The sequence below is a fragment of the Microtus oregoni genome, unplaced genomic scaffold (genome assembly GCF_018167655.1).
Source record: "Microtus oregoni isolate MIOR12 unplaced genomic scaffold, Mior012 000126F_ref0000101, whole genome shotgun sequence".
Lineage (NCBI taxonomy): Eukaryota > Metazoa > Chordata > Mammalia > Rodentia > Cricetidae > Microtus > Microtus oregoni.
The window spans coordinates 1,091,539-1,379,896 of record NW_024544769.1 but is presented as its reverse complement, the minus strand read 5'-3'; the positions used below and the strand labels follow the sequence as shown (position 1 = coordinate 1,379,896).

General features: G+C 35.7%; 1 pseudogene; it reads right to left on the bottom strand.

The window, feature by feature from the left end:
* Positions 1 to 249,604: 249,604 nt before the first annotated feature.
* On the bottom strand, positions 249,605 to 250,662 carry LOC121444454 (annotated as a pseudogene).
* Positions 250,663 to 288,358: the final 37,696 nt, after the last annotated feature.

Sequence of the window (288,358 nt, the reverse complement as noted above, 5' to 3'; positions counted from 1 at the left end):
ACAGAAAATAGTATACAGAAAAAGGTTGAAAAAGAGGGCGTCATTAAAAGGAATGAACGAGAAAAAGAGGTAGAATTGAAAGAAGTGATTTAGGAGGGAGAGAAAAAGGAAAGGAAACAGTAGTTAAGAGAAAAGGGGGAAGTAGGGAAATGGGGAAAGGAGACAATGATGAAGAGAAGAAAGGAGAGTGAAAAAAGACAGAAGAGTTGATAAAATGTCCTGTACTTAGAATCAGGTAGTCACTCCTAGATGGTGATGGTATCTTCTACACAGGTCAAAACAGCCTTAAGTTTAGACAGATGATGATATCAGGTTTCTGGACATACAACATAAGGGAAACATCCAAAAGATCTCTGCTTCAATTTTCTCTCTTAACTGTGAGATATACCAACAAAATCAGGTTCCCCTGATGTCTGATCATGCTGTTGTACTGTTTGACTTGTTTCCTGGAAACCATTCCTTGGCTACCAGATATAGGATGATCATATGCGCTATCAACTTTCAAGGCCTTGCCATATAGATATTCTCCCCACATAGAGGCATGGGTTTGGAAAGCAATAGAGAGGATCGCCGTAAACAATCTGTCATATAAATCATAAAGGGTGTTTTTCATTGGTTGTCATTTTAAGTTGGACTTTGCTTGATTCCATTACTCATTTTGAAATTTCAAATTGTGAAACTATAATAAATCTCAGGGGCAACGTCATGGAACACAATCAACCTTTGTACATGTATATCCTTCTACCATTCATAAGCATTGCACCACACCTTTAATTGTGCAGTTACAAAGCTAAATAACAAACTCAAGTCAAGAATCTTAGTTACTATGAAAGAACATACAATATAAATTAGAGTTCACAGGACCACTTTGAAGTTAAGAACTAAAGAAAAGGGTCCATGACATGTTTTGCTAAGGAGGCTTCTTGCCATAAATTTGAAGACTTGAGTTCATCCTTGAACTCAAATGTTAAAAGAGGAAATTGACTCCATAAAGTTATTGCCTGACTCCTACAAGCATACCATGGCATGCAAGTGCCCATACATGTACAATAATAAATACATATAAAATTAATTTTTAATAAATGAACTAAAGGAAAAAATTTCCTCCACAATTCCTGTCTAAATCTTAAAAAAAATGCTTGGATGGTGTATACATTTAAGTCATCATTTAAATTATCGCCTTTTGTAGCCTTATGCTATTCAATTTGAGTATCTTTAAACATCAAATCTATCAGGAAGTGCAGCAACAGGTCAAAGGGAAAGGTATAGGAGTTTACATTTCTGATGAGATTTAAAAAACTTCAGGCCACATTGTCATTGTATCTTTCAATTGCAGCCCTTGATAAATAGCCAAATTCAAGTACCCTGCACATTTTAGGATTAGTGTCTGGTCAAGTATTATGTCTGTTCTGGAAAGGGGGTAGGAGAAAGATGAGCAGTCATATAGTTTACAGGAGTAGAAAATACTGATAATAGAAAAGAATATAAGTGAAATTGTGAAGCTTCAATAATCGAATACCATGGCATAAGAGAGTAACAATATCTCTGGGGAAAAACCTTATACTTGGGGCTATTATTATAAGATCTTGAAACATTTGCAGAAATGTTTCCTACTGAGAGTCAAACTAAACTTAGTGAAGATAGACTGAGAAAAAATAAATTTCAGTTATCAACGTAATGAACAGAACAAAAGTGAGTAAGTGCTCATGAATATTTGCTACCCAAACTGGCATCAAGCCCCTCTTAAATGTCACTGTTATTTTGAGTACATCCCAGCAGATTTATTTCTTGAATAATCACTGAAATATAGTTCATTGACTGGAAACTACTCAAAACAGCACTCCTTCAGCAAACACACACTCAAAAAACTAAATCCCTTTGTTTGATCGTCACATATGTAAATTCTACCTCACTGCTTATATCAAGCAGAAAACTCCCAAATACTCTTCAGTACATATTTATTAATCAGTCAAATAAGGTTTAATTTCAGATTATGGAGTATTGTAGCAGGAGCAAAGAGATAAAGAGAAGTGTGTGAGAGTCCTTTCCCTCATGGCTATTACCAAAGGCATATTGTTGCTGATTTAGTTGTACATTAACTTAAAAATGAATTATTGAACCTGTTTAGAGGTGGAGGTAATTCATCTTATAAAATGTGTATTTTTCCACGTCTTGAATAAGGATCCACTACATTGGTGTAGAACTATTACAGCGACTCCCTGGTTGTGTTTCTTCATAGCAATTGATTCTTTTATAAGCTTAATCAGAAACCTTTTATTTTTAATGCTGAGGAAAAGCACTTTTAAATCACTACTTCTATATGTAGAATTTCCAACTCTTATTAAATGACTGATTTACAGTTATACTAAATTGATTTTTTATTTTTAATATGCCTAGTAGGAGGATGCTATAAAAGCTTTTAAGGAAGCCAATGAATCTTTTGGAGTGGAGACTATGCCATTTCAATCAGTCTGAATTAAGCTCTTATTGTCAAACATAACAAACGAATTAACATGGTGAAGTTTTGGGTGCAAGCAAAGGTGAAAGAATAGTTGGTAGAAATCTATTTATGATTAACCTACAGAAATAAATATACTTCCTTTTTAAAAAGAAAATGATAGAAATTTTCCTGGGAAAACTATATTCTCTAGCATTTGTCTACTGATTTGTAGTTACTGCAAGTCATTAGCCATTCGAAAAGCCAAGTATGAATGGGATTACAATCTATCTAAAATTATTACTACATTCAGTAAAGAGCTAAAGCACTCAAGGTTTGAAGCCATCTACTGCAAAAACTGTTTATTCCCCATATAAAATCTTACTATATATTGTGTCTTCAACGATATAAGGGCTGCAACTGAGCAGACTGCTAAATATCTCAAATATTAATTTATTGGCCTTCAAGGCTCTGCGTGCAAGCGTACAGAGTAGCAGATTAGGGACTGGTAAGAAAGAATAAGTGAGATTTGACAATTCTATTGGAATCTTCTGTGGTTTGGAATTGGAATATTTTAAGGCAACATGAGTTGAGAATGATATTTTGAACAAATAGCTTCATAAAGTAGGTCTGGTTTTAAAAGCTAGAGGGATTTGAGAAATTCATTTTTATTCTCCAGAAATAATTAGAAGTGGGAAGCAGTTTATTGAAAATATCAGAAAACACAAACAGTGCAAACTCCCCATGGGTTAGTATCTATCTTGTTATTGTTTCACCCCAGTGTGAGCCACAGCCTCTCTGGCACACGTATTTCTGTCTTCAAAAGACACATTTATGTCCCGTCCTTAGCATTTAATTATTTATTTCTAAGAATCTGGCTGGCAACAACATCAGGTTTTATACATATACAATAGCTTTTCAGACAAGAAATGAACCATGCCTCAGAACAATTTGCATTTGGATAAGAAAGAATACTTTGTGGTTAACTGATGAGAAAATGTCTCAGGCATAGTGTTACATGAGAAAATTATCTGAAGACAGGAGGGAAAGCAGGAATTTCCTTCTTTTACAGTCTTAGTAATAGAAAAACACCTATCAGAACAATATGCAGCAGTCTTTTTAAACATGCTATAATAATTTAGAAATAAATGAAAAGAAATGTTATACTTTACTTGTGCGTCTTAAGCCCTGGGGAGAATAATGAAGGAAAACAAGAGATCCAGAGACAAAGGCTATTTCTAAAGACTGGTATTTATTAGTTCTCATTCATAAATGTCTTCTTTGATCTTATTTTTTTTTGCATTTTCGGGTTCATCGTCTGCCTTTCTTTAATTTGCCTCTATATTTCTCCTATTATTCATATATAGTCAAAGAGGTTTATTTCCTTTTCTTAGAATTCTGAAACAGTGCCCAACTGAATAAAAGCCCAAAACAAACTGACCTAGAATTCAAGAAAATGAAGTAACATCTTGTGCATGCAACCACACTTTTTCAGCACTAAAAAGGTCATGCTGAGGCTTCAAGACAGAAACACACTTACTTTCTCAACACATAATTTGCATGTGGGAACCAAGTCCATCTTCTTCCTTATAATGAGAGATATTTTGTTTTCACGTTTGTTTTTTTGCCATTAGGTTTACCTCTGATTTTTGTGCAGCCATCCTCTCTTTCTATGACCTCTGTACTGGTGCAACTTGGATCTGATTTTCGAGCTAACACATTTACCTTATAACCAGTCCCGGGAGCCATACAGTCCTCGCACTTTTCTGCTTTGTAGTGCCAAAACCTTCATGCCTCGCTGAAAGCTGCATAACATTAAACACATGCTGCAGATAGATGTTCAAATTAGAGATGGAACAAACTATCCATTGAGAATCCACTAAATCACTGAAGCAACAAACCTGCAGATCCAGAGTTCGTATCAGTAAATTAAAATATACTCCCTGTGATGATAAAAGTGAAGCATATTTTATTTTAAAATACTGGCAATAACTCCTGAGCAATCAATACCTTTCTTGAAGCAGGAAAATTGCACAGCCCCAACTGTTACTGTACATACATTGGAAAGGACAGATGAACTGTAGATGTGAGTCCTTCAGCAAAAACCAGGTATGAAAAGTGTTTGGCATCTGGCACTTAGATTGGATTCAGCAGTCAGCCCTTGAACTCTTTGTGTTACAGGCACTGAGCTTCTCACGTTTGACAGCATGTTGTCTTGCAAGCTTGAGGGATGTCTAAAAATCAAATACGAATACTTTTCTGACAAATGTGTGGCTTTTCCCCACCTCCGCTTCAGGGGATGCAGGCTGAGTTTGTGAGATAAAAGCAGAGCAGCAGGTGATATTGTATGGAATTCGATGAGGAAAATATGCATTTCTGAAGTGTCAAGTGCTTGATGATGAAGACTTGTTATTTTTTTTAGAAATTGTTTTAGGGAACACAAAGAATACAATCCCTCTCAAATGAAATATGACTCTATTTAAAAATGTAATCTGCTGCTTATGTTTCTTTTTGTATAAGGTGAAGTTGGAGGGCTGGAAGACTGTGCTTCAGAATATTTTGTGAATATAGCAAATGTGACTTACTAGTGGAGAAGAGGATGTATAGAGAAATGGTCCTAGGCAATGCACACATCAGGGTGTCTGTTGATAGCGTAACAAATACAGAGAATCTGATACTTGTGATCACTGTTATATTTCAGTGAGGATGAACTCTCTGCAAGTTGCCTAGCTGAAATTTCCTCAGGTTTAATTATCAAATAGCTTATTTTCAAAGCCCAGCTCATTTGTGCAGTTGTGTCATTGCTATCTCTGGAAATGTTTGCAAATACTTTTAGGCTTGGGAAATTTGCTTTCCAGCTTGAAGTGCCCTCTGTTATTCTGAGCTCGATACTACCATTTGAAACAATTGATGGATAGCTGGATTTTGATAGATTGCTGTTTGCATGTGTATCCTTCAAAAATGTTTGATAACTTAGTTTTCTGCCAGTTAATAATCTGCATTAGGGATATAGAATGTTTATGATGTTTCTAGATGGAGTCCCCTAAAGCAAACATCAAAAAATAGCTTTGACATTAAAGTATGTGAACAAGAACACTTTCAAAAGGAAAATGTCTTCCTTTAAAGTACATCTAAATATTAACCCAAAATGGCAGAATTGTTTCATTGCCTCCATACATAGCAAAAAGTATGTCTTGTGCATGGGGTTGGAAGCTCATGTATATATTTTTTTTTGTAAAACAAGTAAGGTAGAATCTTTGCTCTCTTTGAAGTTTTGTCACCTGTGAGCCCCTTATACCAAATGTGTTTTTCAAACTCCAAAAATATGGGATGTGTTTCAGTGAGAGGAACTACAAGAAAGAGAATTATGTATATGGGGCAGAAGACAAAAGAGACTTTTTTCATAAACATTTACTTGAATATATGTATGTGCCTATTGGACACATATGCAGAACAAGAAGTTAGAAATTAAAGGCTCTCATTTGATAAAAACCTTCTGACTATAAAGAGATCTATAAATATGTTCTTCAGTAGTGAATATTCATTTTCATGGTATTTTTGAGACCAATTTCTTAACTTTTATTTCTGTAATAAAGAATTCCTTAAGTTAAAATTGAAAAATATTAATTATGATATTGATTTAGCCCATTCCTCCCATCAGTCTTGACTTTTTGAGACAAAACATTTAATCCTTTGGTATGGTTCTTTTTATTCTTTTGCTTTCCGTTCATTGCTATGAATTGTCTGCTGTTGCAACAGAAATTTCCTTTCTTTACTCCCTCTTTCTGTCTCTGTTTTCCTTCTCTCTCTTTTTTTCATTGGGAAAAATCTTATGAAGTCTGTTATGACTTTAATTTGACAATGTAAGAAAAAATGACCTTAAACATCTGATTATTTTTTTTCTGTGCATGTTGGGGTGACAGACTTACAGAGCCGTATCTGGTTTATGTAATTCAGAGCTTGCTGTATGCCTGGTCAGTTTGCTACAGTAATCTCGTTCTTTTAAAAAGTCTTTATTAAGTTGGTTCTTTGACAATTTCACACACATACATACATACACACGCACGCGCATGCACACACACACACACACACACACACACACCTTGCATTCAAATTATTGCCACCCTTATCATCTCCCTACCACTCTTATCAACTTCCTCTGCCCTTTAAATGTCCTTTTCACATTTTGTCCCTCTGCATTTTTTTTTTGTGTGAATGATATAAACAAAGAATAATAGCAATGTTCCACAAAGGAACACACAAAGTGAAAGTAGTTCATCACTTGTATTTGTTTTGGGCAAAAGAGTGTGCTGAGACAAAAGCAAGCATGCTTAGCCAAGATTTCTACAGTCTTTAATCCCTGAACCAAGTGATAGCTGTATCTCATCCCATTGGTTGAGCTCTCCTTCACAATCAACACAAAGGGAAAGGGAGGAGGGAATTAAGAGATGTTAATCATTGCTTGGTTAATTACTTTTGATAAAAACTACATTTCTCACATTTCATACCATGGAAGATGTTGTGGTCATTCTGTTTGTTTGTTTTCTGCCTTGCTTGTTCTTATTATTATAAAACACATTTTCCTTGTTTTACTTTTTCCTTGCTTGAAATTCCTCTAGGAACTATTTGAATATTTTCCTGAGAACACGTGTGACCACTAAGACAATTTATAATCTCATACAGTGATATGAGCTTGTTTGATCTTTTTTTTTGTGCCTTAACCTATTACTGTCCCTACTTGCTTGACTCAGCTCAGGAACATTTGTAAAGTCTTAACCACTAGATTTCTTGAGACTCCCACTGTTTCTGCTTCTCTGTTTCCTAAGTAAAAATCAATTGTGTGGTTTTGTAGTGAAAGTTGTTAGTTTTGTTTGTTTGCTACACTTTTTTTTTTAACATCTAACGTCTTCAGACATGTGGAACTTTGCCAAAGATTTACTGACATTCTAGCTTTCTACAAGATTCCCTTCAGTGCATGCATATTTTCAGACCAGGTTGCTCCATTGTGCAAAATTTCTTGACTTCTCCTCATTTTAGTCATTCTCAAGTTTTTGATAATGGAAATCAAGCACATTATTTCCAATGTCTCAGGGACATTGTCTCAGGCACCTACAATCAAATAATTATTTATTTGCCTGAAAAAATTAGTAAGTACGTTCACTAATATAAAGAAATGTCATTATTATGTTGTGCATGTATATAATCACACTGCAATTCAGGAATGTATGTTTATATTTTCTGAGTAATTTGGGTGATTACGGTACAGATTCTGCATGGGAGGTAAAATGCAGAGGAATACAACTCAAATTCTCTCCCCCTTGCTCTCACTTTCTCCCTCACTTCCTCCCACTTCCCCTCTGTCTTTCATGTACCCACACACACTACAATACAAAAACAACCCATGAAAAATAAACAAATGAATGGATTTATTAAAAAGTCAGTGCTTTTGGATTTGTCATTTGGGGAAAGTTATGTTTGATAAATTGGAGTAAAAACATCAGCTTTAAAAATGTCAGGTTGCCCCATTCTAAGTTTTCAGGCAGGCTAACCTTTTTTTCTCCTCCTTCTCTTTCTTCCTCTCACTCAGCAGGGAAAAGAACATAGTATTACAGTTGCCCTGACGACAAGCACAATAATAACATCTATAGCATCCATCCGAGCCTTAGTTATAGCAGTATATTAAACTAACACATGTTAATTCTTTAGGAAAACCTTTTTTTTTGTTATTTTTTACTATGGAGAGTACTAGCTGTTGGTACATCACTTTTAAAATCAAAACACCTGCAAGTTTACAAAAATTAGTTTCATCACAAACAACAAATTGTTTCTCTGATAATATTTCAAGAATGAAAACCAAGACTAGTGACCTAGACATTCTTTTTTGATGATGCTTGCTTGATCATTTATGTAGTAACAACCAGTGATAGGTATATATTAGTGGGGTATGGATTTAATTATTTTTAGATATAAAAAATTCTGTGTTATAGAGCTAAAAGGACATTAGGAAGATATAAAAATACCATATATATGTATATATATATATATATAAAATTTCATGAATATCAACACTTGTGTGTTTTTCTGTGCATTATCCAAAAAAAAAAATACTCTAGTCAAATGTTGGCATGAACAAAGCACTTCTTGTGGGTTTTCTGAATAAGAAAGTGCCATAAATGACATAGAAGAAAAGCACATAGATTTGCCAGTTGTTCTTATACCCATGTGTTTTTTAGCCTTCTTTCTGAATAGTGTCTGCCCCTGTTGCAGTACAGCCATGCTTCATCAAATCTCTCTTATGTTTTGAATCTCTGACTAGTTAAGGGAAGTATTTTCTTTTAGCTTTTCTCTGGTTGTTTTGATTGAGAGTCTAATGTAGTGTAAGTGTTTCCTAAGCTCTCTGTTGCTGAGGCTGAGCTTGAAAGACCCTCAGAGTGGTCCTTCCCTCAGGAGGAGACCCCTGAACCCAAGGAACAGTCGAGACCACTGGCTGCAATGGCAAGAGGTTATTTATTGAGCAATGCACAGGTATCTGCGGGCACCAGAGTCTATTTGGAAGACTTGCACGCCCTCAGGCTGGGCAGGGGGTCTTTTATATGGAAACAGGCGGGCCGAGCAGGCATACAGAAGCAGAAGCATGGTTACAGGAATCCCATTGGTCAGTTCGAATGGGGTGATGGGTTCATTTGGGGGACAAGTTCCTCGGGGACTTGAAGATCTGATAATAGCTGACTTGGCCCTATCTAGGGCACATGTAGTTTTCCCAGAACTGTTTGTTCCCCTCCTAGGCCTGGTGTCTGACCACAGATATCCTGTTTGGCAGCCTAGGAGTATTGACTTTACCTAGAACTTACACTTGTTTGTGTGAAAGCCTTGCAAAATGGCATTACAGCAGCTAAGCTGGGGTCTTTCAAACTAAAAGTCTCATTCCTACAACTAACACTGGTGTGTGTGTGTGTGTGTGTGTGTGTGTGTGTGTGTGTGTGTGTGTATTTCTAGCTTGTGTACTTCTACCTTCTCATGTTAGGCATTGCTGGAGATTGAAGCTAGGGATTTGGGTATATTAGCTGGTCCTATAGCGACTGAGCTACATCCCCAGCCCCCAGCACAGGTTTTTTCTTTAAAAGTAGTCATCTGATTATGATAGGCCTACGGAAAGAATTTCCTATTTTATGAACAACTGACTTTGAAGTTTAATTATATCCACAAAATGTCATTAATATTTTACCTGAATCAATGTTTAATTGAATAATCAGTAAGAAGGAATCTTAAAGGTCCATATTTGGAATGCTATCTACTATACTGTCAGACACCAGGAAAGGCTACATCAGGCAAAATACAAGTATAGCTCCAGGTTGAGAGAATTCAGCATTCTCTTCAGGTGTCTTAGTACCCCTGCACCACCTGGCCATGCACAAACATGAATATGCATACATGCATTGGCTCTTTAATAATTTTTCTAGAATTAAAATTTTCTTATCAATCAATATATTCAAAATCTCAGCGATGTTACTCTCTAATATATATATATATATATGTGTGTGTGTGTGTGTGTGTGTGTGTTTGTGTGTTTGTTTGTACTGATTGCATTAACAATTTTTTTTAATAAACCTTTAAAACTTATTGTATGTGTGTCCACATGTGCACACACACATATGGGTATCTCTATGTATCTAATTTTGAATTTTAAGTCACTATGACCTAGTTGAAAATGAACTTTGCAGATGTAAGCTTTAAACAATTTACTCATATTGGTGAATCCCAATTCATCAATAAAATTAGGGTAAAAACAAAATATATTTGGAAGTAGTGGAATATTAACTGATAAGCAGAGGTACAAGCATAAGTCCAGAAAGAATTTGTTTTACTTCGTGCTGATATTTTATTTGTGATCTAACAAGTAAAGCTTACCTGAAGATCAGAGTGCAGAACTAAGTCACTAGTTAACCATAGAGACAAGGCCATGGTGGCACACACCTTTAATCTCAGCACTCGGGAGACAGAGGCAGATGGATTTCTGTGAGTTTAATGCTTCCCTGAACTACACAAGATTGAATCAGTCTGAAAGAGTAACAGAGCTCTTTTGATTCCAGCTCTTGGAATCTCATGCCTTTAATCCCAGCACTAGGGAGATGGGGACAGGAGTGATGTGGCGTCGCAGAGAGAGGAATATGGGGTGGCAGTAGACAAGAGCACAGAACATTCAGTCTAAGGACTTGTGGAGACAGGATGCCCCATTCATTCTGAGGATTCACAGAGACAGGATCTTGCCCCCTTCAGTCTGAACATTGGGAGAGGTAATAACTCTAATGGTTGACTGCTCTGCTTCTCTGATCTCTCAGCTTTCACCACCAAATATCTAACTCTGGGTTTTTATTTTAATAAGACTAATTAGGACTGTGTTATATAACTTCTTTTAGTACAGACCATATTACTCCATTTTTAGTCATATAAAGTTGCATCATGAACTTATTATACTTATAGTCACTTTTGAGATTGTTCAGTGCCTGCAATTATTATCTGACTCCTTCAGACGTACAATTAGTTTACTCTCTCTTAAAACAAAGCACTGTCAATATCACATATTTTATTGTATATAAATAATTGATTAAAATAGTTGTCTGATTCAGATAAAGGAATAGAGTGTGTTGCATATCAACCTGTCTGAGGCCCCAATTGTTATTGTTCAATCATGACATAATACGACTGATGGCTATTAATTGGGTGAGTATTTTCAAATCAAATGGTAGCTCTTAAAACAAATATCATATGGTCAGGCAGATGTATTACATCCTAGCACTTGAGAGGCACATGCAGGGGACATCTCTGTGGGTTTGAAGCCAGACTGGTCTACAGAGTGAGCTCCAAGAAATCCATGACTGTAACAGACAGAAACCCTGTCTTGAATAACCATTAATAGTAATAATAATAATAATAATTATTATCAGGCTTGTCCAGGGAAAATAGAGCATATCATTAAGAAGAAAATATGTGAGTCACCATGTGGTTGCTGGGAACTGAACTCAGGACCAGGGGAAGAGCAGTCAGTGCTCTTAACCTCTGAGACATCCCTTAAGCCCCAAAAATGATTTATTTGTTTTTATTTTACATGTATTGTTGTTTTGTCAGCATGTATGTCTATGTAAGGGTGGATGCCTTGGAACTGGAGCAACAGAGAGTTGTGAGCTACCATATGGGTGCTGGGAGTAGAATTTGGGCCTCCTGGAAGAGCTTCCAGTGCCCTTAACCACTGAACCACCTCTCCAGCCCGATCAAAATCCCAACAAAATTCTTAACAGACTTTGAAAAAAACAATAATCTACTTCAAATGAAGAACCAAAAAAAAAAAAAAACAGGATAGCCAAAACAATCCTGTACAATAAAGGAACTTTTGGAGGCATCACCATACCTGATGTCAAACTGTATTACAAGTTATAGTAATGAAAACCGTTTGTTACTGGCATAAAAACAGAGAGGTTGACCAATGGAATAGAATTAAAGACCCAGATATTAATCCACACAACTATGAACACCTGATTTTTCATAAAGAAGCTAAAATGATACAATGGTAAAAAGAAAGTATCTTCAACAAATGGTGCTGACATAAGTGGATGTTAACATGTAGAAAAATGTAAATAGATCCATATCTATCACCATGCACAAAACTTACGTCCAAATGGATTAAAGACCTCAATACAAAACCAACCACACTGATCCTAATAGAAGAGAAATTGGGAAGTAGTCTTCAATGCAGGAGCACAGGAGACCACTTCTTAAATAAAACCCCAGTAGCACAGACAATGAGAACAACAATAAATAAATGGGACCTCATGAGACTGAGAAGCTCTTATAAAGCAAAAGACACAGTCAATAAGACAAACAGGCTGCCTCCTGAATGGGAAAATATGTTCACAAACTCCACATCAGACAAAGGACTGAACTCAAAATATATAAAGAACTCAAAAAATTAGACATTAAAATTCTAAACAACCCAATTAAAAATGGGGTGCAGAACTAAACAGAGAATTTTCAACAGAAGACTCTCAAATGGCCAAAAGATACTTGAGGAAATGTTCAACATCTTTAGCTATCAGGGAAATGCAAATCAAAACAACTCTGAGATACCATCTTAAACCTGTCAGAATGGCTAAGATCAAAAACACCAATGATAGCTTATGCTGGAGAGGATGTGGAGTAAGGGCAACACTCATTCATTGCTGATGGGAGTGCAAATTTGTACAATCACTTTGAAAATCATATGGCGATTTCTCAGTAAATTGGGAATCAACCTACCTCAGGATCCAGCAATACCACTATTAGGAATATATACAAAAGATGCTCAATCACACTACAAAGGCATTTTTTTCAGCTATGTTCATAGCAGCATAATTTGTAAGAACTTGGAAACAACTTAGATGCTCCTCAATCAAAGAATGGATAAAGAATATGTGGCACATTTACATATTAAAGTACTACTCAGCAATAAAAAGCAATGACATCTTGAATTTTGCATGTAAATGGATGAAATTAAAAAAAAAAACTATCCTGAGTGAGGTAACCCAGACACACAAAAAAGAATATGGTGTGTACTAACTCATAAATGGATACTAGCAATAAATAAAGGACATTGAGCCTATAGTTTATGATCCTAGAGAAGATAAATAATAAGGTGAACCCAAATAAAAACATATATAAATTCACCTGGAAATTGGAAACAGACAAGATCAACTGGCAAAATTGGGAGCATGGAAGTGGCGGGGAGAAGGGAGGGTGAAAGGGGAAGAAGAGGGAAGAAAGGGAGGATTGAGGAGAATGTGAGGGAATGGGATAGTTGAGATGGAGGAAGGACAGAGATGAGAGCAAAGAAAGAGATATCTTGACTGAGGGAGCCATTATAGGGTTAGCAAAAACTCAGCTATAAAGAAATTCCCAGGAATCCACAAGGCTGACGCCAACTGAGACCCTACGCAATAGAGGAGATGGGTCCTGATCTTGATTTGCCCTGTAGTCAGACTGATGAATATCTTAAATATCATAGAACCTTTATTCAGGAACTGATGGAAACAGAGGCAGAGACCCACATTGGAGCACTGGTGTGAGTTGCCAATATCCAGTTGAAGAGTGGGAGGAATGAGGATATAAGCAAAGAGGTCAAGACGATGATGGTTTAACCCACTAAAACAGTTTACCTGAGCTAATTGGAGCTCACCAACTCCAGCCGGACTGGGAAGGAACAAGCATAGGACCAAACTAGACCCTCTGAATGTGGTTGACAGACTGGGGGACCACTGGCAGCGACACCAGGTTTTATCCCTACTCCTTGTAATGGCTTTTTGAGATCCTATTCTTTTTGGATGTATACCTTGCTCAGCCTAGATATAGTAGGCAGGGCCTTGGACATTACACAAAGTAATGTGCCTTAACCTCTCTGAGGATTGGAGGAGGTGGATTGGGAGGATGTGTGAAGGGAACTGGAGAAGGGGAGGGAGTGGGAATTTGGATTGGAATTTTTAAAAAATCTAATAAATTAAAAATATTTATATAAACAGTAGATTATAAAAATAAGAAAATATGTAATGTTTTTTGTGTAAAGATAGATTAATACAGTATATAATAGCTTTTCACTTATCTATAAAGCCTATTCACCATTTAATAACAGGAACTGAGCATACCCTACATGCCACTCATTATGCTTAAACATTACAAAGATGAATTAAACATGATTTTTTTTGTTCTTAAAGATCATATTAATCCATAGGAGAGATGTATGCACATGCAAACATGCATTATTACACATATGATTAACCACAACTTTATATTTGCTAGATACTTTTGTGTTTATTCACTTTAACTGTTGCATGAGACCACGTTGAATACATATATACACACACATACATGTGTGTGTGTAAAATCAGACATGTCTCTGAACTTGTTCATTCTACAACCATTTATTGAGGAATCTTTTTGTTGCTGTTTTTGGTGTTTTCGCTTGTTTGCTTGTTTTTTTTTTTTTGTTGTTGTTGTTTGTTTTTCTAGACAGGGTTTCTCTGCAGCTTTGAAGCCTGTCCGGGAACTAGCTCTTGTATACCAGGCTGACCTCAAAATCACAAAGATCTGCCTACCTCTGCCTCCCTAGTGCTGGGATTGAAGGCATATCATACCACTGGCTGACTAGGAATCTTTCTTACCAGATTGTGTTACACATCACTGTTACAAAGCTCAGTAAGGCACAATTTCTAGATTTAAGATGCTCAAAATCCAGAAAATTTAAGAGACATTCCAATGAACATTGTACAATTGTGAGAGTTGTACATTAGTGGTCTACACAACTAAACTAAGTGTGTGATGTATAGGGTATGATCTTGAGAAATGAAGGGAAATAGAATCTAAAATTACAATTCCTATTATGTTCAAAGCCAGAAGTTACTGAAAAATTTTAATTAACAAAATTTATATTAAGACTGAGTACATTTTTTTTCTCTGTCTAGGATTGATTGAGATGTGTCTTACATAGGCTCATGTATTTAAATACTTAGTCTCTAGCTGGTGCTAATGATCTGAGAATGTATGGAAACTTAAGGATGTGGAGCCGTGCTGGAGGAAGAAAAAATGTCCTTGGGGGCAGGCTTTGTGAGTTTATGATTTTGCCTGACTTCCAGTATATTTGTTCTTCTTCTTGTGTATAGATAAAACTGTGATCAGCCAGCTTCTAATCATAGCTACTGCAACCTAAGGAGTGCCCCGTCTGTCATTATGTACTCTGATCCAGTAGAACAATTATCTAAAATAAAAGCTTTTCTCGATACATTGCTTTGCATTACGGGATCTTACTTACAACAACAGGAAAGATATTTTCAGTTAAATATGACCTCTTTTAAGGAGGCCTTTCAAAATGTTAATGTCAATTGAGAGTTAATCTATCACTCCAACAACAGACTTGTTATCTCCCCTCTTCCACCTCTGATAGAAAGACTAAACAGCAAGAAGATACAGAAGGTGATGGGGAAAGAGAGTGTAGTGAGGGATTTCAGAAGCTCCTCAGATTACAAGTGTTTGCTGAGACTATAAATTGCATCTTTACTTTAACTGCAAAGATATTTCTACAGAATCATTTTAACTACTAGCACTCTACTTCCTTTGCATAACTTTCGTATATTCTCAATCAACTGTTAATAATGACATTCAATTCATCTCTTAGCAAAGCAGTCTGTATGAACATTATAGTGCTTTAGCTGCAATTCTTTTTTTACAAATTAGAAATTAATAAACAATAAATATAATACAATTACTTTGAAATAATAGTTTTAAGAACTGCATGGGTTTCATTTTAGCTAAGCGTATGTAAACACATATTGGATGAGGCCCTTATGAGTTTATGGTTTCCACTAAAAGAAAACAGAAGCAAAATCTCTTTGAGTTTAAATACAGCATGACTTCTGTTCATTAATTTTTCTTTAACTTTAAAAATGTGACTTTTCACCAAAGTTTCCAAAGATATTTAGTTACAAGTGATAGCATGTAAAATACTCAATGTATATAATGAAATTTGTGCAATTTTAACATGCAATAATTTTCTTCTTTAGCAATTTGTCTCTATCAGCATAATTTCTCTCATAATTTTCTGTTGTGTTATCTTTTTCTTTAAAAAATAATTTATGATAGGGAACCTGAAATGACCCTATCCTATAGCAATACTGACGAATATCTTGCATATCACCATAGAACCTTCATCTGGTAATGGATGGAGATAGAGACAGAGACCCACACTGGAGCACTGGACTGAGCTCCCAAGGTCCCAATGAGGAGTGGAAGGAGGGAGAAGATGAGCAAGGAAGTCAGGACCACGAGGGGTGCACCCACCTACTGAGACAGTGGGGCTGATCTATTGGGAGCTCACCAAGGCCAGCAGGACTGTGACTGAAAAAGCATGGGATAAAACTGGACTCTCTGAGCATGGTGAACAATGAGGGCTGATGAGAAGCCAAGGACAATGGCTCAGGGTTTTGATCCTACTTCATGTTCTGGCTTTGTGGGAGCCTAGCCAGATTGGATGTTCACCTTCCTAGACGTGGACGGCGCAGGGAAGACCTTGGACTTTCCACAGGGCAGGGAACCCTGACTGCTCTTTGGACTGGAGAGGGAGAGGGAGAGGAGTGGGGGGAGGGGGGAAGGGTGGGAGGAGGGGGAGGGAAATGAGAGTCTGGGGGGAGGCGGAAACTTTTTTCTTTTTTTTTCCTTTTCTCAATAAAAAAATAAGTGTCCTAAAAAAATTTATGATTCATGCCAGAAAATCAAAACTCTTACTTTATTTATCTTTAGAGAAAATAATAATAACATTTCCCTTGGAATATTAAAAGAGAAAGCCACTAGATATATTTCTTCTGACAAGAGGGCTATTACAGAGGTCTAGTTTGAAAATTTTGTTTGGTTTTGTTTTTATTAAGCTATGTATTTTTTTCCAATTCCCTCCCTTCCTGCCACCTCCCTTTCTACCATCTCCAATGATCCCCATGCTCCCAATTTACTCAGGAAATCTTGTCTTTTTCTACTTCCCATATAGATTAAATCCATGTATGCCTCTCTTAGGGTCCTCTTTGATGTCTAGGTTCTCTGGGATTGTGAATTGTAGGCTGATTTTTCTTTGCTTTATGTCTAAAATCCACTTATGAGTAAGTACATACTATATTTGTCTTCCTGGATCTGGGTTACCTAACTCAATATGATGTTTTCTAGTTCCATCCATTTGCCTGCAAATTTCAAGATGTCATTTTCTTCCACTGTGTAGTACTCTATTGTGTAAATGTACCATATATTTATCCATTCTTCTCTTGAGGGGCATTTGTTTCCAAGTTCTGGCTATAAAAAATAATGCTACTATGAACATAGTTAAGCACATGTCCTTGTGATATGATTGTGAATCCTTTCGGTATATACCCAAAAGTAGTACTGTTGAGTCTGAGGTACATTGTTTCCTAATTTTCTGAGAAATTGTCTTACAAATTTCCAAAACAGCTATACCAGTTTGCATTCCTACCAGCAATGGAGGAGTGTTCTCTTTACCCCACATCCTCTCCAGCATGAGCTGTCATCACTGTTTTTGATCTTGGCCATTCTTACAGGTGTAAGATGAAATCTCAGAGTCGTTTTGACTTGCATTTCTCTCATGGCTAAAGATGTTGAGAATTTCCCTAATTATCTTTCAGTCATTTCAGATTCATCTGTTGGGAGTTCTCTGTTTAGGTCTTTACCTCATTTTTTATTGGGTTGTTTATTATTTTGATGACCAATTTCTTAAGTTTTTTGTATATCATGGAGATTAGTCCTCTGTTCCATGTGGGGTTGGTTAAGATCTTCTGCCATTATGTAGGATGCCTTTTTGTTGTTGGCAGGTCCCGAGCAGCTGGCAGCTGGGCGGGCTGGTCCTTGCAACAATGAGGTTCCCTGACTGGGAGAGCCGTGCATACCCAGCCATATGGTAAGTGGTTGGGCAGGTGACAGTGAGTCCCTGGAAGGTGCAGGTTGCCAGTGGCAAGTGACTGGGCAGGCGAGCCTGTGAGAGACACGTGGACAGACACATTATACAGAATAGAATTGGATATTTATTACTTGGAGGAGAGGGGGGAAGGAGAAGACAGAGAGAGAGAAAAGGGGGTAGCAGAGAAATGGGGAGAGAGGCAAAAGCAAAGCTGCCTCTTTGAGAAGAGACATTCCCTCAGATGCTTTTCTATTGCTGTGATAAAACATCACTTCCAAAGAAACTTATAAGATAAAGCATTTAATGTGAGTAATGGTTTCACAGGGCCAGAGTCCATGAAGACAAAGGCAATGAACAGTTAAGAACACACATCTTGATCTACAACTATGAGGCAGATAAAGAGAGGGTGAGAGAAAGAGAAACATATCTCCTAACCCTTACCAAGCAGTTTCACCAACCAGAATGTTGCAGAATATTTGTTTACACTGTGAATATGCGTCTTTGCCAAAGTGTCTTCTGGTTAGTTTATTAAAGACCTGAACATCAAATAGCTAGGCTAGAAGAGGTTAGGTGGGAGTTCTGGGGAAAGAGAGGACACTGGGAAGAAGAAAGGTGGTATTGATAGCCAGACTAGAAGTTTGCAACAGGGGTTGCAAGATGAAAGAAAGTTAGTGCTACTTGGCAGAATGTAGATGAATATAAATGGATTAACATAAGCTATAAGGGCTACTTGAGACAAGCCTAAGCTAAAGTCTGGACATTCATAATTAATATAAGTCACCATGTCATTATTTGGGAGCTATCTGACAATACAGAGAAATACTTGGTACATGGAACCAAGTATACAAATGTATAATCATGTGGCAGGGGCAATATCATTCAAACCACCACAGGTATGTTTGTTTATCTAACAGTATGCTAGCAACCATAAAAGCATTAAAGTTAAAGCAGGAAACAATATGGACATGTTTCTCTTCTTTTACAGATTTCAGAGTATGTTAACAATTGTAAAAATATAAAGATGGATGACTACACAAAAATGTATAAAGCAATAAGAAAATTTATTATAGTCAAATTAAGAGAGGAATCATTCTTTTCTTAGCCATGTTTTGTTGTTGTTGTTGTTGTTTGTTTGTTTGTTTGTTTTCTGGTTGAGTAAACCTGTAGTGAGCTCTTTGGTTTTAAGATTCTGACAATTTATATCATATTATCAGTATTGCTTCTAAGATGCCCATATACCTCCTAAAATAAATGCTCAAAGTATACTTCCCATTTCCCTTTCATAGTATGTATCAATTACAACTCAATTTCCTGGTTCTCAGCATCGAAATGCTCCATTTTCACTCTGTCACCTTATAAGTAAGAGCAGCACCTTTTGGAATTTCACATCAAGAACCCTAATCCCATTCATAGCTCCGAAGAAAAACTTACGAAGTAACAAAAATAAAATAAAAACAATAAATAATATTAATTAAAAAACAAGTGGAAAAAAACAAAACCAAACAATCAAACAGCACAAAACACCCTAACTTTTTTTTCTATCTTTTTTACCATGCCATTGCCTCATTATTTATCTTAGAGGTATTGGGAGCTGCTGTGTATCACAGTATATCCTTTTTTCCACACAGCTTCATTTGCAAATGTTAATTGTTTAATGTGTCATTGGTTAGGTTCAAGGCCTCTAGCTCTGGTACACTATCAATAGTGGACCCTCACTAAAACTCCTCCTGAATGTACTGCTGATGCGTTGAGTCATGGAGATCTTGCAGTGATGGTTTCTACAGAACCAGTCCTTTCATATGCTTGAGCAGTTCATAGGTGGGATATATGTTCCAGATTAGCTACTCTAAGCCCAGGATGTGTGCCTGGGTGGTAGCTAATCTGGTCAGACCATGCCTCTGAGACCATACCATTTAAAACAATAGGTAAAGCCAAATATCTCAGTCCTGATGTGAGAATCAAGGCAGGCCCTTCCAAGTGCAGAAAGGATGGGGGAAGCACTCTCCTCTGAGGGGCAGGTTCAGCTCTCTCGACTGGGGTCATTAGATGTATTAATGAGGGTTGGCGATGGGAGTGATCATCTCTCAGATAAGAGTAAGTGCCAGCTCTGAAGGACCCATCATATTTCAATGCATGGTTTGCGTGGGCTTTTGTTGTAATACAGACAACAAACATCAACACAGACACCAGCTGAAGCAGAAACACGAACTGAGACATGGGCATCAGCAGTAACTTGGGCCTGAATGTCATCATGAGCCCAGCTGGCAGTACAAGTCCATGCGAGGCAGGGTCCAAGCAGCAGCATGGTCCCTGGAACTACAATATGGGCCCAGGTGGCATTCCAGATCCCAGACATCTGCAATGCCTTTGGTTGTTGTGGGAGGTCCTTCCGCTCCCCCAGCCAATAGCCACTGAGATACCAGCCCATTGGGGCGAGGTCTCTCTCCCTTTAAAAAAGCAGCCACTTCCCTTCTCGCTCTCTCATACTTCCTGCTCCACCTCCGGCGACTGGACTCCCTTCCTGATTGCGCAGAGGGCTGTTGTCTGGGACAGTGATCTGTAAGTTTTTTCCCCTTTAAATAAATAACCATTCTATTAATCACAATTCTAAACTGGTGTGTGATTATTTTTGACTTATGCCTTCGCCTTCATCTGGCGCCCAATGTGGGACTCAAACCCACGACCCTGAGATTAAGAGTCTCACTGCCCCTGAAAAGATTCAAAGAGGAAACTCTATTAATTACCTAGGTTACAGAATAGGGTTAGAGAAAATTAAAACGCAAAAGGCACAAATTAGGAGAGACCGGTTAAAGGCTCTTAATGACTTCTAAAGATTGTTAGGAGACATTTCCAGGCTACGACCAGCTGTTGGGATAACATCTGATCTAATAGTTCATTTAAACAAAACCTTAGATGGTGATAAAGATTTGAATAGTCCAAGAAAACTGACAGCTGAAGCAGAAAAGGAACTGACAATGATTGAGGAAAAATTACAGGAGGCACATGTGGATAGAGTGAACCCAAATCTTAGCTGCATCCTAGTCATATTGCCTTCCAGAATTTCTCCTACAGGGATTCTAATGCAGAGGGAAGATACTATTTTAGAATGGATATTTATAACAAATAAACCAAGTAAAAAGTAAAACCTGGCCGGGCGGTGGTGGCGCACGCCTTTAATCCCAGCACTCGGGAGGCAGAGGCAGGCGGATCTCTGTGAGTTCGAGACCAGCCTGGTCTACAAGAGCTAGTTCCAGGACAGGCTCCAAAACCACAGAGAAACCCTGTCTCGAAAAACCAAAAAAAAAAAAAAAAAAAAAAAGTAAAACCTGATGTGGAAAAATATCTGAATTAATTATAAAATTTAAGCTGAGACTTCATCAACTAGCAGGTATAGACCCAGCAGAAATTATAGTGCCTTTTACAACTGAAGAAATAAAAAAGTTATGGGAAGACAATGAACCATGACAAAGAGCTTGTGCTAATTTTTTGGGGAGAAATTAATAGCAACGATCCCCAAAGTGGTAGACTTAACCTCATAAAGAGAACTTCTTGGATTATTCCTAGAATTGTACGTGATGCTCCAATAACTGGAGCCCATTCATTCTATACTGATGCAAATAAATCAGGGAAAGCAGGTTACAAGTCAGATGAATTAAGTAAGGTGGAACAAAGCCCTTATAATTCTGTCCAGAAGGCAGAATTATATGGCATTCTTATGGTGCTAAGGGATCTTAAAGAACCTCTTAATATAGTTACAGATTCACAATATGCAGAAAGAGTTATCTTGCATATTGAAACCACTGAATTTATACCAGATGACACAGAGTTGACTTCATTGTTTATCCAGGTACAAGACATAATCAGGAACAGGCTTTGTCTGATGTACATAACACACATCCGGTCCCATACAGGTCTGCCTGGTCCTCTAGCACAAGGCAACACTGAGATTGATCAATTATTGATTGGAAGTGTGTTGCAGGCCTCAGAATTTCATCAAAAGCATCATGTCAATAGTAAAGGCCTAAAGAAAGAATTTTCCATTACATGGAAACAAGCTAAGGACTTTATAAAGAGATGTCCTACTTGTTCTTTCTATAATCAAACACTATTGCCTGCAGGGACTAACCCAAAGGGTACTAAGAGAAATGAAATCTGGCAGATGGATGTGTTCCACTTTATGGAATTTGGTAAATTAAAATATGTACACCACACCATAAACACGTATTCAGGTTTTCAATGGGCTACTGCTCTGAGCTCAGAAAAGGCTGATTCAGTAATCACTCATTTTTTGGAAGTTATGGCCATTATGGGTATACCTGCACAAATAAAGACAGATAATGGTCCAGCATATGTATCTAAGAAATGAAACGCTTCTTTGATTATTATAATATAAAACATATTACAGGTTTTATATTATCCTACAGGTCAGGCAGTTATAGAAAGATCAAATCGTACTATAAAGGATATGCTGAACAAACAGAAAGGGACCGAAAATACCTCCAGAAATAGATTACATAATGCTTTATTAACCTTGAATTTTCTTAATGCTAATGAGAAAGGAACGACAGCAGCAGAAAGACATTGGATAATGGAAAAGTCTGCTGAACTAAATCAACCGATTTATTTTAAAGATGTGCTGACCTCTCAATGGAAGCCAGAAGATGTGCAACATTAGGGAAGGGGTTTTGCTCTTGTTTCCACAGGAGAAGAAAAAATGTGGATACCATCAAAATTAAAAGAGGTTCGATTTGAAGAGGAGAAACCTCTTGGAAAGGAGAAATGACAACTCATCCACAATGATGATATTGATACAGGTGGTAAGAAAAAACATATAGAATGGGGGCAGGGTTCTGTTCTAATCTCCACAGGAAAACACTCATCTTTGAAAATTTCAGGGGACCCTGTATGTTTGGATACTGACAGATGGAAAAATACCTGCTCAATAGGAAATATCAAGAAAACTGAATAGGTTGTGTAAGTAAAATATATTAAACCATTTTTCCAAATTTATAGAGCTGGTTTTGAAGTTGGACTCTGGCTCAGTCCCTCTCCAATTCCAAGCCTGTTAGTAAGAGAAAAACCCAGAGTTTCTGGAGTTTGTGTATCATGTCAAAAGCCATGATATGGAACAGAAAGAAATATGAGTTTAGAAAACATCTTTGCTTTTCTTCATATCTATCATACTTTTCATTGAATATATCTATCATGCCTTTCATTGAATATATATATATATATATGTCTATATGTGTCTATATGATTAATGTTTAAGTTTTTCACAATGAACAATGAGTTTTTCCTGCAGTGACATTTGAAGTTTCCAGGAAGAAGATGGGGCCCCATAACAATAACTCCACCTGGTTGATATGACGTCATGACACTGATAGCGCTACTACAAGACCTGTTTTGGGTACCAGCTGCACAAGACAGTTCCAACTTGGTTAGCTGAAACGGTGCACATCTTATACAACATTTTGGCCAGACCTGCACAAAATACTCAGAGACTATTTTCAATTTTAAAAGACATTGATCTTGAAATTTAACCATCATTTTACTTTCACAGGATCCCCCAGAAAGAATGTCGCCCCCATGACAGCTAGAAGTAATTCTAGAGGACGACATCCCCTCTCCCAGTAATGTTTGCCCTTGGGTTTAGGGACATCATTTAGGGGTTGATTATAATTAGTATACGGTTGAGGGTTGGGGGAGGAATTTTATAAGCTCAGGGATCATTTTGAAAAAAAAAAAAGAGGGATGTTGGGATAATAGATTTGTAATTTTGTGTTACTGTTTTTAGACAAATGTATTGGTATCAATTCTTGTATATTGATACAAAGTTAAATTATATTGACTATTGTATGCATGCATGTTTCTACCTCTGTTTAAAACAGTTTTATGTATTGACATATATTGCATTGATATATATATATATTGTATATATTTACCATATTGCAGTGTACATTTCTACCTCTGATTAAGATACTTATATATTGTTTGTGTATTTATATATATTTACCATACTGCAATGCATATTTGTACATTGTTTATATTTGGAGGTCATTGTCCTCATTTGTTTCACAGTCATTTATTGTCTTAATCTTTAAGTTAGATAGATATTGAGAATTATATAGATCAATAGTATTCTAAGTTTGTCATTTATAATTAGACTAATCAGGTACTTTAGATACATAGAGATTATATTCAGTATAGATAGAAAATCTTCAATCTCTTCAAAGAGCTGTAGAAAATGGCCTTTAATCTAACTCAGAGTTTTGTGGTAGTGAGACACAATTGCTCCTGGCGACACTGTTCTATTCCCGAGAGAATGTTGAACACCAAAGACTCTCCACCTGGAGCCTTTCTTTTTGGCAGAACTGACCTTTGGGCAAAGAAATGCCCATACCTCAACCACTGACAGAGATACAGAGTGTGCATCAATGGATAAAACAGGACTGTCATACCCTGTCAAGACAGGGTAAGATAATTTTGAAAAGTTGCTTGCCTTTGAAAATGGTATGTCAGTTATGTTAGGCCTTAGCCAAAGTTGGTTGCTTCAACGCTGCAAACGTGACTTTGGGTGATTGCCCAGGTAGCTAGTTGTCTCTGTGATTTGTTGCATGTTTTGGAAGTTGTTGGATTGCACTTCCTAATTACTCAGGTAACATTATTTCCCTTCTCAGATCTTTGATGGATTTGAAGACTATATAAATGTAGTTACTTTCCACTCATGACTTGGCTAAGCTATTTATTATACAAGACCTAAGCTAGTTAGAATAGGATATTTGTACTTATTGTATATAATTTCATAGTAGGTTTAGAACTCTCTTACTTAAACAAAAGGGGGAGGTGTTGCGGGAAGTCTTTCTGCTCCTCCAGCCAATAGCCGCTGAGATACCAGCCCATTGGGGCGTGCTCTCTTTCCCTTTAAAAAAGCGGCCACTTCCCTTCTCTTTCTCTGTTACTTACTGCTCCGCTTCAGGCTACTAGACTCCCTTCTTGATTGTTCAGAGGGCTGTTGTCTGGGATAGTGATCTGTAAGCTTTTTCCCCTTTAAATAAATAACCATTCTATTAGTCATAATTCTCAACTGGTGTGGGATTGTTTTTTTACTTACGCCTTCTACTTCATTTGGTGATACAAGAAGCCATGGACGTCAACACAGACCCTAGCTGAGGTAGGTTCATGGACTCAGACATTGCTTTCAGTAGCAGCTTAACCTAGACAATATCATGGCCCTTGGTGGTTTATCAGGCCATTCAGATCATCGTGGCCCCAGCAGCCAAATGCCCCTCTGACCCAAACCTGAGCACAGGTGGTGGTTCAGAACACCAGTATCCTTATAAACATTGGTTGCAATATGGGCTAAGGACATCATCACAGATCCTGGCTGTGGTAGGATCATCAACCCAGAGAGACCTTGGCAGCAGTTCAGGACTAGAAGTCACCATGGCCTTAGGTGTTTGGCTGTGCAGGCCACTCACATGAACCCAATCCTCCTCCTCACCTTCGTCTCTTCAGATAAGCTATTTTACATTGGACATGAACCATTCCTCTCTCTCTCTCTCTCTCTCTCTCTCTCTCTCTCTCTCTCTCTCTCTCTCTCTCTCTCTCTCTCTCTCTCTCTCTCTCTCTCTCTCTCTCTCTCTCTCTCTCTCTCTCTCTCTCTCTCTCTCTCTCTCTCTCTCTCATACCCCACCATATATTTGCTGACCATATTGGTGCTGGACAGGCCATGATTTCTCTTACCAATCCAGGGCAAGCAGCCTCAGTTATTCATGTAATGACTACTCTTTTTAATCAACAAGATCATTAACTTATAACTAGCACACTCTCTGGCACCCTGTGGTTATATCTCAAGTGGGTGTCTCAAAGGGATGGTAGAAAAATAGTGAATTTATACATTTTTAATTTCAAATTATTGTTTTCCTTGTGGCATTTTTAATAGTACTGTTAAGTCATCTCTGACAGTTCCTACTATTTTCTCTCTCTCTCCTCTTTTCTCATATTCCCTTTTTATCATTTTCACAACCACCTTCATTCTAGTGATTCAAATCTTGAGACATGTTAGTAAGATCTTACATAGAAGAAGTGGAACAGTTCTCCAGGCTTGTTTACTGCTTCTAATATAGTAACTGCTGGTTATGTTCTAATGTTGTAGAAGGGAAAAATAGGATCCCTCACATGTACTGTCAAGAGTTCTATTGTAGTGAATTATTTATTTTCTACATGGTTTAGGATAGTAGAGAATGGAAGTACCTTAAGTGTCTTCAACTTAGGTATTAGATTTTCACACAGGAATTTTTGCATAGACATCAACATTTCAATCAAAACAGCTAGTTTTCTTTGCATTCTGACATGCATAAAAGGCAATCACATGGGGCTAGAGAGATGACTCAGAGGTTAAGAACAATGGCTGCTCTTCCAAAGAGGTCCTGATTTCAATTACCAGCAACCACATGGTGGCTCACAACCATCTATAATATGATCTGTTGTCCTCTGCTTGTGTGCAAGTTATACATTCAGGCGAACACTTCATATATAATAAGTAAATAAATCTTTTAAAAATACAACCACATATGATATCATACCAGTGAAAAGTTATGGTTTTGTTAAGCTGAAACCCTACACAAAACATTTCAATTTCAGTTTGAAGATAATTTCTATTACTGTATTTTCTATAGTAATTTATGCAGTTAGAAAATGAAAATTTCATTTTGAGACAAGCTCTTGCTATGTGGCTCAGGTTGGTTTTGAACTCATTGCCCTCTTGCCTCTGCCTCCATAGTACTAGAATTAGACAAGTGTCATCATCATGCCTGATTAGAATGTGACAGCTATTGATTCTGGGAATTGTTTAATTAAAGTAAAATGATCCTATAAATCCAGGGAACTTAAATTCTATCCTATTGTATTCATTTATTATGAAATTACTTTAATGTTACTGGACCTTAGGCACACTGTACAGTGAAGATATATACAGTGAATACAATGAAATTTTTGATCTGTCTCATGTGGTTACAAAGACACTTGAATATGATTAATAATTCTAGAATTTCCTTTACATCGCTGGAGAATTATGCAGATAGAATATTCTTGTTCTTCACTTATATTCAGACACTTGAATTTTACCTGTTTTACTGTCACAAAAAATTGACTTTCTAATCCTAAAAATACTATATTCATGATATGGATATGATAGTCAATTCTAGATTTCAAGAGAAAATTATTTTTATTATCTACAGTGTTATTTCTATTGAAATCAAAGTAAGTGGTAATAACCCTTATGTGAACTGAGAAAAGGCCAATACACACTTTTTTTTAATCATTGTCAGAGCCCATCTTTTGATATTGCTTATTTTCTTTAGATCTTACCATTAATATTTTGAAGGAAAGCAATCTGAATTTTTAAGCATTTATTTACAATTATTGTTGTATGACTGCATGATGTGTGTCTGAGGAGAGTTACATATGCCATGGCACATGTGTGAAGTTTTGTAAAGTAACTAAATTCCATATACTTTTATTTCTGTTCTAAGAATTAAACTTAGGTCCCCAGGTTGCTATAGCAAGAGTATCTACTGAACCATCTCATTAGCTCCTGACATAGCACATTTTACATAAGAATTTCCAAAGAATAAGCCACAAGGTTCTTTCAAATACTTTTGTTTTAGAGACTGCCCAGGGAATGGGATAGTCGAAATGGAGGAAGGACTGATATGAGAGCAAGGAAAGAGATATCTTTATTGAGGGTGCCATTATGGAGTTAGCAAGAAACCTGGCTCTAGAAAAATGCCCAATAACCCACAGGGATGACCCCAGCTAAGACCCTAAGCAATAGAGGAGAGGGTGTCTGAAGTTACCTACCCTGTATTCAGACTGATGATTATCTTAAATATCACCATAGAACCTTCATCCAACAATAGATGGGAACAAAAGAAATGTCCCACATTGGATCACTGTACTGAGCTCCCAAGATCCAGTTGAAGAGTGGAAGTAATGAGAGTAAGAGGAAGGAATTAAAGACCATGAAGGGGTCATCCACTGAGACAGTTTGTTTGAGTTAAGGTGAGCTCACCAACTCAACTGGACTGGGAGTGAACAAGCATGGGAACAACCAAACCTTTCTGAAGGGGGTTGACAACTGGGGCAGAGGGGTCAGTGATGGTGACACTGGGATGTGTCTTTACAGCATATACCGGATTCATGGTATCCTATTCTCTTTGGATGTAAACCTTGCTCAACCTAGATGTAGTAGGGAGGGCCTTGGACTTTCCACAGGGTGGGGTGCATGGCCCTCTCTTAGGGTTGGAGGGGTGGGAGGAGGGTCTATAGAGGGAGAGGTAGGGGACTGGGAGGAGGGGAGGGAGTGGGAATTTGGGTTGGTAGTTTTTAAGTAATAATAAAAAAGAAAAAAATATTATTGACTGACACAGGAACAAAAAAGAGTACTTACTGTCCTTGAGGGGAGACAAGTTGGTTTTCAACACCCATGCCACCTTACAATCAACTCTAACTCCAGTTCCAGAGTATTCAACATACCTTTCATACCTTCATGAGCACATGGTGCACATACTTATACTCAGGTACACACAAATGTATTTTTAAATTTTAAAAATGAGCATATCATAGAGGGAAGGCTGGCTGGAGAGATGTCTCGTGTTTGAAAGTTATTCCTGAAAACCCAGGTTCAGTTTTCAGCACCCACATGGCAGCTTATAAGAGTCTGCAACTCCAGTTCCAGGGCATGTGATGCTTTCATCTGGTCTCCATGAGCACCAAGCACATATGTGTAGTTTGCAGGGCACGTACTCCCAAAATTAAATAAATAACTAAATAAAATCTCAAAAATAAATAAAATATTCTGCCTTGTTATGTTCACTATGAGAGAAAAGAACTGAGTTTAGCTTGATGGTTTCTTTTCTTGCCCATCAAAACAAATAAAATGAGAAAACCACTCCCTGAGAAAAATAAAAACCTGTTACAACAGGGAGCATAAGCCCTATTGTTAAGTGGGATTCTTATATGCAAATACAGGAGTGTCTTTATTTCTCCTCATTAAGTTGTAGGACTCACCAGACCCCTAATTCATATTATGGCAATTTAAAACTGTGGTCACAGAGATTATCCAGCTGTGTGTTTCTTGTATATATCCTTCTTAATACTGGTTTGGTAAAAGTGAAACAGTCTAGACATTAATGTATTAAATCCTGGAAATTCATCTTTGGTTACAAAGACAAGATTTACCTTCTACAGGGTTAAATTATGTAGCTGGTCTACAATCCCCACCCTGTACTTTTCTGGTAGGAAATGGTAAACAGTTCCTAATTGTCTCACATACTGGCTGGAAAAATGGTGTTAGATATGAAATTGGTAGCTTGAGTTTTGGAAATCCAGTGTTCAAGCAACCTTTATTCTGACAGATAATTGGCTTTGTGTAAGTCACTGTTCTTTTGGGGCTCAATTTATGCTCCTGTAAATAAAAAAAAATCCCTTCCATTTTGAGCATTCTCCACCTGATTTAAGAAAGAAAATATTACGAATAAGACCTCATGAGCTGCATGAATGACTCATCCCTCCAAGTTAATACTAAAACATACTTTGAATTAATATTTGGTTACAACAAGTCCTTCCATTATATAACTAGTGTGTTATTGTAGAAAATGAAAATATAAAGAATTGATACTTCAAAACACCTGGACATATGACTGATGCTATCTAGATATTTATCTTATCTAAAGAATTCAATATATGTCAATTTGTTCTCTTGAATACTGCTAAATTCAATGAAGTTTTTCTGGATCTTTCCTGTCACTTTCTCCTCAATCTATACTGAAATTTAATCTCAGATACCAAATATAGTATTTTTTTACCTGTACAGAATTATTATTAATCACAAAAGAGTTTACTGTTAGAATTTCATGCACTATTTAAGGCAGGAGGATAATGCTAGTACCCTTATTAAATCTTACTACTATTGTATACTCTAAGTTATCCAAACCTATTAATTTCTTCTGCATCCCAGACATCTTTGCCTAGTAATATTGATGATTGGGGAAGAGTCTCTGATTTTCGTATGTTTCCATACAAATCACTTATGTATTTTTAGCCGTGAAAATTGTAGTAAGTAATTTGTTGGAAGAAGCCGCTTTTTAGTCCTGGCCACCTAGAACAGAAATAATCACACAGAAACAGTATTAATTAAATCACTGTTTTACCCATTACAGCTTCTTATTGGCTAACTCTTACATATTAATTTAACCCAGCTCTAATAATCTGTGTATTGCCATGTGGCTGTGGCTTACTAGTTAAAGTTCCATCATCCATCTCTAGCATGGCTACATGGCTTCTTCTTCCCAGGGTTCAGTGCAGTTCTCCCTGACTAACTCTGTTTAACCCTTTCAGGCCAAGCCAGTTTCTTTATTCATTAACCAACTAAAGCAACACATAGACAAAAGGACTTCCCACACCATTTCCCCTTTCTGTTTAAGCAAAAAGGAACCCTTAAACTTTAACAGAGTAAAATTACTTATATCAAAATTGTTATCAAACAAGAATTATAGTTACAATATTTATATCTACTTTATATTTTATCATAACTAAGGAAAACTATAATAATCTATTCTTCAACTCCATCAAAGACTCTAGAAGGATATAAAATGAACTAAGTAAACAGGAGGTACACTGTAAGCAACTTCCAAAATTTTAGAATTAACAGAGACATCTCACTGTCTGAACAGTCACCCAAATTTCTTCTGTACCTTTGGGGCATTCAGTCTTCAGCCCACAGGTCCATAGTATATGGCAGACTTTTCCATGAAGCAGAAAGTTTCAAAGACAGTTTTGCCTATATTGACAGTTTTCAGTCATCTTCTTCTGTGTTCTGAAGCATGTCTGGCAGACTTTTTTTATGAAGCATTAACCCTGAAGGATGTCTCACCTTGTTTATGCAAGTTTTAGTGGTCATTTCTCTGTGGGTCCTGCATGTCCAGTTCATCAAGCAGTCCAGGCAAGAGCAATTTTTTGCCCAAATGACTAAACAAACTCCATAAGGAGCCTCTTCAAAGCCCACCTTCCCTTTGAAGTATATTGGTGCTGCCAGGAGCAGATGGGTCTCCCTGTCATAAAAAGTCCTAACTTCTTAAAATATTCTGTAGTCGTTGAAAGGGTTGAAGAATGTCTATCCATGTGAAATACATTTCTATCCATCTAGAAAAATCTAACTAACATGACTATAAGCTTAACTATTATAGATGATTATCTATTAACTTATATTTCTTAATTAGACATTACATTTTTAAATGAGCTGGACAAACAAAATACCTTGATCAAGATCACAAATACATATACACAGTATAACAAAATTGGCTTTAAATTTGTATCAGTAAACCAACATCCATACCAACGCAAATCTCTATAGCACATCCCCCTTTAAACGTAAAGAAACATTTATAGACAATATTTGGGAATATGGTCATAGTTCTGTCCAAATTTCTTCCTGCTGTTTATTGGGCAAAGTAATTCTTTGAGGTGTATTCACAGTGACCTTTCAGGGGATCTTGGTCCATCAGACCACATTACTCTGGAATGAATCCATAGGTTCTCATCTTCTGTGGAAACAAAAGAAGAACACTTTTTCCAAAGCAACATATCCTTAGACTTAAATTCTGAAGTCAAGATACTTTTATAATATACATTCTGGTTTAGCTTTGCAGACCATACAATAAAATGTCTCTCTGTACTTAGCTCCTTCATAGTCAAAAAAAAAATAAAATAAATAAAACACAACAATACACATAGTAAAGACTCTCTGTGATTTTTCAATCTTTACATGGCTTATTTTTCTTTATTCCTTTTAATCTATGACAGTCAGTACTCTGTCTCTTTAAAGACTTGTTTTATATTTTTGAAAACCATTTACTTTTTATAACTCCCTATACTCTTTTTCTTCTCTCTCCCAAGCCTATGTACATTTATCCAACACTATGACCCATTTAGAGGTCTTTTATATCTGAATCTGTCCTATTGTGTATCTGTAATTCTTTACTGACCAGGACTGCTTCTTTAAATGCTAAATGCTTATTAAAAACTTAAGCTGTGGCATTACTAAGGTATATGGTACTTCCTGCTTGCTTTGTACAGGCCAACATGGTGGAAGTCCATTCACTGCCTCTGCAAGCCCTGCACATTACCCCAGTTCCAAGTATGCAGCATGTCTATGTCAAGCCATTAAACAGTTGCAGCACTCTGCTCACAAAACTCATTTAAATGCTTTGTATCCAGACCTGTCAGATTTTATACTGGCAGCACGGCCCAGGAAGCTTCAGCCATTTCAAATAGATGCTCACCTTACTAGACCTGGATAGAGGTGGGCGGTCCTTGGGCTTCCCACAGGTCAGGGAAACCTGATTGCTCTTCCAGCTGATGAGGGAGGGGGACTTGATCAGGGGAGCGGGAGGGAAATGGGAAGTGGTGGCGAGGAGGAGGCAGAAATCCTTAAATAAAAAAATAAATTAAAAAAAAATAGCACAGCTACCGCTGAATCAAGAAAACCTCTCTTAAAGGAGCTGCAGTGTGCTGCCAGCGAGCAAAGCCCTTTTGGAAGCTAAACTTTTTTTTTTTTTTTTTTTAGTGTTCAGAATTCCTTTCCAAGCCCTCTAAAGTTTTATGTGGATTTCAGTTGGCCACATTGGCATTCCAAATTGTTGTAAGGAAGCTGCTAGTTAGTTCCTGGCTGCTTAGCCCTGAAATAATCACTCTGAAACTGTATTAATTAAATCTCTGTTTGGCCCATTAGCTCTAGCTTCTTATTGGCTCTTAAATCTTAATTTAACTCAACTCTAGTAATCCCTTGTATTGCCACGTGGCTGTGGCTTACTGTCTAAAGTTCCTGTGTCCATCTTTGGCAGGGCTACATGCCTTTTTTTTCTGACTCTGCCCTTCTTTTTCCCAGCATTCTGTATAGTTGTCCCTGTTTTACCCTATCAGGCCAAGCCAATTTCTTTATTCATTAACCAATAAAAGAAACACACAAACAAAAGGACCTCACACAGCGGTAATTCTTTTCAACTTAAAACACCTTAGTTTTATACTACATTTAGACATAGTTTGGCCTTTTAATTCTACTTGAGAAAGTGGGTGGTTACAAGTATATAAAAAATATTTGTGTGTGATATCCATTAAGATGTATGCCTATGCAAATCCTAATGGTACAGTTTCTTTTCATGTTGTAAGTTCATTAGGTTTCAGGAGCCTGTGGATAGAACTTATATTCCATTATTGCACAGGGAGAGAAAGCAATCCACTAATCCTTTTCATTGTTTATCACTTCACTTGCACCCTCCAAAGTGCAAGTTCCAGGGGCAGATATATAATCTCGAAGGAAGACACTCAATACTGAAAGTCTAGGGTGGAGAGGCCCTAGACTTTCTTCCACACACATGCTCATAAAGTTATTAGATATCCTTTTTTGGGAAAGAATGTCTGGCAAGGGACACAGCATGTGGTTCAGCTCCAGTCATGAATTTGATATAAGGTTTTCCAGGAAGTAATAGCAAAGGGCAATATGAGTCTTCTTATTAACACTCTAGTTTTATTTCCACATGGTGCATTTGCTGATACATTGCTTTATATGGAACTACTTGACCAAATTACAAATGTCTTCTAAGAGAAAATCACACCATCAAAGATAGGTTTTGAAGTCTTTATGATATGAATCAATCCTGTAAAAAAATCATGCATATAGCAGAGTAAAAATGCATAGATAAGTATCAAATATAATTTGAGATCTATTTTTTGCTCTTTGTTGAGTGATTACAAACAAAGAAGAAAGCTTAGCTAAAGAAACTCAAAATGTGAAATGGAAATAGAGAAGTGTAACTCTTTTACAAAACTGTAAAGCAAATCATAAATCAAACCAATTAAATGTAGAATGTTTCTTGATTTGATGTCACAATCCTAAATGTGAAAAAAGCTGTTAGGTTTCAATAAAATACAGTTGAACTGTTCATAAAAGTTGGCAAAGAACAGAAAAGATAATGCAACAGTGAAGAAAAATTAAATGACCAATAATGAGGGCAGGACAGCCTATATTACAGAGTGAGACTTTTTCTTAAATAACAATTAAATGGTTAATAAACTCATAAAGTAAAATGACAGACTATGGATCAGGGAGACAGTCAAGGTTGTAAAATGTTTGATATGTAATCATGAGGAATGGAATTTGGTCCCAATACCCACTAAAAGAAGGGACATAGTGATGTTTATTTGTAATACCAGCTCTAAAGAGGTAAAAACAGAAGAATCCTTAGGTAGCCAGTCTAGCTGAGTAAGTGAGATCTGGATTCTGGGAGACAGCAATGACATCTTTGCCCTCTTGCTTCCACATACATAATGGTCTATACACACACACACACACACACACACACACACACAGAGATATGTCTGTGTGAGCACATACACACATACATACAACCATGCACACACATGCACACATACAATCATGCACATACACAATTTAGCTGCTATTCCAATATTACATTTTTTCATCCATAATCCACTTATTTGGCAATGTGGGTGCAGTTTTTCAGGCTAGTTCCTACTGATTGGGGGTGCTGATAATCTTTTTTGAAAATTTTTATTGAGCTCTACATTTTTCTCTGCACCCCTCCCTGTCTCTCTCCTCCTCTCTTCACCATCCCCTAAGATCCTGATACTCCCAATTTATATTTAAACAACATTTTATTGTATGACATTAAAGTATTTCAAGAAACATATGACAGAGTGCTTCACAAAACAATATATGCTGCTGTTAAAGTTGCAGAAACATGGACATTGATATTCATAATTTGTGAAACATGAACTAATTTTCTCTTTTTTGAAGAAAATATTTGCATTTTCAAAAATTGCATCTTTTAACCTAAATATTTATTATGAAGAAATTATATATAGTCACCAAGTGTTTTTACAAATATATTTTTCAATATTACTTTTAAAATTAAAAATGGAAAAAGATTACCCAGTAATTTTCCTTAAGTAAATACTGTAAATCCCTGCTGAAGAAGTGCAAAATGACTATTAAGTATGATACTGACAGAAACATTTAATGAAGTGGGAAAAATGTATAAGAAAAATTAAATGAAAGGTCACATAATTGTGAATCATGACTTTGTTTACTTTTAAAAGAAGATGCACATTATATACATCCATATGTACACAGATTAAAAAAGTAGTAACTATATACCAAAAATACATAAAAAGATTAAATAAGTAAATAAATAGATGAATACCATCAAAGTGAAAAAGACATAGTAAACAATGTTTTGTTGCTTTAAATTTAGTTGAGTTTTGATATTTTCTAGAATATATCATAATAAAAATATTCAAACACAAAATACTTTTGAAGACTATGGAATTAAAGCATTTAAAGTTGTGAATTTTACGATATCATATATTTAAATTGTTGTATAAAACATGAAATATATTAAATTAACATAAAATTTGAAAATTTTCTAATAAATTGGTTATAGACTGGAGTGTGTTCTAGATCATAACTGGTAAAAATGAAAGAAAATTATTCATCAGTTGATATAATCGTTGCTGATTCAATATCCTAGTTATATTGATTAGAGCTGCAATGAACATTGATGTACAAGTATCTCTGTAATAAGATATAGTATCCTTTGGGTTACACCTAAAAGTGATATAACTGCTTATGTGATAGATCTATTTCTTGGTTTGTGCTTTTAAATTTTTTAAGAATTTCCACACTGATTTCCATAATAACCTTAACTGTTTATACACTCATTGTTAGTAAATAACCACCCCCCTTCCCTAACATCTTCACCAACATTTGCTGCTGTGGTGGATTGAAAGAAAATGGCTCCAAAATGACTGACACTATTAGGAGGTATGGCCTTGTTGGAGGAAGTATGTCACTGTGGCAGAAAGCTTTTGAGGTCTCTTTTTCTCAAGCTTCTATCAATGTGACAGTCAGACTCTCAGCTCCAGTTCCACATCTCCCTGCATGCTGTCGTACTCCTCACCTGAAGGAAAATGGACTGAACTTCTGAAACTGTAAATGAAGCAGCTCGATTAAAAATTTTTATTCGTAAGAATTGCCTTGCTCATGGTGTCTCTTCATAGCAATAAAAACCCTAAGACAGAAGGTGCTACCAGAAGTGGTGGATTCCTGTGAAAGACATGACCATGTGTTTTTTTTTTTTTTTGGAGGAATTTGGACTTTGGTACTTTGGGATTGGTAAACAGTGGAGTGCTTTAAGTAAAGTTAATGGGTCGTACTAGTAGGAACATGGAAGACAGTGGTGCTAAGAGTTATTTGAACTATGAGGAGCTTGTTCAAGATGTTTCAGAGGAGAAGAATTTTAGCATATTGCCTAGAAATAATTCTTAAGATATTTTGGTGAAGGAAGTGGCTGCCTTTTGCCCTTATCTGAAGAGTCTGCCTGAGGCTAAAGTGAAGAGTTTTGAATCATTTGATTGGTAGAAGAAATTTCAAAATAGCCTAGTATAGGCAAAGAACAGAGTAAGATTAGACTTCATGTATCAACTGGCAAAGTTTTGGGAACTTCAAGGATCTCTGTTGATGATCCCTTTAGTGGGAATAAAAGTACTAGTTTTGGATGCTTTAGGAAAGATTGCTGCCAGTAGAGGTAAAAAAAAAATGAGGAGAAAAAGAGCACTACAAAGTGTAATGGAGAAGAATTCTTTATTCAAAAAGATAAACAGATTAAGAAATGGATAAAGGGGAATGGTGACTTAAGGGTCAGATGCCACACAGCTATGTCTCCAATTTGTAGAAAGAAATTAAAGAAAAGTTTAGAACCAGGTATGGTCTTGCGTGCCTTTAATCCCAGCACTGAGAAAGCAGAGGCTGGCAGATCTCTGAGTCTGAGGCCAGCCTGGTTTAAAGATCAAGTTCAAGGCCAGTCAAACTTAGGCAGTAAGGAAAACCAAAAGCTGGGCAAGATGTAATTAAATGAGGGGTTCATGTTCTAGGCCCAGTAAACAGCAAAACATGATATCTTTGGCCTAATAGTTCTGGTGTTAGAGTTAAGGATAGAAGAAACAGGTTATACAAGTTGCTTCCACAGTAAAGCCAGTCACCGATTCTGGGCATGTGTCAAAAGTGTCCCTGAATGGAGACCTAATAGAGAGGACATTGTGTGAAGCTGTGAAGTTACAGCTTGGAATTCCTTGGAGAACCCAAGATGTTAGAGATCCCACAGTCATGGGATAGTTGCTGAGTAGAGTTTCCAACAGGGATTGGAGCCAGAAGTGTGTTGCAGACAACAAAACTGATAGAATTGGAGATGTGGAGAGTGTTTTGACATCAGAGATGTGTAGAAGTAGCGGCGGGCTGCATTCCTGCCACCTGGCTCCTGGCCATCAGCTAGCTTATGCCCCAAAATAACAACACACAAACTGTATTCATATAAATACTGCTTGGCCCATTTCTATTAATGTGTGTAGCACCACGAGGTGGTGACTTATCTTGCCTAACCCAGATTTAGTAATCTGTGTAGCACCAGTCTTACCGGGAAAGATTTAGCGTGTCTGACCTGGCAACTTGCTTCATCGCATCTGCCATGGAGAGGAGAGGCATAGCATCTGAGCTCATTTCCTCTTCCCCCCAGCATTCTGTTCTGTTTACTCGACCTACCTATGTTCTAACCTATCAGGCCAAGCAGTTTCTTTATTAATTAACCAATGACCTTTCTCCATCAGAGATGGGGATGCAGAGCTTGGAGTTTGCTCAGCTTATTTTCTGTCTTCCTTTGGTCTGGCATTTGCTCATTATACTCCCTTCCTTGTGTTCTGGAATGGTAAAATATACCCTGTGCCGTTATATGCTGGAAGTATGTGATCTGCTTTTGTTTTGTGTTTTTTTTTTCTAGAGAATTGTGATCTGATTTTTGATTATTTTGATTTTTACAGAGGGATTATAATTAAGAGATTGCCATGTATCTCAGAATAGTCCAAAGTCTATTAAACATTGTTGAGACTGTGATAGACTATTGGGACTTTTGAAATTGGACTGAGTGCATTTTTTTTTGTATTATGATATAACTATAAACCTTTGGGGGTCAGCTAGTGAAATATTGTAGTTTGAAAATAAATAGCCTCCAAAAGGACTGGTGCTATTAGGAGGTATGACCTTGGTAGAGGAAGTGTGTCACTGTGGGAGCAGACATTGATGCCTCTTTTTTTCAAGCTTCCCTCCGTGTGACAGTCAATCAACTTCCTGTTGCTTCTGAGTCAAGATGTAGGGCTCTTAAATCCAGTACCCCATCTGCTTGCATGCTTCGAGGCTCCCCATCCTGATGATAATGGTCTAAACTGTAACTGAAAGTGTAAGTGGTCCACCTAAATTACATATTTTTATTTATAAGAGTTGCCATGATCATGGCGTCTCTTCACAGCAATAAAAAACCTTAACTAAGATAGTTGTCATTTATTTTCTTGATATTAACTATTCTGACTACATAGAAATGAAATCTCAAAGCAAATTTTATTTCTATTTAATGAATAAATAATGATTTTAAATATTTAAAAATGTTTATTATCCATTTGCATTTTATTTGAGAACTTTATGTTTAGAACTATAACACATTTTTGATTGGGTGTTTTGTATTCTTTTTTTTTTTTCCTTTGTGTTTTTCAAGACAGGGTTTCAAAACCCCGTGCCATTGTCCTTGGGTTCTCATCAGCCCTCATTGTTCGCCATGCTCAGAGAGTCCAGTTTTATCCCATGCTTTTTCAGTCACAGTTCAGCTGGCCTTGGTGAGCTCCCAATAGATCAGCTCCACTGTCTCAGTGGGTGGGTGCTCCCCTCGTGGTCCCGACTTCTTGGACGGAGGGGGGAGGACCTAGGACTTACCACAGGGCAGGGAAATCTGACTGCTCTTTGGGCTGGAGAGGGAGGGAGAGAGGAGTGAGGGGAGGGGGAGAAGGGTGGGAGGAGGGGGAGAAGGGTGGGAGGGGGGGGGGAGGGAAATGGGAGGCTGGGAGGAGGAGGAAATTTGTTTTTTTTTTTCTTTTCTCAATAAAAAAAAGTTAAAAAAAAAAAAAGACAGGGTTTCTCTGTATAACAGGCCTGGTCATCCTGGAACTTGTTTTAAAGAACAGACTGATCTCAAAATCATTAAAATCCACATGACTATGCTTCCAGATCTGCCTGACTCTGACTCCCAAGTGCTGGGTTTAAAGGAATGTCCCACTGCCACTCATCGATGTTTTGCATTCTAAATGTTAAGGTTTTTAAGTTTGTTTATATTATAGATATTAATTATGTCAGATACTCAGATTGCAAAGATTTTCTTTATTCCATCTTGCTGACATCCTCTACTTTCTTTTATCTTAGAATTTTTTATTATATTTTCTGACTAGAATATTTGTACTTCATCTCTGCTGGCTTTTCTAAGTATCTTTTCTAAATAAAAACTGCTCCCATGTTATATAGAGGGAAGACCATATTGAACGATACTGTGTACTCTTAACTTCAAAAAACAGGGGTCCAAATTAATAGAGTTTGAGTATATTAAAATATTTTATGTATATAATGATTTTTATAACATGCAAGGGATACTCTAAAGGATGTCATATTAATAATACAGAGCAGTTATAGAGAACTGAGTCAAATAATAGTTTAGGGTTAGTAAATGAAGTCATTTCCCTTCTCTATCTTAATAGTGACCATATCTACACACAAAGTAAGCGTAGCACATGATTCCTGCATTGAGAAAGAACCATAGGACCTGTTAGGAATGTTTATGAAAATGTGAAATCTTAAACTTTTATTTAATATTTTGTATTTCCTACTTTCACATTATTGATTTACAAATACCCTATTGATAGCTCTTAAGATTTTTGCAAACTAGAGTCAATGGAGTCTTCATAAAGCTATAAAAATGTCTTCAGAATTCTATAAGAAAGGAATTTTGAGTACTATGGCAGTGATCATGTGGTTTCAGTTCCCACTGATTTACCACTATAATGCCTAAAACATTCTGCTCATTCCTTTAGATAAATCCCACCTGGAAAGAAGTTTTCCTAACTGAAGAGTCATCTCTTTAATTTTGTAAGAGTATTTTAAAGTCTTTATATATTGTCTTGGTGTCATAAAATTGGAAAAGTCATAAAAGGGAAAAGACCCTACTCATGTAAATAATTTGTTAAAAATGTTAAGGGTGTTAAAACATTTTTAACTGATAAGAGCACTTACTGTAGAAAGAATTTATGGTAGTCTTCTGGGTATCATTTTGTGTCAGCAGCTCAGAAAAGAATAGAAGTTATGTATGAAAAGCAGATCACTAAACACTTCACCAGAAGTCAAAATCTTTGCTGACTATAAATCATAAAGATTAATTTGTAGCTGGTATGTACTATGTTGTAATAATCATCTGAAATCAGTTATACCCTATATCATAAGGGATACAAAAATCCACTGTGATGGGAAAATGATAACATAAAAGTACTAAATAACCTACATTTAGAAACATTAGTTCTCATTTGGGCCTTTATTGGGAAATCTAATGATTACAGATTACAACTGGCTCTTCCCTTGATGATTAGTCATAAATGCATTTTGCTTGTGATCTGCCATTGAATTAACTCCACACAGGCACAGTGGAGTGAAGGAGATAAGATGATGCAGATGACAAAAGAAAGGGAAGAAAGTGATTTTTTTAAAGTGTTATTTCAATAGTAGACATTGTTTTAAAAATTCTTCCAGTGAGCAAATCAAATGTAAAGTTAAAAATTTGAAATTCTTGATTTTGTTGTTGTATTTGTTTAAATTGCAACAAAAACAAAGTAATCACATACAGTAGCAACCCAAACTGTTTTATAGTAACACAGATGGAAAGATTCTTCCCCTGAGGCCTCGCATTCTGACTTGTCTAAAACACATTGTTTTCCCATATCTGTAACTTAGATCATTAAAAGTTTATCTTTTGCATGCATTCATCAATTCCTGTGTGTGTGTCTGTATGAGAGAGAGAGAGAGAGAGAGAGAGAGAGAGAGAGAGAGAGAGAGAGAGAGAGAGAGAGAAACATGTATGTAGGTATACTCATACTACAGTGTATGTGTAGGTCCGAGGACAGACATCCTGCAGGCATCAATCTCTCCATCCACAATATAGGTTTAGGTAATTGAATTTGAAATTAGACTTGGTGGCAGTTAGCTTTATCCACTGAGATATGCTTTATGCCAAATGAATTATATTTAAATACACCGTTTCATTTTATTTTAGTGTATATGTGTGTGCATATGCATGCTACATGTATGTGATAAATGATTGTTCAACTGTGTGTGTAGATACCTGCATATGTACTTTTACATAGGCTATAGGAGGGTATCATAAGTCCTCTTCTATTACTTACCATCTTATTCCCCTAAGACAGTTTTTCACTGATCCTGAAGCTAATAGGTACTGGAGATTTGAACTCAGGTACCCATGTTTGTGAAGAGAACTGTCAGAGGAAAATTGCAGCCACTCTCGAGAACACAAACAAGATCAATAATATGTTTATATCCCATAAGTTTGTCTGAGTAGCTAAGCTTACTATTCTTAAATTAAATTGAGAAACTTCTTAAAGGTTAAAAGGGACACAATTGAGAAATTTCAAGCAGCTTGCTTTTAAAGGGATTGGTTAGGCATCAAACCTGGACACCATGCAATCTAAAATGAAAACTGTGCCAGCTAGAGAGGAAGATATGAGCTTCAGATCAGTGAAAGCAAGTACATGGAAATATCATCATCAATTTAAGGATGTTGTTCAGCTTCTTGATGTACAAAAAAAAAAGTTCAGTAAGCTAAATTCATAATTATTTACTTCTGGTTACAAAATGTCATGGTGCTAATCTGAGTATGCCAAAAACTGTCTTAGGGCAATGTGCGAAGATTATGCGGCAATCCCCCTGTTTGATTTTATTCACCCACTCTCTCCCATCTGTCCTTTCTTTTGGACCACCTTCATTAGATTGTCAAGTTCACACATCCTTTTTCACATTTGCATTTTATCTAAAAGTATGAAAACATAGGCAAAAAGATGGCAACATTCTTTTAGAGGCTTTGATGGGGTAAGTTAAGGTCAATGTTTTCAGCATTAACTCTGAATGTCCTTGTTTTTATGAAGTTAAGTCAGACCGTTAATACACAATTTAAATGCATCTTTGACTGACTAGGAAATGTTATTTAAAATTCCCAGAAGACACAGATCAAAGGACAGTAAAAATGCATCTCATATTTGATTTAATGATGCTTTGAATTAAAGTAAACGGAACATATGTCAAAACCTTGATCCATTGATTATTCAAGTTCAGTTTAAGGCTAACCTGCTTTAGCTTCATGCAAGTCTATTGCCTAATATATAATGCATAGCAGACACTACCTGTTAATAATAAATATCAATGACTTTAAAGGCATTATAGGTTTCTAAGCCTGAATGTGAGTTTTGTTTATAGTTTTAATGTCATGGTTTTCTTCTCTCAGATGGAAGGTCCTACCTCCTTCTCCCCAGTACTGAGGAACTTTAACAAGAGCTACACCACTGTTCGTGTCTAGTAAAGATTGTAATTTCTTTGTCAGTCTCCTAGATTATTTTGTTTCCCTCACTATTCTTCATTGAGCTGAAGTTTACAGCTACTGTGATGTTGACTCCCACCCCTTCCATTATCACTATTTGTTACACTCTTACCATTTATTTTACCCAACACAGTCTTCTGCTATCCCTTTTGGCAAGCATCCTGCATATTTCTTACACATGTTCCCATAGAAGCGATTCACATCTCTTACTAGATACTCCATTTGTCTTTGCACCAAACATCTTTCACTCCTTTTCCTTAATAGTAAAATCTCTCTCCCCATTGATCAGACTTGAGCACTTCAGTCACTCCAGTCTACTTTCTCTCCCTGCTCCTTCACACATAATCAACTTCTAAGAGCTCTTATTCTTACTTGCTTGGTATCTCTTGCATCTGTGCCCTCCATTCTGTTTCCACTGCCAACACTCTGGTTAATGCTCTTATTACCTTTTATCCTGGGCTACTTTAATAGCTTTCTAATGGCTCTCTCACCATTTATCCCTCTTTACTCCGCTGAATGCTATATTTCCTGTCAGAAGGACCTCTTAATAAAATTCTGATCAAGTTCTCACCAGGCTCAAAATTTTTTAGCACCTTCCCCTTGCTAGCCAGTCAAGTATTAACTACAGACTCTACCCTTAAAGTCTCTCATGATGTGAAACCACATTTTAATTTCTGTGACTAGTGTCTATAAAGTCTTAGGAAAACGACCTATGCAACACTTCCTTTCCAGGCCACCCTTCTCTCTTCTCCATGCAGCAACATTTACATTTTCTCAAGGTCCATCTCAAATTTACTTGATCCTGACATTTCTTGTACCTCCCACTAAAGCCATATTGATATTATAAAGTTGTTATTCTGAAGGGATACCTTTGGAGGCAGTATTCTTTTTACTCTTCCCTCCTCTTTTCTTTCCTTGATGCCTTCCTGGGATACTTTTTTGTCAAAATAAATTCTTTGAGGTTATAAGTGCAATGGTGATATAGTATTTTGGAGATTAGATAAATTTTACCTTTTACCTGCCTATATATCTATCATCAAATGATGCAATTTGTCTGCATCATTCTCTTTACCTAGAGATCTTTGATATTATTTTTGCTTAACATTAAAAGTGGAGGTGTAAGAGCCTCTCAATACTCATCAAATAATTTTACTTATGCTCCCATTTTGTAACACATGGATCCCATTACCAGTCTGAAAATTTAGACATGTGACGGAACTGATTGAAACCAGAAGAATATTAAAACTAGGAACAGTCACTGTGTCTTTAGTATGCTTTACATACTTTTATAATTTTGACAATATAATTATGATTTACTATTTGTTCTTGAGCAAATGAAGAACCCGTGTGCAATGAAATGGTACAAATGTTCATTTCATTTATGCTAATATTTCCAGAAAACCTTGGTGCTGTCTATTTATGATTCTAGAAATTCTGTGAAACTACAAAATTTTATCATCCCAACGGGTTTTTTTCTCAATAAAGGTTTTCAGAAATAATTTTGTTGTCATTTGGACATCCTATTATCTTCTCCTCAAAATTTGGCACTAAAATAAATGTTTTCTTTTTACTCATATGCTTTTGGAGGAAAAATGAAATTCAGAATGTGTTTTGTAGCAAAATGGTGATTGTCTAAATTTCTTTATCAGATTTTCTACTCTTTCTTTGATGCTTGGGGTAAATTTAAATAGTTGGTAAGCAAACAGTGCTATGCAATGAAAACATTTTCTTCAATTTGTGTAGGGTGTTTTTTGTAAGTGTGTTTTTTCTTAAAGAGTGAAGGCAATAACAGACAGAGCTGTCTTTGGGGCTCACATAATTTATTTAATATTTCAAGCCTGAGCTCTTCCAACTCTGTGATTCTCTATCTTGATGCTTTTCTGGGGTGTTGGCTACATTGTCAGGTTGACAGTAAAGTGGCTACAGAAATTAGGGCCTCATGTTCAGTCAAGGTAATATCTACAAAGAAAAAGACATGTATTTTTATTTCATTCAGTTTAGAGTTTTGCTATTTCTTTCTTTATGGAGCAATCAGAGGCAACATAGCATTCTAATGATATGAGTAAAGTAGTATGGATATACAAACACACAAAGTATTGCAACAAAGTAAGACTTTTCAACCTGCAATGCTTCCACAGTGAGTGTCCCGCATAATACATTTTGATATAAATATTTTTTGTTGTATTTTAATGCCAATTGATGCTTTTAAATTTTAATTTACTTTTAGTTATGTGTATTTGTGTCTATGTATGAGTTTGTGCATATGTGAGTTCAGGTGCCCTCAGAATCCAAAAGATTGTGTGTGATTCTCTGAAGCTGGAGTTACACATGCTTGTGAGTCACCTGGCATGGGTTCTGGGAGCCAAACTTGTAGTTGCTGAGCCATCTTTCCAGCTTCCATATTGATGCCCTTTAAGGCTGTTTTTCTCTTTTACTTTTTACAAACTCTAAATATCCTTGAAGCAAATCAGACTATTCTCAAAAGAAATGTGATATCGTGGTTGATACTGAACAACTGATTAAAAATGGGAATGAAACAATGGAAATTATATGCCCAATGTCATGTAAACAATATTATTTTTGACATTTATCTATTTATTTTTGGCACAGGCTATAATTCTTTTTGAAGTTCTCCACAGTTTCATTTCACATACCCAGATGCATGCCTCTGTGCAGAGCAGAGAGCCAGAGCTCTTGGACCTGTTGGAATCCTTCTTTCTACCAATATAATATTGAATAAATTATGAAACTTGTTTTGAATTTCAGCTTCTTCTATAAAATAAAAATAATAATTCCTCTTTCATAACTTTGTGGTGATTTTTTGCTATTTCTGTTTTTTTAGTCTTTTTTTTAATTCATTTATTTATTAAAGATTTCTGTCTCTTCCCCGCCACCGCCTCCCATTTCCCTCCCCCTCCCCCAATTAAGTCCCCCCCCCTCAGCCCGAAAAGCAATGAGGGTTCCCTGTCCTGTGGGAAGTCCAAGGACCACCCACCTCCATCCAGGTCTAGTAAGTTGAGCATCCAAACTGCCTAGGCTCCCACAAAGCCAGTACGTGCAGTAGGATCAAAAACCCACTGCCATTGTTCTTGAGTTCTCAGTAGTCCTCATTGTCCGCTATGTTCAGAGAGTCTGGATTTATCCCAGGCTTTTCCAGACCCAGGCCAGCTCACCAAGACCTGTTTTTTTAGTCTTTGAATTTATTTTTTTACAATTTTTACAACTGAACCTTAAAAATAAAGCTTGTAACCAAAATGATAACTGCCAGCAACATAAGCAACCCAAAAATATGTTTTTACCATCTTTTGAAAAGAATCTTAAAGCATTCCCTTTTATATTTCATTTTGACTTCTCAATCTGGCATTTCAAGTCAATCTACTCGTACAATTCAGGCCCATTATACAGGAAGCTGGCAGTTTTCTCATTTTCCTTTCATTTGCTTTATATAGATGAAAACTGTACTTTTTTACTATTTGTTATTGGACTTACACAAAATACATCTCTTTACCAATTTAGATTGCCAGTTTTCTTGCAATACATTTTCCAGACCCTAGCCCTTAATAGTGAGCTCTTTTCATCTTTGCCACTTTTATTTTTACTTCCATGTCTTTGAGGCATCAATATGTCAATAAAACATTTTGCTTTTTAAAAAATGGAAGTAAAATTGATTGATAATGGAATGCACTAATTAATTGCATTCAAATTTCATGTGAAGGTAAGTCTAACAATAGATAGGTGTGTTTGCTGTGGTGCAGAATACATCCCTTCATTTACAACTGCTTCATTAGAAAGTATTTGAAATTAATTTTCATCAGATGAAGAAGGCAGTGGTATGGTCATTATTATAGATGTCAAGGTAATATTGGTGTTGAGGAATGCTCCCTGCCCAGACTGCAAGTGGTGGATTACAGATCACTTCAGGAATGGTATAATGAAGCTTTATTGTGTTTACTTAGAAGAACATTATTAGCATAGTAATTTTGTAAGATTAATATTCTACTAAATTGTCTCAAAGGTTTCAGACAACTTTTCTAATTTTGTGGGGATTTGTTACCAAAATTACATCTCTTATGAAAAACACATATTAATGTACCAGGCAAGATAAATACATTTCAATAAATAAGCATTATGTTACAAAGGAGTTATGTCTTATTTGAACCTGGTATAATGAGTAATGGAGCATTTCAACTTGATACAATGAGTAATGGAACCTTTCACCAACACCAATGTTTCACTATATCATTAAAATACACCGGAATTTTCAAAGAGAGACATTAAAATCATCACAGACTCCCATTCAGAGTCTACAAGAATAAAGCCTGAATTATTTTCCATGCTCTGCCAGAGCAAGAGACAGAGGCTGCTTGCGCAAGTTGTTCCTAGAATTCTAAAAAGAGCAGAGGCTGAATAATTTATTTCCCCTGTACTGGCCCAATACTGTACTACAAAATGGTATACCTGATGAAACTAACCCTTTGTAACTTGACATCTTAATAGCCTAGTGTTAATTTTGACTAGGTTTTATAGCGTCATTTATTTTTCATTATCTCTGTAGATTTGCACAGGCTTTGTAAGATTGTTAACAACTGAATATAAAATTGGAGTTATAAATCAAGAAGGAAAATTGGAAAAGTAACTCTGCTATCAAATAACAGTATATTGTTTGCATTTCAATAATGGAGTCAACCAAGTATAACTGTTGCTACAATCTTATTTCTTTTTTTTTCAAGAATATTTTTCTTTTCCTGGAATTTTTTTCTATTCTTCTCTTGAAAGTTCTGTATGGGATTTAAGTGTATTCTCCTTCAACATACATGTGATACTTAATTCAGTGTTGCTGATAGCTCTGTTACAATACCAGATAATACAAAATTAACGTGTTATTAATATCATCACGTTACACTTTGAATTACCTTTCTTAATCTAAGCTGAAAAAACATATAACTCTACTCCAAGTCCATACACATAGGGAAAAGCAAAAGATATTTCAAAGATGGTAAATGTTAATAACTTATGTTTTATAAAATTCTAGCCGGGCGATGGTGGCGCACGCCTTTAATCCCAGCACTCGGGAGGCAGAGGTAGGCGGATCTCTGTGAGTTCGAGACCAGCCTGGTCTACAGAGCTAGTTCCAGGACAGGCTACAAAGCCACAGAGAAACCCTGTCTCGAAAAACCAAAAAAAAAAAAAAAAAAAAAAATTCAGGGAAAGTCCACTTGAGCTTTCTGAGCTGATAATATTTCAGCTGCAAAAGCTCTCTCTAAGAAATTCTTCTAAATTTAAGTCAGCTATCACAAAGAAACCTAGATATTTTGGCATTACAAAGAATTTCAGCCTGAACTGAAAACTTTCCATGTCTGGAATTTCACAGCCAATCTAATTGTGTCCATTTTTATGTAGCCAGATCAACTCAATCATTACATTTGCCACTTGGATTTTGTTTGACTCACATAGACATACAGGAGACAGTTATCCTGGAGTAGCTAAGTTGTACATATGGGAATTTTTACTGACTTTATCAGCACTGATGCAAATGCAGCCATCACCAAACTGGAAAAAACCTGCATGAGTTTTTCATGGCTCTAAAAATATGAATGTAAGGTTAGAAGCATAGACATCAATCATGAGTCTGAAATATAATTGCTTTGGGACATACTTAAGAGGATAGTGGCTTTTTTTAACTGGTGTGTTTTTCTTCTTTCTCATGTCTATCGGTTTCTTAACTTTGTACATAGTTTTAAACCTAATAGCAAAAGAAATATTCATTTTTGTGAACCATTTGATAGTAATGATTCACAAATATTTCTCTGCACGTTTTCCTATCAGTTCAGACACCAAACTAATGCATACAAATGGATTGTTGTAAAACCCATCAACAATTACCAGTTACTGAGATAAATGCTTTTTATGTAGTCAATGCCTCTTATAAAAACTTATCCATACCACTGTCTAGAAATTATTTCTATTAATGGTATACTTTCATAAGAAACATAAGTGTCACATTATGTACATAGAATATGAAATGAATTTCTCTAGAGTTAAGAGAGGAGTGGATTATTGGGAGTGAGAGTGAAAGAGGACAATGACACAATGAGGTTACATGTTCAAGGAACATCATATATTTGGATGAAAATGTCATTGTATAATCCAGTATAATGTGCAGTGAATATATATATATATACACACATATATGTGTGTGTGTGTGTTTGTGCATCACAGCCTACAATTACAGTTTCATAATTTTATATAAACATGACTTATCTATTCATGTGAAAATTACTTTTAATGAGAAGTATTAAACTTCAGGTAACACTTATCAACGTACTTAGTAAACCTGTATATTGATCTCTTTCAACCAGTGTCTTGAGGGGGTTAGAATAGCAACTTAATCTTGTTGCAAATATCAAGACAGCAGAATATAACATAGATGAGATTTAGGACTATTAAGATTTTTGATTTGAGGGTCCTTTTTTCCTTTTTAAATTTTTACAAATTTTCACATATCCATAGACTGAGCTCAGGCTAGCTGTACAGCAAAGAATGACCTTGAAATTCTGAATCTAAAGCTTTATATCGCAAATGCTGAGTTGATACGTATGATTCTCCAATACCAGTGAAAGTCAGTTTTCAGATGAACATGTTTGATGACAATGCTGTTAGTTATTCTCACCGTATTATCAAACTGTTTGATCCCAAACCTGACTGGAACTTGCTCTCCAATACGAAATTATTTGTTGATTCATTCCCCCATGTTTATTAAGGTGTCATGCAGGAAAAGCATTCTTATTATGAAAGTGCTCGCATTTTGTTTCCCCAGTGTGAGTTTTATTATTCCTTTTGCAATCTCTTCACTTGACAAAGATTTATTACCATCTATCTTGCCAATATCATCACTAGTATGAATAATGAGTGAGGGCAACTCCCACTCACATTGGGGCTGGTGTTCACTCAACTTTAGTCAAGATGAGAGGTGAATAATTTTCTAAAACCTCTTCAAACTTTTTTTTATTCCAGAGATGAACAAAAAACAAAATCAAAAAATAAGCTATAGGAAAGGAAATGAATTATAAATCTTCCGGTTTAAATCAGAAACCAGATTAAGAAAAACAAAGTGGCAGTAATTAGGCATATCTACCTAATATGGTCATATTTCAGTTATCAAAATGGAATTAATGCAAATAATATGATGGTCAAATGAGAGAGAAAATAAAATCATAAATGTATATATCCCTACATTGCAAAATGATCTCATTTAAATGGCTGTTTTGTGATAAGACTTTTATGGTGTAAATTACAGTTCAAAAGGAGAGTGGAAAATGAAATTTCATCTATATCACATGTACCACATTTTCTTCTGCAAGAAATTCAGGATGTTAGAGTCCTTAGGGAAACTTGAAGACTAATACCTTCTCAGCTGCTGTTTTACTATAAGATGATCATCACAAATGGTATATAGCAGTGAAACGTATTCTTAGAAGCAAGACATCCAATGTCACTTTAAGACTTGCAGTTCTCTGCACATTTCATGCAAATAAATTTTTGTTTTTTTCTATAAGGACTCTACTGTACAAACCGATGCTGAAGTACATTGACTGACCTAATTAGATAGTAAACCTTGTCACTGAAGTCACCAAGAGTATATGGTTTCATGCCCTAGGTAACATACTCGGTGTTTTTATTATTATTATATGATAATTCCCCCAGCTTTTTTTTGTAAGAAATTCTCTCTGGGCTAAGTAATTGGTAGTTTCTCGTGCATGTTTTAATAGTCTTCAGGAAAAAGGGTTCTGAACAAATGCCATCTACTATGGAAAACTATTTGAACTGCATTTATTTCTACAGCAGATTTCCCTAGTTGGCCAATTAATTACAAGGTATAAAGGTCTCTTTAAAGTCACTAAAAAAACCAACAATTACAGTTCATTGTTCCCATCTTGAACTGATTCTGGTAATATACGCAGCATGCATTACACATACTTTTTCAGTGCTGTTAGGAAAAGATATAAATGCATGTAGCTTGTTCAAAGTTGTCATTAAAATGATATGTTCTTTGATTTTTATTCTTATCAGTCTGGGGACTAGAGACCTTTAAAAAAATTATCTATAAGCACTTTTGAACACTGCTAAAGAAGGTATTTTGTTCTATATAGCAATTATAATTATGGGATACATAAACAGGAGTTATGATCAGTGCTGAAAAACTTAGATTTGGATAACTTAAAAATAAGATTATAGGAGACTAGAGATTGAATTAATTTCTCCTATTTTTATGTATGTTCTTGGAGTGAGACATAATGCACAAGAGGTTGTTTGGAAGTTTCAGTGTGGGGGAGCAGGTATTTCTTTGTTTTTGATGGATGACTGGCCTTCAAATATTTATAAAAGTTTTGGGAACCTAGCTTTAAGAGACTACACATTATTTTAAGGTAAATCTTAAGATAGACAGGTCTTTACTAGCCATTTAGCTTGTCTTTAATTGATCACAGAAACAGACATAGTAATGGTTTTCTCTGAACTTAGTCTTTTTAGTCATCCCTCAACAGAAGGACCTAAGATTTCCTGGGTTCAGAACTAACTATTAGTGCATTTATATGAAGTTTTGACAATACAGAATGACAGGTGTAAAACTGTTATAATTTTGCCCAGTATTTTCTGTATTTAATGTTAGTATGCAATCTGCATGTAAAGAACACATTTATCTACAGCACATGGCTTGCAGTAAGTACATAAATACGGTCAATAAATGAATGAGGGACTACATGTTATTTATAATACAAGTCACATATTTGTCACCAAGCTTGTCCTAATTCTTAAAACAGGTACAGTATGTAATCTAATAAGCATCATATTTAATTTAAGTTGATATTTATTTTCTATGAAGACTTTCTATTTTAAAAGATATAAGTTAACAAGACTACATATGAAAAAGTATGTTTTAAAGTGTAGGCATGACACTATTCTCCTAAGGAGTGCCTGAAATCAGTTAAAAGCTCCACAGAGGTTTTGTTGATATTTGCCCAGGACGTGGGTTATGAATTTTCTCCTTGGACCTACTGCTTTTATTATTGATAAAGACCCCTCACTTTGGCCCTGAGAACAATATTATTTCCATACTGCTTAATTGAAAACATGAATTAGAAATTATTGTGTGACGCTATTTCTGAGGAGACATTAACAAATGTCTTTTTATCATAGATAAGAAACCAATGACAGACCAAAGCACAATTTTGGGATTATTTTCAGAAATATTAATGAGGGGTTATTAATTGGAGCAAAATGACTCGATGACAGACAACTACAACACCAAAGCCCACTCTAGAATGGCCCCAAAAGATTGATAACAGATATGAATCCTTTAGGCAGCTGAACAGGCAGGAGAATATCCTATACAGCTGAAGCAATTTGTCTGAGAGTTCTCCCGGCTGTTTGGATTGTTTCTTACTCATTTGGATAACTTAACTGATTTGACAGTGCCTCTCAGAACTTCTTGATATATATATGCTTGGAGGACAGGAACTTAGTGACCCTAACCAGTTTCAGGGACTTCCTGATGCTATTTTGAGTTGTTTACTTCCTGAGCTTAACTAGCATACTTGCAGAAGAGGGATTTTTTTTTTTTACCTCCACTTAGAGCATTCTGTTATTTTACTTTCTTGTAAACATTCTGTGACTTATTAAGCTTCCTTCTAATGTGTAAGGTTATGGACTCAGAGAAAAGTACCACAAAACACTGATGCACATGGCAAAGTGTGAATTTTTATTACCATATACTTGTATAATATTTAAAAGCATACTGAGCATAAATGCGTATGTGGAAGAGATCCCTATATCTTTAAAAGTATTGATCCTGATAAATTAGTGTAATTTTCAGATCTCACAAGAAAAGTTTATTTGTTTGTTTGTTTTCTTTATTAGACACCAGCTAACACCACCAACTGACACTAAAACTTAGAACTGGTAAACATCCAGAAAATTAGTATTTGGATGACATTTTGTCATGCAATTTCAGCAGGGACTACCAAATTCTTGTTTTCCAAATCCCGTTTTGGAAGATTTATTAATATGCTCTAGCAACTGATTAACTGACAATGCTAGAAACAAAAATTGAGCGTCTCCTGCATGCTGGACAAATGCTCTTTCAATGAATTGCATCCACTAGAGGAATATAAATTAAGACACACTGTATAAATAGATTGTAGCCTCTATGACATCTCCAACTGAAAGGGTTATTTTCTTTTAAGTTTGTTTTCTTTGTCTCCTTCTGCAAGCTATGCAGTTCTGATGCCAGTGAAGATGATATCCTAAAAAATGACTAAGCATAAAAGTGGAAGAACTTTACTACCATGACTCTACAGAAGAGAGTTGAAAATCAAGCAGATTATGTGAGAAGCAAAGAAATGTGTTTCATAAATAAATAATTTAAACAACTTATTTAAGACACTATATTTTACTGTTTCACTGTCACAAAATTATCCTTTGCTCTATTAAGCCAATATAATATAATTAGTGTAGACACAGTATTGACTTAACATATCAGCCAGACCTTAGAATTCTAGTGCTGTCTTTTCTTGTATAAGTGACATTGTTGAGTTATCTTAAAAGTATGTACTACAAAATAATAGTATCAGTATCAAACCCATATGAGAACTCAAGAAGTCAGTGGAGGTGTATTATCTTACATGGTGCCTACAGTAAAGTATGATGCTTGATAAATATGTTTTCATAGTCATTTTATCATTTTATAAGATAAAATGTTTTGTTTGTGCCTTATTGGACTGATGGTTTTTATACAACAATTTTCCTATCCACATTAATCCTACCTATTTATATAGTTTGATTTAGTCAATGTCCAACATTATACAATAAGACATATTTTTCATTTTAAAATAAATTTTGACAGATTCAGAGTCATTTTAAGAATATGGCAATTGGCAAGAGAAAATCACTTGAACAGAGTTTTTGATTTTTTGCAGATCTCCATGTCATGGATATGATGGCTGAGTGAACAAACAAATATATTTTGTGTCTTCTGGGATATGATGACTGGTCAGAGAGGATTTTGTATTAATACATGTTTTGAATCACAACATCTCACAATATTCTAGTGTTAAAAATAAGAAATGTGTTTAATCCCTGAAGTCTTCTTGAGATAGTATCATTGTGATGCAGTGCCCAAACTCAAATGATGAAACTGACACATGAACAAAATCACAGAACTTATTAGGTAAGTGTAGAAAGAGAGATTGGAACTGGGCATTGTTGGACACCATGAAAAATTTACTCCATGTGTTATTCAGTCTATGTATCAGAATGGCAATCTGAACACATTATTATGTGTTGTTTGCAAAGGCTAGGCTCTTGTGAATGATAGCATCAAGCAATTGGTCGAAATTATAACTGAGATATGTATCCAGAGATATCATTCGAAAAATACTGGATTACACTGGAAATTTCTTATTTGTGCCTTAAAAATCAATAATTTGGGATCCCTGGAGCTCAGGTGAGTCACACAACAGTATCTTGGTGAAAAAATATAGTGTTTGGCAATTTTCTCTTCGTGCACAGATATCTAGTTTTGGAGAGGGCATCTAAGTTAATGATATACCAATAGTCTCTGCTGCTAATAAAAATATGAAAGATTAATATTTTGGGTGCTCAAAAGTCCTCTCTGATGAACCAACCAAGCAGAGTGATGAGAGAGGTGGCTATTTCCTGTATCTTGCTATCAACCATGCCCACTACCTGTGAGGATTTTTCCTCCCCAGATACTTCGAGGAATTGCACTATGAGTTATTTTCCATCAAATAGGATTAACTTTGTTCTAGATGGAACACTCTTGATTTTCTCTGGCAAGGAGTAGGGCAGTTTGGCGTGTCATGCATTACTGCTCACTACAGGCCATCAAACTCATTTCGTTTGTGACAAGAGCTGGAATTAAAGCTTGTTCTCCAGAGATGTGATGCCCATGTATTAATCTCCTCTGAGCTTCTTTTCTAAGCCACCCTGTGTATTGCCACAGCAGCTTCTCTTTTAGCTGCTAAATCTACCTTGTTTGTTTGTTTCAGGAATAAAAAGAAAAGCTTTCCTTGTAGGTTTTCCCTAAATATAAAAGGAAATTTCATTGCTTTTGTTTAGCATGACCTCAGTCTTCTACTAGGCTTTAGTAGATCAGATAAGTCACATCAGCAGAAGTCCTTTATTGGCTAGGTGATTCCCTGGCTATTTCATCTATAATTTAACAGCTTTCTCAAATTCTACAAATAACATTAAGTACCCAAATTCAGAAAAATTCAGATGGTAATACCTACCTACATAAAAGGACTAGTACTTTTACAGTTGTAAATCATTGTCTTTATATAGACCAGATCACAGTCTAAGGCTAGAGGTTGAGGTGGTTATTGTCATTAAAGGCTTAATAAATAAATGGCAGAGCTACATCTTTTTAACATGTCACCTATTTATTTAATTCATGGGAGTGGATTTGACCAAAACATACTATTCACATGTATGGGTTACAAGTTTATAATAATATATAAATTTGGATTACCATCAATATGTATATTAACTCTTCTCCACTAGGAGATATTTTGAAAATTAAAAAAAAAAATTCAATTTCCCCCCAGCATTTTCTAACTGAAGAGGTTAATGCCATATTAAATTGTCTGAATTGCTTTAAACATTGCAAAAATTATAAGATTAAAGTAGGAAACCAGTGTCACTTGCTTTCATATTTTAATAAAAGTAATGCGCAGCCCAGTGAAATGCATATTAGTTTAAATTTTGGTCAACTGAATTAAAAACAAAGTCAACATTCTTGAATTGCAGAGTGTGAGGGAAGACTCTGAATACTATTATTTTTAGAAAATGGTATTTCTTGTGAAGGAATATAATCAGTATTAATGCACTATTAATGGTTGCATTGTGGTGTTTTTGACATTTTAAAACACTCTTATGCTAATAGGAGTGTCAATTCATGTTGCTTCTGAATGGCTAAATGTTTCTTAGTTGTTTTGTTGGGATGTCTTCCCCTCCCACCTTGGCATAGTGTTTCAGCAGAAGAGTACTGGAGGGTCTATCTGTTAAAAGCAGTCTCAGATGTAGGCTTCAGCCATTATGCCATCAACCTTTTTGTTACATTTGATTTACTTTGTAAAGCCATGTTAGAACATTGGTGTGGGATTCCCCTCTGTATTCTATGATTACCATTGATTAAATAAAGTACCTGCTTTGGGCCTATAGCATGGCAGAACAGAGCTAGTCAGGGAAAACTAAACTGAATGCTGGGAGAAAGAAGGTGAAGTCCGGAGACTCTATGTAGCCACTGCCAGAGACAGATGCGAGACAGAACCTTGCCAGTAAGCCACAGCCACGTGGCTAGCCACAGATGCATAGAAATGAATTAAATTAAAATGTAAAAGCTAGCCAATAAGAAGCTAGAGCTAATAGGCCAAGCAGTGATTTAATTAATACAGTTTCTGTGTGTTTATTTCAGGGCTGAGCAGCTGGGAACACACAAGCAGCCTCCTACAACAAAACATTTGGGCACTTAGCTTGTTTTTTTAATGGAACTTGTGGTCCAAGGCCCCCTAGACGGATGTTCTAATCAGACTGCACTTATAAAGATTTTTCTATTTTTTTTCCTTTTGTACTGGGAGAGTTCTATGATAATTAAGAGGAATGATTTTACTTAACTGTTAGACCAAACAAAGAAGTTAACAGAAATGAATTCTGTCAGTAGACGTACTGTGATAAGATTTTATTCTTTCAGTCTTGGAACATACATTTAAATTGTGTTTGGTTGATAAGCTTGATAGTACAACACCTTTCTAAAGACCATAAAACACATTTATAGATTCAGATTCTATCAGGACACCTTTTTTCTCTATTTTTCTTCAAGTATGCAAAGAAAGATGTAAGAGGTAACAGTTGTCTCAAAGTCACAGCACAAGAGAGAGACAGTGCCTATACTGAGCATTTCCATGACATTTGTTTTTTCATGCAGTTGTTTGTATAGGACAAATTATATCCATCTACCCTCCTCCCACTTCTCCTCTCACTCTTTCTTTCTCCCTGACAATAACCACTTACAATATAGTTGAGGCCTGTGACCTCCCAAACTTCCTGCCTCTATCCCAAGTGCTAGAATTACAGGCATGTGTTACTATGCCCAACTGTTGGAGGAGGCTGCTTGTTCTTCCTGGCCAACCGACTAGCTTAGACCTTAAATAATCACACGGAAACTGTATTAATTAAATCACTGCTTGGCCCATTAGCTTTAGCTTCTTATTGGATAACTCTTACATATTAATTTAACCCATTTCTATTAATCTGTGTATCGCAACATGGCTGTAGTTTACCAGTTAAAGATTCAGCATGTCTGACTCTGGGGGCTCCATGGCTTCTCTCTGACTCTGCCGTTCTTCCTCCCAGCATACAACCTAGCTTTCCCTGCTTAGTTCTGTTCTTCCCTGACATTGGCTCAAAGCAGTTCTTTATTCATTAACCAATAAAAACAACACATAGACAGAAGGACCTTCCACACCACCCAACTCTTTTCTTTCTATTCCAAAATAATAAGGAATGTTGTGCCTGGTCCATGGGGACCCCAAAAGACCACCAGGGAGACCATCTCCATGAAATGCAAAAGCAAGGTTTATTATCATGCATGTGTACATGCCGGTAGGACCTAGTCAGTACAGCAGAGAGGAGATACACCACCCTTCTAGAGAGCACTACATAAAGGCAAAAACCAGAAAAGTTACATTAGTAGGGTTTGAGGTGACAGGTTCAATCCTGATTGGCTGACATTTGTCTAGGGGTTTCCTGGTGAAAAGCACTGGGTATGTGTTGGCAGGTGATCCTATCTACAATTCTTGGAACATTAGGAATTTCCTTTGGATGGTCTGATCCTGGGTAATGCTTGGGTAGTCTCAGTTTATCATCTTTCTTGAAATGAATTACTGCCTTAGGGAAAACTACTGAGACTAAGACATCTGTTAAGCTTATCATGGTTGGGTCCTACAGGAAGATATAAGGAACTTCTTCATTTGTTCACAATACATCATTGGTTAAACCTAGAAAGGTGAATACTTTTTTAATCATGAGAACTGAAACTACTTGTAAAACTTACATCCATGGAAATTAATCTTTCTCTTCTCTTTTATGACAAGCCTTAAAGGACTTTCAGTGTTTTTGCACAAGTCACTCATAGCCAGATTCAATGGAAGAAAACATTCTCTTTAGGGAAAAGTGGTGTGTCATATTGTAAGAAGATGGCTCAATTCCTATAGTCATTTGTGTGACATAGACTCTGACACACTCTACATATGTGGAAATGACATATTTTCTTTGCTTACTTTCATTCTGTATTTGTTGCTTTCTTAATCTTAGCTATTCTGTCTGGGATAGGATGAAATCTTGTTTCTTTGGGAATAACAACTCAATTCTTAAGTTGAGTGATAGTATCATGTGGTCATTTTATTACTAGGTATTGAGGTTTTTCGTAGGTGTTACAATTGTTCTGATAATATCTGCCCTATAAGTTACTGATAAATAGAGCATATTATACAGAGTTATGATACAATTGTGAAACATTGAAACATTATTTTAACAAGAATGGAGCATGCCTTTGACCATAGCACCATGGCATATCACTTGCTTAACATTTTGAGATCAGAACTTTGACTGCGAACACTATAAAACAATCAGCAACAGACTGGAAACAATAAAACTGTTTATACCAGGAGAGCAAATACATACATCATGGTACAGAAAGAATGACATGTGCATGTGTCTGTGTTGAGCTCAACAGTTTACATGTGAGTGTTGAATGTAAAACAGCAAGTTGCCGTGGAAGTTGATAAAATGTTTGATCCATTTTTATGAAGAGAAACATTTTATTATGCATGTATGTATCTGTGTTTGTATGTATATATAAGATTGTAAAAATACATTAGAAAAGTGTAAGGCTGGAAAGATGACTCAGAAGTTAAGAACACTTGCTGCTTTTGCAGAGGACCCAGTGTCTCAGACTCAAGCCATGTAGCTCTTAACTTTCTGTAACTCTATATCAAGAGGCAACTTTCCACTGTCTTCTGGTCTCTTCAAGAGACTGTGTGCATGTAGTATACATACATACATGGGGGCAAAACAGTCACACACACACACATACAAATATATGTGTATATGTGTGTATGTGTGCTATTGGTATTCATCTCTCAACACTGAACATGAGGGAAAATAATGCTTTATTTTCAATATTCCATTTATTGAGTGTGTATTAAGGAGGCTGCTTATACTTCCTATCCACATTGGCTAGCTTAAACCCAAAATTATCACACAGAAACTGTATTATTTAAATCACTGTTTGGCTCATTAGCTCTAGCTTCTTATTGGCTAACTCTTAGATCTTAATTTATCCCATTTCTAGAAATCTATGTATGGCCATGTGGTGGTGGCTTACCGGCATAATACCCCCATTTCTGAATATTACCCACAAAATAAGCCCAAATAAAGTCAAAAAGCTATGCTCCACTTTTTAAAGGTTATTTAGGCATTACCCACCTTGCATTAGAGAAACTTCCTGTTCTGATTTGACTGACATTGTAGGAGATAGCAATTTTGTATATCAAAGCTATTGCCACATAACGTGTTTTGTTTTATCTTGGAGATTGTCTAAATATAAGAAATAAAAAAAAACATGTAGATTCTTCTCATCATTGGAAAAATTCCCCCAGTTTACTGACTTTATTTTTTCTCCCTTGTTGATGGTATTCATTTTGTTCTCCCATACCAGGTCTAACAGTTCCAAATCCATTAAAGCTTTGGTTATTTTGATTTTGTCAACAATTCAAAAGCAGTTAGAAACAGCCATACTGTTTTCCAAAGTGGTTGCACAAGTTTGCATTCCCACCAGCAATGGATGAGTGTACCCCTTTCTCCACAACCTCTCCAACAAAGGCTATCATTAGTGTTTTTTATTTTAGCCATTCTGACAGGTGTAAGATGGTATCTTAAATTTGTCTTGATTTGCATTTCCCTGATCGCTAAGGAAGTTGAGCATGACCTTAAGTGTCTTTTGGTCATTTGAAGTTCTTCTGTTGAGAATTCTCTGTTCAGCTCAATGCCCCATTTTATAATTGGGTTAGTTAGCCTTTTACGGTCTAGTTTCCTGAGATCTTTATATATTTTGGAGATCAGACCTTTGTCAGTTGCGGGGTTGGTGAAGATCTTCTCCCAGTTAGTGGGTTGCCTTTGTGTCTTAACGACAGTGTCCTTTGCTTTACAGAAGCTTCTCAGTCTCAGGAGGTTTCTCAGGAAATTCGGGGTCAACTTACCCCTGGACCCAGCAATACCACTCTTGGGAATATACCCAAGAGAGGCCTTATCATACAACAAAAGTATATGCTCTACGATGTTCATAGCAGCATTGTTTGTGATAGCCAGAACCTGGAAACAACCTAGATGCCCTTCAATGGAAGAGTGGATGAAGAAAGTATGGAATATATACATATTAGAGTACTACTCAGCAATAAAAAACAAGGACTTCTTGAATTTTGCATGCAAATGGATGGAAATAGAAAACACTATCCTGAGTGAGGTAAGCCAGACCCAAAAAGAGGAACATGGGATGTACTCACTCATATTCGGTTTCTAGCCATAAACCAAGGACATTGAGCCTATAATTAGTGATCCTAGAGAAGCTAAATAAGGAGAACCCAAAGAAAAACATATAGGCATCCTCCTGAATATTAGCCTTCAGCAAGCGATGAAAGGAGACAGAGACAGAGACCCACATTGGAGCACCGGACTGAAATCTCAAGGTCCAAATCAGGAGCAGAAGGAGAGAGAGCACGAGCTAGGAACTCAGGACCGCGAGGGGTGCACCCACACACTGAGACAATGGGGATGTTCTACTGGGAACTCACCAAGACCAGCTGGCCTGGGTCTGGAAAACCCTGGGATAAAACCGGACTCTCTGAACATAGTGGACAATGAGGACTACTGAGAACTCAAGAACAATGGCAATGGGTTTCTGATCCTACTGCACGCACTGGCTTTGTGGGAGCCTAGGCAGTTTGGATGCTCAACTTACTAGACCTGGATGGAGCTGGGGGTTCCTTGGACTTCCCACAGGACAGGGAACCCTGATTGCTTTTCAGACTGAGGGGGGGGACTTAATGGGTGAGGGGGAGGGAAATGGGAGGCGGTGGCGGGGAAGAGACAGAAATCTTTAATAAATAAATAAATTTAAAAAAAAACCAGCAGCTAGAATCACTAATTATAGGCTCAATGCCCTTGGTTTATGGCTAGAAACCAAATATGAGTGAGTACATCCCATGTTCCTCTTTTTGGGTCTGGCTTACCTCACTCAGGATAGTGTTTTCTATTTCCATCCATTTGCATGCAAAATTCAAGAAGTCCTTGTTTTTTATTGCTGAGTAGTACTCTAATATGTATATGAGCCTAGGCAGTTTGGATGCTCAACTTACTAGACCGGGATGGAGGTGGGGGTTCCTTGGACTTCCCACAGGACAGGGAACCCTGATTGCTTTTTGGGCTGGGGGGGGGACTTAATTGGGAGAGGGGGAGGGAAATGGGAGGCGGTGGCAGGGAAGAGACAGAAATCTTTAATAAATAAATAAATTAAAAAAAAAGCAGTTAGAAGCTTTGAACTGTTGCATGAACCCTTGCTTACTAGAATTGCTCTCTTCCCTTCTTTAAACCTTTATTAATAGTTTTTGCATCAGAGAGCACATTTGGACCCTGTAACAGCATTAAGAATAATGTATTATGTTAATGTAAATATTTTCTTTCATATGTTCCAATCCACTGATATTTTTCTTGCAAAGGCCTTTTGCACAAAAGCTAACACTTTTCTCCTGTTGGTGCTAGTGACCATTTCATACACTAAAGAGAGATAGAAATGAGGTGGTGTCCTGCTGAGTTTTCTGACTGTTAGACTTCTTGTCCATTATAACCAAAAGCTTTCTTTCTCGGACCTTTTTTCTGTTCCACCCTCCATCAGCCCTTCAAAAGGGCCCTTTGCCTTGTAAAGTATAAAAGATTAAGAAAAACATCCCTGCTGTGAATCAAAGCCCCCAAACTGTCCACTTTCATTTTTTAAACACTGTATTGTGAAATTGAAGAATTACCACAATAGTAGTATATAGTGAAGAGTATAAAACATCCTAAGCTTAGAGCATAGCAAAAACCTCAAGTCTGCTCTTAGAAACTTTAGCTGGAAAATATTTCACACACACACACCCACAAACACACATGCACACACAACACAACACACACACGAGCATGTGCACAGGCATGTACACATTTCTATGTGCCAAGTTGTGAAATTTAAAGTGGAAAAGTGAAGACGGCAATAAAATTTAGGTTGATTTATAATTGAACTTGAAGAAAACATCAAGAGAAGTGTGCTGTTTACATAAAGCAAGGTGTGACTTGACTAAAACACAGAATTAGTAGCTACTTAAACCAAAGACTTTATAAGAAACGTCAACATGAGGTGAGCAGATAAGAGATGCCAAGTTCAGGCCTTCTGAGACATATGCTGGAAAGTTATCGCCCTTTAGGCTTCTTTCCCACCAGACTTCCTGCACTTTCACTTCCTCTCCCTATCTGTACCTTTTTTGTTCCTTGTCTTGTTGACACACTCAAAATTTACTTTTTCTATTATCTTTTGCCAAAGTAACAGCACAGTTGTTTGTCTCAGAATACCTGGCAGGTCTTTATTTCTGCCTTCCTCTTTTTTGGCTTCTGCTAAGCTCTCAAAACCTCTCTCAGCCTGGATGCTTTCATGTCTTCTGTCATTTTCTAACTTATTTGTACTACAAGGTATTAATGAAAAATCAATCATTTTCATAAGAAAATTATACCTTTGACTTAGAAAGCTGGGCTTTCCTTGAAGAAAAGAAAACACGATAGCTACATGTTTGGTTGCTAAGCTTTAGCCAAGCTAAGGCCAGAGGGTAGGCTGTCTGCCTTTGCAAACTACTGCCAATAGGAATTTGAACAAAATGTTTTGGCTGTCTTCCTACAGTCGCACCAGGCTGTGTTATTTTTTGTGCCAGGTTCCTGTGATGAGGACCACAGGAGACTGTCACTTTGAGATATATGCAGAACAAAACATAATAAGATTTCTTAAGTTGAAGTGTGAGAGGTATATCTTTTTTAGTATTAGTTTCTACTGTGAGGGAATGTATTTCTTTTAGAGCCTTCCTGTTGTCAAGACAAAAGCAACACTACAATCTAAGAAAATAGGTTAAGATTTAAATGGTTACTGCCTGAAATATTTGCATTGTCTGAGAAATCTCTTTTTTACAGGTTAAAGTGCCTGATCCATCTACAGCTGCTAAAAAAATTGCCAACTAGAAATCATCAAACACCTGCAGTGCTAACTCATCTACTAATGGCTCTCAGTAATAGTTTAATGATAAACTATTTGTCAATGTGTTGGTTGAGCTTTTCCCCATTTTGTCACATAGCCATTTTCAAAGTTCAAATTCCGTGGGTCTGTAAACATTTGAATCATTGTTGAGAAGAGAGTGCTAGCTAGTACAATCTCCAAAGACTATCACAGCCCCAGATCGAGCTGTAATTATTTCTAGATACAAAAGGCTTTGCTACATTTTTTTACTAGAAATATTGACATTAAGAAATATGTAAATCAAAGAAGTATTTGAACTGTAAGAGAATTCTACTCAAGATAGTATAAATTGATATTCGGTAGTTTTTCAACCTAGGAAAATAGTTGGGTAAGACTAAAACTCTTTAACTTGGCATCAGTGATTTTGATTCTTTGTAACCAAATAAGAATAAAAAAACACAATTTTCTTTACATAAGATTGAACTAAGGTCTATTTACATGATTCCCAAACTATAAGTTAGGTAAGGAAATTTAATCAAGCATCTAGCAAAAGGACATTGAGCCTATAATTCGCCATCCTTGAGAAGCTAAATAAGAAGGTGAACCCAAAGAAAAACATATAGGCATCCTCCTGAATATTAACCTTCCTCAGGCGATGAAAAGAGACAGAGACAGAGACAGAGACCCACATTGGAGCACCGGACTGAAATCTCAAGGTCCAAATCAGGAGCAGAAGGAGAGAGAGCACGAGCAAGGAACTCAGGACTGTGAGGGGTGCACCCACACACTGAGACAATGGGGATGTTTTATCGGGAACTCACCAAGGCCAGCTGGCCTGGGTCTGAAAAAGCATGGGATAAAATCGGACTTGCTGATCATAGAGAACAACAAGGACTACTGAGAACTCAAGAACAATGGCAATGGGTTTCTGATCCTACTGCACGTACTGGCTTTGTGGGAGCCTAGGCAGTTTGGATGCTCACCTTACTAGACCTAGATGGAGGTGAATGGTCCTTGGACTGCCTACAGGTCAGGGAGCCCTGATAGCTCTTCGGGCTGACAAGGGAGGGGGACTTGATCTGGGGAGGGGGAGGGAAATGGGAGGCGGTGGCGGGGATGAGGCAGAAATCTTTAAAATAAATAACTTTAAAAAAAGACATCAGTTTTAGGGTGAGGGGGAAGGTCTTAGAAACAAATTAGGTTTTTCTTGTAGCCCAAAATACATTTGACAGCTTAATCCCACCTATTTCCTATTCTGCCATTTGAATTGTCATTGTGAAGAGGGATCATAAGGCCATGATTACTAAGTCTTGTTAATAACAGTTAAGGTTGTCTGCATGAATATGAATGTCAAGGGCTATTAAAAACTTCTCAAAACCAAATTACTTTTAACTCATTTCAAATCATAAAATATCCCATGTAGCATTTATTAGAAGACATGAACTCAAACACTTAAAGTGCGATAATTCCAAAGCAGACTAGAAATAAATGAATCAGCCCAATACAGTAATAGAGATATTGTGTAGTAATAGGGGTGGCGGGGCTGCATCCCTGGCACCCCGCCGCCTGCTCGGCTAGCTTATGCCCCGAAATAACAACACACAAACTGTATTCATTTAATTACTGCTTAGCCCATTTCTATCTAGCCTCTTCTAAGCTAATTCTCACATATTAATTTAGCCCATTTCTTATCATCTGTGTTGCGCCCCTAGGTGTGCTTACCGGGAAGATTCTAGCCTATGTCCATGGGTCGGAGCTTCATAGTGTGCGTCTGCCCAGGAGCCAGGAGCATGGCGTCACTCTCAGGCGTCTGCTCCCGAGAGGAGAGCTGTGGAGTCTGAGCTCACTTCCTCTTCCTCCCAGCGTTCTGTTCTGTTTACTCCTCCCACCTATCCTCTAACCAATAAAATGGGCCAGGGCCATGCCTTTATTAGCCAATGACCTTCCTCCATCAATATTGTTCTTTAAAATTTTGTAGTGGATTTGTAAAAAGATTTGATTTTTTTCTTCAACTGCCTCTGCATCTTGCAATCCACCCCGTGTAAAACAGAAAGGTATGTGGAGTTCCCAGGATCTACCTTTCTATTTCCTGATGATCTCATGTGAGCTACTTTGCTCCACTAACACTCCATGCCATGCTGTTGCATAAATCAAAGGGCATCAACCCACAAAACAGTGGAACCCAATGATCATGGCTAGAAATAATAGAAACTATAGATCAAAACAAAGCCTTCTCTCCTAAGTTGACTTCTCAAGTCACAAGGATTAAAAATGAAAAATCACCAACAAGGAATTCTATCTCAAAATAGTAAATAAGTTTCAAACTGAATTAGAAATCAGAGCTGGAATAAATCCTTAGAGTAATACGATTTGAGGATCTAGTTCAGGCAACCATATTAATGACCTATTGAACCTCAGATGTAATGCAGGCAGATACATTTGTTTCTCATCTTATTTTTGTTACAAAATATGTGACAAGCACAACTTAAAGAAAGGTAAAAATTGAACTAAAAATAAAAAGTCTTTTTTATTTCATGTGTAGGTATGTTTGCCTGCCTATATTAAATACATACACTGTGTAAGTGCCTAGTACCTGGACGCAAACACAGAGAGTCAGAATTCCTGAAAATATAGTTACAGTCCATTGTGAGACACAACGTGAGCATGAGGAAGTAAACCCAGGTCCTCTGCAAGAACAACAGTTGTTCTTAACTCCTGAGAAATCTACCTGTCCCTTTGTGTTGACTTTTTAAAGAAGTTTTCAGGGATAGGAACAAAATATGTCTGCTTTTATTGTAATGAATTCTAGATTTTTTTTCTTAAAAGGTTTCTTTTTGTTGTTGCTCTCATTGTCATATTACTATTGTATTTTTTGGTACCATTCAGAAACTGCCCATTCAATGTTTGAAGACAATAAAAATATATTTTAGTGTCTATGAACTCACAAATGAAAATGTTTGCTGAGATGGGTCAATGGGTAATACATCTTACGAGCAATCTTGACCATGACCTGAGTTTGATTCCACCCACATGGTAGAAGCAAAGAAGTAACCTCTGCAAGTTGTCCTCTTATCTTCATACACACATGATCACCTACACATACTAAGTAAGTAAATAAAATTACTGCTTTAAGATCTAAAAGTATTTAGGCACACTCAGAGATACATTCAGGTTATTATTTCATCAACATTTGATTTCTAGCTATAAATTCTAGGAACTACAGTAATGACTGGTCTAGCAAGATATACTCAACATAGCAATATTATCACAAATATCTTGAGGGCAACAAATAGCTATCTGATTGGATTTAAGGCCTGCACAATAGGAAGGAACTCATTCCTATTATTATAAAGCTAGTTAAGAACCCATGACAGGAGATGTCATAGATTCTAGAAGAGAACATATTACTGGTTTTTTTTTTGCTAAATTAATATAATCCCCTAATGCTTTTAAAATAATTATTCTTACACACAGAGATAAATGCATTTCTCATTTCTCATCAAGGAAATTTCTTTCTTAGTAGATGGAGGCTACTAAGGAAAACCATAGCTGTTCATAGTTCAGAGAATAAATGACTGTAAGCTGTCAGGTCCCAACTGGGACATCTGTAATAGAATCATTGGAACCAAGGCTCTAAGAAAATCATAGATAGGAGTATAGTGATTGGAAAAGACAGATGAAGAAGAGAACTGCTGTTAGATAGTATCTACTGGGCATGACAGGGATTTTTATTCATGAACTCTTAACAATATGGCTGCCTAAACAGAATTCCACAAGACCACACCATTCAACATGCTGACATGAATAGGAAGATGATTTGTAAGGCCACACCACTAGTTGATGAGCTTTAGGAATTCCATGGTTGCTAGAGATGGTAAAGTAAGGTTTGACCAAGGATGAATTCCCTGACAGGTTGCCCAAGCCTAAGTGGGCACCCTAAATATATATATTGAATTCCATTTAATGCTGCACACATATATATATATATATGCGCAGCATTAAATGGAATTAATATGTGGTTGTATACATATATAAAATAAACGTAATTATAAAAATAGAAGTTGTGAATTAGAAATGATGGACATGAAATGAGTTGCATGGGGATGGGGGTGGAATTAATACAAATTTTATCACCTTAAATAACATGGCCCAGCTTTGTCTATCATTAATGTACATGCTTTTCTCTGTAAAGGTATAGGTGTCCTGCTATTAGGTGAAATGTTATACCTCAAAGCTTACCATAAAAATTAACTCAACAAATCTTGCTCTGATTTTCAATGGGTAATGTACAATGAATGAAAAATATTACCTTTGACAAGGATCAGATCTGGTTTATACATCCCATGAAAATGAAAAGTGACTGATTCCTCATCAGAATGTTTGTAAAAAAATGATATAAGAACATAGATGTTTGTTGGGCAAAAAGAAAAAATGTAATGCTTATTTACATAGTATACTTCACATGTTACATATATGTGCTTCTGTGTCTGTACTCCCAAAAATATAGTGATGAGGAGGCTGCTTGTTCTTCCTGGCCACCCAGCTAGCTTACACCCAAAATAATCACACAGAAACTGTATTAATTAAATCACTGCTTGGCCCATTATCTCTAGATTCTTATTAGCTAACTCTTATATTAATTTACCCTATTTTGATTAATTTGTATATTGCCATGTCTCAGTGGCTTACTGGCAAAGATTTTAACCAGCATCTGTCTCAGGCGGAGGATCTATGTCATCTCTCCCTCCATCTTCCTTCTCCCAGAATTCAGTTCCATCTTTCTCGCCTACCTAAGTTTTGTCCTATCAACAGGCCAGGGCAGTTTCACAAATAGAAGTATATATCATGAAGTCATAATATTATATATTTGCAAAACCATGGTAAAATGGTAGACACTATGTTTGTTTAACTTCCCTTTTGAAGACTGTGAAGCATAAAATAGGAAGTTCAGCCTCCCTTGAGATGGGAATCTGTAGAACTGCTGTGTCTAAATTAAGAGAAAATTCAGAAAGGTTCTTAAGGTAAAAAGAAGAGAAAAGATCATTATGAACCCCAAGCCTTGGAGACAATAATAGAAATATTAACACCTAGAGTCATGAGTTGTGTGGTTGGGAACCACTGAATATGGGTGTTGCAAACAGTGCTCAGGTCCTCTAACTGTTAAAATATCTCCACAGCCCTTACACCTAGTGCCTTTAAGCATTTTAGCAAAAAAAAGGCAGTTTAAAGTAGCACCATCCTACAGGTGAAGGAGTTAAAATTTAGTGGCACTAAATAATCAGCTCATAAACACAAAAGCAATTATAGTGAACCCTGATATGGAAATGCAGGGGAATATTTTCTGGCCTGCACTTTTTCCTTTCAGTTTTTGACCACTCTTGACTCATATTGTGTGCTTATCCATATGCAATTATATATAAGCAGGCAAAGTAGAATACTTTGATCCTAAGATGTACAAATGGATAGAATGCAAACTAAATAGGAAGAGCGGAAGTAGTCCCTTGACATATGAAAGCTGACAAAAGCAAAAGCAGTGTTCAACGTTGAAAGCAATGAAAGAGTAGCTTCTCTCATTTGACAAGCCTGGTGACAGCACTAACCACATTAACATCCCAGAACATCCTTGATCTCATCATCCCACTTTTTGATGTTAAGATAACTGTACCCTGGAAATTAAATATTGTTCTTATCATTGATGCTATGTATAATGTGAATAGAAAGTCTTAACATTAGCTTTGGAACCCTTTTCAGTAATGTTCTTTACCACAGAAGTTAATGCTTACAGATATCTCATTGGAGAACAAATCACAATCAACCACAGAAATATTGAATAGGCCTGTTGCAACCAGTCAACTCCATCATGTGGAAAATCATACATTATTTATAAAATCAAATCTGGGAGTTATTCCAGAAAATATACCATAAAGTAGACAGACAGTGCTTCTCAAATGTTTTAAACTTCATATAGGTTTTGGTTTGGTTCTTCTGATAACAGTAACAATTTATTTGCTAGTAACCTCTGTAATGTACTAACCCTTGTTTCTTTTTTCCTTTCTGAGTATGAAGAGGCTTTTTCCTTACGTCATTTGTATAATAAAATGGGTCTCTGTGCTGCAGGTTTACATTCTAGTAGGTAGCATTGGGCAGGTTTCTGTGGTGAGTTAGTTTGTCAGCGATTTCATTATCAGCATTCTTCTTTTCCCTCTGAGCTATTTCACAACCATTCTAAATTGTTTCTGGCCCAAACTTGGCATCAAAATTGCCAGCTTAGATAGAATTCTCTCTCAAAGAAAATCTCAATGTCAGTCTAATGAGTCAAATTGTGTATATATAGCACAGTTGTTTTTAGGTAACTCTAGTCTCTATTTTTAAACTCACATATAACTAAAGCCCCAAGATAACTATAATATACAAGCCATTGTTGATGAGAAGACTGTTACCACATTCATTTATTAGTTATGCTTCCCAACTAAGGCCAGGAATCTAGGAACGATTGTTTTTATGCTAAGGAGAAATTGATTCGTTTTAGCAATGCTGTCCTGAAGGTATTTTTCTTTTGCAGCTCTTATTTGGCATAATTCACCCAGGTGAATGTTTTCTAAAGTGCTACAGTTTATCTTCAAACTTTTTGTTTGAACATCGACTCAGACTGTCTACCCATAGTTAAAGTGGGACAGAATCGATGCATCGTAGGCATCCTTTGCTGCTTTGTGTGATAAACACTGTCTAACAAGTCTGCAAAAATCCATTTTGATGCTACTTCCCCAATTAGACTTGTTAAATGCTCTTTGAATGACTGAATTTGCCTTTAGTTTTACACCCAGATATATTGTTCAACTAATGTTTCAAAACAGAGTGAACTACAGCACCATTAACATTCATTTCTAAAAAGTGTTTTTTTTCTTTTATCAAGCCTGACTATGAGCAAATGAAATTGTAATCGTTTTCTTGAGATTCAGCGTAACTTGATTACCCTCTAACTACTCAGTAATTTGGGGAAATTTTGTTCATTCAGTCTGAACAGTTGCGGATGACTTGTGTGTTTATAAGTAAACTATGTCATTAGTGCACATAGTGAGAATGCCTTTGAATATGTGCACATATTTGGAAGCTCCCGAGGGAACCAATATTGCATTCATTCATTCCATGATTCTTTGTTACCCAGGCAAGAGACTGAGGTGGGTTCTCCAAGTGTTGAAATACAATAAGACAGCACACACACTCAGGAAGCATGTTATCCACTGAAGTAAACAACATCTACAAAAAAATCTTAAAAAGAAGGGCACTGTAGGGTAAAGATCAGAAAGAATATGTACTCACTGAGAAAAGTTCCAACTTTTAATTCTTGCTCTGTTCCTAACACAAGCAATTCAAATGCTCTCTTTTAACATAAGAATGCCAACCGCATGTTTTGGTATGAAATGAAGAATCCTGATAAATGGGGTTTCTGGAATATGGCACATGATTTACTAAGACATGTAAGACACTTGGTGATTGTCAATCATCCTGTACACTTGGTCCATAAATTCTTGTAGCACTGTAATTTTTACGGAGACAGATTAAAATCAAGGCCATGTTTAAGCTATTGAACTATCACCATTGTGATGTTACTGTTATTAGACTCTCTATTTCCAAAGTGATAATTATATCTAGAAATGAAATGATGACTGTTGGAGAACGGGGTTGCTTTTTGGTTCCTGGCCACCCAACTAGCTTAGTCCCAAAATAATCACACAGAAATTGTATTAATTAAATCACTACTTGATTCATTAGCTCTAGATTCTTATTGCCTAACACTTATATATTAATTTAACCCATTTATATTAACCTGTGTATCACCATGTAACTGTGACTTTCCGGCTAATGGTCCCAGCATCTGTCTCCAATGGCTCCATGACTTCTCTCTGACTCTGCCCTTCTTTCTTCTAGCATACAGCCTAGCTTTCCCAGGCTAGTTCTCTTCTTCCCTGCCATAGGCTCAAAGCAGTTCTTTATTCATTATCCAATAAAAGCAACACATAGACAGAAAGATCTGCCGCACCATTTCCCCCTTTCTGTTTAAACAAAAAGGAAGGCTTTAACTTTAACATAGTAAAATTACATATAACAAAACAGGTATCAAGCAAGAATTACAGTTACAATATTTTTATCTACTTTATCTTTTATCATAACTAAGGAAAACTATAACTATACTATAAATTCTTCAATTCCATCAAAGACTCCAAAAGGAAATAATATTACCTAAATAAACAGGAAATACATTGTAAATAACTTCCAAAACTCTAGAATTGACAGAGACATCTCACTTCTTGAACAGTCACCCAAAGTTCCTCTGCATCTTTGGGGCATCCATACATCCTATAGTCCCATAGTTTCCAGCAGACTTTTCCATTAAGCAGGAAATTTCAAAGACAGTTCTGCCTATATTAGCAGTTTGTCAGTCATATTCTTATGTGTCCTGCATAATTTCTACAGACTCATTCATGAAGAAAGAACCCAGAAAGCTTGTCTCACTTTTAGGAAAGTTCAGCAGTCATTTCTCTGTGGGTCCTACATGTTCAGTTTAGCAATACAGGCAGGAGCAGTTTCTTACCCAAATGGCTAGAAAAGTCTATAAGGAGCCTCTTTGATGCCCATCTTCCTCTTGAAGTAATTGGTGCTGCCAGGAGCAGATGTGTCTCACTGTCATTAAATGTCCTAACTTCTTCTTTTATTTTTTATTTTATTTTTATTTTTTTAAAATTCATTTATTTATTTATTATGTATACAATATTCTGTCTATGTGTGCCTGCAGGCCAGAAAAGGGCACCAGACCTCATTACAGATGGTTGTGAGCCACCATGTGGTTGCTGGGAATTGAACTCAGGACCTTTGGAAGAGCAGGCAATGCTCTTAACCTCTGAGCCATCTCTCCAGCCCCCTCCTAACTTCTTAAAACATTTCAAATGCCATATTCTGAAGGTCTCTGAAAGATTTGAAGATTACCTATCTAACAGAAATATATCTCTATACATCTAGAATATCTAACATGACTACAAGCTTAACTATTATAGATGAGTATCTATTAACTTATTTTTCTTAATTGTACATTAAATTTTTAAACGAGCTACACAAATGCAACACCTTAATTAAGATCAGAAATACATATACATATAATAAAATTGACCTTAAATTTGTATCAATAAGCCAAGATGCATACCAATGCAAAGTATCCATCTCTATAGCATATCTCTCTTTAAATGTAATGAAACATTTACAAACAATATTTGGGAATAGGGGCACAGTTCTATCCAAACTGCTTCCTGGTGTTTATTGGTCGAAGTATTTTATTTGTGGGGGCGATGTACTTTTTATGGGATCCTGCAAAATTAAAGGGATGTTTAAGTTTCAAAATGATTGTCTAGTATAACTGCAAATGATTTCCGATCAGTTGATAAGTTTTTTTTTCCAAAGTTCTTATTTGGAGTTCTTGCCAGAACATCATGAGAAGGTGCACCATTTCAGCAGCTGGTACCCACTAAACCTGTTTTATAGTAGCACTATCAGCATTATGATGCCATCTCAAAAAGGCAGAGTTGTTGCTGTGGGAATCCATCTTCTTCCTGAAACTTCAAAGATTACTGCAGGAAAAGGTTCTGTAGGAAAATGTATTGTTCATTGTGGAAAACTTAAACATCATTCATATAAACATATATTCAATGAAGAATATTTTATAGACAATATAGACATGGAGAAAGTAAAATTTTTCCGAAAGTCTTCCTTCTGTCCCATACCAGGTGATATTGGATTACCCTTTGTATGCTGTGAATATCATTTGCGAATAGAGAAACGGTTTTGGACACTATAGCAAGACAGAAGTTAAGTAGGCAAGGAAAACTTAACTGAATGCTGGGAGAAAGAGGGCAGAGTCAGAGATGAAGTCATGTAGCCCCACTAGAGACAGACATCAGAACTTTAGCTGGTAAGCCACAGCCATGTGGCAATACACAGATTAATAGAAATGAGTTAAGTTAAGGTGTAGGAGTCAGCCAATATGAAGCTAGAGCTAATGGGCCAAGCAGTAATTTTATTTAAATAATATAGCTTCTGGGTGACTATTTCAGGGCTGAGCAGCCAGGAATGAACAAGGGGCTCCTCACAACATTTTTGAGGTAGAAAATAAACTTAATCCATTGCTACACACAGTAAGATAAATATGGAGGTAATATAGGGGACTTTAGAGAAAGTCCATAGAAAAATTTAAGTGGTATCTTCAAAAAGCTGATTCAAGAGAAGTAATAAATGAAATTATAAAGAATTTGAGCCTATTCTCTATAGAGAAACCATTTGAAGGTGAAGAGAGAGGTAAAACATGCTACTCGCATTTTCACACCCAGGTTAATAAGTCCTCATGTTTTGGTGACTTCAGTATTCCTTGCCACACAATATTCAGAATTATGTGGAGCTACCTTGGGGTACTCATCAATAAATCTAGTAAACTACTCCTCACTCATTGAGAATTTGCCAACATATTTGTTAATCTTTAAAAGGAAACTATTACTCATACTTTAGGTTACTTTAACTGTAGACTTTTTTCTACTATAATATGACAAATCAGGCTTCAGCACACATTGAATCTTATGCAGTCCTCACCAATATCATCACAACATTTTCTTACTAACTGTATATGCCTCTTTCTCAAACTAAAGTGTACATTGTTGCATGGGGAAGAGTATTCACAAAAAAAATACTTTAAATCAATAATCAGCATTTTTCTAACAAACACTGATATAATGGGATTCCTCTCTGTATGCTCGGAATATGTTTTATTATCATTGGTTATTAAAGAAGCTGTTTCGGCCAATAGCTTAGTGGAGTAAAGCCAGGTGGAAAATCCAAACAGAGATATAGAGAGAAATTAGATAGAGTGAAGGAGACGCCATATAGCTGCCAAAGGAGAAAGATGCCAGGTGTCAAGCAGAACCTCACCAGTAGGCCACAGTTTTGCCTATATATTAATAAATGGGTTAATTTAAGATGTAAGAGTTAGTTAGAAATATGCATAAGCTATTAGCCAAACAGTTTTGTAATTAATATAATTTATTTGTGATTATTTGGGTCTGAGCAGTTGAGAAACAAATAAACAGTTTCTGTCTATAATAAAGTAAAAGGAAAGTCTATATGATTAGATCCCCATCAAGGTCCCATCAAAAATCTTCACAGATCTTGAGAGGACAATAATCAACTTTATATGGAAAAACAAAAATCCCAGGATAGCCAAAACAATCTTACACAATAAAGGAACTTCTGGAGGCATTACCATGCCTGACTTCAAACTCTATTACAGAGCTACAGTAATGAAAACAGTGTGGTATTGGCATAAAAACAAAGAAGTCAACCAATGGAATCATATAGAAGACCCGGATTTTAACCCACAAACCTATGAACACCTCATTTTTGATAAAGGAGCTAAAAGTATACTATGGAAGAAAGAAAGCATCTTCAACAAATGCTGCTGGCACAACTGGATGTCAACCTGTCAAAGAATGAAAATAGACCCATATCTATCACCATGCACAAATCTCAAGTCCAAATGGATCAAAGACATCAATATCAGGCTAAACACACTGAACCTGATAGAAGAGAAAGTGGGAAGTACACTACAACAAATGGGCACAGGAGATTGCTTCCTATATATAACCACAGCAGCACAGACATTAAGGGAAACATTGAATAAATGGGACCTCCTGAAACTTAGAAGCTTCTGTAAAGCAAAGGACACTGTCATCAAGACAAAAAGGCAACCTACTGACTGGGAGAAGATCGTCACAAACCCTGCAACAGACAAAGGTCTGATCTCCAAAATATATAAAGAACTCAAGAAACTCGACTTTAAAATGTTAATTAACCCAATTAAAAAATGGGGCACTGAACTGAACAGAGAATACTCAACAGAAGAAGTTCAAATGGCCAAAAGACACTTAAGATCATGCTCTACCTCCTTAGCAATCAGGGAAATGCAAATCAAAACAACTTTGAGATATCATCTTACACCTGTCAGAATGGCTAAAATCAAAAACACCAATGATAGCCTTAGCTGGAGAGGCTGTGGAGGAAGGAGTACACTCATCCATTGCTGGTGGGAATGCAATCTTGTGCAACCACTATGGAAGTCAGTGTTTCGGTTTCTCAGGAAATTCGGGATGAACCTACCCCTGGACCCAGCAATGCCACTCTTGGGAATATACTCAAGAGATACCCTATCATATGACAAAAGCATTTGTTCAACTATATTCATAGTAGCATTATTTGTTATAGCCAGAACCTGGAAACAACCTAGATGTCCTTCAATAGAAGAATGGATAAAGAAAGTGTGGAATATATACACATTAGAGTACTACTCAGTGGTAAAAAACAATGACTTCTCGAATTTTGCATGCAAATGGATGGAAATAGAAAACACTATCCTGAGTGAGGTATCCCACACCCAAAAAGAGGAACACGGGATGTACTCACTCATAATTGGTTTCTAGCCACAAATAATGGTCATTGAGTCTATAATCTGGGATCCTAAAGAAGCTAAATAAGAAGGTGAACCCAAAGAAAAACATATAGTTGTTATCCTGGTTATGGGAAGTAGACAAGATTGCCAGGGAAAAAATTGGGGACTTGGGGGTGGGGTGGGATGGGCTAAGGGGAGATGGTGAGAGAAAAGTAAGAAGGGGAGAATGTGGAGAACTTTGGGAAACGGGATAATTGGGAGAAAGGAAGGTTGGATAGAGGAGCAGGGAATCACATAACTTAATTAAGGGAGCCATCTTAGATTTGGCAAGAGACTTGAACCTAGAGGGGCTCCCAGGTTACCAGGGCGATGTCCCCAGTTAGTTCCTTGGGCAGCTGAGGATAGGGAACCTGAAATGACCCTATCCTATAGCCATACTGATGAATATCTTGCATATCACCATAGAACCTTCATCTGGCGATGGATGGAGATAGAGACAGAGACCCACACTGGAGCACTGGACAGAGCTACCAAGGTCCCAATGAGGATCAGAAGGAGGGAGAACATGAGCAAAGAAGTCGGGACCACGAGGTGTGCACCCACCCACTGAGACAGTGGGGCTGATCTATTGGGAGCTCACCAAGGCCAGCTGGACTGTGACTGAAAAGCATGGGATAAAACCAGACTCTGAACATGATGGACAATGAGGTCTGATGAGAAGCCAAAGACAATGGCACTGGGTTTTGATCCTACTTCATGTTCTGGCTTTGTGGGAGTCTAGCCAGTATGGATGTTCACCTTCCTAGACCTGGATGGAGGGGGGAGGACCTTGGACTTTCCACAGGGCAGTGAACCCTGACTGCTCTTCAGACTGGAGAGGGAGGGGGAGAGGAGGGGGGGAGGAGGAGAAGAGTGGGAGGAGGGGGAGGGAAATGGGAGGCTGGGAGGAGGCGGGGATTTCTTTTTTTTTTCTTTCAATAAAAAAAAAAAGAAAAAAGAAAAAACATGGGTACCTTCAAAGAAATTTGCATCACACAAATAGGTCTTAAATTACAGGAACTAACTATTACCTTCACATAATTGGAGATATAATTTGTTTTGTTGGAAGCAACCTAAAAAGAAAAAAAATGTAATTTAAATGATAGAAAGAAATAATTCTAATTTACAATCCCCAAAAAAGACCTCCTTTAATGAGCATGATCCATAATCTATTCTGAAGATATAGAAAGATCTTTTTAGATAAAAGACAGTTCTTTTGTCCACCTTTGGTTTCTATGACAAATTCCCAACATAAACAATCCAAAAAGGAGACAATATTAACTTTGCTGCAAGGTTTTCGTGTTAGAGTCCATGGCTACTTGACTCCCATTGTTCTGGGCTTGTAGTCTTTGCGGTTGTTGTGGAACATGATGTGGGCTCAGCAGAGCAGAGTTGCTCATGTCATGACTGACAACAAGCAAAGCATGAGAACAAGAGTAGGTTACTATGTAATAGGGAATCTTCTTTCTGCACTCTTCCTATACCATCACCAAGTCTGTTAGAGAAGTCCATTAACATTCAGTCAGCACTTTTCACCCCTGTGCACTGGCATGCTGTCCTACTTGTCAATCATTTCTGAAACCACTCTCACCAAAGTGTTCTCTACTAACCTCTTTGGCATCTACCAATCTAATCAATCTGAACACCCACGATAATTATAAAATAAAAGACTTCTTATATGTCTTTACATGTCCATAGTGATCAACTATGGAGTTAAAAAAACTAGGTATTGAAGCAAGAGAGATCTTTAGGGTAGGACAGAGTCTTAGGGAAATTTGTCCCTTAAAAATAAAAAAAAAAATTGCACAAGGCCTAAAGGACAAATTTAGTTTTTTGGTTTTAACTTCTCTAAGGCTGGAAGATATTCCTAGTATTCTGCGACTAAATGAGCGAACCTTATTTCCTGTAAGTGACATAGACCTTTGTATGTATTTTACAGATGGGGAAATATGAATATCTAGACTTGCTTATAGTCATGGAGCCAGTTTGCCCCTTTCTACTTTGATTTCTTATTGTTCTTTGAGAGTATTTTCTGGTAGTGCATTATAGGCCTTCCTAACTCATTACACGGTAATTGAGCAATTTGAACCAGGTGAAAGTCTTCAATTGCCTTCTTTTAAACACAGACTTTTTTATTCATTTCTCTTTATACTGAGAAGTTGTTAGATATTTGCACTTATGCATATTTTTCTTATGATAGAGTAACCAAATTAGTTTCTTTTTAATCTGAATATACTAGATTTTTGGAACAAAAACAATGGTAATTGTAAAGAGTTACTACAGTGAAGTTAATTATGATTTGAATATTAAAGCTGTTGTATTTCTGCATGAGTTTTTGTTTGTTTACTGCTTCACTGCATACCTACCCGGGGAGAAAATTCAAATAGAGCTCCAAATCGTTAATGTGGATTTGTTTCCAATTTTACAAACATAAATGACTTCAATATTTAGGGAAAAGATTCAGTGAACACATATAACAAATGCAAGACAATAAGTAATAAAAAATGAATTTGCTGAAGGTGAAACTAGTCTACGCTTTCTCCATAGTAACTGACTATTTTTTAAGTATTTTAACTATTCTCCAGAAGCCTGATTTAGAGTTCCTCAAGTCATTCAAATTTATTTTCATTATCTGATAACATCATAAAAATAAAAGTATATAAAATATGACTCATGGTTTCGAATTATTAATGCGGTATTTCCAATGCTTACATTCAGAATTGTACTAAATATACTATGGGGTATATATATGCAGTAAATCTAGAATGATGGTGTAACAGGAATCGAGAGTACCATGAATTGCAATAATAACTTACAATAAAAAAGAAATCAATGGCACAACTTTGGAATTTAAACAAGAGAGGAATCTTATAATACTCAGTCAGTCTGGCCTAAAGTTTTCCCGTTGATCTCCAGGGATAGTTTAACAAATGGCAGTATAAAACCATTTAGATACATTTCTTAATACATTTCATAATAATATGAAAATAAAAGCCCAATGAAGACACCTCTTAAAATGCATCGATCCCAGTTCAGATAAGTTTTAAGATTCTGCTTCTGCTTTGATTTTTAGAAGTTAACATACAGAATTGCTATGTAACATTGGAGAGAAAAGGTTAAAATGGAAAAGTATTGCTGGTTTCAAAACTCATGGTTCAGCTGTGATTTTTGCTAATATTTATTGATATTGTTCTCAAATACATGTGAATGGGTTACTGTTCTTATTGATATGACATAATACTTGACAAAAGCAACTTAAGGAAGGACAGGTTTATTTTGGCTCATAATTCAAGAGTACAGTTTATCATGGTGGAAAAACACATGGCAGCACGAGGTTGAGGGATCTGGTTGCATTACATCCACAGTCAGGAAGCAGAGTGAGATGAAGACTGATACCCTGTAGCCTTTCTCCTTTTTATTCTGTCTGGACCATGAAGTAGTGTGCTCGTATTCAGACTGAATATTTTTAACCTTTTTTGTTTTTGTTTGATTTTTGTTTTTGTATTGTTTTTTTAAGACAGGATGTCATTATGGAGCCCTTGGTGTCCAGGAACTCTCTATGTAGATCAGGCTGGCCTTGAAGTCATAGAATTGCACCTGCCTCTGTCTCTTGAACCTACCTTAAGTCAGTTTAGAGCAGTGGTTCTCAACCTTCCCAATGCTGTGACTTTTTAGTACAGTTCCTCATGTTATGGTGACCCTCACTCATAAAATTACTTTCATTGCCATGTCATAACTGCAATTTGGCTACTGTAATGAATCATAATGTAAATATATCTATTTTTCAAAGGTCTTAGGCAATACCTGTGAAAAAGCTCATTTGATCCCCCAAAAGGAGTCACAATTCACAGGCAGAGAAATGCAACTCTAGATATTTACCTGATCATCATGCTAAGATGCTGTCAGGTTGACAATATTAACTATTTCTTTTAAATAGAAATACAGGGGCTGGAGAGATGGCTCAGAGGTTAAGAGCATTGCCTGCTCTTCCAAAGGTCCTGAGTTCAATTCCCAGCAAGTACATGGTGGCTCACAACCATTTGTAATGGGGTCTGGTGCCCTCTTCTGGCCTGCAGGCATACACACAGACAGAATATTGTATACATAATAAATAAATAAATAAATAAATAAATATTTTAAAAAATTAAATAGAAATACAAATTCACAAAAATAAAAGCTTTAACAAAGGTACAATGACAACTTTTTGAGATGTAATCTGTTTAAGATATAAATGGTGAATTCTCAGGATTTCTTATATTTATTATAAAATAAGACCACATTTTTCATGACTAAAGAAATACGATAAAAATGTCTTTAGTTGTGGGGCAGTGCTTTCATGTATCTTAATCATGTCTATTCCCTGCTCTTTCCCTCCACCTGTTCCTGGGCTCTGCTGCAAACACATCTCCCTCCCAATTTTTTCTTCTCTTTTCTTATATATAATAACCCATTGTGTTTGATTCTTGGTTCCCATATGCAGATGGCTATGGGATCAACTACTCGGACATAAACAGACAACCCGTATAAAAGCAGCGCCCTACCACAAAAGTATTTCTTTAATTCCTTAAACTTCATATGTTTTTCTTTCCTGCTTTTATTCCAGGATCAACCTGATGCTCTTGCACATGTTCTTTAAATGTTTTTTTTTTCTTTTTGAGACAAGGTCTCTCTGTGTTGCCCTAGCTGTCTTGGAAGACACTATGTATACCAGTGAAAAGAAGTTTTTCAAGGTTGAAAGTAGGCATATATCCACTGTACATTAATCTTGAAGTGTGAAGAGAGGACACAGACATACAGAATCAGTCAAAGTATTAGGGACAGTCCCTGCTCCCATTGTTAGGAGTCCCACAAGTAGACTAAGCTACCTAGCTGTCCCGTATATGCAGAAGTCCTAAACCAAGCTCATGAATGTTTCCTGGTTGTTGGTTAAGACTCTGAGGGTTTGTATGAGCTGAGGTTAGTGGTTTCTGTAGGTTTTCTTGTGATGTCCTTGACTCCTCTGGTTTTTACATTCCTACCTTCCTCTCCTCAGAAAGATTCACTGAGTTTTGCCTAATGTTTGGCTGTGGATCTCTGCATCTGTTTCCATCTGTTACTTGGTGAAGGCTCTCTGATGACAACTGGAGTCATCCACAATCTGATCACAGAAAATGGCCAGTTCATCTATATATCCACTATTCCTAGGAGTCTTGGCTGAGGTCCTCCTTGTAAATTCATGGGACTTTCCCTTGCACCAGATTTCTACCTGATACCAAAATACCTCCCTTTTCAACCATCTTTTTCAGTACTCTCCCCCTTGATCCCCCCACAAACCTGATCCCTCGTGTTATCATCCTTGTCTGCCCCATTCAACCCAGAACCCAGGAAATCTGTTCTATTTTCTCTTCTCCACGAAATCCATCCATTCTTCCTTGGGCCCTCCTTATGACCTAGCGTCTCTGGGTTCAGTGGATAGTAGCATGGTTGTCCTTTATTTTACAACTAATATCCACTTATGAGTGATTTCATACCATGTTTGTCTTTCTGGGTCTGGATTACTATAGTCAACATATTTTTTTTCAAGTTCTTTCCTTTTGCCTTCCAATGTCCTGATATCATTATTTTTAACAGCTGAGTAATATTCCCCAAACAGCATGGTATTGGCATTAAATATACAGGTGGGTCAATGGAATCAAATTGAAGACCCAGATATAAATACAGACACCTATGGGCACTCAATTTTGAAATGAAATCAAAACTATATAATGGAACAAATGATCTTTGACATGTGGTCCTGGTATAACTGTATGTCAGCATGCAGAAGAATGCAAATAGGTTCATATCTATCACTCTACAAAAAACTGAACTCCAACTGGATCAAAGACATCAATATAAATTCAGCCACACTGAACCTGATAGAAGAGAAAGTACAAAATAGCCTTAAACACATTAGGTCAGGAGACAACTTCCTGAACAGAAAGTAGCAAAGACACTAAGACTGATAATTAATAAGTGGGATCTCATTAAACTGAAAAGTTTTTGTAAGGTGAAGAACACTGACAAAATGGAAGCCTACAGATTAGGAAAAGCATTCCACCATTCCCACATCTGACACATCTTATACTTATCAGACTGGCCAAGATAAAAAATACTGATGGCAAAGTTTATGCTGGAAAGGATGTGGAGCAAGGGTGGGATTGCATTGATGGTGGGATTACAAACTCATATAGCTACTTGCAAAACCAATACGGCAGTTTTGCAGAAAATTAGGAATAAATCACCTCAAGATTCAGGTATACTACTCTTAAGCATATAACCAAAGGCTTCTCAATTATACACCAACTGCACATGTTCGATTATGTTCATGGAAGATTTATTAATAATACCCAGATCCTGGAAACAATCTATATGCCCCTCAACCAAAGAATTGATTATATCTATTCCATTTTATATATTTTAAAAATATATAATTTATATATTTAAAAAATCCCACAATACACATAATTCTGTAATTATTCACATGTTACTTCAATGAAATTTTCTTATCTGGGAAACTGGTCTTCCTGCTAATGTTCAAAGACCACCTAACAAAAATTGCAACCTCAGGTATAAGAAGCCCTCTTTTGAGTAGTTGGTCAGTATCAAACAAGAGACTCCCAAAACATATAGTCTACTGCTATTGCCCATGTTTGACCACTGTATGTGGTCTGTAAGTCCCTATTACTGAAGACAGAATACACTTCAGACACAAGGCCCACAGGTTCTTGAATTAGAACTGAACTGAATGCCCTCTCTCTGAGGTCTAGCTTTCATGGTACCAAAAGGTGATATGCAAGCTTCCAAAAAGGGAAGCAAGAAAAAGTCCCACCTAACCATGACACCTATAAGTCACAACACTGGCCATCGGCCAGCATGGCCTGATAACCTTAAGGGTGCAATCATGTTTCACATATCTTAATGATAACCAACATCTCCCTAATGGCCTTAAGACCCAGCCAACAAGAAGGAAACCATACCTGGTGCTGGAAAACTACCTATAGATAAATGTGGTCTTACCCCTGAACAAGGAAGCTTTCCATTGCAACAGACAGAGACTACTTCAGAAAATAATAAACAAAGTGTAGAGTTGTAGATCCCAGTCCCAATGGATACATCTATAAAACACATATCACACCTAAGGCTCAGAGAAAAATGTGGAAGAGGGAGCAGAACATTTGTAAATCAGACTATCTGGGAGTTTGCTGTGAGACAGTGTAGCCTAATAATATCAGATGCTACACCAATATAGTCTCATCAAAAATAAAGAAGTTTGTGTTTGTGTGCCTTTGTGTTTCTGTGTGTGAGGGAAAGAGAGAAGAGAGAGGGAAGATGTGTGTATATGTTGTGCCCATCCGTTGGAACATCAGTCAAAGGATACATATTGAGGTCAGTTCTTTGTGGAGTTACTTTGTGGAGTCAGTTCTGTCCTCCAGATAAAACTCAAATTGTTAGGCTTGTGTTGCACAGATTGTAACCTACTCAACTGCTTTGTATACTTTTGATTACTATTTTTTTAAACCACTTCATTTGTGGTATATCATTATAATATTCACAGGCAACTAGTGTCTTTGGAATCCTAATATTTGAATACTTACCCATAATTCTTTTACTGAAACTACTCTGCTTGCCTATAAGGTATTCATATTTTCCTTTGGCCTATCACTTGAGAATGTTCCATTTTAACCAGCAATAGATAGAGTACTAGTTTTCCTGATTGTACTGCCAATATACAGTTTCAAGTATATAGATTTGAACCATCTCAGCTTCCATGTGGATTTGTTTCATGTAAAACAGAATAAAAGAGGAAATAAAGAATAAAAACTACATTTTCACAGTGAAATTACAGAAACATCTATATCTTGTTTTTTTAGAGTATCTCCAAGCTGAACTTTTCCCCTACTGTTGTTCATTTCAATTTTACCAAATTTTAAGTGTGCTGGTTGTTTTTTGTCAATTTTGCACAAGCTAGATCTTCTAGTAGTAGGGAATCTCAAATAACCAAATGCTTCTATCATATTGATCTATAGGTCAGTCTTTGGGGGCATTTTCTTGATTAATTATTGATGTAGAAAGATTCAGTCCTTATTGAATAGTGCCACTCCTAGGTAGATGGTTGAGTTGTATAAGAAAACAAGCTGAACAAATCAGGGGGATCACGTCAGTAAACAACTTCACTCCATAGACCTGTCTTCAGATCTTGCCTCCAGATTCATGCTTTGAGTTTCTCCCTTGCCTTTTCCTGATGATCGACTATAAGCTTTCAGATGAAATAAAGACTCTTTTCCAAGTTTCTTGTGATCATGCTGTGTATAGCACTAGTAGGAGCCAAACTAAAGACATTGTGTGAGAGTAGAAAAGCATGGCAGCATTCACACAGTCTACTTAGACATAAAGCTGAACTCTAGCCTGATTAGCTGGCAGTATATGATATTTATCATTGAGAAATATTTTTGAATAAAGAAGCTGAGTGGTAATTATTCTTAATACCTTGGTTGAGCATGTAGTTGCTGTCATTTCAGCTATACTTGCAGTTTACCATACTGAAAATAATATTTGAAGTTTAAGATTTTCTGTGATGCAGTCTCTGTAAAGGAACACTAAGATCAAGATAATGCTATAAAGTAATAGTCAAATACAGATATGTATTCTGAATTCTTCAAAACCCTTGGGTTTAAAGTCTTGTTTTAAATTTAAAGTGTGTTGTTACTTTTCATCAATGTGAATACTGAGGTCACCAGGTACCATAAAGAAAAATCATAAGGTATGTTATTATAGTGCATTAAGACACCCACTTGTTCTAGCAAATTTCCCCCAATAAAAAGTGGCTCAAATCCACAGATGTTATGTCTTATTCTCTATGATCCAGAAAACTACATATACCACAGTCGTGGAAGAGGGATTTATCTGTGCCAACATCTCTCAGAAAGATACAATTAAATTAACATCTCAAGGTTCTAGAAAGGGTTGGTCCACTTTCCATAAGGCAGCTCAAAACATTGCTGTAATTCTCTCTTACAGTAAATGACAAGATAGCAAAACATGAGGATGTGCAACTAAACAAATACTTAGAGATCTAATTTTAAGAGAAACATGATATCACATTTTTTATATTTCCTTGTTTATAGCAGACAGAAGTTCTGGCTACACTCAGAAAGAGACACTGATAAAGATATGAATATGTAGAGGTAGAAATCTTTGCATGTCACCCACTATACATGGCTAAAATGTCATTGACTAAAAGGGACATATGCCCTTTCCAGAGTCATTATAATCCTATATATATGAATTTATGAATATTTTAAGGGTTTTTGTCTAATAATTATTTAAAACATTATGATTTGCTCAACATTAGTACTTCAATACTAAGTATACTTATTCCTCAACTTGATTTGTTCTTCCAGTATAGGACATTTTAAATTGTCTCCATGAGACTCTTGAATAAATAAATCTTAGTTATTGAAGACTTGCTTATTGCCAGGTATTTTATTATACATATAAAAAGTGAAAATTTTTCACTAATATAAAGATGTTATTTCCTTAAGACAACTCTTTCACATTTTGGAGATACCAATAAGGTCAATCAAGAGATTGAGAAAATGTGCCACAGATAAATACTTTATTAGTAGACAAAAGCAAAGTGAATAAATACATTATTCCCTTTTTGTTACAAACCTTAATATTCATGACAAAATCATGAATGTATTCTCTGGATTCATAGTCATTTTGTATGTCTTTCTTGAACAAGATTTTAGCCAACTTGGCAGATAATAGAATTTCCACATAGTTATTTTTTTATTTTATTTTGTTTTATTGAACTATATATTATTCTCTGCTGTCCTCCCTTCCTCCCTCCTCCCTTTCTACCCTCTTCCATGATCCCACACTCACAATTGACTCAGGAGATCTGGTCTTTTTCCACTTTTCATGTAGAGTAGATCCATGTATGTCTCTCTTAAGGTCCTCTTTGTTGTCTAGGTTCTCTGGTATTGTGAACTCTAGGTTGTTTTTTCTTGTTTTGTTTTGTTTTTTGTCTAAAAGTCAGTTATGAGTGAGCACATATTATATTTTTTTCTTTTTTGCTCTGGGTTACCTCATTCAATATGATGCTTTCTATTTCCATCCATTTGCCTACAAATTTCAAGATGTCATTATTTTTCTCCACTGTGTATAAATATAACACATTTTCCTTATTCATTCTTCATTCAAGGGGCATTTAGGTTGTGTCCAGGTTCTAGTTATGTCAAACAATGCTGCAATGAACATAGTTGAGCACATGTTCTTATGGTATGATTGAGCATCCTTTGGGTATATACCCAAAAGTGGTATTGCTGGGTCTTGAGGTAGGTTGTTTCCTAATTTTCTCAGAAATCATCATACTGACAGCCAAAGCAGCTGTACCAGTTTGCGCTCCCACCAACAGTGGAAGAGTATACTTTTTTCCCCACATCCTTTTCCAGCATAAGTTGTCCGTAGTCTTTTTTATCTTGGCCATCCTTACAGACATAAGATGAAATCTCAGAGTTGTTTTGATTTGCATATCTCTGATGACTAAGGATATTGAGCATTTCTTTAAGTGTCTTTCAGCCATTTTAGGTTCATCTGTTGAGAGTTCTGTGTTTAGGTCTGTACGTCATATTTTTATTGAATTATATGTTCTTTTGATGAACAATTTCTTGAGATCTTTGTATCTTTTGGATATCAGCCCTCTGTCTGATGAGGGGTTGGTAAAGATATTTTCTCATTCTGTAGGGTACTGTTTTGTCTTATTGACTGTGTTCTTTGCTTTATAGAACCTTTGCAGTTTCAGGACGTTCCATTTATTAATTATTTCTCTTGGTGTTATACCCAAACCACAAAAAGATATTACTAAAGAAGAGAATTATAGGCCAAACTCACTCATGAGCATTGATACAAAAAAATACTTGATAAAATACTGCAAACCAAATCCAAGAACATATCCGAAACATCATCCACCATGACTAAGTAGGCTACATCCCAGAGATGCAGGGATGGTTAAACACACAAATATCTGTCAATGTAATCCTCCATATGAACAAACTGAAAAAAAAAATACATGATCATCTCATTAGATGCTGAAAAACCTTCAACAAAATACAACATCCCTTCATGATAAAGGTCTTGGAGAGAGCAGGGATACAAGGAACATATGTCAATATAATAAGGACAATATACAGCAAGCCACTAGCCAGCAGCCAGCACCAAACTAAATGGAGAGAAACTCAAAGCAATCCTATGAAAATCAGGAGCAAGACGAGGCTATCCACTCTTTCCATATCTATTCAATATAGTTCTTGAAGTTCTAGCTAGAGCAATAAAACAACAAAAGGAGATGAAGTGGATACAAATCAGAAAAGAAATCAAACTCTCACTAATTTACCAATGTGACCCCAAATATTCTATCAAGAAACTTCTACAACTCATAAACAGCTTCAGTATTTCCTTATAGTTCTTAAAATGCATTTTACATGATTTATTTCATGTCAACTTTGAATATACTTGACTTGTACATCTCTCCTCATAATATCAAATCAGTTCTGAACATATATTTCATATAGATGTTTTCTAGAGTTCAAATCATGCCTACTTTATAAGCCACAGTATTTTCTTACAATGAATTTCTTTAATCTTGCATAACTGGTATCTTATATAACATTTCAAATGAATAAGTTTAAGTTGGATGAATATAACTCCATAGTTTAATCTATTCTACATTTTAATGCTGCTCCTTATTTTAATTGAATGTCTCAAAATATGCTATGTTTTGCTTTATAGAAAGAATAATCTTTACATGCACATATTGGCATTCAAGCCTGAAAACTTTGTTTTTGTGTTTCAGTGAAGGTGCTTTTGATACTTATTGGACATACTTTAATATTTTCTTGACATGTTTTTAGGCTGTGCTAGTTTGGTGAATGTTTATGAGCTTATCTGATCCATATACATAATACTTAAAGATTTGTTAAGAAAAATTATGCTGGCTGACAATGTTGTGACAAATATGAATGCCAGTGGTAGAAAGGATGAAAACATTTACCTGTGAAATGACAAACCTTGATAAATTGGAAAATCAGTCCTGGTGATGAGGTTTATGAATGAGAAAAAATATGATGAGGAAAAATAAAGGGCAATAAATGCACCTGTGCCACAAAACTAAAAGCTCATGATGCCAAATCACTAATAAGCAAGGCACGTGGAAAAATCACTTGCTGCATGAGAACTGATTAAGATTGATGAGAAAATTCACCGGGTGATTAAGATAAAAATCCCATTCTATTAGAATTACCACATTACCCAGAAATAGAAAGAAATGCTAGGGAATTATTTTATTAAGGGAAAAAAGAAAAATTAACAGAATTCCATTTATGATAAATAATGATTATTGGCAAGAATTGATTGGAAAAGGATGTAATAGATGGAAATAAGCTATGACTAAAAAATCTAAATTTAAGCTTCTAAGACAGTATTTAGTCAGGAGCAAAGCACTTTCAGCATTAAAGGACAAATGACTCTGTAAGAGATATGTAAAGTTGAGATGCATACAGTGCCATTACATTTTTCTTTATACTGGTTTATGATAGATAAAAGATATTTTTTAGATATTTCTGCTGAGGAACATGACATCCTCAAAAAAGGCAATTATATTCATGCCATAGAAGATAGTTATGGAACAATTAGTGAGATTAAATGCTAGTAAAGTTCAAGACTTGAGAAAAGTAGCATTGAGTTTAAAGCAAAAGATTGTTAACAAAAGACCTGCCCTTTGAAAAAATTTGGGGATGTTGAAAAAATTCTGGACACAATATAGCTTGAAAATTCAAGTATCATTTTAAATGACACAAATAATAGATGAATAAAAAGAAATGTTGAATATCATAAAAATTCAGGCAAAAAATGCAATTTATTCTGCCTTACTCATCAGTCAATGTTATTAATTTGCTCAGTAATCCCTGTGATAAATTGGCTACTTCTACCCTCTAGGCTTATATATGTGTGATCATATATAATTGATCTACTATTCCAAAACTAACTTTCTTCTTCGACATATCTACCTCTTTCTTATATTAAGTACCATTGTAATTACATGTAGCATGAATATAGAGCATGGTTTTAACTATGACAAATCACAGACTTCTATCATGTTTGAATTTTTTCTTTCCATTAAAAGCACTGCAGAGGTATAGAGGTTAACATGCACGAACATGTTTCATTGTACATAAATGCAAATAGATATTTCTCTAAGACATAGTGAGACTGCCAGAATGAATAGTATGATTACCTTGGTTATAGTTACTATTACTGTGACTATGACTAAATGCAACTACCAGAGGAAAGGGTTTATTTGCTTACACTCCTTGATTATAGTTCATTATAGATGGAAGTCAGGGGTTAAGAACTAAAGTCGAGGTCTTGGAGACTCGCTCAGTTTGCTTTCTTATACAAACCAGTACCACTTGCTCAGAGTTGGCAATGCTCATAGTAAGCTGAACCTGCTGGTTCTTTCTAATCAGATGATTTGAATTGGAATCAACCTGATAAACGAACTAACCATAAAAATGATTATTTTAAATTTCATTAGATACTACAGAGAACACCATCAAAAGGCTGTTCAAATTTACAATAGCAACATATATGTTAGTACTTTTTCTCCAAATCATTAGCCATGTAGAACACTGGGAATTCTCTTTTATGCTCTCTTCATCGACCTTCCCTTTCTTATCTAAAAAGAAAAATATAAACCATAAATTTGTCAGTTTGTATTTCTGTAATGATTCTCGAGACAGATGGATTTTTGATGTACTTATTGTAAATTTCTATACTTTTATGAGAATTTGTTCATAACTTCTATATATTAATTTCTCTTTGGTATTTTTGTTTTATCCTTGTATATCATATTTCTTGTATTTTCTCCATCCTAGATTTCAAATATTTGTTCATTATATAAAGCATAAATATTTTTTGTCCAGTCTAGAATTTATCTTTTAAATATAAAATAATCTTTTAGAATTTAAATGTTTAAATTGACTTTATATATGCATATTTATACATATAAATAGAGAGTACATTATTTTCTGGATTATGGTCATAGGTAATATATTTATGTACTGTACTATGAAATAAACAATTATTTAGAGTAAATATTGAAAATAACAATGAGATAAAACAAGCAGGGAAAAAAGAAATTAAAGAATAAGTAAAGTTAAACAAACTAAAATAAAAGAACAAAAGAAATCAAATGAAAAACCTTTTTTAGTATTAAAAACATTGAAAATCAAAATAAAATAAATGTAAGATGGATAATAAAATCTAACAATATACATTTAAATTAAATTAAATAAATCAAAACAAAAATTCAGTAATATAAAGGTAATACAGCAGAAGGAATAAATGCTTTTTCAGCATCTAATGAAATGATCATATGTTTTTTTTTCTTTCAGTTTATTTATATGATGGATTACATTGATAGATTTTCGTATGTTGAACCAGCCCTGCATCTCTGGGATGAAGCCTACTTGGTCATAATGGATAATTTTTCTAATGTGTTCTTGGATTCTGTTTGCCAGTATTTTATTGAGAATTTTTGCGTCGATGTTCATGAGTGAGATAGGCCTGTAATTCTCTTTCTTGGTTGGGTCTTTGTGTGGTTTTGGTATCAGGGTAACTGTAGCTTCATAAAAGGAATTTGGCAATGATTTTTCTGTTTCTATATTGTGAAATACATTAAGGAGTATAGCTATTAGGTCTTCTTGGAAGTTCTGCATTGAAACCATCTGGACCTGGGCTTTTTTTGGTAGGGAGGTTTTTGATAACAACTTCTAATTCTTCGCGACTAACAGGTGTTTTTAGATTGTTCACCTGGTCCTGGTCTAACTTTGGTATATGGTACTTATCTAAAAAAGTGTCCATATCTTTAACATTTTCCAGTTTTGTGGCATACAGGCTTTTGTAGTAAGATCTAAATGATTTTCTGAATTTCCTCTTTGTCTGTGGTTTTGTCTCCCTTTTCATTTCTGATCTTGTTAATTTGCATATTGTCTCTCTGCTAATTGTGACATATACAGTTATAGTTATTGATTTATAAAAAGAATTCTTTAGAATGATGGACAAGCTGTAGTCCATCTAATCCAATAATAGCAGGCCATGAAAAGAAAGTTCAAGAATCTAGTGCTTGCTACGTCTATTAGGCTGGAATTCTCACCTGGACTTCAATATATACTGGAATCCAGAAGAAGTAGGCCTTAGTACCAATGAAGTTATGAACCTTCTAGCAAGGCAACGGCAGTCAGGCAAAAGCTTCCTTCTTCCATGCCCTTCAAGCAGAAGGTATGACCCAGATTTGAGGTGGGGTTTTCTAGCTCAAAAGATCTTTATCAATGGAATGTCTTCCTACCTCATAGTTCTGAATTAATGGTGTGGCTTCCTACATCATAGATCTGGATTATAAATAAATTTTTCCACTACAAATTCTGTAAAATCTCACACAGATGTGCTCTTCATTTTGGGGTTTTAGTTAATTCCTGATGTCAACAATTTGAGAACCATGAATAGTCATCAGATTCAGGTTCAATGATGAAAGGCAATTCATTTCTTTGGTCTCTTGATACTCAATATCTGTGAAGCTTCAAGTTGGAAATTTTCAGCTATGATACTCTTTTAAGAGACAAACATATTTCCACTTGTGTTTCCTTTAATCTTTTTCTTCTTTTTTCTCTATTATACCTAAAATATCTTTCTTCTGTCTTCCCTGCCTACTTAAGTTCTGCCCCTGCTATTGGTTCAAAACAGCTTCTTTCTTCATTAACCAATAAAAGCAACACATAGACAGAAGGACCTCCAGCACCAGCTTGAAATCTATTATGTGGGGCATTTTCTTGATTAATGATTGGTGTGGGATATAACCCAGTTGTGAGAAATTCAAATCCTGGGTGGGTGGTCCTAGGTTGTATTAAAAAAAAAAAACACTGAAAAACTGCGAGGAGCAAGTTAGTAAACAGCACAACTCCATTACCTCTGCTTTGGTTCTGACATCTATGTTCTTGTCTTGACTTCTTGACCTTTTCAGGTTGAACTGTAAGCAGGATGTGTAAGCCAAACAAATAGTTTCCTCCCTAAGTAGTTTTTGATCACGTCTTTTACCACAGGAATAGTTAAAAACATGGGACACCATTTTAGATGGATGATATGCTTGACAGTGACTGAGAAAGAGAAAAACTGTTGTGGTAGATTCTGAGAAGAAAAAAAAACAAGTATGAGAAAAATCTTGATGAAAATCATACACGATTGTTCACATGTGTAGTTCAGTGGTAGAATACCTATCCAGTATAATTAAAGCCCAGGATTTGCTCCAGAACATCCAAAAAGTTAAGAGAGAACTTACTTTTATGAACTTCACAGGATGTAAGTCTTAGTAGGCCATCTACTTCTGACAATCTCAGCCTCATTTATTATATCAGTTATTCATCACATATCATTCACTAATGAAAGTGAGACCAAAGCCCAAATATTGTCCTATATGCTTTACAAATTTCAAGTAATACCAATGACATATATTTACTTTTATTTTTATTAAATGAATGGTGTTTATATTCATTTTATAGGGACATATTCAGCCATCTCACACTATTTTTTTATTTATATGTTTATTTTCAATACTACTATAGTTCTGGGCTTCAGAAATAACATTATAATGTGTCCTCTTGCTATTTTTGTTCAAGTATAAAATGCAAAAAGTGCTAAAAATGTCAAGTGGATTGATGTGAAACAAAAATAAAGAACTATTTTTGTGTAGACTATTAGGCCAGCTTTTCAAGAGAAGGGTTTCAGATCTTGTTACTTAAAATATTTACTTGAAATAATAATATTATGGAGTTTTTGGATGATTCTCAGCATGTGCTACCAAATACAGTTAATGTGGAAGATCATTACAGTTCTTGGAAAATACATTTGGGCCAAGATTTATAAATACATGCATCCCCAATTTTCCTTAGCCCTCATTAATACATCAACTATTTTAATGTCTTTCCTCACTACTATTAAAACATGAATATTATTTATACGTACAATAAATGTAATAGACAGTCACTAAAACCTAATAAGAAACAATAAAATTGTCATTATAATTAGAAATAAAAGGTGAGCATTCTGCCATCAAAAATAAGAGGAAGTATTTGGGGTGCTTTTCTTTAGAGTAGTGTGTTCCATAACAACAATAAAGATATAAGTTCTAGAATAAATGATGAACTGTTAGATCAAAAGTGTGACACTTATTGCCTGCTTCCCAATACATTAGTAGATACTAATATGCCAATAATTTAGATTAATTGAAATTGAATAAATGTTTGATTTATTAACTTATTTAGAGATTTAAGTATATTCTACAAGTGCGTGTTTACCGAGGACAGATGATATACACCCAACATATGTCTCTATTTTTTGCTGTAAACAAAAATCAGTATGACCAGTGATATTAAAGACAAGTTTCAGACTGGTACTGTAAATATAGCCACAGCTGGTTATGGCATAGACCCTAGAGGAGAAACTAGTACTGCCACTTTATTAAATCAGTACAATTTGTAAACTATTCTAAATGCTTATCTTTATATCCAAAGATGTGTATAGCTTCCACTTCTCATCAAAGTTACTTCTACATGATAAAATCATGAAGTAAAATGACAATGAATATAAACATCTGAAAATTCGAGTCAATATAAAATATTTCTCTTAAACATTCTTCCCAACTCAAACAATTTCAATTTTATTTATTTCACTTTAAGTCAATCATGAAATTTTACATTGATTTTTAGGGTGGGTACAGAAAGAAGGCTGTATTCAGAATGAATACCATGGCCTGATTTGGTTGTCCTAATGAGGTTTAGGCAGGGAAGACTCACTAGAGCAGATGGAGGAGCAGGAACTGCCCAACCACCAGGTAAGTGATGTTTCATGGAGCTATACATAATATCCTCAGTGTTTTCTAGCCTGAGTAGTCCAATCAAGCCATCGCCTGCCAGGTTGCCAGAGAGTTTGCAATCAGTTCAGCTGCCTTGGTGTTGCTCACGGCAGAAACAGTGGTTCCCTTTTTGAGTTTGTCCCTCTCTGCTTCCTGGTGAGACATCTGTGTGGCTTCCAGTGCTTCTGTGAACTTCCTGAACTCCAGATGTATCTGAGATGCATCATCAAAGTTGAGCTTACAGAGCTTGCTTTGTGACATCATTGAATACTTGCCTAGAGACTAGGTCTCTCTGGGTGATTAGTTTTAAAGCATCCAAGTGGGCCACTATCAACCTGAGCATCTCTGTGATGATTTATAGCAGTATCTGCTTAACAGAGTCCTCATAGATACTGGTTTACATCTCAGGAAACTGGTTCACAATAGACTGGAAAATGATGCACAAAATAATGTTCCTTGGTTGAGATTGCCAGTAAAACATAATGAGTTTCTGTATCCATAGGATGAAAATGCACACCCTTCCCATATGTCAGTGTTTGTACACCATGGAAACTGGTCAAGAATGACAGTTCTGTGCATAACACCCACATTATATAGAGCAGAATTCACCATGCTTCTGGAGACTGCTAAGGTCAAACAGAATTTGCCAACGGTGTTAAACATTTTGATGCTATGTTTCTTTCTTTTGGACACTCTCATACCTACTTTCCTTCCAACTGCTGCATGAACTCCCCCTTAAGTTGTTTTTTAAAGATATTTTGCTACAAGAAATTGGTTAACACAGAAAATTAGTATGAGAGAGGTTGAGTCATTATTTTCATCATTCATCACCATATACTAACCCATTGGAATTGGCTTGAAGGAAGAAATCAGGCAATTTTGAAGATGTAGAGTATATGAAACCTACAATGCTATAAGTACACCTTAATGGGTGATGCTGGTTGGAACTCAGAAGACCAGAATACCAATAGTAACTGAGAGAGGAAGGACTGTGCGTGTGAGGTTTTAAATGGAAAAAACTGGATACTAATTTTCAAAATGGAAGCTAATAAAGCCTATAAAGTGCAACATTTTCCCCCTAAATACAAAGATGTCCTACTATGCACACTCAAATTGGCATATGTCTGTACACATTTTACTTTATTTTTTTTTTATTTAAGAGGAGGAAAACTTTTTAAGACAATATAGACTTTGGCTATCAGAAATGGGGGGAAAATGAGTCTTTTGCTTTTATATGTTAATCAGTATACTGTCCATATTTCATGCTTCTGTATATGTATATTTTTAAGAGATTATAGGTGATAGAATTATAGATTTTTATTCAAAGTTAAGAAATGAAAGCATTTTGTGTTTAAAATCTTTATATATGTCAAGTTATTTGGGATTTGACTGTATGTCATAAGTGTGTTTAATGGGACTTCAGAACAACAACATGATATATGAAGACAAACTTTTCTTCAAAATTACTGAAATGGTTGATAAGGCTTTCCTTATAATTATTATATGAAATATTTGTTCAAATGATCATGAAAAAATCTAATACATAAGTTTGTTGGAGGGAGGTCGCTTGTTGTTTCGCAGCCACCTGACTAGCTTACACTTGAAATAATTACACAGAAACTGTATTAATTAAATCACTGTTTGGCCCATTACTTCTAGCTTCTTATTGGGTAACTCTTACATATTAATTTAACCTATTTCTTTTAATTTGTGTATGTCCATGTGGTTGTGGCTTACTGGCTAAACTTTCAGTGTCTGTCTCCAGTGGGGTCTACATGGCATCTCTGGACTCTGCCTTTGATATGGGAGTCCCCTCTATGTCCTGTGATTACCATTAATGAATAAAGAAACTTCCTTGGCTTGTTTTGGGGGCAGAACTTAGGTAGGTAGGGAAAACTGGATTGAATACTGGGAGAAAGAAAGGCAGAGTCAGGGGATGCCATGGATCTCCCACCAGAGATAGATGTGCTGAAACTTTGCTGGTAGGCCACAATCTCATAGTGATATAAAGATTAATAGAAATGTGTTGAATTAAGATGTAAGAGTTAGCCAATAAGAAGCTAGAGTTAATAGGCCAAGCAGTGATTTAATAAATACAATTTCTATAAATGTGTTCTAAAGATTTCTTGATTGTAAAATTTGAATCTAAGGATTTGTTGCTTTGGAAAAGAGGTTCTTCTTTGGTTTTTACAGAAGATGAGAACCTGTGGATTGTTTCCAGACCAAAATGGTTTGATAGACCACGTGCCCTGAAAGTTACTATGAACACCCCTAAAAAACTTACTTTGCCCAACTGCTGACTGAGATGAATCTAGCATGCAGGATACACCATGAAAGACCTGATTAATAATGCTGCCAAACAACAGGAAGCACAATGGACAAAGCTACACCCAAATTTCCAAATATTGTTTGTAAATATTTCTTTACATTTAAAGGGGGATATGCTATAGAGATGGATAATTTTCATTGGTATGAATCTTGGTTTTTTGGTACAAATTTAAGGTCAATTTTGTTATATGTATATATATTTCTCATCTTGATTAAGGTATTATGTTTGCATTGCTCATTTAAAAATATAATGTATAATTAAAATATAGGTTAATAATAAGTCATCTATAATACTCAAGCTTCTAGTCATGTTAGATTTTCTAGATGTATAGAAATATTTTAGTTAGAGAGTTCTTCTTCAAATCTTTCAGAGACCTTCAGAATATGGCATTTAAAATGTTTTAATAACTTAAGACTTTTCTTGACAGTGAGACACTTCTGCTCCTGGCAGTACCAATAACCTCAAGAGGAAGATAAACATTAAAGAGGTTCCTTATGGAGTTTGCTAGCCATTTGGGCAAGAAATTTTTCTTGCCTGAACTGCTTAACTGGACATGTTGGAGCTACAGAGAAATGACTAATGAACTTGCCTAAAAATGAGATGATCCTTCAGGGTTCCTGCTTCATGAAAGAGTCTGCCTGACATTCTGCAGGACACACAAAAAAAATATGATGGACAAACTGACTGTGAAATTTCCTGCTTTGTGGAAAAATCTGCTGGATACTATAGGCCAGTAGGCTGAAGATAGATGCCCCAACAGTACAGAATAACTTTGGGTGACTGTCCAGGCAATGAGATATCTCTGTCAATTCTATAGTTTTCGAAGTTGTTTACAATACACGTCCTGTTTATTTAAGTAATATCATATCTTTTTGGAGTCTTTGATGGAGTTGAATAATTTATAGTTTTTCTTATTTATGATAAAAGATGAAGTATATAAAAATATTATAACTGTAATTCTTGCTCGATACCTGTTATATACAATTTTACTATGTTAAAGTTAAAACCTTCCTTTTTATTTAAACAGAAAAGGGGAGGTGATGTGGAAGTCCCCTCTGTGTTCTGTCATTGCCATTAATGAATAAAGAAACTGTCTTGACCTGTTGATAGGGCAGAACTTAGTTAGGCATGAAAAACTGGACTGAATGCTGTGAGGAAGAAGGCAGAGTAAGAGAGATGCCATGATCCGCCACTTGATATAGACATGCTGAAACTTTGCTGGTCGGCCACGACCTCGTGCTGATATACAGATTAATAGAAATGGGTTAAATTAAGATGTAAGAATTAGCCAATAAGAAGTTAGAGCTAATGGGCCAAGGAGTGATTTAATGAATACAGTTTCTGTGTGATTATTTTGGGGCTAGGCAACCAGGAAAGACCAAGCGGCCACTCCCTTCTTCAACATGCCTTCTTTCTCCCAGCATTTAGTTTCCTCTTTTTTGCTTACCTAAATTCTGTTCTTCTATAGGTTCAAAGCAGTTTTTTTTTTTTTTTTTTTTTTTTTTTTTTTTTTTTTTTTTTTTTTTTTTTTTTACCAAAGGTATTTTCAGCATACAGAGGGAAAGGCCACATCACCGCCCCCCCACACTTTTTTTTAAATAAAGAAGGAAGGTTTTAACTTTAACATAGTAAAATTACATATAACAAAATAGGTACCAAGTAAGAATTATAGTTACAATATGTAAAACTATAATTATAAATTCTTTAACTCCATCAAAGAATCCAGAAAGATATAATATTACCTATGTAAACAGGAAGTGCATAGTAAGCAACTTTCAAACTCTAGAAATGATAGTGACATCTTGTTGCCTGGACAATCACCCAAAGTTCTTTTGTACCATTGTGGCATTCATCTTCAGCCTATAGGACCATAGTATCCAGCAGACTTTTTTATGAAGCAGGAAATTTTAAAGACAGTTCCCCTTATATTGGCAGTTTGTTAGTCACTTTTTCCTGTGTCCTGTAGAATGTCTAGCAAACATTTTCTGGTAGCAGGAACACAAAATGACCATATCATCATTAGGCAAGTTTAACAGTCATTTCTCTGTGGGGCCTGCATGTGCAGTTCATCAAGCAGTCCAGGCAAGAGCAGGTTTTGCCCAAATGGCTAACCAACTTTATAAGAAGCCTCTTTCATGCCCATATTCACCTTTAAAGACTTTATCTTTCTTTTTTAAACCACTAAGTTTTCTTTGGTTTTTAAAAAGATTTTAGTCAACCACATTGATGCCAATTTGTAAAAGGAGAGAGCTGCTTGTTGGTTCCTGGCCGTCCAGCTAGCTTAGAACCAAAATAATCACACAGCAACTGTATTAGTTAAATCAGTGCTTGGCCCATTAGTTTCAGCTTTTTATTGGCTAACTCTTATATCTTAATTCAACCCATTTCTATTAATTTGTGTATTTCCACGTGGCTTTGACTTATTGGCTAAAATTTTGGAATCTGTCTCCCGCAGTGCTACATGATGTCCCTCTGACTTTGCCCTTTTTTTGCCTAGCATTTAGTTTAGTTTTCTTCACCTACCTAACTTCTGCCCTATCAACAGGCCAAGGCAGTTTCATTATTTACCAATGGCATTCACAGCATACATAGAGCAATCCCACATTATAAATTTAAGTGTAGTATCAACCATAGATACACATTTCATTCATCTTAAGTGTCTATTGATTGTCTAACATAAAACAATTAGCTGGATATTTCTTCTCTTGAGATAAATTTGTTCTAAAAAGAATATATTTAAAATATATGGAATATTTTTCTCATAGTATTTTTATATTGAGTATTAACATGCTAACCAATTTTCTTTAAATATGTGTTTAAAGTATTTTCAATAGTTAAGTATAATTTTTCTTACTTCTTATAATGCCAAATTTTTGCAACTTTAGTCTGAAAATAAATTATAACATACTATGGTGTATACGCTCATTGATTATGAGCTCAGAAGTTACTGTGATTCAGTTCAAATATCAAGCTATCTCTTAATAATTTCCCTTGAGTAAGCAACTTAAACTTTCTGTAACTTTATTTCCTCATGATGGCCCAGAACTCATAGATATTTTGTAAATATTAAATAGTAGTTTTCTATGTCAAATAACTGGAATGGTATGTAATATTAAGAAAACAATAACTGTGTTTTCTGTATATTGTGATATTTTTAAGGATATGGTATGCCCAAAAGAATTATCCCTGAGTAACTTGGGAAAGAAAAAAAAATAAACTCCTGATCAAACATGTTTTAAGTTTCCTCTAATTTGACACACATTCCAGGCCCTCTAATCCACATGGAAGGACCAGTAAGAGATAAATCATTCTTGGCTTTACTCTTCCCTTAATTTCCCTACCACAGTTCCCAGCCCACCATTCCACTTCTGAACCCCAGCCTAGTTTACCAAAAACACAACAAAAGATACAGCGCAGCAACCTAACTCCAGATGCCCATGTTCCACTGTAAGAACACAAAAAATACAAAAAAGATGATAAGTCCCTACCAAAGTATTAATAACACAGAAAGTGGCTCCCAATAAAAAATGAAATAAAATTCAAGACACAAAATTTAAAAATATATATGCTAAAATGATCAAAGATTCAAAACAAGAGTTTACACAAGACACAGATCCAAACACCTTAATGAACCAAGAAAAGACAAGATTTGAAGTCCAAGAAAGTAAACAGTTAATAAAAATAAGGGAGACAATTTAGGATATAAACATTGAATTGGATACAGAGTTAGAAATATTCATAAAAGTTCAAATAGGAACAAAGTTTTTTTTTAAATATCAGTGTAAAAATCAACACAGAATGGATCATTTATAAGATGCAATATCAAAATTAAAAGGTTTTACAATAGAATATGTAAGATCCTTGGAATACCATGAAGACTACTAATTATTTGTATCCAAAAGAACAAAAGTTTGAGGTCATAGGATAGAAAATATATTAAATAAAAGAACCTAGTTCCCAAATCCAAAGAAAGAGATGTCCATCTAGGTAAAAGAGGACAACAGGACACAGAAAAGAAAAGAATGTTCCAATCATAATATAGTTCAAACACTAAATACACTGAGTGAATAGAAAGAGTGCACTGAACACTGGGAGTGAAGGTGCAAGTAATATATAAAATGAAAGTCAACCCAAATAACATCACATTTATCAATGGAAACATCGAGGCCAAAGAAGCTTGGGATAACATGCTTCAAGTTCTGAAAGAATGACATTGACAAACTAAGATGATTTTACTAAGCAAATCTATCCCTCATAATTAAGGGTGAAAGATAGGCTTTCTATAATGATAGCAGGCAAAATGAATTTTTAACCAACAAGTCAGACCTATAAAGAATACTGGAAGGAATTTTTTTTAACTTTTTTTTTAAATTGAGAAAAGGAGAAAAAAAAACAAGTTTCCACCTTCTCCCAGCCTCCCATTTCCCTCCCCCTTCTCCCACCCTTCTCTCCCTCCTCCCACCCTTCTCCCCCTCCCCCCACTCCTCTCCCCCTCCCTCTCCAGTCCAAAGAGCAGTCAGGGTTCCCTGCCCTGTGGTAAGTCCTAGGTCCTCCCCCCTCCGTCCATATCTAGGAAGGTGAACATCCAAACTGGCTAGGCTCCCACAAAGCCAGCACATTACGTAGGTTCAAAACCCCGTGCCATTGTCCTTGGCTTCTCATCAGCCCTCATTGTTCGCCATGTTCAGAGAGTCCAGTTTTATCCCATGCTTTTTCAGTCACAGTCTAGCTGGCCTTGGTGAGCTCCCAATAGATCAGCTCCACTGTCTCAGTGGGTGGGTGCACCCCTCGCGGTCAAGGGAAGGATGAACATAATCAAGAGTCTATATTGTGGAATGTATTTGTTGAAATTTTTACTGGTGTGATAAAACATCATTACGAAAGGATAACCAGCCTATAATCTATGACCCCAGAGAAACTAGGTAACAAGGAGAACCTTAAGAAAGATATACATGGATCCCACTGGGATGGGGAAATAGACAAGATCTCCTGAGAAAATTGAGAGTGTGGGGTGGGAAAGAATGGGAGGGGAGGGACAAAGAGGAGGGAGCAGGAGAACATGAGAGAATGGAATGGTTGAAATGGGGGATGGACAGAAAGGGAGATTAAAGAAAGAGGAATCATGATTGTGGGAGCCATTATGAAGCTAGTGTGAAACCTGGCACCAGGGAAATTTCCAGGAATCCTCAAGGATAACACCAGTAGTGGAGAGGGTGCCTGAACTGGTCCTTCCCTGTAATCAGATTGATGAATACCTTAATTGTCATCATAGAACCTTCATCCAGCAACTGATGGGAGCAGATGTAGAGATCCGCAGCTAAACACTGAGCCGAGCTTTCTGAGACCAGTCAAAGAGACGGAAGAGAAATCATATGAGAAAAGGAGTCAAGACCATGAGGTATACCAACAGCAACAACCTGCTTGAACTAAAGGGAGCTCACTGACTCTGGACTGATAGTGGGGGAACTAGCATAGGACCGAACTGGATGTTATAGTAGTGTGGCTTGATTAGTCTGTGGGGCCACTGGCAGTGGAACGAGGATTTATCCCTAGTATTTGAACTCACTTTGTGGAGCCCATTCTTTTCAGAGGGTTACCTTGTTTGCCTAACTATAGGGGGAGAGCCTATGTCATGCCTCAAAGTGATGTGACAGACTTTATTGACTCTCCATGCAAAACATTACCATCTCTGAGGAGTGATATGGGGTGGGGTGAGGTGGGCTAGGACGAGTGGGAAAAGGGGAAATGGGAACTGGGATAATGTGTGGGGCCACAGGTATGAGCCTGTTCCACCTTGATTAAAGTTCAGAGAGTTTGAGCTTATTTTTGCTCTTTCAAAGTTGTTGACAACAGGTAGAGCTACAAACAAGAAATTCTGACCTAGTGTGTGGTTTCTTGGTATTTAGGGTATTGAGCTGGATCCACTCCACCTAGCTATTCCTGTTCCTTCAAAGGAGATTGGCAGGAGGTTCCAGGGCATAGCTACTTGTAGAATACTTTGTCTATTCCTTATGTCATGTTAATAAAGCCTGTTGCTTCCCCATGCCCCATTGGAATAAAGTATATAAGCATGAGGAGAAATAAACATGGACAGTTTAGTATTCACTGAATTTCCCTCCTGGTGTTGTTCTGTGTTTCTGTCTGTGTTCCTTTTGCTTAATAATTCTAATACTCATGCTCCTACCCTGGAACATGAAATTTTCATTGAGGCTGGCGGCCCACCCCAAGAGATGGTGCCCCACCATGTGGGTTACGGCAGGATAGATATGGAAAATGAGAAAAGATCATTTTTTTAAACAATTAGTTAACTGATTAAAAACATTATGACCAAATGCAACTTGGGGGTGAAAGGGATTATTTCAGTTTACACTACCATATCATAGTTCATTATTAATGGGAAATAAGGGCAGGAATTCAAGACAGGAACCTGGAGGCAAGAACTGATGCGGAGGCCACATTGAAAGGCTGCTTACTGGTGTACACTCTATAGCTTTCACTGCTTGCTTTTCAACAGCACCAGGACCACTGACCCAAGGGTGGCATGACTCACAATGGTCTGTGCCTTTCAACATCAATCATGAATGAAGAAAATTCACCACAGGTTCATCCACAGGCAAATCTTATGGAAGCATTTTTCTGAGGTGAGAGTACTTCTTGTCACATAACTAACTCTAGTGTCAAGATGACATAAAAATAGCCAGGATGGGGAATACATAAATGATGCCAGTATACAATTTATGAATGCCAGAAATAAGAAAACAAACACCCTCAAATGACAGTGTCAATGCAAAAATTTAAATAATGACTCCAAATATTATAGCATCAAATCCCACAATAAAAAGATAGGCTGAATTAAAAAAGAGAATCCTATTTTTAGCTGTTCAAGAAATACTTCATCAAAGTGGACACCAACTTAGCATAAAAAGATGAAAAATGTATAACAAGAAAATGGAGCTAGGAAATGAGCAAGCATAGAAACGCTAATAACCAAAAAAACAGACTTAAAGCCAAAATTTCTCAAAAGATAAACAAAGGGTCATTTCACATCCATCAAGGGAATAATCTGTGAATAACATATTACAATTCTAAATATAAACACAACAAATTTTATAAAACAAATGTTACTAGATATAAACTATGAACTAATTAGAGTGTTTTGATTTTAGATGTTCTCAGCACCTCTCTCTCATTAGTAGATAGGTCATCAGGACAAAAAAAATAAAAATAAAAGCAGAAACACTGACATTAAATAACACCACAAATCAAATGGAACTAATAAACATTTACAGAACACTCCACCCAAACACTAAAGGATATATATTATTCTCAGGAGACCACGAAACATTCTCTGAAAGAAATCATATATTAGGACAGAAAATAAACCACACAAATATAGAAAAATTGAAATATCACGTATTAGACTACAATGGAATACAATTGAGATAAACAACAAGCAAAACTTCAAAAGGTACACAAAATCAAAGATATTAAATAGCAAACTATTGAATGATGAATGGGTCAATAAGAAAATCAAGAAGGAAATGAAAAATTCGATGAACTGATAGAACTTGAAAACACATCTTAGCAAAATCTACAGGATATAATGAAAGTAATCCTAAGAAAACATAACTTAACAAAGAGGAGTGTTTGTAGCACTAAGTGCTTAACTCAAAAATTCAGTGAGAACTCAAAAAAAATTAAGGATGCACATTAAGGCATTGGAGATTCAAGTACAAACCAAACCCAAATTCAATAAATAAGAAAATGTAATAAAGATTGAAGCATAAATTAATGAAAGAAGAAAAAGTACAAAGTATTAATGAAATAAAGAATTGATTCTTTGAACGAATAAAGACAATGGATTAATACTAAATCAAAATAGCCAAAAATAAAAGAACAGATCAAAAATTATTAAAATTATATGTGAAAAATAAAATTATAACTGATAATAAAAAACCTTTATTACACTAAATTATCAAAATGTACAAAGATAAATTCAACTTGTGTGGGACCTGATAAAGTTAATTCAAGGGGAAATATATAATTTAAACATATTTATGATTAGTAATAATATTAAAGTACTAATAAAGTCTCCCAACTTAAAAGCAGATGTCAAAATAGAATCCCTGGAAATTTCTACTATAGAATTAAAGAAGTAAAACTATTACAACTAAATTATTTAATACAGAAAATGCAAAATAGTTACAAACTCTTTTAATGAAGCTGATATTATGATGTCAAAATCAAATAAAGACATCAGCAAAGAAAAATACAAACCAACTGGTAGGCACACTGTTTCTGTCCCACCAACCAGCTCAAAATTAACCATACAGAGACTTTTTTATTAATTTTGAAACTCATCTGATAGCTTTGTCTTGTATATAATTAGTTCTTATAACTTAAATTAATCTGTAACTTTTTTCTAGATTATTTTATGTGGTTCGGTTACTTTTACTTTTTAAAGCCCATACTGCTTGCTCTGGGTCTCTGGTGTCTTCTCATGACTCTACCCTTCTTCTTACCGATGTATTATATGCCATGGAAATCCTGCCTTCATATTGACCATTTAGCTTTTTATTAAACCAATTTGAGTGACATTTCTTCACAATATACAAAAAGATTATTCCACAATACCAACTTCCCCAATTAAGCTAAAAGAAACAGTTTTCAATAAAATGTCTGAAAACTGAATACAAAGATCACAATATAGGATTATGCTTCAAAGTCAAGCTGGCTTCATTCCAGAGGTACAGGGATGGTTCTGTATACAAATCAATGTATATAATTAATTACATAAGCATTCTCAAAGTCTGAAGTCATACTACCATCTCAATAGACACTGAAAAAGACAGTGGTTCTCAATTTTCCATAAGCCACAACACTTTAACACAGTTCCTCATGCTGTGGTGACCATTCCAACCATAAAATTATTTCATTGCTACTTCATAACTATAAATTTGTCAGTGTCATAAATCATAATGTAAATATCTGGTATGCAGGATATCTGATATGTGACCCTCAAAGGGATCATGACCCACAGGTTGAGGATTACTGCTCTAAGAACTCCTTACTATAAAACAGTTGTTGACAAATAGCTGAATCATTGAACTGGTTGATAAAAATGTGTCTGATGTGTCTGCTAAGTGTGTGTGTATGAGAGAGGGAGTGAGAGAAAGAGAGAGAATGTTTTTACTTTGACAGGAAAAGATATATATATATATATATATATATATATACAGAGAGAGAGAGAGAGAGAGAGAGAGAGAGAGAGAGAGAGAGAGAGAGAGAGAGAGAGAGAGAGAGAGAGAAAGAGATTTCAGAATAATAAAAACCCAGAGACAGAAATTGGGATTCAACCCAAAAACCAGAAAAGCAAAGCAGCCAAGCAACTAAGGAAGTCTTAACTCTACCAAAGTTAGTTTGTGGCCACCCAGCCTTGGCAGAGAAAAGACTTCTTTAGTGGCTTGGCTACCTTACATTTCTGGTTTTGGGATGAACCCCAATTTCTGTCTCTGTGCTTTTATTATTTATGCTACAGAGAGAATTCTAAATATCAGATCTAGGGATACTTTTCTTATATTGTGCTGAAGCAACTTACAACTCTATCAAAGGAAGGATCAAATAATCAAGAGGTATGAAACTTATTCAAGTCCATACTCTCATTACTTTTAATGAAATCTCCAATACAATCTTTTCTTGGCTGTTTTCTACATTTGTAGATAAGCATAGATCCTTTCTTATCAAAGATATTCTGAAATAAGTAAACACAGCAAAAGGGCAGTTGATTCATTTTACACGGTATCCAATTTGTGCAGAAAGTTCTTTGAAAGCTCTGTTGCATGTGAAAAATATCAGGTTGGGGAATAGAAATAGTGAAAAAAATTCCACATTGTCAGGCAAACTGATGTAACAAAACTTTTGCAGATGCTTTTTAGTGGGGCAAGCACTCCCTGCACAGACTTTCCAGGATCTTGGTATCAAATTAAACCAGGAAAAGAGATGTTAATAATGCCTTTGAGGTTTAAAGAGGAAATAAAACATCAACATTAATGAAATCTCCATTGCTAAGAAGTTAGGAGGTACTTTGCAAAGATTTCTGTGCCTTGAACTTGTGTAGAATTCTAGGGAAATTGAATCACAAAATTACATGAGGAATACTCGGTGATGCAATTGAAATAATTCACAAATTCAGTGAGCTTGCTCTCATAGTTTACACTCAAGATCATAAGACAGCAATGTAAAATGTGATCAAGTAAGTACTCCAAGCCCACATGTGGAGCTGAAGTTGATTTTTACAGTATTTCTTTAATCATGAAACCATGACCATGATTGCCAAATTGAGCAACTTCAAAGATGATAAGTAATATTGAGTTGCATCTCACATGAATTGAAACCCCCAAATTAAATGTACAAGTACTATGTGGGGGAGAGCTTGGGGGGAGGGGATGGTTGAGATGGAGGAAGGGTCGATATGAGAACAGGGAAGAAGATATAAGGGAGCCATTTTACCGTTGACATGAGACTTGTCTTTAGAGGGGTTCCCAGGTGTCCAAGGGGATTTCCGAAGCTAGGTCCTTGGACAGCAGAGGGGAAGTGCCTGAACTGGCCTTCTCCCATAGCCACACTGATGAATATCTTGCATATCACCATGGAACCTTCATCTGGTGATGGATGGAGATAGAGGAGACAAAGACTCACATTGGAGCACTGGAATGAGATCCCAAGGCCCAGATAAAGAGCAGAAGGAGGGAGAACATGAGCAAGGAAGTCAGGACCGTGAGGGGTGCATCTACCCACTGAGACGTGTGACTGATCTAATGGGTGCTCACCAAGGCCAGCTGGACTGGGTCTGAACAAGCATGTGATCAAACCGGACTCTGAATGTGGCTGACAATGAGGACAGACTAAGAAGCAAATGATAATGACATCGGGTTTTGATTCTCCTGCATGTACTGGCTTTTTCAGAGCCTAGTCTCTTTGGATGCACACCTTTGCAGACCTTGGACTTCCCACAGGGCACGAAACCCTGACTTCTCTTAGAACTGGAGAGGGAGGAGGAGGGGGAGGAGGAGTGGGAGGGAAATGGGAGGATGGGAGAAGGTGGAAATTTTTAATAAATAAATTAAAAAAAACAAGTAATATGTGGCCTTATATAATTGTGTAGTGTGACATTCCTATTCACAAATATTTAAAAATCTAGGCTGGGGTTCTCATTAGCTCATGATTCTTATTTTCAGTGACTACAACATCAAAACCTTGCCTATTTGTAGCTTGCCTTCTCTTCTGCATAAGTAACCCTTCCCACATCTCCCTAGTATTCAATAGTAAATAGGATCAGATATCTGATCCATTTCATTGAACAGTGATAATGAAAAAATATAAAAATTACCTTGAAAGTATTCATGGATGATTGTTTTTGCCTCTTTTCACTGATAGAACCTGCTCTATCATGTATATCAGACATCTACTTCTGACAATAAAAGTTTCATTCATTATATCAGTTATTCACCACATATCATTCACTAAGGAAAGTTGAGACAACTTTAAATTTACCTATTAAAAGTATTTGCAAAAGGGAGATGAAGAAATTTAATGATTAATCTTGACCAAGAGATTGCATACATTTATCATCACATCCCTGCATGTTTAATGGCATCATCAAAATGAGTCAAAATGTGACAGATTGGTGAAGATGGTCAGGACCAGGTGAACATAGAATTAATATACTCATAAATGAAGAGAAAGCAAATTTGCTTCCTGATAAACCATGAAGGAAAACATTAAAGATAGCTACGAGGCAGTCTTTTGTTAGCTTGGTAGGGAGCTATAAAACTAGTTTCTTTTTAATTCATTTTAGCTTTTGAGCCAATGAGAAAACAAGCAAGTCTAAACAGGAAAGTCAGAAATTAGATTTTTATAACCCCTTATCAACTGTGTAGGTTCTGGTCTGTTGATATATCTTTAGTGGTTGAAAGGAGCATTCTGGGTTTCTCTATAATTGATGACTAACATCACCACCACAATATTTCCCCACCTTACACAACAGAGTGAAGGTGCTGTTTAAAGAGATAAATAGAGGTGGAGTTTGAGCTTTCTTATTGTTCATATGTTCATTTTGTCTTACTGGAATTTCTGATTCTTTTATCAGCTCCTTGATTTTTTAACACAAAACCAAGTGAGGAAGATTATTGTACTAGATGTTGAAAGAGACATGGTTCGAACTTGGCACTTTTGCTACTAAATAGTACACATAGAAATTACAATATTCTCCCCATAAATCCTACCTTTGGAGGTTCACAACTTTCTGTAGTACTGTTTTCATAGATGAGGAAGGCATTTGTGTCTTGCCTTGAATAAAACAAAGAAAGTGAAAAGTCATTCCCCTGACAAAGATGCATCCTATATAATTACCCTGCTAGCATACTTGCTCTTCCTTCCTGGGTGGCTTTGAAGACACACACTTCCATGAAATACAGATGCCTGTTGGAGATATCTGTGTAATAAGATAATGTAGGTGGTCTCGAGATACTAAGGAAAGCTTCTGAAGCAGGAAGATTTTGAATCTGGTAACAATATGAGGGAACCAGTATGTAGAGTTTTCCCTTCTGAGCTCATAGCCTCAATCACACCCAGATTACTGCATGAATGAGATTTCACTAAGCTCATGTTTGATTTCGAGAAATGAAAACATATACCAATAAATTTCTGGAGCTATCAGAAAACATCAGTTTTCTCAGCAGATTCATTGTGGTTTCAACAGCAAGTCCTTTGAGCTAAATAACTTCTTTGAAAACCTAATATTGTATAGTATGGGAATCCGCTCGTATCTGCATTATCATCTATATATAAATCGTGCCCTTCAAAACAAAAATAATAAGATAACCAATGTTTTATCGTGGATGGGATGGAAGAGTGTGAAGGGAGACCTCTCTTGATTCTATATGATTTTATTGTATTTTCTTTCATCTTTTCTCACTCGTTGTCCATTACTTTCTAAGGGAAGTTCACACAACCACTGATTGTCATGTCTCACTTTTCAAACTGTGGTCTTTCTTTCGATCTCTACTCATATCCAATCTTGTTTTTTAATTTAAAAGTTTTGAGAAATAGAAATAGTTAAAATATGTGTTTCTAGTTACATAAAAGGAACAAAATAAGATCTTATTATTCTAGTCCTTTACTCATCTCCATGCCTTACAAAGCTTTTCTATTTAATTTGAAAGATATTAGGTTATTTGCAAGGGTGTTCTGTATACCAGATAGTATAACATATTCTTCCACAAAAAGGGGTATGACTCTCTTAATACAGAAATCATTGGGGAAAATGAACTGTGTACAAGCATTTGAAGAATATGCAGCCTTATGGCTTCAACAAACCTCAGACAAGAGGCAAGTATAGGAACATTGATCTAAAAGAGTCTCAGAACACATGAAAGCCAAAGATTAAAATGAATTTCTTTATAGAATAGGTGATCAGTTTTAACCACAGGAAAACATAATTAAATTTCTTTTATAAGGCATGCATAGGAGATATGAAAGTCTGTACTATTGAAATCAAAGCTTTTTTTTATTTCATGTAATTAATTAACAAAGTTTTCAGAGTGCCTCTGAGAATCACATGAATGAAATAGAGAAGGGTAACTTAAAAAAACTAAATTAAATAAATTATTAAATGTCTAAATGGAATTTCAGAACTCCAGTCTGTTTTTATTTTCAGCTATCAAAAATCAATCTCATTCCCTTACTGAAAAAAATATTACAAGCTCTCTGGTTTAGAAATCATATGAGCATAAAATATCCTCTTAGAAATTAATTTCCCTTTCAGAATATATCAATGGTAACTGAGTAAAAGACTTCGTGGGTAAAGTTCCTGCCCCATGTAACCATGAGGATCTGAGTTCACGTCCTGTGAACCCACATCAAGCTCGACTTAGTACTGCAGGCATTTGCAGTCCCAACACACCGAAAGAAATAAGAAAGGTGGAAATGGAAAATATCTTGAGTGTCATGGGCTTGGCAAACAAAGGTCTGTATTAAACAAGGTAAATGGCAGGGACCTACTTCAGGGTTGTTCTCTAATACTATACATTAGTATGCTGTATTTTATGCCTGCATTCACACACACAGGCACAGAAAATGTAAAATATACACATATAATCATATAATATTGGCAAGGCTATGTAATATTCCAATTCTTGCTGCCACCTTTTACTAAGTAGCAAACATATTTCAAGGCTAAGCTATGAAAAATACATACTGAGTTGAAAATGTGATAGGAAAGTTTAGTTAACTATTCTAAAGTATAACACACAGGCACAATAGTTTGTGAGAAGTTAAGGATAACTTCAACAAAATAGTACTTAAAAATATATTTTTAAATAGTATTTAAAAAATAAATCCTTTAGGAAAATGACACAGTCACATTGGAAAATAATTTTATAATTTCTAAAAATGTTAAACATAGAATTATCATAGAACCTGGAAATTTCTCTTGGCTTGATAATATACCCAAGTGAATAGAACACATATGCTCACATGAAAACTTCTGCATGACTATAGATTCTTTAATAAATATACAAAATAGGTAGTTTAATAGTTTTATAAGATTGAAGGTAGGTGTAGAGTAGCTAAAGTTAGACAGTAGTGACAACTTCATACTTATGCCTTTACTAAAAAAGTAATAAATCCTACAGCCTAAATGAATGCATTTTATGGCATGTGAGCAATAGCTTTAAAAAGCTGTTAAAATTTATTTTTTAGGCCGGGCGATGGTGGCGCACGCCTTTAATCCCAGCACTCGGGAGGCAGAGGCAGGAGGATCTCTGTGAGTTCGAGACCAGCCTGGTCTACAGAACTAGTTCCAGGACAGGCTCCAAAGCCACAGAGAAACCCTGTCTCGAAAAACCAAAAAAAAAATATTTTTTAAAGAATGAAAATAAAATCTTTCAGTATTTACATAAATATTAACAATTGCCGTTAAGTATATAATATACATTTTACATTATGTGTATGTGAATGTGTGTTTGGTTGTGTGTGTGTGTGTGTGTGTGTGTGTGTGTGTGTGTGTTTGAAGTTGCACCACTTGGAGTGTTAATGAACCCTTCTCATTTCAGATCCATAGAGTATATAGGAAAAAAATTCCAGCACCAGGCAGGAGATGTCTTCCTTTCTGTTCTTGATTAGGAGAGTCTAAGACATCCCCAAGTAATATCGGCTATTTATGTAATGAAGCACGATTAATAAAAACTCAGAGTCAGATATTGGGGTACAGAGTGAAGAACAGAAAAGTAAATCAGCCTGCCAGTGGCTCTTACCTCTACCCCATTCCAAAACAGCGACCCTGCCTCTAGGAATCTCAGAATGAAACTGAGACTGTGAGCTGTCTCCTCCTGTTTTATAAACATTTCTAGGGCTGTGATTAAAGGTATGCATAACTGGGATAAAAGGCATACACCACCTGGTTTCTACGTCAAATAGTTTAGCTACTGGGATTAAAGGTGTGTGTCAAAACTGCCTGGTTTGTTAGGCTCGCCAGTGGGCCTGTTTTACTCTCTGATCTTCAGGCAAGCTTTCTTTATTAAAATACAAATGAAATGCCTCTACAATGTAGCCCTTTGTTTCTTCCTTGAACTTGAAAATAAGACTCTACTGTTGAAGACAACAAACAATTTTGGAAAAGGATTTAGTGGAGTTGTGCTGGAACTGCCCTGAAAGACTCTATCATGAGGATTAGCTCTCATAGTACCCAAAGGTCTTGTGCAAGATTCCTGAGAGAAAAATAATCTATAGTCATACCGAGATGTGAAGACATAGAACCAAAATAATGGATAACTTGATAAGACATCCTGAATGGCGCAATAATGCCACTTATCTCTTAGTCGTAACCAACATCTGTTAAATCTCAAATTGGATTTAAGTCCTGCTCAATAGGAGAGGCTTTTTGCCTAATGAAAGCATAGGGTATTACCAATAGCTGGTACAATAATGAAACCTGAGTGGCAATCTACTGCTGTCATTTTCTTAAACCAATATAATTTCTAAGTACATTCTTAAAACATATCTGTATGTGTACCAGTAAAAGTATCTCTCATCCTCACATACTTTTTGTAGCATATATAACATATTCCAGAAGTCCAAAATTGGTTAACATATAAAGTAAAAACAAGTTGTGGTATGCCCAAACCCAGTTGATAAATACAGTCCGTCCTTGACCTAGAACATTGTGGAAGAGGAAATAAGATTTTAAGAGCCTGAACTAACACATTGACTTCAAAGCAGTGTCTTCTAGATATGGCAGGGAAGATGAACCTATGAAATCTCAACAATATGATCACCTCAACAAGACCTGCTAAAGAACAATAGTAGACATGCCAATGTGGTGACACTACCTCTAGAGAAAATGCTACTATCGGAGATTGATGGCTACGGAGAGAGGGCAAATGAGTCTTTATTTTTAAGGATGAGCCTATAAATCTCAAGGGGTAAGCCATAAATGCATTTATGTATGAGGAAATTTTATCTGAATAATAATAAAAATGACAGAAGAGGAGGTAATGAACTTGAAAAAGTAGTCACCAGAGGAGTTGCAAAGTGGAGAGTGAGGGTGGAAATGTTATAAACATGGTATGTTGAATGGCTCCTTCCATCCTTACCTCTGTGCCATGGACAGAAGCATTTCTTTTTAAAAATTATATTGAGCTATACATTTTTCTCTGATCCACTCTCTTTCTCTACTCTCTCCTTTAAACCTCTCAGATGGTCCCAGTGTGCCATATTTACAGAGATCTTGTCTTTGCTACTTCCCATGTAGATTAGATCCATATATGTCTCTCTTAGGATTCTCATTGTCGCCTAGGTTCTCTGTACTGTGAATTGTAGGCTGGTTTTCTTTGCTTATGTCTAAAAGTTACTTATGAGTGGTGAGTACACATGATATTTGTCTCTCTGGGTCTAGGTTACCTCACTCAATATGATATTTTTTTTTAGATTCATTCATTTGCATGCAAATTTCAAGATGTCACTTTTTTTCTGATCTGTAGTACTCCATTGTATAAATACACATTTTTCTTATCCAGTCTTTGGTCAAGGGACATTTATGTAGTTTCCAGGTTCTGGCTATGACAAACAATGCTGCTATGATCATAGTTGAGCACATGCCCTTGCGGTACGATTGAGCATCCTTTGGATATATACCCAAAAGTGGTATTACTGGGTGTTGAGGAAGGTCTGTGAAGAATTTTGCTGGGATTTTGATGGACTTTTCACTGAATCTGTATATTGCTTTAGGCAAGATTGCATTTTTTGCTATGATAATTCTACCTACCCAAGAGCATGGGACATCCTTTTATCTTCTGGTGTCTTCAATTTATTTGTTCAAAGATTTAAAGTTCTTGTCATACAGGTCTTTCACTTGTTTGGTTAGAATTACCCCGTGATATTTTATGTTATTTGTGGCTATTGTGAAGTGTGACATTTCTCTGATTTCTTTCTCAGTATCATCTGTGTAAAGGAGGGCTAGTGATTTTTTTTTTTGAGTTAATCTTGTAGCCTGCTACATTACTGAAATTGTTGATGGGTTGTAGAAGTTCCTTGGTAGAATTTTTTGGGGTCACTTATGTAAACTATCATGTCATCAGCAAATTTTCAGAATTTGACTTCTTTCCAATTTGTATCCCCTTGATCGCCTTTTGGTGTCCTATTGCTCTAGCTATGACCCAAGAACTATATTGAATTGATATGAGAGAGTGCACAACTTCGTCTTGTTCCTGATTTTAGTGGGGTCGCTGTTAGTTTCTCCCTACTTAGTTTGATGTTGGCTGTTGGCTTGCTGTACATTTCCTTTATTGTGTTTAGGTATTTTCTTTATATTCCTGCTCTCTCCAAGACCTTTATTGTGAAGGGATGTTTTATTTTGTCAAAGACATTTTCAAAATCTAATAAGATGCTCCTGTGGACTTTATGTTTTCAGTTTGTTTATATGGTAGATTACATTGACAGATTTTCATATCTTGAACCATCCCTGCATCTCTTGTACAAAGCCAACTTGATCATGGTGAATGATGTTTCAGATGTGTTCTTGGATTCGATTTGCCAGTATTTTACTGAGTTCTTTTGCATCAGTGTTCATGAGTGAGATTGGGCTGTAATTCTCTTTCTTAGTAAAGTTTTTATATGTCTTGGGTGTCAGGGTAATTGTATCCTCATAAAAAGAGCTTGACAACGTTCTTTCTGTATTGTTCTATATATATTGTGTGGAACAATTTGAGGAGTATTGGTATTTTTCTTTGAAAATCTTGTAGAATTCTGAGCAGAAATCACCTGGTCCTTGGCTTTTTTTATGGTTGGGAATCTTTCGATGACTGTTTCTATTTCTATAGCAGTTATGGGTCTATTTAATTGGCTTATCTGATCTTGATTTAATTTTCATAAATGATATTTATCCAGAAAGTTGTCCATTTCCTTTAAGCTTTCCAATTTTGTGGAATACAGATTTTTGAAATATGACTTAATGATTCTCTGGATTTCCTCTGTATCTGTTGTTATGTTCCCCTTTTCATTTCTGATTTTGTTAACTTGGATATTCTCTGTCTGACTTTTGCTTAGTTAGGATAAAGGTTTGGCTATTTGTTGTTTCTTCAAAGAGTCAATCTTTTGTCCCACTGATTCTTTGTATTGGTTCTTTGTTTTTACTTTGTTGATTTCAGCTCTCAATTTGAATATTTCCTGCCATCTAGTTCTCCAGCATGAATTTGCTACTTTTCTTCCAGAGTTTTCAGGTGTTTTGTTAATTCACCAGTGTAGTATTATTCCAGCTTCTTTATGTGGGCATTTGGTGCGATGAACTTTCCTCTTAATACTGCTTTCATTGTTTCCACCAAATTTGGGTATGGTGTGTGGTCATTTTTATTGAATTTTAGGAAGTCTTTAATTTCTTCCTTAAACCAATGATGTTTCAGATGAACATTGTTTAATTGCCATGTGTTTGTGGGCTTTCTGAAATTAATGTTGCCGTTGAATTCTAACTTTAAGCCATGGTGATCTGATAAGATATTTGGAGTTATTCCATTTTTTGTATCTGTTAAGGTTTGTTTGTTACCTTGTATGTGGTCAATTTTTGAGAAAAAAAAAAGTATATTCTTTTGTGTTTAGATGGATGTTCTATAGATGTCTGTTAAGTCCATTTGAGTCATAACATCTTTTAGCTCTCTTATTTCTCTGTTAATTTTTGTCTGACAGAACTGTCCAATGGTGAGAGTGGAGTGTTGAAGTCTCCCACTATTAGTGTGTGGGGTTTAATTTGTGATTTAAGCTTTAGAAGTGTTTCTTTTACATATGAGCGTGCTCTTGCATTTGGGGCATAGATGTTCAGTATTGGGTTTTCCTCTTAATGATTTTTTTCTTATGACTAATACAAAATGTCCTTCCTTGTCTCTTTTGATTGATTTTAGTTTGAATTCTATTTTGTTAGATATTAGAATAGCTATACCAACTTGTTCAAATTTTTAACCATTTACTCTGAGGAGGTGTCTGTCTTTGAGGTTGAGGTGTGTTTCTTGTATGCAGCAGAAGGATGGATTCTATTTCATATCCAATCTGTTAGCTTGTGTCATTTTATAGGTGAGTTGAGTCCATTTATATTAAGAGACTTTAATGACCAGTGGTTGCTGTTAATTTAGTTTTCATTGTTGGTGATGTTATTTTATATGTTTTCCCCTTCTTTGGGATTTGCTGTTGTGTGATCAACTATTGTCTGTGTTTTTGTTGATGTAGTCAACTTCCTTGGGTTGAAGTTTTCCTTCTAGTATTTTGTGTAGGGTTTGGGTTGTGGTCAGGTATTGGTTAAATCTGGTTCTGACATGGAATACTTGGTTTTTCCTTCTATGTTGATTGAAAGATTTGTTAGGTATAGTAGTCTGGGCTGGCATCCATGGTCTCTTAATGTCTGTATAACACTTGACCAGGATTTTCTAGTTTTAATTGTTTCATTGAGAATTCAGGTGTAATTCTGATAGATCTGCCTTTATATGTTACTTGGACTTTTATCTTTGCAGCTCTTAATATTCTTTCTTTATTCTGTTTGTTTAGTGTTTTTTAGGTCATTTTCTTCTGCTTCATCTGGTGGTTCAAGTCTTGCTGTTGTAGGGCCATTCGTTTTTACTGGTGTGTTGCTCTTTGTGGTGTTGTGTGCATCCTTACCTTGTCTACACATCTTTTCCTCTAAATCATGTAGTTGGGACTGTCTGTGACTCTGATGATCAGTCTTCCAGGTGCCAGTGGATCCAAGGCTAATATGGTATATTTTTGTGGTACGGTTAGTGCCACAGTTCCAATCAACCTTGTTGGTCACCCCGTGTTTCTGGAGGTCACTTGGCATTCCTGGGGTTTGCTCTGCAATACCAGGGTTCATTCTGTCTTGCTCCCACAGAGATTGATTGATTGGGGGTCTTTCTGCTGAGGTTGCTGCTTTGTGCCTACTCTGTCAGAGATCCTGGCTCAGGCCTGGTCCTGGCTCGGGCCTACTCTTTAGGAGGTTCCAGATTCACGCCCTGAACCTGCAAATGTCTCTGGTTCCGGCCTATTCCCTTGTAGGTCCTAGACTTGTGCCCAGACCCTTAGAGGTCCTGGCTCAGGCCTACTCCCTGAGAGGTCTCAGACTCATGTCCAGACTCACAGAGATCTCTGGTTCTGGCCTACTCCCTCAGGATTTGCTCCTTTGTACCTGCTTATGTGCAGTTCCCTGTCTCAGGGCTGCTCCAGCCTAATTCGCTGGCATAGTCCTGTTTCCATAAATGTTTCTTGTCTGGGACCACTCCTGTGGAAATTCCTGGCTTGGGCCTGGTCACACAAAGGTCTCTGGCTCGGATCTACTTTCTAGGAGGTTCCAGGTTTGCACCCTAACCCAGACTCAGAGGTCCCAGACTCAGAGGTCCGTACCTGAAGAGGTCCTGGCTCAGGTCTACTCCCTCAGTGGTTGCTCCCTTGTACCAGCATTTCTTTTATGTGAGCCACAAAGGAAAGAATACATTGTCAAAATCGTCTAGAAGCTTCTATATTGCTTCCATCGTGATAAGCCCCTTTCATACACATTTAAATATTGCTCTTGTTGCCAGGATTTTATCGAAGTACCAGACAATATAAACTGAATGCAGTCAGAGAATTTCCATGTTTTTACTTAAAAAGAGGCTTCACTGTTAGTATGAACTCCCAAATGCTCGAAAATAAAAATGCAAGCTAGGATTAAAGGGTTGCAGATTTCAGGGTTGGACAGAGTGAGAATATTTATAGTGGGACACAAAACCACAAAATCTGCAAAGGGCAGTGATCAGGTGATGAATAGTAGGTCTGTTTCTTTAATTTACCTTCCATTTTTAGAGATAATTTCTGTTACAGAATTTTTGGCAACAGAGACGTTATTACACAGCATTGTGGTGGGATTCTTTTATCACAACTGTTTTGTATATTTGTGTGTGTGTTTGTGTGTTTATACAATATTTTACTTTTCTCAGAACTACCAATAAAACAGGGTCCTTATGTTTTCTCTTCAGTGGTTAGTTTAAAGCTTAAATTTGAGTTTAACCATCACTATGAATTCTGATTAGTCCTTAAAGATGAGAGGATAGAGAAAATTGCCAAATAGAAGCAAGGCATTCTAAAGAACATATTTCCCTTTTATTATAGCAATTCATATTAGACAGCACAAGAAGAGACCTCCCTAGACGCCTGTGCTTATTCTCCAGGTCTCCTCAAAGTTCAACAGTACATTCTGTTTCAGGCCAATGGGATATTTACTTTGTACAATCACAGACTATTCTGAGATAATTTCTACTTGAAAAGTGTATACTACAACTTTAATCTTTGAAGAGCCTTATTATTATGGATTGACTGTTAGTGTGAAGTAATATGAACTTTTATTTCATAACGTGACTGTAATGGTATTAAGAGGTGGCATATTCAGGAGGTAATTATACCAACTTGGAAGATTGGAGCACTCAGGTACACCAAGAGTGCAGTTTGAAGAAAATCTCTAAGAGCTCTTTAGCTCTCTTTCCATTATATGGGACCAGAGAGAGAAAATGGTTCTCTGTAAACCAGAAAGAGAGCCATCCTTAGACACCTTAGATTTTGGCACAGTGTCCTTAACATTCGTTATCATACCCAAATATAACAAAAATGCATAATTGTTTAAGCTCCCTCATTTATATTACTGTGTTGTTTTGACCTAGACTGACTTGCTTCCAGAAAGGTTTACTTGCACACTTTCAAGGTGGTTATTATGCATAGGGAAACAGAGTAACTTCATTGTATTTAGTGTGATTATTTAAACAAACTCTAGCTTTCTTTTGAGAGTTTCACACATTGCAATTTGATCATATTCATTCCCTCTCTCCAACTTTTCCAAGATCCATTCAATTCTGTACTCAGCAAAGTTTGTGTCTAATTTTTTTTTAAACTCATGATCATTTTATGTCATATAAATACTCTTGGATGTGTAATCTTCTACTGGCTTTCTAATTACTTTCATAAATATATTTTCTCAAGCTAAATGAGCACATAGATTAATAGAAATCACACTATGTACACAAATTATTGTCTTTTTGACTACGATTGTTTCCATTACTCTTTCCGCTATAGTTTTATAGATCTAGTCTCTTTACTATATCTCATATATCACAAGAAGAAATTTATTATTTATTATCAGCCAAATAATTTGTTATTAGTCAAACTATTTTTCATGAAAGTGAAACTTTTATGTAAGTCTATTGCATATCCAGTGGATACTCTCATGTGTATATTATGAAGAATTTTATGTATAATAATGGACATGCTCAATAAATAAAATATAATAAAACATGAACTTGAAATCTGTGTTTGTTTGTAGAAATTTTAATTTAAGAGAAACAAACTTATAGCATATTTAGAACAGTTAGTCTCCTTTAAACAGATAGTATTCTGTTTATGAATATTTCAGAAATATTTTGAGTCAGAAAAAAGCAAGTAATTTGAGGCCAGACTTTATTAACAATTATTTGTAATATTTGATGAGAAAATTTTAAATTTTTATCTTTTCCAAATACACTGTTAATTATTTAAAGATGATTTTTATAAATCTTTGAAATATAGACTTTGAGAATATATCTGTTTAATTTTTGCTCCAAATGATTAGTTAAAAATAAAATTCCACCATAACATCTAATTCAATAATACCAAAGTGAATTTATTCTGACAATATTAAGTGATAAACTTTAGAGATTTGTTTTTCATGTGTACCATGTTAAACTGACAAAGTGATCAAAACAAAATCCTTTCTTTTCTCTTAAAATCAACTACAAGCTATTTACACCTTACAAAAGAATAAACATACCAAGAATTCAAAATCCTTACTATCATTCTAAAATTTGTTAAGACTTTATCTTTAACAGAACATATGATAATAAAAGCATATATATGTATATGTATGTTTACGCTTTATTATATATTTCCATACGTATTAGTGAAATTCGACAATTGAATTTGCTTTTCTGTGAATTTGTATTTATGTATTTTATTACTGTTCTATTATTGTTGAATTCTCATTGTTGTGAGGTAATTACTTTTATATTGGGTTATTAATTCCTTATATTCACATTACCCTGACCACCTTAGGAAATGAGTGAACCAAGTACAGAGAAAACCTCAGTGTACTCTTACAAATGAGATCCTCCACCTTCTAATATAATATTGTCACATGTATTTCTACTCATATTTTCACACTGCATATTCATACAAATTTATCAAAAATAATATTTTTAGTATTTTAAAACTTCATAAAAATGGTGAAAACATCATCTCCTTTGTTCCACATTATGTTTTAGAAGTCAGTATTTAAACATACTCTGTCCTGGCATTAATTTTCACTTAAGGGTAAGTGTTGGTTGAATTAATATACATAACTTAATCCAGTCTGTTTTCATTCTGCTTTTGTCTCTATGGTTTTACAGTACTCTATGAAGATCATTGTGTCAGTTTCTTTTTTTACATGTGCATTTATTTCATGACAGTCTCACTGTGTAGCCCAGGGTGACCTTAAACTTGAGATCCTACTTCTACCTTCTGAAAGATGGCATTAAAGGCATGGTGGCACATATGGGCAAAAATCTCTTTACAATATAGACAGTGAGTGAATCTGCTTGGCCATATAATATACAGATCTTCAAATACATATTCTGGTAAATTATTTATCAGATAGTCTGTGTTTATGTTCTCAATACACTACACATTCTGGGATAATTGGTTTAGTTGAACTTATATTGTTGAATTGTAGTAAATAGAAAATGGTATATACGTGTTTAGGATTTATTATGATTTTCCCTAAATAATAGTAACATTGGACCATTATATTTCCTCTTCTGTGAATTATATATTTGTATATGTTATTCCTGTTCAATTTTATTGAATTCTCATTGTTTCGGTGTAAATATTTTTATATTAAGGATATTAATTCTTTGTGAAGTCCTTGTTTTATACATATTTTCTTGTTCTTACTGTTGATGGCATTTTATTGGCCTGCTGGATGCTGGATTAATTCAATTCATTTTATCAACATACATCATAAGATTGTAAGGATTCCTTCTTGTGTCTTTTTAAGTATATATTTTTCAAAGTATAAAGTATTTTATGTTCATAGAGAAATATACACATATATTTTGAAATTTTAAAGTTTAGAGTTTTGTATTTAAATATGATAGAATCAGTCTGACTTTAACAGTTTTGCAGTTTTTTGATTTCTTTAATATTATATTCTTTCTCTGAAAATGCCTTTTAATATACCATATAAATTTTAAAATAAGTTAGTTGTGTTACATGGAAATGTACTTTTAAGGTAATAACTCTACTTGAATTGAATTAAATAAAATTTATGACATTATGGGATAAATTAGCTTTATTATAATATTGATTTTAATAATTATGAGCATAGAGTGTCTTTGTATCTATGTAGATTTTTACAATATTTTCAATTGAATTTTCAAGCAATACTTTAAAAATTATATCAGTTAAATTAATTCCTATTTATGTACCATATTTCATGTTTCCTTTGGAATATTATAATTATTTTTGTTACTAATTAGAATTTGGATTAATTTCAGAAGATTGAGATAAATATTCACAGAGATTTCAAAAACAGTTTAATTCTAATTCATTAAATATTTGTTTGGATTTTCTTTTATTTAGTTTCTTGACTGCAAAGAAAAAAACACTTACTTGCTCATTTCTAGAAAATGAGCATCTTACTAACTTGAGAACAACATTCATTGTAATGTCAGTTAAAAATTGTATTATCCATGAAAAACTTCTAGCATTGTATTTTTTTGTGTTTGTGCAGAAATATGTTTGTTCACAAATTCATTTTTGCACATGTAAATGCTGCCACTTATATTCAATATACATGTGTGTTAGTACATATGGTGTCCAGAAGTCAATGTTAGGTGTCTTAAGTATTCTCTACTTAATGTGTATTTGTTTTTATTGATAAGACAGGCTGTAACCTCTAACTGCATAAAATTTACCTCTGCTGGTTACCACCATGAATGTTTATATGCTTTCAAATAAAAGTATTTAATATGTACATTTTCAAGAGCATTTGTTGATATGGGATGTCATTCTGTATATGTGTTGCTTGGATTGGTTAATGAGTAAAGATACATTGGTTTATGGCAGGGCAGAATATGATCAGGCTGGAAGAGTTATAGAGATACAGTAGGCAGAGTCAAAGAGACACCATGTAGCTGCCAAAGAAGTATCATGCCTGCATCAGTAAACCACAGACTCATAGTGATACATAGATTAATAGAAATTGGCTAAAATAAGATATAAGAGCTAGCTAGAAACATGCCTAAACTATTGGCCAAACAGTGTTGTAATTAATATGGCTTCTGTGTGATTGTGTCTGGCCAACCAGGAAACAAACACACAATCTCTGTTTACAATTTATCATGAGTTATTGTGGGCCATGACTTAATTATAACTTATAGAAATTGATAATTCACATGTTGACCCACCGGAGAAATTTTTCTTAGTCAGGAACTGCAGGACCACTGACTCTGAAAACTATTGCTTTCATCTGGAATTTCACTTGTGCAGTAACAGCTATAATATTTCCCTATTACCATGCATTTTCATGTAATGTATACATGTAGTCTCATGATTGCATCTCAGTTTTATGGGCACATATATAAGTGGATCATCAAAAAGATGATATTTCATTTGTCTTTATAATTTTGATATATAGAAAATATATTAGGGCATGCTTCGTAACTAGATGTATTTGCTCCATGATGACTGTAGACTCTTAAAAGACTCTCTAGTTCCTTTTGCTAAGGCTAATTACACACAATTAACTCACTTTCACCTCAGAGCAAGTTCAAACTAGACTAAAGGCTTTTTGTAACTAGATCATGAGTTTAAAACTTTACAGCTATCCACAAAGTCAGAGTCTCAGGTATCCAACCAAGGTTACAAGACAAAACACCCTAAAAACAACATGCTAATTTTTGCTTGCCAGTGCGCTGACAATAGAGCTATGTCTCAAAATTTGTCACTGGGCACTGGTCATGGTATTACTCATGTAAACTTTGAACTTTGTGTTCCCAAGGCAATGGCTCAGCTCCTTATGCTTTTGATCAATGAGATCTAACTCTTGTAAATTTTTATTGCTCTTGTGAGAAGAATGTAAATGAGACCACTTGCTTTTTCCTAGTCACCCAGACTCAAAATAATGACACAGAAACTATATTAATTGCGACACTGCTTGGCTAATGACTCTAGCATATTCCTAGCTAGCTCTTACATTTTAAATTAACCCATTCCTCCCATTTTATATTTTACCACAAGGCTTGTAGTTACCTGTAAATTTCCTAAGCATCTATCTCCTTCAATGGCTACATGGCATCTCTCTGACTCTTCCTTCTTTGTTCCTCTATGTGTTTGGAATTTCCTGCCTTACTCTATTTTGCCCTTTCATAGGCCAACACAGATTTATTCATTAACTGATAAAAGCAACATATAGGCAGAAGGACTTCCCACACCCGAAAAAGGCTTTTGGGTGAGAGAAAAGATGGGAAGAAGTTAGGAGGTTTTAGAATTAAGACAGAAAAGGTAGTATATAAACAGAACAATAAAGAGACTGATTTGGAAAAATATGCAGAGAGAAAGTTTGTTTATTTGCCATCACATACACAAAGAAAAAATGTTCTTTTCACTTGTTATCTAAACCTTAAAATGAGCCTTGGGGCTAAACACCAAAAACTCTTGTTAGTAAATTTTCCATTTGATAACATATATAAAACTCTATGTACATCATAGTACCAAACCCCTAAGGTTTTCAAATTATTTTTTTCATTCTTTGAGAATTCTTATGTATATATAATAAAGTACAACTTCATTAAGTCCCTATTTCACCCATACTAGCTCCAAAATCACCACATCTCAACTTTGAATCCTCTTTTTTGGACATCACTAAATGAACTTTTAAAGTTATTTTTAATTAAAAAAATGTAATTAGCTTACAATAGTAATATGTTTCCATGTATAATTTTCATATGTATTCATTTTCTACTGGTTCTACCTTCCACATATTCCTTCATCTTCATGCTCCAAATTCCCAGTGTACTCTTCCTCAACCCTTCCCTTGGAGATTCATTGTTTTCCAGTGTTAAGGACCCTTTTCCTGTCATTTACCTATAGTTCTTTGTTATGGAATAGAATATTTATTTCACTATGTAAGGGTGAGTTGCATTTGTTTGTGTTTCAGAATAATTTTTAAGTATGTAAAGATGTGTTGCATTTGTTTATGCTGCATTTTTTAATTATATAAAGCCATTTTGATTTTCTTTATGCTACCATTGTTTAATTATGTAAAGATATGTTGCTGATTTATCTTGCCTACCTATGGCAACTGATTGGTTTAATAAAAAAGCTGAAAATCCAATAGCTAGGCACATAAGGAATAGGTTGTCAGGCAGAAAGAATAGGGAAGCTGATTAGCTTGCCAAGGGCCAGCCAGCTCAAGATTTAACCAGACAGACATAAAGGAAGCAGGAAAGGGGGATAGACAATACATAGATGAGGTAAATGAGTCACTGGTCTGAACATAGATTAATAAAAATTTGCTGATTTAGGTTAAAGAAAAAGAACCAGTTAGAAACAAGCCTAAAGCTAAGGCTGAGCATTCTCAATTAATAATGAATCCCCATGCCATGATTTGGGGCCTGGAAGTCCCAGAAAGCCTGCTAAAATTCCTGTCAATTGGAATTAGAAATTAGGAAGCTTGTATAAGAGAAAGTATGTGGTATTTGCCTTTCTAAACCTGGGCTACTTCAGTTAAAATAATGTTTTCCAGTTCTAATCATTTACCTGCAAATTTTATGATTTTATCTTTTTCTATAACTGCATGAAATTTCATTGTACCTATGTACCACATTTTCTTTATCCATTCTTCTGTTGGGTGACACCTAGGCTAGCATTTTCTCACTGCTATGAAGCGATTAGTGATAATCATGAAAATTTCAGTGTAACTATTATAAACTGAAGTAAAGATAATCCTCTTTTTAGTAAGTTCAAACCTCTCTGATTATTTAGATTGACTGTCTAGTAAGATTAGGGTATCCTTCAATTTCTACTTTCCTAGTGTGGAGATACAGATACATATTACAAAATCTAGCATTTTTAAATGTGAGTTCTAGAGATTGAACTTGGATAATCATGTTTGTGCAAGAACTTTCCCGACTGAGTCCTCTCTGCAGTATGCATTGTGTTATTAAACATGATGTTCACCAATTTTGGATAGTCTTCATGAACGTAAAGCTATATTTTTCTCTCTTTAATTTGCTAACTGAACATGGCTAATAATACTAAATGCATATATATATATGTAATAATTTTCTTCATTATGCTTCCTATATATTTTTCAAGTGTTAATTTATCTTTGAATTGATGACATAAACTCATTTGGTCATGTTCAAGAGCTTAATAGAGATTCACCTATAAGAATCAAGTTGGGGGGCTGGAGAGATGGCTCAGAGGAATTAGAATTAGAATTGCCTGCTCTTCCAAAGTTCCTGAGTTCAATTCCCAAAAACCACATGGTGGCTCACAACCATCCGTAATGAGGTCTCATGCCTTCTCCTGGCCTGCAGGCATACACACAGAATATTATATACATAATAAATAAATAAATAAATATAAAAAAGAATCAAGTTGGTAGTCATGTTAGTTAGATTTTCTAGATGTACAGAGATGTATTTCAGGTAGATAGGTATTCTTCAAATCTTTCAGAGACCTTCAGAATATGGCATTTAAAATGTTTTAATAAGTTAGAATTTTTCATGAAAATGATACACATCTGCCCCTGGCAGCACCAATTACTTTGAGAGGAAGATGGGCATTGAAGAGACTCCTAATGGAGTTTGCTAGCCATTTGGGCAAGAAACGACTCTTGTCTGGACTGCTGAGCTGAACATGCAGGACTCACAGAGGAACGACTGTTGAACTTGCTTAAAAGTGAGAGTATCCTTCAGGGTTCCTGCTTCATTAAAGAGCCTGCTAGACATTCTGCAAGACAAAGAAAAATTTGACACACAAACTACCAGTATAGGTGAAACTGTCCTTGAAATTTTCTGATTTGTGGAAAAGTCTGCTGGATACTAAGGGCATTAAGGGTGAAGATGAATACTCCAATGGTATAGAAGAATTTTGGGTAACTGTCTAGGCGGCAAGATGTCTCTGTCATTTCTAAAGTTTTGGAAGTTGCTTACAATGCACTTCTTATTTACTTAGGTAATATTATATTCTCTGGAGTCTTTGATAGAGTTGAAGAATAGTTTTTCTTAGTTATGATAAAAGATAAGGTAGATATAAATATTGTAACTGTAATTCTTGCTTGATACCTGTTTTGTTATATGTAATTTTACTATGTTAAAGCCTTCCTTTTAGTTTAAACAGAAAGGGGGAAATGGTGTGGGAGGTACTTCTATCTATGTATTGTTTTTATTGGTTAATTAATAAAGAAACTGCTTGGCCTATAGCATGGGAGGAGGAAGGGAGAGTCAGGGAAAGGCCATGGAGCTGCTGCCAGAGATAGACGTGCTGAAACTTTACTGGTAAGCCACAACCTCCTGGTGATGCATAGATTAATGGAGATGAAAGAATTAGCCATTAAGAAGTTAGTGGTAATGGACCAAGCAATGATTTAGTTAACACCGTTTCTGTGTAATTATTTCAGTTCTAAGCTAGCCTGGTGTCCAGGAAGTATAAGTAATCTTTCTACTACAGTTTTTACATAGCTATTATTGCCTAATAATTTCATTTTACTATTTTTGTCATTCCCCCTAATGCCTACTGTTACTGTTGCTATTATCATTGCTGTTATATCTTCATATCACTCTCATGATTTTGTAGCCCATGATATTTTCTACTAGATCATAGTAACAAACACTAAATTTGTTTTAGTATTATAAAGCATACAATCTGTGTTCTGGTTGTAAAGTTCTGTGATTGTAGTATAAGTGCATCCACAGATATATATATATATATATATATATATATATATATATATATATATATATATATCACATCTTTTCTACATATATATATATATATATGAAAAAACATGTGTGAGAGAAAGACAGAGAAAGAGGATATGTATATTAGTCTGTTTTCCAAAGAAACAGCATCAACAGGTTTTGTTTGTGCAGGTGTGAACTGATTTATAATAATGAATGCAGGAGGATTCCATTTCTACAGACAGCATGTTTCAACGTTTACAGCATTTAATAGTGTCATGAAAGTATGAAGAATGATATGCTCAGGCTGAAAATGGAGCCACTGTTTCAATATTAAGGTGAAAGAATACTAACAGTATAGCCTAAAGACCCAAGAAATTTCTTTTTACTTAATCATGTGTGAACCTGACTGCTCTGTTCAGATAGACCCTGGCTTTAATAGAGGAGGTCAGTCTGCATTAGAGTGCCACTCAGATTTTTTTGGTCTACCAATATTTTTCCAGGAGAGTTCTCAAAGACACATTCTAAAAAAGCACTAAATCAAATCCCTGGACATCCCATTGAAAATTCAGATAAACACAAAAAATTAGCCATCACAATGAAACATGCTTATGATCCAACAAAATTTAACAAAACAAATAAGGGGCTGGATTTCATTACAATTTACTTATCCCTCGTATAAGTGAACAACATGGACAAATAGATAACCTCACCTTCTTTCTGGTCTCTTAGTCTTTTATGTCACACAAAATTTCTCAGTTCTTTTTTTTTTTTGTCATCACCTTGTTTTTATTTTATGTTGTATTGTTTGCTCGTGTTGTTTTGAGACAGTATCTCATGTAAGCCAGACTGGATGTGAATGCCAAATTCTGTTGTTTTCATATTCCTCATGATGTGCTTACATACATGAACAACTATTTACCACTCTAGTTGATATGATGAACCTGGGAGAGCAGTGCTGTGGGAGCTTCTTCAGCTCCTTCAGCCAATAGCCTTTAAGATACCAGCCCACTTGGGCATGGTCTCTTTGGCTTGAAAAAGCAGTGATAGCCATTCGCTCCGTCTCTTGCTTGGACTCCACTTTTTGCTACCAGACTCTTTTCCTGATCACGCAGAGGGCTATTGTCTAGGACGGTAATCTGTAAGTTTTTCCTGTTAAATAAATAAGCCTTTTATTAATCATAATTCCAAACTGGTGTGGGATGGTTTAGAACCACACCCCCCATACCCACCCCGACCTGGCTGCCTGCTAGCAGAGTGGCTTGACTCGAGCCCTCCCTCAACCGTGGCCTGTGCATGGAGCCATCAGGTCAATATATAATCTCCCATATTGGCTTTTCTTGCCACAATTCTTTACACGCCTCGGATTGGCTTCAAGTCCCCACTCACCCTAACATTTGCCTTTCAGCATGGATTTAAACTCCATGCCTCTCGGGATCTATGGGCCCTGACAGTCTCTGCCCACCTGGTTTAATCTTTTCTCAGAGGTTTTTTTTTTTTTTTTTTTTTTGGTTTTTCGAGACAGGGTTTCTCTGTGGCTTTGGAGCCTGTCCTGGAACTAGCTCTGTAGACCAGGCTGGTCTCGAAATCCCTCATTGCAGAGCAGCACTTAGGCAGCACGAGTCAGAGTGCAAGGGCAAGTGCAAGCAGTTGCCATTGGGGCAAAAACTCCCTGTGATGTCCTGTTGGCTCAAATAGAGATGCTGTTTGAAATCCCCACCACAACTGAGTGGAGCGGAGCCACAGTGGTGTTTGTAGCCTCACCCTCTGTCCCAGCATTGGGACACTGGGCGCGCAGTGGCCGCTATCACAGCAGCTCTGTCATGACCCCCTGCATTATGTCAGAGCGGAGCAGCAGGGCAGGTGCTCAGGGAAAGCCGTGCTGTTTATCAGCTGCTAGAAGCTCCCTGGGTTTTTGTGCCCTTTGCCTGGACTCTGGGTTTTCCCCCTCTGTGTACTACATCTAACCTCTCAAGCGACTAATTTTTCCCCAGTTTTTAAAGAAATATCAGGCAGATTTTAAAACAGAATTTGTCGTGACACCATTGCATCGGTTCCAGTTGCGACTCCGAAAGAGCACTATTTGCTGGTTAACAGGTAAAATGGGAGGTTTCATTTTTAATGGGACTCTTGCCCTGGTTTTTGCTGCCACTATGGAAGAAATCACAAGAGGCCTATATGCCTATAGAGATACCTCAATTTACTGGTTATTAGGTATCAGTTTTCTTGTTCATATTATATCCCAAAAGCGGTAGACTTAACCTTATAAAGAGATCTTGGATTCTTCCTCAAATTGTATGTGATGTTCCAATAACTGGAGCCTGTACATTTTATACTGTTACTAATAAATCAGGGAAGGCAGATTACAAATCAGACGAATTGAATAAGGTGGAACAAAGCCTTTATAATTCTGTCCAGAAGGCAGAATTATATGCCATTCTTATGGTGCTACGGGATTTTAAAGAACCTCTTACTATAGTTACTGATTCACAATATGCAGAAAGAGTTGTCTTCCATATTGAAACCAGTTTATTTCAAGGATGTGATGACTTCACAATGGAAGGTAGAAGATGTGCTGCGTTTGGAAGGGGTTTTGCTCTTGCTTCCACAGGAAAAGAAAAATTGTGGATACCATCAAAATTAATAAAGGTTCAGTTCAAAGAGGAGAAACCTCTTGGAAAGGAGAAATGACAACTCATCCACAATGATGATAATCATACAGGTGGTAAGAAAAACATATAGTATGGGGCAGGGTTCTGTTCTTATCCCTGCAGGAAAATACTCATCTTCAAAAAATTGAAGGGACCATGGATATTTGAATACTGACAGATGGAAAAAATTACTACCCAATACAATATATATATATATATATATATATATATATATATATAATATATATGTACACACACACACACACACACACACACACACACACACATATATATATATATATATATATATATATATATATATATATATATATACAGAGAGAGAGAGAGAGAGAGAGCTGGTTTTGGAGTTGGATTCTGGCTCAGTTTCTCTCAAATTACATGTATGTTGTTAAGAAAAAACCCAGAGTTTCTGTCTCATGTCAAGAGCCATGATATGGGACAGAAGGAAAAAAGAATTTAGAAAATATATTTGTTTTTCTTCATATCTATCATACCTTTCATTGAATATGACTGTATATGTCTATATAATTAATGTTTAAGTTTTCCACAATGAACAATGAATTTTCCTGCAGTAATCTTAAAAGTTTCCAGGAAAAAGGTGGGTCCCATAACAACAACTCCACCTGGTTGATATGATGCCATGATACTGATATTGCTACTATAAGACCTGTTTTGGGGTACCAGCTGCACAAGACGTTTCCAACTTGGTTAGCTAAAATGGTGTACATCTTTTACAAGATTCTGGCCAGACCTCCACAAAATATTCAGAGACTATTTGCAATCTTGACAGACATTAATCTTGAAATTTAACCATCATTTTACTTTTACAGGATCCCCTAGAAAGAACATTGCCCTCATGACAGCTGGAAATAATTCTAGAGGATGATGTTCCCACTTCCAGCAAAGTTTGTCCTCAAATTTAGGGACATCATTTAGGGGCTGATTAATTGATTATGGTTGAGGGTTGGGGGAGGAATTTTATAAGCTCAGGGATCTTTTTTAAAAAAGAAGAGGGAGAATTGGATGATGGGATAATAGATTGGTATTTGTGAGTTATTGTTTATAGACAATTAAATTGGTATGAATTCTTATATATGGATACAAAATTAAATTATATTGAATATTTTATGCATGCATGCTTCTACTTCTATTTAAAACATTATATATACACATATACATTGCATATATATATATATACATTGCAGTGTACATTTCTACCTCTGATCAAGATACGTGCACATTGTTTACATTTGGAGGTCAATGTCCTCATTTGTTGCACAGTTGTTTATTGTCTTAGTCTTTAATTTAGATAGGTATTAATAATTATAGATCAGTAGTTATCTATGTTTGTCATTTTTATAGTTAGACTAATCAGGATGTTTAGATACATAGAGATTATATTCTATATAAATAGATAATCTTCAACCTCTTCAAAGAGCTGTAGAAAATGCCATTTAATATAACTTAGAGTTCTGTGGTAGTGAGACACAATCGCTCCTGGCAACACGCATCTATTCCTGAGAGATTGTTGAGCACCAAAGACACTCCACTTGGAGCTTGGCAAAACCAGCCTCTGGGCAAGGAACTGCCCATACCGCAACTACTGACAAAATACATAGTATCCAGAAATGGATAAGCAGAACTGTCAAATCTTGCCAAGACAGGGTAAGATGGTTTTGAAAAATTTCTTGCCTTTAAAAATAATCTGTCAGTTATTCTAGGCCTTAGCCAAAGTTGGTTGCTTCAATACTGCAAACGTGACTTTGAGTGATTGCCCAGGTAGCCAGTTGTCTCTGTGATTTGTTGCATGTTTTGGAAGTTGTTTGATTGCACTTCCTAATTACTCAAGTAACAATATTTCCCTTCTTGTATCCTTGATGGGGTTGAAGACTAGATAAATGTAGTTAGTCTCCTCTCATGACTTGGCCAAGTTATTTATTAAACAAGACTTAAGCTAGTTAGAATAGGATATATGCTCTTATTGTATATAATTATGTAGTAGGTTTAGAAGTCTCTTACTTAAACAAAAGGAGGAGGTGCTGCGGGAGCTCCTTCAGCTCTTTCAGCCAATAACCTTTAAGATACCAGTCCACTTAGGCATGGTCTCCTTGGCTTGAAAAAGTAGCGGTAGCCATTCGCTCCCTCTCTTGCGTTGGACTCCACTTCAGGCAACCAGACTCTTTTCCTGATAGTGCAGAGGGCTGTTGTCTAGGACGATGATCTGTAAGTTTTTCCCAATTAGGCAAATCAAAGCCCCACACAACTGCCAACTTTATTCAAGTCATTATGCAATTTATACTCTAAGGGTTAAGAAAAATTACATGAGCAAAACAAGAGGCTGCAGGCCATATTAGCGATAAACCAGTTCTTGCAAGAGCTTGGGGAAGGGAGTATCTCTGTTGGGCTCTGAGGGAAGAGCTTACTATCAGCAGATAGACAGAGCACCTTCAATGTGGGCAAAGGAGACCCCAACAAGGTGTGAGGCAAAATATTCTCCTGTACGTTATTCAAGCAGACCTGCTGTGTAGAGCACAAGAAGGAAGACTCTGACTCCTCAGTCAACTTTGCCAAGTTCTCAGAGAAATGCTCAGAGCACTGGAAGGTCATATTTGCAAAGGAAAAGTGGCAGTTTGAAGATTTGGCCTGGAATGACAAAACTTATTATGACAGGGAGATGAAGAACTTTGTTCCTCCCAAAGGTGATAAGAAAGGAAAAAAAAAATAGATGCAAATGCTCTAAAAGACCACCATCTGCCTTCTTCCTGTTTTGCTCTAAATATTGCACAAAGATCAAAAGTGAACACCCAGTCCCATCTATTGGAGATAATGCAAAAAATGGGCGAGATATGGACTGAACAGTCTGCCAAAGATAAACAACTGAGTGAGCAAAAAAAATGGTTAAACTAAAGAAGTATTTAAAAGACATTGTTATATACTGTGCCAAGGGCAAAAGTGTAGCAAGAAAGACGGGTCCTGGTTGGCCAACAGGCTCAAAGAAGAAAAATGAAGTAGATGAAAAACAGGAGGGAGAGGTGGAAGACTAATCAATGGCTGTTCTAAACTATGTGGAGTATCTGTGCTCAGGTAATGATTTTGCTAAGACTGTGAAATTCACGTGCAGCTCAATATTAGCTTCAGTATAAAAACTGTGCAGATTTTTCTGTAACTGATGAGATTATTTGTAAAAAAAATACCTTTTTGAAACAAGAGTTTTTAGCTTTTCAAGGGGCTACAAAGATACAGGTAGATTTAAATTTTTGATGTTGAATGTTTCTAAATATTTAATTGGTTTCTTTAATTTCTTATGGTATCACAGAAAATTTCATAAGAATTTGTATTACCAGTAAATTTTATTTGTTGTTGTTTATAATGTTGCATTTTCTTTTTTTGGAAAGATTTTAATAATATAATGTGTAGTAAAAAAAAAGAATGGCATGAGTAAAGTGCTAAATCATAAATGCAAGCTACGTGTGGCAAAAACTTGTTTTTCCATGGATGCATATGAATAACAACAGTTGAAGTTAATTGATTCCTATCTGCTATACCAGACTGAGCATGAAATCACATTGCAAGAACAATTTTGTTTTGAAGAAACTGAAGTCACAACACTCTTGTCTTGTTTTCATGCAGTTCTTCACAAGCATTCAAAATTTTAATACAACTTCATTTGTAAACTGTGTTCCAATAAGCTAACAAACCTAATGTTTGATCATGTTCTAATTTCTTCATTTATAAATTTTAAGGCATTTAAAACATATTTGTCCAGCTCTAATTTTGTCAATAGATGACTGTCTTCGGCTTTAAATTTGAGAATGAGTGTGTATTCCTTGTCAGCTCCTAATTTTAGTAGAATTTGTTTATGTCATTACATATTTTTACTTATTTGCTATTTGCAGACAAATAGAAATATTACAGTATTTCCATTAAGTTTAAGTATAGTAATTCAAGAATCACCCTTTATGAAGGTTCTCATTCTAACTTGCAGAAGGAAAAGGTTCTGTATCCTGATGCTTGCAGCTTTTAAATTCAAGCATATCAAATAGGGATCTCATAAAAATTAGAGAAAAAAATACATGCACGAAATCACTGAGAACAGTTCTTGCCAACTAGTGAGTTCCTAATGAGGTAAGAGCCAATGACTGGCTGCTTTGGTTTTTGTATCTTTAAGTTGAATCCAAATTTCTCTCTGAGTTTTTATTAGTTGTTATTCAGTTTGTATAGTCAACCATTTCTCTAATGGATTTAAGGCCTAACTTACCCATAACTCGCACCCATATGGAGGTCCAGAACTAAATAGTACATAAGTCATAGGCCCTAGAGCAGGACCTACTACTATTACTCTGCTAAATGAAAATAATATGATGCTAAGTACCAGTATCTTATAAGTAAGGCAGGACAATAGCACAAGCAAGCACATGCAAAATCACTATGAACAAACAAAATTGGCCAAAACAACCTGTCAGTGTACCAAAAGCATGGTAAATAATGACTCACACTCTTTGCTAATCACAACACACCAACAGTGACCTCCAGTTTCAATAGGACTAACCAAAAATGTTTCTGTGACAGCTTAATTTCCCTAACACCGAAAAAAAAAAACCTGACCCTTTTTGTTGGACCAAAATTATCTCAGGGCCTGTACCTAGAGGGTTATGGGATAGAAAAAAAGCCTGGCTCGAGTTCAGAGCCTATACTTTGAGGCCTGTTGGACAGAGAAAAGCCTGGCAAGAGTTTAAATGAAAATGAGATAGCAAAAACTAGGTAGAGGGAGTGTTTGGCTGCCTCTCATTGGCTGTAGGTATCCCCACATCACAGGATGTCACTTAACCTTTATAAGCAGACCCTCACAGTAATTAACTGAGTACTTGGTTTTATTCTACTCCCTATCACATGTGATTATCCTGCATTGTAGGATTGTGGAATGGCCAAATAGCACACTCACCTTTCCCTGGGAATAAGGAGTCTCAAGGAAACCTAGCAACTGGCACCAGAACATGAGGCAGGGTCCCAGGTCAAAGTAGTCTCAAGGTGAGGAGGAACAATGGGTAACATAACGTCAGGGAAGGAGACAGATGAGGAGGTGCAGAAAATGGCCAAAGATCAATTGGGAGAGGTCTAAAGGATCCAAAAGTAACAAATTAATCAAAAGAAGGGAGAAAAGGAAACATAAAAAGTGAAGATAAAAAATGGGTGCAATTTACTGAAGAGCACTTCCAGGAGGAAGGAATATGGCAGGAAGTGGCAAAAACCAAAAAGAAAGTAGATAATGTCTGTAATGAGGAGTGGCTACCTTCTTATGTCCCCAGCCACCCTGGGAGAGAATAAAATGGGAGATGTAAATGGGACAAAAAAGGGGGCTCCATCCTTGCCAGGAGGGAATGAATATACCAGCCTCTAGGAAGAATATAGGGCAGAACATCCTGGGGATACTTATGCTGAGGACTAAAAGGCTAAGGTTTATGGACTCAAGACTTCCTGGTCAATGTTGCCCCCTAGCTTTGGCCACCCTGGGGGATCCAAATATGCTAAATGAACAGCCTTTTCCAGTTCCCACCTCTTATTCAATGCTATCTGGTACAGGGGTAGCCATTTCCACTGGAGTCCAACAAACCAGGATTGTGGTTCTGTATCAGGACCAAGTTAGATAAGCAGGCCTGGAGGCCTGGGTCGTGCTACAGGAAGGACCCACTGAATCACCTATAGCTGACACAATGCAAAACCTGGAGGAGCTGCTTCCGGTTTTTATTATCAGTGTGCAGACCAGCCTTGAGGGAAAATTGCCCTCCAGTGGACTTAGAGACCAGACCAATTTACTAAGCTCCTCGTCTGGGAAGGTATAAACAAAAAAACTAGGATGCCTTGTGCTGGCCTTAGGTTGTACCATCACAGAATGCTGGGACCCAGTCACATACCAACAAGACTCTCATGGTGGCTTTTCAGGCCCAGACTCAAACTCTAGCCTCTTCTATTACTCAAGCCCTTGTGGCTAGACAGCAAAAGCAAACACCTGGGAAATATTTCTTATGTTGTCAACTGGGGCATTTTAAGATGCATTGCCCACAAAGGGGCAATAAGACCTAGGGGCAGAGGGGACCCTCCTCCATCTCCCTGCCCTTGCTACAAAAGGGGCACATTGGGGCTCGGAAATCCAGTCCAAATTTGATATATATGGGAAACCCTTTGCAAATAAACCTTTAGCCTAGATTGAGGGACGTCTTCCAACTCCCTTAACCAAAGGAAGGAAAGATGCACCTTCAGTTAACTGGACCATTCCAGTGGTAAAGGGGTTCTGATCCAATATGACTATGATCTTTCCGGGACAAAGATTTCAATGTCTGATAGACATGGGAGCTGACAGGAATAGTCCTCAGAAAGGAAGAGGTCCTGACCAGCTTTGATCTCATAACCAGGCTGCCTATAACAGGGGCTGGGGAAAGATCTATGTCTCAAGAAATTGCCAATCCCATAACTTGGGCTGGGCTGGATAGAGACAGAAGAAAGTTCAGGGCTCTGATCTTCCCAGGGTTGATTGCAAACCTCCTGGGACAAGATTTGTTAGGACAAAGGGATGCTGTTATGACCTCTGACCACTTAGCCTTTTATGATGATAAAAATGAGCAAGGTATCATCAGGGCAGATCCCTGACACTTGGATTCACCCCCAAAAGTGTAAGTTGGCATGGCATGGATGTAGCAGTGGCCATTATCTGAACTTAAACTTAAGATGCTCAAGGAAATCACCAGAAATCTACTTAAAGAGGGGTGGATAAGGCCTTCGATGAGTCCCTGGAACATATCACAGAAACATAACTGTGTTACTGATATGTAAGCGTCATGGGACTGGGAGAATGCTACAGGACCTATGAACAATCAATGCCTTTATGGAGATAGTAGGGGTCTCTTTATGGGGCTTACCTTGGGTCCCAGATATCCTCTCCCAGTTTTACTTCACTGTAATTGATCTAAACAGGACTGCTTCTTCTCAATTCTTCTTCATGAGGAGGATTGTGAAAAGTTTGCCTTTTCCATTTCTACAGTTAATTTCTCTAGACCTGAGGAGAGATATGAATGGACTATTCTCTGTTGAAGGAGCTGTGGGCCTGCTTTTCGTCCTGCCCGGCTCCCGCATGGCTAGCTTTACACCAGAAATAACAACACACAAACTGTATTCTTTTAAACACTGCTTGGCTCATTAACTCTAGCCCTTACAGGCTAATTCTTATATCCCGATCAACCCATCTCTAATAATCTGTGTAGCATCAGTCTTACCAGGAAAGATTCTAGCCTACGTCCATCCTGGGTCTGAGCTTTAAGTGTCTGCCCTGGAGAGGGGAGCATGGCCTCTGAGCTCACTTCCTCTTCCTCCCAGCATTCTGTTTACTCCTCCCACCTATGTTTTAACCTATGAGACCAAGCAGTCTCTTTATTACTTAACCAATGACCTTCCTCCATCAATTCTCCCACAGTAGATGGCCAATAGTCTAGCCTTTTGCCAAAAATATTTGTATCTCTCCTTATTTTGACAAAGATTATATCCACCAATATGCTTATATGCATAATCTAATAATTGGGCATTTGAAGAAATTAGGGCTAGTTCCCTGGGTAACTACTATTGTTGACATCCTCCAAAAAACATGACTTTAAAATAGTCCCAAACAAAAAACAAGGGGTACCCCCATTTCATGTATTGGGATCCCAATCAACACTCACTCAAGCCAAAGTGAATGTACCCCAATTAATCTCGCCTGAGTCTCTTAGTTTATTGGGGTTAAAAAGGATACTGGCAGAAATGAAATGGGTAAGGCCCTGGTTGCCTATAGAAACTGGGAGACTAGATGTCTTATATGATCTCCTTTAAGGGAGGCAATCTTATGAAATCATTTCTTACCCCCTAAGGGCTGTCAGGCACTCACTGAATTTGTCAATTAGCTCCATCAAGCTTCTTTGGTGAGCTATAACCCTAACATTCCAATCCAAGGCTAGATATTATTAGGGAAAAAGACCATGTTGGTTGCTATTGTTCAGCAGTCACAACTACTAGAATGGGTACACACCACCCTTAGGGGGCACTCCCAGCATATACTCTCTAGTTGATCAAATAGCTGAATATGATTATAAAAATCAGGAACACATCCCTCTGACATAATGGAAAATATCTCTCTAAATTAATAATTCCATTCAAAATTAAGGACTTAAGGTGTGGTAGATCCTTCTGTCTATGTATTGCTTTTATTATGAATAAAGAATTGGCTTGGCCTATAGCATAGGAGGAGGAAGGCAGAGACAGAGAGAAGCCATGGAGCCAAAGGAGATAGATGCTGGGAAGTTTTCCAGTAAGCAAATTTGTGTACAGCCATGTGGCAGTACACAAATTAATAGAAATGAGTTAAATTGAAATGTAAGAGTTGGCCAATAAGAAGCTAGAGCTAATGGGCCAAGCAGTGTTTTAACTCATACAGTTTCTGTGTGATTATTTCAGCTTTGGGCAGCCAGGATGAACAAGTGACCTTCCTTCCAACAGAGTTAGAATGGGTGGCCAGACATTGTTTTCGGTAGAGCCTCACCCTGTAGGGATTTCTAGTGACCCTGGACACCCATGTTGGGGAGTCTCGATTAGTGAGGCTATATCAAGAACCACACTGGAGAGTCCCCAATCATTCAGTTTCCCAAGAAAATGCTGCTGTGGATGCTGCAGCTTCAGGGACCTGTCTTATAGAGGTCTCAACTCTGCCCATACAAAATGCTACCCAAATGCATCTCTTAATTCATGTCAACTAGAGAGGGCTGTACCTTGAAGCCTATGGGACAGAAAAAAAGCATGGCTCGAGTTCAGGGCCTATACTTTGAAGCCTGTTGGACAGAAAAAAGCCTGGCTCAAGTTTAAGTGAGGATGGACAGCAAAACGAAGCAGATGCCCCTCCAGCCCGAGGGAGGGTTTGGCTGCCTCTCGTTGGCTGGAGGTACTGCCACTTCACAGGATGTCACTTAACCTTTATAAATGGACCCTAACAGTAATAAACAGAGATCCTACTTTGACTCGACTCTCTATCATTGTGATTGTCCTGCATTGCGGGGCTGTAGAAAGGGCCCATAGCACACTCACCTTTCCCTGCAGAGTAAGGGGGCTGAGGAAGCCTAGCACCTTTTACAATAAAGAGCCTTTACGTTGAAATCTTCCAAAGTCTGTGTCATTGCCTTCATTTCTTCTCACCCACTGCCTCCCTGGAATTGGGGATCACACAACAGGTAGCAACAACACGTACACAACAACTAAAACTGGTTTCCAACATGGATTGACCTTTCCCTTTTGCTCACTTTTTGGGTCCTCCATAGCCTCTTTTGCTCATTTTTTCTTTCTGATTTCTTACCCTGGCTGCGGTCCCCATTCTGACTCTCCACCAACATCTTGAGTTTGCCCACTTCAGCTGTTTCACTTAGTTGACCCTTATTTTTGTTTTCTAAGCCATTGGTGAGTTGGGGCTTTCTTTCCTATCCCTACATTTTCTTTTCTATCCCCATTTTGTCTTCTGGATGGAAACTCTCCATCATGACTCAGTTTATCTCAGTACCTTCATATAAGGGCTGACCACCCTGGAGGTAGAACCAATAAAAGACCCCTTGGTCAGTCCTTTTCACCCAAGGGAACACCAGGTGAGCATTTGGCCACGGCCTAACAAAAACCCTGGAAGTTCCTCATTATAAGCAGTACACTCAATCCACAAACACTAGTTTTCTTTTCCCTTCCATCCTTGTCCTTGCATAGACTCCCTCACAGCCTGAGAGCCACTGATAACTTTTGCCTGCCACCTCTCTCTGGGATTCTCTGGTGGTTCTCTTGCTTTACAGGGAGTGCTGACATTTTTTGGAGAGTGGACTGTTAGATTTCTTCTCCTAGTCTCTCTTCTTAACTTATCCAGTTACCTGACCAACTATTAAAGGCTATTAGGGTGGTGGTCAGTCTCTTAATTCATGGAAAAATTTTAGCCATTTGACTGTGGTTGTATCACCTTTCCTTTAAGGGATTGTAATGTTCTCCTCAGATGGCGGCCACTTGCACTATTTTGACCCTTTCCTCTATACTCCATCATGGGCAGCCTTGTGCAAAAGATGCTCTCCCTTTCATTGGAAGCCCCTCCACCATATTGTATTCCGAATTCTCAACAAGGTCCATGATGGAACTGCCATATAAACCTTCTCACTCCTTGTCCCCCAAGGTACCTTGTCCCTCTAAGTCTGTCTATCATTAGGAAGATATTAAGACCTCTGTCCTATGGAGGCTGTAAGTAGGCCCATGGCAATGTCACCTATCCCTAAACCTCCCCCTAAGCATGATCTGCAATTGCTTTCCACCAACAGCTCCCCACTACCAATCCTTGAGCCTTCTCTGTCAACATGGGTCCCAATGCTGCCATTCAACCTTGGATCCCTACTCCACTGAAAGATTTGGCCATAATTAGAAAGGCAGCTAATGAGTATAGCAGTGATTCCCCTTATTTTGAGCTAGCACTCGGGCAATGGCCCATACAGCTTCAAACCCATTATGATTGGTAGGCTATGTTAAAGCTTTTTCTTGACCCCTCAGTTTTCCTCCAGTGGCTCTCAGCTTATGGTGATGCAATAGAGACCCAAGCCCATACAAACTTATGATTTGTACTTAATGTCACCATCAATGTGCTTACTAGCCATGGACAACACACTGATCCTGTATCACAATCCATGATTGGCTTGAATGCCTATTGAAAACAAGTGTCTGGCCTAGCCTTCAAGGCCCTCAAACATTCTATGCCCCAGGACAATTTAAGCTATTTTTGTAATCTTGTCCAGCAGGCTGCAGAACCATTTCCTGAATTTTTGACCTGTGTTACCAATGCTGTTGAAAAGTGCATCCCTTCTAGCCCTACCAAGGATATCCTTATTCAACAGCTGTTGCACTTGTTATAAATGAGGATATTCATACGGAGGTCTTAGCTGCCCATGAAATTGACACAGAGAACAAGCCTATTTCTGCCCTTAGGGCTTCTATCAATATCTTGGTTAATGACAAACTTGACAAGAATGATAATTCTACCCCATCAGACCATACTTGCTGGGGATGCGGATAGTCTGGCCACTTACATAGGGATTGTCCCAGGGATCATCCAAAGACCTAATGCCCTAAATGCCAAAAGGCCTATCATTGTGCGTGATACCGTAGAAGCTCCCAACAACAGCCTTTAAACTCTAAATGAGGCAACCCTCAGCCCAACAAGTAAGAGGAAATGCTGACCCAGCAAACCCAAAATTCTTTTGGACCCTTCCCACTTTTCCATGATTACTATTTTTCTAGATGATAAACCTGATAAAAGATTTGTAGACACTGAGGTTGATGCCATCATGATCTCGCTCAATGATACCAAAGCCTTCCCACATTGGAAGTTCAAGGATGGCCCCACCATTACTGTGGTGGTTGGTGACTCCATCTCAAAGAACACCGTTTACCCAGTTCATTGGAAGGACTTAGATGGTAACTAAGGCAGGTTGAACATATTGTGTTAGATACCCCCTCCCCCGTAACCTTTTGGATGGGGTCTTTTGGAAGAAATGGATTCTGTCCTTATTACTGATGATAAGGCCTTATATAAGGATAAAATGTCACATGGCATTACAGTCTAATCAGGGCAACAACTCTGCTGCCCTTCACTGTACAGGTCCTAACTTCCAATTCTAGGGCCACTGACCATCATTCTAATGTAGTTGTTCTACAACCTGTAGCCTTATATTCACTTACAAAGTGAACAGTGTGACTGGATAAGTGGCCTATCATGGATCCCAAATTATCGTCTTTTAAAATTTGGTTAAGGAGCAACTTTCCCTCAGTCATATTGAAACATCCCATAGCATATTCAATACTCCAATATTTGTTATTAAGAAAAATTCAGGAAAATAGTATCTGTTATAAAATGTGATTAAATGAGGAAATACAAATCTTTCACTATTTGGTAAAATCCAATTGTGATTTTCAATTTTAGTCCCTTTGCTTAACTCCATATCAAGTTTCTTACATGTCCTTAGCAAGATGACAACTAAGAGTTAGTCTATTGGGACCATGCAATCAAAAGTATGTTAATATAATACAATTTAATTCAACATTGGTCCATCCATTGGACCTATCAAATACATCATTTGACCAAGTATGAGATCACATAAAATCCCTGATAGACACTCTTAAACTTGTTGCATGGTGCCTATGTGAGGGGCAATGGTGGCTCTAATATTTCTGCTTCAATTTATCGTACAGCTGAAATCTTAACAACAGCAGGTAAACAAGGCAACACTCCAAGTGTTAATGGCTATGGAATACATTGGACCAAAATCTCCAAGGGAAGTGGTCCATGCTTAGCTAAAGCATATACAAAAGGCCATTTAAAGCTCTAGTTTTCTTAAAAGTCTCCACTTGTTTCTGACTTCTTGGAACCTTCTGGGGACCCAATACTTCGAATACTAATAGTCAAAGACAAGTAAGAGGTAAGATCATATCCAACAGGACAACCTAAGACAGGCACAGCTCAAATCCTGGGGGTGGTCCCTGAGGTTGGTTTATACAAGTCAATAACTCCCACTAGTTTGTCCAATAAAATAAAATAAAGAGGGTGAGCTGAAACAGGGTAATAGAAAAAGCACAAGCAAGCACATGCAAACTCACAATAAATAAGCACAACTGGTCAAAACAACCTGTCAGCTGACCAAAAACACAGTAACTAATGACACATATTCCTAGACAATTACAAAATACCAGCAGTGACTGCCAGTTTTTAAAGGAACAACCAAAATCATTCTTGCAGAAGTTTAATTTCCTTAATCCCATAAAAAACCCCAACCCTTTTACAATAAAAGGCCTTTACATTGGAATCTTTTGGAGGCTGTGTCATTGCCTCTGCATCTTGTTACCCCCTGCTCTCTGAGAAATGGGGATCACACAACAGGCAGCAGCAGCAAGTCTGCAATAACGACATCTCTCAAATCTCATCAGAAAATAAAATAAATAACAAAGACCCACAACTGGTCAAGATGCACTGAAAAAGAGATTGTGCCACATCCTTCCCTAAATGTGGCATTAATGCCACACCCCCGCTCCTCCCAAATGCTCATTTATAATTGCAGAAGAGAATGCAGAAAGATTATAAGAACTAGAGATGCTTGGTGACTGTGGGTTGATTATATAAATCCATAGTAGTTGAAACAACATGCAGAACACCTATATTCAATGCAGACAAAATCCCAGCAAGAGAAAATCAAGACAGGGTCAAAGAACCTAAATTACCTCTCCTTTGTATTATATTATAGGACTATATATCCCTGAACTATTGAAGAACCCTTGTTGCTGAAACTTATACAAATTGGCACAGATTATGCTCAGGAGTCACTTTCTGATCTCTGTGTTTTCACTCCCCGTTACACCTTTGTACTCAAATGTTGGTGCCAAAGAACTAAAACTATTAAATCTCTCCAAATGTCACACCTCCCACTCCTCCCTTCAAGATGTGGTTTAAGTCACATGTCTGATATTAACTTACTACTTTGTTCCTTATTTTCTGACCAGATGAAATTAGATTCTTCACCCTTGTTTTCTTATAGCATCTGCCTAATTGGTAGGGAGCAGGGTTTTGGTATAATGATGACATTAAACTAATGAAGTGCCAACTAATTACTGGTAAACTACTAATTTATTGCTACTGGAAATAGTAAAGAAGAGGCATGCCTACTTATTGATACATTGAATTAGTTAGACTCTGTTGTTCTCACAACCTCTAAGAATTGCAATCTTAGAAGCTTTTTACTTTTTCCACAGTAATCTTTTGTTTCATAAGAAAGATAACTTTGTTGTAAAAATAATATTTTTAATCAAAATGTAATCTTAAAAATAAAAATATTGCCTTTTACTTGTCTGTATTTAACTCTTTGCATAACTGTCAATTCTTTAACTTCTTTGATCCTAATGCAAATACGTTGAGAATAGGAATTGCATCATAATTGTAACATTTATCAAAAAGTGAGTAGCTGGTTGCAACAAGATTGGGGCTAGAATATCCTCCAGTTTCTCATATAGTTTTCTAAGTCTGTTCTACAAAGATACATTGTAAGTGGTAATATGATCACAGATAGGTTAATGTTAAATTTGTTAAATAGGTTTAAATGTAGTTAATGTTATACATATTTTATAATTTTATCTTAATATAATTATAATAAAACTATCAATAAAATGTTTTTCAGTGTAGCAAAATTATCCTGAAATATGTCATTTGAGGTAAAGGTCTAGAATACCTAATATTTTAGTGAGACAAAAGAATATAGACAAAGCAAATGATTAAGCTGTATTTAATAATAATAATGAAAATAACATGATCATAGTACAGAAGAAACCAATTCAATGTGATGAAATAAGACTTAAAAAGCCCTAAAAACTCACAAGGAACATATAATAAATATAAACTAATAAATGACTATAGATGGAGTTATTAATCAAAAATTCTACTTTGACAATTTATTATCCTTTGGAAATTAGAAATGAAGTACTCATTTTGCTTACTTGCACTTTATGCCTTTTAAAGTGTCTGATTTAAGTAGATTATTTAAAATTGGACACAATTGAAGGGGAGTATTGCTTTAAGACCTGCTATAATTATAGTTTTAATTTTATTTAGGAGTTTAGCTGTTTATATTTTTAACTTTAACTTGTATAACCATAATAATACAAACCCTCTGATATTATAGTTTTAGTATTTTAAAGATTCCTTTTAGGACAAGTCCTCATAATATTACTGGGACAACATTTGTAATATATACCACTGAGTGGAGGAGGCAGGTTACCAGCCAATCTAGGTACAACAACTCTGAAAGCAACTGCAATGGATAAAACTATTAGTGTCCTTAAAGAAAACTTTGTCATTCTATACCAGGATAATATGAAAGGTATTGTGCAGGCAAAGTCATACCCCATCAAAGGCTCCAATACATGAAAATGCAAAAAAAGTTAGAACTAAGAAAGATGAAAGAAGTGTACCTTATTTGTAAACAACTGTATAGGAAAGGTGATTTTACAGATTTGTCAACCACAATATATAGAAGGAAACACACAAAAATCAGGTCCAGGTTACATCCTAAGGTGGTATCAGAAGTCACAACATTATTCATGTGGACTGAATTTACAGGTATGAAATATGCAAGATAGAGAGAACATAATGTCTTGTTCCACAGTATCAGTAAGACAATGAAGCTAGAAAATGTGTGGCAAAGCTGGAATTTCTTCAAGAAGGCCCTGAGAAAAATGCATGCAATCATGAAAGTAAAGCTAAACTTGCAATTAAGACTACCAGAGAATGGTGGTGCCAGATTGGTGGGACATCCACTAAAGAAAACTGCACATGTAGAGTAGACTCAGTCCAAGAGAGGCTGTGTGTGTTGCAGGCAACAGAGATGGAAAGGTAGTGTCTCCTAAACTCCTTTCATCCTACATGATTCTATCATGAACTCAACCTGAAGCTCTAGGATTTGAATTTTTACCTGCTGAACTTCGTCCTTATATTTCCTAGTGATGCTCCCATTTCTTTCTTTAAGAATACGAATGTACAGTCTATATCATTCTACATTATAAGTACATATATTTTCTCTTTGTATTTGTTCATTTTTATATTATTGTTCCATAGAAGCACACAATTCAGTCTGATTACTTTCTCCCTTAGCATTTCTTCAATGTGCTTTTTGATTTAACAGGATGTCACACTGAAGAGATTACTCTGAGTCTCAAAAACACTTTGTTCTTTGGACTTTAGAAATGCTAAGACTAAGAGGTTATGGAGCATTTTTAAGTTTGAATAAATGCATTTTCCCCATGAGATTTATGTATGCTTATGAGGTCCTAGGATAGTATGATTTGTTTGAATGTAAAATGTCCCTGATAGGATCATGTGTTTGAACACTTGATCATCAACTTTTAGAGGCAGTGAGTCATTGGAAAAAGTGCACAACTGGCTTCCTGCTCCCGAGCCCAAGCCTTCCTCACCTTCTGACTTGTGTGCCTCACCATGATAAAACTATTAGCTACAATTATAAGCCTGAATAAACTATTTTCCCTTAAATAGCTTCTTGTTAGATATATCACCACAGAAGCATAAAAAAGTAGTTAAACATGTAGATGTTCACAACAATGTACAATAAGAGTGCAAAATAGTGTGGGTGAATTGGTGTGAATTTGGGTCCTGACACAAATAGCAGTACACACAAGGACATTATGGTGTACAAGGAAACTGGCTCTTCTGTGGACACAAACAAATGTAATAGCTAAGATTGCTTGCAGAAGGAAGCCAAGTAGAGAGACTATTGGAAGGCTATCAACCATTGACAAGTCTTATTCAGGATCATATACAGAAAAATGTGGAAGCTTTTTATAAAAGATGTTATTATTAGTACATTTAAAAGAAATATAGACATTCTTCTTTAACAAGTCCAGAGAAAAAGCCAGGAAAACATGGACTATATTGTATATCCAAAATCCATTTCTTGTATGGATAACTTGTAGTGCTTCCACCTCCAAGTGATGAGCTCAGCTGAGAGGTAAAACACTATCCTGAGAGACTGCTTTGCTCAGAATGCAAATACAAATCACTATGCAACACAAAGTGTGATCTGGCTTGACCAAATCTAATACTTGATTGAAAACTTCACAGATGCTGGCAAGCTTATGAGCATTTTTCAGGAGGTGTATAATAGCCCCTGTAGGGGTCTCTGAAACTACCATGGCAAACAGAGTAATGATCCATGGGAGATAATATGGTAGTTCAACTCAGCATGACTTAGTAGCCTTCATTGATTCAAACTTTGGAAGTCTGTCCCTAAGTGTTTTAATTTAGACATTATTAAGCACAGCACAATTTGGCAACATTTTCTTGGGTGTTACTCAATCCTATGTTCACAAAAAACTTAAGGTGTGATAACAGCACAGCTCTTTATAAAGGGCATGTAGTATCTTCCATAAAAATGGGTTTTACAGATTGACTATGTGTGACACTTTCAACAAAGGCAGGTTCTATAAATTGACAAATTCAAGGCAACACTTTCCATAAAGACATGTTCTATAAATTAACAAGTTCAAGGCAAGAATCTGAGGAGGATCCGCTGTGGTCTTAGTCACATAGATAGTGCAAGGATCATCAGGCTATTAATTATGTCTTCTCCCAGCCTTCTGAAGGGATAACAGGTTATGCTTTCCTCCCTTTGAAGAGACAACCCTGTGTGATTAACATTCCTGTTTCTCCCAGTGTTATCTGTCAGCACAAGGACTTTCATGTGACCCACAAGTCCCCAAGGAAGAAAAAGTAGATTTCTAAGCAAATTAAGTTTATTTGTGTTTCAGTTATGAGAGTTTTAGTGATATATTTTTCCATTGCAGTTTTACGTAGGAAAATAGTCATGGATCAGTGTGCAGCAGCCCCTTCGTTGCCTGGAAGAGACATTAATCTGATCAATGAACTGGGCAAAAATACAATGTCTGTGTTTCTAGCAGTCAATAATCTTAAATTTTTCAGATTAATTATATACTTTTCCTAAATATTATGTTAAGGAATTCACCGATTTATAAATATTTGTTTTTATGTATACAAGTAAGTGCATTCATCCCTCATCAAGGAAACTTCTCTTTGCAACAGATGGACACTACAACAGAAAACCATAGGCCATTAATATGCAGAGTTATGGCACCAAGTCCCAATGGATACATCTACAAAACACTGCCACACATAAGGCAAAGGAAACATTGTGGAAGAGGGGGTTGAATGATTCCAAGACACAAAGGATCATAGATATTTCTAGTGTCTCCTAGTAACAGCAGAAGCTATACCCACATAGTTTTGCTAACATGTCTTCCGAAATCATAGCTGAACATCAATGACACCAACGAACATGCCAAATTTCACAAGAAAAATCCCAAGAAGCCATAACCCTACAAAACAAACAAACAAACAAACAAGCAAGCAAATAAATAAATAAAACACTATGGGCAACTGAATAAAGCTGGGAGAAGAAGATGTGACCCTCCCCAGTGAAAGCATGTTAATTTTTTGTTCAGTGGAAAGGATCAACCCTAAAAACATACATACAAGTAAGATTGTGTGGACTTAACAGATTATATTCAAATGTACAAATATATATATGGATGCAATAACAAATGGTGAAAAAAGAAAAAAGAGGTCATTAATTTGAAGTGTTGGGAGTAGTATACAGAAGGATTTAGAAGAAGAGGAGAAATGTAATTAAAATACAATCTCAAAAATAAACAAGAAAAACATTTTCAATGGCACTTTTATGTTGGATTTGTTTTTAAATTAATGTCTTAAAGAATTATTTGGACCGGACTCACTGAATATGGTGGACAATGAGGGCTACTGAGAAGCCAAGGACAATGGCACTGAGTTTTGACCCTACTGCATGTATTGGCTTTGTGGGAGCCTAACCAGTCTGGATGCTCACCTTCCTAGACCTGGATGGAGGGGGGAGGACTTTGGTTGGCCTACAGTGCAGGGAACCCTGACTGCTCTTTGCAATGGAGAGGGAGGGGGAGGGGAGTGGGGAGGGGGAAGTGGGGGAGGGGGAGGGAAAAAGGAGGGGGAGGAGTCAGAAATTTTTAATTAAAAAATTTAATAAAAAAATAAAAAAGAATTATTTGGTCTTTATGGATAAGAAATATCTTGCAATAATTTCAGATATAATTTGATTCTTTGTGTTTTATGAGGACTAGACCTTGTGCCTAGAAATATTTATAGCAAAACCAGAAATATTTCTATCTCTACAAATATATTTGTATCAATACATAATAATGTATTTATTCTTTTGACCACACCAACACATATTAGGAAACTCAAATTTGCTCTTCTCTGGCCTTACAACATAAGACAGAAAATAGAGCTAGAAGTATTTTTTAACTATCTTTCGATTTATTAAATCATAAAGTCAGTAAAAAGAAACATTTAAATGTCATCAAAATTATGAAAATGTTATAGTAAGAACGTGAATGCACACACACATGCACACACATACACACACTGTTTATTTCCTAGAAATATTACCTTTCAAGGTTAATTTAATAAGGAGCTTTTGAACTCAACTATAATTAAAATACAGAGACTAACATGTCCAATTCTTGGAGACACTTAAATTTTGTCTCACCTTAAATTGCAGATTTTCTGTATTATTCTGGTTATAGACCCTGATCATATTTTTTGAAAAAAAATGTATCTGTAGCAAATTTGCTATTTCCAGACATTTTCAGTTTTTCTATTGAAGCTTTAAAGTTGTAAGATTTTTTTAGCAACAAAAAATTGTGCATGTCTAATCAGCCTGATTATCACTAAACAAGAAAAGTGTGCTTCATAGTGCTACCCATTCTCTCTTTGATATTGTTCTTTTGAACAGCCTGATGTAGTATTTGTTGATATTATTTAAATAGTGTACTTATTTTGAAGAAAAGAATATACACATATCTTGGCCCAAGTTTTCAGCATATTCATTAGCAAGAGTTACACACTCTGGAAACATACAGTTTGAAGTTTCTTCTCAAATCCACTATATACTAAGTGTGACCTTGAGAGAGTAATTTAAGCCCTTTCTGCTTCTGTTTAGAAGATAACAATGTTTATTTCAAAAGGCTTTTGAGACTCTTAGAACATAAATATTTTAGCTTTCACTGTAGAGTTTAAAATCTACAGCACAATCCATGTAACTACAATTTACTTACAGTAGATTAGATTAAACAATAACCTCAATCATTTATTTGGCAGATGTCTTTGAAAAGATTAAAGCTTTGGATTTCAAGTTTATATCATGTATTATTTAAATGTGTGTCCTCATAGGTTCTGTGATGATTAGATTTTTAACCTTACAGATCACTATAGTAGAAAATTATAACACTGTACTAAGTGTCCATTTCTGAATTAAGTGCTTGGGAGTAAAAGATGAATAAAACCAAATGTTTTTACTTGAGAAGCCTTTTAGGATTCAGAAGTGAATCCATTCATTTTATCTCTTTGTACTGTGGAAAAAGGAAAAATGTGATGATTATCACTAGAATTATGTTTACATTTTGACAAATGGCATCTAAAATTGTTCTTTATTTGTTAAAGTGTTAGGAAATGAAAAATATTCTCACTTTTTCCTGTTCAATAATCTATCATATGTGCAGACAATGAACGTCAGAGAAACAAGGTACCTACCAACATTCTATTATAAGTTCCCTTAGTATTTCTATGATTTTATTGCTTTTTCACGTGACTTGACATTTTCATGTGAGTAAAATATAGTACCACATTCAAGTTGTTCTCAGTCAGGTCTACAAAGAAAAAGTCATTCAATAAACATAAAAAAATGTAAAGGAAATTACTAGAAGCCAATCCACTGCTGATATATATTTGAGTATTCATTTTTACTTTGATTAAAACTACATGTAATCATGCTTCTCTGGAATATGATATTGTTGTTTTGCCAAAATATGCAGTTAGAGCAGTCAGAGTAACAATGGGTGCTGTCTTAGAAGAATATATTGTCTAAGGAATCAAAATCTTCTCTGAAGTATATGTTAACAGATCAGAATGTAAAGGTATTTGGTTACAACCATGTTTTGGGTAAAATAAATCCAAAACCTTAGAGCACAATATAAACTGTAGAAGATTTTGGGGATTGTTCTAATCCCAGAGATCCATGTTATGAGCATGAAAATTTTTATGGTTCTTTCTGAGACAGGTCGGGGCATAGTATTCTTATTGCTTTGGTTTTAAATACCTCTTATGACCCAAGAAGCCCAGGTCAGCATAGGGGCTAAAACTGCAAACAAATTCTTCACCTTTCTGTTCCTTTCCTTTCCCATTTTTTGATGTTAGTAAAAAATATCTTTTTCATAAGAATATTAAACACTTTAATTATATATGTAAATGTGTATGCATACATAGCTTAGATCTATATTTATTATACAGGAAGTGTTAGCTGGGTTTATCAACAGTGCTTTCTCCCCTTTTGTGGGTTACCTGAAAATTCTACCTGGATTTATGATCATTTCAAGATAGTTTTGATCATCGAATAATTAGAAATTCATTTAGTATTCACACTGTGATTAAATTACAGTAAATATTCTAAGAAAGTAAGAGAAAACTTAACAACTAGGAACATGGACAGTACTCATGTATTGTGAAATGCTGGTGTAACGTTATTTCAGAAAGCAAAGCACAGTGAGATTCTACATATTTTAGAAATAGTTCTGAAATGATAGCTTTATCTCCATTTTCTTTTTTTGCCTTTAAATATTATCACTTATTTTTAGGAAAGTTACATCACAGCATGCAGTTGTTCATTCTTTGAAAATCCTTAGCTAGATACTACTTGTAAAAGACCATAAAAGGATTATTTTTGTAGTTATATTCACACATCTGGATTTCTTTACTACTTCTAAACCTATATAAAATCATCTTTCTTTTAAAATGCAGTATAAGAAGCCTAAATATTAGGAGTTTTGTACTATTTGAAAGGCTGTATATTTTCTTTTCCTTAAGTTTGGGAATTTGATTATTTTTGCTTCATTTGCCAATATTAGTTTTCTATACTCTCCATAATACATTAATTTTATCCATTTATTAATGATTCATTTGAAAATGATGACAAGAATTTGATGTGTTGATATATTTGCCTATCATCTGTATATTGAACATATTTCCTCTTTCTACTTGCTATTTCCTAATGAAACTGTTATATATTTCAATATTTGTGTACATAACCATCTCTTTTCATTTCGAAGCGTGTACAAAAGCTTTCTTTTTTAAAATATGCAAAAAATCTTGCCAGATAAATCAGTAAAGTGATGTGACAAACCTTAAAATTCTATTTCTACAATAAGAGCAACTTTGGCATTCAAATTATTTTTGTTAGCGATATTCCATGAAATTCAGTGAGACTATACCTATTGTAACTGTCAGCTTGACAAAATTTGTAAGTACCTGGGAGAGAGACCTCTGGGCTTGTCTGAAAGGGATAGCCTTGGTTGCATTAATTGAAACTAGAAGACATACCCATTGTTGGTGGCATCATTTCTGGCAGGGTCCTGTACTGTATAAGATAGAGTAACAGAACTGAGCAGCAATATGAATTCACTCTTGCTTATTTTAATTGTGGATGCAATGTGATTTGTTCAAACTCCTGATTTGACTTACCAACATGGTGAGCTGTGCCTTGAAATCTAAGCTAAAAATCAACCATTTCTCCCTTAAGTTGCTTTGATCAGAGTGTTTTATGATAATAACTGAAAAAAGAATATAAGCTAGGACCCCATTATAGTTATAGTTTTCAGCTGTATTTAAATTAGTTCTCATCTCACTTGTTAGAAAGAAGGATATGATATCATGAAATTTCATAGAAAAAATATTACCTCTACTCTGGCTTTCTTGAACAAAATATATACCTGGTATACTGAAAAAAATTAAAACTGCCTTTTGCCTACATTTAGAAAGATATATCTGACATATATTAAAGTCCCACCAAAAAGCAAGTCATAATGGTAATATTTTCTCAATTCTTTGTTGGTAGTACCATTCCCAATATACAGAACGTACTTCCTGTGCATTTGAATTTTTATATATTGGAAATGAGGAAGTGTGTCACAGTTACTTTCCCATGGGAGACTTGCTCTCAGCTCATTTAAGCAGTGACCTGTTTAACCTGCCAGAAAGTGTTAGTACTTCTGTAGAATCTTTAAAATAGAGATCCAGAGTGAAAAGACAGCATCTGAGAATTAGACCTTTTACTCCACAGCAAATGGAAAATATGAGGGAGTCCATTTTCTTTCATAGAAAAGGGTTTTCCACAACTTTTGCCCTTTATCAGATCTTAATAGGCAAACTTTATCTGTGAAATTACTTTTTCGGTAAAAATTGTTCTATGCAAATTAGGCATCTTGAATCCTAGAATTCTGGCTGGCAGCAGATTAAAAGTCTGTGAACATCTCACGCCAAATATAAAGTACTTCTCTTCAGATATGGGGATTGATTTGAGTTCTTGAGTGAATAAAGTAGTGACCATAGGACCGGTGGTTTTGAGTACATTTGTAAATTGAATTTTTATATTTGGATCCAGCATTCTGATTTTTATTTATTTATTTATTTTTTGGATTTTCAAGACAGGGTTTTTCAGTAACTATGGAGCAAGTTCTGGAACTAGCTCTGTAGACCAGGCTGGCCTTGAGTTTATTGAGCGCCTCCTGAGTGCTGGGATTAAAAGTGTGTGAAACAACTGCCTGGCTTGATATTTTTAATAAAAGAAAGAAAGGGAGACTATGGGTGGGATAATAAATTATTGTTCTTTTGATAAGCCTTTTAATTATCCGATCACTTTTACTTCCACAATAATAGATCAACAGAGCATGATATTATCAGGAACAAGTATGGTACACTTATGACAGCAATACAAACTTTCATTCAAAAGGCATTCCATTGCTTAATACATACTATTTCTGTGGTCTTTGTTATTTCATCTGGAGAAGCCAGACTGTGTAACTGTTTTTATTCTTTGAGAGCCTTCCACCTAGCTCCCAAATAAATACATTGAGACTTATGCTTACTTATGAATGCCAAGCCTTAGCTTGGCTTGTTTCTAGCCAGTTTTTCTAACTTAAACTATCATATTTCTCTTTACTTATGTTTTGCCTCTGGGAATTTCTTAACTGTTCGTTATCCTATATATCCCTCTTTCTTTCTTACTCCATGTTATTAGTATAGACTAACGAGTCACCTTATATCTTAATTATCACATTTTTAAATTAACTCTATAGGCACTATATCCCAAACAAGTGTAGAAACATACATCCACTGTAACAAAAAATAACTTTAAATTTGTATCAATATACCAAACTCCATACCAATGAAAAATATCTGATATAAGTAGTCTGCTAAGCTATGCAGCTAGGACCTCCACCATGGCTTTGGTGCCTGACTCTGCCCACTTTTTCTATCCAAGAAAGCCAAGCCTAAAGCCTACAGGCCCAGTTCGAAGTAGGTGCCAAGAACTGCATTAAATTTGCCAGATTAGGTCTGCCAGTGTTCTACACTGTGATAGGTGTTTTTTTTTTTACTTAGTTTTTTTTTTATTTTTATCTAGGAAGAAAAAGACTGTTTAAGTGTTCTTCTGTACGGCAGAACTATTAAAGAATATATCTATATCTTTATATCTATCATATATATATATATATACATATGTGTGTGTATGTATATATTCAGCTTTCTCAGGGTCTACATGGAAATACAGGCCAACATTGGAATGAAAAATTGTATTACGATTTTTTTTTTTTACTCTTAGGGAGTCTACTATCCAGCTTCTAAATAGATAGATGGAAACTTTTTCTTACTTATGAATGTCTGGCCTTAGCTTGGCATCTTTCTAGCCAGCTTTTCCAACATAAAGTATCTCATTTCTCTTTAACCTGTGTTTGCCTCTGGGTACTTTTGGGAGGGGGATCAAGACAGGGTTTCTCTGTAGCTTTGGAAACTGTCCTGGAACTAGCTCTTGTAGGTCAGGCTGGCCTCAAACTTGCAGAGGTCCACCTGCCTCAGCCTTCCCAGTGCTGGGGTTGAAGTCATGTGCCACCACCAGCCAGCCCTTGCCTCTGGGTTTTTATCTTCCTTTATTCTCTATATATTTCTTACCTTCTTACACCATGGCTGGCTGTGTAGCAAGGTGGCAGGACCCTGACATTCTCCTCTCTTTTCCTTTTCTCAGTTTTCCTCTTTCCTTGAGCCTAGATTTATTCTCCTTTTTATTCTCTCTGCCTGGCATCCACATCAATCCCTCTCCTGCTTCACTATTGCCTTTTAAGCTCTTTATTAGATCAATCAGGTGTCTTAGACAGACAAAGTAACACAGTTTTACAGATTTAAATGCAACATAAAATAATGCAACACATCTTTGCATTATTAAACAAATATCCCACAGCATAAAGAAATGTAACACATTAAATATTTTACAACAAAAGTGTCTTTTAGCATTCTCAATCTCTTCTTGGTTAGTTAATGTTCTTTTCTCAAATGTCTCAACTTAAAGGATACTTCTTAAAAACAAAAATATATATAAAAAATAAATAAATAAATAAATAAAGGATACTTCTTCCAGGAGTCCCCACACTATGCTTCTGTGTCTTTCTATGATTTTCATATCATCTTTAAATTGTCTAATATATCATATATCACCTCATATTTAAATTACATTGTACATGTTCCTGGTAATTGCAATTTGTCTCTACTATAAAAATAATACCTGCCATTTATGAAATACATGTTGTGGGAACGGCACTAATTGTAAGAACCTTGCATATTTTGTAATATACCTTATACCAATGGTAACTCATATATCCATTTCACAGATGAGTCAACTGAGGCCAATAGATGTTTAACTATGCATTCTAAAGCTAAATACTTGTTGATAAATAGAAAAAAAATTGAATCTGGCTCAGGAGTATAGGCTCTTTGCCATTACTTTATACTTCCTCTTTTATGTTTTGTTTTTGTGTTCTTGCTTCACTTGTGTTTCCAGAAACTTAAACAGTGCTGGTAAATAAAAGGTACACAATAACACAATTGTGGGATGAACTGATGAATTTATTTTTATTAAGAAAATCAGAAAATACTATGAATATCCTCTGATTCTATTACAAACTAACAAGAAAAAACTGATATCTGATTGAAAACTTCCTGAACTAAAAATGGATTCATCTAATTATTAGATTATGACACCAGTACATGTACTAGCCCAATTAAATCTACAAAAGTATAGCATTTATTAGAAATACTTTTTATGTTTTGTTTTTCCAATTAAAAAAAAACAATTTAAGGCAGTGGAGACAACACACATACAGCACAGTGTTTAAAAAGAGCAAGTCGAGATCAGATGTCTTAGCATTAGTAACAGTTATGCAAGACTAGAAGACTAATTGAGAGTATCCCAGGTGATGTTTTCTTTGAGGGATGATGAAGTGAATTCCCTTGAGATTAGAGTATAAAAAAACACAAAGGCAAATAATTAAATAAGTTCTAAACTAACTTTTTCTAACAGTTTTCAAATTCATCTGACAAAAGTCTATTTTTAGGTAGACTTAGTTAATAGCAACACACATATACACACATTTATACATATGCACATACATGTAAATCTGTGCAAAGTGAGTATCTTTATGCTTGTGAAGATATATTCTCAGAATACATCAAAGTTAAATATTGAGCTTGATATTTCTGATAGGCTTGCACTGGTTGGTACATGAATACTAGTTATGCTAGTTCTGCATGAGTAATTTTCAATTCTAATAAGAAGTTGTATTACATGGAATCTTGTGCAGTCTGGGGGTGCCCTAGAGAGACAAGATTATCAAGCAGACTATGTCATTGGATGGCATCTAAAGATCACAATATCCCAGGAGTTTTCTTCACTCAGAAATTGCCTTTAAACAAAGCTATCAGTGATGCTGATATATTATCATGATTTAATTCATAATCTTAAAGCTATTGCTCTGAAATCATTATGCATGCTAACAAAAATATAGAAATGATGAGATAGAGTAAGTTACAATTTCTGTGACAGTATTTTAATTTTAGGAAAACAACAGTGTTATCCAAGGTTTATATGCTTTACAAAAGGTTGTGCTCAATTACTCCTAAAATTCAGACAGAGGTGACTCATTATAGAAAGAAAGAATAGAATAAATTCTTTCATAAGGAATTATTGTTAAAAGGTTTGTGATTATGTTTTCCTATTTTTGTTAGATATTCTAATTCAACAACATTGTTGTATTTTGAAATTGCTCTTAGAAAAATCAATACAGATGATTAATGATGTTGAATCATAAACCAAGGCATAACGATGTTTGCTTTTCTTCTGGACCCTATTTATATAAAAAGATGTAGGTATTCAATTATCAATGATGTAACTTGATACAATTACTAATAAGCTAACTTTTGTAAACTGCAGAATGCAGATGCATCAAAAGTAAAACATATATGCATATGTGGGATCAGTCAGTGATTTGCAAAGTTGTTTCAAAAATTTCAAAATCCATTCTTCAATGATACCTGAAAATCTATCTGTCATTTAAAAATGTCACTCAAGTGACCAATGCTATTCTCATTGTTTTACTTTCATTATTTTAATAAGTTTGAGTAATTAAACAAGCAGTTGTTTTCTTTCTATATATTGATTAAAACTATGTCAGATACTCAGTATGGATTTAGGTACTTTTAAAATTGTTTAAAGCAGATAACACAATGAGGATGAGTGGGAGGCATAAGACAAATTTATTCTTGCTTAGTTCTATCTATCTTGGTGTATTTTGGGAGTTTATACTTGTTAATAATATAGTATAAAACTGAAAATGACATAATTTCCTTCTAAAGTTTTATGATTCTCTTGGATGTATGACTAAATCCTACATATGGTTTTTATGTATTACTCAGTATTCATATACATATTATGCCTGGACAACTTTGTATTGATAATTAAAACACACAAATTAGGAGGTTTTCATAAACCAATGTTTGACATTGGTTCTTCCATAATTTATTATATAATTATTAGATCTGAACAGTAAGACTTGTCTTAAATTGTTGAAATACGGAGCGGCGGGCTGTGTCCTGCCAACCAGCTAGCTTTACCCGAAATAATTACACGGAAACTGTATTCTTTTAAACATTGCCTGACCCATTAGTTTCAGTTTCTTATTGGCTAGCTTTTACATATTGATCTAACCCATTTCTATTAATCTGTGTAGCCCACGAGCTGGCTTACAAGGAATGATCTTAACCCGCGTCTGTCTGGAGTGGGAGAATCATGGCGACTCTCTGACTCAGCTTCTTTCTCCCAGCATTCCGTTCTGTTTACTCCGCCTACCTAAGGGTTGGCCTATCAAATAGGTCTAAGCAGTTTCTTTATTAATAAGAAATTACTCCCACATCATTAAATTGGTCTTATATCATAAACATCAAGTCTCAGATGATATTAATTCTAGTATACAAGTGGTGTTTACTTGGTTATGTTTCAACTTTAATGTGGTACTTGACTTCTTATGGTAAATAACAAGTATATAGAAAAAATAAGACTCAGTAATCCAAAACATCCAGATAAAAGCAGCACAAAAATTACTGAATTAAAGGAATATATTGCAAAATGTAAATAAGGTAAAACTCCACCATGACTACAAGATTAAATTTTCTTTATCTCTGAGATGTTTATTTTGATTATATCCAAAATATATATAAAAAACCATAATTGATATTGATTTGCTTTTTTAATAGTACATACAGTAACTAGTTAATTTTAAATATACTCAGTATGAATTGATTGTTAAAAGAAAATAATCTTAAAATAGAGTAGTATTAAAAACATTAACATAGCACATTGTCTTTCTAGGACCCATTTTGTTGAGTGGAATCCTATGACTATTTCTTTCTTCAAACAAATGAAATTAATGGCTTATAGAGAAAATGAAGTACATAAGGGAAGAGGAATAATGATTCCTCAGTTATGGTATTAACTGTCTTCTCCAAGAAGACTTCCTTCTCATATCATACCAGATGGACACCTTATATCAACTGGAAGTTTCTCCAATTCCTACAACAATAATGAAATCAGGTTCATTCTATTTCTAAGATTCTACAGTCTAGCATCACCAGTTTCAATGTAGACATTATACAAAGGTAAGCTCTCCCATTGCAGGTAAACCTTAATTGCTTTCTCTCTCTCTCTCTCTCTCTCTCTCTCTCTCTCTTTTCATTTCAGCATCTGGGCAAGTGTCAAAACAATTAATAGGTGCTACTCAACTGAAATTTGTCTTTACTGATATTAAACAATAGCTGATAATTTTTCCTTCATGTGAATGGTAGATGGCCTTGCTCAGGAAAAGAAATTAAATCCATTTTTGTTTGACATCAAGCTACTGGAATTACTGAACAAAATATCACACAAGAAATATACCAGAAATTCAGGAGAGTGATACCAGAGTCTATTTATAATGTACTTACTTTAAAATTATATAGCTTTGCATCCAGCAGGATTACCTTGAATTTTCATTTGCATCATTTACGTGCAGTAGAAATGGTATCAACTTGTGGTTCCATCATCCCAAGAATCTTAGCAAATTGTATTAAACTTATGATTGTATGCAATTAATGAATGATTGGTTTGTAAATTAGATCTCTAATTATAGAAAGAGTATAATAAAGTGCCATATTGGATAATTAAAGAATAGATCTCATGTATGTATTTTCTAATAGTAAGTTTTCTATTTATTTTCCCTTCTAGTCAATCTACTTTGCTATGGTAAATATGTAATATTGTTTTTAATACATCAATACACCTATAACTATGCAACATGTGCCCATTTACATTATTTTTGCATTTTACTAAATGTGCACATCTTTATTTTTACCTGATCTTATTGTTCAGTTTATTGCCTTAATTCTAATCTAGGTATCAGACTCTTGTAATCATAACATAGTAATGATTTTGGTTACTTCTACATTAGGCCCTGATTCTTAGACATACACCTTTTACATGATTAAAATTGTTGCTACTCATTTCCTTCCACTGACAGTTTAAAAAAGATCAATTTCAGTAACTGCTTTATAAAATGCCTTCATTTTTGATGAGGAGTGAGATCTATATGGATCTGTGGTTATAAAGAAGCATATTGAGAAAGAAGTTCGAAATTATGCAGGGTTAGGAAAGTGGCAGTAGTGGGTTCTCCTCTAACATCCTTAGCTTCACTAGCCAGGTGTAGTTTGGCTAGTGTTATAGTATCAAGCTTAAAGAAGTCTGTAAGTTCAATTAGACAGCTTCTTGGTTACCACCACCAAGAAATAAATGGAATTCTTGCATCTTTAGGGATATCTTGCCTTGCTGGCCATTGTTGTGCCCAAGCAACATGTCTGGGTAGGAGTGTTGATTGCTTTCCTTCTTTAGCAAACTCTGAGACACCTGACAGTACTCTGAAAGCTAGTCATCAGGAAAGATGATTCTCTTTACAGCAAAAGGAAGACCATTGCAGAATGCCACAACTAAGCAAAATGTAGAGAACAACTGATTATGGCGTGCCCAGCCTCAACTGATACATTTAAAATGACTCTTGCAAGCAATGCTAAGGGAATATTGTTGAAGAGGGAGCCAGTCTTCAGTGAGATAGTACCCTCTACTCTTTAAAGGGAAAGCTACATCTGTAAATTCTCATCAATATGGCTGTCTAAATGAGATATGAACAATTTCAACACTAGTTGACAAATCAGTGTACATAGGGAAAATATCAGTGGGATCACCCCTAGATGAAGTGATACATGCAGTTAATTTCTAAGAGAGGAAAAGTTAGTTTTCTCTAAAAATGAACCCAATGATTTAGTTATCTAATTCAGAGTGGTCCGTCCTAGAAACAAATAAAAACAGGCAAAACTGAAGGTATTCAATATATACATTAATTTGTTTGTGTATATAGATAGAGATGATAGATAGATGGATAGATAGATAGATAGATAGATAGATAGATAGATAGATAGATAGATAGATAGATAGATAGATAGATAGATAGATGTGTGTCTGTGTAACAGCAGTGGTTAAAGAAGAGTCCAGTAAGGCATGGGGGAAGAAGAAGAGAGAAGGGAGATGGTATATGGGTAATTTTTTTATTTTAAAAATGATCATTAAACTATTGATATTTTAAAAACATCATCTATAGTTTTGAGATACATTCACTACTATAATATCATTCATTTTCAATCTTTGAAACTGTGTTGGGAAGTTTTATGTGAACTTAATGTAAGTTGGAGTTAACAAATCAACCACCAATAATGAATCAGAATTAGGAAATTAAAGTTGGCTGGAATTGATTTTCAATTCTTCTTGAGAAATCACAGGGAAACATTCTCTTTTCTCTCTGATCTTTGTCCTATTCAGTTCTTTCTCCATTCTGGAAATAATGAGATTTTTCTAAAATATCCATCTTACCAAGTAGATAATACATTCCCTGACCATAATGGACATACATGAATCCCTCAGAAGTTCCTATCTCCAGCCTCAGAGCCTTCCCAAAAATGTTCTTTATCTGAATTCCTCCATGCTTGATATTAGCACAGTTTAAACACATTTTTAACAATCACATTGTTGCTAAAAACCAATAATTATTCAACATGCACACCTTTATGTTACTCACTTAACAATATTATGCACCGTTATCAGGCTTCAAAATCATTATTTCTAATGAATGTGTGGTATTTCCTTGAACAGATGGCATCATAGGTGAGCAAACAATTTTCTGTCTGTATCTTTCAGTTTTTTACTGTTATAAACTTTATTATATTTGTAATTATAAATCAAATATATTGTATTTAGGTTGTTATCCAAAGCATTATGTCCCAGAGCAGAACTTTCAGAATCAAAGCAACATAATGTTTTATGAATTATAGTACTTCTTTTAAAATCACTTTCTCAAAATATTTGACAAAATTTGTTTCCACTGACATTGGAAAAGGAAGCCTGTTTCCACACAACTTTGCTGACATTAAGCATTTTCATATATTTTTCTTATATTAATTTATTTTTCATACACATTCATAAGCATTTTAAATAATTGGAAACTTGGTGAAAGAATGATAATATTTCATGATTTTTCTCACTTTATGCCACAAGTACCTCAAATACTTCCCATTGATGGGTTTACAAAACTTTCGTAAACTGCCATCCTACTTAATTTTTTAATCTGCAGAATATATCTCAAGTTCATATTTACTAGGGGCTTTCCCTATTTTGTGACTAAATCGGCTTAATCTACACACAGTTACGTGGACATACACATACATAGACCGCAGTACTGCATTTAGTAATTCTGATTTCCACTAATGTAAGCAGACACTAAAAAGTAAAAAATATTTTACTTTTTGTAAGCAAAAGCATTGATACTAAGCGTGTGCTTGAAAAAAATCACTTGGGACATTTGAGCTGAAATTTTCAGTAGGGAGAGACCATCTAGGTAAGAAAGAGGCCCCTTGGAATAATTTAATCTTGATGATTGCATTCTCAAAAGGAATCTAGGGAATGATTGTTTGTGGGTGACTAGAAAGGGAAGAAGAAAAATAAAAAGAGAAGTGAATAATTGAACTATAGGCTTAACTGTTGCCAAAATCAAATCAGTGACTTAGCTAGAGGCTGAGCTGTTCATTTTATTCAAATTATGCCACAGGTCTCTGAGCTCTTTTTATATGTGTCATTGTCCTTTGCTATTAAAATTCATCACTTAGTACTTATTCAGCTTTTACAATTGACTGCTTAGTTTAGATTCTCTCCCTGCCTGAGTTAGCTGTGTGTCAGTGGCACATACTATAAAAATAGAGAGCTAGAAAACAGCAGGGTAAGGGACTTTTAAGACACTTAATTGAATGTTTGACATGTATTCTAGGCATGTGACAGGTAATAATTAAGTCTGCTTAATTAGTTTTTGAATATTGGGATGAGGAATAGTAGTAAAATTGAATAGTCGTAATGAAAGACTGAATTACTATAATCAAAACATTCTTTTCTTTACACCAGGTAAAAGATTTTCACATAATAAGTGTACTGCCTTTCTTTATATATAAGAGAAATAAGAGTTGAATTGCCACAGTGATTAAAACCAAAGTTCTAGCCTAATTCTTATAATTAAAAGTACTCTGTAATGTTACCAAGGAACTTAAGAAATTAGGGTTGAATTTCTCACATGAATGATAGATTGCTTGGTATGGCGAATACTATTGCAGATACAGTGCTGTGAAAATTTAATAATTTGACATGTGTGGTTGACAATGTATATATGAGGTAAAATAATAATATTTCTAAAAATAAATAATCTTAACCCAAACTATTATACATTATTCCTCTTTTTTTGAAACTACCAATTGTGCATATTAAGACAAAGACACCCCAATGTATTTATTGTCTCTTAAATACAACCTTATTAAATCAAGCTCCTTGGATTCCACTAAATTAGATTACATAAATTTAATGTGACTGCATCTGATATACGCTGATCTGTGCATCTCTGATTCTATTGCCAATGTACTATGTTGAATTCTTGTCTGTTCAATGGAATTTCACAGCAATTAGAATGAACCAACAACTCCAATAAATTTTCCATTGTTTCGTTTCTTTATCCGTTGCTCAGTTGTGTGTGTAGTTTCCCTCTCCAAAGCCAAACAGCTGGGGCTTCCTTCACTATTAACAAGTAGTAACCGCCAAACTTCAGTTTTCAAAATTGCAAAATAGACAGAATTCTCAAGGGGGGCTTTGTCCCAGAGCATGTGGAATATGAAAGGAAAAGCAGATTGAGTTCAGAAGACAGACAGCTTGGTGATGATGACTTTAATTATTAACTGAAAATCAAGTGAGACCCATTGAAGGGAAGAAATATTTGGGAAGCTATTAGAGGGTCACCAAGAGAGGAAAGTTTCTGTGCACAAGCCTAGCCTTCCTTAAACATGAGCCATCAGCAAGGACCATAATGCTGTAAGTACCCAGAAGACCAAGGACAATAGATGCGTGGACCATTCTGATTAGTGATGGCAGGAGACACAGATGGCTGGTTAACCCGTTAGGTGATCAGAAAGGACAGCCACCAGGGAATACATGGCCTCTTCATGCAGCAGGACCCAGACAGGTGGCAGACAGCTTGAGCTGGGTTCTTTGTGTTTGATTTCTGACCTTATTTAAAATGACAGTTTTAAGGTGCCTTATTAGGCTCTTACTTAAGCTTTTGTTGTTATTGTTGTTTTGTGCCTCTTTTAGCCCAATATTGGTAACTGGGAATACTATATCAGGAAGCATATTTTCAAGTTTCACGTTGGTATTTTACTTATTTTTTATTTTTAAAATTCATTTATTTTTATTTAAAAATTTTCAGCTAATATATTTTGATCATATTCCCTCCCCCATCACCTCCCTGGTACTACCCTCCCCAGACCCATCTAACTTCTTGTTTTCACCTTTCTTTCCCTCTCTGTCTCTCTCTCTCAAAGACTGTATAAATTAAAATGAACTTTAACAAAGGCAGAAGTACAAAAACAAAAAGTGCACACACACACACACACACACCACACACACACACACACACACACACACACACACACACACACACCATTCCACCCCCCCCCCCCCAAACAATGGAGTCTCTTTTGTGTGGCCAACTACTTCTGTGCATGGAGTCTTTCCCTGGATATGATTGATTTACCTGATGACACTCTATTGGGGGAAAAAAAACTGATTTTCCCCTTCCCAGCAGGTATTAATTGAAAACAGCTTCTTGGTTAGAGGTGAGACTTTGTGTCTACTTCCCCTTGTCAGTGTTGATTTTGTCTGCTTTGAACTTGTATAAGTCTTACGTATGCTGTCACAGTCTCTATGCATTCATATTTATAAGTTGTGTTGTTTCTGAAAGCTGCTGTTTCCTTGTATTCATATACCACCTTTGGCTCTTAAAATCTTTCTCCCACCTCTTCTTCATAGGTCCCTGACCTTGTTGGGAAGGGTTTGATAAGGACATCCTATCTAGGGCTGAATGTTCCAAGCCTTTTGCCCCTTGCACATTATCCAACTGTGGGTCTTTGTGTTAATTTCTATCTATTGCAAGAAAAAGCTTACTTGATGATGGTCGAGTGGTGCTCTACTCTACGAATATAGAAATATGCCATTAGGAGTCATTTTATTGTTATGTTCTTTTAGCAAAATAATTGTAGAAGGTTTTCTTCCAGGGTCTATAACCTCTCTAGTTCCAGGTTCTTGGTCAGGTTAGCAGTATCAGGTGTCAGATCCATTTCATAGGACTGGTATCAAATCCAACCAAAAAGTGGCTGGCAAATCCCTTAACATTTGTTCCTTTATTGTACCAATATATCTTGGAGGCAAGTTCCAAGTGGAAGTCACAGGACTTATAACCGTGTGGCACTGATAATTACTTTTCTCCTCCAGTAGCATGTAAAGTACCTTCCAATACCATGAACACTGTTAAACAAAGGTCAAGCTTCTGGTTCAGCACCTGCTTGAGTTCTCCTCGTCCAAGGACATACATGCTGTTTTCATCAATAAAGTCTTACCATCGGTATAGAGAGAGTAAGCCTGTATCCTTAGCAATGACCTATATTGTATAGGGGAACTCTATGCAACCCATCCCTTGCTCTGAAGGCTTTATTTCATTGCATAAGATGTCTAATTGGGTCATTGTCTTCCCAGTTATATGGTGATTCCATTTAAATACCTCACTTATATGTGTAAAGTTTAGGAAGTTCCTAAGATAGTAGGTTCCATATGGCTTTTCAAAAGGCCTTTAGTATGAGTTGACATTCCCAAAAGGCCTTTAGTATGAGTTGACATTCCCTATAGTCTCTCCGTTACCCTGCTTTTAACCCTCCTCTCCATTAAATCCTTTTATTCTAGCTTCCCTCTTTTAACACTATACTCTATTTTGCCCTCCTTGGAAAATCTTGTCGTCCACATCCCCAGCCCCACCTCAGTCATGTACTAGTCACCTAACCATTATGGCAATTCAGATCAAAAGAATATAAATGGTAAATGAGAATAATCTGTCCATAAACATATTCTCATTTTTTTATATTTCAGTTTCTCGAGGCACTCAGAAATGTGGTCATTCTCTAAAACAATGCAAAGGAAATTTTCTTTTGGTGATTCCTCCCTGCCAATCTTCCTTTAGATACACTGGCCGCTCATACAGAAATCCCATCCAAGTCCTTTTCATGTGTAGCAGCATATGAGCTTGTTTCTGTAAATGTGTGAAACTGAAGGGCAGCTGTGTCAAAAGCAGATGTAATGGTGGGTGGATATGGTAGGTAAAAACACCTGTTGTAGCATGTGTTATGCATTCTTTGAAATATATTAAAAGCTATAGGGAATATTATCCATCAAAGGCCAGTACTGGAAAGGTGATGTCAAAGATAAGTAGATAACCTATGCATTGCTCCAGGCACTTTTGAATTTTTGGTTAATCCAATTGGTCTGGCTGCTCACTTTTGCATTTAAGCAAAAAAAAAACAATTTTAAATGCTGTATAATAAAACAAGGATTGTTTTTGTTCTGCAGTTGCAAGAAACTAGATTTCCATTCTGAACTTGCCATTCATATCAAATGCTTTTGACACAATATTTAACTGGTTCAGAAGAATGTGTTGTAACCTTTGCTTTCCTTATAGTAGAGGGAAAGGTAGGTATTTGGATACACATCTTTTCAATTTTGAGATCTTCCTTTTCCTACTCTTACAGAAGTTTAGTTCTTCAACTGTTTTTTTTTTTTGTTCCTATTTATGTGGACAACTGCTACTTTCTTTAAATAGAGTTATATACTTAAAGAAGATATAGTAAGTTCTTTTAACCTGGAAAGAGAAAAACTGTAGTTGGTTGTTTTACTCTTTTAACCCTTTGCTATTTGAGGAGACTGCCACCTAACTCCCAAATAAATATACATGGAGACTTATTGTTACTTATGAATACCCAGCCTTTGCTTGGCTTGTTTCTAGACAGCTTTTCTTAACTTAAATTACCCCATCTACCTTTTTGCCTCTGGGATTTTATTGTTCTCTATTGTATATGTCTTTCCTTGTTTCTTATTCTGTGGCTTGCTGTGTAGCTGGGTGCCTTGTTCCTGGGGTCCTCTTTCCTTCTTCTTTTCTGGCTCCTCTTTTTTCCTCCTATTTATATTCTCTGCTTGAAAGCCCTGTCCATCTCTCTCCTGCCTAGCTATTGTTTATTCAGCTCTTTATTAGGCCAATCAGGTGTTTTAGACAGGCAAAGTGACACAGCTTCAGATTTGAACAAATGCAGCATAAAACAATGCAATACATCTTTGCATCTTTAAGCAAATATTCCACAGCATAAGAAAATGTAGCACATCTTAAACTAATAGTCTAGAAAAAATGATACATTAATAGAAATACATTATTTTGAATGTACTTGAAGTTATAGCACAAAGTCTTCACAAACTTACTTGATTACTAAATGCTTTTCTTTCAAAAGACCTCTTTAATGCAGTGTTCTGTCCCATGTGATTCCGGATAGTACTTGTTTAAGGTAATTAATTTAACAGTGTTGTGAGTTTCCTACAGGCTGCATGCTGAATATTGGATTTGAAGCACAGTTTTAAAGGGTTATACTAATTGCTTTATTATATGCTTATAGAATTAGGAATACTGAATAGTGTTATATACAATTAAATGTGCATAAATAAAGCCTTGGTTCTCCATTTTAGTGTCTGTGGAAAAGAATCAGGGCTCCCCTTAAAAGATACAGTGTAAGATGAAGTGGTATAAATTAAGAAGGAATAGTGAGGAAATGTCATCAGAGGAAAAGATTTTAACAATAGGGATGTAGATTGGTAGGAATCTGTCAGTTAATATGATATTAATCATAGTTAAGCAGAGATACCATATTCAAAGTATGTGTGGAAAAGATGTGAAAACTTACTTATTTGGATAGAGGACAGATTTTAATGTAAAGTGTGTAAGAATAATAGAAATGGATGACTAGATAATTAATCAGAGATAAAATCCACTATTTCACTCTCATTATTGGATCTAATATATTAAGTGGTACTCTTTTGGTAACACTAACTTAATCAATTTACTTTCATAAATTATTCAGTACTGAAAGACTATGAAATTGGCACAATTACTATTTTACCATTAAGAAAAGAAAGACACATGGGAGTTTAAAAATTTCCTAGGATACCAAGAGATAAGGAACCACATTAATTAAGCTTCAGATTCTATGATCTGAATCATATGTATGTACATAATTAATTACATACATACTAATGAATTAGTACATAATTACTATGTACTAATATGTAACCTGTTACATATTATACATATATACATAATATACATACTGAATAATATAATGAATAAGTACTAATATGTAACACTACCACATTGCAGGATAGTTTTATTTTATTTGTTAATCCCTTTTATAAAATGTTAAAATATTTTTTTTATTCTTTCATTATCAAAGCAATGTACCTCTGCCTGACCCTTAAGGAGCTTTATCATCTTATATGGTTTGGGCATTTGCCCATTCTTCCAAAATGGGCACCTTCTTATAACAGTTAGAGTAGAATGTTCCCCTACTTAGAATGCCCTTCCTCTGCCAATTGACAACTCTAGATTAAAACTGAAATTAAACTAGGTCAGGCGGTGGTGGCACATGCCTTTAATCTTGGCACTCGGGAGGCAGAGGCAGGCAGATCTCTGATTTAAGGCCAGCCAGGTCTACAAAAGCTAGTTCCAGTACAGCTAGGGCTGTTACACTGAGAAACTCGGTTTTGAAAAAAAAAAACATACAAAAATTAGATCAAAATTAAATTTAAAATGTAACTGCTGTTTCCAAGAAGCCATATCTGACTTTTTTAATTTACTATTAATTCTAAATTATTACTTTCCCTCACAAAATTGTGTTTTCTAGTAAACGTTCTCCTTTGGTAAACTTACTCAATAAGCAATATTGAGTCAATGTGTTACAGCACATGTCCATTGCATAAATTGTCTACATAGAATGATATTGCATGTATAAATTATACATTTATTTATAGCATATAGAATTGCTAGTAAAATGAAAACAACAATAAAAATAATACTACAGGTTTCAATTGTCATTCATGTTTTTAAAAAGCAGATTCACTTCAAAAATTCCGTATTTTCTAATATAAAATGTAACCTCAGACTATTAATATTCTTAACAGAAAGTATCACTACCTTTCCATCTCTCTCCTGGAGAGGCAGCTGCTGCTGTGACTCCTCTCCTCCCCCATCTCTCTCTCCCTCTCTCTTTCTCTCTCTTCATCTTCTCCTTCTTTCCCCTTTCTCCTTCCCTTACATAAACCACTAAATAAATATCATAAATATTCAACTTATCACTGCAAAGAAAAAGTATCACTAATGTTGGAAAAGTTGAGACTCATTTTCTTGCTTATAAAATCAGATCATCAGTTTAATAAACAACAGAACTCAGCTAGAAATAAAAGTGTGTTAAACATGACTCTTTCAGCAATGGTTTTAATTATACAGAGCCCTGCAGAGATTGTTTATTTCATAATTATTGAAAAATGGCAACTATCCCACATAATACCCTTTCCTTTTGAATATGGAAATGTACTTCCACAAGTGCAGATATTTGTTTGGCAACTAGGCAATGGGGAAGATTTCCATTGGTACTTAGTGGAATGAAGTCAGTTGGTCCTCACTAATTCAGCCAAAGTTCACTCTGCTAATGGCAAAACATGTCTTCCCTGTAGCTAAACAAATACTGGATTATTCATTTTTCCCTTTGGCAAAAGCCATTGTGAAATTGCCCACAGTTCTTGTTTATCATGAATTACTATTGGGGGACATCTTTTAATTGAAGGAAAATTATTCACAACAGTACGGATACATTTGAACTGTTTAGAATGTGTGCTTACACATATTATCTCCAAGCATTCAGATGATTTTGGTTTCTTAAAATACTGTTTTGGATCTAATTTGTCTTTTATGAGATTCAACTAAGGGAACTAAAGCAAGTGACATGTAGGCTGGGACCTGAGAACACACGACTATTGAAACCTTCAAAAGCCAAAGGAAAGACTGATCCTACTTTCCTCCCTCACAAATGCTTTTCTGAAGTTGGCTCGCAGTCTAGTTCTCTCCATGACTGTGCTAGATGTGAAGTATCTAGTTATGCACACTGTACAAGAATGGGACAAGAGAGATGTTTGTGAGCTTCATCTGGAATTACAGACTTGTTAAAATAAATTACATAGCTTCTTTTTCTGTTCAATGGCCTTAGCTGATTAAATAAGGTGCGCCTGAGAATGATGAACAAGGGGGGTTGAAATGAAGCAAGAATATGAATGCTTTGAGTTCTCCTTTCAGGGCTACGATCATGAGCTAAATGTGCAAAAGCAATGACATTACTCTTCTCCCTCATAACATGCTCTATATGTTGGTTAGAAGTGAAGGCCAAACCTCCTTAGTAATATACTTAGCCACCTAGCCAAACAACATGAAAATGTGATATTTTGGACAGGGAAGATCACTAAATCAAAGTGTAGATGGCTCAATTATATATTTCTAAAGGATAGCATAGAAGTTCACAGAAAATATTTTTGAAGTGAAGGTATAGGTTCAACATTTTCATTCAGAAATTTCATTAAGGAGAGCCCATTACTATGAGGCAAGCAAATTAATCCCCCTAAAGCAAATTTATTCAAGATAAAAGCAGGAATGTTGACTATAAACCTATAAATATTTTAAGACTGTGTTCAGTGCATAGGGAACAAACAGTTGTTGGAAGGCCTCTTGTTTGTCCTTGCCACCCAGAACCAAAATAATCACATATGTACTGTATTAATTAAATCACTGCTTGGCCCATTAGCACTAACTTCTTATTGGCTAACTCTTACATCTTAGTTTAACCCATTTTATTAATCTGTATATCACCACAAGGTCATGGCCTACCAGCAAAGTTTCAGCATGTCCATCTCTGGATGAGGATCCATGGTGTCTCCCTGACTCTGCTCTTCTTTCTTTCAGCATTTAGTTCTGTCTTTTCCACCTAGTAAGTTCTGCCCTATCATCAGGCCAAGGCAGTTTCTTTATTCATTAATGGTAATCACAGTACACAGAGGGGACTCTCACATCAGCAAACAAATGAACTGTAGAGTCTGGAGTCTTAAGAATAAGACTGCTAGGGTCAGACTATCTTTAAGCTTCAAATCCCAGATGGCTCCTTAATTGCTACGTTAACTTCAATAATTATTTAACCTTGCTAATATTCAAATGTGTAGTCAGAAAAACAGAGGTGAAAGTACCGAGCCACAGAGTAATTATGAATATGTATAAAAGAAGATTTGGTACAAAAATGTATTTCATATATTGAACAAATGCTTGAAGAACATTTAACATATACCTAGTCCTGTCCTTCTTTGTCGGGATAAAATGGTAAACCAAGACATAAAACAGTTCTTGCCTTCACAGATCAAGTATTATAGTAAGGAAGACAGGCAACATACATACATACAAGAATTGTCAGCTATAAGTTCTATGCAGAAACTAAAACAAAAAAAAGATGAGGATAAATGGGAGATGGTTGGGAAACACATACTATTAAGCTTAAGGTTCTTAGGAAAGCACTTGATCAGAAATTAGGAAGGTACAAAAGGAAAGTCATGAAAAGAAACATATGAAACTGCTTCAAGAAGGCAGAACAAATGGCAAATGCTTGAAATGAGGGAAGTGTACTTTAATAAAGAACTTTGAGGGGTCCAAGCAAAAGGAGATGAAAACAAAGAGGTAGGCAAGGCCAGATCATGTTGAGTTTTGTGAAATATCAACTATTACTGTTATTATTATTGTTAAGCTCCAGGGCTTTTGATTATTGGAGTAATATTTTATCTCATTTAGTTAATCTTTTTAAGACCCAAAAAATCATGAATTCAGGACAATAATAGTAATACCCATAACGGTTGACTTTATAATTTGACCTTTCAAAGATTATTTTCACATTGATGCTCTCATTTTCTTATTTCAACATTCTCCAAGCTAGATAATGACTAGTATCTTTCTTTATGAGAAGACAGGTACACAGAAGATTAAGCCCCTGTGAATAGTCACATGGCATGTTATGGGGGAAATATACAAAATGACATCAGACCCTAGCTTTATTTTTGTTGTCTGAGTAACAAAAATGGTCAACTAAAGAGGATGTAATTTAACAAAGAAATAGAGGTCAGTTGTACAGTTACAGATAGAATTTGGGATCTTAATTTCATTCCCCTAATATAGTCAACACCTATATTTACAGAGCACAGTTGCTCTTGAAGAAATAATTATTTGTTCTTAGTAAGTGTGAATTTCATGAATAAAACTTAAGTGCAAAACAGTATCTTTGAAGAGTCAGTACAATTTCATATTTGATGTTGCCTCTCATATGATAAGATTCAGTGAGATGTGAGTGTTGCTGAGATGTGAGTGTTGCTTACTCTCACCCTCTGGTGTTTTCCATTAGTTCAAGGATAAAGTAGACTTAGGAGGGACAACATCTGAATTTGATTGAACAAAAAGATAATCTCATTTAGGAAGAATGATACATTTCAAACAGAGAGATGCTGGAACTTGGCACCAAGCCATTCTATATATAACATTTATTAAGATGTATCAGATGCTGACCAAATCTACTGTGAAACAGAAGACACATCACCAGGCTGTTACTTTGTCTTTCACTTTAGTTATTTCAGAGGTTGTTCACTGAGGCAAAAATGTCAGGTGATATATGTGTGTATCAAAACATCACAATACATCCCTCAACTTTGTATAATTAATACAGCAATTCAAAGTAAAACATTTAACAATTCAATAGTATACTGAATTCTAAATATAGCATAAATTAAAAACAAAAAAATACCCATGAACATCAATCAAGAGTTTGTTGTTTTATTTAGGTCTTCCTGCTGTTTGTTCCTATCATTTCAACACTAGCAAGTTTTGCTGTGAATATATTTTTGAGCCTTCATGTAAGAGAATCTAATTTTCAGTCCTAGTCACATTAATACTCTGCTGATATTTACCAAAGATGCCCAATTTGCTATGGTGAACAACATTTCACTAAGGTAATAGGACTGTTTGTATACTGATGTTTAATCTGGGGCTGTTCATTTAACACTAGCTTAATTGGGCAATAATATTATGTGCAGGATAAGCATTACAGAGGACAGCATTATAAAATGTGGTTTTAGGTCTCTGATCCATTTGAACTTGAATTTTATACATGGCCAGTATGGGAGAATTCTCTGTATTCTGTCAATCATATTTTAAATAAACGCTGATTGGCCTATAGGCGGGAAAACCAGACAGGAAGTAGAAATGATGTAATGAGAACAGGAGAATTATGGGAAGGAGGAAGTTGATTACTCCCACTCCTGCCCAGACCACCGAAGAAACAGGATGTGATCTGCCCCACTGAAAAAAGGTACTGAGACACATGGCTAGCATAGATCAGAAGAATGGGTTAATCAAGATGTAAGAGTTAGCCAGTGAGAGGCTAGAGCAAATGGGCCAATCAGCTTAAAATTTATGGACACCTATGTGTGATTTTCTTTGGGGCTAAATAGTTGTGGGATACTGGGTGGGACAAAAACCTCAACAACAACAAGCCACCCTGTTCATGTTACACATGGTGATAGATACAGATCTAATTTCCTTCTAAATATTGATATCCAGTTATGCCAGCACCATGTGTTGAATACACTTTGTTTTTCCCATTTTAAATTTTTTTACTTCTTTATCAAAAATCAGGTGTTCATAAGTGTGTGGACTGATATCTGGGTCTTCAATTCAATTTCATTGGTTCTCTTGTCTTTTTTATGATGATACTAGGCTGATTCAGTACTGTGGCTCTGTAGTAGAGTTTGAAGTCAGATTGTGATGTCTACGGAAGTTCCTTTAATGTACAGGATTGTTTTGGCTATCCTGAGTTTCTTGCTTTTTCAAATGAAGTTAAATATTGCTCTTTCTAGGTTTTGAATAATTATCCTGGGATTTTGAAGGGTGATGCATTGAATCTGTAGATTGATTTTGGTAAGAATGCCATTTTTTTAATTTTTTTTTTATTGAGAAATGGAGAAAAAGAAAAAAAAAACAAGTTTCCCCCTCCTCCCACCCTACGCCCCCTCCTCCCACACTTCTCCCCCTCCCCCCACTCCTTTCCCCCTCCCTCTCCAGTCCAAAGAGCAGTCAGGGTTTTCTGCCCTGTGGTAAGACCTAGGAACTCCCCCCTCCGTCCATATCTAGGAAGGTGAACATCCAAACTGGCTAGGCTCCCACAATGCCATCACATTACGTAGGATCAAAACCCTGTGCCATTGTCCTTTGCGTCTCATCAGCCCTCATTGTTCGCCATGTTCAGAGAGTCCAGTTTTATCCCATGCTTTTTCAGTCACAGTCCAGCTGGCCTTGGTGAGCTCCAAATAGATCAGCTCCACTGTCTCAGTGGGTGGGTGCATCCCTCGTGGTCCCGACATCTTTGCTCATGTTCTCCCTCCTTTTACTCCTCATTGGGACCTTGGGAGCTCAGTCCAGTGCTCCAGTGTGGGTCTCTGTCTCTATCTCCATCCATCACCAGATGAAGGTTCTATGGTGATATGCAAGATATTCGTCAGTATTCCTCTAGGATAGGGTCATTTCAGGTTCCCTATCCTCAACTGCCCAAGGAACTAACTGGGGACCTCAGCTTGGGCACCTGGGAGCCCCTCTAGGGTCAGGTCTCTTGCCAACCCTAAAGTGGCTCCCTTAACTAAGAATTGTGGTTCCGTGCTCCCCTGTCCAAACTTCCTTTATCCCAGTCCTCCTGTTTTCTCAAGGCCCGACCTCCTTCCCTTCTAACTTTTCTCTCCCCATCTCCCCTTACCCCCATCCCACCCCACCCACAAGATCCCAATTTTCTCCCCGGCAATTATGTCTACTTCCCATAGCCAAGAGGATAACTATATGTTTTTCCTTGGGTTGCCCTTCTTCTTAGCTTCTTTAGATTCACCTATTGTAGACTCCGTGACCCTTATTTATGGCTAGAAACCAATTATGAGTGAGTACATCCCATGTTCATCTTTTTGGGTCTGGGACACCTCACTCAGGATAGTGTTTTCTATTTCCATCCATTTGCATGCAAAATTCGAGAAGTCATTGTTTTTTACCACAGCGTAGTACTCTAATGTGTAGATATTCCATACTTTCTTCATCCATTCTTCCATTGAAGGGCATCTAGGTTGTTTCCAGGTTCTGGCTATTACAAGTAATACTGCTATGAACATAGTTGAACAAATGCTTTTGTCATATGATAGGGCATCTCTTGGGTATATTCCCAAGAGTGGTATTGCTGGGTCCAGGGGTAGGTTGATACCGAATTTCCTGAGAAACCGAAACACTGACTTCCATAGTGGTTGCACAAGATTGCATTCCCACCAGCAATGGATGAGGGTACCCCTTCCTCCACAGCCTCTTCAGCAAAGGTTATCATTGGTGTTTTTGACTTTAGCCATTCTGACAGGTGTAAGATGATATCTCAAAGTTGTTTTGATTTGCATTTCCCTGATTGCTAAGGAAGTTGAGCATGACCTTAAGTGTCTTTTGGCCATTTGAACTTCTTCTGTTGAGAATTCTCTGTTCAGATCAGTGCCCCATTTTTTAATTGGGTTAATTAGCATTTTAAAGTCTAGTTTCTTGAGTTCTCTATATATTTTGGAGATCAGACCTTTGTCTGTTGCGGGGTTGGTGAAGATCTTCTCCCAGTCAGTAGGTTGCCTTTGTGTCTTAGTGACAGTGACCTTTGCTTTACAGAAGCTTCTCAGTTTTAGTAGGTCCCATTTATTCAATGTTGCCCTTAATGTCTGTGCTTCTGGGGTTATACATAGTAAGCGATCTCCTGTGCCCATCTGTTGTAGGGTATTTCCCACTTTCTCTTCTATCCTTTTCAGTGTGTTCGGGCTGATATTGAGGTCTTTAATCCATTTGGACTTGAGTTTTGTGCACGGTGAAAGATATGGGTCTATTTTCATTCTTCTACAGGTTGACATCCAGTTGTGCCAGCACCATTTGTTGAAGATGCTTTCTTTCTTCCATTGTATACTTTTAGCTCCTTTATCAAAAATTAGGTATCCTTAGGTTTGTGGGTTAAAATCCGGGTCTTCTGTATAATTCCATTGGTTGACTTCTCTGTTTTTATGCCAGTACCACACTGTTTTCATTACTGTAGCTCTGTAATAGAGTTTGAAGTCAGGGATGGTAATGCCTCCAGAAGATCCTTTATTGTATAGGATTGTTTTGGCTATCCTGGGTTTTTTGTTTTTCCGTATAAAGTTGATTATTTTCTTCTCCAGATCTGTGAAGAATTTTGATGGGATCTTGATGGGGATTGCATTGAATCTATAAATTGCCTTTGGTAGAATTGCCATTTTTACTATGTTGATCCTCCCAATTCAAGAGCAAGGGAGGTCCCTCCATTTTTTGGTATCCTCTTCAATTTCTTTCTTCAATGCCTTAAAGTTCTTGTCAAATAGATCTTGCACTTCCTTGGTTAGATTTACCCCAAGATATTTTATGCTGTTTGTGGCTATCGTGAATGGTGAAGTTTCTCTGATTTCTCTCTCTGCTTCCATATCCTTTGTGTATAAGAGGGCGACTGATTTTTTGGAGTTGATCTTGTATCCTGCCACATTACTAAAGCTGTTTATCAGTTGTAAAAGTTCTTTGGTGGAGTTTTGGGGGTCGCTTAAGTACACTATCATATCATCTGCAAATAATGAAAGTTTAACTTCTTTCTTTCCAATTCGAATCCCCTTGATCCCATTATGTTGTCTTATTGCTATTGCTAGAAATTCAAGTACTATATTGAAGAGGTATAGCGAGAGTGGATAGCCTTGTCGTGTTCCTGAGTTAAGCGGGATGGCTTTGAGTTTCTCTCCGTTTAATTTGATATTAGCTGTCGGCTTGCTGTATACAGCTTTTATTATATTTAGATATGACCCTTGTATCCCTAATCTCACCAAGACTTTTAACATAAATGGATGTTGAATTTTGTCGAATGCTTTTTCAGCATCTAATGAGATGATCATATGGTTATTTTCTTTCAGTTTATTTATATGCTGGATTACATTGATAGATTTTCATATGTTGAACCAACCCTGCATCTCAGGAATGAAGCCTACTTGATCATAATGGATAATATTTCGGATGTGTTCTTGGATTCGGTTTGCCAGGATTTTGTTGAGGATTTTTGCGTCGATGTTCATGAGTGAGATTGGCCTGTAATTCTCTTTCCTGGTTGAGTCTTTGTGTGGTTTTGGTGTCAGAGTAACTGTAGTTTCATAAAAAGAATTAGGTAATGACCCTTCTGTTTCTATATTGTGGAATACATTAAGGAGTATAGGTATTAGCTCTTCTTGGAAGTTCTGGTAGAACTCTGCATTGAAACCATCTGGCCCTGGGCTTTTTTTGGTAGGGAGGTTTTTGATAACAGCTTCTAATTCTTCGCGACCAACACGTCTGTTTAGATTGTTCACCTGGTCCTGGTGTAACTTTGGTATATGGTATTTATCTAAAAAAGTGTCCATTTCTTTTACATTTTCCAGTTTTGTGTTATACAGGCTTTTGTAATAAGATCTGAAGATTCTCTGAATTTCCTCTGTGTCTGTGGTTATGTCCCCCTTTTCATTTCTGATCTTATTAATTTGCGTATTCTCTCTCTGCCGTTTGATTAGTTTGGATAGGGGTTCATCAATCTTGTTGATTTTCTCCAGGAACCAGCTTTTTGTTTCATTGATTCTTTGGGTTGTTTTCTGTGTTTCTATTTTGTTGATTTCAGCCCTCAGTTTGATTATTTCCAGGCTTCTACTCCTCCTAGGTGAGTCTGCTTCTTTTTTTTCTAGAGCTTTCAGGTGGGCTGTTAAGTCTTCAATATGTGCTTTCTCTGTTTTCTTTAAGTGGGCACTTAGTGCGATGAACTTTCCTCTTAGCACTGCTTTCATAGTGTCCCATAAATTCGAGTATGTTGTTTCTTATTTTCATTGAATTCAAGGAAGACTTTTATTTCTTTCTTTATTTCTTCCTTAATCCAGGTATGGTTCAGTAGTTGACTGTTCAGTTTTCATGAGTTTGTAGGCTTTCTGGGGGTAGCATTGTTGTTGAATTCTAACTTTAATCCATGGTGATCTGATAAGATGCAGGTGGTTACTAATATTTTTTTGTAACTGTGTAAGTTAGCTTTGCTACCGAGTATGCGGTCAATTTTTGAGAAGGTTCCATGAGCTGCAGAGAAGAAGGTATATTCTTTCATCTTTGGGTGGAATAATCTATTGATGTCTGTTAAGTCCATTTGCTTCATTACCTCCATTAATTCTCTAAATTCTCTGTTAGGTTTCTGTTTGGTTGACCTGTCCATTGGTGAGAGAGGAGTGTTGAAGTCTCCTAATATTAGTGTGTGTGGTTTGATGGCTGCCTTGAGTTTTAGTAATGTTTCTTTTACATACGTGGGCGCTTTTATATTAGGGGCATAGATATTCAGGATTGAGACTTCATCCTGATGAATTGTTCCTGTTATGAGTATAAAATGTCCCTCTCCATCTCTTCTGATTGATTTAAGTTTGAAGTCAACTTTGTTAGAAATTAGTATGGCCACACCTGCTTGTTTCATAGGTCCATTTGCTTGATAAGCCTTTTCCCAGCCCTTTACTCTGAGTTGGTGCCTGTCTTTGTGGTTGAGGTGTGTTTCTTGTAAACAGCAGAATGTTGGATCCTGTTTTCATATCCAATCTCTTAGCCTGTGCCTTTTTATAGGTGAGTTGAGCCCATTGACATTAAGTGATATTAATGACCAGTGGTTGTTAACTCCGGTCACTTTTTTAGTAGTAGGGTTTGTGTGTTTCCCTTCTTTGAGTTGTGCTGGTGAAAGGTCTCTAGATGACTGAGTTATTGTGGGCATTGTTGGACTCCTTGGTTAGTGATTTTCCTTCTATAATTTTCTGTAAGGCTGGATTTGTGGCTACGTATTGTTTAAATTTGTTTTTATCCTGGAAAATTTTGTTTTCTCCATTTATAGTGAACGAAAGTTTGGCTGGATATAGTAGTCTGGGCTTGCATCCATGATCTCCTAGTTTTTGCAGTACATCTATCCAGGACCTTCTGGCTTTCATGGTTTCCATAGAGAAGTCAGGTGTAAGTCTGATAGGTTTACCTTTATAAGTAACTTGGCCTTTTTCCTTTGCGGCTCTTAATATTCTTTCTTTATTCTGTATATTTTGTGTTTTGATTATTATTATATGGCGAGGGGATGTTTTTTTTTTTTTTTGATCCAGCCTATTTGGTGTTCTGTATGCTTCTTGAACCTTCATAGGAACCTCTTTCTTCAGGTTGGGAAAGTTTTCTTTTATAATTTTATTAAGTATATTTTCTGTACCGTTGAGGTGCACTTCTTCTCCTTCCAATTATTCTTAGGTTTGGTCTTTTTATTGTGTCCCAAATTTCCTGAATGTTTTGTGATGAGAGTTTGTTGGACTTGCTGTTTTCTTTGATCAGTGTGTTTATTTTCTCTATGGTATCTTCAGTGTCTGACATTCTCTCTTCTATTTCTTGTAATCTGTTGTTAGTACTTGTCTCTGTAGTTCCTGTTCGTTTACCCATATTTTCCATCCCCATCCTTCCCTCGGTTTGTGTTTTCTTCATTGCTTCCAATTCATTCTTCAAGTCTTGAACCGCTTCCCTAACCTGTTTGATTGCTTTTTCTTGTTTCTCTTGGTTTTCTTGCATGTCTTTGAGTGATTTATTCATTTCCTCTACCTTTTTGTTTGTAATCTCTAATTGTTTATGGCAGTTTTTCACCTCCTGTTTAAGGTCCTCTATTATTTTCATATAGTTCACTTTTGAGTCGATTTCTTCTATTTCTTCAGGAGTAGGTTGTACAATTCTTCTTTATTTCGGGATCCCTGGTTTCTGTTGGTTTCATGTTGCCTTTCAGGTTGTTGGAGGAATTCTTGCATTGGCGCCTTCCCATCTCTTCCTTCAAATGGAGCCAGGAGAGGCCTGGTGTCTTGGTCCAGTCTTTGCTGTGATTGACTCTCTGGGTATATCTCTTCAGTGTAGAAGCAGGAACCATTCCCGTCCCGACGGGATTCCTCAGCAACCCTCCCATCCTGATGGGATTCCTCAGCAACTAAACAGGGCCGCCAGTAGTCCAATGATCCAGGGCCAACAGGATGAATGGAGCCAGGGGGGGGGGGGGGTACCCAGGAGCATGCAGGAAGCCTTGCGCCAGAGCTGAAGGTGCCCGGCTCCCTTACAGGCGACCCTGAGGCCTGCCTGGTAGGCAGGCACTCACAGCTCTGGGTGGGTAGCCTTAGTTTAGGAGCTTAAAACTGTACTTGAGCACTGCTCCTAGCATACAGCAGGGCAGGGTTGGGGAGGGGTGCTGGGGGGGCTGGGTCGTGTGAAAGAAAGACAGCCCTGCAGAAGGAGCTGGGGGAGGGGGTTTGTGCTCTCTTCAGGGACAGTCCGCCCCTGGATAGCACACACTCACCCGTATGGGATTCCTCAGCAACTAAACAGGGCTGCCGGTAGCCCAATGATCCAGGGCCAACAGGATGAATGGAGCAAGGGTGGGGGGGGGGTATCCAGGAGCGTGCAGGAATCCTGGCGCTGGAGCTGAAGGTGCCCCGGCTCCCTTACAGGGGACCCTGTGAATGCCATTTTTCTATGTTAATTCTACCTACCCAGAAGTATGGGAGATCTTTCTATTTTCTAATGTCTCCTTCAACTTCATCCTTTAAAGATTAAAATTTCTTGTCAAACAGGTCTTCTACTTGTTTGGTTAGAGTTGCTCCAAGGTATATTATTTTATTTGTGGCTATTGTGAAGGGCAATGTTTCTCTGATTTCTTTCTCAGTCAATTTATCATCTGTATAAAGGAGGGCTACTGATCTTTTTAGTTAATCTTGTATCCTGCTACATTACTTGAGGTTTTTATGAATTGCAGGAGTTCTTTGGTAGACATTTTTGGTCACTCATAGAACAGAAAGTGATAAGTGCACTTGTACTCATTGGCACAGGAGACCACTTCCTAAATATAACCCCAGTAGCACAGAAACTGAGAGCAATGATTAATAAATGGGACTGCCTAAAAATGAGAAGTTTCTGTAAAGCAAAGGACACACTCAACAAGGCAAAATGGCAGCCTACAAAATGAGAAAAGATCTTAACCAGCCCCCATCTGACAGAAGGCTGATCTCAAAAATATACAAAGAACTCCAAAAAACTTGTCATCAAAAGAAGAAATAATCAAAAAACAAAAAAAAATGGGGTACAGACCTAAACAGAGAACTCCAAATGGACCAAATGGATGAATCTAAAATGGCTGAAAGACAAATTAAAGAAATGCTCAACATCCTTAGCCACCAGAGAAATGCAAATCAAAACAATTCTGAGAATCCATCTTAACACCTGCCAGAATGGCCAACATCAAAAACACTGAATACAGATTATGCTGGAAAGGATGTGGTGTAAAGAAAATACTCCTCCATTGCTGGTGGGAGTGCAAACTGGTACAGCCACTTTGGAAATCAGTATGACAATTCCTCAGAAAATTAGGAAACACCCTATCTTAAGACCTAGCAATACCACTTTTGGGTATATACCCTGAAAATGCTCAATCATACCAAAAGGTCATGTGCTCACCTATGTTCATAGCAGCATTATTTGTCATAGCCAGGACCTGCAAACAGCATAAATGTCTATCAACAAAAGAGTGGATAAAAAAATGAGGTACATTTGATGGAATACTATAGAGTGAAAAAAATGATAAATTAAAAATTACAGGAAGATAAATGGGTCTAGAAAACATCATATTGAGTGAGGAAACCCAGACCTAGGAAAACAAATATCACATGTATTCACTCATAAGTGACTTTTATTCATAAAGCAAAGAAAAAACAGTCTACAATTCACAACCCCCAGAGCCTAGACAACAAAGAGCAACCTAAGAGGGACATATATGGATCTAATCTATATGGGATGTAGAAAAAGACAAGATCTCCTTGTCAGTTGGGAGTGTGAGCATCATGGGGGAGGTTAGTGGAGGAGATGGGAGAAAGAGGGGGGAGCAGAGAAAAAAATATATAGTCCAATGAAAACAGTAAAATATGAATAAATATTAATGAAAACTAAAAAAAAATGTACTTTTAGTCCTCAAGACATTTGTAATAGAGATAGGGAAACCAGATAAATAAAATTTGATTACTATACCAGAGATTTATGATGTATATCCTGTCATTTTGATCAAACTGTTAATCTTGTACACAAAATTTATTTTGGCTTTATAAAATTCCCTATTTCAAAACATCTACATCTAAAAAATCTTATAAATAATGATACAATAAGGATAATTACTACAATATAACACAAGTAAATTCTAAATGTTTTCTAGCATTCAAACCCAAATGTGTTGTTTCTCTGCTGAATCTTACCTGTAATACTGCAGCAAAGATGTAGACATGTGAGCTTTTGTAAGTGTAAAAATTTCACAAAGTTGATACATTATTGTTGTCCAATGATATATGAAAGGATTCAAAATGGACTTATTTGACATAATAAAAAATCATAGTTAAACATCACTCAAATTTAAATATGTCCTTGTATATTTAGATGAAAGGGGTATTTTTCATTGCTTTTCTTATCTGTAATTATACTGTAAGTGAAAGTATTCTCATCACTTACTGCTTACGTTATGTTTCCTTAATCTATAAAACACAGCTGTTATTTACATATTGGTTTTATTCCCTGTAATTTTGCTTCATCAATAGGGTTTTATTGTCAAGTTCTGGAAGATAATCAAAATCAATGGCAAAAGCCTTTTAAATTTATAGATATATAAGGACCTCACCAGCAAACAAGAATGCCTGCTGAAACTGAAAAGCTTCTGTAAAGCAAAGGACAGAGGCAACAAGACAAAACGACAGCCTACAGAATGGGGCTTCACTAAAACCACATCAGACAGAGATCTGATCTCCAAATTATACAAAGATCTCAAGAAATTTGTCACCAAAAGAACAAATAGTCCAATAAAATTGGAGTACAGACCTAAACAAAGAAACCTCAACATAGGAATCTAAAATGGCTGAAAGACACTTAAGGAAATGTTCAAAATCCTTAGTCATCAGAGAAATACAAATCAAAACAACTCTGATATTCCATCTTACACCTGTAAGAATAGCCAAGATCAAAAACACTGATGACAACTTAAGCTGGAGAGGTTGTGGGGTAAAGGGAACACTTCTGCATTGCTTGAGGGAATGCAAGCTTGTATAGCCCCTTTGGATGTCAGTGTGGTGATTTCTTAGAAAATTAGGAAACAACCTTCCTCAAGACCCAGTAATACCACTTTTGGGTATATATCCAAAGGATGCTCAATCATGCCACAAGGACATATGCTCAACTATGTCCATAGCAGCATTGTTTGTCATAGTCACAACCTGGAAACAACATAAATACCCCTTGACCAAAGAATGGATAAGGAAAATGTGGTATATTTACACAGCAGAAAACAAATCACAACATCTTGAGTTTTGCAGGAAAATGGATGGAGCTAGAAAACATCATTTTGAATGAGGTAACCCAGACACAGAAAGACAATTATCACATGTACTCACTCATAACTGGCTTTTAAGCATAAAGCAAAAACAAAACCAGCCCACAAATCACAATTCCAGAAAACTTAGACAACGGGGGACACTAAGACATACATAGATCTAATCTACATATGAAGTAGAAAAAGACAAGATCTCCTGAGTAAATTGGGAACATGGGGACCTTGGGGGAGGGCTAAAAGGGAAGGGAGAGACAGGGAGGGGAGCAGAGAAAATTGTAGAGCTCAATAAAACATCAATTAAAAAAGAATGCCTGCATATTTATTGTAAAGAGAGTTTGGATTTTTGCCAAAGTTCTTTTTTACATTTAATGACATTATGATGTAGTTTCTGTTCTTGAGTCTACTGTGTAATATATTACTGTGGTGATTCCAATGAGGAGTTCTCCATAGACTTGTGTATTTAAATGCTTAGTCCCCAGTTGGGGGGCACTGTTTTGGAGAATAAGGAGGTGTGGCCTTGTTATAATAAATGTACAACTGGAGGAAAACTTTCAAATTTTTGAAAATTTCAAAGTTTTTAAATTGTTACATCATTCCAAGTAAGTCCTCTCTGTTTGGTGCCTGTAGTTCAAGATGTGAGCACACAGCTGTTCTAGCCACCATATCTACTGCCTACTCTCTTCTCTGCATCATCATTAACTTTCACCCCCTGGAATCATAAGCACAAATAAACCCTTCATTCTATAAGTTAGTTTCTCTTTGCCATGATATTTTAACACAGCAATAGAAGGTTCTCTAATAGAATGATATTTATTGCTTTATATATGTCTAAACATCCATATATATTTAGGATGAAAGTAACTTGATGTTGAATAATACTTTTTATGTGTTTTTTAACTTGGTTTGCAAGTATGTTATTTAAAATATTTGCATCTATGTTGATCAGAGAGATTGCATATAATTAGTCTTATGTGATTTTGTAATCAGGGAAATGCTGTTTTTATTAAAAAAAATTGGAAGCATTTCTTTCTTTTTTATTTTACTGAATAATTTAAGGATGATTTGTGTTAGTTTTTTGAAGATTTGGCAGAGTTCTACAGTGAATCCATCTGGCCCTGGCATTCTTTTAGCTGGAAGATTTTTAATTACTGATTCTAAGTTATTGTTATAAAACTATTTAAATTATTTGTTTTATTTTCATTTAACATTTGAGGATTATATATGTTTCTATATACATACATATATCCATTTTAGATTTCCCAATCCAATGGACTACAAAATTTTAAAATTTGTACTTTCAGTTCTTAGAAATTCTCTCATATCTACTGCAATGTCTCCCTCCTCTCTCTAATTTTATTAATTTTAGTTTTTAATGACTTAATGGTATACCTGAACAATACCGCAAAGCAGTAGCTGCGTCTTGCACTCTATATGGCTAAAATGGAATAAAGAAGTATGTCAACTTCAATAACAACTACAGAAAGAACTCACACTCATGAAAACATAGGCACACACTACTACATAATAATTGGGTCAAGGATGAAATCAATAAAGAAAGTTAAATCTCCTATAATTGAATGAAGATTATAAAATCTTACTAAAATTTATGCATACAATGAAGACAGTCCTAAGAGAAAAGTTCATATCACTCAATAATTTTATTAGTGAGAGTTTTTTTTTATAAAGCTTTAAATTTAACTGGCTCAATTTTTTTCATTTCAAGTTTTATTTCAATTACTCTTTTCTTCAGAATTTCTATCTCTTTATTCTATTTTCATACCTTGAATTGTTGCCTTTATTCTACTTTTATTTCACCATCCTTATTTTTGACATTTACTCATCTATTCTTTATGTTCCTTGATCTTACTTATAATTGTTGTTTTGAAATCATTGACTTTTGTTTCATCTAAGTTGCTTCTCTTCTTGCCATTCCTATGAGAATTCTAAATTTTGGAGATGTATTCCCTTGGTTATCCATGTTTTTTATTGTTTTGAAATGGGACCTAGACAGCTGGAGTTGAGTCTTTGGTATAGATATTGTCACGTGGTTATCTGGGTTTATCTTTGCTGAGTGAGTGTTTCAATCTCTGTTGATATCAGAATGTTGTAGATTACTAATCATCTGAATGGTATTTGGAGTTCCAAATGCAGTGTCAAGTGTGGGCCCAACTCAGTCAGGGATTGGTGCAGACTTTTAGAGAAGGAGCAAACCTTCTGTAGAGTTAAAGTACTGACACTGATGGTCCTCAAAATCTGAAGAAAGCTCATTTATTCTTCAGTTAGTCCTTTTGTGGCAGGGACTGGGGTCACAGAGAGAATGGGTGGTATTAGACACATAGTCCTCAGTCAGTAGTAGGAAAATGGCAGCAGGAGAGGGGAGTGAGTACGTAGGTGCAGGACAAGGAATCCACACAGTCCTCAGGTGATACAAAACGGGTGGCAAGAAGAGTGGGTGTTCATACCTGAAAGCAGAGTGCACTGAACTAACTGGATTAATTCTTAAGTTCAAAGACTGTTGTAAGTGCTATTCTCATCTTTGCAACCTGTCAGAATGTCTTGTTTCTACCTAGAGTCAGAGGTAAAGTCAAATTCCATTATTTAACCAGCAGAAGGTAGTTTTCCTTCAGTAAGTATGAATAGAGCCCTAATTATTCATGATTCGTGGCCTCCAAGACTACTGTAGTGTTCTTTCTGGAAGAACTGAAACCCTAAAATGATTTAGGAAATGAGCTACCATTGTGCAATAGATATAACTTAGTCTCACAATAAAATTATAGAAATGTAATTAATTCTAAAGCTGTTCACCAGAATGGTTTAGTATGTGACTTGAGTTTGGGACACATCCTCATAAGTAGCCTCCAAGCACAGGTGTTCATTTAAGAGCAGAGATGATAAGACATAAGATATCCCTCTGGCATACCTGGCCTATTGCCAAGACAAAACCAAGACATTTTTAACTTACGGACAAGGACAAGAATTAGAATTGTGCTCTTTTGGGATCTCTGAACCTAAATCTGCCTAACCTGTTTCTGTCTCCTGTCCTAATCATTATCACTATGATAAGATTATATTACATAAATAAATGACATTGTTATAATTATGCACATTGCTTAGTATAATTAATATAAACTAATAAAATAATTCTAAATTGCATTTTATAACCAATTTTGTTTTCTTCTTTGACTTGATGGTTATTTAGGGGTATATTGTTTAACTTGATGATATTTGAAAAGAATTTTTAAGGTGGTTTTTTGTGTGCTGATTTCTAATTTTTATTTTGCTGCCCTTGGGTAAGGTATTCTGAATAATATGTCAGTCTTTCAGACTTGATTAAGACTCATTTTGTAGTCAAGCTAATATGAAGAATACACTGTGTGCACTTGAGGGAAACGTATACTCTTATGTTGTTAGACAAAATATTCTGTTAGGTGAAATTGGCTTATGATCTTTTTGAAGTTCACTATTTCTTTATTGATTTTCTGCCCAAATATGCTATTCATTATATTAAAGGAGGTCTCATGCTTTGAATGTTTTCTTGTCCTCCAAAATCATGTTAAAATTACCCTTACATTCAACAGTAATAAAAAAATCCCTCTGATATTGATTAGAGCATGATGGCAACCTCATGTGTATATGACTGCCTCTGAAATGGTCCAAGAAGGCTACCTTTACTCATTTATTTCCATTTTTTCTTCCATTTGAAAATTAAGCATTCATTCCCCTCTAGAGAGTACATGGAACAATCATGTAACAGATAGATATAGGGGGCAATTGCATGCAAAGAGCAACTTCTGCAGCTTTATAGGCCAATAGGATAACTATAGATAACAAGAGTCAATTCAAATTTCAAAATTGCTAATAGAGATTTTGAATGCCACATAAAACAATAAAAAAGTAAGTATTGAGGTGGAAAACTTTTTTCCTTTTCATTGGTGGGTCAGTGAGGTGACTCAGTTGGTAACAGCAAAAGTTTTTTTTTTTCTCCGGAAGCCACATAGTGGAAGGAGGTACATGACTCCTGACCTCTACACGTTATGGAATACAAGCTCCCTCTACCCCAATAAATGAATGTATATTAGGTATTGTCTGATTACTACACTTTAGTGAAATATCACAGTGTATTCTTTACAAATGTATAGCAATAAAAGCACCTTCTTGGACGTAGGAAGAAATCATAACCAGACAATGAATATGTAGAAGTATCTTGATTGATCGTGACATACCCCACACACCAAATTATAAGAAATAAATTTATCAAGGTTAATTTGTTTACATACTTTGTGTAAATGAGTGTTCTCTCTACATGTACATTAGAAGAAAGGCATCAGATATCTTTACAGATAGTTGTAAACTACCATATGGTTGCTGGGAATTAAACTCAGGACCTTTAAAAAAGCAGAGTGACAAGTGCTCTTAACTGCTTGACACATCTCTTCAGCACAATAAATACATTTTTATTGTTTAAAAATGCCAAGTATGGTAAAAATATTACAAAAAGTAGAGAGGTATGGTAGAGAAATATCCACAATCCCAGATACATGGGAAGATGAGTAGAAAATGTCTGAAATTTGAGTCTAGCTTGAGCTACATAGTGAATCTATGTATCAAAATAAATTTTAAAAGTACGTAGGAAGTTAACGTGATGATGCATGAGCCTAGGAGAGGGAAGGCATTGGATTCAGTCCTGAGCATATTAAAAAAAAAGGCATGGTGGATTAAAATATAAATGTATTCTATAAAGCTTTATTTTTTAATAGTCAACTTTTGTTTTATGCATATCCAGGGTTAATTTATAAGTTTACAGGCATATATTTATACTTATATGTTTCTTGATATATCGAACTTTTATCATTATATATATTATTTGTGACTTAAAATTGTTTTTGCTTAAAACCAGTGTATTTTTCTGAAAATCATATACCTATCTAGTATTCTTTTGGTTAATATTTCCGTCGATTTCCTTTTACTCTTCTGCTTTTAACTTGTTTTTCAAGTACATTTTTTAATAGAGAACACATAAATAAATCATACTTTTGTGAAGAAAAACATTGTTTTACTTTGCTTTGCTTTATTTATTTGAATAAATATTCTGATAAGATCTAGGCTGATCTAGAACTTACTGCACAGACCAGTTTAGCCACAAACTCCATCCCAGTAATGGGTTGACAGATATGCATCACTATTCCTAGCCTAAATCCATTCTCTTATTTTTTTTTAAATTGTAGTATTTAATCCATTTGCAAGAAATAATAATTACTTTTAAAATCTTTTCTGTTGTCTTTCACAAAAGTATACCTAGTTCATCACCTTATCCTGCATTTAAGTGCAGGAGGAGTATTACTAATCCCCAAATGTGAAATCTATAGTGTTTCTAATGCTGAAAATCATTTCAGTGTTGCTTCTACTGGAAAATTCTATACTTGACTTCATTTGAGGCTTACAGTAAAAAAAAAAAAAAATCTTCACTGAGCGTACCATATGAAATTACCTTCAGATCAAGAATGTAAGGTGTTTAAAATGCATAAGTGAATTTGTGTTTAAATGCGGCAGTATTAGACCATGATGCCATCCTCATGATCAAGATATATTATGCCATATATGCAAATGTTTCAGAATCCAAACAGATGTTCAACAACTAAAACATTTATTTTCCCAAAGCATTTTACTTAAGGATTATTTAACCAGTATACCTACTTTAGAACAGATTTGCACATTAATTAGTTAACAATGCCTCCAGAAGTTCCTTTATTGTACAGAATTGTTTTGGCTATCTTGGGGTTTTTTTTTGTTTGTTTGTTTGTTTTCCCATATGAAGTTGATTATTATTCTTTCAAGGTCGGTGAAAAATTGTGTTGGGATTCTGATGGGGATTGCATTGAATCTGTAGATTGCTTTTGGTAGGATTACCATTTTTACTATGTTGATCCTTCCTATCCAAGAGCATGGGAGGTGCTCTTGTCAAATAGGTTTTTACTTCCTTGGTTGGTGTTACCCCAAAATATTTAATGCAATTTGTGGCTATTAGCAAAGGTGAAATTTCTCTGATTTCCCTCTCAACATCTTTATCATTTGTATATAGGAGGGCTACTAATCTTTCTAGGTTAATCTTGTATCTTGCTACATCACTGAAGGTATTTATCAGCTGTAGGAGTCCTCTGGTAGAAGATTGGGGTCACTTATGTATACTATCATATCATCTGCAAATAACAAAAGACTTCTTCCTTTCCAATTTGAGTCCCCTTGATCTTCTTATATTGTCTTAATTCTTTTGCTAAAACTTTAAGAACCTATGCTGAAGAGATATGGAGAGAGTGAACAGCCTTGTCTTGTTCCTGATTTTAGTGGAATCGCTTTGAGTTTCTCTCCACTTAATATGATGTAAGCTGTTGGCTTGCTATATATTACTTTTATTATATTTAGATAGGATCCTAATATCTCTGGTCCCTCCAAGACCTTTATCATGAAGGGGTGCTGGATTTTAACAAATGCTTTTACAGTATGTAATGAAATGATCGTATAGTTTTTTTCTTTCAGTTTATTTATATGAAGGATTACATTGATAGATTTTCATATGTTGAACCAGCCCTACATCTCTGGGATGAAGCCTACTTGATCATAATGGATAACTTGCCTAATGTGTTCTTGGATTCAGTTTGCCAGTATTTTATTGAGAATTTTTGCGTCGAAGTTCATGAATAAGATTGGTACCATCCCTGACATCAAGCTCTATTACGGAGCTACAGCAATGAAAAAAGCTTGGTATTGACATAAAAACAGAGAAGTTGACCAACATAATCAAATTGAAGACATGGATATTAATCCGTTCCCTATGAACACCTGATTTTTGACAAAGAAGCTAAAATTATACAATGGAAAAAAGAAAGCGTCTTCAACAAATGGTGCTGGAATAATTGGATGTCAACCTGTAGAAGAATAAAAATACAAACATATCTGTTGCCATGCAGGAAAGTCAAGTGCAAACGGATTAAAGTTCTCAATATAAATCCTACCGCACTGAACCTAATACAAGTGAGAGTGGAAAGTAGTCTTCAATGCATAGTACAGAAGACCACTTCCTAAATATAACCCAAGTATCACAGACACTAAGATCAACAATAAATAAATGAAACCTCCAAAAAATCTGAGAAGCTTCTGTAAAGCAAGGGACACATTTAATAAGACAAAAAGGCAGTCTAATAGATGGGAGAAGATATTCATCAACCCCACATTAGACAAAGCTCTGATCTCCAAAATACATAAAAAAAAAACCTCCACAAACTAGACAGTAAAATTCTAAATTAAAATGGGGCACTGAACTAAACAGAGAATTCTCAACAGTAGAATTTCAAATGGACAAAAGATACTTAAGGACATGCTCAATTTCCTTAGCTATCAGGGAAATGCAAATTAAAACAACTCTGATATACCATCTTCCACCTGATAGAATGACTAAGATCAAAAATACTTATGAGAGCCTATGCTGGAGAGGATGAGGAGTAAGGGGAACACTCATCCAATGCTGGTGGGAATGCAAACTTGTACAACCACTTTTGAAATCAGTATGGAGGTTTCTCAGAAAATTGGTAATCAAACTACCACAGGATCCAGCAATACCACTCTTGGGAAAATACCCAAAGATGCCCAATCAATCATACTACAAAGACATTTGTTCAACTATGTTTATAGCAGCATTATTTGTAATAGCCAGAATCTGGAAACAACTTAGATGCCCCTCAACTGAGGAGTGGATAAAGAGAGTGTAGCACATTTACACATTAAAGTACTACTCAGCAGTAAAAAACAATGACATCTTGAATTTTGCATGCAAATGGATGGAATTGGAGAACACTATCCTTACTGAGGTAATCCAGACCCCCCAAAATGAATATGGTATGTATTCACTCATAGGTGGATACTAGCTATAAGCAAAGGACATTGAGCCTGTAGTTCATTATCCTAGGGAAGCTAAGTAATAAGTGGAACCCAAAGAAAAACATATATAGACCCACCTGTAAATTGGAAACAAACAAGATCACCTGACAAAATTGGGAACATTAAGGTGGGAGGTAGAAGGAAGGGGAGAAGGAAAAGAGGAGGGGAGAAGGGGAGGATTGAGAACTGGAGAGAATGGGATGGTCGAGATGGAGGAAGGACAGAGATGAGAGCAAGGAAAGAGATGTCTTGATTGAGGGAGCCATTATAGGGTTAACAAGAAACCTGGCTCTAGAAAAATTTCCAGGTATCCACAGAGATGACCCCAGCTAAAGCCCTGGGCAGTAGAAGAGAGTGTCCCCAAACTGGCCTTGCCCTGTAGTTTATCTTATGTATCACCATAGAACCTTCATCCAACAAGCGATAGAAACAGAGGCAGAGACCCACAATGAGCACTGGACTGAGCTCTCAAGGCCCAGTTGAATAGAGGAAGAATAAGAATATGAGCAAAGAAGTCAAGACTGTGATGGGTTCACCCACTGAAACAGTTTACCTGAGCTAATGGGAGAGCACCTACTCCTGCTGGACTGGGAAGGAGCAAGCATGGGACCAAATTAATCCCTTTGAGTGTGGTTGACAGTTGTATGGCTGGGGCAGACTAAGGAGCCACTGGCAGTGACACTGGGATTTGTCTCTATTGCATGCATTGGCTTTTTGAGATCCTATTCTCTTTGGATATATACCTTGCTCAGCTTAGATGTAGTAGGGAGGGCCTTGGATCTTCCACAAAGCAAAGTGCTTTACCTTCTCTTAGGATTAGAGGGGGTGGGGTATTATGGTTTGTGGAGGGAATGGGGGGAGGGGAGGGAGTGGGAATTTGGATTTTAAAAAAAATCTAATAAAAATTGAGAAAAAAATTACTGCACAAAATCTCTTCTGCTTCCTCTAGAACCTGTGCCTAAAATCCATCCTTGGAACAAAGGATGATGCTTTCATAGTTTCCACAGAGTGGGGAATGGGTGTCCCAGTGTTCTAAAAACATCTGTTTCTAACAGTTTCTAAAAGAGACTCAGAAATATATTCCTGCCTGTTTTTATACTCTTTGTCAATTTCTTTCTCATTGCCTCCCAAAAAGTAAATTTCATACGTAATTTATATATTGTCATGTGAGTAATATATTGTGTTAAGTCTTATGATCAAATATATACAAGAGATTAATTTATAATAAAGACATTTAAAAATCAACAAAAATGGCTGGGTGGTGGTGTCACCCACCTCTAATCTCAACACTCAGAAAGCAGAGACAGACAAATCTCTGTGTTTTAAGACAGTCTGGTCTACAAGTTAAGTTCCAGAACAACCAGGATGGTTACACAAAGAAACTCTGTCTCAAAAAGTCAAATTAGAAAAAAATATACTCCTCAATAAAAAGAAAGTAAATTTTAGTGTTCTTTGTAAAAGAAATAACTGGATTATTTCTAATAACTTATTCCAATCTGGTAGCAAATGTAGGTATATAAGATATTGGGTAAAGCTACACTAAACAGAGGACAGTAGACAAAAGTAAGCTAAAATAGATACTAGAAGAAATGGCTTAGAAGCTAGTGTTTACTACTAGAGATAGAATCACTCACTGGACACACAATGATAAAAATACAATAAAACATAATTAATATTGGAAGACAGAGTAGCAAAGTTCAGCTGCACTAGACTCATGACTTTTAACCACATTTTCTTAGGTGAAGTACAGATAAAATCAAGAAGACTTTATAATGGAATTCAGCCATTTCACTTGCCTTAGACTTCAGGAGAATCCAAGAATTTTTATTTACTCGTGTATAAGTAGGAAGAGTAATTCATACTTAGTATTTGTGCTGTCTAGTTTTTTTAATTTATTTATCTATTTAAAAATCTATATTTTCTCATTTCACAAAACAATCTCAGTTCCTACTCTCTCCCTTCCTCCTGCTCCTTCCACGTATCCCCCATTCTACCCCCATTCACTCCTTAGAGAGGATAAGGCTTCCCATGGGGACTCAACAAAGTCTAGCACATTTCTTTGAGGCAGGATCAAAGCCCTCCTGCTATATCTAATCTGAACAAGGTATCCCTTCAAACAAAATGTGTTCCAAAAAGTCAGTACAAGCAGTAGAGTTACATCCTGGCCTCACTGCCACTGGACCTACAGTCTGCCCCAGCCATGCAAATGTCACCTACATTCAGCGGGCCTACTTTGGTCCTACGCTTGTTCCCTCGCAGTCAGGCTAGAGTTCATGGGCTCCCATTAGCTCAGGTAAGCTGTTTCAGTGGGTGTCCCCATCATGATCTTGACCTTTTTCCTCCTATTCTCATTCCTCCTACTCTGACTGGACGTTGGGAGTACAGCCCAGTGCTCTGCTGAGGTTCTCTACATCTGTTACCATGGACATTTAAGATAGTCATCAATCTGACTACAGAGCAAGACCAGTTCAGGCACCCTCTTCACTAGTGCCTAGGGTCTTAGCTGGGGTCCTCCTTGTGGATTCCAGGGAATTTATCTAGTGCCAGGTTTCTTGTTAGCCCCATGTCACTCTCAATCAAGATATCTCTTTCCTTGGTCTTTCTCAGTCTATTTCCTTCCCCCATCTCGACTATTCCATATCCTCAAGTTCTCCTCCCTTATCTCCTTCTCCCTTCCTACTCATCTTCTGCTCTCCCTTCGACCCCCACCTCTATGTTTCCAATTTTCTCAGAAGATCGATCTTGTCTATTTTCTCATCCCAGGAGCAACTATATATGTTTCTCTTGTGGTTTTTCTTGCTACTTAGCTTCTCTAGGGTCATGTCGACATTGTTATCCTTTGCTTTACAGATAGTATCCACTTATGAATGAGAGTACATATCATGCTCCTTTTTTTGGGTCTCGGTTACCTCACTCAGGATGGTTTTTCCTAGTTCCATCTATTTGCATGCAAATTTCAAGATGTCATCGTTTTTTTACCGCTGACGAGTATTCCATTGTATACATGTATCACATTTTCTTTATCAATTAATTCTTCAGTTGAGAATGACAGGCTCAGTTGAGTCATTTAACAGCTCAAAACATACATGGGATACAGATGAGTACTATAATTGTTCCTAAGCATGCCATAAATATTATTACAATCTGAGAATAAAAATCTAATCTCTCAATTTCTGGGGGTCAGATGCCTAGAATCAAGGCATTGGTGGAATTGAGTCTTTGGCAGGCTCCAGAGATGGACCATTTTGTACTTCTTTCCTAGCTTCTGGTGGTTGACATTTATTCTGTATTCTTTGATATATAAATACATTCCTCTAATCTCTGCTTCTGTCTTCCTATAAACCTCATCTTTGGCTATCTCTGTGTTCTCATCTATTTTTTAAATCAATATGCATAATCATATTCAGGGGGTGATTTTATCTTTAAATCCTCTAATAGCATCTACAAAAAATCTATTTACAAATAAGGTAACATTTATAGGTATCAGATATTAAGACATGGGTAAATTTGTAGCTATTAGACCTATTATGGCAGAAACTAAAGAGATGTTTGTCTTTGACTATTATGGAGCTTAAGAAAACAAGATTTATAATAATATTTTTGGTAATAGAGATACAAAGAAGAGTGAATATGGAGATTGACAGGGATACTCTTCTCAAAGAAGGCAACTGACAAAGGCCATATCATAAAGGTTTGTGTAAATGCATTCTATGATGATCATGTAATATCAGAACCATGATTCTATGTAATTCTTGCAAATTATTCTAAGTGTTTCTGAAATGCATGACTGTATTTGAATTCCTCATCATTGATTGAGTGCAGTCTATCTAATTATTGATGGTTTTTGAAGTTTTACTTGACTCTGTCTTGACTGTTTAGCAATGCAAAGACTTTTCAAGTAGGTACTGGAAAGATAGCTAAGTAGTTAAGAGCACTGACTTCATCTCCTCTGAAAAAATCTAGGTTTGATTCCAAACACACATACAGCAGCTGATAACTGTGTATAACTCCAGTTCCAGATGATTCTATGCTCTTTTCTGTCTTCCACAAACATTCAGAAAGTCACACAAAATTATCTGCAGGATATTTTAAAAGAATTTTCTTAAATTTATTTATTATTATGAAGAAAGGGGAATCTTTTAATATTACTTATGAACTGGAGCTATTTAAATCTTATTTCATCTACATTTTATAATTCACTTGTTTCTATATTGATGGAATATCTTGTTATTAGTCTTTATTACCTTAGTAGCTCCAATAGGCTTTAGCTTCTCTGGAGTTATTAAGGAAAATGCTATAACAGCACATGAACTGTAATTAATGACAGTGTTTTCTTCCTCTCAGAATAAAAGAAATAGTATTTATGTAGGCTTTTTGGTGTCCTTTTTGGCTAGTATCAGTATATACACTATCAAACTTCTATGTTAAAATAGTCCTATGGATGAGCAAACCAATTAGTTGTCCAGTGCCAAAGCTTACCTCTGAAAACATACATAGATTAAGCATTAAATGGACTGAACAAGTTATGTTTGGAATGAATATATAATGTAGAGAGACAGTCTGAATTTGAAGAAGAATGGGAAGGGGTATATGAAAGGTTTTTGAGGGAATAAGAGGAAAGGTGAAAGAAACGTAATCAAATCATAATCTCAAAACCAATAAAAATATAAAAAGAAACTATGGAATCCAAACTTTTTATATTGTTTCTTAATTTAAAAGGGCTATTTCTAAGGTTTTATTAATGTTAAATAATTTTACATGTGGTCAGTTTAGTAATGGTTATGTATGAGGTTTAAAAGGTTAAAAAAAATCTTCTTCTCCAAAGTTCTGTTTTATCATGAAAGCATGTCCAAATTAATTAAATGATTTTAATACTAGTGAGATCTTGCTGCCTTGTTTTTCTTTACATTTTCATGATGGCAAGTTCTCAAATATTAAACTATTCTTATCATTCCCCATATGAACCAAATTTGATCAATTTATAACACTTTACTGAGTTTGTTTCAAAGCATTTTATTATTTACAATTTTTCTGTCTTTATGAGATTACATTGCCCTCTATAGAACTGTGATGTTCAGCTTTAAGGGCATTGGAATCAAAACTCAGTTGAGAAATTCTTGATTATTTATACTTCAAAGATTTTGTTTAAATGAAGGCTGGTCTGTTTTCTAAAAATATTTTATAAACTTTTTGCTATATACCTCTGTTTTGGTGGTTTTATTCTCAGTTATTTTAAGGATATTTTTTCTTATGTTATTGTTCTGTGACAACAAAATTGTAAAAGGCTTATTTAAATTTTCTGCTCTGTTAAGTTGTATTTGGTAGAAATGGCGTCTATATTTATTGGTACACATTTATTTATAATTGTCCTCTATAAGTTTGACATATCTATTACAATGGAAGTGGTATTATATTTCCATCCACATTATTTTCTAATTGTTACTTCACACTTTTATCTGCCCATTTTCACTATTGATCTTTGTATAGATTCAGTCTTTCGTAAGGTTGATCATCTCTTTTTTTTATATTACACTAACATGTTGTATTATTTGTTTTTAAGCTGTTCTTACATTTCATTTACATTTTTATCAGAAACAAAATTTTAAGTCTTAATCTTCTTTTAAAATAATTTTGTTTAGAGTTATATATATCTTGCTTTAACTGCATAACACATTTTTCTCTGCATGTTTTCTAATTTCATTATAATTTGCTTTTTGATTAATGGATGACTTACATAAAATCTAAATTTGTGAGGTTTTGCCACCATTCCATTATTAGTTTGATTTCTTATATATTGGTCATAAAAATACATAAAAGTGGTTTGTTTCTTTATTCTTTAGTATTTATTAAAAAAGCTTTATACTCTAACAGGTGTTCAATTTTTTGTAAATGTTCAACTTAAATCAAAGATCAAATAAACTTGTTCATTGTTCAATGCAGATATGGACCTACTAACTAAAGGAAGCTTGTTTAGGTTAATGCTCAGTATTGTATATCCTTATTGCCAATTTCCATAGACCATCAAACGTTTGAGGAAATGTTTTTAAAATCGTTTCTACGTTTGGAGCAGAGACACTGTGTACTAAGTTTTTTGATCGACAATTATTAAGCATTATCTACAAATGCTATTTCATAATGAAATAATAACTAGAGAACACTGGTGTAGCAATATTAGAATTGCTTCATTTTCTACAGTTTAATATACAACATTTCTGTACTATGTGTATATTATGAGTGAAATTACTTTTATTTCAGCCTGAAAATTTCTTTACCAAGTAAGTTAAACATTTTAGATTTTCCAGTTAGTATAATTAGAGGTGTTAATGATTTAGATTATGCTTTATTTTTTCCAAAGTATTTTCTTCATGTACTTATATTTTTTTGAATTGTATTCATCATTTAGTGATTCCTTTTGTATTCTACTGTTGTGTTACCAACTCTTCTAGTATATTTTCTGTTTGTTTCATAAATGTACTTGATTTATACTATTAGTCAATGTTACTATATTTATGTACTTTCAACTGTTTTACTTTATTTTCCTACTACTAGTTTTCCACATCTCTCTTGTCTTGTATTTTATTTCCAACTTATTTTAAGTCTCAGTGTTTTATTCAGCAAATAATTTTTATTTATTCTATTTCACTATTCATTATTGAATGCCTTTTGCCTTGCATTTCTTCCTGAGGTCAGTTTCTTTTTCCTATGAATTCTTCCAATGAGATCTTCATTCTGCTAAATATCAAAGCCAGTGTCTAAATCCAGATTGATCTTGTTGTTCTGTTGTGAGTAATTGCATTAGAATGTTTATAGATAAACTTTGGCTATTTCTAATGCTTGTTTTGATGCATCTTCAGATTCTTCCTTGCTATGGGTCAAATCACCTTTAAGTAGTTAATTTCATCCACTGATCTCAACTTTCTTGGTGATTATTATGCTGAAAATCGCAATTGCACATGATTGTTACTATAAAGTGTCTTTTACATTTAGCTTTGCAAAGCCTTGGGTTTTGACAGTCTTCTTGGTCTATGTCACACAAGTGTTGGTAGTATATATTCACTGTCTATATCTCATTGTGTCACTGGCCTCTAGCTTTCATATTAGTATCAGAATATATTGGTTGCTATTGTAACTGTAATGAAGTACCAAAGAATGGGTGTATTAAACAGGAGAAATTTGTCATCTCATAATTATCATGACTAGAAGTACAAAAAACAAGAATTATCTTATTTTTCTGTTTGTTTTGTTTGGTTAATGTAAGCTGTGATGGAAAAAATTTTTGTTTAGGCCTTCGTTAGATTATATATGGATATCATCTCCCTACTGCTTCCCATATCTTCATCTCATCCTTGCTCAATGTGTGTATCTTGCTCAGATTTGTCTTTAATGAGGACACGATTCATATTGGATTAGGGCCCATGCTAATGACCTCATTTTAACTTGATTATCTCTTTAATGGACAAATCTCTTAATAGGGTCCCCTTCTGAGATGCTAGAGGTTAGAACTGCTAAAACATAAACTGAAAGGGCTGCAATTCAATTCATAAAACAATTTTTTTAACACTCAGAGTCCTAAGAGGAGACAAGACCTTCTTAATGTTACATTAATTTATTTTAAGGATTCTGCTGTCATTCAGGGATCATGGAATATGCAGTCCAATGTGTGCACATCTCTGCCTTGGTGAAGCCAGCAATCAAATAACATGTGCTAAAACAAAATCAAAAACATACACAGATTTTGGTTTCTTTTAAGGTGTATTTACCTAAGTGTTTTTTATTATATTTATACTTAATTTCCATTATGTCTTGAGGTGTGAGAAAGAATACTTTATTAGTTCATACTAGTAAACACTTGAAGACACCATTTGATTAGTGCATACAATGAACACATATTATAGTCTCATATGTATCAACTAATGCATAAGGTGTCAGTGTGGCATTACTATTCTGGTTGCTGGATAGTGCCTGCACTAGTCAAAGATGTTACAGGCCTCTTGTTTCATTAGTCTGACCCTATGTTCTTGTTTATTAGGAAAAGCCTCCTGTTTTGTCATAGCCTTCAAATCCCCCTTCTGCACTATAAAGATGTTGACCAATTCTTAGTCACAAACCCCAAATACTCATTTTAGATTACTGATTTGAGATTGCATTCCTTGCCACAGCATCTGGTGTTTCCAGATTCTGCTCCCTACTTGGAGGTCTCCATCACCACCTCTTGGCTGAGGAGATAATTTTATATTTTTCCTGTAATGTAAAACATTCTTTTAGTGCCCTCCAGGTGATTTATTTTCACAATGGTCTAACTACTGTTAATTTTGACAATGCTGTAGGTCCAGCCATCTGCACAATGGGTCTAGGAAACATTTCACTGAAGCACGGTGATAAGGCAAACTCAAAAAGAAGAAAGTCAATTTGAATGGAAATTAGGATCTTGAGTCAACAGACATACTCTAGATTTTCTGGCTTAGTGTCTCAGTATCTATTTTAGTTGCAACAATTCTGATTAAATCAGATGTTCTCTTCCTTTGCAATTTTCATTATAGAGTTAAATGTCTTTTATAGTGAAGCAGAGTGTTTCAAAGTATTTTAGAAGGCACAGATTTCTCTTGCAGCTAGGCTTTTCCTACAAGTTTCTCCACTAAGCCTTAATTTCTCCTTGACCTAAAATATCAACAGAAGTTATTGCCATAAGTAAAGCATGAAATCATTCCAATTCATAGCAAAATAGCTACATGCTAACATTTACCCTGAGAGCTTTACTCATTCTTAAATTCTTACAAAGAGAAATTAAGAAAAGCAATTTAGAAAAAAAGAACAGACTCTCTTATCATCAGATTAAACAGCTCTTAAGGGAAGAAAGTCAAATAAACTGAATCACAGAAGGAAAATGATTAATGTTTATCTTTAAATTATTTCAATATACAGAAAAATACTATTCCTAGGATTGTATACTCTTTTTTATCACTGCATATATTATGATTTCAAGTCATAAATATTGGTATTCCCAACTATGTACTGTTATCAATGCAAAAGCTTTCTACTGGAACCTTAGCGGTACATCCCACCAACAGAATTTTAATCAAATCATTATCTTAATCCTTCAGCCAGGTATTAATATAATCTGTTTCTTAAGACTTCTCTGAACATCTAGAATCTAGCTCTTAAGATTTTTTTTTTACTCCTAGTATTTGATGTTCATTATCTACATCTTGTCATTTTCTGGTTTGGGTATATGGAAATACAAATTCTGACCAATAAGAGAGTAGGCTCTAAGTGCTTGTCCATTTATTGATCTTTTCAAGGAGAAACAGCTACTTGGAAAGACTTCAGCATAGTATTAACTTAAGAGAACTTTTCCAGATAAATAGACATAAATGTTAATCCTAGCATTTGTGTCAATAATGTTACTTTGATAAGGAAAAAAACAGCACCAAAGTATGTGTAAAAGAAATGTTAATGACATAAACTGCATAGATGCTAAATAATCGAAGAAAAAGCTACTTTATGTCTCTCATAATAATACCCTGTGGAGGATCACATAGGGATTGAGGCCTGATAGAAACAAAATTGTGTTGATTTAGTGTTAAGTATTTATAGTAGGGAAACTTGTTGAGAGACACAGGCAGCTTCAATGTGATTAGCATGTGAGCAGGAGACTGAATAGCTCCTTAAGCAGCCGCTTAATAGAAGAGAGCAGGGCATCTGATACTGCACATGTTAAAGGGTTTTGAGAAACAGTGCATAAGGTCCAGGCTAGCTTAAAATGTTCTGCAGAAGGTTATGGAATTTGTTTTATTCTGGGCCCCCAGTGTGACCATGGCAGGTCTACTGCAAGGCCAGTTAAAGATTCATAACTATTCCCCCAAATCTGCAACACACTCATATCAGATAGTATATGACTGCATTTTCCTGCTGTGATTAAAAACTGCTAAAATCACTTTATATGAGGCATGGAACATTTTTTTCCTTTTTGTTTGTGTGATTATTTTTGGTAAACCACCTGCTTACACAATTTAGATATCAACTTTGATGTGGTTGAATTCAGTTCCTTTCCATGTAAAAAAGGCTATTCTATATTGAAGCCTGTGTTAAAAAGCAGTTAATTCCTCAGAAAGGATTTTTTGAAAAGTGATTTCACTTAATTTTTAAATAAAATTCTTGATACATTTATTACTGATGTTCTTTCTATATTCATACTTGCATCCTGTTTTGCTAGGGTTCCTATTGTGACGATGAAACATCATGATCCAGAGGTAGCTGGGAAGGAAAGGGTTTTTTGTCTTACATTTCAGCATTGCTGTTCATTACTTAAGGAAGTCAGGACAGGAACTCAAGAAGGGCAGGATCCCGGAGGCAAGAACTGATGTAGCAGTCTTGCTTACTGAATGCTTCCACTGGCTTGCTTAGGCTACCTTCTTATAGAACACAGAACCAGTAACCCAGGGATAGCGCCACCCACCATGGGCCAGGCCTTACACCATTGAACACTAAATGAGAAAATGCCTTAAAGCTAAATCTCAGGAATCCATTTTCTCAACTGAGGCTCCTTCCTCTGATGGCTCTACCTTGTGTCAAGTTGACACCCCAAACCATCCAGTACACATCCCTTCCTGAAATGTGTCAAATTATAAAGGTTATTGCCAAATCTCATCCTAATCTCTTTTCCTTGTTTTATGTTTGGTTCATGTTCCAGAAGACATGTGTGAATGGGGCTTATAAAATTCATTGACAATATTTATACTGAAAATGGATGATCTAGTTGAAGCTAGAAGGCCATAATTTAGGCATGACTCACACAGAGCTTTTGTGGAATAATAAATAAAACAAACACATCTAGAGCTTCTGTGGAAGTGAAGAACTAAGCACAGACACATAAAATGGTGGGTACATGGATAATTTTGATCTATTATCCTTCCACGGGCTTATTTTTAAGTGATCAACTCAAAGAATCACACAAAACCCTAGAGAAATAAAATAATCTGTTAACAGTTTGTGACATCTTGTCCAGAGTACATAGTTTTGTTTTTAAACAGACAACAGAGCAAACCTCAAAAATACAAAAAAAAAAAAAAAATGGAATAACCCCATGTAATGTGGGGGGGGGGGTTAGAATTCAATAGCAACATTAAATTCAGAAATTCCACACACACATATGGAAATTAAACAATGCTCACCTGAATCACAAATGGGTCAAGAAAAAAATAAGAAAGAAGTTAAAGACCTCCTAAAATTCAACAAAAATGACCCCACAACATACCAAATTTATGGGACAAAATGAAAGCAGTGTTAAAAGGAAAGTACATAGCACTAAATGCCCAATAGAGAAGATGGAAAAAATCCCATACTAAAGAGTTAACAGAACACCTGAAAACTCTAGAACAAAAAGAAGCAAACTCGCCCATGAGAACTAGATGGCAGGAAACAATCAAATTGAGAGCTGAAATAAACAAAATAGAAACAAAGAAAACAATACAAAGAATCAATGAGAAAAAGAGTTGGTTCTTGGAGAAAATCAACAAAATAGACATAACTTTACCCAAACTAACCAAAAGTCAGAGAAAGAATACCCAAATTTACAAAATCAGAAATAAAAACCGGGACATAACAACAGACATGGAGAAAATCCAAAGAATCACCAGGGCATACTTCAAAAACCTGTACTACACTAAATTGGAAATATTAAAGGAAATGGAAATTTTTCTGGATAAATATCACTTATCAAGATTAAATCCAGACCAAATAAGCAAATTAAATATACCTATAACCACTAAAGAAATAGAAACAGCCATCAAAAGTCTCCCATCCAAAAAAAAAAAAAAAAAAAAAAAAAACAACTCAGGACCAGATGGTTTCAGCACAGAATTCTGCAAGATTTTCAAAGAAGAGCTAATAGCAATACTTCTCAAATTGTTCCACACAATAAAAACAGAAGGAACATTGCCCAACTCTTTATGGGACTACATTTAGCTGACACCCTAACTACACAAAAAAGAGAATTATAGACCAGTCTTACTCATGAACATTGATGCAAAAATACTAAATAAAATACTGGCAAACCGAATCCAAGAACACATCAGAAAAATCATGCACCATGACCAAATAGGTCTCATGCCTGAGATGCAAGAATAGTTCAACATATGAAAATCTGTCAATGTAATTCACCATATAAACAAACTGAAAGAAAAAAAACACATGATCATCTCATTAGATGCTGAAAAGCCTTCAACGAAATACAACACCCCTTTCTGATAATGGTCTTGGAGAGAGCAGGGATACAAGGAAAATACCTAAACAAAATAAAGGCAATATACAGAATGCCAAAAGGAAACATTAAAATAGAGAAACTTTATGTAATTTCACTAAAATCAGGAGCAAGACAGGTTTTTCACTCCATATCTACTCAGTTAAGTACTTGAGGTTCTAGCTAGAGGAATAAGACAACAAGAGGAGACCAAGGGGACACAAATCAGAAAAGAAGTCAAACTCTCACTATTTGCTGATGATATATCAGTTTACATAAGTAATCACAAACATTCGACCAAGTAACTCCTACAACTCATAAACACCTTCACTAAATAATGGGATTAACTCAATAATTCAATAGTCCTCCTTTATATAGATGACGAGTTGGCTGAGAAAGAAATCAGAGAAATATCACCCTTCACAATAGCCCCAAATAACATAAATTATCTTGGAGTAACTCTAACCAAACAAATGGAAGTCCTGTATGACAAGAACTTTAAATATTTGAGGAAAGAAATTGAAGACACCAGAAAATGTAAAGATCCCCCATTCTCTTAGGTAGTTAGAATAAACATAGTAAAAATGACCATCTTATCAAAAGCGATCTACAGATTCAGTGCAATGCCCAGCAAAATTCTTCACAGACCTTGAAAAAACAATAATCAACTTCATATGAAAAGTAAGAAACCCAGGATAGCCAAAACAATCCTGTACAATAAAATAACGTCTGGAGGGATCACAATTCCTGACTTCAAACTCTACTGCAGAGCCACAGTATTGAAAACAGCCTGGTATTGGCATAAAAATAGAAAGGAGGACTAATAAAACTGAATTAAAGACACAGATATTAATTCACATAGCTACAAACACCTGATTTTTGACAAAGAAGTAAGAAATGTAAAATGGTAAAAAGAAAGTGTACTCAACAAAGGGTTGGCATAACTGGATATCAACATGTAGAAGATGGAAAAGAATTCCATATCTATTGCCATGCACAAAACTCAAGTCCAAATGGATCAAAGACCTCCAAATAAAATGAACCATATTGAACTTCATATAAGACCAATAGCAAAGACTCTGATAGCAACAATTAATAAATGGGACCTCCTGAAACTGAGAAGCTTCTGTACAGCAAAGCACATGGTCAACCAGACAAAGTGGTTTCCTACAGAATGAGAAAAGATCTTCATCAACCCCACATCACACAGAGGGCTGATCTCCAAAATATACAAAGAACTCAAGAAATATGTCATCAAATGAACACATAATCCAAAAAAAAAAAATGGAGTATAGACCTAAAGAAAGAACTCTGATGGAAACTTAAGGAAAGGTTCAACATCCTTAGTCATAAGAGAAATGCAAATCAAAATATCTCTGAGAATCCATTTTATGCCTGTAAGAATGGCTAAGATCAAAACCACTGATGACAGCTTATGCTGGAGAGGATGTTGGGTAAAGAGAACACTCCTCCATTAATGATCATAGTGCAAACTGGTACAGTGGCTTTGGAAATCAGTATGGCGATTTCTCAGAAAATTAGGAAACAACCTTCCTCATGAGCCAGCAATACTGCTTTTGGGTATATAGCCAAAGGATTTTCAATTATACCAGAAGAACATGTGTTCAGCTCTGTTCATAGTAGCATTGTTTGTCATAGACAGAACCTGGAAACAACCTAAATGCCCCTCAACCAAAGAGTGGATAAAGAAAATGTGCTACATTTCCACAATGGAGTACTACATATCAGAAAAAGATAATATCTTAAAATTTGCAGGCAAATGGATGGATCTAGAAAACATCATATTGAGTGAGGGTACCCAGACCAAGAAAAACAAATATAATATGTACTCACTCATAAGTGACTTTTAGACATAAAGCAAAAAAAAAAAAATTCACAATCCCAGAGAAACTAGACAACAAAGAGGACCCTAAGAGAGACATGGATCTAATCTACATGGGAAGTAGAAAAAGGCAAGATCTCCTGAGTAAATTGGGATCATGGGGATTATGGGAGAAGAAAGAAGGGAAGTGGGGATGAAGGGTGTGGAGCAGAGAAAAATATATAGCTCAATAAAAACAATTTAAAACAAAAGAATTCTGTTGTAAAAAAGGATGTCAAATTCTAAACATCAGTGTTTCCATAACCTTCTTCATATTCCAAGTCTGTTTAAAATTATGTTTTATTTCTAACAAAGTGAAGCCAGCATGGTCAACAATCCATCCTAATGATTTCACCTTCTAGCTCACTGATGAGGGATGTGCAGTTGGGGGTTAAAATTACCCTGCAAAGACTGAAAGTTGACAATTTTTTTGCATTGGAAAAGTAGTCCAAACAAAGTATTATCACAGCAATCAGACTGAGTGCACAGTTTTTGTGTCCATTAATTTTATCTACAAATAGCATTTTTCTCTAGAAATGATTTTATCAAATATTGACTGGGAAAATTCATAGGTAGAGTTTCCATCACTTTCTCTCTAGATTTCTTTTTAAGCCCCCTTTTAGAATCCTAAGTATACACATGTGCTAATCCCTTATATAAAGTAATATAGTGTCTGTTATTCTTCACATCATCACTAGACTACATAGGATAAATAATGCAGTGTATATTCTAAATGAAGAGTTGTGATTCTCCTTTGTTTAGGGAATTACAGTGTTAATTTAAAGGTCAGTACATAGTCAATGTAAATATACTTTTCTTAATATATTGTTTCATAATTAGATCAAGTCTTGAAGGGTGAATACTTCACCATATAATAAAGATGACTTCTCAGAGGCTTCTTAGGAATAATTTCCTTTAGAACTCTATGTGAGAATATGTGATTGTCCATCTGTCTGTTTAGGACCCTGAGAAAATAAATTGAAGTTTCATAAAGAGAAATGGAATCTACCTTGGTTATATAACATGAAATTCCTGCCTGAGTTTACACCTTGTGATCAGACCATGGGCTCAAGAAAAATTCTTCTCCAAATGTTAGAGACTGCTTACCAAAACTAAGCCTAGAGGAGCCAGCACTTATAGAGAAGGACAGAAACATGCCAATATTATTTCTGTGGAAAACACTGATTCAGGAGAGTCTTGTTTGATTCCTTGGTCAGCATGGAGTTCTAAAATAATTTTTGCTTAGAATGCTTTGGGGAAGAATGTGTAATTTCTAATTTCCTGGTGTATCTTATATTCTTTGTTGTCATTTCCTCACGAAATTATCCAAATATGAGAGTCATCTCCTATGACCTTCTGAGCTACAGATGAAGAGATTAAAGTAAAGGGTTGTACTTCAGTGTTTGCAGAGATAAAATTGAAGCTCAGCTGACTTCCATGGCATTTCTTTCCCCATTACACTGTGCTATTTTGTGTCCCTTCTTGTTTTTAAACATGCCCAAAAAGCTTGTTTTCAACATTCTTTCTAGAAACTCTGTTTCTTTCCAAAAGAATCAGTACAGTTTTAAGACTTTTATTCTTTTAACTCAAGCTTAACAGTCTTTGCCTCTGGCTTTCTTCATTATCTAGTATCACAATAGATTTTAATTGTTGCCTACAGAGCAATGGGGGCATGAATCAGATTTGGAAGTTCAGAGACTCAGTGTATTTGAAATAGTTATTGAATGGAATCCAAGGAGGTTTAGCTAAATGTTTATTTTTAAGATATTTCAAGATAAGATCATAATTATATAATCCCATTGCTAGCTTACAGAGAATACCATTGCTATATGCTTTCACATGCTTTTCTTACCTTGCATGGAATAGAATCAGAGTGCTAAAGTGTCTCTAGACTGATATCTCACCTAATTCTTTTAGTTTTCAGAACTAAAACTTTGCATCAAGCATCTATGTGAGTAGCCTGTGATATACAGAAAACTCACACATAAATCAGGGCTGTAATTCAAGCATCCTTCACCTAACCATTGATCTTTCCAACACAATACAAGTTTTAAATGCCCTGAGGCTCATTAAGACATGATAAATGTAAATTATTTATTTGCATATTCTTCAGGTAAATCTTGAGTAAGAACACACAGGGACACATTTATTTTTCCTAAAAGTCATTGATTTTTTTAATGTTTTAAACACAGACTTCAATCAAACTGCTCAACTCCCCTCACAAAGATGAAAAGTTTCTTTTCTCAATGAATAGGAAAAGAAAGCATGCACAAAAGAAAATCATTCTGTTTTATGAAGTAGACTAGACTCCCTCTCAGATTAATGGCATTTGACATGATGCTGCAATTCACTCAATCATGAGAAAAATAGAAAAAGACTTTTCTGAAAGGCAGACAATAATCTGTAGGTATCTTTTCAATACATCTAAGATGAAATGCACCATGTAGATGGAACTCCTGTTTAGGCATGTAGAAAATATTTTGAATTTGGCAGCATTTAATCAGATGCCAAAATGCTCAGAGGCAAGGACTATACTATTCTCATATAAGTCATATTTCTATAGATCCTCCACACTGTAGTATCTCTGTCCTGCATTGAGTTCATCTTTCCCAAGGCATTCATTCAGTAATTCCATACCTTTTTATTACTCAACAGTAAAATGGATAATGCTTCATGTGAAACTTCTTCCCATTCCTCCCATACCCCAATGCCTCCAACACTTAATAAATCATAAGGAATGCTGAAGGTAAAGTGTGTGTATTTTCCCAGAGGATATACACAGTTGTCAAATTGTCTTCATGAATAAAATTAACCCAAAAAATCCACTAATTTTAGGGCAGCAAGGTTGGTTTGTAGCTAGCTTAACAAGAATACTTAATGTGTGAAATGTCAAGTTAGAAAAATTTGGTATACTATTGTTATAATGTATTCCCTTTCTGTTTTAATATGCATGGATGCCCTCAACAGCCTCTAAATGTAACGGTGCCAAACATTTTCTATTCACAATCCTCAATACTTGACATAAACTTGGTAGTCACTAAATGTTTATTTAAGAATAAGTGTTCAAGACCAGCATATTTAACACTATGCTGATCAAATCTACAGGATGAAGAACTAGAAAAAATAAATTAAAACAATCTAAATGCATCATTTCAGGTGCAGGTATTTTTGCTGGTGCAGACAATGAATCAAATCCAATGAGAAGATGGCTGCAGATAAATCATACTTATTTAAAAATAATAGAGTTGAAGTATGGTTTAATAAGGGTCTGTATTACACACATGATGAGGAAAGTTCTACAGTAAAAATGACTCAAAATATTATAAGAGCATAATAATGCTGCCAATTAAAGTAATGTAATCTTAGGTTATACACCAAAAGAAAAATGGGGTCTTGAGTTAGAGAATTGAACTCTGAGCTGAGTTTCTAGCAGAACATTCCTGTTGGCTAAAATCAGTTTTACTAATTATCCAATAATCCCATTTCAGTTTGCCTAAGACAGAACTTCCACTTGCATGTTTAACAGCCATTTTGGAAATCCAAAAATAAAATTATAATCATATTGAAATGGAAGCTAGAGACTTTAGACAAATACTCAAAGCACTTCTGAAGTAAATAAAGAAGAAAGGGCACCCATTAAGAAAATATATTATCCACCATATGTGATACATAACACACTTGAAAGATACTATTTAAAAATATTAGCTTGTGTTAGAAATATACTTTTATGTAGTAGACATAAAATGTCTGAAGTTCTAAAAATAAGATAAAATAAAAGACAATATGCTTAGGTGGCATCTTTCTTTCTAGTGCCACTTTTAAAAAATTAGAACATCAGCTCAAAGAGCAATCAGGGTTCCCTGTCATGTGGGAGGTCCAAGGACCACCCACCTTCATCCAGATATAGTAAGGTGAGCATCCAAACTGCCTAGGCTCCCACAAAGCCAGTACGTGCAATAGGATCAAAAACCCACTGCCATTGTTCTTGAGTTCTCATTGGTCCTCATTGTCCGCTATGTTCAGCAGGTCCGGTTTTATCCCATGCTTTTTCAGACCCAGGAAAATGGGAGGCGGTGGCGGGGAGGAGGCAGAAATCTTTAATTAATAAATAAATAAATGAATAAATTTAAAAAAAAAGAACAGAAGAGAGAGACATAAAAAAAATAAAAAATTAGAACAGCACCCACATTCATCTCTATGCTTCCTCTCTGTAGACACATTGTTAGTTGCACCTGCCACTATGACTTCCCTGGTGTGATGGAGGGTGCCACATGAAGTTATGTGACAAAATAAGATTTTCATTCATTATATTCTTTTATCTATTAGTTTGTTACAGTAATGAGAAAATAACTAATACTAAAAATAGTACTAGGAAGTGGTGCATGTTGTCCATAGGCTTTTGGAATGAGTTTGCAAGAGAATTGTAAGACATGTGTTACAGAATGTAGTGTAGTTGGGAAAAGTGTACTGGATAACTAAGGTAAACACAAACATGGAGGGCTTCCTTTAGCATCAGAGCCACAGATAGAGAAAACCCTGTTTGGAAAGAATGTTCCTTGAAAACCATTTATTAATTTGTACCTTGCAGTTGAGGAATGTGGTGTCTCAATCTGAGAATTTTGGCAAAAGTCTATTCCCAAATAGAACAGCCAGGACCAGACAAATTAATTGCAGGCTTTAAGAAACTTTTAAAGAAGTGTTGATACTATTATTACTCAAATGATTACACAAAATACAGAGCAAAGAAACATGCCAGGCAGAGGTAGAGCACACCTTAAAGCCAGCAATTGGGAGGAAGATGCAGACATATCTCTATGAATTCAAAGCCAGCCTGGTCTATAAAGGAATTCCAGGAGAGCCGGGGCTGTTACACATAGAAATCCTGTCTTCCAAAAGCAAAATTAAAAATCCATATGCATTAGCTTCACCAAAAAAGGTAAAAGACCTCCTAGGGAATTGTAAAACATTGAAGAAAACACTATAAAATCAAAGTCCTTCCTGACTCATGGATGGATAATTTATGAAAATGGCTATATTTCAAAAGTCACTACAGAGCCCAATCATCACCCTCAAGATTTCAATGACATTCTTCCTCACAGAATTCCTAAAATTCATATAGAATCATAAAAGACTCAGAGTCAAAACAGGCTTAAGCTGAAAGAACAATTCAGAGGTAGCTTAAAACCTGATCTCAAATTATGCTACTAAAACATAGTAACAAACACTTTATAGCCCTTGGTAATATCAGATAAATATATCTGTGGAATAAAATAGAGGACTCTGAAATAAAGTTACCCATACACAGCTACCTAATTTTTGACAAAGGTGTCAAGGTATACATTGGATAAGAAGACAGCCTCTTCAACAAATGGTGCTCGAAAAAATATAAACCCATGGGTAGAAGATATCAATTGGACACATAGCTCTCACTTTTCACAACAATCAATTAAAATGCATCAAACAGTTTTGGAAAGTATTAGAACAAAATACAGGCAAAGAACTTCAAGACAACCTATATGCAAAAACATTCAACAGCACAAAAAATAACTCTAAATGTTGATAAATAGGACTGTATAAAATTCAAAAGCTTCTGCACAGCACAAGAAACAATCAACACACTAAAGAAATAATCTATAGAATGGGAGAAAAAATTCTCAACTATACATCAGAGAAAAAATTAATGTATTTTGTCTATTTTAATTTATTTTTGAGACAGGGTTTCTCTGTGTAGCCTTGGAGCCTATCCTGGGGCTAGCTCAGGTTGTCCTTAAACTCACAGATATTCGCCTGTCTCTCCCTCCTGAGTGCTAGGATTAAAGGCATACGCCACCACTACCTGGATCTGAAAGTAAATATTTGTCCTAAAAAGAATTTCACGAAGTCCAGGCCAATCTGGGTGTTTCTTGGTGCCTTCTGGGCCATGGTGATATCCAGATTTTGGCTGCTGCTGCGGACCATATTTAGGTCCATGGTCTCACTGCAGCTTGGGTCTGTGTTGACATCCATGGCCCACATTGCCACTAGGGCCCACATAGAGGCCCAAAGCCAAAGCTGCAGTTGAGGACCACGTCTAATCCATGGTCCTATCGTGCCTCGGAACTGTGTTGAAGTTCGAGGCCCATGTTGCCACTAAAGGGCACATTGAAGCCTGGGGTTGGGATTGCAACCTGAGGCCTTTGTGCTGTCCAGTGGCCATGCTTCTCCAGAGCCATCCTGATCTGAGTGGTCATTGCTTTCACCCAGAGCAAAGATCGTGTTCAAGCACAAGCTGCTGCTGACTACCAAGTCTGGGTCAGTGGCCCAGCTGTGCTGGGGTCTGTGTTGATGCCTGTTACCTGTGTCACTTCACGGGCCATAGCAACCATGCATTATGAAATCAGAGGGCCATACTAAGCAAGCCCCACCATTCGCTGATGCTGAGAATGCTGGCCCTGGCTCTCACTGGGTACTGGAGCTCATGAAGTGACTAGTCCTTTAGGAGGCTACTGGCAGGATCTCCATGACTTGGGCAGCTGGAGGTTATCCCAAAGGAGTTTCAATGAGGATCCAGTGATGATGATGGTGTACCAGAAACCAGTGGCCTTGAACCAGACCAGTGACTCATTACAATGAATATTTGCTTGTAAAGCTGATTAGACAAAAGAGTATACTATGTGACACACCACTGATGTAGGTGGTCATCTGTCTATGTGTTACTTTCATTGGTTAATATAGAGACTGCCTTGGCCTTTTGATAGGGCAAAAAATTAGGTGTGTGGAGTAGACAGAACAGAATGCTGGGAAGAAGGCAATGAGCAGATGTCATGATTCTTCGACTCGAGAGGCATGTAGGTTAGAATCTTTCCCAGTAAGCCACCACTTCGTGGTGCTACACAGATTATTAGAAATGGGTTCATCAGGATATGAGAATTAACCAATAAGAGGCTGGAAGTAATGGGCTAGGCAGTGTTTAAATGAATACAGTTTGTGTGTTGTTATTTCCGGGGCTAAGCTAGCTGTGCGGGAGCTGGTTGGAACAAAAAGCACACCTGCTTGCCTCATCACTACACACCATGCCCAATGCCACCCAGACTAATGAAGAGGTATTAGAGAGACAAGATATATGGAGAATCTAAGAGATTTTATTCTTGTTTGTGTACTTGCTTGCGTTGTTTTTTTTTTAATTTTTTTTTAACAATTTTTCTTTTGGGGGACACTGAAAGGGTAAGTGGAAGATATGGGAGGACTGGGAGGTGAGGGGAATTAGAGTGCATGATTTGAAATTCCCAAAGAATCAATAAAGGAATTATGTTAAATAAAAAAGTAAAATAAAAACTAAAGTGCTCCAAAACCTAAACATGCAAAAAAATGTATCTTCTGATCTGTAAATAGCTTTCAAAAGAAAAAAGAAACAGTAGCCAACAAATATTTCAATAAAAAATGTGCTTTAAATTGCAAATTAAGGCTACTCTGAGATACTGTCTTACCCAGTCAAAATGGTTAATATCAAGGAAATAGCCTTAATTACTTGAGGGTATATAAATTAGTACAATCACTATTGCAATTAATATAGAGTTTGTTTGTATACTTTTTGTTGTTTTGTTAAAACAGCATAAGTAAAAATAGTTCATGGAAGAGGTTATTTTGGTTTGCAATTCTAGAGGAAGAAATCATAATGATATGGAAGGCATGGGTGAGGGAGTTTAGAGCAGGAACCTTCATTAGGGATTATCTATACACAGGAAAGAGAGCAACCTGGAAGTGGGATGAGCTCTCAAAGTCCTCCTGCAATAATACACTTCTTCCAGCAAAATTCCACTTCCTAAGTTTCCATAACTTCCCCCAAAATGCCACCAGTCTATACCAAGTATTCACATGTGTTTTCCTGTTGAGATAATTCTTATTCAAATCACCACAGAAGTTTATCAAAGAACTAGAACTAAACTACCCATGTGACCCATTATACCACTTCAGGGTACATACTAAAAGAATTTTAAGTCCTACTACAGAGGCACATAGATGTTTATTGTTGCAATACTAACAAGAGCTAAGAAATGAAACTAGAGTAGATTGTCGTTTAAAAGTTAATGGATAAAGAAATGTGGTACATGTACATGATATAATTTCTCTCAGTTGTAAGGAAAAAAAAACTAAATTGACCAGAGAAATAGCTCACTGAGTAAAGCACTGAACTTTTATATTTTATATTTGCATTTTTTTGCTGTTTTTTTTTTTTTTTTTTGAAACAGTCTCACTATGTCATCCTAGCTGGCCTGCAACTCTCTATAAAGAACAGGCTGGCCTCGAATTCACAGTGATCTACCTGCCTCGGACTTCTCAGTGCTGGGATTTAAAGTGTATACCACTATGGATGAGTAAAGCAATTTACTAAATAAGTTTAGCACCCAGCATTTAATCCCCAGAGCCAAGATAGACTCCCATATAAGCTGTGGTGTGCACAATCACTGACCCGCACACACATAATACAAATACAGTTAAATATTTAAAACAAAAAACTAAACTATGATATTTGCAGGAAACTTGATGGAACTAGGAATAATGTTCAGTGAGATAAGTTAAACACAAAACAAATAATGCATGTCTTTTGTCTTCTACAGCTCCTAGGTGTGTGTGTGTGTGTGTGTGTGTGTGTGTGTTTGTGTGTGTGTGTGTGTGTGTGTGTATTGGTATAGATCATGAAAATAACTTTGTAAAGAGAATATTTTATTCATAGTGAAAGGAAAATTCAATTTTAAAATGACAACAATAGAGTCATAAATTCTATGAGGAATCACCACAGTTTCTCCATGAAGATAAATTTTCCTCTTCTTGACTCAACGTTACATATACTCTAGGCCATTATTTTGCCTATCATGGAAAAATTAGCAATATTAGTTGATTCTATGAAATTGGTTTAACTTTATAGCTAAGGACATCACAAATACTAAAATTATTATAACCTAATGGAGGCTATGATAGAAATGCTCTCACGCTCCAATATTTTCATCCACGTATTCCTGACACCAAAGACATGAGGACTATGTACCAAATGTGTAGATTGTTCATTCTTTAGCTGAACTGTTTGAGATATTTAATTCTCCTCACATATTTTCTAAGCGTTTATGTTCATTATTGTTTCCTTTTAAATATTTGATTAACAAAAGAAATCACCAATTTAGGCAATTCTTGATCTCAGTGGTAATTACCACTGAGAAAAACTAGCTTGGCAAGCAAATTTGTATATGACAAGTTATGTTTTTCCATTAATCTTTATGATAATGTAAGGGATATGAGTGAGAATTTTTTTTTTACTTTTTTTTTCTATCCCTGCCTCAAGGTGATCATAGCACAAGAGGGGTACAGTTATTCTACTCACTCAGAACATCTGCCACCTGCCTGAAGCCATGACTCAATTCAGGCACAGGATGCAGGAAGCCCTGCTCTTTCCACCTTGCTTTAGTTTCAAATGTTTGCATCATGCAGGCAGCTTCTCATCCCCCACTGCCACAGCCTAGATTTAATGGCACATCCAAGATCAGGCTGTGGGAGATATGAGTAGCAGCTGGTCACATCCTGCTGTTTCCATGGCAAGGTACAGACAACTGGAGAACTCATTTTGTATGTGCTCTTGGAAACAGTGTGTCTCCTGGCACATTTTTGTTCATGTGCTGATTCTGGAGGCATATATTGAATTGGTTCCCTACTTTTTGGTGATGGTAGACTTCTGGTTGCTGAATGCCTGCATAATGGAGCCCACCTGTGTTGTTGAATCCGGAAGCTGGAAAGAAACAAAATAAATTCACGGTCAGTATTTGGTATGAGGATACACTACTGAATTTGCGAAATTGCTGAAAAACTCTATAGAACTTTATAGTCTTTTGTATGTGTTTGTTTATGGCCTTTGAATGCTGAGATAAGAAATTATCCCATTTCTTGATTGCTTCTCCCTGTGACTCAATGTTTAGACAGGACTGAATCAGCATTCAAGGAGTCACTGTGAGCCCCAGTTTTGTCTTTTAGATAAAATACGCAATTGTAGTCCTGACTATTTTGTACTCTCTAATTATCCTATGCCACTTCGTCAAGGATGTGGACATTAATTAGCTCCAATGTCCTCAACTAATTTTAAATTAGGTAATTACATTGTATATTCTGCAGTTTCTGCTGAGAACCACGTTCCTCACTTCCTGTCTCTAAGTGATGGCCAGCTGTTAAATCTCTTCCAAATTTTCCCCAGTCAGTTACACTTCAGAAATGTTACCTTTATAGGATGTTTTCAGAACATTTGAAATGAAGGAGCTGTATAAATGATATTGTTATAGCTTGTTATTTTTATCAGTGACAACTCTCCTCACAGTGTCATGGCATGAGTCATTTGGAGACTCCAGTGTTGTAAGATATAATCTCTGGCAACTCAGGGAAGAGTCCCTGCCTAAAATCCTTCTCATTTCTTAGCATTTGTCAAACTGTTACTAAACGTATATATGTTAGTTGAAAAGTCTTTTAAACTCATCTTGATTTGAGGTTCCATCAAATGTGAGGGGACAAATGGAAGACAAAAGGGCACCTAATGCCTGGTTTGAAGAACAATAGACAGACTCTTCAAAATCTTCAGTAGTCCAGTTGATGAAATATTCACAAGTGATGAAAGGGAAAAGGTAATGTGGGGATTCTTCTTATGAACTCCCCATAGCTCTTCACTCAGGAAAATAAACTCACCAGATGTCTGGCTGTTGAATATTCTGAATAAATTTCATCTCCCAAAGAATTCAAATGTAAAAAGTTGCATTTAATGCAAGAGCAAGTTTTTAAGGCATACATGGGCACTACTCATCATTTAAAATTATTTTATGTATGTGTGTTTTTTGCATGTGCATATATATATTACATCATGTGGATGTTTGAAGAGAATATAGTATCCCCTGAAACAAGAGTTATAGGCAGCCATGAACTGTCATCTGGACACTAGGACTTGAACACTATGTCCTTTTCAAGAGCAACAAATGGCCTTAAACATTTACCCATCTTTGTAACACCTTATGATCACAACCACATCACAGAAATTAAGGATTTTATAAAATAGTATGTGCTTACATATAGAGTTTAAATATTTCCTATTTCAAATGCTTTGAATCCAAAGTATTTATGATTCCAGATTATTTTACCTTATTGAAATATTCACATATAAAGAAGGAGGTATTATGGAAATGGAACTCAAATATAAATAGAAAATTTGTCTAGGTTTCAAATACTTCTTAAATATATAGCCTGAAGATGAATCATATACAATATTTTTATTATTATGGGACACAATTCCATCAAATATTCTATTTGTGGCATCATGTTGGGGTTCTGAAAGTTTCAGATTAGGATCATTTCAGCGATTGGATTTTCAGCATGTTCATGCTAAGGCACAATATGAATTTTGTGTGATTCTTTTTGTGGGTAGAAATTTTATTGGTCACATTAGCTTTTTGATAATTGCTGAGGCTGAGACAATTTAAACAAGCAAGGTATGTAATATTTGACAATAGCATTACTCTTAAGTTGAATTCTTACAGTATGTAAATCAAACCTTCAGACAGAGTAGGCATTTGAGGAAAAATGACCAAGTCTGAATATAATCATCTGAGAAAGCACTGTAGGAATATGTTTTGGATAGCTAGAATTTCCCCACTGTGGGTGATTCTACACATGTACATGTTGTGTGTAGGTTGTATATGCTTGTTCATCATGAGGGTGCACATTTGTGAAAGCATGTGTGGAAGCCAGAGACTTACTTCAGATGTCTTTCTCTATCACTTTTCTCATTAATTTTGAGATAGCTCCTCTCACACTAAACCTGACACTCACTGATTTGTTTTGTCATATTGTATGCATGCATGCTTCTACCTCTGCTTAAAATAATTTTGTATACTGATACAATTTTGGGGTATATATTTATCATATTGCAATGTACATTTCAAGCTCTGATCAAGACACTTATATATTGTTTACCTTTATCTATTTATTTATTTATTTATTTATTTATTTATTTATTAAAGATTTCTGTCTCTTCCCCCTACCACCTCCCATTTCCCTCCCCCTCCCCCTCCCCCAATCAAGTCCCCCTCCCTCGTCAGCCCAAAGAGCAATCAGGGTTCCCTGCCCTGTGGGAAGTCCAAGGACCACCCACCTCCATCCAGGTCTAGTAAAGTGAGCATCCAAACTGCCTAGGCTCCCACAAAGCCAGTATGTGCAGTTGGATCAAAAACCCATTGCCATTGTTCTTGAGTTCTCAGTGGTCCTCATTGTCTGCTATATTCAGCGAGTCTGGTTTTATTCCAGGCTTTTTCAGACCCAGGCCAGGTGGCCTTGGTGAGTTCCCAATAGAACATGCCCTTTGTCTCAGTGTGTGGGTGCACCCTTCACGGTCCTAAGTTCCTTGCTCTTGCTCTCTGTCCTTCTGCTCCTGATTTGGACCTTGAGATTTCTGTCTGCTGCTCCAATGTGGGTCTCTGTCTCTATCTCCTTTCATCTCCTGATGAAGGTTAATATTCAGGAGGATGCCTATATGTTTTTCTTTGTGTTCTCCTTATTTAGCTTCTCTAGGATCACTAATTATAGGCTAAATGTTCTTTATTTATGGCTAGAAACCAAATATGAGTGAGTACATCCCATGTTCCTCTTTTTGGGTCTGGCTTACCTCACTCAGGATAGTGTTTTCTATTTCCGTCCATTTGCATGCAAACATTGTCCTCATTTGTTACACAGTTGTTTATTGTTTAATATTCTATTATGAAGTCTTAGTCTTTACCTTCTATAGGTATTTAAAATTATAGATCAATAGTCATCTATGTTTATAATACTTATAGTTAGACTAATCAAGATCTTTAGATACATAGAAATTGTATTCTGCATAGATAGGTAATCTTCAACCACTTCAAAGAGCTGTAGAATATGGCATTTAAATAACTCAGGGTTCTGTTGAAGTGAGACACGATTGCTCCTGGCAGTACCAATTTATTCCTGAGAAAATGTTGAGCACTGAAGACACTCCACTTGGAGATTTTTTTTTTTTTTTTTTTTTTTTTTTTTTTTTTTTTTGCAAAACTGGCTTTTGGTCAAAGAACTACCCACAATTCTACCACTGACAGGGTACAAGGCATCCAGTAATGGATAAGCAGGACTGTCAAATCTTGCCAAGACAGGATAAGATGGTTTTGAAAATTTTCCTGCCTCTGAATATGGTCTGTCAGTTATTCTAGACCTTAGTCAAAGTTGATTGCTTCAATGTTGCAAATGAGACTTTGAGTGATTGAGTATGTCACTTGTTGTACATTTTGGAAGTTGCTTGATTATACTTCCTGCTTATTTAAGTAATATTATTTTCCTTCTTGGATCTTCAATGGGGTGGAAGACTAGATAATTGTAGTAACTTTCTTCTAATGATTTGGCCAAGTTATTTATTATACAAGACTTAAACCAGTTAGGATAGGATAATTATTAAATATATTTGTTCTTATTGTATATAATTTTGTATTAAGCTTAGAACTCTTTTATTTAAACGAAAGGGGGAGGTGCTGTAGGAAATCCTACAGTCAGTAGTTACCTGCCCACTGGGGCTTGGCCTCTTACACTATTTATGCCAATGTAGAGCATGTGTCTGGCCTCTTTTCTGGCTGCAGGATTTGGTTTCTGATCTCTGTTCCAGCAGAGGATTCTGATTTGTGAGTCGACCCCTAAATAAATAACTATCTTTGTCTCAATTCTGACCTAGTGTGGGATTTCTTTTAAGCATCCTTCTTCACTGACTGATTAGGCTGTCTAGACAATGATTTCCAGAGATCCACCTGTCTTTGTCACTTACCAGTGTTAGGATCAGAGATATATGCTTCAAATGCTGGTTTTATGTGAAGGCTGATTATGTGACTTGTGCTTGGTTAACAGAATCAAGTTTCCAGCTTCCTTGTTCATTAAAATCAGGCTGAATTCACTTTAATCTCCTTATATCAATTCTCTGTGGTTAAGCCACAGCTGAAGAAGAGATCTTCTTTTTTCACATTAACACTATAATCAAAAGTATCCTTGTTTTTTTTTAATAGACATTTGTGGATTTCAAACTCATTTTAAAAATGTGTTTTCAAGATAGGCATGGCAGTTTATGTCTGTAATCTCAGAATTTGTAAGACTGAGGCAGAATCATCATAGATCTCTGACCAGACAGGTCTACAAAGTGAGACTCTTTCAATCAATCAATCAGTCAGTCAATCAATCAAAACTGATAAATAAATGATAAACAAATGAATCAATATTTTCATTAGATTAGCATATTCATTCTCCTTTAGGAAAGAGACCGTAACTTATCCAAGGTTTGTTTCTCATGGCAGGGCATCACTGTGTATTTCATGCTAGCCTAAATTTCATGGTCCTCTTGTCTCAGCTTTCTGTGTGCTCTTACTTGTGCAAGAAACACAATGATTTTTGTTTTCTAAAAAGTAAGTGCCTTCATAAGCTTATACTTTTGGACACTTGATCCACAGTTGGTGTTGATGTTTTTGAAGAATATGGAACCACTATGACAACTGATGGAATCTAAGGAGATGACGTCTCATATCTGCCACCATGTCTTCCCTGTCATGACAGATTCTATCCTTTTGGAACTGTAAACCAAAATAAACCGTTTCTTTCTTAAGGTGCTTTTATTGGAGTATTTGCTCACAGCAACAGAGATGAAGCAATACAGAGACCTATTGCAAAGACTCAACTAAGAATTTGCTGAGCAGAAAATGTCAAACTTACTGTAAATTTTTTATGTTTTAATAATTTAAAAAATATTGTAATTGACATTGCTAAGTTTTCAGTAGTATTTCCTAAAGTTTCTCCTAAAATGTTCCATTATTTTAAAGGCTACTTCTTGTGGGTTTTAAATTTTGTGAATGCATCCCTATCTGGTCATTCTTCATCAATGCAGCCTTCTTGTATATGATGACCTGAGGAGGATAGAAACGTGAACTAGTGAGGACCCTAAAAGAGTTTATATGTTGGTATAGGAATGTAAGAGAATAGAAAATCTTAGTAGACATAAAGAAATGTTTCATGAACTCAGGTACATTAGAAAAACTAAATCATGAAAGAGAGATGTGTAGTAAGAGCTGTGGGCCTCTTCCCACAGCCCGGCTCCTGGCCGCCTGGCTAGCTTATACCCCAAAATAATAACACACAAACTGTATTCATTTAAACACTGCCTGGGCCATTTCTATTTATGTGTGTAGCACCAAGGTACGCTTACTGGGAAGATTCTAGCCTACGTCCATCCTGGGTCAGAGCTTCATCGCGTCTGCCCGGGAGAGGGGAGATGGCGTCTGAGCTCACTTCCTCCCAGCATTCTGTTCTGTTTACTCCACCCACCTATGTTCTAACCTATCAGGGCCAAGCAGTTTCTGTTTTAAGTAACCAATGACCTTCCTCCATCATTTCCCCTTTTTCTGTTTAAACAAAAAAAAATTAAGGCTTTAACTTTAACATAGCAAAATTACATATAACAAGACAGTTATCAAGTAAAAATTACAATATTTACATCTATTTTATCTTTATCATAACTAAGGAAAACTATAACTATAACTAACTGTTTTTCAACTCCATCAAAGACTCCAGAAAGATACAATATTACCTAAGCAAACAAGAAATAAGCAACTTTCAAACTCTAGAAATGAGAGAGAAATCTCGCTGCCTTGACAGTCACCCAAAGTTTCTCTGTATCATTAGGACATGCATCTTCGGCCTATAGGCCCATAGTATCCAGAGACATGTCCATGAACCAGGAAATTTCAAAGTGAGTTTAGTCACTATCTGTTGTATCCTGCAAAATGTCTTGCAGACTCCTTCATGAATCAGGAACCCTGAAAGACCATCTCACCTTTAGACAAGTTCATCAGTCCTCTTTCTCTGGGTTCTTTGTGTCCAGTTCATGCATCAGTCCAGGCAAGAGCAGTTTCTTGCCCAAATGGCTAACCAACTCCATAAGGAGACTCTTCGATGCCCATCTTCTTTTTGAAGTAGATTGGTGCTGCCAGGAGCAGACATGTCTCATTGTAATGAAAAGCCCTAAGTTATTAAAACATTAAATAGCATATTCCATAATCTTTGAAAGATCCGAAGAATGCCGAACTAACTGAAATACATATCTATATATCTAGAAAATCTAACTAACATGACTACAAACCTGACTATTATTAATGATTATCCATTAACAACATATATAAATTACATTTTTAAATAAATACCTTAATCAAGATCAGAAACACATATAACATATAACAAAATTGACCTTAAATTTAAATCACTAAAGCAAAATCCATATCAATGTAAATTATTCATACCTATATTATATCCCCCTTTAAATGTAAAAGAACATTTTTAAACAATATTTGGGAATATGGGCACAGTTATTTCTCTCCAAACTGCTTCCTGCTGTATGGGGGCACGTTAATCAGATATTTCAGGGTATCACCTGTGTGCTAGATTCATCTCAGTCATCAATTGAGTGAAGTAATTTTTTGAGGGTGTTCACAGCAACCTTTCATGAGGGTGTGGTCCATCATATCATATTGAGATAGAAGCAATCCACAGGGTTTCATCTTCTGTGAAAACAAAAGAAGAATCTCTTTTCCAAAGTATCATATCCTTAGATCCAAATTCTGAAGTCAAGGTATTTTCAAAATATCTCTGTTGGATTAGTTCAGCAGCATTTATAAACAAATATCTTTTAACAGCTGTTGCTCCTTCCTCAGCATTCAAACAATTCAAACAGAGCATAATAGCATACAGTATCAAAATTCTCTGTTTATTTTCCATCTTTGTACGGCTTTATTTTAACTCTATTTTGTTTATTTTTACTTTTTGAGACAGGTTTTCTGTATATCTTTGTCCTGGAATAACTCTCTAGACCAGGCTGTCCTTGAACTCTCAGAGATCTGCCTTTCTCTGCCTCCCAGACATTGGGATTAAAGGTGTGTGCTACCACACCTAGAAGTCACAGAGGTCAATCTCCCCCTGCATTCCAAGTGTTGGGATTAAAGGTGTGTCCTACCACACCCAACTACTCTCTTTCTTCCTTTTTTTCTTTTTTTGCTTTTTACTTTAAGAACTTTAACTTTTAGTCTGTATATATTTTCAACACACTGTAAATCATTTAGAGGTTTTCTTTGTTTTTGAATCTCTCTTTACTGTATCTCTCTCTCTTTTTCTGAACACATGAGGCTTTAAATTAAGGAGCAATATGGGTAGGATTAAAGCCGTGGCTTTGACAGCTAGATCCAGTCCATTCCTTAGCTTTTCAGCCTCATGGTGGAGGTACCAGTTGTAGCCATGTTTACTGCCACAACTCTATGGCGTTTTAAGGTCCCTTCCAGCAAGCAAACTGCAGCATTTTGCTCACAGACCACATTCAGTCAGACTACCTGCTTGAGTCTGAGTCAGAGTTTGCCCTGGCAGGACAACCCAGAAAACCGGCATTTTAAAACAGCACAACTTTTTTCCTGCTACGGCTGAAAACAAACAAGCATTCAGTCAGCTTTTATCAACACCATTCAAGTGTTTCGTGGCAGGACCTCTTAAGAGCTGCAGGGTTTTGCAGCTAAAGCTGAGTCAGGAAGCCTCTCTTAGATGAGAGTGCTTGCTTGCCTCTAGCAAGCAGAACAGACCCGAAAAATGGCTGATACCATGTTGGGCTCCATTCTGTAGTAAATGCTGCGGGCCTCTTCCCACAGCCCGGCTCCTGGCCGCCTGGCTAGCTTATACCCCAAAATAATAACACACAAACTGTATTCATTTAAACACTGCCTGGGCCATTTCTATTTATGTGTGTAGCACCGAGGTGCACTTACCGGGAAGATTCTAGCCTACGTCCATCCTGGGTCAGAGCTTCATCGCGTCTGCCCGGGAGAGGGGAGCATGGCGTCTGAGCTCACTTCCTCTTCCTCCCAGCATTCTGTTCTGTTTACTCCACCCACCTATGTTCTAACCTATCAGAGCCTAGCAGTTTCTTTATTAATTAACCAATGACCTTCCTCCATCAGAGATGAAGTTTGGAACTGTCTAGCCTATAATTCCAAAGGAGGGTTTTTGTTTATTTAGGAAGGATCCTTTTAAAATCTGGTGCTAGCAATATGACTTCGAGTTTCATTCTTAACTGCTTTTGGAGATTATTTCTTAATTACGATTTTATTTATTAGATTTTTAGTTAATGCTCTTGCTAATATGAGGCTGTAAATGTTGTTGGACAGTAAGGTGATGACAGTACTGATATGTTTGGTGATCTTTTTTATTTTATTACTTTAAAAAAGGACCAAACCAAATTCCCATTCTCTCCCCTCCTCCCACTCCTTCCACACACCCTCCCATCCAACCCCCCTCCAATCCTAAGAGAGGTCAAGGCACCCTGCCCTGTGGAAAGTCCAAGGCCCTCCCTACTACATCTACTGAACAAGGTATCCATACAAAAAAAAATAGGATCCCAAAAAGCCAGTACATGAAGTAGAGACAAATCCCAGTGCCATTATCATTGGCCCCTCAGTCTTTCTCAACTGTCAACCATTTTCAGAGGGACTAGTTTGATCCAATGCTCATTCACTCCCAGTCCAGTTGGAGTTGGTGAGCTCCCATTAGCTCAGATAATCTGTCGCAGTGGGTGAATGGCTCATGGTCTTGACCTCCTTGCTCATACTTTCACTCTTTGAATTCTTCAACTGGACCTTGGGAGATCAGTCCAGTGCTCCAATGTTGGTCTCTGCCTCTGTTTCCTTCTGATGTTGGACAAAGGTTCTATGGTGATATTTAAGATAATCATAAGTCTGACTAAAGGGCAAGGCTAGTTCAGGCACCATCTCCTCTATTGCTTAGGGTCTAAGCTGGGATCATCCTTGTGGATTCCTGGGAAATTTTCTAGAACCAGGTTTCTTGCTAACCCCATAATGGCTCCCTCAATCAAGATATCTCTTTCCTTGCTCTCATATCTGTCCTTCCTCCATCTTGACTATCCCATTCTCTCCAGTTCTCCTCAACCCTCCCCTTCTTGCCTTCCCACTTCTATGCTCCTAATTTTATCAGTTGATCTTGTATGCTTCCAATTTCCAGGTGGGTCTATGTATGTTTTTCTTTGGGCTCCACCTATTACTTAGCTTCTCTGTGATTATGAACTATAGACTCAATATCCTTTGCTTATAGCTAGTATCCACCTATGATAGAGTACATACAATATTCATTTTTGTGGGGTGCGGTTACCTCAGTAAGGATAGTGTTTTCTAATTCCATCCACGAAAAATTCAAGATGTCATAGTTTTTTACCACTGAGTAGTACTCTAATGTGTAAATGTGTCATACTTTCCTTATCAGTTCTTCAGATGAGGGGCATCTAGGTTGTTTCCAGGTTCTGACAAATAATGCTGCTATGAACATTGTTGAACAAATACTTTTGTAGTATGATTGAGCATCTTTTTGGTATATTCTCAAGAGTGCTTATTTGTCAAAAATCAGGTGTTCATAGGTGTGTGGCCTAATATCCGTGTCTTCAATCAGATTCTATTGGTCAGCGTCTCAGTTTTTATGCCAATACCAAGCTCTTTTGATTACTGTAGCTCTGTAATAGAGCTTGATGACAGGAATGACAATGCCTCCATAACATCCTTTATTGTACAGAATTGTTTTGGCTATCGTGTTTTTTTTTTCCATATGAAGTTGATTATTGTTCTTTCAAAGTCTGTGAAGAATTGTGTTGAGATTCTGATAGAGATTGCATTGAATCTATAGATTGCTTTGGTAGGATTGCCATTTTTACGATGTTGATCCTTCCTGTCTAAGAGCATGGGAGATCTTTCCATTTTCTGGTATCTTCTTCAGTTTCTTTCTTCAGAGACATAACGTTCTTATCAAATAGGTCTTTCTTTTTCTTTGTTAGTGTTACCCCAAGATATTTTATTTGATTTGTGCCTATTATGAAAGGTGAAATTTCTCTGATTTCCCTCTCAGCTTCTTTATTATTTGTGTATAGGAGGGCTATTGATCTTTTTTTTTTTTTTTTATCTTTTCGAGACAGGGTTTCTCCGTAGCTTTTTGGTTCCTGTCCTGGAACTAGCTCTTGTAGTCCAGGCTGGCCTCGAACTCACAGAGATCCGCCTGCCTCTGCCTCCCGAGTGCTGGGATTAAAGGCATGCACCACCACTGCCAGGCTTGGCTATTGATCTTTTTGAGTTGATCTTGTATTCTGCCACATCACTGAAGGTATTTATCAGCTGTAGAAGTTCTCTGGTAGAGTTTTTGGAGTCACTTATGTACACTATCATATCATCTACAAATAATAAAAGTTTGACTTCTTTCTTTGCCATTTGAGTCCCCTTGATCTCCTTATGTTATCTTATTGCTATTGCTAAAATTTCAAGAACTATGTTGAAGAGATATGGCGAGATTGGACAGTTTTGTCTTGTTCCTGATTTTAGTGGTGTCACTTTGAGTTTCTCTCCATTTAATTTCATGTTAGCTATTGTCATGCTGTATATTGTTTTATTATATTTAGATATTTATTATATTTAGATATGATCCTTCTATCTCTAATCTTTGAGCTCCAAGACCTTTATTATGAAGGGGTGTTGAATTTTGTCAAATGCTTTTTCAGCGTCTAGTGAAATAATCATATATTTTTTTTCCTTCAGTTTATTTATATGATAGATTTTTTATATATATTGATAGATTTTTATATGTTGAACCAGTCCTGCATCTCTGGGATGAAGCCTACTTGATTATGATGGCTGATTTTTATGATGTCTTCTTGGATTTGGTTAGCCAGTATTTTATTCAGAATTTTTACATTAATGTTCATGAGTAAGATTGGTCTGTAGTTCTCTTTATGAAAAATAAGGCACAACATATCCAAACCTATGGGACACTTAAAGCAAGGCTAAGAGGAAAGTTCATAGCACTAAGTGCACATATATAAAGAAAATGGAGAAAGCTTACTTTTGAGACTTAACAGTACACCTGAAAGCTCTAGAAAACAGGAGAAGAAGCAGACCCACAGAGGAGGACTAGAATACAGGAAATAATCAAATAGAGGGCTGAAATCAACAAAGTAAAAACACAGAAAACAATACAAAGAATCAATGAAACAAAGAGCTAGTTTTTTGAGAAAATCAACAAGATTGACAAACCCTTATCCAAACTAATCAAAAGGCAGAAAGAGACTATCCAAATTAACAAAATCAGAAATAAAAAGGGGGAAATAATAACAGACACTGAGGAAATTCAGAGAATCATTAGGTCTTACTACAAAAACATGTACTCCACAAAATTGGAAAATATAAATGAAACAGACAATTTTTAGAGAGATAACATCTACTAAAATTAAATCAAGTCCAGGTAAGCAATTTAAATAGACCTATAAACCATGAGGAAATAGAAGCTGTCATTAAAAGCCTCCCAACCAAAAACAGCCAAGGGCCAGATGGTTTTAGTCCAGAATTCTACCAGGACTTTTAAGAAGAGTGAACACCTATACTCCTCAAAGTGTTCCACATAATATAAACAGAAGAGTTATTGTCAAACTCCCATTATGAGCCTGCAGTTACCCTAATACCAAAACCACACAATGACTCAACCAAGAAAGAGAACTACAGATGTTAAGTGATCTTAAGTTTATCTTTCTTGGGGCTTTCAAATATCATACAGGCTGATCAATGGAATTGAATGAAAGATCCACATGTAAATCTACACACCTATGGTTACCTGATTTTTTATAAAGATTTCAGAAGTATACGATGGAATCAAAAAGAAAGCATCTTCAACAAATGGTCCTGGTCTAATCAAATGTCTTCATGTAGAAGAATGCAAATAAATCTGTATGTTTCACCCTACACAAGACTCAAGTCCAAGTGGATCAAGGACCTTGTCATAAAACCAGATACACTGGACCTGAGAAAAGAGAAAATGGGGAATAGCCTTGAACATATTGGCACAAAAGACAACTTCCTGAAAGAACACCAATAGCACAGGCACTGAGATTGATAATAAATGCAACCTCATGAAACTGGAAAATGTCTGTAAAATAAAGGACACCTACAAAAGACAAATGGCAGCCTAAAGAATGGGAAAAGATTTTTACCAACTCCACATCTGACAGAGGGCTAACATCCAAAATATATAAAGTACACAAGGAACTAGACATGAACAAACCAAATAATCTAATTAAAATGTGATATTCTTCATCAGCAGAATCATAAATGGCTGAAAAACACTTAAAGAAATGTTCAGCATCCTTAGTCATCAGGAAAATGTAAATCCTGGTGAGGATCAGGAACAAGGGAAACATTCCTTCATTGTGAGTCGGAGTGCAAACTAGTACTTCAATTTTGGAAATCAATATTGTGGTTTCCTCAGGAAGTTGGAAATTGATATATATATATATATATATATATATATATATATATATATATACACACACACACACACACATACGCACACACACACACACACACACACACACACACACACACACACACATATATATATCAAGACCCAGCTATACCACTCCTGGACATATACCCAAAAGATGTTCCATTCTACCACAGGGACATTCAATTATATTTATATCAGTTTTGCTCATAATAGTCAAAAATTGGAAACAGCCTAAATGCCCCACAACAGAAGAATGGATGAAGAAAATATGGCATATGTACACACTGGAGTATTACTCAGCTATTAAAAACAATGACATTACAAAGTTTGCAGGCAAATGGATGGAGCCAGAAAAAATTCATCCTGAGTGAGGTAACCCAGACTCGAAATTACAAACATGACAAGTAATCACTTATAAGTAGATATTAGCTCTAAAGTAAAGGATAATCATGCTGCAATCTACAGACACAGAGAGGCTAGGTAACACGGAGGGCTTAAGGGAGATGCATGGATCTCCATGGGAAGGGGAAATAAAATAGATTTTGTGGGTGATTGGGGGCAGATAGATATGGGAACAGGAGGTATTATGTGAGGAGAGAAATGGAGGAATGGAGGGAGAGAGTACTGGGAGAGATAACTGGAATCAGGGAAGGGAATTTCAGGGGTCATGTGGAAACCACGTTCAATGGACACTCACTTGTATCTGCAAGCATGACTCCATTGAAGACTCCTAGTAATGAGGGATTTGGAGCCAGAACTGACCATCTTCTGTAACCAGAAAAGGTTTTCAGTGGTGGGACAAGGACATTAATCCAGCCACAACACCTTTGGCCACAAGGAATGCTAGGTTAAAGGTGGTAGAAAACTTGGAGTAGTGGCCAACCAATTACTGATCCAAATTGAGGTCCATGCCACAAGGGAGACCCCACACCTAACATTACCTAAATGACCAAGTACCAGATGCTGAATAGAGACCTAGGATAGAACCAAACACTGTAGTGAAGCTGCGGGCAGGCTTTTTTGTCCCGGCTCCCGCATGTTTAGCTTTACACCCAAAATAACAACACACAAATTGTATTCATTTAAACACTACTTGGCCCATTAGCTCTATCCTCTTACTGGCTAACTCTCACATCTTGATTAACCCATTTCTAATAATCTGTGTAGCACCATGAGGTGGTGGCTTACCAGGAATGATTCAGCATGTCTGACCTGGTGGCTGGCTCCATAGAGTCTCTCTGACTCTGCTTTCTTCCTCCCAAAATTCTGTTCTGTCTACTCCACCCACCTATATTCTGAACTATCAGGCCAAGAAGTTTCTTGATTAATTAACCAATGAAAGCAATACATAGAAATAAGACCCACCTACATCAAAACACAATTGGCAAAAAAAGAAATCACTAAAATGATTACTAGTTATATTCTGCTATACTAGTAGACTGGAGCCTAGCATAATCAACATCAGTGAGGCTTCATGCAACAACTTATATTAGCAGGTGCAGTCACCCACAGCCACATTGGTTACATCTCAGGGCTGTGGGAGATAGGGGAAAGGGATTATAGGAGTCTGAGAGGTCAAAAACACCACAGGAACACAACCAACAGAATCTACTATTCAGAGCTCATAGGGGCTGAGAGACTGAAGCTGAAGTAACAATCAGGGAGCATCTATGGGTCTGAGCAAAGAACTTCATGTTTATATCAGGATTGTTGGAGTAACAGTAGGAATGGGGATTGTCTCTGACACTTTTGCCTTCTCTTGGAACTATTTTCCTCATACTGAATTGACTTGTCCAGTCTTGATATGAGGGTACGTGCCCAGTCTTACTCTATCATGTTATGCCTTGTTTTGTTTATATCCTTGAAAGGCCTGTTCTTTTTTGAAGGAAAATAGAGGAGAGTGGATCTTGGGGAGAGGAGAAGTGGGGAAGCTGGGCAGAGTGGAGGGAGGGGAAGCTCAGGCTAGGATGTAATACATGAGAGAAGAATAAATAAATAATGCAAAAAAACTGTCTTCCAGTATTCTCATCTTCTATAAAATAATTTCCTATACCCAAAGCTAATTTATAATATACTTTGTAAACAGTTTGTCAAATGAAGTTTGATTAGGAAGTAATCAAAATTTGGCAGATCAGAATTATTTTTCAGATTCCCTTAATTTTTTTTTTAAATAAGTTATGGAAGAAGAGGTCAAGCACATACAAGCCACTGGTCAACCTGCTATTTCTCAGCTAATGGGAATGTCTCCTGTGTTTCCATTTATTATAAATTATTATGATAAGAAAAGGGCAAGTACCAACAATCATTAGTCAATCTGATAAAAGAAACCAAACCTCACTGGACCTGAATGACAAAAATGTTACTTTTGTGAAATCCATTAACCTGACTTTAATATAAAACAAAATTTATTTTTATGTGCATATACATTTTTATTATACTTTTCTATATCACATACTGTATTAAATGTATTCTGCACACAAGGAGAAAGTACGTGGCCCAGACCCTAAAACATGTTCCTGTCTTATGATGATATAACATCTCTCTGGTTAAAAATAAAAAAAAAAGAAAAGAAAGAGAAACTGTTGATGGTAATTGTTAGGAATCAGGTGCTCCCCAAACCTGACTTCAGTGACTCAGAATGAGGAACCACATCATCACTAGCCACCAAATGCAGCAACATACTCTTTAAAAAGTCCTGGTCATAACAGCCTGCTTTTTGTCTCTCTCCTTCTCTCTGTTTCTATCTCTCTGTCTTGTCCCCACTCAGAGGAAACTTTGTCCCATAAATCTCTTTCTTTGTGTAAGATCCATTGTGTGTTTTGATTTCTACAGTATTCCTTAGTACCATTTCAACAAGGTACTCTTCTGCTACTAAATCCTAACAGCAATTCTATGTGGAAGATACTTGTTAATATTAATAGATAATGTTAGAGAAAGTTGTTAATATTAGTAGATAATGTTAAAGGAAGAAAGTTTTGTTAAATAATGGGCAAATAGTTAGGGTCTCATTCATAAAAGAGAAAAAGAACTGATTTGTAAGGCAATTGAAAAAAAAATTATCAGACCTTACACACTCGACATCTAACTTACCACTGTCTTTTATATGCCCTCACCTCACATACATCACACCAATTGGCCTTTCTGTTACTCTAAGATAAAGTTACTTGATGATAGCATAAATTCCTCTCCACAATAAAATCATGGTATTCTATTTTCACTTCAAATTCTAGGGCAAAATGCTTACTATGCTTCCATTAACTTAATGTTTTTAGGTTAAGTGTTCTGAAAATTATTATTATTTAGATGTTCCTGTGTTAACTTTGACATTTTGATTTTCATTTTGGTTTCCTTATATAAGGTCCCACTGTTTTCAAACTGATGATCCTCCTGCCTCAGCCTTCCAAGTGCTGAAATAACAGGCATATGTCAGTATCCTCTGCTAATTTAACATCTTAAGTGAAAATAGATCTCCAAAATACACAAAACTCATTCTATATTTGCTGAAAGTCTGTACTTTGGCTCAGAGAAGAACACATTGATAGCAGTGTTGTCGGTTCCCCCATACAATAAGGAGTGTAATGACAACAGAAATCAAAATAATATGTATAACAAATGAAATACTTCCAAACATCAATTTATTTTTTATACTAAAATAATGTATTGAAAATAAGGACATCAGCTAACTAGGTTTTGTTTTTTCTTCATGATTACAAATAATGAAGTCAACACTTCTCCATTTTGTTCACTTGGAGAAGTGACCACATTTCAATACCAGGATCTGAACAGAATCTAAATTCTAATACAACAATATTAGAGATTGGATGAATTCCTCATTAATGAGAGAAAAATATATTCCAATGTCAAGCAGGATCCAAGAACTTTATAAATAGCATATAGATTCATGTGTGTAGAAAAAATTTTTGGTTGTTTGAGACAGGGACTCTCTGTGGATTTCTGGTTATCCTGGAACTTACTGTAGACCAGACTGCCCTCGAACTCAGAAATCTACCTCCTGCTGCCTCCTTGAGTGCTGGAATTAAATGCATGTACCACCATTGCTCAGCTGAGTGAAGAAATTTTTGTACTTGCATTTTACACAAAGGAGATCTCTTTTGAAAATTGCATTATAACCTCTGGAAATTGTATATTATTATAAAAGTATGAAAATACTCATACTTGTCTGACAACAGGTAGACTTACACTGAGATCTCATAGGACACCAGAACAGATACATTCTTTTTGTAAATGAGAATATGTTGAGGAGCTTGGAAGGGAATAATAGTTTCAGATTAAATGAGAGAAAATTGCATCAATATCAGTTTACCAGCCATAAAACAATTCAGCAATGTATACTTTGTACATATTCACACCACAATTTAATGCTTTGGGCATCTTTTCTACCTCCACTCCTTCCAGAAGTGTGACTCCCAAGGTGGGTGATAGAATTTCCCTGAAAAAAAAATCATTCAAACTTATTCATAAAATGTGTTAGAAATTCGTGTATATAAAGCAAAAGTTATGGCAACATTTTTATGACTTGTGGTAAGCACTGTTGTTTCTTTGGGTGGCCAAGCTCAGAGAGCTTCCAACTCCCTTTACCTAGATAAATTGTATCCATCCAAATATACACACATGTAAACAAGCACTGGAAAGAAACTGTGCCTTTAAAGGCTGATTTACTGAATAGAACTTCAGTGCTCTGGAGAGATTGGAATGTTTCAGGTTCAGAGACTAATGACAATTTCTCTTGGGTTATCTTTAGTTTCCTAAATAGACATGCTTTCCACACCTTCAAGTCAAGCAAACCTCCCTTGACTAGCAGAAAAAAGAAGTCTAATGTCCTATGATTAACAGATAAAAACTTTTTGGGATGTATTAATATAGCAAAACCCCATTCTCTAACAATCAATGCTATTAGCATCTGAAGCCTAAAGCTGAAATTTCTTTTTTTTAATTGATTTTTATCGAGCTCTACATTTTTCTCTGCTCCCCTCCCTACCTTTCCCCTCCCCCCTTCAACCCTCCCTCAAGAACCCCATGCTTTCAATTTACTCAGTAGATCTCGTCTTTTTCTACTACCCATGTAGATTAGTGGTGCGGGAGAATTGTCTATATTCTGTCAATCATGTTTTAAATAAATGCTGATTGGCCAGGCAGGATATATAGGCAGGAAACCAGACAGGAAGTAGAAATGATGTAATGAGAACAGGAGAACTCTGGGAAGGAGGAAGTTTGATGTTGATTCCTCCCACTCCTGCCCAGACCACCAAAGCAGCAGGCTGTGATCTGCCACACTGAAAAAAGGTACTGAGCCACATGGCTAACATAGATCATAAAAATGGGTTAATCAAGATGTGAGAGTTAGCCAGTGAGAGGCTAGAGCTAATGGGCCGATCAGCTTATAATTTATGGAGACCTATGTGTGATTTTCTTTGGGGCTAAACAGTTGTGGGGTACCGGGTGGGACAAAATCCCCAACAAGTAGGCCGGCTCATGTTACAGAATGACAGAAAACACAAACAAGCAGGCCTGGTCCTGTCCATGTTACAGATTAGATCTACGTAGGTCTCTCTTAGGGTCCTCATTGTTGTCTAAATCCTCTGGGGTTGTAGATTGTAAGCTAGTGTTCTTTGCTTTATGTTTAGAAACCACCTATGAGTGAGTACATGTGATAATTGTCTTTCTGTGTCTGGGTTACCTCATTCAAAATAATGTTTTCTAGCTCCATCCATTTCCTACAAAACTCAAGATGTCAAATTTTTTTTCTGCTGTGTAGTACTTCATTGTGTAAATTATCATATGTTCCTTATCTATTGTTTGGTCAATGGGCATTTAGGTTGTTTCCAGATTCTGGCTATGACAAACAATGCTGCTATGAAAATAGTTGAGCACAAGAAAAAACGACAGCCTACAGAATCTAAGATCTTCACTATCCCCACATAAGACAGAGGTCTGATCTCCAAAATATACAAAGAACTCAAGAAACTGGACACCAAATGATCACATAATCCAATAAAAAAAATGGAATACAGATCTAAACAGAGAACTCAACAGAGGAATCTAAAATGGCTGAAAGACACTTAAGGAAATGTTCAACATTCTTAGTCATCAGAGAAATGCAAATCAAAACAACTTTGAGATTCCATCTTGTTGAGAGGAGAGGAGCGGGGGGGGGGGCTGCAGAGCTGTATCCCCGGCACCTAGCCGCCCACATGGCTAGCTTATGCCCCGAAATAATTACACAGAAACTGTATTATTTTAAACACTGCCTGGCCCATTAGTTCCAGCCTCTTATTGGCTAGCTCTTACATATTGATCTAACCCACTTCTAATAATCTGTGTAGCCCACAAGGTGGCTTACCAGGGAAGATCTTAACCTGCAGCTGTGTTGGGTGGGAGAATCATGGCGACTCCTGACTCGGCTTCTTTCTCCCAGCATTCTGCTCTGTCTACTCCACCCACCTAAGGGTTGGCCTATCAAATGGGCCTAGGCAGTTTCTTTATTAATTAACTAATGAAAGCAACAGATTGGAAAGAAATCACTCCCACATCATTTCCCCTTTTACTGTTTAAACAAAAAAGAAGGCTTTCATTTTAACATAGTAAAATTACATATAGCAAAACAGTTATCTAGCAAGAATTACAGTTACAATATTTATATCTATTTTATCTTTTATCATGACTAAGGAAAACTATAACTATCCATTGTTCAACTCCATCAAAGACTCCAGAAGTATATAATATTACCTAAGCAAATAAGAACTCCAAACTCTAGAAACGACAGAGACATCTCGCTGCCTGGACAGTCAACCAAAGTTCTTTTATTCCGTTGGGGCATCGGTCTTTGGCCTTCAGGCCCATAATGTCCAGCAGACATTTTAATGAAGCAGGAAATTTTAAAGACAGTTTAGTCATTTTCTGCTGTGTCCTGCAGTTTGTCTCGCATACTCTTTCATGAGTCAGGAACTCTGAAAGACCATCTCACCTTTAGGCAAGTTCAGCAGTCCTCTTTCACCGGGTTCTCTGTGTCCAGTTTATGCAACAGTCCAGGCAAGAGCAGTTTCTAGCCCAAATGGCTAACCAACTCCATAATGATCCTCTTTGATGCCCATCTTCCTCTCAAAGTAGATTGGTGCTACCAGTAGCAGACGTGTCTCATTGTCATGAAAAACCCTATGTTATTAAAACATTAAATGCCATATTTTGTAGTCTTTTAAAGATAAGAAGAATGTCTATCTAATTGAAATATATCTCTATATATCTAGAAAATCTAACTAACATGACTACAAGCTTTACTATTATTGATGATTATCTATTAACAACCTATATTTCCTAATTATACATTACATTTTAAAAATGAACTACACAATCACAATACCTTAATCAAGATCAGAAATACATATACATATAACAAAATTGACCTTAAAATCCATACCAATGCAAAATATTCATATCTATATCATATCCCTCTTTAAATGTAAAAGAACACTTATAAACAATATTTGGGAACATGGAGTACAGATCTAAACAGAGAACTCTCAACAGAGGAATCTAAAATGGCTGAAAGACACTTAAGGAAATGTTCAATATTCATAGTCATCAGAGAAATGCAAATCAAAACAACTCTGAGATTCCATCTTACACCTATAAGAATGGCCAAGATCAGAAACACTCAATGACAACTTATGTTGGAGAGTTTGTGGGGAAAAGGGAACACTTTTGCATTGCTGGAGGGAATGCAAGCTGGTACAACCCCTTTGCATGTCAGTGTGGTGATTTCTCAGAAAATTAGGAAACAACCTTCTTCAAGACCCAGCAATACCATTTTTAGGTATATATCCAAAGGATGCTCAATAGTTCCATAAAGCTGAGATTTCTCTGCTTGGCTGTAGGCCTCTTCAAGTTAAGTGAAAAAAGCCAGTCTCGGAAAAATAATAATTTCATTTTTCTCTCCTATACAAAATTTATATGTTCATATTCTTTAAGAGACATGAAATTAGACAGAGGAGTCGTTGTATGGAGAGAGGTGTAAGACAGTGTAATAAGGTCATGAACATGATCAAAGTAAATGCTTAAAATTATAATATTGCAAACCATTTATTTTGGTTCAGTTGATAAAAATTTTATTTAAAAGATAAAATAAAGGTGCCTAGTTAAGTGCAAAACTTTGTTTCAAGTAATTTAAGTATCATTATTGTATTTTATTTAAAAATTTATGTGAGGTATTGACCATAGTTATTGTTACTGAAGCAAGTAGCGACAATAGTCAAATTTCCATTTGGTGAGTTATCAGATGAAAACTTGCTTTGCCCTTATTATCTTTGTATATTTCCATGGTTCTTCATAATGGAAATATGAATAAAATATGAGTGATAATAAAGAATCAATATTTGCTTACAATATAAATTTTTCACATAATTGTTAAATTCTTATTTTTTAAATATGTTAGCCAGTCACAGTAGCTCCTGCTTATAGTCCCAGACTCAGGGGACTGAGACAGGAGGTGTTTCATGTGATAAAGGACAGCCTAGAATACAGAATAAGACCCTATGTCACAGAAGCACAAACATAATAAAATGCCTTGTTAGATTATTTATGAATAGTGCTGAATTTTTTTAAAGAAGATATGCTGAGAATTTATTCTTTTGAAATATATGGACAAGGCCGCATATTGACTTTCAATATACAATAATATTTAGTAACAGGTTGGCAGAGACCTATACGTAATCTCTAAATACAAGTAAGAAAAAAATCCAGTGCTTTGTGGAGGACATTGTGTATTACACTGAACGTCACCATCTTTACTCAATTACAGTTCACTTAATTTTTCAACTCTATGATGTTAAAAAAAAGCAACTGTATTTGGTAGAAACTGAATTTGAGGTTTTGATCTTTCCTTGTGCTCACCATATGATATTCCTGCAATATGCTGGGCTGCAGCAGCCAGTTACAGCTCCAAGTTAGCTAAGCAATCACTACGGAAAACAACTGATCAATTTTAGTGTACTGTGTCCCACAAATGACATGAAATATTCAACACTTCTTCATAAAGTCATCTTTGTGTTAGATTACTTCCCCAACTACAGCATAAGCAAGTCTTGTGCATGAATTTAACTCTGGCTACACTAAGACATGTGTGTGTTAGGCATAATAAATATATTTCTGTTTCATTGTATTTTCAAATTTTGTTGGATTCACTAAGGTATCAATCCATCCTAAGTAGGAAAACCACTGTTTGAGGCTGTTTCATGAACCATGAACCTGCACAATTGGAATAACATCAAATATTATCAGCCCGACTCTTCCCCAAATAATTATTAGCATTTATTTAAAAGGGTAGACAAGTTAATGTTGACTTGTAAATTTTCACAGATCTTTGCTTGACCTTGAGTATTTACTCCTACATTGCAACCTCTTTAGATAGTATTCATCAGACAGAATCAGATTCATTAGCCTTTTTGCCACACAAACCTGACAGAAATCTTTCAAGGAACACTGTATAAAACAAGAGAATAGTTATAAAGATAATGCTATAACAAAATGCCCTCTCTTGCTCCCTATACAGGAAGCTTTACATTATTTACTGAGGTTCCAGAACAAGAAAATAAGAAGAAAAAGAAAAAAAAACAATCACTTTACATGTGGTATTACTTACTGCTCCCAAAGTAAAGTGAATTACCAAGTCATTTAATGAGGATGATCTAGTTTTATTTGTTAGGGAATAAGGGCCTCATTACTTTTACTCATGGGAGATGGCACCTTCTGGTGTTGGCAGCTGCCAGATTATTTCAGCACCTGCCAATAGTTGTTAGTGAGTTGGGGAAATATTGACACCTTTATGTCTGTGATTGATACTGCCTGTCCGAAGACATGTAATCTCAACTTTCCAATCCCATGGTAAGCCGGGATAAAATTCATTTATTCACTTGTTTGTTGTCATTTTGAGTTTCTACATTTTGCTATTACTCTTACCTAAAGGTTCCAAGGTTCCATGTGCAAGTCCTAAGAATAATTTTTAATAAGCTGTTGGAGATAGTCTTAGAATCATGACAAAGATATTATGGAAATCCCATATGACTCACACTTGCAATTTCTTAATTTTTTGCATCTTACTGTGCAGTGATCATCATTGATGAACTGATATTGATCATTTTTGTTAACTGAAATCCACCCTATGCTCATGTTTCCTTAGTTCTCAACTAATAATATTTTTCTGTTCAAGGATCTCTTTTAGAACATTACATTTCATTTATTTCTCACATCTCCTTTATCTCCTCTTGGCTGTGAAAAAGTCTGAGATACTTCTTAATTTTGATGACTGAGTTTTGACATTTATTAATCACATATTTTGTAGCATCTTGATCCATTAGAACTTACTTGCTTTGTTTCTGACAATTATTTATTTCTTCATTTGTTTAATTATTTATTATTGCCTTTCTGAATATGGTTCATTACTCTTAACATAATAGTCAACTATTGCATACATTTTCCTGTTAATATCATGTCATTCTCTTTTTTAATTTTAGAACAAAGTATATTTATTCATTAGAAATGATACATTTTATAATTGTCACATTGAGTGATAAACAGTAAGTTCTCAATGTTTACAGATTCCTAGCATGTTACTCTTTAAGATATATTCACAATAAATCAATGTTCTCAAAATTTTCAAAATTGTGATATTGGAGGTTTCTCAGTGGTTAAGTGCATTTGCATTTTTCCAGAGAATCAAGCACCCATGTCATGTTTCTTACAACCACCTATAGCTCTATCTCCATGACATCTGAAGCCCTATTCTGGCCTCTGTGGGGACCCCCACACACATGCACAATGCCCCCTTACCTGTAACTCCACATAAATAAAAGTAAAAAAAAAATAAAAAATAAGAACATAATTAAACTGGTAATACATGTTTTGTTAGGAAGTACCATGATCACGATTGCTGTATTATGCATATTAGAATGTGTCTGTCTTATTTAGGATTTTTACTGCTGTGATGAAACACCACAACCAAATCACTTGGGGAGGAAAGGGTTTATTGGACTTATATATCACAGTCAATTGAGGGAAACCATGGAGAAATTCAAACAGGGAAGTAACCTAGAGATAATAGCTGATGCAGAGCCCCTGGAGGAATGTTGCTTACTGGCTTTCTTCTCATGACTTGCCCAGCCTGCTTTCTTATAGAACCCAGAACCATCAGCACAGGGATGGCTTCATTCACAATGGGCTGGGCTCTCTCCCATCAATCACTGATTAGGAAAGTGCCCTATATAGGCTTGCCTGAAACCCAGTTTTATTGAGGCATTTTCTAAATTGAGTCTCCCTTCTCTCTAATAATCTTAGCTTATGTCAAGTTGACATAAAACTAGCCAACATAAACACTTGGGAGAGCAGGCCTTGTGCCTCACCTGGTCAGCACAATAGACCCAATCCTATTGCTGGATGTATGGGTGAGCCATCCTCCAAATTGTGAACATGGGAGAGCTGCCTCCATTACTCATTTGTCATGTGATGAAATGCGTGAGGAAGTAGTGGCCCTGAAGTCATAAGGGCATGAGAGCTCCCCAGTCTCCCACTAGCAGCAACACTTGGGAGAGCAAACCTAGTATCTCACCTGTGCAACACAATAGTGCCAACCCCATTGATGAAGGTGTGGGTGAACTAGACCCATAGTTGTGAGCATGGGAGAGCTGTCTCCATTTCTCATCTGTCATGTGGTAGCATGGGCATGGGAGAGATGCTTTTCCCCCTACCCAACACCTGAGGCAAGTAGAAGAGCTAGCATTTTCCCTACATCAACTTCAGAGATATGGAGATTGGCACCTACACCACACCTGGGTAACACAGTATAGCTGACCCTGAAGATGTAGGTATAGGAGAGCCTACCCTGAGGACACCAAAACAGAACTGGCCCAGCTTCTTGCTTATTACTGCAAAGAACAATGCAGGAAAGCTCACCCTGGAGGTGAGGAAAAGTTTGATATGGAGGCCTGACCAACCCTGCAACTACCCAGGCCCAGAATTAGGTTTATGTTTTGGCCAGCCCAAACCTCCACCCAATCTGTGATCTACTGGAGCACGTGAAGGTGAAAGGACTGGTCTTGCAGACCCAAAGCTGCAGGAATTCTACAACACAAGGCAACAGCAGGATAACCAAGAAGAAATTCGGTGAGGACACAGCATCAATAGTGTAGCAAAAACCAGAGGCCTCAAACAATGACTCTCTGCAATGAACATTTGCAAGAAAGGATATATGGATAAAAGTGTTTACTGGTCACACTACAGTTTTCATTACAAGACTTTCCCCTTCTTTGTTTTTCTTTCTTCTCTTAAATTTTATTTTATTTTGGGGGGGAAGGTTTCAAGGGCAGAGAGTGGGTGCAAATGGATGGGGAAATGAATGGGATGAAGATGCATGATGTGAAAGACACAAAGAATAAACAAAGCCCTCACAAGTATAGTGTACTACAATTAGTGATGACAAGTTCACCACCTGATGCCTTCAGACATTGCCACTAGAAGGTTACCTGGTTTTCTGTTATCTTTCATAGTATATTGTATAAGTCAGTTACTGTGGATAGCCATACTTTAGTCCTTAAGGGTGGAGTAGCTACACAGACCATTTGAAATTCTTCAGTGTAGATTTGCTTCTTCTCATTATGTACTTATTTCTTCAATAATTTATTTATTAATTAAGTATATTCTTATTCATATTAACATTTAATTTATACTGTGATGCATAGTAAAAATATTTATTTCATTTTCTTTCAGAATCTTTGAACTTAACTTATAATGAATTATTTCATTTATCTTCTATATCTGGTTGACATAATTACCATAGTTTTTTCTCTTATTTCTTTTTTCTCTCTCTCCTTCCCCTCCTTTCCTCCTCTTCTTTCTTCATCTTCTGTTCTCTCATCTCCTTCTTTTCCTCTTCTTATTCTACCTCTTACTCATATTGTTTTGTGCTTCCCAGAAAGACAGAAAATCTCAGGATCATCTTAAAGACTTTGCCACAAGCCTACAATCAGCCATTTGTCCAAGAAGCTTGTTCATTTTATTAGGGAAGAGGTTTGTAAACAAAAGTTTGTATACCTTTATTAATATTTGAATATTGCTGTTTATTGACCTTGCAGAAAAAAGCCCATGTGTGTATATATTAACTACATTAAAAATCATATACATATCTTTAAATATTTGCAGATAACTCCATTCATGTTAATAAAGTACATTCTTCAGCTATAATTCACTGTCACTTGGAATATTTTAGAACTTTCTCTTGCTTTTCTGCAAATTTCTACTTTAACACTGAAAACATGAATCCTGTGTTCCGTCACCCATTAATTTATTTAACCAATTATACTATATGTGTATTATATTATCAGAATTATTATCCATACTGTGGTGGGAAACTGGGATTTTTTAATTGCTGAAAAAAAAATAAAATCAAGTGTATTGAAGCACGTCACTGCTCACTAAGCCATTGAAAGCTTTCTTGGGTTTCAATCAGGATGATTGCAGGTAAAATTACTGTACACATTGGTATGCATAATTTTATTAACTTAAATTTGGAAAAAAACTTGATAAATACCAAGGAATGTGACTCCTAGATCAGCTAAGAAGCTTATATATAGTTCTGTAAATGACCATCACACTGTTTTCTCTAGTTGCTATATATTTCCATCACCAGGAAATAGTTTCTATTGTCACCAAACCTTAACATTAGTTGGTATGATTGTGTTTGGGGTTTTTGCAAGTCTGACAGATATATAATAGTAGGTTCATACTTTTATCTCCAATTCTTTAGTGAGTAACAATATTGAGCATTTTTTAATATTTTTAATCTCTTATTTCAGTTTTGTTTTGGTTTGCTTTTAGACATGACATTTTATATACTACAAGCTCTCTAAAACAAAAGATACCCCTGCCTCTGTCTTCAGAGTGTTGGGTTTATCAGCATATGGATGTCTATAGTATAGAAGATAGAGACAAAATGCACAATTCCAATCTGTCATCCACAACAGCCTGAGGACTTTCCCTAAACTTTTACTGACCTCAACTCATCCTCAAAGGGATTCCTTGCCTTTGACTTAGAAACAACTTCAGGACTAGTCAGTATGAAGTAGAATTGAATTTTTTTTTAAAAAAAGTATGTTAATATACATTTAATCATTAGGGGTAAGACAGAAAGGGGTTCAACCTTCTTTACAATAGTAATATATAAGATTTTGGTGAGTTTTACCTATTATGCTCAAATGGTGACAGAGAAGTACAATGAGATCACAGGGAGGTTTTTAAGGGATACCTAACAGTATCTCAGCTAATGAAGTAATGTGCAAATCACACGATGCTGGGGAATGTCTAGAGGAAGTTGTACTCAAGGTCATATGTAAATAGTCCTTATGCCGAGATCATTCCTATTTTAAAATAAAATGCATGTAAGCTTAGTATATATTATTAATAATATTGTATTAGTAACTAACGGAATATTGTCTCTGCATCTACAACCTTCACAGCAAAGGTAAGCTGTGCTAAAATTCTTGCTTCTCAGCTGACTTCAGACTACTGAATGAGGCCTTTCTCCCTTCTTATGTCCTATAATTTTCTTTGTCTTTCTATCCTTCCTGAGACCGTATAAAACTGTATTTTTGCCCATTATCAAATTGAGTTGGTTGATTTCTTATCTTACTTCTATGAGTTTTTTTTGCATGTTTGGTATATAAATACTTTATCAGATCAGTGTTAGATTAATATTTCCCTCTCTTGACAACTGACTTTAACAGCAGATCTTAACTGCAATGACATTCAACCTTTTACTCATGAATTGTGATATTTGTGTTGAATTTTATAATATAGGAAGAGATTTATAGATTTATAGATTTTAACCTATTTCTATCTCAAAAATTGATTATAATTTTTATTTCATAGATAACTTTATGATAAATTCTAAGCTGATCTTGGGGAAAATTTATGAAGTCTTTGACTATGCACATTTATTTGCATATAAATGCAAACTTGTTCTATCAAATTGTCTTGAAAAGGCTCTAATTTTTTCATATAGTTACCTTTGATTTTTGTCAGATTAGCTGTCTTTATGTATGGTCCACTTCTGGGCCCTTTATCATGTTACATTGATCTATGTGGCTATTTCTTTGCAAATGTCGTTACACCTTGCTTAATGTAGTCTAATAAGTCTTTTAAAATGTTAGCATGTATCCTTTAACTTTGTTTTCCAGTGATGTATTGGCTATTATATTTCTATACACTTTATTATAAGTTTGTCAATAGCCGTAAAATAGCTTCTTGGGATATGTATTGCGATGGAACTTAATTCATAAAATTTGGAGTAATTGATATATACAAATACTGGGTAATTGATATATGAATGCCTTTCTACATAGTTAGATTTTGAAAGAATGTAAAAATGTCTTATTTTCAGTAAAAAGCTTATACCCATTGTGTTTAATTTCTTTGTATTTCATTGTGAGGTGGGCTGTAATTGTAAACATGTTTTCTTAAAATTAAATTCCAATTCTTTATTACTGGAATGTAGAATAACAGTTGACTCTTATAAATTAACTTTAAAATTCTAGTCTTGCTTCTTAGGTTCAAATAATTATTGTTTATGACTCTTTTTACACATCATTTATGAAAAGTTGTATTTCTAATTTTCCAGTCCTTATTCATTTATTTCTTCTTTTATTATCTTACTATACTAGCTAGGACTTCTACATTTTTGTATTTGTTTTTTTCTTATTTTTTCCTTTTCTTTTTTTTATTTAATTTTTTATTGAAAAAAATTTCTGCCTCCTCCCTGCCTCCCATTTCCCTCCCCCTCCTCCCACTCCTCTCCCCCTCCCTCTCCAGTCTGAAAAGCAGTCCGGATTCCCTGCCCTGTAGGAAGTCCAAGGTCCTCCCCCTCCATCCAGGTCCAGGAAGGTGATAATCCAAACATGGTAGGGTCCCACAAAGCCAGTTCATACAGTAGGATCAAAACCCAGTGCCATTGTCCTTGGCTTCTCATTAGCCCTCATTGTCAGCCATGTTCAGAGAGTCCGGTTGTATCCCATGCTTATTCAGTCCCAGTTCAGCTGGCCTTCGTGAGCTCCCAATAGATCAGCCCCACTGTCACAGCGGGTGGGTGCACCCCTCGCGGTCCTGACTTCCTTGCTCATGTTCTCCCTTCTTCTGCTCCTCATTTGGACCTTGGGAGCTCAGTCCGGTGCTCCAATGTGGGTCTCCGTCTCTATCTCCATCCATCGCCAGATGAAGATTCTATAGTCAGTATGGCTATCGGATAGGGTCATTTCAGGTTCCCTCTCCTCAGTTGCCCAAGGAACTAGCTGGGGACATCTCCCTGGACAACCGTGAGCCCCTCTAGAGTCAAGTCTCTTGCCAACCCTACGATGGCTCCCTTAATTAGGATATATACGTCCCTGCTCCCATATCCACCCTTCTGTTATCCCAACCAACCCATTCTCCCAAGTTCCCCCATCCTCCTCTTCTCACTTTTCTCTCCCTATTTCCCCTTACCCCATCCCACCGTACCCCCAAGCATTTGTTCAACTATGTTCATAGCAGCATTATTTGTAATAGCCAGAACCTGGAAACAACCTAGATGCCCTTCAATGGAAGAATGGATGAAGAAAGTGTGGAATATATACATATTAGAGTACTACTCAGTGGTAAAAAAAAAAAAAAAAAAAAAAAAAAAAAAAAAAAAAAACAATGACATCTTGAATTTTGCATGCAAATGGATGGAAATAGAAAACACTATCCTGAGTGAGGTAACCCCGACCCAAAAAAGATGAACATGGGATGTACTCACTTATAATTGTTTTCTAGCAATAAATAAAGGACATTGAGCCTATAATTTGTGATTCTAGAGAAGCTAAATAAGAAGTTGAACCCAAAGAAAAACATATAGTCATCTTCCTGGTTATGGGAAGTAGACAAGATTGCCAGACAAAAACTAGGACTTCTACTTTTTATGAAGAATTTTTAACACAATATTTTCTCATTTTACATAGTTATCCTTGTTACCACACCCTCCCCTCCTCTTGCTCCACCCTTCCTTCCACTCTATCCCACTCCCAACCACTCCTCAGAAAGGGTAAGTCTTCCCATGAGGAGTCAACATAGCCTGGCAGTTCCCTTTGAGGCAAGACCAATGTCCTCTCCCCTATATCTAGGCTGAACAAGGTACTCCTCCAAAAAGAAAGTTCTCCTAGATGCCAGTTCAATGACTAGGGATAAATCCTGATCCCACTGCCAGTGACTCCACAGACTCCCCAAGCCTCACAACTGTCTGACACATTCAATGGTCCTAATTTTGTCCTATGCAGGTTTGCCTGCTATGAGTCCAGAGTCAGTGAACTCTCACTAGCTCAGGTCAGCTGTTTCTGTGGGTATCACCATCATATTCTTGACCTCTTTGTTCATATTATCACTCCCCCTTCTCTTGGGCTGGTCTCTGGTATCTTGGTCCAGAGCTTCACTGTAGATCTCTGTATCTGCTTCCATCAGTTTCTGGATGAAGCTTGTATGATGACCATTAAGGTAGTCATCAATCTGATCTCAGGGGAAGGGAGGTTAGGTATCTTATTCACTGTTGCTTAGAGTCTTAGCTGGGGTCATCATTGTGGATTGATGGGAATTTCCATAGTGCCAGCCATGTTTCTCACTAGCCCTTCAATGGCTCCCTCAATCAAGATATCTCTTTCCTTTCTCTCCCTCACTGTCCTTCCCTTCTTGAGAATCCCATTCCTTCATGTTCTCTTCTTCCTTTTACCCTCCTGCTCCCCTTCCACTCTCCCTGCTCCCCCGATCATAATTTTATCAGAAGGTCTTATCTGTTTCCCCTTTCCCAGGGGGAGAGATTAATGTATGTCTCTCTTAAAGGTTCCTTGTTACCTATATTCTCTGCTATTGTAGATATAAACTGTTATCCTGTGCTTTACATCTAATATCCACTTATGAGTGAGTACATGCCATGATTGTCATTTGGGTCAGGGTTACCTCACTCAGAATGTTTTTTTAGTTCCATCTATTTGCATGCAAATTTCAAGATTTCACTTTATTTTTTTACTGCTGAGTAGTAGTTTATTATGAAAATGTACCACGTTTCAGTTGAGGGCCATCTAGGTTGTTTCCAGGTTCTGACTATTATGAATGATGCTGTTATGAACACAGTTGAGCAAACGGCATTGTAATATGAATGTGCATCCTTAGGGTATATTCCCAAAAGAGTTTTACAGAGTCCTTGGTGGATTGATTACCAATTTTCTGAGAACCATCACACTGATTTCCTAGGTGGCTGTATATGTTTACACTAGCACCAACAATGAAGAATATTCACCTTGCCCCACATCCTATCCAGCATAGGCTATCATGGTGTTTTCGATCTTAGTATTCTGAGTGTTATAAGATGGTATCTCAGAGTCATTTTGATTTCATTTCTCTGATGGTTAAGGATATTGAGCAATTTCTTAAGTGTTTTTTGGCCATTTGCAAATCTTCTGTTAAGAATTTTCTGTTTATGTCTGTACCCTTATGTTAGATTCCCCTCTTTATGCTGTGAATACCATTGGTTAATTAAAAAAAAAAAACTACATTTGGCCTATAGCAGGGCAGAACAGAGCTAGGTGGGGAAAACTAAATTGAATTCTGGAAGAAAGGATGTGGAGTCTAAGTAGCTTCTGACTGGAACAGACGTGCTGAAACCTTGCCTTGCCAGTAAGTCACAGCCATGTTGTGATGCATAGATGAATAGAAACGGGTTAAATTAAGACGTAAGAGTTAGCCAATAAGAAGCTAGAGCTAATGGCCCAAGCAGTGATTTAATTAATATAGTTTTGTATGGTTATCTTGGGGCTGAGAAGCCAGGAACAAGCAAGTGGTCTCCTACAACAGTATCTCATTTTGATTGGATTATTTTGTAATTTGATATCTAGTTTCTTGAGTTCTTTATATATTTTTGAGATCAGTCCTCTGTCCAATGTGAAATTAGTGAAGATAGTTTCCTATTTAGTAGGCTACTGTTTTGTCTTAGTAACCATGTCCTTTGCTTTACAGAGGCTTCTCAGTTTCAGGAGGCACCATTCATTAATTGTTGTTCTCAGTGTCTGTGCTATTTGTGTTACGTTTAGGAAGTGGTCTCCTGTGCCCATGTGTTCAAGGCTACTTCCCACTTTCATTTCTATCAGGTTCAGTGTGGCTGGATTTATGTTGAGGCCTTTGATCCATTTGGACTTAAGTTTTGTGCATGGAGATAGATATGAATCTATTTGCATTCTTTCACATGTTGACATCCAGATATGCCAGTGCCATTTATTGAACATGCTTTCTTTTTTCCATTGTAAAATTTTAGCTTTTTTGTTAAAACTCAGGTGTTCTTTGATGTGTGGATCACTATCAGGGTCTTCAATTTGATGCCATTGATCCACCTGTCTGTTTTTATGACAATAACAAGCTGTTTTTATTACTGTCACTCTATAATAGAGATTGATATCAGGGGTGGTAATGTCTCCAGAAGTTCCTTTTGTGTAGAGAATTGTTTTGGCTATTCTGGGATTTTTTTTTTATTTTTACATATGAAGTTGCGTATTGTTCTTTCAATTTCTGTGAATAATTGTGTGATATTTTGATGGGGATTGCATTGAATCTGTAGATTGCTTTTGGTAAGATTGACATTTTTATTATGTTAATTCTACCTATTTATGAACATGGGAGATCTCTCCATTTTCTGATATTTTCCACAGTTTCTTTCTTCAAAGACTTAAAGTTCTTGTCATACAGGTCTTTCCCTTCTTTGGTTAGTGTCATACCAAGCTATTTTATGTTATTTGTGGCTATTTTAAGTGGTGATCTTTCTCTGATTTCTTTCTCAGTCCTTGAACGTTTATATATAGGATGGCTACTGACTTTTTGTTGATCACATATTCTGCCACATTACTGAGACTCTTTCTCAGCTGCAGGAGTTCCCTCATTGAATTTTTGGTGTCACTTATGTATACTGTCATAGTATCTGCAAATAGTGAAAGTTTGACTTCTTCCTTTTGAATTTGTATCCCTTTGATATCTTTTTGCAGTCTTATTGCTCTACCTAGAACATCAAGTACCATGTTAAATAGGTATGGAGAAAGTGGACAGTCTTGTCCTGTTCCTAATTTTAGTGGAATTGCTTTGAGTTTCTTTACATTTAATTTGATGTTGGCTGTTAGCTTGCTGCATATTGCTTTTATTATGTTTAGATAAATTCCTTGTCTCCCTGATCTCTCTAAGATCTTCATCATGAAGGGGTGTTGGATTTGTTAAATGCTTTTACAGCATCTCATAGGATGATTGTATGTTTTTTCTTTCAGTTTATTTGTATGGTAGATTACATTAATAGATTTTAGTATGTTGAACCATCCCTGCATCTCTGGAATGAAGACAACTTGATCATTGCAGATGATACTTTGATACGTTCTTGGATTCATATTGCCTGTATTTTATTGAGGTTTTTTTTAATCAATGTTCATGAGGGAAATTAGTCTGTAATTCTTTTTCTTAGTTGCATCATTGTGTAGTTTGGGTACCAGGTGAAAGGAGTTTGGGAATATCCCTTCTGTTTCTACTGTGTGGGATAATTTGTGAGGTATTGGTATTAGTCCTTCTCAGAAATTCGGGTAGAATTCTACACTGGAACTGTTTGTCCCTGGGCATTAATTTTGGTTAGGAATTTGATAACTACTGCTATTTCCTTAGGAAATATAGGCTTATTTAAATTGTTTATGAATCCTTGGTTTAATTTTGGTATGTAGTTTATATCCAGAAAATTGTCCATTTTCTTTAAATTTGACAATTGTATTGGGTACAGATTTTTTGAAGTATGACCTGATCATTCTCTGAATTTCTCTTGTGTCTGTTGGTTCCCCCTTTTCCATTTCTGATTTTGTTAATTTGCATATTCACATATTCACTCTCTGCCTTCGGTTATCTTGAATAAGTTTTGTCTATCTTGTTGATTTTCTTAAAGAACCAACTTTTTGTCCCATTGATTCTATGTATTACTTTCTTTCTTCCTATTTTATTGATTTCAGCCCTCAATTTTACTGTTTCCTGGCATCTACTTCTGGATATGTTTACTTCTTTTTGTTCTAGAGCTTTCAGATGTGCTGTTAAGTCGCCAATCTGAGATTTCTCTAGGTTCTTTATGTAGGCACTTAGTAGTATAAACTTTGCTCTTAGCACTATTTGAGGTGTCCCATAAAATTGGGTATGTTTTTCACTTATTTTCATTGAATTCTAGGAAATTGTTAATTTCTTATTTATTTCTAACTTGACCCTGGGGTGATTAAGTTAACATTGTTCCATTTTTTATGAGTTTGTAGGCTTTCCACAATTAGTGTTATTGAATACTAACTTTAAGCCATGGTGATCTGATAAGTGTAGGAGGAGGGCCCTTGTTTGTCCTGGCAGCCCAGAACTGAAACAATCACACAGAAATTGTATTAATTAAAATACTGCTTGGCCCATTATCTCTGGCTTCTTATTGCCTAACTCATAATAATTTAACCCATTTCTATTAATTTGTGCATTGCCACATGGCAAACTTACTGGCAAAGATTCAGCATGTCTGACTCTGGAGGCTCCATGATGTCTCCCTCTTTCTCTCCACCTTCCTTCTCCCAGCATTCAGTTCCATCTTCTCTACCTACATAAATTCTGCCTAATCAACAGGACAAGGCAGTTTCTTTATTCATTAATGGTAAGCACATCACACAGAGGGGACTTCCACACCAGATAAGATACAGGGGGTTATTTCAATTTTTTATATACATTGAGGTTTGTTTTGTGACCAAGAATGTGGTCAATTTTAGAAAAGATTCCATGACGTGTTAAGAAGAAAGTATATTAATTTGGGTTTTGGGGAAATGTTCTATAGATGTCTATCATGTCCATTTGATTCTTGACATCTGTTAGTTTTTTTCTTTTATTTCTCTGTTAAATTTCTGTCTAGCAGACCCATCAATTGTAGAGAATAGGGTGTTGAAGTCTCCTACGATCAGTGTATGGGGTTTGAAGTATGATTTAAGCTTTAGTAATGTTTCTTTTACACATGTGTATGTTCTTGTATATGAGACATAGATGTCCAGAATTGGGACTTAGTTATGATAGAGTTTTCCTGTGATGAGTATGAAGTGTCCTCTTTTGATTGACTTTAACTTGAAGTCTATTTTGTTAGACATTAGGATAGCTACCCCTGTTTGTTTCTTACATCTCTCAGACTGGAAAATATTTTCCCAGCCCTTTGCTCTGAGGTAAAGCTTCTCCTTGAGGCTGAGGTGTGTTTCTGTTATGCAACAGAAGGATGTACCTTGTTACAGTATCCATTCTATTATCCTATGTCTTTTTATATGTAAATTGAATCCGTTGATCTTAAGGGATATTAGTGACCAGTGATTTTTAATTCCTGTTATTTTTCAATGGTAGTGTTTATGTGTTTCTCTACTTTAGGGCTTACTAGTGTAAGATGTGAGATTATTTATCACCTGTGTTTCTATGGATGCAGCTCCAGTTAGCTTCCTAGTTTTCCTTCTAGTACTTTCTGCAATACTAGATTTGTGGATAGGTAATGTTTAATTTTAGTTTTGTCAAGAAATATCTTATTTTCTCTGTCTATGATGATTGAAAGATTTACTGGGTATAGTAGTCTGGGCTTGCATTGATCTCTTAATGTCTGCATAAGGTGGTAATTAACACTAGTTAGGGAGATATTTTTGTCATGTTTCCAAACTCACAACAAAATATGCAGTTTTTTTACCCTTGTAATGTTTTATGTTAATTTTTATAGATGTTCCTCATTCATCATTCCTAGTTTGTCAAGAGATTTGATCATAATGGTGTGTTTGTTTAAATTTTCACAAATAAAATTTGGTATAAGTTGTTATTTTTTTTCTGTACAATAATTTATTGAGATCCCGCCCTCAAAGCCTTTGCAAGCTCGAGGTCACTATTTCCGCTTGTAGATCTTCTTTGCTAGTTCAAGGAAGATGGCTGGGGGCAGCGGTGCAGAGTACTGCTCCACGAGGCTCTTGAGGCGGCTGTAGCTGTCTTCCTCGTACTTTAAGAACACAGCTGGCAGATCCAGCGCTTCATACAGCGCTTTCACCTGTGCCACCTTCTCTGGGTCCTTCTGCCCATAATTCTCCTCTAAGATCTGATGCTGTTGCGGAGTGGCTCGTAGCAGACACTGAACCACCAGCCAGCTGCATTTGTTGTCCTGGATGTCAGTGCCGACCTTTCCAGTCACACTGGGGTCACCGAAGAAATCAAGGTAGTCATCCTGGATCTGAAAGAACTCGCTCATCTCCAGCAGGATCTTCTTGGCATTGGCATGTTCCTTCTCCCCATCAATGCCTGCCATGTACATGGCAGCCTTGACAGGCAGGTAGAAAGAATAGAAAGCCGTCTTGTACTTGACAATAGATTTGTACCTCTTTGCAGTGTATCTACCAAGATCCACATGGCCCTGGGGTGCAGTTATGAGGTCAAGGGTCTGCCCAATCTCTGTCTGATAGGAGCTCTGCGAAAAGATCTCCAGCAGGTTCAGGTAGTTGGGCTGCTCCCTGCAGTACAACTTCAGCAGGCGGTAGAAGCAGGCTTCCAGAAGCAGAGCATCATTGACAGCATCTAAGCCTATGCCTGGCTTCTGGTACCAGCAGATCTGTCTGCGTCAAGTGAGAGAAGAATCCATGATGTCATCTGACACAGTTCTACACACCAGCCCACAGTCAGGGCCGGCTGCAGACTCTCGGCATCCTGTTTTCTTGGCTCCACCAACTCCTGGAAGGCTTGGAGCACAGTTAAACCCCGATTGTACTTGCTTCCCATGGCATTGTACTCCAGGACCTCCTTGAGCAGGGCAATGACATCGCCTGTCTCCGGGTGGCCTATCTCGTCCTCAGTCAGCACCTTGACAATCTGGGAGAACTGCTGGACGAAATCCTGCCTCTCTTGGTTACAAGTCTCCGATTTCTGGTTCCCATTCATTCTGAGAGAGGAACAAAATGCTCTGCTCCTTAACGCGACTTCTCCCAGGTCTGAGGTATTTGCAGCTCACACCTAAATGTCGGTATAAGTTGTTATAAAACTTTATTTCATTAGTTTGTATTTAAGATAGATTGTGTGAATTTTTTGATATCTGAAAATTGAGACTGGTTGTGTTTTGTGATTATCTTGATGGTAATAATTGGCTGTAGACCAAAGTTAGTTCAGATATTGTGACTACTAGCATTCCATATTATGATATACATACCTATATTTGCAATGAAACAAGAAACCCATTTGTAGAGGGATTCATGAGACATTTATAGAGAACATCATGGATCGTGGCTGACAGAAAAAAAAAGAAAAGGCTTGAAAGGCAGCAATAAATGGACACAGAAAAGGCATGCTTTGTCTCTTCTACTGGCCCCAATAGAATCAAATAGAGCAGCCTGATATTGATCTACATACACATGTACATCTGATTTTTGACAAAAAAAGATAAAATTATACAATGGAAAAAAGAAAGAATCTTCAACAAATGGTGACAGCATAGCTGGATGTCAACATGTTAAAGAATGCAAACAGATTCATATCTATCTACATGCAAAAAACTTAAGTGTAAATGGATCAAAGACCTCAGCATAATTGGCAAATGATTCTATTATAGTTGGATAAAATAATTTCCCTTCATCTTCAAGTGTGATGAGGTATAGCCTATGAGCTCAAATATTGTAGGGCTAAAATGTCAAAATTAGAATTATTATAACTATTTCTTCTAATTTTGAAATTTTAGAAATAGTTATTTCTTCTAATTTCGACATTTTAGCCCTACAATGTTAACAAGAATAGTTTCTCTCTTGCTTTCATTATTGTGTGGATAAAAAAAAAAATCAAGTTCTTCATAAATGAGAGATAAATCTGAAAATATTCCTTAGGAATAATTTCAAATTATGTTTTATTTCATAAATATAAATTACAAAAATATTTAAATAATCTATATGGACATTCAGTTCCAATAGAAATACATTCAATGGGATCTAATGCTATTCCTATCTAACAATGTCAAGTAAATATTTTATACAATTTTATGATTTTATTATTTTCCTGGTAAGAAAAATTATCTATTTTAAAGATTCCCATTATTATAAGTTTAATGCTAATTATAAATAGCTATTGTTCTTACATTCCAAAAGTAATATTTAAACAATAATTTTTTATAGTGCTATCATGTGACTCAATTTTACACAGTGAATTATTTTAGGGAACACCACTATCCTATCTTAGGCATGTGTTGTAATCAGTAAGTTTGTTCCTCATTAACTCCTCTTGGGAAATATGGTGCTCATGTTTTTGATAGCAACAGGAAGAGAATATTTTAAGCAAAAAAAAATAATTTATACTTGATTAAAAAAAACAATATTGTTGGTTGCTAAAGTCCAAGAAAATTGTCAATATATTCTAGGATGCAAAATGCAACACTATTCACTTACTATAAGTGTGCCACAAATGAAGTTCACCAGAAATGCCCTAAAGAGTGTGTGGGTTTTTTTTTCTTGAATTGAGAAACCATGGGATTATGTGTATCTGAATACACCTCCTATGACAAAAGAAGATGGTTACAAGAATCAGTAGGTAATTTTTTGTCTTCTGTGATTTCAAATCCAAATTGCTAATCATTTTATATTATGTTGAGATCAATCAAAGCTATTTCTGCAATTTTTCCTTTCATTGAATTGTGACTTGAGCTGAGATATTTAACCTTGTGTATTTCATTACAGCATTCAAATGGTAAGCTACATAAATTTTTAAAGGGAAAAATGTTTCATTCATATGAATATTCTCATTTTACAGTTTTGGGCAGAACTTCAGAAATAGATTATTCCTTTCATGAAGAGGACCTAATATGCAGTTATGAAATACTCCTAACCAATAACACATAGAAGATACTAACTTCATTAAAACTACTGAAAACCTTTCAAGAGTAGGAGCAAACTATTGAAAGCTTCTGGAAATGGCTCTGCAGTGAAAACAAAATGAAAAGTCACTTTTATTCTAGACCACTAAAGTGGTTTCTTTATTTGCAGGGTATATGTTTCAAGACTTCCAGTGGATTCTTGAACTTTCCATATGTAATCTATATGCTTTGTAATATCATCATATGTTTAATCTATCATTTTAGATTGTATATGTGGAGCCTATACTGTAACATTCCTTTTGTGGGTCACTGTTAAATAACATAAACATCAGTCTAACACAGGATATGTGATAATATGAGACAGTTGATATGACAGTTTAAATAGCTACTAAGTAGCTAGCAATTGGATAATATATACAGTGTCAATATTTTGAATCAAGAGATGATTCATATTCAATCAAGCAGTATGCACCTTAAAACATAAATAATTTATTTCTGGAGGGCCTTAGTTATTGTTTTTATATTGCCATTAATCATGCATACTAAAATGACCTGAAGTAAAAATGAAGAGGACACTATTTGCCATCTATCTCATCATTCTCCCTTCTACATTCCACCTCAGCAAGATAAGATCTTGGTAGCCAAGATGCTCTATGCAAGAACTGAGGCTATTCTCTTACCAGTTTCCAGCTAAAATCATTTCTTCTGGAAAGGAAAACACACCACTGTATTTTATTATACTCCCAATTCATCATCAGTAGAGCTCATCTCTAAATGAGGACAGTTGAGGAGTTCTTGTCTTTCAAGCATCTTTCATTCATGGCTCACAGGCTGGAATTGTGCAAAGTACACCAAGAGTGCTGGCGTCCCACTCATACATTTCATTTCATGGAGCTGTGGTTTCCAGCCAGTAAAGGAAGCCTGAGAGGCATCGTCTACCTTAATTCCCACTCATCAAAGAACTGACTGTTGGGAAATTGAAACAAAATTCAAAATGAAAGGTAATATGGAATCAGATGAACAACAACAGAATCCTCAAACACTAACCTCAGATACTACTTTCATCAAAGGAGCTAAAATTATATTGGACTAGTTTGTACAACAATTTATCCTGCATCAGAGTACTGAACAATGAGGCAGGATGAAGAAGGCTGGGTGACTAAAATAACAGTCAGTAACTTGCAATACCATATATACATACATACATACACACACACACACACACACACACACACACATTTACTTTTTAGGTTTTTCTAAACCCAGTTGTACTGGGTTTAGTATAAAGATTAACAATAAAGATTAAACTTCATAATATCCAAAGCTCTAAACAAATGGCAAGTAGGGCAAACAAATATAGATCTACAAGCAGATATATCAAAGCAAAACAGAAAGACAAAGAGAGGAGTCTTTAAAACAATAAAGAGAAAATTGCCTTAGTACTTTAAAATGAATCTCAGTAAGGCAAACAGCTGATTTCTTTTGTTGAAAATCAATTGACTAGGGATATAACAGCTTAATTCTGGACTTTCAGTTCTATTACAGTCATCTATCTATTTATTCCAAGACAAGTGCTACAGTATCTAGTACTTTAATAATTACATTATTCTCTGACTACTTTACTTGCGTGTTAACTTGAGAATAAGCTTACTAATTTATATAAACAAGTCAGATGTGTTATATCTGTGACACAGGAACTATCCAGGAGTATTACTTTCATGGAAATGTAGTTATATACATCATTTGTTGGGAATATATTCTCTTTTTAATGGGGGCACAGTGGAAAGGGGAGATAACATTGCCAAGGCTTTTACTAGATTATCATATTTTGGAATGTGAATAAAATGAAATATGACAAGACAGTTTTAGAAACTGAAAGAAGAGGTCTAGTGATGGCTCAACAGCTAAGATTACTTGATGCACTTCTAGAGGACAGTGTCAAGACATGGTCAAAAGAATGACTAATGGTGAACAGTGCCTTGGGATACTGTGAGAGAGGCTACAGTAAAAAAGGCAGAGAGCCTTTTACCTTTGGTGAATTTTGATCACTGAACTGTTCTTGAATGTGATTTTGTGCCTCCTGTGTTGAAACATTTATGTTCAATTCATAAGACATGTTGATTCTTGTTGGATGTCAGAACAAAGTTATAGAACCCAATATAGTGAAAGGATGTGCTGAATGCTGTCCTCAGTGTATCTTGAATCTGGATATGACCTTCTGCCTTGCATTTGTGGTTTCCCAGGTAGAATCTACAGGATATGCCTGGAAATTGTGTTTAATCGGTCTGTCCTGAGAACATTCTGGAAAAGGGCTGCACAGAAATTATTTAGCATGTGCTTACTGGAATTTACTTACATTAGTTTCTGAACTCAAACAAACTTCCTTGGATCATTGCTTTCTCTGCTACATTTGTATATCAAAGTATACACAAACTACAACGCCCTCTTTCAACTTCCAAGAGCACTATGTACACCTAAATTGCATAGACATACAGACAGACAAAATACCTATAACTGTAAAATAAAATGAAATATGTATTTATAAAAGAAACTGACAATAAATTCTAAAGCCAATTAAACTCTCTTTCATAACCACAAAGACTACTTGGCCTTAAGGAATCCAAGCTTGATAAGTAATATAAACATCCAAGAGGTCCAGAAAACTCAAGTTGGATACCTAAAGAAATATAGAATGTGATAGTGAGTCTTGAGGGTTGGCTTACAGATCTTAAGATGATTCAAAATTATTTAAAATTCCACTCAAGGTATGGTATTACAGGCTTTAAAAAACCCACACATCTGGATTGAAAAAAGGAAGATTATGAAATTAAAGGAAATTCTACAATTGAAAGAGAGGGAGTTCAAGGCCAGCTTTTTCTCACCTGAAAAATCGAAAGAAGAAGTTCAGAAATACCTATATATGTACAGGCAATCATTTTTCTTATAGAAATTGTATGTCACAAGGATAACTTTGCTGAAATTAAATCTTCTTTGTAACGAAATTAGTCTCATTTAGATTTTCTTGAGTAGATATTTAAATAACTAACACAAGAGAACAAGATGTTTACAGAGAAACCAGTATACTCATTACTTAAATTATATTTTTATTCATTATCTTGGCTTTGTTTTCTATCCAGAAATGAAAATATATGGTGATTTCTCTATTGTTTCTTCAATATCTGGCATGTTTTCCCTCAAGAAATTCTCTTAGTTTTATATATTCTGGAAATTCATTATTTCACATTCATTTTTTGAAGGGTAACATTATTAAAAATAGGAGTTTGGTTGACAATTTAAAATTTTCAGCATAAATTTTGTCAGTGGTTGTTTCTTTCTGCTGTAAATGCTTGGGTATATTTAAATGAAATTTTATTCATGGACCCTGAATGTTTAATCTCTTATGAATTCCATGTGTCAAACACACACACACACACACACACACACACACACACACACACACACACACACACACACTTCTGCTGTGGGACAATGGTCTTGTACCCAGTAAAGACTTGTCACTTGTATTGCTTTAATAAAGTGCTTATTAGCCAGTAGCCATGGAGGAAGAAGAAGCACAGAAACCAGAACAGGAAATTCTAGAAAGAAGAAAGGCTCAGTCTGCAGTTGTCACCCAGATGCAGAGGAAGCAAGATGAGAATACATCACTAATGAAAGGTACCAAGCCATGTGGCTAACACAGACAAGAATTATGAGTTACTAGAACATAGGAGAGTTAAAAAAAAAAAAAACCCTGAGCTAATAGGCCAACTAGTTTATAATTAATGTAATCCTCTGTGTATTTCTTTGGGACTGAATGACTACAGGACAGAGCAGGACAGAAATCTCAGTCAAAACATTTCTTTTTAATTTTTTTTGTTAGTATTTTTGGGTTCTGGTTTCGGGGATTTCTTTGTTTTTTTTTTTAAGGTTTTCTTTTTTTTCTTTTCTTAAAATTGTTTTATTGAGCTATATATTTTTCTCTGCTCTTATCCCTTCTTCCCACCTACCCTTCAACCTTCCCCCATGATGCCCACACTCCCAATTTACTCAGGAGATTTTGACATTTTCTACTTCCCATGTAAATTAGATCTATGTATGACTCTCTCAGGGTCCTCTTTGTTATCTAGTTTCCCTAGGATTGTGGTTATAGACTTGTTTTCCTTTGATTTATATCTAAAAGCCACTTATGGGTGAGTACATTCTATATTTGCATTTCTGGTTTGGGGTTACTGCACTCAATATGATGTTTCCTAGATCCATCCATTTGCCTGCAAATTTCAAGATGTCATTATTGTTTTTCCCTCTGTGTAGTAATCCATTGTGTAAACATACCACATTTTCCTTCTCCATTCTTCAGTCAAAGGACATTTAGGTTGTTTCCAGGTTCCAGCCATTACAAATAATGCTGCTACGAACATAGGTGAGCACATGTCCTTGTGATATGATTGAGCATTCTTTGGATACATACCCAAAAGTGGCATTACTGGGTCATGAGGTAGGTTGTTTCCTAATTTTCTGAGAAATCACCATACTGATATCCAAGGCAGCTGAACCAAAATGTACTACCATACCAAAATGCACTACCACCAGCAATGGAGGAGTGCTTCCTTTACCCCATATCCTCTCCAGCATAAGCTGTCATCAGTGTTTCTTATCTTGGCCATTCTTACAGGTGTAAGATGGAATCTCAGAGTTGTTTTGATTTGCATTTCTCTGATGGCTAAGGATATTGAGCATTTCATTAATTAGCTTTCAGTCACTTTAGATTCAACTGTTGAAAGTTTTCTGTTTAGATCTGTACCCCATTTATTATTATTATTATTATTATTATTATTATTATTATTATTATTAATTTGTTCGTTTGATGACAAATTTCTTGAGTTCTTTGTATATTTTGGAGATCAGACTTCTGTTCTGATATGGGGTCTGTGAGGATCTGTAGGCTGTTGTTTTATTTCGTTGACTGTGTCCTTTGTTTTACAGAATCCTCTCAGTTTCAGCGGGTCCCATTTAATATTGAAAAATTGTTTCTCTCAGTGTCTGTTCCACTGGGGTTATATTTAGGAAACAGTCTCCTGTGACAATTCACTCAAATATACTTCTTTCTTTATCTTCTATAAGGTTCAGTGTGGTTGGTTTTATGTTAAGGTTTTTGATCCATTTGGACTTCAGTTTTGTGCATGGAAATAGCTATGGAATTCTTTTTCATCTTTTACATGTTGATATCCAGTTATGCCAGCATCATTTGTTGAATATGCTTTCTTTGTTCCTTTTTATATTTTTTATTTCTTTGTCAAAAATCAGGTGCTCAAAGGTATGTGGATTGATACTCAGGTTTTCAATTTGGTTCCATTGGTTCTTTTATCTGTTTTTAAGCAAATTATCAGACTGCTTTCAGTACTGTAGCTCTGTAGTAGAATTTGAAGTCAGGGATTGTGATGCCTCCAGAAGTTCTTTTATTGCACAGGGCTGTTTTGGCTTAACTGGGTATTTTGCTTTTCCATATGAAGTTGAATATTGTTCTTTCAAAGTCTGTGAAGAATTTTGCTGGACATTGCAGTGAATCTGTAGATTCTTTATGGTAAGATTGCCATTTTTACTATGTTAATTCTACCTACCCAAGAGTGTGGAGATCTTTCCATTTTCTGGTATCTTCTCCATTTTCTTTCTTCAAAGATTTAAAGTTCTTGTCATACAGGTCTTCTACTTGTTTGGTTAGAGTAACTTCAAGATATTTTATGTTCTTTGTGGTTATCAGCAGGGGTGATATTTCTCTGATTTCTTTCTTAACCCATTTATCATCAGTTTAAAGGAGGGCTACTGAATTTTTAATTAAGCTTGTATCCTGCTATATTACTGAAGGTGTTTATGAGTTGTATAAGTTCCCTGTTAGAATTTTTGGGGTCATATATGTAAACTATCATATCACCTGCAAATAGTGAGGGTTTGACTTCTTTTCTGATTGTTATTCCCTTGATCTTCTTCTGTTGTCTTATTGCTCTAGCTAGAACCTCAAGAACTATATTAAACAGATATGGAGAGAGTCAACAACTTTGTCTTTTTCCTGATTTCAGCAGAATCACATTGAATTTCTCTGTATTTAGTTTTATATTGGCTGTTGGCTTGCTGTATATTGCTTTTATTATGTTTAGGTATGTTCCTTGTATTCCTGCTCTCCAAAACCTTTATCATGAAGAGATGTAGTAAGGAAGAGTGGGCTGCTTCCCGCCGCCTGGCTAGCTTAACCCCCGAAATAACCACACACAAATTGTATTAATTAATTTACTGCGTGGCCCATTATATTTAGCCTCTTCCTGCCCAATTCTCACGTCCTAATGTAACCCATTTCTACCAATCTGTGTAACACCACGAGGTCGTGGCTTACCAGGAAATCTAACCAGTGTCAGTCTCAGGCAGGAGGTTCATGGTGTCTGCCACACTGCCCTTCTTCCCAGAATTCTTTTCTGCCTTCCCAGCCTACCTGAGTTCTGCCCTATCAAGTAGGCTAAGGCAGGTTTTTAATAACATACACCAAAAGAATGCTGCATTTTCAAAGGCTTTATCAGCATCTATTGAGATGATCATGTGTTTTTTTTTCCAGTTTGTTTATATTTTGGTTTACATTGACAGCTTTTCATATGTTGATCCATTTCTGCATCTCTGGAGTGAAGCCTACTTGGTCATGGTAAATGACTTTTCTGATGTGTTCTTGAATTCAGTTTGCCAGTATTTTATTGAGTAAATTCGCATCAATGTTCATGAGTGAGACTGGTTTAAAATTCTCTTTCTTGGTTATGTCTTTGTGTGGTTTTGAGTATCAGGGTAATTGTAGCTTTGTAAAAAGGATTTAGCAACCTTCTGTTTCTATTGTGTGGAACAATTTGAGGAGTATTGGTATTAGTTCTTTGAAAATCTTACAGAATTCTATGCAGAAGCCATCTGGTCCTGGGCTCTTTTTGGTTGGGAGACTTTTGATGTATGTTTTTATTTCGTTACCAGTGATAGATCTATTTAATTTGCTTAAATGGTCTTGATTAAATTTTGGTAAGTGACGTTTATCCAGAAAATTTTCCAATTCCTTTAAGTTTTCCAATTTTGTGCAGCACAGATTTTTTAAGTATGTCTCAGTTTTTATTTCTGATTTTGCTAATTTGGATATTTTCTCTCTGACTTTTGGTTAGTTTGGATAAAGGATTGTATGGTTTGTGAATTTTTCAAAGAACCAACTCTGTGTTACTGATTCTTTGTATTGTTTTCTTTGTTTCTGTTTTGTTGATTTTAGCTATCAATTTGATTATTTTCTGATGTCTCTTCCTTCTGAGTGAGTTTGCTTCTTTTTGTTCTAGAGTTCTCAAGTGTTCTGTTAACTCATTAGTGTGGCATTTTTTCCAGCTTCTTCATGTAGGCATTAGTGCTATAATCTATCCTCTTAATACTGTTTTCATTGTGTCCCATAAATTCGGATATGTTATCTGGTTGTTTTCATTGAATTTTGGGGAGTCTTTAATTTCTTCCCTTATTTCTTCCTTCACCCATTGGTAATTCAGGTGAGCACTGTTTAATTTCCATGTGTGTATGGGCTTTCTGAAATTAGAGTCGCTGTTGAATTCTAATTTTAAACCATGGTGATCCAATAGGATACATAGGTTATTCCTATATTTTTGTTTCTCTTGAGGTTTACTTTGTTACCTAGTATGTGGTGAATTATTCAGAAGGTTCCATGAGGTTCTGTGAAGAAGGTATATTCTTTTATGTTTGGATGGAATGTTCTATAGATGTCTATTAAGTCTATTTGAGTCATAACTTCTGTTAGTTCCCTGTTTCTCTGTTAAGTTTCTGTCTGAAAGACCTGCCGTGTGGTGAGATTGGGGTGTTGAAGTCTCCCACTATTATTGTATGATGTTTTGTGTGTGATTTAAGCTTTAGTAGTGTTTCTTCTACATATGAGGGTGCCCTTGTATTTGGGGCATAAATGTTCAGTATTGAGATTTCCTCTTGATGAATTTTTCCTGTGACAAATATGAAATGTCTTTCTTTGTCTCTTTTGATTAGTTTGAAATCTATTTTGTTAGATATTAAATATTTGAATAGCTATACCAGCTTGTTTCTTAGGTCCATTTGATTTGGAAAACTTTTTTCCAATCCTTTTCTTTGAAGTGATGGCTGTCTTTGAGGTTGAGGTGTGCTTCTTGTATGTGGCAGAAGGATGGGTTCTGTTTTCATGTCCAATCTGTAACCTGTGTAATTTTATAGTTGAGTCTATTTATATTAAGGTTATTAATGACCAGTGATTGCTATATCCTATTATTTTAGGTTTGTTGGTAGTGATATTGTGTGTGTTTTCCCTTCTTCAGTATTTGCTGCTGTGATATCAATTGTCTGTGTTTTTTGTGGATGTAGCTAACTTCCTTAGGTTGTAGTTTTTCTGCTAGCATTTTGTGTAGGGCTTGGTTTGTGGCTAGGTGTTGGTTAATGAAGCATACAATGTAACAATGGTATGGTATTTTAATACTATCACCATTAGAAAGATGACCAAAGTAACACAATTAAAGATACATAAAAGTTAAAACTAACTATAGGTCAAATTGACCTAACAGACATTTATAGAGCATTCCATTTAAAGCTATAAACTATACATTCTCTACAATACCTGTAACTTTCTCTAGAGAAGACCAGATATTAAACCATGAATGAAGACTAAAATAATTTAAAAAATTCAGTGCTTTGGTACCACTCTTAGTGTTCTATTATTGTGAAGAGACACTATGATAAAAGCAACTCTTATCAAATAAATCATTTAATTTGGGACTTCCTTATAAGTTCAGAGGATTAGTCTATTACAATTGTGGCAGGAATCGTGCAGGCATGGTATTAGAGCATTAGCTGAAAGTTGCATACTGATTCACAGGAAGAAAGAAAGTGTGTGACACTGGAACTATTTGTGGTCTTTTGAAAGTTCAAAACTCACCTCAGTGGCACATTTCCTCTTACAAAGTCATACATCCTAGTCCTTCTTGAATAATATCAACACTGATGACTAAACATTCAAATATAGGAACTTATTTGGGCCATGCTTATTCAGACCTTGACAGTATATAACCATAACGCCAGCACTCAAAAGAGTGAACAGGAAGATTTAAGATCAACCTGTATTAATACACTTTCAAAGTCTTATTGAAAAGAAATAATATCCTGTATTTGGGAGGGCTTGAGGAATGGCATAGAAAAGCAGCAGATGAAAAGGTTACACTTATTTTAGTTACCTTTCCTTCTCTTTAGGATCAGATTTTCCTACTACGGATCTTCCAATTATGGTTATCTTTTACTGTGTTTTGAGACATTCAAAGTAGTTTGACTTCCTATTATATTTCAGCAATGACATAGGTCTGTAGCAAAACACTCTAGCAAAGCCCACAACATGTATTTTGGAGGAATAACTTTCATTTTGTGGTTACATAATAGACTAAAACTTCTACAAAATGTTTAGAGAACACCTGCTATAATTCTTATGTACTAAGTCATGGAGAAAATCCCAGAGGAATACAAAAAACAGGGACTATAAAACCTTTGTAACTGAGAATAAATCAAAATACAGACATAAAGTGTAAAAAATAAATTTTGTTTTATAACAAACTAGCTAGTTTTAAGATAAACTAAAATTGGCATAGATAAAATTTGGGTATTAGACAATTAAATTATTATATCTCAAAGGCTAAGGTTTCAAAATAAAATAGATGTTAGAGGAATGTGCATAGTCTTAACTATATAAATTTAAAAGAACTTGAATTATGTTTATTCAAATTTATCTTGAAATAAAAAATTAAACACCAAACATATTAATATGAGACCATAAAATTATAAAGATAAGAAAAATTAGAACACATGATAAAGATATAACCTTGCTTTTAGAAATCACTATAAAATTGATACACATTTGAAAAGAATAAAGAAATAATGTGAGATCCCTCTATATGCTATGAATATGTTTTATTACCATTGGTTAATAAAGAAAGTACTTTGTCCTATAGCAGGGCAGTATATTAGTAGGAGAGAAAACCAATCCGAACACACAGAGAAAGAAGGCAGAGTCATGCAGATGCCATGTAGCTACCAAAGGAGAAAGAACCTTACCAGTAAGCCAAAGACTCGTGACAAATCACAGATTAATAGAAATGGGTTGATTTAAGATATAAGAGCTACGTAGATAGGGATGCACCTAAGCTGTTGACCAAGCAGTGTTGTAATTAATATAGTTTTTGAGCTATTATTTGGATCTGGCAGACCAGGAAATGAAGGTACAGTCTCCATTTACCAAGAAGCAATTACAAAATACTTAATAATTATAGCAAAGAGAAATTATTCCCAAGACATGTGCTAGGTTTATCATTATGTTAATAAAATTTAGTGATAATATCCATGTTCTATTAAACTATAAATTTAAAAATCACTCAAGAGAAGAAAATACTTCTAGATCAGTAATGTTGTGGGGAAATTTTAAAGGCAGTTAAATCTATATTCACCACTAAACTGAGGTTTACTACAGACTTTAGAGAAAAAAAATAGAATTGTTGAAAGTCATAGAAGCTATGTAACTTGTCTAATTTCTCACAACTAGACTAGGAAAATTCTGGGAAGATGAAAGGCAGATAGTCAGGCACTAGTCAGACACAGGGGAAGCAAGATGAGAATGCTTTACTGAGAAAAGGTAACAAGCCATGTCCCTAAACATAGATAAGTATTCTAGGTGAATTTAAGTCAAAACAGTTAGTTAATAATAAACCTGAGCAGTAGGCCAAACAGTTTATAATTAACATAAACCTCTGTGTGTTTATTTGTGACTGAATGACTACAGGAATAGACAGGACAGAAACTTCTGTTTATATTATGACAAAGTAGATCAAATCATAATTCACAATAATAGTTTCAAAGTGGGTAGTATAATATAGAGCAAAAAATATGTGATCAAATTGATTGCAGAAGTGTTGTAAAATACAACCTATTTCAAAAAGAATATATACATGTGTACCATATAAATATATTATAAGAGGAAGATAGGTTTGGCAATAGTGACACATTCTTCTAATTCCAGCACTGGGGAGGCAGAGAAAGGAAGATGTCTATGAGTTCCAGGCAAGTCTCGTATACAAAGTGAGTTCCAAGATGGAAGGACTGTTACACAGGGAAGAATTGTCTCAAAAAAATCAAGAAGTGTTTTATAATAGATGTTCTCAACTTCGTTGGCAACTACCTAAAATAAATAGAAGAACATATTTTCTTGTGTAACACTGAAGACAATCCAGGTATAATCAGGAACATTTCTGCTATTAGAATAGCAGAAAAATTCTAGCTATTGGATCTATTTGTCAACATTGATCCAAAATTTCTGGCAAATGTAATTATACAGTACAAATAAGTGAAATATAAAAATTGGGAAGAAAATATCATAGTTAATGTATTTTATTATAGTTATATAATAGAATAATAATAAAACTCTTTAGAAATAATTTTAGTTTAACAAAGTACATGTATAAAAAGATCAATATATAAGAATCATTGAAGTTCTTGTATAAGCAATGTAGGCAGTGTTTTCACAAATGTATGGATAAACATAAAATACAGAATCCATAAAAAGATAATAAATAATAAAAGATTTCTGACAAATATTAAAAATGCTTGCATAAATGTTTGGAAGTGTGCTCTTTAGGGAAATAAGAAAATATCATTTTTAAAATGTCATTTTCACCAGATTATCATGTAGATTTACTTCAACAACTGAATTACTATCTTAATTGAATTTAGGTTATTTTTTCTCATCTTTTCAATTCTTTCTTAAAATTTTGTTTGCCTACAAAAATTAGATACAGATGTCATCATGGCATTTTTCAGGCAAACTGTCCTTCATGTCCCACCCCTCCCCAGTCCTTCTCCCTTTCCTAGTATCTCGCTGTTGCTCTTCTACCTGCAGCAGTTTCTTTTCTGATTGGATGGTAAAAGATAATATGTGACACAAATTTTGATGATTTTTTTTCAAGAGGCCTTTAAGTAAAGTACATGCAAAACATCAGGTTGTATACTGTAAATATATACAATTTACTTCTCCCTTGAAAATACATTATGATTTTTTATATGTTCCACTTTTTATATACAGAGAGGAAATCCATCCTCCTTATGCTATGCATTCTTTTATTTGTACAGTTGGATTTGCTATAGTTTGTTTAAAACATTTACATCTATATTTATTGAGTATATTTGTTTGTAGCTAGCACATGCTCTGTAAAATAGGAATAACAGCGATACTTAAAATCTTTTTTAAAAGAGTCAAACTGATCAGGTTTGACTGGAATGTGATACAGCCTACAATCACCTGGGGAAAAAGTCTAAATGAAGAATCATCTAGATTCTAGATCAAGGTATCTAGATTCTAAATCAAGATATGTTCTATGTACATATCTACATGGGACTGTTTTGATTATTAATTGCTTTGGGAAGACCGAGTTCATTGTAGGCAGTACATTTTCTAGGCAGATGGTACTTAATATTATAAAGGAGAAGAAAGCTGCAGAGAGCAAACATGCAAGGATGTTTATATTTTCTATACTATTAACTGTGAATTTTTTATTATGAGCTGTCTCAAATTCCTGCCTCTGTGACTTTTTGCAATGAGAGACTGTATCAAAATATTTGTTAGCAAATTAAACTTATTCTCTCACTTTCTTTCTCTCAGGACAATTTTATCACAACAAAAATGAAGATATATCAAGAACTAAATGATTTATTGTGTATCATGAACTTTAAACAATCCTATATATCTTATTACTTGGAAAAGGAGAGGGAATAACATAAGGAAAGAGATGAGAGAAGAAATAGAAGCATGAAGAAAGAAAGAGGCAAGAGACACAGTAGGAGATAACTTTAAGCAACAAAAAAAAGAGGTGTAATCACAGTTTGTGAAGGAAAGGCAGGGGAATGTGAGAGAACACTGAAAGTAGCATTGTCAGGAGTAAGCTATGAATACTCCCAGAATAAAAAAAAAATACAAACTGAACAACTTTAGGACAAGTATGTCTATAATTCATATAAAATGAAAAATGTAAACATTGAAATGAACAAGCTAAAGCAACTCAATAAAATAAACACAAACCATGTATAGATCAGTAATTTTAAAAGATTAGCTTTGTGAATAAAAGTTTTTGCAGTTCATGGTTAGGGAGGCAAAGACTCTATAACCCCTCTTAGTTACTAAGTGTGAAAGCACAGCATCATCCCGAACTTTTCCTTTTTTCTCATTACCAATGTGTAGTGTCTAATGAAATACTCCCTTAATATTCTTCACCTTTTTGCTACCCAATATAAGTGTCTTATTCCAAGTACAATTTCAGGGAAAGGAGGTTCCATTTTTGTTTGTACCTGAACTCATGCCATAGCCAACAATGTTGCTTTCTAGAATTGTATCTATTTCCATTATGAAATAATATAGAAATTAACCAAATGATAGTATCTAAGTCTTCATCATTGCTTACAAGATCTTAAGTGATCTCATTCTCCCCCATTTCCTTCCTGTTCAGTCTATCCTTGAACACACAGCTGCGATAATTTCTCAATTACATTCGAATTTCCCACAATACTGGGTTTTGTTTAGTTCCTCCCTCTTGCTTTTTCTTCTTAATAATCTGCTTAAAAGTACCCACCAAAATTGTCTAGCACCATGCTCCATCAAAACTTGATATGTAGTAATTACTTATACTTAAGCGATGATGAGACATCTTAAAACTAAATAAAAAACTGTTTGTGCTTTGTATCATTTAAAATATTTTCATGTATTTTGCTTTCAATGAATTTTAATCAACCATGATTTTCTACCATCAGATAATGGTGATTTTGAAAATACCCATTTACTAAGTTATATAGATCTCCTAAATATTGACATTTTTAAATTTGTAATATCAAAAAGTCGTCTTTGTTATCCTTACCACTAATCACATTAGAAAATTCTCCAAGTATTTGGGAGCCATCATGTTCATGATAGATTAATTAACAAGAATTTGAAAATTCTATTACTTACTTGAAATCTCAAATATCATTATTAATGGAAACAAGGATTGTCAGTTATTATTCTTGAAGTAACAATCTCACTCCATTAATTTTGGGGAAAGTATATGCCATGTATCCAAGTCTGAATAATAATAGTTTATTCATCAATCATCCTTTCAACTAAAGATGATGTTCCATTAAAAAATGGCCTGTTGAGCTCATAGCACAACTGAATGCACAAGTGCTTTTCCTTGAGACAGTTATCATACTTCATTCTGCAAAAGCATTTTCTATCCTTCCATTTCATTAAAGAGACTGTTAACAGGACATGTATACAGATGTCAAGCTTTAACATAATTATTTTTACTGCTTGATAGAGGAGTTTCCTAAGTGAAATTTTCTTCATTAAAAATAAACGCAAGTGTGTGGCACTGAAGAATACAATAACTAATCCTAAAGCCTTGCTTCATTTCAGAGTTTCAGAATTTTACCCTTCATTGCTTTTATCACACTTATTGTAAGGTCAAACACAATAAGGAAGACCATTGTTTTAGGATTATTTAATGATGATAGTGTTAATTTCACAGATCTCCTAGACTTTACATATTAGTCTTTGAGACTTTCAACAGGAAAACCATGTCTACAAAATGGAAATTTATAAACATTCAATGTTTATCTTTGTCCCGAAAGAATACACACACACACACACACACACACACACACACACACACACACACACACATATATATATATATATATATATATATATATATATATATATATATGCTAATGGGAATAGGCTAATTGCAAAGAAAGGAATTTGTATAAAATTGAGATACAAAATAACTAGTAACTTAACATGAATATTTGGAGAAGCTGTCCCCTACCTAGATACTCATTAGGATTTCAGCAATAATAAATTAACTAAATTAGTGAATTCATTATAAATAAATGATACTTGTTTTTCATAATAAGGCACACACTGTGAATGTTTTCTGATACTTCTGTTTCATGCCTGCATCCACTGTCAGCTTTTGATCTTGATTTCAGGATGTGGTACTACTTACATTTTAATTTTTTTCATTTACTTTTTTTTTTCTTTCTTAGAACTGGCAGAAAGCCTTCTGTCAGAAGATTAACTGGATACTTCAGGATTACAGAGACAAACACGTCATCAGTTTCTTGTCTGTCTGTAATGGTAAAGGCTCCATAGAACTTTTTGATAACTTGAGGCCGTAAAATTCTCCCACTGTTACCGGGACCTTTTTGTCAGTGTCACTTTCCTCTCCACACTCAAGGTCTTTTTAGATTCATTTAAAGTCATGAACTCAAGGTCTAATAGCTTTTCTCTCCTCTGATGTCAAAATCTAGGGCAAAGACATCCACAAATCGGCATTCATATGTGAATTTAGCTAATGTCTGGATGGTCTCATTAGCATGGGAAAATTTCACATAGAAAACAGTGCCCCTAAGTTGAAACACATTTCCAAATTTGTTTCATTAAAATAGATTTGCCCTGTCCAGATGGTGTATGTCATTTAGAGTACTTCCAAGAACAAGTTAACGATTCTAAGGTTATTCAAAGGGGCGTGGTTAACACCAGCAGAGGAACAAGACTTTGGTCCTCAGGAAAAAGCATCTCTATTTATATTAAACTCTTCCTTGAATTAGCTGAATTCAATTGCATGGGCTTTTGCATTCTTAACTAATTAAATAGGACCACAAACCTAACAAATACCACTGTTTCCAAACAAAAGACTATATTGGACAGTAGATTGACGTTTAAAATATTTAAATGTTTAACATGAATAATAGCTGATCTAAAGAAACACAGTAAAGTTTGATATTTCTAGAAAGAGAAATATTTATAGAGGGAAGATTTTTCAATAGGTGTAACTTTATTTTGTCATTTGAATTTTTCTATTCTGAAAATATCTGTCATGCTAATGGAAAAAATACCACATTTCACTCATAGTAAGGAAAACAAAAGAAATGTTTCTCAGTCCTTCCCTACATGAAAGAAGCAATTGTATGTTCACCTCCATCCTTCCTTCTCTTAACAACCACACGAAGAAAAGAGCATACAATGTAACCATATAGAACTTTCTATATGTCAGCTAGCATATTTCTACAAATAATTATTGAGTAGTTAAATCATAGTCCGAGGTCATTAATGGCATGGGACATGTCATCCATTTGCCCTTTGTGCCCAGGACAGTCCCAGTTACATAACTGTTCAGTAGAAATGAGTGAAACGGTGAGTCTATCTTTATACCTAAACTATAATTTATAGGTGGCCAATGGAGATGATACTGATCCGTCTCTTATTTGACAGTATAAACTATGTCATCTCATATGTCATCTTGATAGGCCTATTTTACTCCTACCTCTCTTCTTGTTACCAAACTTCAAAGGATAAGGTTCTTTTTATACACTTTATTTCTATATTGCTGTTTAAGAATCTAATTTAACACCTAATAACAACATAGGCAGACACTGAAGAATTATAAAAAAAATGAGTCAAATTTCTTTATACAGATGTTGAAGTTAAACTTGGTTTGGCTTTCTTTGTTTCTCTGTATTTTTATGTTGTTATTGTTTTTGAGATATTCCTGCTGAAGGCTTTATGTACAATCAGTTTCAGCTTTTTAATGACATATATTTCAATCCCATATCTCATTTTTTCATTGTTTAAAAATCAGAAAAAAACTTGAGTTGTTATTTAAAACATATAAAACACATTACTTTTTATTTCAGTGAAACAATAAAAAGGCAACCTACAACAAACACTCATTCTCTATTTGTGACTCTCTAGCTACAAGGCTACTTTCAACATTTTTGCACTCTTTTCTCCAACAACTTCTCTAGTATTCTGTGAAGGAAGATGGTATGCGTCATCTGTAAAAGGCCAGAAAGTACATATTTTAGGTTTCATATACTGAAATGCAAAACAGAATATTATGAATGCACTTACACTGAAAAGAAAATAAACATACTCCAAATGTAATGAAAAAAAAAACTAAATGTAACTGAAAACATTTCCACACTACATTAAATGATAAGAATGGAACTGCTTGTGTGTAATCAAAGAGATCAAAGCTCCTTATTTTTACCATTTATTAAAAATCCATTTGTTGATACTGATCCATGATAAGATTTTGTATGTTTCATCTTTACATATATTTCTAACAAATACATCATACATGTGATATTCAAGATGCTGAAAATTGCATTATGTTGTTTATGTTATTATTGAGAAATGATGGAATGTCATACACACACATATATGTGTGTATACTGAACACTGCTGCTATAGGACAAAGTAATCCATTGAAAGTGAATGTGTGAGTGTGGCTATCACAATAATTTATTTTGAATCATAATTGAATTTTATCAAAATTGTATGTCATAGTATGTTTATTAGAGATGTGAATGCTGATTTTGTTTATGTACTGAATAAGAAGTCAAAGAAAGATGGATTTGTCTCATTGATCCATGATCTCAACTATGTGGTATGCTCCTGCATTATAACCATGATTACAATTTATTTCCATAGTTCAGTGCAATCCAAGGAAACACTGTCAGAAAAGATAAAAGGCTGGTTCCTTCTACTAGGCTTATTGGTTACTGACTCGTTCCATCCCTTCTGCTGTAAGCTTTCAATTTTCCTTCCCTTATGTTTCTCCCAGAATGGCTAAGCTCATTACACTTCAGTGCAGTGAATGTGTTATTACTATCTGACAGGAAAACCACAGTCCCATACCCAGTATTTCTCTTTATTTAAACTCTACCACCTCCACTCCCAACAATACCACCATATAAAACAGCCCTCACCAAAAACGGATAACCCTTTCATAAGGTGGAAGGTGGAGTGTAAGTGTGTATGTGTGTGTGTGTGTGTGTGTGTGTGTGTGTGTGTGGGTGGGTGGGAGAGAGAGAGAGAGAGAGAGAGAGAGAGAGAGAGAGAGAGAGAGAGAGAAACAAGATGAGATTATAGACAGGTGATCGTAAACACAGAACTCACTAGTACAGTGCACATAAAAAGAAAATAGGAAAAAAAAAGAAAAAAAAGAAAACAGGAAATGAATCTGGAACCTTAAAGAAAAAAAACAATTGTATATATATATATATATATATTGTATATATATACATACATATATATATATATATCCATGAAATGATGTCTCTATAAGCATTAAGGTGCTTGGATAAGTCTTTGTGTCTGTGTAAATAGTGTATTTGAGTTTTTTTTCTCTACTGGAATAAAAAGGACAACATTTATTTCATTGTAGTTCGAAATTAGCATTCTATAGCACAAAAATTGGTAGAAAACTTTAGCTGTTAATGTTGATCTGTAATGACATTTTACACATTTTCAGGTAGAAAATAAAAGCAAAAGCACAGTTCCATGTGCAAAAATTAAATGAGCATAAATTTTCACATAATCTGCTAAATATTTTGTATTTAATTATCAGAAAATACAATGGAAGAATCCATTGTCAAAAGAAATAACATATTCCATTTATACACTTTACTAATTGAATAATTTCAATTATTCTCAGCATCTTGTTTTCTTACATAAATCCTTTTAAAGTAAGCATAATTATCTCTGAATTAAAGATGAGAAAGCATTGCAAAATACAGTGTTTGAAATGACATACTAAAAAATTATTTTCTTCACAAGTAATGTACATCATTGCACATTCTTATATTAACTTTGCATTGTCCACTGTTTGATAATAGCATGTGAATTGTTGATAATATATTTATACTCCTAGACTTCCTCTTCATCCAATCCTTAGATACGCTTACTATCAATTACTGAATATAACAACATTTTTTAGTTGTTCTTATTTGTTATATCAAAGAATATTAAAGCTGGAATTACAATATGACACCATCTTGTTGTTATAACAAAAGGGGAAAAGAGACAATGAAAGGTGAAATGAATTGTTAAGTCACACATCCATGGTCTCACTGTCTCAGTGGGTGGGTGCACCCCTCGTGGTCCCGACTTCCTTGCTAATCTTCTCCCTCCTTCCGCTCCTCATTGGGACCTTGGGAGCTCAGTCCGGTGCTCCAGTGTGGGTCTCTGTCTCTATCTCCATCCATCACCAGATGAAGGTTCTATGGTGATATGCAAGATATTGGTCAGTATTGCTATAGGATAGGGTCATTTCAGGTTCCCTATCCTCAGCTGCCCAAGGAACTAACTGAGGACATCGCCTTGGGCTCCTGGGAGCCACTCTAGGTTCAAGTCTCTTGCCAACCCTAAGGTGGCTCCCTTGACTAAGAATTGTGCTTCCCTGCTCCCCTATACAACCTTCCTTTATCCCAATCATCCTGTTTCCCCAAGTTCCCCCCATCCTCCCCTTCTCACTTTTCTCTCCCCATCTCCCCTTACCCCCATCCCACCCCACCCGCAAGATCCCAATTTTCTCCCCAGCAATTTTGTCTACTTCCCATAGCCAAGAGGATAACTATATGTTTTCCCTTGGGTTCACCTTCTTATTTAGCTTCTTTAGGTCCACCAATTGTAGACTCCGTGACCCTTATTTATGGCTAGAAACCAATTATGAGTGAGTACTTCCCATGTTCATTTTTTTGGGTCTGGGTTACCTCCCTCAGGATAGTGTTTTCTATTTCCATCCATTTGCATGCAAAATTGGGAGGTCACCATGGCCAGTTGGACTATGACTGAAAAAGCATGGGATAAAACTGGACTCTCTGAACATGGCGAGCAATGAGGGCTGATGAGAAGCAAAGGACAATGGCACGGGGTTTTGATCCTACTTCATGTTCTGGCTTTGTGGGAGCCTAGCCAGTTTGGATGTTCACCTTCCTAGACATGGACTGAGGGGGGAGGACCTTGGACTTTCCACAGGGCAGGGAACCCTGACTGCTCTTTGGGACTGGAGAGGGAGGGGGGAGAGGAGTGGGTGGAGGGGAAGAAGGGTGGGAGGAGGGAGAGGGAAATGGGAGGCTGGGAGGAGGCTGAAACTTTTTTTTCCTTTTCTCAAAAAAAAAAGAGTCACACAGTTTTAAGATTCAGATGTCTCAGTTCTCAATGCAGTTTTCTCCCACTCTATCACATATATTCCATTTCTAATTTTTTTTCCTGTTTTCCTTGTCTTCGATATAACGACTTACCAGCCATACCAGCTTTTTATGACTTTCATTTTCTTTTAAATTTCACTCATAATAATATATTTCATGGCCTAACAACCGCAGACCTGGGACTATTATTTTTTAAACTTAAATTTTGTCTTCTCAACAGGTTGCTTTCTGGTCTGAGTCACCCTATAGTGATACAGATGAACTTATTATAAACATCAGCTGTCACAGTCGTTCCTACACACAAAATTTTGTTGTGACAGTATAGTACCTATAGTATTTTGTAGAACAGGCTCATCACCCTTATTGTATTTGTCTATTTGATCACTATAAATACATGTGTGCAAAATTATGGTGAAGTGAGACAAAAAAATTACAGTCCTTCTGGCATTCATCTGCCCTGAAAGCCCTGAAGAAACAAACATTCTTCATTTATTTCTGATTTTATTCCTTTCATTTTCATTTCTTTTTATACAGTCCTATATTTCCATTAACTTGAAAAACACAAATCATCCATAATTTTAGATCCAGCTTTAATTTGTTTACTGGTGAAGACATTTCTGAGGCCCTCAGTTCACAGAACTGTCATTTATTTAATTTTTAAATATAGTAATACAGTATTAACAGCAGCAAATGTTATGTGGAATTATTATTTCTTTTTCTCCTTTCTTTCATTTTTCTTTTTTTTGTGGGGGGAGGGGTTTTGAGACTGTTTCTCTGTAGCTTTGGAGCAGGTCCTGGAGCTAGCTATTGTAGACCAGTCTGGCTTCATACTCACAGAGATCCACCTGCCTCTGACTCCTGAGTGCTGGGATTAAAGGAGTGTGCCACCACCACCAGGCAAAATTATTATTTCTTAGCCTTCATGTATATTCACTTTCTACACTGACTTTAAGAAACTTTTAAAAATGTCCAAACCTAAAACATATTGTTTTCCTTAGTCAATTAATGTCTATTGAGCATAATTATATGTTACCCTTGGTATATGAAAGAATGCCTTTGAAGGATAATATGATTTCTGATTTGATTGATTCAATAGCATTTCCCATAACCAGGTGTATACATTGTTTTTTGATAGCATCTTAGAATTTTAAGGTATTATTTAGATTCCAATATTGATTTATTTATAATTAAGAAATAATTTCATTTCAGAGGTTTGTTTTCAAAATTAGAATATTCAAGATAAACTAAGAAGTATATTTAGAGTGACTGCCATGATTTAGCAAGATGCTGGAATTATGTTGTTAACATTTTTGTTTTTCTAAACTGCTAACGTGATATAATGTCCATGCAGAAAGTAATGAGAGAGACAATCAAGTTTACATATGATTTATAAAATGGTTGTTACATAGTATGTGTTGTCTGGGTTTACATTTGACAAGAAAATTTCACTAAATGAGTTCAACATTAATATGTATTTATATTTAAATAAATAGAATAAGCTTTTAAATCTTCATTAAAATGTCCAAATCTTATTCAAATTACTGTCTCTTAGTACAGCAAATGACATTACTTAGAACGTTAAATCAATTAATAAAATAGGGCATGGCTTTAATGTAAATTTAACGTGTGGGCTTTTTCCATGAAATTCAATGTGCAGATTTTAGATTTCAATTGTGTAGAACCAAATAAATGTCCTTTATGCAAAAAGGAAAGTAACTTTAGCTAAATATTTAATTATGTCTAATATATTATTGTCTGATCAAACAGTATAAATGAGTAAGAAATTATTTTAAAGACACATTGAAATGTAGAACATTAACATCAGAATGATTCACTACTTGCCAGTACATATTTTAATTCCATTCCCGATATGGACATGCTCTTTGACTTTGGAAAATGTCACTATAAAGTGGCATTCATGGAGCCCCAGTTGAACATAAAGAGTTGTACATTTATGAAACTGGAAGCATTAGGACCAGGTTGACAGAAAGCTGCCTCCTAGTTTCTGCCACCACATTCAAAATTTATGCTCAGCTTCAAAAATCTTTCCTTTGGGGAACATGATAGGTCAGAAATGCCAAGGTATTTCAATAAAACATTTGAAAACACATAAAGCAGAAACTGAAATTATTTTCTATATAAGATATCTTTGTCATAAATCCACAAATAAAAGATAATATAAAGCAACATTTAATTAAATGCCATTCCGTATTCATAATTTCATCATTCTGATAAGTGCTAGATTCAAAATGGCTCAAAATGGTTGAAAGTAGCTAATAGGTTCAGACAGAATTAACATCATTATGCAAACACTAAAACTGGAAGATATGAATGTCCAGAAGAAGGAAAGTAAAATTCTGGAAAGGATATCAATTCATTTCCATCTCAGTTTTGCTTTGCTATCCATATATACTGTACCCAAGGTTTGTGGTGTTTTTAGGAGTAATATGATATTAACTGGTTCTGGCAGGTAATCAAGATGAATGGAAAGATCCTTTGTTATTCTGAGAGTCTTTGGCACTTTCCCGATAAACAACTGATGAGGAAGTATCCCATACTTGACATAGGGAATTTTGTATAATAACCACTAGCTAGTAGCTGTAACATTATTCAGGCATGCATGCTATCACCCTTCTAAGTCCCAAAATTTTGAGTTGGCTTACCAAATTCATTTGGAACTGGATTGGGAATATTCTCTCTGTTGGCCTGATTGCACAGTGCCAGGAGGTTCAATGCAGGTTGCAGTAGGAAAGAAGTCATTAATAATTTTCCACGCTGAGAGTCATTGAAATTACAATGCAAACCTACCAGGTAAAAGGAAACAATTTCTTTTTTGCAATAGTGGCAACTGTTATGAGGATAAGCAAGTACTTTATGATTGTTTTTGAGGTCTGTTCTACATGACAGCATTCCTGCCTTGTAATATAAATGCAGCTATAAACTCATAACTAAGAAATTTTTATGGTCTAGGAAGAAATTGCTTCTGTTATTTACCAAAATGGACACAATGCCATATTTCCTTCTACATATGTATATTTATACTTAAAGACAAATGCTACTACTCTGTCTAAACTAGATGGACGTTTCTTCTCAATGAACACTGAAAAATACAAAGATATATCTCAAGTTCAGGGAACAACATACAAGAGGGTAAAATAGAATGGGAAGACAGGAAGTAGAGAAATCAAATTCTGTCTTTTTGACATGACATAGCTAATGAAGTCATGTTCTCATAATAGCAGCAGCTGTGTGAGCAAGATTGAACTTCTCAGCAGTCCCTATGAGATCAGAAAGAAATCACATGACCCTATCCCTTCCTCTTGAACTATGGGCTACTGAGGAATTGGCTGTAACTAACAAAATACTAAAATGAAACCTTTGCTTTCCTGGGACAATTGATACTGGTTAGCTAAAGCTGAGAAAATAGTGCTAATTAAGAAGAGACACACAGTCCTGAAGAAAAATCTTTTCAGAAGTATTTCCTCAGGGTCAGCACACAGATGAGTCATAGATGAGACTTTACACTGTTGTATTTGGTGTTTGCTATCATTGGATGTAACTCTTCCCTAGTTCATCCCTCTTGAAATAATAAAGTAGTTATTTTTTTTACAGGAATCCACAGAAGGATTTTGATATTTTAGGGAAATGTTAGATATTTTAGAAAAATTTTTGAACATTAAAAGGGATATTTTAAAATGGATAAAATTTTAAAATATTTAAATTTTTAGAGTGTGAACTTTTAAATATTAGAATGTTTTACTATCGTGATATGCCATCTTGGGGACAAATGAGAAAGGAAAGGATGTGATTAAACTGTGATGTGTTTGTGTATAAATTGACAAGTAGTCAATTGTTCTAGCTAGTTTTTATGTGAACTTGAAATAAACTAGAGTCACATGAGAGGAGAAAATGTTTGTCTGTAAGCCAAGCCTGTGTAGCATCTTCTTGATTAATAATTGTTATAAAAGGCCCTAGTCAATTATGGGTAGGATTAAGTAAGTCATTTTAGAGCATTTATAAACAAATTTATCTATCTAGCCAATGCACAACATTCCTTCATAACCTATATATCAGTTCCTGAATCCAAGTTCATGGCTTGCATTCCTGGTCTGACTTTCCTGGATGATGGCAAACAAACTGTAAATTGAAAGAAACCATTTCCTACACACATTTTGCTTTTGGTAATGATGTTTCATTATGGTGACAGAAACCCTAATTAAGAAAACTGCCTCAATCATTTTAAACTATTATGGTGATTCAAATAAATTACATTCTTCAGACAGTTATCCTAAGATCATTCTGTTTCTTTTGCTTTTTAAATTGGGTGACTTTGTGTGTGTGTGTGTGTGTGTGTGTGTGTGTGTGTGTGTGTGTGCGTGTGTGTGTACAAACAGATTTAAACAAAATTTTAATATATGTTCTTGGATAAAGAAAGCATAAGCTTTCAATTTTAGTCAATAATGGTAAGAAGGGACACAAATCAATAAAAAAAGATTTACTAGAGTAGCTAAAATTTACCATGTCACATTTACAGAAAGTAGAATTTTGAGAAAGGTCCAAAGAAATGATTACTCTGAACACTAAGGAAACAAATAGAGGGACAATCACCCCTATGAATAAAGAATAAGTAATTTCACTTTGAGTTTTAGTAAGCAAAATTTTTATAAGATTTATTCTGCCTTCAATAAAAATGCAGAAGAATCTGAATAGAATTTGAAGGATTTTGGAAACTTCAAGGATTTCTTGTTAACTTTACACATATATGTTTTAAAAAATGGTAGCATTAAATAAAATCTGAAGTGAATTTTTGGACTTTATTTTCTTTTATGACATGTTAGTACATTCAACAAATTTTGAACTTCTATTATAGACTACAAGGGAACCAACCTAACCTACTGCACTAAAAAATAACTAAATAAATAAATAAATAAATAAATAAATAAATAAAACAAATCTTAAATAATACTTAAGAAAGACTTACACAATGGTTTATAGGCATTACAAAAAAGAGTAAAGAATATTTAATTGTAAAAAGAATCTTTTATTAAATAAGTCCTATGATTGTCCCAAATTGTTTGGAAAAGTTTTGGCTGAGCAGTAGAGTGGAAATATAAAGAGATTATAATATAATGTCCTTAAACTGAAATGAAATTTAGCATTCATAAAATTCAAAGTAGCTAGAATTCATTAGATAGAATATTGTAGAGCAAAGAGCTATTCAAAAAGACCAAGATTTGAAGAGAATTTGCAGGAAAAAAATGGAAGTTTGCTTCCATGAAGCTATACGGGAACTGTAAAGTTGTTGATTTTTCCAGCAGTGTTACTAAGTTTGTCCTAAGCCAATGCCTAGTGTAAATGTGGTTTTCACAGATACATATATATATATATATATATATATATATATATATATATATATATATATATCATACAAGCGTCAAAGTTTCACAAAGCAATTTACTTACTTCCTCAAATAAAGTTATAAGCTTTAAAGAAAGACCAAAAATATTAAATACTGGTGATAATGACTCAGACACAACAGCAACCACCCAGTGAAAAAGTACCAAGGATGTAAAGAAGAAAAACATCACCCTAGATGGTAAAAACAATTAATGAGTGGGAAAAGAAAACCAAAATAAGCAAAGGAAACTAAATACCTAGTAAACAAGACATAAAAATATCTAATATATTGGTATACCCAAGAAGGTAGAGGAAACATAAGCACAGTAGATGGGGGAATAAGTTTTTTATTAAAATGATAAACAATAAAACTATAGATACGAAACACTTAAGATCTGAATTTTAAACAGAGACTTGATGATATTATATATGATTAAATACAAAGATAATATTAATAAATTGAAGATAAGAGTAGAAACCCTAAAAACAGAAAATGAAAGACAAAATTTAAAAACCTTACAAGATGAACAAAGTCCAGAATGTACCATCAAGGATGACAGGTGTGGCAAGACAAAATTGTGTCTTTCACTATTTTTATATAGTATTTTGCTGGAGGTCTTCACCAGTGTTCTGATGAAAGGAAAAAAAAATCTTCCTAATCAGAAAAGAAAAGGTTTAATCGTCATTACTTGCACATGGCATGATCACTTATGTGGAAAACAGGAAATCTATAAAAATGATACAAGAGCTAATGAGCAGATTTAGTAAGGTAACACAATACAGGAACAATGTAAAAATCATTTTTAAGTTTATATTTTACCCAGGAGGACTTAGAAAATAAAAAGTCAAGATATTACTTCTTGCATCATCTAAACTGCAAATTTTTAGGGTTAAATTGAAAAAAGAAAGCAAAATCTTGCTGATGACAGCAAGAACTTGAAAGTTTTGGAAGGGTGATTTCTGTAAAATATACTGTTTTCATAAGTTACAAGACAATTTTACTAACATGTATTTTCTCCTCATACTTATTTACAAATTATACACAATGATTGTTGAAATTCTTATCACTCTGTCATGTTTATTGACAATATGAAGAAGGTAGAACAGAATATCCAATTTGGATAATAAATAAAAATTTTGAAAGACCAACTAATGTTTTTTTCATCTAACACAAATGTACAGTAATTAAAGCAGTATGGTATTAACTTAAAGATAAATAGATTTGTAAATCAGTGTAATAGAATTTAGTGTGCCTAAAGAGATCCATACAAATATACTAAATTGATTTTTGTTCACAATGTCAAAGATATTCAATGGTGGAATACATCCTCTTTTCAAGAAACAATGAGAAAACAATGGAGCAATCATATTCTCAAAGTCCATCCTCAGTTTTAAACTCATGCTGAAATTACAGACTATATTTAAAAAGGCATATAGAAGGAACACATTACAAAACAGCATAGTCAACTTCACCAAATTCTTTAAAACTTAAAAAATACATTATTAAAACTGGGTGGTGGTAGTACATGCCTTTAATCCCATAACACAGGAGGCAGAGGCAGGTGGGTCTCTGTGAGTTCAAGGCCAGCCTGATCTACATAGTGAGTTTCAGGACAGCAAAGACTGTTAGGCAGAGAAATCCTGTCTCAGAAAACAACAAAAATACTGTTAAATAAATGAAAACATGAACCACAGATTCACAGAAAATATTTAGAAAGCATACATCCAACCAAAGACTTCCAGGTGTAATATATAGATATCTATATCTATATAGATATATAGATATAAGATATCTATATCTATATATCTATATAGATATAGATATCTTATAATTTGATAATCAAAAGAAAAACTGCCTGACACAAAACATTTTAACCAGTACTTTGCCAAAAACAAATATGTGCAGGCCAAATATTTCCATTATAAAATGGTATTCAAGAGCTGCTCAATATGCTTACTTAGTCATTATGAAAATGTAATTCAAACCACAACTTGATGCCACTGTACAATAATTAAAATGTAAAACATTTATAATTTAAGCCATACCAAATATTGGTGAGAATTCAGAATAATTGGTCCCCTCACACATTTATACTGGTAACATAAAATGTTATTATAACTACTTTGTAAAACAATATTTATTAGATTATCAGATTTTCTGAAATAAAATTATAAACTTAGCCACTTTAAAAATCAACACAGAAATTTATTTCTTAATTTTAAAAGCCAGACATTTTAATCAAGATGTCAGTAGCTACAGCTCTACAGTCAGAATCTAGTGGAGAAAATCCTTTCTTGTTTCTTCTAGTATCTGGTGGCTCCAGGCATTCTTGACTGGTGACAGTACAACTGTAATCTCTGCCTCTGTGTTCACACTGCCTTCTCATCTGTTCCAATGTCTTCACTTCTGTTTCTCACAAAGACACTTGTCTTTAGGGCTTATCTGGATGAAATAAAAAGATCCCATCTTGACTTACTATTACAGATAAAGAATCCTTTTCCAAATACTGCTATATTAACAAATGTAGACATAACTTATTTGAGCCTAACAATTACTCCATTTCTCGTGATTCCACAGACTCTTTAAATGAAAATGTTATAACTACACTTAACATTGAACCAATCATTCCACTTCTAGTTACTTCTCAAAACAACAACAAAAAAAAACATATATCCCAATAAAGACCTGTATGTGAACACTTATATCAGTCTCATATTTTATCAAAAAGTGTTTTCCAATATGTGAAAGAACAGCATTCATTCACATAGATGAACACAATTTAGTAGCTAAAACAACAGCAGAAGGGAAGTTAATCGTTCTGAATCCTCTCAGGTGACTACAACTAGATTAGGAGGATGGGGGGAGCTTGGGAAAATGGGATGGTTAGGATAAAGGAAGGGTGGATATGGGAGCAGGGAAGCATATATCTTAATTAAGGGAGCCATCTTAGGGTTGGCAAGAGACTTGAACCTAGAGTGGCTCCCAGGAGCCCAAGGCGATGTCCCCAGTTAGTTCCTTGGGTAGCTGAGGATAGGGAACCTGAAATGACCCTATCCTATAGCAATACTGATGAATATCTTGCATATCACCATAGAACCTTCATCTGGCGATGGATGGAGATAGAGATAGAGACCCACATTGGAGCACTGGAATGAGCTCCCAAGATCCAAATGAGGAGCAGAAGGAGGGAGAACATGAGCAAGGAAGTCAGGACCACGAGGCGTGCACCCACCCACTGAGACAGTGGGGCTGATCTATTGGGAGCTCACGAAGGCCAGCTGAACTGGGACTGAAAAAGCATGGAATAAAACCGGACTCTCTGAACACGGCAGACAAGGAGGGCTGATGAGAAGCCAAGGATAATGGCACTGAGTTTTGATCCTACTTCATGTTCTGGCTTTGTGGGAGCCTAGCCAATTTGGATGCTCACCTTCCTAGACCTGGATGGAGAGGGGAGAACCTTGGACTTTCCACAGGGCAGGGAACCCTGACTGCTCTTTGGATTGGAGAGGGAGGGTAAGAGGAGTGGGGGGAGGGGGAAAGGAGTGGGGGGGATGGGAGGCTGGGAGGAGGCGGAGATTTTTTTTTAATAAAAAATAAATAAATAATTTTTTTTAAAAAAAGAAGTTAACGGAGAGGACATAACTCTGTGAAACCATTTATTTTGCAATCCAGGGAATTTTTGCTAATCTGTAATGACCGAAAAATGAGATCAGTGGTGAGCCGTGATTATGGGAGGAGGGCAAGAGAGATTATTAATGATGCATTTTCTTTATCTTTTAAAAATATGTATTGTTTCATTTTATTTGTATAATTATTTTATTTATATGAATGTCTGCATACTACATATGTTTGGTGCTTAAGAGGTCAAAATAAGACATAAAATTCCCCAAATATGAAGATAAAAATGGTTGTGAGACTTCATGTGGATGCTCGGGGTTAAACCCAGGTAATCTACAAGTACAGAAATACTCTAAACCATTGGATCATCTCTCAGTCATTTGTTCATTATATTGTTTGTAGTGATGATTTTATATATGTACACAAAGTCAAATATTTCAACTTGTATAATTTGGATACTTTTAGTTTATTTTGAATATCTCTATAAAACCATGAGGATGACTGTCAAAAATTTCAAAATTCTAAATACAATTCTTAGTGATTTTGCAATCAACATTCCCTTTTGGCTTATGAATGAAGGGGTGTTTATGCAGATGTAATCTTGCTATTTTTTAATTCTCTAAGAATCAGTGTGATTTATCAATCTCAGTGGTGTCACCACTAATCCTACCTGAGATCTATAGCTTACTCCTCTCTTTCTGGCATCTATTCCATCACTAGATACAGAAACCATCCCGTTCCTCTCTGCTTTCTTTAAGACTAATCTTATGAGTTAAATGGAAAGTTCCTGAATTTATGATATTTTAGACTAATGATATTTCTCCTACCCAGGAAATTCTTCTCTTTATTTTTTTTTTTTTTTTAGTCCCTGCTTTGAAAAATCTCAGTATTCTAAACAGGCTTAGGTAACATAAGCAGTAGAATTTGCTTCAAAAGACATACTTAAAAACTTTAACAGTGTGCTTCATTCTCTCCAGTGACAACATTAGCACATCTTAGTTAATTAGATTAGCTATTTGTCCTCTTAGCAAGCTCAGAAAATTTTTCTTGGAGGGGATGAAGTATGGTACTCAAACACATGAGGGACAAGCCCAGAAGTAATGGTAGGTGGTGGAAGATAGTCTTGGAGCAAATATAGGTCACTAAGAAAGCTAGACCTCACAGGTTTCTTGGGAACAGGGTTCTATTTTTCTGGTGCCAGCTTAACAAAATAATTTCTTCTGAAGAGACATAGCTGAAGACTTGAATAGCAGAATACAGACCCAGCTCACAATGCCTATGATAATTAAGGTGGTTTATATCACCCAATCCCATACCCTTTTTATATTCAAATATTTTTTATTCAGAATTCTGAGTTTCTGAATTCAGAGGAAGTTCACAGAATGAATCATATAGATGTGATTTTAAGGCTAAAAAGTCTATACTCTCTAATAATAATACACTCCTATATGTCACTAAATGTTGAAGTTAATGACTATTTGAACAGAATCTTATTTGCCTGCAATCTCATATGCTCTTCAGATATATATATATATATATATATATATATATATATATCCATATAAATAGAATAATCTTAAGTCTAAGGATGCTATCATTGTAATAATAGAAACAGGATTCTACCATTTAAACTCCAGTTATAAAGTCTACAATTTTGAATATTGGGACAATTTCTTTATCGTATTCATCTAGCCCACCTGTGAATGTGGTTTACAAAGGCAGATCTATCATTAAACTAACTAAACTTTTTTTTTACATTTTTTATTGATATTTATTGAGCTCTACATTTTTCTCTGCTCCCCTCCGTGCGTCTCTAACTAAAATTTTATTTGCGTGAGCTCTTTCTAAATCTTGAAGGACCCTAACAAAGTGTTTATATAGTCACATGCTGTATAAAACTTGAGAAAATGTTCATTCTTTATTTGAAAAAAATCTATCACAACTCTGTGAATTCCAGCACTTAGGGATGGGTGGTGGTGGTGACTCGGGTCCTTAATCCCAGCAGATATCTGAGTTCAAGGCCAGCCTGGTCTATGGAGTGAGTTTAGATAGGCCAGGGCTATTCAGAGATACTTAGTCTCAAACAAAACAAACAAACACAATTCAAAACAAAACAAGCAAACACAACAAAACAAAACTGTCAAAACCTAATCTGATGGTTTATACTGGCTATCTAGGCACTTGGTAGCCTGAGGCAAGAGAATCACAATTTTGAAGACCCTCTAGGCTATATACCAAGTTAGGTACGTGACAGTCTGGGATTTACCCTTACAAGAATCCTACATTTTTGGATATGAGAATGGATGGATAGATAGAGAAATAAATGATAGGTAGCGTATCACCACTATTCACTACCTCCTCTGCTGTCATCATGTTCTAAAATATCATCATCTCTCACTTGAGTTTTATCAAAGCTTTTCTGACTGTGTACTGAGTCTACCATGGTCTACACTGACAGCTTTTCAGTCTAAGTAAAAAGAAATTGACACTAATTAGGGTCATCTAGGAAGAAAAGTCCTCAGCTGAGAAAATACCTCCATCAGATTTACCTTTATGCAAGTCTGTAGGCATTTTCTTGATTAATGACTGACTTGAGAGCACTTACTTCTGCTGGCCAAGATGTCCTAAAGTGTATCCAAAAAAGGGCTTGGCATGCTATTGGATCGAAGTTAGTAGGTAGTACTCCTGCATTATCTCTACCTCAATTCATGCCTTATTTTCTGCTCTAAAATCTCTTTATGATGAACTGTAACCTATAAGATTAAATAAACCCTTTCTTCTCTGGGTTGCTTTTGTTCATGATGTTTAGCATTGCAATAGAAAGTCAGTATGCCACCATACATACATGGAATTTATATTATTTATCAATCAGTGAAGATCCATATTGTTGAAGCAAGGAGTGGACTGTTGGCTCAGAAAATTATTCTCTTAAGTCAGAAAGGCATGGTGGGTGTATTATTGAGTCATATGGCAAAGCCTTGTGTTTATTTTGTGAAAACAATGTAGCTACTATAAAAATAAAACAATATATTCTGGCATTATCCTAATTAGAATTCATTCTACTGTTTCCAACTCAGAGAGAAGCAGCAGATAGAAGAAATTGGTTTGCTACAGCAGAATTTCTTAAAAAAAAAATGGAAAGTGAAGGTTGCTTTGCTATGCCAAACTAGTTTGTATACAGTTCACATATTACTGAAAGAAAGAAAAGGCATTTCCTAAAAGTACATTTTATGTCATTTCAGCCTTTCAGTTGAGAACAGTTGCTTGAAGTGTTAAAAACACTGGTAGCACAAAGAAGTCAATTAAAAACAAAACATAAACAAAGGAAACTGCCAGTCCTGGGAACACCCATTTGTAATTACAGTGCTAAGTAAGCAGTGGCAGGAGGTTAGAGAGCTGGAGGAGAGCCCTGGCTACCTAGAGAGCTCCTCCTGTCTCAAACAAAACACATCAAATGCAGCAACAACAATGAACCCAAGGTAAACAACAACAGTGACAAAAGCAAAAGGCTTCACTAAGTCTTTTTCAGCTTTTCACATGTTCGGAGACACTCTCATTGCTCAGCCATTTTGGCATCAAGACTTAATAAATTTTCAGTGACTGAGGAATTAACCTCTATGAATGACGTTCATAGACCACAGGGAAGAACAATTTTTTTTTTCACAGAAATTCTAAAAGTGCAAATTCAGTACAACCTAATACAGAATCTGGTAAATGTGTCAACAATCAATGTTGGTAGAAAAATGTGGAACAGAAAAGGGTTAATTAACAATTAAAGACCCTAAAAATGTGAAGTATTTAAAATTTGTATAAATGTGTTGAAGTGTGCTTGAAAAGGAACATTGCAGAGAATATGTGAACAAATGATAGATTTCTCTCACTCCTGTTAGTCATCCATCGTTAGGATTACGAGCTCAATGACCTAGTTGTTTTTTGTTTCTATCAAACAGAAAGCAGTTAAGTGACTTTCCTACTTAGATTTCTATCACTGTGATAAAAACAAAACAAACAAACAAACAAAAACATAATGACCAAAAACAATGGTAAGGAAACTATTTGGTTCATATTGTCCTTCCAGGTAACAGACCATCATAAAGAGAAGTCAGGGCAAGAAGTCAAATCAGGAACCTGAAAGTCAAAACCTAAAGACAGGAACTGAAGCAAAAGAAATGGAGGGATATTGTTTATTGATTAAATCATGGCTTGCTCATCCTGCCTTCTTATACAACCCAGAACCATCTGACAAAGACATTACCCATGGTGAGTTGAGTTCTCCCATGTCAATCAGCAACAATGAAAATGTCCTCACAGATTTGCCCATAACACAATTTTATGAAGACATTTTTTTTCAGTTGTGGGACCCTCTTTTCATACATCCCTGACTTATGTGGAATCAACAAAAATGTCTAAATAGGGCAATATTTAGGAGTTATATATTTTTATCATGGATATTGAACTTAGATATGAACAATCATTGCTTTCAAGCACTGTTGTGAGAGCGGTGGGCACTGTTTAAAAAATTTGGGAATTAGCTTTGGCTGTCTACTTGATAGTATTTTTTAATAAACTCAAACTACCATCTCAGGACAAAGGAGCACTGATATATAAAACTTAAAGTGTAAACACCATTTTGAAGATGGTTACCTCTGAATAATAAGTCCTGAAAAGATGTTCTATCTAATTCTCACATGAAAAAATTCAAACAAAAAGATCCAATCTTCCCCACTCATTTCTTTTGAGCCCAGATTATGACCCCCAGAGAGAGACCACCAGAGAGGCCCAGACTGTATTAAGCAAGGTTTAATCAGCATAATACAATCATGTTTGGAACTCATCTCTATTCCCGTTACAACGAGATAGAGAGGAGTTGTATCTCCTTGTGGGGTAAGCTTTTAAAGGCATAACTACAAAAAGAATCTTTAAAGCTGCTTTGGCATGGCTGCAAGGACTTTGGCTCCCTCCCATTCTGCTAAGTCAGCTTTTTCTTGTTCCTAGGGCAAGGCCACTGTTCCTGAGCTAGGCCATCTTTAGTAAAGCTTACCCCACAGAGGTAAAGCCTTAAAGTTCTTGTCAAATAGATCTTTCACTTTCTTGGTTAGTGTTACCCCAAGATACTTTGTGCTATTTGTGGCTATCATGAAAGGTGAAGTTTCTCTGATTTCCCTCTCTGCTTCTCTATCTTTTGTGTACAGGAGGGCTACTGTAATCTATTTCTAGGGGTATTTTCCATTCCCATCTGCTTGTTTAACATATCCTTTATAGTTTGAATTGTTCTTTCTATAACTTGCTAACTTGTAGGATTGTGTGGTATACCTATAATATGCTTAATATTGTAATAAAAACTGCTTTATTTTCTTAGAGACATATGTTGGACCATTATTTGTCTTTATTTGTACAGGTCTCCCCATGATGGCCATTACTTCTGATAAATGTGTGATTACTGAATCAGCCTTTTCTGAGACTAAAGCAGTTGCCCATTGGCTTTGGCAGTTGACTCCACCCTATTCCTTAGCTTTTTGAGAGTCTAGCTTCATGGCAAAAGTACTGACAGGAGCCACAATACCACAATAATTGCCTCAACTCTGTGCGGGTGGCTAGGTCCATGCCACCACCAAGAAGTCTATCACTGGCTGATTATAAACACCATTTAAGTGTTTTGTGGCAGAGTATCTTAAAAGAGCTCTGAGATTCTTTCGTGCTAATGCTGAGCCTCTCTTAAAAGAGCTGCACCTCTGTTTGACTCTAGGAAACAAGTCCTATCAGAGAAAAGATAGTTACCAAAAAGTTGTTCTCGATTCTCTCTTGAATCCTCTTTTAAGCTTTCTCAGGTTTTAGGAGAAAATTCTTGCCAAACATTTGGGTGCCATTATGTAAACAGAGGTTGCACTTACATTTTCTGATTACCCAGACCTGAATAATCACACAAATACTCTATTAACTACAATACTGTTTGGACAATGGTTCAGACATATTCCTAACTAGCTCTTACATTTTAAATTAACCCATTTCTATTAATCTGTGTATTGTCACCAGGCTGTGGCTTACCAGTATGGTTCTAGCAACTTTCTCCTTCCGCTGTTACATGGTGTCTCCCTGACTCTGCCTTCTTTCTCCCTAAATTTAGTTTATTTTTTCCACCTAGATATATTCTTACTGCTGCCATAGGCTAAAGAAACTTCTTTATTAACCAATGGTAATAAAACTTACTCACAGTATACAAAGGGGAACCCCATATTACAGATCATTTAAAATGTAATGTATAATTAGAACTACAGATTAATAGTCATTTGTCATAGTCAAATTTATAGCCATAATATTTAGATATTTAAGTACCAAAAATATATTTCAATTAGATAGGTAATCTTCAAACACTTCAAAAGCCTACAGAATATGGCATTTAAAATGTTTAAAAACTTAGACTTTTCTCTACAGTGAGACACATCTGCTTCTGACAGCACCAATGCTTTGAAAAGGATAATGGGCATCAAAGAAGCACTTTGTGGAGATTGCTTTCAATGTGGCAAAACTTGTCATTTGAGCAAGAAGCTACTCTTGCCTGGACAGCTTGACAGTATGTTGTATAAACTAGACATGCAGGACACACAGGAAAATTGACTGCTAAAATTTCCCAAAACAAAGTGGAACAGTCCTTGAGGTTGCTGCTTTACACAAGAAAGTGCCAGATATTTTGCAGA